We start from the raw sequence: 288,358 nt of genomic DNA on the forward strand, positions 1-288,358 counted from the left end.
AAATTATAGTAGCACCAGGTAGCTGTAGAGGCATTGACATGAAGCTCTGGTCTGCCTCTGTAGAAGGCAACCTTGTGCCTTGCTTCTCAGCAAATCTTTGCCCATCCCTGATCTTTCCACTCCTGACCTTAGGACAGCAACCTTTAAAATCTTCCAGACTGGGAAATCAAACCATTTGTCATTTGGCCGACCCCCTTCATTGTCTAATGTTCTTTAATTAGCCTATTTTTGTGAATATCAATCTAAATCTGTTTTGTTTGCTCTTAAACCCAGTGGTCCCAGCCCAGTGTACGTTTACCCTCACGTCCCATTTTGATCACTGAGGCTTAAAACGGCCAATTTCATGCAAGATTGCAATCATTGCCCCTTATCCTTCCTTCAACACCAGTTGTCCATCTTCAGTTCTGTAAACTAACCACATGCCTCTCTCCACTATCTGTTCCCATGCAGCCCACTCAGTGGCCCCACGCTTCTTCCTCTTCCAGTTGTCTCCAGATTGTCTCCAGCCTCATTTTGCAACAGCAAAACTGCCTCGCTCCCCTATCTTGTGTCTGAACTATGGAAGCCTCCAAATCAATCTAATACAGTTTCAACCAGTCCGGTGTCTTTCATTTTGTACAGATGTAGTCCTTTTGGAGTTGCTGTGTTCTGTGCTTATCCCGTCTGATACGTCCCTGTCACGTATTTGTATCATACTGCATTATTTTCAGCCCATTTCTCCAGCATGTGAAGTTGCAGTGAAAGGCCTATATGAATAAAGAAAATGGGTTTGAATATCAAGAAAAGAAAGGATTGGAACCGCTGCATCATGCCATTGCTATAAAACCAGCCACAAAGCTTCTGATTATCAAAACAAATGTGCTTGTATTTGCTCTGCATCCAGACTGGAAAGAAAACTAGAAAGAAAAAAAAGGGAGTGTGATTTTCAATCTATATCCTTAGAACCTAATCAGTGATGGTAGACGACAAATAGGTGTCAGGTGGTAAAGGGGCTGGGAAATAAAAAGGTTTTTTATCAGGAGCCTGGCCTTGTCTTCCACACCATCTGCTGAATGCAGAAACATAAGACTTGCTAACGCAAGCTAGTTCTGCGTTTTCAATATTTAATGTCGAATTGAAATGGCATTATAGAGCTCTGCCCAATGCCAGTAGGTTTCACTCAGTGGTGGACTGGCCATTGTGTCAGCTTGCCCGATGGCAAGTGGGCCCCTTTAAACATTAGACAATATGTTAAAAATAAAAAATTAATAAAAATTAAATGATAGCCGTATAGTTGTGGGTGGGCCCCCTTGGTCTCCTGGAAACCAATATTTTTAGACCCAGTCCGCCACTGGTTTCACTCTGTATCACATCCAGCTTCAGAGGTGTGGTAGGGGAGGGGCTGAGGCTCAGTGGTAGAGCATCTGCTTGGCATGCAGAAGGTCCCAGGTTCAATCTCCGGCATCTCCAGTTAAAGGGACTAGGCAAGTAGGTGATGTGAAACACCTCTGCCTGAGATCCTGGACAGCCGCTGCTGGTCAGAGTAGACAATACTGACTTTGATGGACCAAGGGAGTTTGATTCAGTATAAGTCAGCTTCATGTGTTCATGTGAGCCCAAAGTAGTCCAAAAGAAATCAAGCGAGCTAGAATGATGGAAGACTCATTGAAGAAATGGGAATGTTATTTTGAATATGCTAATTGGAAACTGTAGGGAATTTTTTTTAATAGAGATAGAAAATAATAGTCGCATATCTTGAATAAGTAGTAAATAAAGATACATATTTGGAGTATTAGCATAGTTAAGTTCAGCAATGTTTAAGTAAATAACAACAGAACAACGTTCGTGTAAACTGATAACCTGAAGTAAGCACAAAATGTATGAATGGAAGTGTTTGTATATGTTTGTTCGTTATCTTTTGCTTTTGAAAATGTTAATAAAATATCTTTTAATAAAACACACAAAAGAAATCAAGCGAGATATGATTAACACAGGGATGGGACAGTCACTCAGCATCATCCCACATGTTACACACCAACAAACCCGGATGTGCCATTGAGGGTAAAGAGAATTGAAGCAATTGTTATCTAGCGAGGGAAGGGGATGAGTGGGTGGGTTGCACTTGTTTTTGTTGCATTGATGTCTTAGACATAAAACAAAAACTGATGCATTAATGAGGCCTAAAAACTGGATTTTTGGGAGAATACAAATGAGCACAGACCCTTAATTTCATTTTATTTTCTCTAGTCCCCTCTCGCATACTGTAGGCACTATCATAATGTAGGCACTACTTATGGCAGAGAGTCCCAGCAGTCCAGAGATTTCCTACAGAAATGAGAGCTCCAGTATGCGTCAGGACCTTGTGTATAAAGAACTGGCCTACTGCCTGTTAAGGAAGCCGGCAGACTCGTGTTCAAACTCCTTTACACGTGTAGAATTGCTGCCGCCTCCATTGAAGTGAATGTGCCAGTACAGGCACTTTAGAGTATGTGTACTATGGAGACGCTTTAGACATATAAAAGGGTAACCATAGAGAGTGTTATGAATGTTAATCAAATGGACCCATTCCTGGATGAATACAGAGGTGCAAGTGCTTGATCTGTCCATAATGCTCAGATAGCTCCACGTGATTGTCATCCTGCAAAGCACTTGTCACAGAGAAATCCCAAACTGGTACCGAAGGCCACAGTCATGCAAACTGTAAGAAAGGTTGGGTCAATGTAACTACTTGATAAGGTCTTTGATAAGGGATATTTATGCAAGGCAAGTGGGGTTGTCACGTTACGTGTTCCAGTAGCCCACAAGGACTCAGCTCTACTTCAGACACTGGCCCTGAGAAATGCATGGGAAATGACTTTGATTGGCAACCCCCCCACCCCCAAACACAGGGGAACTGTGTTTATTGGAACTTGGTATGAACTGCTTTAAACCCCAGTAACTACTGGCTTGTGGTGAATATTGTTCATGATTACTTTGTCATTTGACTGGCTGCAAACAAAGTGAAACACCCCAACCCACATCCTATGCCTGCATTCGTCTTACTTTGATGCCAAAAAAGGTATTGCTGTAAGGAGTGTGGTTTTTAAAGCAATCACCTCTATCGGCTTTTTCACATGGTCAGGGATTTTCAAAAAGGGCAGGAAGGCAAATGAATGTCTTTTTTGCATATTTGAAAACCTGACACTGTAAATGCTTAAAAGAGAATCAGATTTGCAGGCCATGATGAAAGCCATTTTGTTGAACTGAAATCATTGTCTGTGAGAGTACACTTCCTAGTCTGTTTTCCCCCTTTGAGATCTTTTACAGTCTGCAATGCAAATGTAGGTAAGCCCAGTTTCAATATGCTACTTTCATTCCCAAAGCAGTGACATGTGAATTAATAACAAGGAAGAGTGCCTATGAGCCCATGCGGAGTGCTTTGCCATCATCACAAGCGACACCCGGGATTAAGGATATTTGTTTCCAGAAAAGCAGCGGCTCCCACTCACCTGGAGCTGAGTTTGCAGTCCCGTGCCAGGGAGCCTGAGGTTTGGGCATTGTGGTGTCTGCCGGGGAGTGGGTGAGTAGGAAGCAAGCACCGTAGGGTCTGCTGGTGGGGGAAGCAAGCAACGGCTGCTGGCGGCACGCCTTGGCTCCTGGCAGCCGCGGGACGTTTCCTTGGGGCCTGCTGCGGCGGCATGCCGGGAACAGCCCTTTTCACTCCACCCGGGAGCATAGCGTGGGGAAAATGGCGGCGGTCGGCTCTGTGGCTGGCTGCGTGTCGGCCAAAGCCCTGCTCTCTTTTTTGAATGGGCCAATCGGGGCCCTGTTGTTCCTTGTCATCCCCGACTGGCTTGCATAGGACCTGAGGTTTTCACTCAGGTCTGCCTGCCGGGTATTTATTGCCGGCCCTCGCCCAGCTGTAGTTAGTTCACTGCTGGTTTTTGTAAGCAGAGGACTCTGAGCTGGGATCACTACTCCTTTAGATGGCAGATTGGTTAACTGGGCCGCCTAAGGAGCTTCGAAGCTGAATCACAGGGGAAGGGCCAGCTTCTGGCACCCTCTTCCTGAAGTGCCTGGCTGTCTCATAGAGTCCAATGAACAGACAGCAAGGAGGAGGTTAAGGTCAAAAGCAAACAGTTCTTTATTTAGCTAAACACAGAGCTGGGTGAGAACCACAGATAAGGCACAGGGTTACTCACAAAGGAACAAAGGAAGGTCAGCATCATTTATGCATTAGAATGGGGCAGGCCCATAGCTGCTTACAAGCAGATTGATACACAAAAGCACCAATACACGTTAGGTGTCTACTCTATGTTAATTAGCATAGCCTATTAGTGTAGCCCGAAGGCGTCACTTAGGAAAGTGCTTGATCTTGTGAGCTAGGAAATAGAAACTACATTCCTAAGGTTAGAGGTAATTCAAAGACAGCTTTCTCTCTACTGGTGAGAGGCAGTACCAGGCAGAGTAGGATTTATTGGCTCAAAGGCCTTTGGATGCCAACTTCCCTAAAGCTTCTATGTGTGTGCATATTACATAGTGTTTTATACCAGCCCTTATATCTGGGCACTACATTCCCTCGACAACGGATTGGTTAGCTAAGGCTGTCTAGGGAACATCTGAGCTGTTTCACTGGGGAAAGGGTTTGCTTTGGCCCTTATTCCCCCAATGCTAAAATCAGTTAGGGCGTGGTGGCTGCAGTAGTGGGGAACCTGGAAGTCGGTGCCATGCCACCCAAACAGAGCAGCCAAGACCCTCGGAAGGTGCAGCCATGGGCCTCGCCTCCCTATACCAGGGGACAGGCTGGGGGCAGCAGAAGATCACGGGGAGCCTTGGCACTGGGCATCAGGAAGGCACAGTGGTCAGCAGGGGTGCTATGCCTCCCAGCAAAGGGAAGCATCCAGCAGCAACCCCCGGCCTGGAGCATCAACCTCTGTGGGCGAGCCCGCCGTTCAGGGGCTCATGAGGATGATGAAACAGCTGGCAGAGGATGTGGCGGGCTTGAAAGTGGCAAGGGACAACACTACAGCTGCAGACTACAAGGGAAGAGCAGAGGGCAGCCAGAGAGCGCATGACAAGGGTTTCAGCAGGGCGGAAACGGGGGAGCCCGTCCCCTTGTAGCTCTGACAGCTATGATTCCAGTGGCTCCTGTTCCAGCGACAGGCGGCATCGTGCATGGAGGAAGAGTCGCAGAGCCAGGAGGAAGAGAAGGTGCGAGGAGGACTCAGACAGCGTTGGAACTGCAGGAGGGTCCTCTTTCTGTGAGGAATCAGATGGGGCATCTGCTAGGTACTGGAGGGCAGCAGCTGACGTCCCCGGGCTTCCTGGGTGGGTCCTCTGCAGGCGGGCTGAGGATGAGAGGCTAGAACAAGGGGAAGGCTCCAAAGGTGTTTGGGACAAGGGGAAGAAAGCTGATGAACCCTCCTTCAAGTCAACCTGTGTCTCAGGTGACAACCCACCTGGAATATATCTCCCTAGGGAACTGAGGAAACAGATCCTTGACGGCTACTATATTGACATCATACTCCTCATAAAGCCTGAGATTTCAGAGGGTAGAAGCACCAGGTCAAGGAAACAAGAACCCAAAAAGATAAGGGTCGATCCCAGGGACCATACATTTGATAATTGGCTAGCAGGTTTCAGGGTCTACATGATGGTAGTGGCCGCCATCTATCCGACGAGGGCATGGCCTCTCCTCACCACAACTGCGTTCTAAAGGCTCGCGCCTTGGCCAGAGATGCAGTGGCATTAGAGTATGATGAGGAGTTTCGAAAAAGGGCCTCCCACAATGAGCAATGGCGCTGGGACCACATTGATAACTATCTCTGTTCCATATTAGTCAACCCAAACGTCAAGGGGAGGCCAGATTCTGGGAAAGCTTGGAGGTGGGTACAGTGCCGGGACTCGCTCAGGAGAGTGTGTTGAGAATTTGGGCAGGGCCGCTGCAATCGTGCAAAATGCAAATTTGAGCACATTTGCGAGACGTGTTCAGGTGGTCACCCTAAATCCAATTGCCCCAGGGGACAACAGCCCTTTCAAGGAGGCCAGCCCCCGCCTGGAAGGATGGGGGGAGCCAGAGGTGCTGCAGCAGGGGGGAAGTGACCCCCCCTTCTTGGAAGGTACTCACCATGACCCCCATTAGCTTAAAGGCACTTTGGCCATGGTTGGCGAGATACCTTAACTGGGCGGCTGCAAAATTCTTGGGAGAGGGGTTTTCCATGGGTTTTCATATCCCCTTTGTAGGCCTCAGAGTTTCCATGGACTCTAGTAACTTAAAATCAGCCAAAGAACTTCCTGACACCGTGGTGGGTAAAATAGCCAAGGAGTGCTTAGCTGGGAGGGTAGTCGGCCTTTCAGAGTCCCTCCACTGTATAACCTTAGGCTGTCTCCATCGGGAGTGGTCCCTAAGAAGGCCCCGGGTGAGTTCTGCCTCATCCACCACCTATCATACCCCAAAAGGGCATCTGTTAATGAGGCCATCCCTCCAGAGCTTTGCTCTGTCCGGTATGCCTCGTTCGATCGGGCGGTTAAATCAGCTCAGGCATGTAGCTCCGGGGCTTTATTGGCAAAATGTGTCATACCATCAGCCTTCAGGCTGCTGCCTGTGCACTCAGATGATTTCTGTCGCCTTGGGTTCCATTTTCAGGGTTCCTCATACGTTGATAAGGCCATGCCTATGGGGTGCTCCGTAGCCTGTGCTGCGTTTGAAACATTTGGCACTTTCTTGGAATGGGCAGTTATGGACAGGATGGGTTCCCCACTATTTAGATGACTTCTTATTTCTGGGTGCTGCTGGCACCAATGAATGCTTGGGTTTACTGTATACATTCCAAACAGTTGCCAGTGAGATCGGGGTCCCCTTGGCCCATGAAAAGACTGAGGGCCCCACCACCAGGTTAGTTTACCTGGGCATGGAATTAGATACTGTGGGAGGAACGTCCCACCTCCTTGAGGACATGCTGTTAGCAGTGCAGGCACTTATTTCTTTGTTCCTAGCCCAGAAGAAGTGTACCCTATGCTATGCCAGTGCCTAATGCTGCAGCTAATAAAGTTGTGGCCTGTTTCAATCCAACCTCATCTCATGTTTGTCACTGTATGCTGCATATCTGTGGGCCTTTATTCTTTCACACTGTGTTGCGGTCAGGGTACTGCTAGGTTCATGGTGTGTGTGTGTGTGGGGGAGTTCCCTGGGTTAGCTGGGCCTGGGGCTCCCCGGCTCAGGCTGGGACTGCAAGAGGGCTTCACTTTCAAGACATTACAACCACAGACAGAGCAATGAACAAGACCCAAGATTCTGAACAAAAGATTATCTACTGATTCAGCTCCAGAAAATGGAATAACCAGACTCCAGCATTCACACTTGAAAGGGTTCATGTGAACCCTTTAAGAAAAGGTAACCCATTAGCACAAAATATCATGGCTTGGATCCCATTACATTGTATCTGCTATGGTGCTTGCTTCCTCTGCTACTAGTACTTCCACATGCATAAGAGCATCTTGAGAAATACTGACCTTGTGCCTTTAGAAGTGCTGGTTGCAGGAGACGCAAGCCCCACAGCAGAGGAAAGCCTCCACAGTGGTCAAAGAAGCATGAGGGGAACAATGGCACAGGATCCAAGCTCATGTTAGGGGGTTGGACTGATGACCCTGGTGGTCCCTTCCAACTCTGTGATTCTATGATTAGCCCTAATAAGAACCACCGCGGTGCAGCAGTTAGTATTGGACAAAAAGCTGGGAACTCAAGGCTCAAGTCCCCACTCCAGCACGAAGCTTGCTGGGTAATCTTGGGGCAGTCATTCTCTTTCACTAGCAGCGGAGGGTAATCTGGTGAACTGGATTTGTTCCCCCACTCCAACACATGAAGCCAGCTGGGTGACCTTGGACTAGTCACAGCTCTGGTAGGGCTCTCTCAACCCCATCTGCCTCACAGGGTGTCTGTTGTGGTGAGGGGAAGGGAAAGTGATTGTAGGCCGGTTTGATTCTTCCTTAAGTGGTAGAGAAAGTTGGCATATAAAAACCAACGCTTCTTCTTCAGCCTAATGCAGCTCCTCAGATTGTTATGAGGATCAAATGCAGAAGGAAAATGGTACAGCAGCTTGGAGCTCCCAGGGGAAAGGGTAGGACAAAAAGGTACTGGAGAAATAGTAGATTTACAGCTCATAAAGGGAACTGTCCAAAACACCTCTAGAAATGTTGCATGCAGAGTCAGCTTCACATGCCTAAGCAATCTTTTTGCATTTAAGCAAAGGGCTTGATCAAGGCAAACTTTATGGGTGTGCAGCTCTCTGCATTTGTGCCTGGGTGTGCATTGTACAAAATGAGAAAACTGAAGCTTCGCTTAGTACAAACATTAAAGGAAGTCTGTGCAGCCACTGACTATGTGGATCTTTTCCACTGCTACACTAGAATTAACGGGGAAGAGGGTTCTTCTGCCACAGCCAGTTGGATAGTAGCAACTATTCTATACTTTGTAAGACTACTCTTGAATTATTCGGCTCAGTTTTGAGTGTTAACCGTAGGCATTTATTTTAAAGTTCTGCTTCATCTTGGTTCATGTAAAGGTCAAGAACAACCACAGCTGAAGGAACAATGACAAGTAAGAACAGAACTAAGTAAATGGCCTTTTTTCAGAGGAACTTGTAGCCTGGGGGAGGGCAGGCAAGCTACACGTCTTCAGTGTTTTGTAACTCGCAAAAATCTGTGTGCTGGAACAGGGAACACAGTATATAACACACATACACCTTGTTGCAGTAGTTGGTTTTGTTCAAATTTTGCGATTTTTTCTTTCATACTGGGTGGGGGGGCTGGTGGACCATGAGTTCATGAATAGATCAAGGTATGTTTTATAAGTACTGAAAGAAGACCTGTTGTTTAGTTGGTCTATCATCAAGAAGCCCTCTACTTATATATTTTCAGGCGTTGCCTTATCACGACGACTAGAAATTACTTCTTTAAAACAAAATGAAAGCCCTGATCTAGCCACGGCGATCCATGCGATGGTCACTTCTAGGCTGGATTATTGTAACTTGCTCTACGTAGGGCTGCCCTCGAGCCTGATCCAGAGGCTCCAGCTGGTAAAGAATGCGGTAGCATAGCTCCTTACGGGGACCTTGCCCCAACAGCATATACAACCAGTGCTTCGACAGCTGCACTGGCTCCAGCTGGAGTACCGGATCAGGTCCAAGGTGCTTGTTTTGACCCTTAAAGCCTTATGTGGTCTAGGACCCTACCTTTGGGACCTCCTCTCCTGGTATACCCACTGAAAGACGATACGTTCTGCCGATGAAAACTTGCTGGTGGTCCCTGGCCCCAAGAGTGCGCGGCTGTTCCCAACAAGAGCCAGGGCTTTTTCGGTCCTGGCTCCGGCTTGGTGGAATGCTCTTCCTGGTAACATCAGGGCCGTGCAAGACCGAGTTATTCCACCAGGCCTATAACTGAGGGCAGTTGCAGCTGTCATCAATGCTGGCCTCCCTACTTTCCTCCCTTTCTTTTCTGACACATGCTTCTGCATGGACCTGAGGGGGTCCTGCTGCCTGCTTCCCTCAGCAGATACTATATGGAAACTGAGCGCCATCTATGATTTTATATCTGATTAATATTTGAGTAATACATTTTATTGTTTTAAATGTGTTATAAAATCAGCATATTCCATATAAATATTCATGATTGTTACCAGCCCTGAGCCTGGCTTCCGCCAGGGTGGGCGGGCTAGAAATTGAATTAATAAAATAAAAAAATATTTGTAGGACTTAACAGAAGCGGCTAGGAGGCAGCACATAGATGGTAGAATCACTGTTCCCTTTTCTCTTGAAATCCCACAGTTCTGTTCTGGGATCTTATGGTTCAGCAGATATGAATCACTTGTTTTCAAGGCTTTGATACTGTCATGCAGGCCAGAAAGTGGTCTTTTGTTAATTTCTCATCAATGTATCTCATTCTCAACGTAGCCCCATTTGTGGATACTTAAATCTAGATTGTGGAGCCAAGACAGATCTTTCTATAAACCTGAGTAAAACCTCAGGTTTGCAGAAAAATCTGTAACTTAAAAAAAATGCATTGGGGGTTAAAACTCTCCAAAATAATAGATGCAGCATCTGTAGCATTAAGAAGGAAATGCCCTCAGTGGCCATTTCTAGGTAACCACCACATAACTGCCAGCCTTCCAGTCTTGTTTTCTGTCAGTAAAATGAACGGAGAGGGGGCAGGACCCTTTTCATGGCTGCTCTGACCTTTGAGGGAGGACTCATTGGGGCCAGGCCTGGCAGCAACCACCAGGTGAATTGCTACCATGCAACTTGCATGACTCGCCGAAACTGGACTGCTTGCAGCCATTCAACAGCAGCCATCTCTTCATAGCCAGTGTGGTACAGTGGTTAAAGTTCTATATTAGGATCTGGGAGATGCAAGTTTGAATCCCCAATCTGCTGTGGAAGCTCACTGGATGACTTTGGTTCATTTTGTCACTCTCAGCCTTGTTGAGAGGATAAAATGGAGAAGAGTGTTGTAAACTGGCTCGAATCCATGTAGTGGAAAAAGGTGAGGTAGAAATATAATAAATATAGCTGAAGATGGGGGCAGATAAAGGTAGTTGAGTTGGTGGCTAGGAAGGAGAGAAAGAAGCAAGGAATGGGGAGAGGATATGGGGGCTGCCAGGAGGAGGGAAGAAGAAATGAAGAGGAAATTAGGGGAAAATGAGGTGCGCCCTCCAAGTCCTTGCATGTGCCCTACTCTGCAACTGGGCTTGGCCTGGCAAATGGCACCATGCAATTCAGCTAGTGTATTCTCAGGGAAAGGGAAGGAGAGAAAGTTGAAGATGGGGGGGGGGGCAACAAAAGTGAGAAGTGGGTGAGAAGGAATCAGGAAAAGGGGAGAGGGTATGTGGGCTTTCAGGAAATGGAAAGAGGAAATAGTAGAGGATAGGAAAATGAGATTCCCCCTACAAGTTCTTGCCGGTCCCCTGCTTGTTTCTTATAATTACCAGGTGTGTTGAACTTCATGGTGTGAACACAGCCACAAAAAACCCTAGGCCTTAAAAAGTGTCTCACCCACTACTCAGCTGAAGTTCTCTAAGAGAACACAAATGTTTTTGTCATTTTTAATACTTGCTCTGATCCAGAGAGATTGATTTTTGGCCCAATGTTTGTCCCAACACTGCAGAGTGAGAACACCTGAGCTTATACCTGTGGGCAAAATACAAATAATATATATTTCAAATCCTTTAACAGCCAAGACTCTCATGCCAGCTCTGGCTCTCCCTAAACATTTATTACAGGATGCTCACATCTTGGATCCTGAGATGCTTGGGAGAAAGGCAGTCATATAAATATTGTAAATGTGAATCCCATTCTCAAGGTCCTTTGAGGGGAAACCTTGACATCCATGCCACCCTAAAGCCTGACTTTAAATGTGTTCAGTGTCATCAAGTCACTTCTGACTTAAGGCGACCCTATGGATTAATGACCTCCAAAACATCCTATTGTTGACAGCCTTGCTCAGGTCTTGCAATCTGAGGAGAGTTCAGGATTAATTTGATCTAGAACCCACTTATTTGTCTTTTTGGCAGTCCGTGGTATCCATAAATCTCTCCTCCAACACCATATTTCAAATGAATTAAATTTCTTCCCATGAACTTTCTTCATTGTTCAACTTTCACACCCATACATAGTAATGGGGAATAGTATGGGTTGAATTATCTTGATCTTTGTCGCCAGCAACACATAATTACATTTAAAGATCTTTTCTAGCTCCTTCATGGCTGCCCCGCCCAGTCTCAATTTCTGATTTGTTGGTTGCAGTCTCCCTTTGGTTCATGATTGAGCCAAGGAATAGAAAATCTTTAATAACTTCAATGTCTTCATCGTCAACCTTACAGCTGTATAATTCCCCAGTAGTCATTACTTTTGTCTTCTTGATGTTCAGCTGTAATCCTGCTTTGGCACTTTCTGCTTTAACCTTCCTTGGTAGTCATTTCAAATCTTCACTATTTTCTGCCAGTAATGTGAGGTCATCGTCATATCATAAATTGTTAAAGTTCCTTCCACCAATTTTCACTCCACCTTCATCTAAATCTAATTCAACTTTCATTATGATATGTTCTGCATACAATTGTCTTAAATAGATCATCCCCTCTTCTTAGGGAACTCTGAAAACAGTAGTTCTTCATGGAACTTTCAGGATTTCTAACAAAATTCTAGGTTCCCTTACCTCACGACCAGGAGTCTTTGGGAGAAGCCCCGGCAAAATCGTACAAAACTGGTATAAATAAGTAGTGAAGATATACCCTAAGGTGCATTTGGTGACATCTGTGCATGAAAACCTTCACACTCTGCCCAGACCCTGTAAGACATCAGCACTCTCTACAAACATCAGCACTCTCTACAAATCGACAAGATTTCCTGCATATAAAGTGAAAAGGACTTAGTTTGGAGCATGCAGGGGATACAAATTCTTTTTGTAGAGGAAAAGTCACCACCATAGCTTGAGAATGCAGAAGAACAAAACAAAGAAATCCCTTTCATTCTAGGAAATGGAAATAGAGAGTTTCTTAGTAGTCTGAAAGGGAGATTTTTTAAATTATTTTTTTAATGAGAGGGGTACAGAAGGGACAAAAAGGGAAAAGACAAAGATATCCTGCATACCTTTAAAAAAAAAAACAACCCCACACAAATTCCGAAACAGATCGAGCAGACTACATCACCCTACTTTTCTGAAAGGGAGATTTAAGATTTAAAGCTTGCAAGACATTCACTTTTTAAGAGGCCATAATTGTCATTGTAACTGAATAATAAATTCACACACACACACACACTTTTTGATAGGGAGATTTAAAAAGAGTGTGTATATGTGAATTTATTATTCAATTACAATGACAATTATGGCCTCTTAAAAAGTGAATGCCTTGCAAGCTTTGTAACCAGTTTAAATGTATCCAGAGTCTGAAGAATGAGCTCAAAATAAAACTGTAAAAAAACCATTCTAGAAAGCCAACAGGAAATGTAAAAATAAAACCCTGTGAAAATAAAGGTCTTGAAATGGACAACGTTATTTTGTGCTTCTATGGAACCCACCTAGTACACTTGGTTGCAGAGAACGGACACACAGCTGTGAAACTCGTCTACACACAGACAAGGTGCAGGATTGTGGTTTTGCTAGCAAACTACCGTATTTTCCGCTCTATAAGACGCACTTTTTTCCTCCTCAAAAGTGAGGGGAAATGTCAGTGCGTCTTATGGAGCGAATGCAGCGGCAGCGACGCCAGCCAGCTGGGGGTGGGAGGCCCCTCCCAGCCACCCAGCGCAGGGCAGAGCAGTTTAACCTTCCCCCCCGCGCGCTTCCTGGTCCTGAGGCTCAGCTGTTGGGTGGGTCCACAGCTGAGCCTCAGACCGGGATGGGTGTGTGTGCGGAGGAGCAGTTTAAAGACCCACCGTCCCTCCTAATCGGGCTTGCAGCGTGGAAAGGGAGGCTGGAGCCTTCCCCCAAGCCCCGCTGTGCACACGCTCTGATCTCTCAGAGCGTGCACACAGCGGGGCTTTGAAGGCTTCAGCCTCCCTTTCCACGCTGCAAGCCTGACTGGTCCCAATCGGGCTTGCAGCGTGGAAAGGGAGGCGGGAGCCTTCCCCCAAGCCCCGCTGTGTGCACGCTCTGATCTCTCAGAGCGTGCACACAGCGGGGCTTTGAAGGCTTCAGCCTCCCTTTCCACGCTGTAAGCCTGACTGGTCCCAATCAGGCTTGCAGCTTGGAAAGGGAGGCTGGAGCCTTCCTCCTAGCCCTGCTGTGCGCACGCTCCACAGAGCAGGACTAGGAAACTGGAAGTGGAGTGCAATAATCCCTCCACCCAGCCCTGGCCATAAGTACCTCTCAGCTGTTGGGCGGGAAGCGCAGGGGGGGTGCGGAGGTTAAACTGCTCTGCGCTGCCTGCCCAGGCAGCGCAGAGCAGTTTAAACCACCACCGCCCCCCTTCCCGGGACTCCCAGGAAGGGGGGCAGTGGGGAAAGAGAAGGAAAAAGGAGGAGGAGGAAGAAAAAGAAAAATATATATTTTTTTCTTCTTTTTCCTCCTTTAAAAACTAGGTGCGTCTTATCGAAAGGTGGGTCCTATGGAGCGAAAAATATGGTAACCTAGAAAGCAGCAGCCCTAACTGCAAATGCTGCAGCAATAACATATTTGGAACATAATTGTGAATTGTGCCCCCCCCCCCCCGTTTCTGGAGATGCAATTAAGGATTTGTACTGATGAAAAAATACTGTCATGAAACAATAAGAGGCCCTTGGCCTACAACACACTCCCAAGTACCAATTCATTAAAAATCATCTTATTAGGTCCAGAAAAACATTTTGTGATTAAAAAAACTAAAACAATGTCTCTGATACTTTATTAATAAAAATGAAACTCACATTACAAGGTGCTACTTTCCCGAAAACTGACAAATTAGGAGCAGCAAAATATGGTTTGCAGTTTCAAATAATTTCAATCACACAACATCCTTATGCAAAACTAAAGGTTTCTTTGGTGCAATTTGATGAAGACAGCAAAAGAGCTGGGTAGATTTTCTTGGTGTTTTCCCTGTGCTTTTAGGAACAGTCAGTTTTTCATCATAAAATCTTCATTTTGGCTTGACTGATACATGCAGTGATGGTGTACTAATTAGCTTTCTTGAAAAATTCTCCTGCCATTCACAGGAACTAGACTGGCAATAAGATTTTACATTTTCCTTCTACCTTGTGCACTGGAAATTATGTTGTCTGGTGACCCCATAGCAGGTTTCCAGCAAAGGAAACAGTTCTGGATAATCATCATACTCTGTGAGCAAAACACACAAGATAACACTTGATCACTAGCATGAAAGCATTTATGTCAAAGGAAATGTTCTAGAAGTTATAAAAAAGCCTAAGTCTACATATGAAAAATAAAAAGGAAAGGAGGCTTCATTAGAAATGTACACCTGAAATAGATTATATCATGTTTCATTACCATATCCAGTCATCTTAATGCCCTGTAATTTAGTGGCATTTGATTTCATGCATAAGATGCAGAATTTTCTCTGAACTGGTAATGTACTTTACTGGTCCAGTCCTTTCCTGGTGGAAGCTGGAACATAAATTAAAAATATAATTGCATCAAAAGACTACTGATGTTGGCAACACCACCGAGAATCATGAAACAAGACAACTACCATGTTAATCCGCTCCAGTTCTCTGTGCAGAATACCTGCAGCTGAAGATTTTCTGATATACAGGTTCTTTTCACATCAGCCAGAGAAGACTGCCAACTTCAATAATGCGATCTGTTACCCAATATTTTACAGTTTAGAAATATTTTTTTCTAATATAAAATGCCTAAGGTGATATTGTAGCAGCTTAACCTTGCAAGCGCTTCTCCTTCCTTTAGCAGCAGGGAAAAGAACCGTTTGAAAAAAAAAAAAAATATTTTTGCAATCTTTACTACTACCTCATGGCTTCCTGCCAAATCTGTTTTTGTAAGCTAGAACACATAAACGCTGGCCTGATTAATCTTGCTTCATAGGTCTTGCATCCTAAAGCCTTTATCACCTTGTTCCTCTGCTGTGAATCCTCTTTGGCTTCTCCACATCCTTCCTAAAATGGGGCAACAAGTAACTGAACAAAAAGCTCGAGGCCCAACAAGGGCTGCTCTGGGTGATGCTCCATCTTAACATACAATGCTTTTATTAACACACTATGAAAAAGTTTCCTCCACCTGCCTTGAGGGATTGCAATGATGGAGGATTTTTTTTAAAAAAATTGATGTTAGATATTTATACCCTGCTTTTCTCCCCAATGGGAATCCGAAATGGCTTAGCTCATCTTTCTGGTAATTTCACTTGCTTCGTTCCCTCTAACTGTGGTGTATTTTGTTCATCAGAAAAGAGAGGTCTCTCAGAGAAGACTTGTGGGACAAAGAGATGGCTGCTGGAGGGAAGATCTACTTTGCAGGCTTTTCTATGCAATCCAACCTACGATTTGCTGATTTATAAACACAGAAGTTCAACAGGCATATGGAATCATCTTGGTAAATAAGCAGCGTTTAGGGTATTTCAGCACTTGTTGACTCCTGTGCCAGTCCCCCAAATTACAGGAACTGACTGTTAATTACAATCCTTCTGCACAGTTTTTTGCTAATAAAATCTTCCAGATCCACTCCAACTTGAACTTCAGTTAGGGATCGGATCAGATAGTTGAGGTGTTCAAATGCACTAGTCAGTTTGGCTTGGTTTCCCAAGCAGTGTTGACGGGATCCCTGAGCAATGTTAGAGGCTGGAAAACCTCCTCCACCAACTGCTTCCATGAGTTTTTACACTGGATGAAACCTATAAAGGATTCATGTATGAGTTGGGCTCCCGTAGTTGGCCTGTTGTACTGTAAAGTTACTGTGTGCTGTTTTACTATTTTGTGGCCTTAAACACTGGAACCCACTTTAAGACCCTGGAAGGGAGAAAAGTGAGCTAAAAATGCCATAAATAAACAAAACTCATCTCTCAGTATCCCAGTTGTTTCCTTCTCCTGCTATATTCTACTGCCATTTTTTTAAAAATCCATAATATTGATTGCATTTTATAGGAAGCAAATTAAAATAAGAAAAAAGAACTACTGACCAGTGAAGGAAGCAGTCACTTCTAAATAATCTTGTTAAACTTTCAAAGTCTTCATGTGTGAAATGTAACTCTTCAAACAAAGTAGTCAGGAACTGTGTATATACTGGACTCTGCTGTGAACGTGTAAAGGCAGGAATAGACTGTGACAATCTGAAAAATGACAATACGTATTTTAAAAATCTACCAAGTAAAACTCATAATAAAATTCGAACAATGATTTGAAATTATTAAGTGAGCCAGAACAATCTGCACATTCACTTTCAAGTAACCTTGGGGAACAGCAGTAATGTCCTGCTGGATTTCCCAGCAGTATACAATAGTTACAGTTTCAGACTAGAGGAGAGGAGATCTGGGTTCAAATCCATGGTGTGGCATGAAGCATACTGTGACACTGGGCCAGTCACTTCCTCGCTGCCTAACCTACCTCACAGGGTTGTTCTGAGAACAAAAGAAGTGGGAGGTGAAGACCTCTTGCTCTGAGCTTCTTGATGAAGGGACAGGATAGAAATCTTAAAATATCAACATGCACATGTGTATGACTAAAACACTGATCAAACGATCTAGCAGCAGGAACACACCTAGAGCTAGTTCCATATGTAAGCCATTACTGCAAACATATCTGCAATTTTACCTGTCATTAAAAAAATTTTATCTTGCCTTTTGACCTAATATTATGGCTGTTTACTAGGATTTGACAGTTGACATAAAGTGCAGCAAGAATCAAGCATAACAAGGCAAAGTCTGAAACTGGTAATGCAGAGGAAATTATTGTATGCAGTAGAACCAGATAGAAGATCACAATACACATTCCATTCTGCGTTATAAGGCAAACAGAAAGGCATCTGCATTGAGACCAAATGATCACCCCATCCACATCAATGTGGCCATTTGCCACATGCACTGGTTGGTTTACAGCAGCATTCAGTGATGTTCACGGCATGCAGAAGGCAGGTCTTTGGATCTGCCTTCTTCCACCTTCAGTAGGCAGTGGTACAGTACATAATACCTGTGTGTGTGGTTGGACTCAATCCCTGCCACTTCTGCGCAGGAACTCTGCTTGGAACATTGAAAAGCTGCTGCCTATCCAAGTAGTACAGGGGTCCTTTTTGAACTTGTGGGTACTTGTTGAATTTTGAGAACATAATGGCTGCCCTGGGGAGTGGGCCCAGTCACAAAGTGTTGCGACGTTTCACATAATGTTAGGAAGTGTCACACCAAACATCCTCGTATGACGCAAGCAGTTGTTTCTGCCCCCCAGGCTGTTCTGAAGCACCTCCTTTTTGAATGAAACACAGCAAGGCCAGGACTGGCTCTCTGCTCTGGGGAAGAGGCAAGTGGGTGCCAGGAAACACATTTCTCTATTTTATTCTCACAACAACTCTGCCAGGTAGGTCAGGCTGAGAGTGTGTGAGCTATATGGCAGAGTAGAGATCTGATCCCAGATCTTCCCAGTCCTAATCCAAAACTCTAACCACTACTCCATACTAGTTCTCTTGCTGATCTTCTCTGCTTATGTTGAAGCCACAAGGACTGTGTGCGTAGCATAATTTGTATCTTGGCCCATATCAACGCTATCCAATGGACTGTTAATGGACTCAGCAGCCTTTGTACCAGTTCTTATACTTGTATATAGAAATTCACAGGGTCTGGGCAGTTAGCAAAACTTACCTATGGAAACAGACAAGACTTATGGATAATAACACTGTAAAGACAACCTTAATTTATCTAATCTACAAACTATTCTTCTAACCTGTACCTGTCTTTTAACCAAATCCCCCTCCCCAACAAAAATATGGAGTTTACTATTCTCCGTTTAGCTAAGCAACATCAGGAGCTGCTCAATCTCTACCCACCAGAGGTGTGAAATATATGTATTGAGCTTGCCTTGTTGTGTGCCATGATTTCTACAAATGCCTGGACACTTCCCAAAGAGGCTTTTCAGATGATTATTTAATTTAACTTTACCCATTGCCTGTGGGCACATAAAATATGAATAAAATAACTCTCAGAAGCTGCAGATCAATGGGGAGTAATCAGAGTAGTGCATTTCTCAGCCATGCCTCTGTTCCTTGAAGCATTCTAATAAGTGAACTTTAAATAGACAAATTCTGTGTGTGTGTGAGTGAGTGAGACAGAGTGCACAAACTCTGAAATAGCCTTAGCAAGAAAGAATGCTCAGATTGAAAAGGAGAGTTCGAGCTTGCACTTTATGAAGCTAGAACACTAGAAGAAAATACAAACACTCCCATCTTTTTAAAATCACATAACTATGTTCTAATGTAATAGTACAGGTTAGTTCATGGTTTTAAAAAGGCAACTGACTTGGAAGGTGAAAAGTCATTACCCCCACCCCCACACACACATATCAAACCTGGCACATGTGAATGAACAGAGACAACAGGTATACAGCCTACTGCAAAACCAACAGTAGATCTGTTTTTTCACCACCTTATCTGCACCAGAATTCTATGCAATTAAAAAACAACTACCTTCACCAAGATTGCCATTATGATTACTTATATCCCATGAAGTCAGTGACAAAAAGAACATTTTGCAAAGTCAGCTGTTTTAACTTTCAAAGTCCCCCATGATTATTTATTTAAACCCTTTACCCACCCTTCCCATTGAAGACCATGTGAGGGCATCTCACAACAAAATAATTAAGACACCTACCAAATGATCTAAGCAGCGATGAGACCCCTGCTTATAATAAAAACCATGATCATAAATCATAAAACACAGAAAAATCTTTAGCAAAAATACTAATGCCTTAAAATCTAACACAGAACCCAAAAAACCCACAAAAAAATCTATACAAGAACAGCAACTCAGCAACAAAAAGAAGACAAACAAATACAAAAAGTGTCTAGGAAATTTTTATCTAACTCATAAAGCTTAACAAGGTTGATGCCAGACAAAGGGCTGTGGGAAATAAAGCCCATGACAAAAAGGTCCTCTCTCGGATTGCCCCACACCTCTCCTGGTGAGACGGGGACACACTGAGCAGAGCCTCTGTAGCAGATGTGAACAGATGGGGAGGTTTGTGAGAGGAGCAGGCAGTCCATCAAATAGCACTGGCCCAGACTACGTAGGGCTTCCAAAGAAAGAACCAGCACCTTGAACTGTGTCAAGAAATGAACTGACAGAGTATCGTTCTTGGAGAAATAGGGAGATGCAGTCTCTGTAATTCATGCCAGTCAGCAGCCTTCAGGCTATATTCTCGGAGAGACAGTGTGGTGTAGCGGCTAGACTAGGATCTTGGAGACCCAGGTTCAAATACCCAGTCTGGAAGCTCTTTGGGCCAGCCACACTCAGCCTAATCTACCTCACAAAGTTGTTGTGAGGACAACATGGAAGAGAGGAGAACAACGTAAGATACTTTGGGTCTCCTTTGGGAAGGAAGGTAGGGTATAAACAAAGTAAATAAATAACTAAATTCTGAACCAAACCTAAGTTTCGAATAGTCTTTTAAGGCAGCCCCTGTGTAGAATGCATTATCATCATATTTATATTCTAATTCTAATATTTATATTCTAATAGCGAAGTCAGCCAAATCCAGTGACAGGAGCCGTGAACAGCTCTGCCAACCTGAACAATGCCCCAGGTTTGCAGAAGAATCTGAAATCTAAATACAAACATTGGAGGGTTTAAAAAAGACCAAAATGATAAAATAAGCACCCGTAGCTTTAATAAACAGATTCCCTCACTAGGCAACCACAGAATTCCAAGGCTTGATTTCTGTGAGTAAAAGACAGGGGGAGGGGCAGGGACCTTTCCAGGGCTGTTTTGGCCTTTGAGGGAAGACTCATCAGAGCTTTCAACAGTAGTTGGTGGATCCATGTTGGTGGATTCAATGATGCAATATGGGGTCAGCGTGATGTAGTGGTGAGAATGTCGGAGTAGCATACCCATATTCAAATCCCCAGGTCACTCAGCAAGTTTCCATGGCAGTCACTCTCTCTCAACCTAAACTACCTCACAGGGTTGTTGTAAGGATGAAGTGGAGAAGGGGAGAATAATGTAACCTGCTTTGGGGAGCAATGAAGGGTATAAATCAGGGGTGGGGAACCTTTTTCCTGCCAAGGGCCATTTGCACATTTATAACATCATTCGGGGGCCATACCAGGTGTAGATCTCCCGGTGGGGGGGGAGAGGCTAGGGTTGCCAGGTCTCCGGCCACCACCTGGAGGTTGGCAACCCCAGGGGAGGCCATGCAGAGAAGGCCTGGAGGGCTCCCCCAGTCCTCCCCCCCTCCCAGGCGGGAGGGCAACCAGCGGTGGGCCCCGAGCAAACGAGGCGCCAGGGAGGTGCAGTCCACGGTTGATCGGCAAGGGAGGAAGGTAGGAAAACAGAGAAAGAGGAAAAGGGAGAGAGGGAGAAAGAAATGGAAAGAGGGGGAGAAAGAAAGGATGGAAGGAGACAGACAAAGAGACAGAAAGAGAGGGAGAGAGAAAAGCCTTCCCCTCCACACACACACCCGCCGGCCCCACACAACCTGGCCCCAGGCTCCATGCCCTCCCTGCCCCAGAGTCCACAAAAGGCCCCCTGAAGCCCCATCGGCTCCTGCACACATGCTCTGCCGCCGGGAGCCGCGGGCCTCTTCCCCCCCTCGCTGCTCAACAGCCGACAGACAGCAAGAGGGGCTTACAGTGTGCCCAGGTGTTCCTGCACGCTGTGGCTATAGGGGGCAACCTTGGGGGAAGCGTCCCTCCCCCTCCTTTTGCCGACCAACAGCCGTCAGTCGGCGAGAGGAGGTCCAAAGTGTGCTGCAGCACCCCTGCAAGCCATGGCCCCAGGAACACCCTCAGGGAGGGCCGCCCTATGCCGCGCCTTAACGGTGGGGCCCTGGAGCTCCCGAGGGCCACAAAAATGTCCTCGGGGGCCGCATACGGCCCCCGGGCCTGAGGTTCCCTATCCCTGGTATAAATAAATCAAACCATATTCTCTGGAATGGTGGACATACTTCCTTGAAAGAGAGCTTCCACACCACCAACCTGAAATGGGGGGAAGGGGAGGAGAGCTGTTGGGTGTATTTTTTAAACTTTTTTAGAATGTCAAATGTTACCTCTCCAGAGACCCGCTTGAGGCAGTGAACAATAAAGTAGTAATTTCCCCCCAAAATTTAGTAAAACAACAGCACAACCCCTCTAGCAACGAAGCATCCTTAGGGCACACTTTCAGTTCATACTGAGCAATGAGTAGGCAAGAACTTTAAGTTTAGAATGATCCCCAGAATCCCCTGTAACAGGCAGGGATTCCTCAGCAGGCTGGACAATGAGGAGAGTTTTCCCCACAGGGGCCAAGTCTAACAGCTACTGACACAGGAAAATATGGACAGGACTACCATCCAGCTGGCAGACTGCAACCCCCTGTTCTATGGAACAATTCACATCTCCCCTTCCTTGTAATCATCCCCGGACTATTCACAAGTCTTCCAGCTGTATTTCAAGGTTTGCCTGTAGGCAGCCACTTATACAGATATGTCAAATTCTAAATGGCATTACAGAATAAAAATGTGACGCACCTCAGATTACAGATAGGAAAGCAGTGTAGTCTTTACATCAATCTAGCTAACATATGGTAAGTAGAACTTCATAAAAAAAGCTTGACAGTGTCAAAGTACATCAGAATGATAAACCCCTATTAAATTGGCTATTCCACATATGCTGCACAAGAAAAGTCTGAGTGAAAATTCATGCTAAGACAAGCAACAGCACCAAAGTGCTTTAATAAGCTATTAGATGACATCTGGTTAACATGAAAGACATTTAGAAAGCTTTCCCTCTCCTCCCCACCCCAAAATTGAAGGGGACAAATCACAAACTTTTCATAAAATTTGTTCTTTGTCAACAAAATCTTTTGGTACGGTAATAAACACTCAACTGCTTTGATATCAGATTTTTTTTAAAACTGAAAATACCGGTAAGTCTTCTAAGTTTTTAGTACCCAATCCATTTTGAGAAAATGTTATGTTCTGTCTAAATCAAACATCTTGTGCAGCACAAGAGAACACATTTCCTAAATCTAACTCATAGTGCATTTTAACATTTATTTTTGTCATAGTTTTTAACACAACATTGAGTTATTATTTGTTAATCAATATATCCAATTTTCAACTTGGCTCCATATGTGGATACTTATATCTGGAGACTGGAGTTATGGACATATAAGACTGATCTTACTACAAGCCTGAGAAACACCCCAGGTTTGCAGAAAAAGCTGAAATCTATTGCTGTCTTGCGGGGGGGGGTGTTAACCCCCCCCCCAAATAATAGAAGCAGCACATATAGCTTTAAGAAACAAATGCCCTGAATGGCTGTTCCTAGGTAACCACTACATTATTGCCAGCCTTCCAGCCTTCGTTTCTGTCAGTAAAAAGCAGGAGCAGGAGGAGGAGATTTTCCATGGCCATTTTGACCTTTGAAGGAAGACTCATTGGGGCCAGGCCTGGCAGTAACCACCTAACAACTTGCTACCACACAACTTGCATGACTCACCCAGGCTTGGCTGCTTGCTACTGCAGCCACCCTCACAAGCCAGAGTGATGTAGTGTTTAGAGTTTCAGACTAGGATTGGAGAGACCCAGATTCAAATCGCCATCCTGCCATGGAAGCTTCCTGGATGACCTTGGTCCAGTTACTCATCCTAACCTATCTCATAGGGTTGTTGTGAGGATAAAATGGAGGAGAATAATGTAAGCTGCTTTGGGTCCCCATTGGGCAGAAAGGTGGGGTATAAATGAAGTAAATAAATAATAAATATAACAAGATGGAGGCAGATACAATGTTTGTGGGTAGGATAGAGAAAAGGAAGCACAGAAATGAAAAGATACGGGGATTGCCAGGAGAAGAAATATTGTGGTCAGAAGGATACAGGGGTAAGTGAGGTGACCCTGCAGGTCCTTGTGGGTTTGGCATTGTGAACTGGGCATGTGCAAAGTTTTCCAGGAGAGAAGCTGCCATAGGAAGGAATGCAGGGAAAACTGTAGACAGAGGGGCAGATAAAGGTAGGCTGGCTGGTGGATGGGGGGGGGGGGAGAAGGAAACAGGAAAAGGGGAGAGGCTATGGGGGCTTTCAAGGAACCGAAAGAAGAAATAGTGGGGGAAGGGGAAATTAGATGCACACCTGCAAGTCCTTCTGTGTTCCCCCACTTATCAATATATCTACTTCTCAACATGGCCCCATCTGTGGGCACTTAAACCTGGGAAAATCCCCAGATTTGCAGAAAAATCTGAAATCTTTTTAAAAAACCTGGAAAACAAGTAAGCAAAGCAGCACCTGCAACTTAAAAAAAGAATGCCCTCTGATGGCCATTGTGAGGGTTGCCATGCAACCACAACAATATTGTCAGCCTCTGAACCTTAGTTTCTGTCAGTAAAAGGCAGGGGGAAGGCTCTTTTGGTCTCCCAGTCCATCCCTGATCTCCTCCCATCTGCGCTGGAGGGAGGACTCATCAAGGCCAGGGGCAGCAGTAACTACCAGGCAGCTTGCCACCGTGCCCAGATAGTAATGTCTTCTGAGATTACCATATATATATTTAGATGTTCAACTACATATAGTACTTTAAGAAATTCTGTGGTTTGTTTGTAAGATAAAGCCTCCATTTCAACATCTAGTACTCCAATGAAAGATTGTATTAGGAAACACTGATAGGACTCATGCCCAACAATACAGGGAACCAGAGTTTAAATGTACCATCACTTTGTGTTGGTCACTGGCCTGATGCATTTTTGACATAGTTTTACAATGTAACTAAATATTAGTCTGGTTTAGAAAGCTGTATAGTTCTGTGCCCAGACAGAAGCACAGTGTCCCCTCAAGAACTACAACATTCATAGCTCCCTGCAATTAAGCCATGATGGTTAAACTGGGCTCTCTGTCATGTAGCTACATGTAGGCTTGCCATCTGTATGCCAGTAGCGGGTAAACCCTCATCCTCAGTCCCAATCCCCTGCCCTCTGGAAACAGAGGAGCAGGAGAATAGTGATGCTCTAGGAATTTCCCCATGTCTCTAAGGTCTTTACTATATGGTCTCTATGGTCTTTACTGCCCTGACCTGGATGGCCCAGGCTAGCCTGATCTCGTCAGATCTCAGAAGCTAAGCAGGGTCAGCATAGCCTTTTAGGCATAAACACAAAAAATTAACATCCTAGACCACGTTTTCCTGTGTTGGAGCTTCAATAAACCATTTCGATAACATCGAGTAGGAACTACCTTGGGGAGGTTTTTGGAAACCTATTTGCTTAAAAAGAGCACTCCTGTCTGAAATCTGGCATGGAGATATTTGTAGAAGTGTCCCAAGAAGCAACAGTAAACCAAGTGACCCATTGTGCCATATCTTATTGTTAAAAGATGGCAATGTAAAAGATATAGTGTCTTGTTTAATGTTTAAGATTGCAAGTGGAGAAGAGTTAGGACAGACTCTTGCCCATCAATACAGACCTACTATCACTGAATGTTGGATACGGCCAGGATAAAAGTGTAATAAAGTGGCAATAAAGCATAAGATGCATCAGCAACACAGGTAAAGGCACAATCTTATTTATAAAGCATACATAAGTCAAAGCAGGAGAAGCAAAGGTTGCTTACAAATTAGTTTTCTTTTGCCAACCATTTAAACATGTGGATTCTTGTAAAATATATAAAATGGCGTGGTTTATCCAATCACATGTGCTCCAAGGAGGGCTTTGGCAGACTGAACTCACTAGCAAAGGAAGAAAGGATAAACTTGAAAACCTATTACAAATGATGTGCACAGAAATCTTTAAACTATGTATTTACAAATTGCTCTAGAATTATTGATTAGAAGGTAGAAAAAATTAAAGGGTTTCTTTTAATCAGAAAACTTTTAAATATGTTTACATACTTTCCACAAGATAAATTATCTTGAAAAGTGTAAATCTAAAATTTATTTTTTAAAGTCTATCCTCTATTTCAATCTGAAGTTGAAACCTACAATGTTCTAAACTAAAAATACATACATTTGCAGTTGGGTGTTGATTGATGAGAGGGACAAGATAATCCAAAATGTATTATTGAAGAGCAACCTTACAACCACATACCATCTATAAAAACATGTATGTTGTACTGTGCTACTATTACTAATCATACCTTAGCGCCTATATTTTTGCCATAAGGAGTTAGCTTTAAGAGTCTCTGCTTCAGCCCAAGTTTTAGCTAAACAAAACACATGGAATAAAATCTTGTTAAAAGCAAAAAGGGGTGCCTCTAGAGTGAAGATTTTCCATTAGAAGACATTAATATTTGATGGATGGTCTTGAATCGGTAGGCATCTAACTTACCAACATCACATATATTTGAACACAGACTCAGTACCAAGCTAAAGTACAACTGAATATTCCTAAACAACCCAATTTTATCTTAGTAACTCTAATTTAAAACTTTTTTTACAAAGTAAAAACAATCAATACTTGCCCAATAGCAAAAAAAAGGGAAAGCCATACTTTGACCCATATTCTCCACCCCCAAATTCAGATTTGATTAAAGCACTTTTGCATTTACCTTGATGAATCTTAAGAACAGACTGGCCTATGTTCACAGTTTTACAATACTGGTCATGCGTTTTAATAGATACTCAAAGTTCTTAGAGGCCAAATGCTATTTCCAGTCCAGTTTTAAGTGCCACCCAAAGCTCCTTTACTGCACCAAGAGTGCAGCCCTATGTTTTATTTAAACTTCATTTCATTCTTGAATACTGATGGATTAACACAAAACAGCACTGGGCTGACAAGTTCTGTTATCTTACGATAGGAATGATTCCTATTTTGGAAATTAGTCATATTTTGTCAATTCAGTAGGCAATACACTTCAATCAAGGCTACCAAGAATAAAAGTAATAAAATCTAGGGCTGGCACCGAGGACTTGAATTTAACACACTCTCTGCACGAATTAACTTCAGATGTTAACTTAGCTGACTGCTCCCACTGCTGGCAGTCTCACCCCATGCAGCCTAACCAAGTGCTGATTTAATCATATAAATGGTGGTGGTGGTGGTCCCCCCTCCCCCGCCAATCCTTGAAACCAAAAAGATGAGGGGGATAAAAACCCCTCTGACTTCTCTTTTCATTTATGAGGTTTACGCAGATTGTGGGCAATGCTTGCGGCTAAAATAAATAAATGCAGTACTCTCTCGTTTAATGTCGTTACTGGGTCTCTGTATAAACCAATAAAACAATCCATGTAGTCTGCCAGTTTTGAAAGCCCAGATTTTCTCCCTCTTAATGCCTACAGGTTACAGTGTCTCTTAGAAATTGGGAAGGAAGAAGAAATCATCCCCCACATTCCCTCTGTCATGTCTGATTTTTTTCTTCAAGAGTAATAATTCTTCAGGTCAGCTCAGCAGTTCTATAAGTCATTCATTATATAAACTATTAAATGGGCCTTTGTCCTAAGTATGTACACCAAAGGCAGAAATCTCTTCACTTAAAACAACAAGTGGACAACGTTTTGACCAGTATTCATAACACTGTCATTGTTAAGACAGGGTAAAAAATGATCTTACAATGTTTACTTTTTGCAGTTTAATTTTTTACTATATCGAGAACATAAATGTAAACCTTGCTTAGCATGTCTTACTAACCCCTGACCAAAATCTTGGGTCTTGGCCAGGATAGCTGGCAGAGTAGAAGAATAGGTTTGTTGGGACTAGCAGTTTTTTCATTAATCCCCCAATATAGGATGGTGTGGGGTAGTTCCATGTTTACTGCACAATATTGGCAACAGGACTTATTTGGTATTCTGTCATTTCCTTTTGAATTCTATTGTCAGTCTGGAAAATATATCACAGGCCTATTTTTTCTTATGCGAACCACATAGGCATCTCCCCTTCAGGATTTAAAATAATACCCCTATACTGTCTTCGAAGCATTTTGAAAGAATTGAATTGCCCTGCCAAAATACCAAGCACTTCTTGTGGTTGGTTTTGTAGGATTCTACTTGTTAACTCAACAGCAGATATATCTGTGTGGAGTGTATAGGGCCTATGTGATAAACCATGCCTTAGATCAGAGATGCCCAATCTTTCTGAGCCTGCAGTCACCTTTGGAATTCTGATACAACTTGGTGGGTACAGCCACAAAATGGCTGCCACAGGAGGCAGAGCTAGCCATAAAATGGCCGTCACATTTCTTCTTCAAAGCCTTTATTGCGCTATAACTTTACAGTGGTGTTTTTTTTGCCTTCAGTAGAGTGTTTAGGTCTGTTAGTTTTATGTTGGATCAACACACCAAGGTCTTCCTACGAGGGTGATGATGGATGCTCCTGGGTCATTCCTAGTCATCTGCAGGGAGTGTGCCATGTTTCTTTTCCTCCTTGAGGACAAGATCGACTTCATCTGTCCGAAGTGTAAATTGATAGGGCTCTTAGAGGGCAAGGTTTGGAGTCTGGGGGAAAGGATTGCATCTCTCCATGACGTCAAGGAAGGGGAGGATTATATGAAGCCTCAAGGCTCTGTATAGCAAAGGGGAGATGATTCCAAGGGACAACAGTGTGGTTGCCTGCCCTAAAGACTCCTCAGAGTGCCACAGCACGTCCCCATAGGCGTCGTGCGAGACAACACTCAGTGCCATTAGAACTCAGGAATCGATTACAGGCCCTTGCGGCGGCAGAAGAGCCAGAAACACTGCCAACAGAAGAATCACAAACACAAGGAAGACAGTGGGAGGAGGATGGGGGACACAAAGAGATGACACGGGAAGGAAAAGGAAAGTGTTGGTTGTAGGTGACTCCCTGCTGAGGGGTATGGAACATCATGTGTCCAGAAGGCCTGACACCATAACCTGAGAGGTGTGTTGCTTGCCAGGGGCAAAAATTAAAGATATTGTAGACCAGATACCAAAACTGGTCAAACCTAAGGATCATTACCCATTTGTGATGGTCCATGTGGGAAACAATGATACAGTCGTGAACACCACTGAAAACATTAAAGGTGACTATGAAGCTCTCCAGAGGAAGCTGAAGGGAATGGGGGCACAGGTGGTATTTTCTTCAATCCTTCCTGCCAGAGGAAGGGGAATGTGACGGGAACAAAAGATAACAAAAGACGGGAAGTGAACCACTGGCTGCGTTGGTGGTGCTGGCAGGAGCGATTTGGATTCTGGGAACATGGGCTAGGTTTTCTGGATGATGGTTTACTAGCATGCAATGGAATTCACCTTTCAAGGTCGGGGAAGCATGTTTTTGGAAGAAACATGGAGAGATTCATCAGGAGGGCTTTAAACTAATACCACAAGGGGAAGGAGATGATCAACATATGGATTTAAACAAAGGCGATCAAACAGCAGAGACTCACCTGGGAGGGCCGGGTCTAAAGGAGCCAAAAGTGCGGGGCTTCAGGTGTCTATGTACCAATGTGCCCAAATCTTGGGCAATAAGAAAGAAGAGCTTGAGATTCTAATGCAGTCAGAGGGATATGATTTAGGCATTACAGAGACTTGGTGGGATGATTCCCATGACTGTAATGTAGTAGGGGATAGATATGAGATGTTCAAGAAAAACCGAAAAGGTTGAAGAGGTGGTGGAATGGCGCTGTATGTGAGGAGAGGGATTGCTTGTCAAGAAATACTGGAGGAGGAGGGTGACAGCAGGAAAGTATCTGGGTGAGGATAAGGCAGGGGTGGGGAACATCAGGCCTGGGGCCGTATAAGGCCCACAAAATAATTTGGTCTGGCCCTTCGTGAGTCCTGGCAGATCACCAGCTCAGAAAGATCTAAGATTGTTAATTCGTCCCTCCCGCGGACAGAAATAGCCTCTATTCAAGGCGGATGTGAGTTTGTTTTGCCGAGAAAAGGAACCTTCTTTCCCCCTTGCAGAAGAGTCATTAGCTATGGAGCCACTACAACCACCCAAGAAACTGTATTAACCCTTTCCCACCTGGGCCATGGAGAAACGTATTCCCTCTGTACTACAAGAGGGCTGGTGGCGGAAGTGGCGACAATGGAGGGGTTAAAGGGGGCAGGGCCAGAATGCGAGGAGGCGAGTTTTTAGCCAGTGTATTCTCATTTCATCCCTGCAGGCGGAGATAGCAGGAGCCGGCTGTAGAATCCAGCCCCGACCATGCGAAGTAGGCTGGTACAACAGACCATCCTGTGCCACCAGGTGGGTGAGTGCACCACCGGTTGGATGCCTGCCTGCTTGCCAGCGCGCGGGGGGGTATCATCTGGCCAGCTGCCTGCTTGGGGCTTGGTCGGTACCCCCTCTCCCTTCTGGTTCTTTCCCCTCTAAGTCCTGCAAAGATGCGTAGGGCAGGAAAGTGTCGGATCGGGATGTTACTGGACCGGGGTCCTTGGCTACAAGCCCCAAGCGGCTTGTCGCTCACTCCATCTTATGTTTGCTGCCCTGCCTGAATCTCTTGGGCCCAGCTGGGGACGGCAGAGCTCAAAAGCGAGTCGCTCTACGTGGCAGACACTCAGAGCCGTCTCCGGTCGTGCCTCTTGGCTAAATGTTTGATCGGGGGGGGGGGGGGCAGCTGCCTGCTTGGGGCTCGGTCGGCTAATTTTTAAGTTGATAATTTTGTATGGCCCGTGAATGATGTTATAAATATCCAAATGGCCCTTGGCAGAAAAAAGGTTCCCCACCCCTGGGATAAGGGAAGGAAGGACAAACAGTATTGTGGTTGGAGTCTTGCTACAGACCTCCTGACCAGGGTGAGGAGGTGGATACTGCCCTCCTTGAGCAGACTAACAACAAAAACTGATCCAAACAACAAAAACTGGTAATTATGGGTGATTTCAACTTCCCTGATGTGTGCAGGGAGACAAACTCTGCAAAGTGACCCCAGTCACACAAGTTCCTCACCTGCCTGGCCGACAACTTCCTTCATCAAATGGTGGAGGTAGCTACAAGGGGCTTGGTCATACAGGACTTATTATTGACCAACAGGCAAGAGATGGTAGATGAGGTGAAGGTGGTGGGGACCTTAGGGGGAAGTGACCATGTCTTCCTAGAATTCCTTTTGCTGAGGGAGACCAAGGAAGTTCATAGCCACACAGGTTGTTGGTTGACATGAACAGGGAGGTAGTTGACAAGCACTTGGCTGCATTGGATGAGTACAATTCCCTGGGCCAGACGGTATGCACCCAAGTGTGTTTAATAAACTTTCTAGAGAGCTTGCAGAGCCTTTGTCCATCATCTTCCAGACCTTTTGGAGGATGGGAGATGTGCCACAAGATTGGAGGAGGGCGAACGTTATCCCCATTTTCAAAAAAAGGAGGAAGAATGACCCAGGAAACTACAGGCCAGTCAGTTTGACCTCTATCCCAGGGAAGATACTGGAGCTGATATTAATGAGAGCAATAGGCAAGCATCTGAAGGACAACTTGGTGATCTGGGGAAGTCAGAATGGATTTGTCCCCAACAGGTCCTGCCAAACCAACCTTGGTTCCTTCTTTGACCAAGTGATGAGCTTACTGGATCGAGGGAATGCGTTTGATGTTGTTTACTTGGATTTCAGAACGGCTTTTGACAAGGTTCCCATGATTTTCTGATGGGTAAACTAGAGGACTGTGGACTGGACCCTAGGATTGTTAGGTGGATAGGGAACTGGTTGCAGAACTGCACTCAAAGAGTAGTTGTCAATGGCATTTCATCTGAACGGAAAGATGTGTCCAGTGGGGTGCCACAGGGTTCAGTTCTGGGCCCGGTACTTTTCAATATTTTTATAAATGATCTGGATGACACCAAACTGGGAGCAGCAGTGAACACACCAGAAGGTAGAGATAGAATTAAATGAGATGTGAACACACTGGAAAAGTGGGTGGATGTGAACAAGATGCAATTCAACAAGGATAAGTGCTGAGTTCTACATCTGGGTAACAAAAATAAGGGACATACATACTGGATGGGGGATACTCTTCTGGGTAGCAGCGTGTGTGAACAAGATCTTGGGGTATGGGTGGTCCATAAGTCAAATATGAGCGGCCAGTGTGACGCAGCAACAACAAAAAAGCTAACACGATCTTGGGATGCATCAACAGAGGCATAACATGCAAATCGCAAGATGTTATAGTTCCACTGTACACAGCATTGGTCAGGCTGCACCTGGAGTATTGTGTGCAGTTCTGGAGGCCTCACTTCAAAAAGGAAGTGGACAGAATGGAGCGGGTACAGAGGAGTGTGATGAGGATGATCAAGGGCCTGGAGACCAAGCCCCATGAGGAAAGGCTGAGGGAGATGGGAATGTTTAGTCTGGAGAAGAGGAGGTTGAGGGGGGACATGATTGCTCTCTTTAAGCATTTTAAGGGCTGTCACTTAGGGAGCTGTTCCTGCTGGCAACAGAGGATAGGACTTGCAATAATGGGTTTAAATTGCAGGTGGAGCGGTACCAGATGGATATTAGGAAAACGTTTTTTACAGTAAGAATTGTTTGACAGTGGAATCAGCTACCTAGGGAAGTGGTGAGCTCTCCCTGACTGGCGGTCTTTAAGCAGAGGCTGGACAAGCACTTGTCAGGGATGCTCTAGGCTGATCTTGCATTAAGTAGGGGGTTGGACTAGATGGCCTGTATGGCCCCTTTCAACTCTAAGATTCTATGATTATGTGTTGTGTACCAGCAGCAAATGCACTACTCCCCTACATCCCCACATATAATCTTTGGCTTGTCTATATCATATAAGGTACGATGTTCTGTGTTCCGCACATGTCAAACTAGAATTTCAGAACATGGTGATCTTTTTATTCCCACTCACCTGACTGCAACAAGAAGTGATGCTAGTATTCTTCTAAACTTAATAGGAGCTTTAGTCACAAGTATTTTTTAAAAGTGGAGCAGTCACAAACTCGATTAGATAAGCATTCACAGCAACTGACTCTGACACGTTGACTACACCTGTCCTTTTCTGAAGTAAGGTAAGGTGATCCTTTATTGTCTATCAGCTGCTAGCTATTACAGATAGCAAACACAAGGAGATTACTTCAAAGATGTTGTATCAATAGAGCATGGTAATAAAACCTTTTCATCAGAATACAGCCATAGGGAAAAGCTTCTATATAAGAACTTCCAAGTATCATTAACATATTGAAAATCAATGCAGTTGGATGTACAATGGGTACATACACACAAATCCCAACAACACAACCAGCCCCTCCAAACCAAAGAACTGCTAACTCAAGAAGTTATAAAGGGCTTGCCAGCAATATGATTCTCTTCATCACACACTAAAAAAAGCCAATGGAGAGAGGCATAAATTGTTTTCTATAGACCATAACAGAATAGTACAGAGCTGGTGTATTGTAGTAATAATTACTACATTGGATGTGGATTGGGGAGCCTCAAATTCAGGGATGTCAAACATAAGGCCTGGGAGCAGGATTCGGTCCCTTGAGGGCTCTTATCCACAAGCCAGCTAGGGCAGCTATCCCCCCACTCTCGATCAAGCCTGCTGCGGGCTCACCAGCCAAGGCAGCCACCCTCCTCCCTGTCCCGATCTGGTCTGAGGAGCCCACAGTGGGCTCACCAGCTGAGGCAGCCACTCCACCACTGTCAATCCGGGATGGTAAGCCTTCTGCGGGGTGGCCAGCTGAGGAAGCCACCCCCGTAGTCCCAATCTGGGCTGGCAAGGCATGGCCCAGCACAAACAAGTGACATTTATGTCATATCCAGCCCTCACAACAAATTAGTTCAACAACCCTGCTCAAATTCTTGCTCAGCCATAAAGTCTACTGCGTGGCCACGGGTCAGTCACTATCTTCCAGCCCAACCTACCTCACAGGGTTGTTGTGAGGATAAAACAGAGGAGGGGGGAAGGAAGGCTATACAATAAAATCCAACACTACAAAAGTAAATGGACACCGAATAAATTATGAGAAAACAACTAGACATCAAAAATTTCACCTGAAATTTGTCTTTCGAGTGAAAAGTTACAGGTATACAAGCAAAGAGGTAACATTTAAAAAGAATAAAATAGCTACAGTTTTAATACTTATCAATATATTAAACATTTTCTCTTACACCCAACATATTAATTTTACTTTGTAATGTTTAGCTTGGTATGTTCATAACTTGATCCAGTATTGAGTTGATAGACATTAATTTTGTTTTTATCCTTCCTCAAGGAGGAATACATGGTTCCCTCACCCCACATCTTACTCTCATAAGGACCTTTTAAGGTACGCTAGACTGAGAGATATTGACTTGCCCAATTATACCCAACAAACTACACAGCTGAATAGTGATTTGAACCCAGGTTTTCTCCAACCAAGTCTAAAACATTATCCATACATCACATTGGCTTTCCATGATGGAGTAAATTTCATAAGATGGGATATAAAATGTAAAAAAATTTTAGAGTAAAACTGTCATACAGTCTTCAACGCTGCCTCAAAATGAATTAAGCACTTTACAAAATGTTTATGGAAAACAGAGAGAAAGATGAATTCAGATGTAATAAGAGCAACAGATGGGAAAATACCAGGTTTAGCCACTTAAGTTAACATGTCACCAAAATATGACTTTATTAATTTACTCACCTGCACTCAGCTACTATGGAAACTACAATAATAAAATTTATCACAGCTTAGCTTTAAAACTTTCTAACACAATATAATTTGATTATCTCCATTTCAGCCCAACACTCAAACCAAACACGTGGAATAAAGCAGCTGAATAAAGAGACAACAATGAAACAAAATAACCCCAAACTTGTAGCTGCTTAGCACAAGCATTTAAGAATTTCCAAACTTAATACACTTTGCAAAAATGATAAGTCGCTACTTGGTTCATTCCTAAATACTTTACTTTTTATAAGGCTCTGAGAGGCACCAAGTAGATTTCAAATACTATACTTTATTTAGAAACATTTTCTACCATTTGGAGCAGTGATTCTATCCTCTCTTTTGTGAGGCTTGAATTACACTAAAATCTGTACATAACTGGGGCTTCATAGAATCAGCAAGCACATCATTGTGTTCCGTAAATGTAGAATTTGGTTTTGGATGCAGAATTCAATGTCTTCAGAACCTCTGATTGTCTAGATTTTAATTGAACACAAACCATCTCTAAGGGCTGGTTCATACTTGCCAGTGGCTCTTGGACAGGCACGCTGGAAGGGGTGGGGCCTCTGCCAGTGTAAAATATTGGTGTTAAAAATGTCTCATTAGTTCTTGCAAAGGAAAACTGATCCAGGGAAGCACTGAAGTGTTTTAGCGTCTATACATTGGTACAAACAATAGGCTTTGCTGGAGAACTCATATCCATCTGTGGTGAGATAAATATTTGGGGTAAAATTACAATCCCCCCAATACAAAAAAAGTTCATGATTATTTTATTTAGGATATTTCTGTGCTACCTGTCCAGAGTCCTCCTCAACATGACTGACAATTAAAATCGCAGCAATACTAAAAACAAGCCATTAAAATTAAAATATTTTTTAAAAGCCACTCATAATTACAGGTGTTTTAAACAGGCCCTGGATGTTGTGAAACATGCTGATTTCCACTGCTTCTCTATGGCCTGTGGGCCATAATAAAGACTGACTGACTGATAGACACTGATTTCTGTACTACTAACAGATTTATGGTGCCATTTTGCCACCTCAAAATACAATGGAATTTTGTGTGGGACAATAAATATACCCCAAATACAATTGGTCTAATAGTAAACGAGTGGTTTGCGCCAATTGTAAAAGCAGCAAAACTAGGCCACCGACAGAGAAGGTACCTACTTGAAGACTCACTGGAAACTAAGGCTTTGTAAATTAACTGAAAGAAAAAGTCCCTGCCTCCAACAGTCTGATGAGGTCTAAATATGGTCCAGCGGCACAGAATGCTTTAAGAGTTGGTTAAAGGAGAGCACTGAGAGCTTTTAGAATCCTGGAAGAGAAGATCTGGGGAGTTTTTCCCCTCCCCAAAATTGGTTCCCCTTTCATGACTGCTTGGAAGTTCTCAGCTTGCATATAAGGAAGAGTTCTGAGTAAGAAAAGCATGTACACATACCCCTTCTAACTTTAATTCAATGAAAAGTCACTGGATCTAAAATATTAGAGGATGTGTTATCAGTAAAGATGAGCCCTTCTTTAGAAAATTATATAATGGATTGACACTTTGAACAGCCAAGGCTCTGGTTAACAGCATGTTTTCCTTTCAACAGATGGACAGTGCTTCAAGTCTGCAAATGTTTGTATTTCACATATTATGGTTAGCTATTAATAGGAAGTGGGTACATTTTCAAGAGCCATTTTCACCACAAGTATGTGATATATTTTACCCTGGAATATGTTTCAGTCAGGTTTGTTCAGTGGGTGAACCCAAACTAACTTCCTTGACAAACGTTTATGTCTAAATCCTGTTGGTAACAGCCCAACAGTAACGCCAATATATACTTTTTTTTTTCTTCACAACTACTCTGAATACAATGTATGTGTCTCTTTACACAAGGTGGAGGATGGACTTTTTGAATTACACTTAGCAAATTTTCTTGATTTGTTTTGCCATATAGCACACACAGTCACTACCATAACATGGGGAGCGGGATATACATAAAATGTAAAACTATGATTTACATTCACATAGTAAACCAAGTCTTGTGTGAAGAATGCCAAAAATCCAGGAGTCTGTTCTTGCCTTAGAGGCATTTGAGTGACAGCCAAAGGGAGTCCTGGGAGTGGCCCTAGTGTTACATTCAGCTCTCAGTCGGACAGTGAGTCAGTTCAGCTCCAGAGTTCAAGACGGACAGAGCTCTGACAAGGTAGTGGCAGCTGTGTGCTGGGTGAGGATTCGTCCTCAGGAGTAAAACATCAAGGAACACGATTTTAAGTTGTCTGATTAATACAGAATCAGCAACTGGGTAATAAGGACGTTAACTCTGAGTGAATAGAGTGTGTCTCGGTTTTGACATTGGGATTTAGCTCTGAGGCATAGGAGAGTTCTCAAAATCCAGGGAGAGGAAAGTCATCTCAAGTATATTGAGTGATCCCTAAGTAAGGCTGAGGAGAATTAATCTGTGGAGTCCTGAGTAATCCCCGTCCAATTTAGGTGTTAAACTGGTGAAGAGTGTCAGGTAGTTCCTTACTCCAGAAACTGAAACTAGAGTGTGTTTTAAAGTCAACTCAAGTGAAATCTTAACCAGAAACTGACAAACAAAAACAAGCTTCTCAGTCAGTGAAACAAAGATCTAGCATCCTGAAGTGAAGTTAGCCATACCATCTAGGAGAACCAAACTTCTCTTGTGTATATATATGCTATTGTGAAAAGCCTACTCTCTGTTTGCTTTTGGAATATCCTAATACCTTTCTGAAATCCAGGTTTACCTGCCTAAATCCTCATCCTATCTATTTATTATAAATAAATTCCGGTTGTTTTGAACTTTTACAAGCCTCTGTGTGCCATCAAATTTCTGACAGACCTAATTTCCCTGGGGGGGGGGGGAATCCAAGTCTCCCTTCAATTCATCACACCTTGAAAATACAAGAATGTATGATCTGTTAGTTTAGGCCAGGCTTTATAAGGCCAGGCCCATGTAACTGAAGCTTTGCTTTCTAATGCAATAGGCCACAATTTAGTCATTGCATTTCTTTAAAGCAAAAACAATTAATTCTGTTTGGCAAGGATTTTAAAATGAAGTGAAATATGGAATTGTATTAGTTGCACAAGTGCACTACTATATAGGAATGCTATCAGGGGGTCACATAAGCCTCTGAGACCTTTCTCAAGTTCCATTTGCTTGAAGACAAAACCTTCTGGAGAATGAATTTAAATATACTACATAGTCAACACTTCCTTATCTTAAATGTTGCATCAAAATAAAGGAGTTATTGTTTACTTTAATTAGGTTTGTAACTTTGATATGCAACATTTCATTTGTCCCTTGTTCACTTTAACTGGGATCTAACCTTTAGAGAAAACAAGAGCAAACAATGGAGAAAGAGATCAAAACACTTCAGAACAACTATTTATTTTAGTAAATCTGTAGACTGCTTTTTGACCATACTTGCTCCCCAAGTGTAAATATTTCAAATGAAGCAGCACTGCTTTTGTTAAAACGGTTTGCCTACTTGCAAATATTTCTTTGCGGTCAGTTACGACCCAGATGTAAAGGAAGGAAGGTCATAGAGCCACCATCTCATCCCCAGTATGGCATAACACTTTTAAAAAATGTGAAATAAACCCCCCTTAGATACATAAATTAGATACATAAAATTTACTAGCGTACAAGTAAAGAAGCATTCTGTAGGTGCCTTGAAGCCTTTACAGGCAATAGGGGGCTTTATCCTCTGCTAGTATATACAACAAAGCACTTGCATGTAGAGGCTTCAGTCTCAGTATTCCTACTCCTTACAAAGCAAACCTCCAGAGCCTATGTGCACATGGTATATTTTCCCAAAGTGCATGTCTAGCAATGGCTTTCCTTTAGCGATCAGGAGAGTTTCAAGTTTGCTTAACTACAGAGCCCCAATGCTTACCATACTAGTCCCAGAACATCCAGAAAGTCTCTAAGGCTTTTAATAGATGGGAGGAAACTGTTGCATTGGCTTTGCAGATTAAACTGACCACAGTTCACTGGAACCAGCCCGATCAGATAAATAAAATGAAAGCAGACGTTTCTGGAAATTATCCTGAAAGCTTTCCATTAGGCTGTACCAGGGGTATACACTAATAACAGCCAAGCGTCCAGGCTGGTGTAGCACAACTCTTCACCAATCCCGACCCATCTTTAAAATACTGTTCTAGTATCTATTTAGTTGCTTCATTTGATATCTAGCAAATATCTCTGGGGGAAAAGTTGTATCTGCTAACAGTATATTTTTATTGCAATCATCAATACTTTAATTCTGTAACAGCAACCTGGAAGAACAGTCTCAATGCTTAGTACAAAGAACTGCTAACTAACCCTTAGCAGAGATATCAGCAACAAAGGCTAACAAGGCATCTAGCCATTGCTTGGTTCTGATAGAAGTTTTCTAAAATGTCATACTTAGGGTTACGGATATTATTCAGCTAACAAATTGCAAAATCTAGATACACACACACACATGTCTCAGTGCACAAACTCAGATAGCAATGGGCTGTTTAAGGATCATCCTGTTGGTAGGCATAAATATGGGGAGGGAACTGTGTCAATTCATCTGACCTGCTTAATATGTAATCAGTGTTCTTAGAACCAGCACCTACTTGTGGCAGGGGGATCAGATATCCTAAGCTCTAGATGTGAGTCTGATTTCTTTACAGTACATATGCCATATGCAGCCTTCACATGAATAACACTTTGTGCACACAGAAATAGATTGGCCGGTTTGTCTTGCCAGTCTTCAAAGGATTGCCTTCTTACTTATATAAATCTCTGTGCCAGGAAGGGACATCTATTAATAATGTTCTTGTTTTCGATATACACCACAGCTTTAACATTTCTGGAAGAGTACGACTGGATCTAGGAGAATATTTCCCTTCTGAATTCATTTTGAGGCCAGATAATTTCTGTAAAAGACCCAGGGTACAGTTCTCAACTTTAAGCAACACAAAGGTCCCCATTATGATTTAATTTTTTTTTGCAGGCCTCTTCCTTCCTCCCTTCTCAGCACCTGCCAATCATTGGGCAGCTCCTTTGCCTCAGAAATGGAACAGAAAGTGATTGTGCCACTTTGTCCTTCCTTCTCTTTGCCTCCTGCCTGACAATTGTCCAGGCAGAAGACAGACCATAGCCTCCTCTGCTGACCCCCAGCCCTTTTCAAAATGTATCCAGCAAAACCTGCATCTTGTGCACACTTGCACTGGAGAGGACCATACAGCTAAGTAGTCATCTGATTGCTGGTTATGAAATCAGGCTGATTTTCATCTCATGATGAGATTAGTAACTTTTCCTGCACATGTCATCGGCACAGCCAATTTAAAGATGAACATTAAACTGGCTCCAAGACCAGTGTGTAGCCAGATATTTTTAATGTATGAAGTTGTCTCTAAACCTTGCCCTTTTAGGGCCAGATAGGGTTGCCATCACTTTATTGCACCATTTTGTCACAGACCCAAAGATGGGGATGATTCTATTTTATTCTCAAATTAAGTAAACTACAGTGCAATCCTAAACTCTGTTTAGGACTGCACGGTTAGCCATGAAGTTCATTGGGTGACTTTGAGCCAGTCACTCTCTGCTAACCTGTGTGGATATTTGAACTGTTGAAGTCCAACACACCACAACAACAGCTCCTACTTATGAATGCTGTATCTGGCTCTTACAGAAGAAAAATGTGACATTGGGTCCCCTGTTTGGCAACACAAACTTACTCTTCCTAGGAAGGGGAATTACTTTGGAGGGGGGCTTAGAGAATTTATATTTGGAAACATTTACAGCTCATTGCAGAGACACACATATTTGCTTGTGAACAAAACAGGCACCCTTTTATTAAATGTAAAGACACCATTTGAAAAATTCATAAGATCCGTTTCACACATTAGGAACTCAACCAGAAAAGTGTATCGTAAAAAAATGACAAAAGATTTGTTCTTACAGTCAATAAATAATTGATACCAAGGCCTTCAAGTAAAGTTACTTTCTGTGTTCTGATTTAATGAATCATTTGAGCAGTATCTGGCTGGGGTGACACTGATGTAGGACTCGCTGGAGCCTACTCTAATGCCTTCTAGTATAGCCTTCCTTGGGACACCAAAAGCAGAACAATGTGTCAGACTGAAGCAATATCAAAGTAAGTGCAGTTCTGGGGATGCTATGTGGTTGGCCTATAACACATTTCATTCTGTGAATGGCTGGTAAGCACTTCTCTGTCCTAGAGACTCCAGTGACCCAGCAAGCCCAGAAGAAAAAGCAGCAGTGCAGGAATAAAAAGCCTTGGAAATAAGATTTTTGCAATCTTGTATTTCAAGCTGAAAGGCACACGAAGATGGCTCAATGGTTTCAGCTTTACTAAAAGGCAAACCATGACAGTTTTTAAGCCACCAGTGATTTGTATTTTTTTCTTTTAAGAAGAAATGAAAGTAATTTCCCCCAATATATACTTTCATTTGGGAAGCGGTTTCTATTACTTGAGAATTTACTTTCCTACTATTTAACTTTTAAGAGCGGGACTCAGAAAAGCACTCCAGCGATGGTATCTTTCCATCCTCCTGCTCCTGATCAGGAGGCATTGTGATAGGTTAGAGTAGTTACACAACCTTGTGATCAGGAGTACAGCTCCAGTGGTAGCTGCACAGGCTGTGGACCACACAGAATAGCCCCCAGGAGTACCTGGAGGTTGTCTGTACAGGGAGTTGGAAAAGGTACAGCATTAGAATCAGTGATATCGATTTTCTGGGGAAGCCGAGCTTGGAAAATTTTCCCATGCAAAATGCACTGGTATCTGAATTAGCATGTTATGTACAGTAAAACCAAAAGCATACCATGTTAATTTTACACACTTATAAAGATCTTTTAATAAATTCTAGCTACAAAACAAATACTTGATTAGGTAAAATAATCAGTAAAGCACACACACTGGGGTGACACTGATGTAGGTCTCGCTGGAGCCTACTCTAATGCCTTCTAGTATAGCCTTCCTTGAGTCCCCTGTTTGCCCACACAAATTTACTCTTCCTAGGAAGATGAATTACTTTGGAGAGGGGCTTAGAGAATTTATATCTGGAAACATTTACAGCTCATTGCAGGGACACACATAAAGCCAAACAGGGTGTTTGGGGATTTGGCTTAATGGAGAAGGAGCCTAGCTGCTTTTATAAGCCTAGGTGACCATCTATTCCTTCAGGGCTAGGACAAGCTAGCCACACTGCACCAAGCCAGGCACAGCACAGACTTTTATGTCCAACCCACAATGGGTCAAGAGATTTCTGTTTTTTCTGCTTGGGACTTACGGAAAAGGTGAAATAGGACTGGGCCCCTGGCAGGACCCAACTGATGTTAATTGTTCAATGTAGTGAGCAAGTAGATGTATTTGACTGGGCTAGACCCTCACAGCTAATTGCATCAAGTTGCCCAAGTTCAAAGGAAAGTGTTCTCCCTCAAATATCAGGCTGCGGAAGAATGCCAGGCTATTTGCAAGTCCAGCAGCACTGACTTTACTGCTTGTTTCCATTTCTCTCATCGTTTCTGCAAGTCCTGTCACCTCTGCAGCTGTTAACAAGAGAGAGGAAATAAAACTGGCCAGGCTAGAGGTCAAATTACGAAAGTCCCTTTCTTACTTAAACAAACTAACCACTCAACAGTTCTGAATATTCTTCACAGTAATTATATTCAGTTTATTTCCAACAGCTCAACAAATGTTATGTATATTGAGAAGTAGTGAATTCCATTAGCGTACTTACACAGACAACAGCACAAGGGCAATAAGGGTCCATTCTGGAATTTTGTGAATAATATTTTTATTTGTTAACCTGAAAAACACAAAAAGGAAAACTCACGTTGGTAATTGTATTAATTTCAAAGACCAGACCAAGGTTTCTTTATACATGGGCACATCTAGACTGCAACAGAACGGGCCTATGTTTTCATGACTTCTGTTCTCAAGTGTCACCAACTCATACAGAAACCTTTACAAAGGTAAGATACTATAACATAATTTTCCCTGGGTAATTGACAATGAAATTGGGTTGTCTCATGGTGATATCACAGAAATAAGATTCGTCCTTTTCCTTTTTACCTGACTACAAAAAGCTTGAACTTGACTGCAAAAAGCAAATCAACTCCTGTGTACCCAAGAGGGGGAAAAGGTAAAAGATACAGAATGTATATTTAGTGCTGTCCACAGGAAGTTAGGTGGACAACTCAGTTTCAAAGCCCTGCTACAAGCAGCTTCTTTTCTATTAAGTGACAGTTTTGAGGTTAATGTTGCTGTCAGTGATGCTGAAGGCTGATAAAGAATAGAGTGTCTTTCAGAATGTTAGCTGAGTAACCTGGACTGAAGGTGAACCTTTATTCTGCACATAGTGCACCCAGAATTGACTCCTGGTCAGGTACGCCTGTTGCACTGCTGAAAATATCTGTCATCAAATCAGAGATTACAATGGAATTAGATTAGGTTTTCACTGGTGCTCATGATTGACCAAAATATTAATATTTGGATTTTAAAAATAGCATGAAGAAAGCCTGCAACTGGAACCCCCGCCCCAATACACTGCACATACAGAAGCTTCCCATGGGGCTCTTGGGATGCAGACATAATCCTGTGAATCACATCCAATTGGTAACATGGCTCAATAAAGACACGAGTCCATCTATGAAGTCACATCTGTGTCCAAGGATGCAAGAAAATGCAGCACACAAACAACAATATTTGTGGTTAGAGTGTACAACACATGCTTATTTTCCTATAGTAGAAAAGCAAACAGAACAATTAACCCACACACACCCCAGTAACATACTATCTAATTAAGCTCCTGGCTTTGAGTTATTTTAACTACGTTTCTTTCCCCCCCCCCTCTGATTCTTTCCCACAGTTTTGAAAAACATTCTGAAAAGAAATGGCTGCTAAAGCATTTATCTATGTGGAAAGGGCAGAGAAAAACTATACAATATAATAGTGTTATAAATCAAGTTTAAAAAATCTTCAACTTTAGCCAATGAAATTTACTAATCCCTATGAGATTCTTGCTTCATAGTCCTTTAAGGAAATCAATGACTCCATTAAGAACAAACCTTATAACATCGATTAGGTTGTAATCCTACATGTATTTATTAGGATATAAGTTCAACTGAACTTAAGGAGACACAGCATCTTTAGAACAGGTGCATAAAGAACAAAGCAGGAAAATGTCCTCTGTGTAAAGCAAACACTTGCAATACCACTGTATTTTCTTGTTTTGTGAATAAGAGACCAGACAAAGGCTGAAGGTCTAGACTCAATACTGGTGACAGCGATAAACACTTAAGAATGCCTGACAGAATCATCCTGACAGGCAATTCATATGTAACCTTCCAGTTAATCTGCCTTGATGAGACAGAATGGAAGAGACAGCTCCAAAAACACAGGGGAGACCTCTGTCAAACAGCACAGAAAGCAGCAGCTTTGTTTCAATACCCTACAAGAAGACATTATTGATCAGAGTACAAAAAGGCATCATTCTTGTACACAAATTGAGGGATGCAGTTTATTTTGTGTCAATTAACTCTCAGTGTCAGTATTGATTGGCAAGGTCTCAACACTAGTTGTTGCCATTAATATGCTACTTAGAGTGGAGGTAGAAGACACCAATAATCTGCTCAAAGGAATTGTGCCAAGCCAGACAACACAGTCACTAGACTGGCAGGAGCTGTCAGGGCTCTACAGTCAGAAACCTTCCAACACCTGTCCCAGAGAAAGTTCATCACCTGTGCAGTGGTACCGAAGAAGCCACTTCCGACTGAAGCAAACAACCTACAGGTGTGATGCCTTTAATAATAAGTAGTAGAGAAAGGGCAGTCACTTTCAGTAACAAGCTGTATGTCAACACCAAGGCCTCAAAAGAGCTTTCAGAAAATGGTCAAGAGTGTGTCCCATGGAGAAATGGTTCATTAGTTCTAGGCCTTTGCCTGTCAAAAAAGCTACTGCTGGAGACACAGGAAAAGTCATTATTTTTCATGCTCCATCTTCTTTAAAGTCAATTTTCTTAGCCCATTCATATTTGCTGTGCTAGTGAAAGACCAGAGGAGAAAATTCTAAAATGCACCTATTAGCTTGTATGTAGAAAGCCCATAAGTGTTTCCAGGTTGTCACCAAGGATGGAAATGATGGTTGTTTGAGATGACAGAGCTCCCCTTTGGGCTGTACAGTGTGGTTGATGGAATTAACACACGAGAAAGCAGAAAGGCAAGGAATAAATAATGATTATTCCTGTTACAGATTCCCCGTGTTTCTCTGAATCTGCTGTGTGCCCTTGGACACACTGGACAGACCTTAGTAGTCCCTGCCATCACCTAGAGAAATTTTTCAGGTTAGGTTGCTCTAAGCAACTCAACAATTCTTCTCCTTAACATACATTCATACGTGTACACGAGACAAGGTAGTAGGAATTCTATAGGCACAACCATCAGAGGTTATATTCAAAATGTTCAGGAGCACCAGAGGTTCTAGAACATTTCTCCTTGTCCAAAACAAAGGAATTGAAAATCTGGGGAATACATAAAGGCAAAAGAATGTTGGAGGGGAATTAAGACATCTGCTGGGGGGCCTTGGACTTAGAGGGGGATAATAGGGAGCCATTTGAGAAGCAGATGGAGAGCCCAAAACAATGAGATATGGATGATGTCAGGCCTGGGGGTGCAAGGCTTGTGGTGTTTGTATACTAATGCCCAAAGTATAAGGAATAAACAGGAGAAGCTTGAATTTCTAATCTGGATGGAGGGATATGATTTAATAGGCATTATGGAGACTTGGTGGGATAATTCTCATGATGAGTGTGGCAGTAGAGGGATAAGAGTTGTTTAAAAAAACGCAAGAGTCGCAGGAAGAGGTGTACAAACAGTATTAAAGATTTAACAATAATTCTTTTAAATGCTTTTTTTTACAAGATCATTGGTTAATTGAATACTCAGGGAGGAAAAAGCTTGCACAGAGAGTAGAGTGCTTTTCTTTCAAGATATACACAGACTTTATGTGAAATTACCTCTAATAACCTTATCAGAAACATCTAATGTTGATGGGCGCTAGAACACTGATACCAAAAAAGTGTATAATCTAGCACTTTCTTATTTACTTTAGCTTTCGTAAGAAACGGCTTAGCCCCTAATTATACTTTAGGTTCCAAGTTCTAGGGAGCCATAACCTGGTCCTCCCCTACTTTAAATAGAGATCACAAAAACACTTGTTTTGTGTGTGTGTGTGTGTTTTAGTGGCAGTCAAATTGGAGAGCAGGTTCAAAGTTTGCAAGTTAACCTCAAAATGTGTCTAGTCAAAAAAAAGGAAAGAGGTATAGGTTTCTATCAACAGTAGGCAACTAAATGTGATGGACTTCTTGGAGGCAGAAAACCTGTCCACTATCACCCCCAACTCCCCAAGTTCACTTCCTTCCGTTTTTCTCCCCCTGCCCTCCACCTCGCTCCCTTCTGATTCAGAAGGTATGCCAGAGCTGACAGAGATAAGCAGCTCTACTCCAAAGTAAATCCCATTTTATTCAGGTGGGCTTATGCCCAGGAAAGTGTTCTTAGGGTCTGTGGCTGCAATCCTTTCTTTTTAGGTAGCCATAACCGTTTTGTTTGGGACAAAGCAGAGCATGAGGTACTGAATCTAGGCTCAGAAGGCTACATTTTAAATATAATTTATTAAAGAATGTGTGCCCCCATTTTTCTTTCCACCTGATCAAGGGCCCAAAGATATCTTTGACCCATAGGACACTAGTTGTCAACCCCTGCTTTGTACTGAAAAGCCCCTCATATTGTTTGCAACTCTTTGTATGTTGGGTCGTGTAGACTATGGCATTTTCTACTATACCAAATCTTATTGATAACCCTTTAATATACTGTGTTTTTAATAAGAAGATAATGTTATTTACTTATTTAGGTCATTGTATGCTGCAACTGTTTGAGGCAGCTCACAACAAAAACAATAAAACAAAAACAATTAAGACAGCAAAAAGAAGTCAACAAACCAAATCCCACAACAAAACAAATTAACACAGTAGAATAAATAAGAACAGGTCAACAAAAACAAGCCAAGAAAAACAAGTCAAGGAAAATAGACAAAAGCCAAGGCATAAAAGAGCACAAAGCAAACAGAACATTCTAAAATGATATTAATAAAACAGTCCTCAGGGTAGGAGCAGACCATAAAACAGATAAAAAGAATCCCTTAGAGAAAAGCACAAGTGTGCATGTGTATATATACTGTGTATATGAAGTATTATTCCTGCAACTATGAATAAACTAAGAATGCCATACAATCATCTTAACAATTAACTAAACAAATGGAGTTCAGATTTAAAAAACACACAACACATTTGCCAACTTCTTCATTTAACCAGGATTCCTATATTATTTTTCCCTGCCTCTCTCTTCAACCAAAGGCCCCAGGTGACTCTGGAGATTATTTGACATCTCTGTTTTTATTAAGAAAGCTTACAGGCACTTGGGGACTTTGCTTAGGAAGAACTACTATAACTGTTCTAAAATGTCTCCAGAGGACTCCTCAGTGTACTTTCCAGCAGTGGCGACTGAATAAAATGGTGAGCAGAATAGGATGAAAAGCAAGTGTTCCTTTAAAAATCAACAGAGCTGAAAATTGCTGTTGCTCTGTTCACAATATACTCTTTTCCCTTTAGGAAAAAAAACTCCCCTACATAATGACCATGTGCTCTGGTCTTTTGGAACAGGGCTTTTCTCCAGTTCTTAGTCCGAACGTTTTTTGTTTTTTTTACCAGCACACAAACAAAATAAAAAGAAAATACATCATCTAAGTCAAATGATATTTTCTATATCTTCTTTTACTCTCTATTGCAATTTTGGCTCATTTATATAATGCATCAAAACCATAAACTATGAGACAGTATACAGAAAAAAGTACTTAAGAACATAAGAAGAGCCCTGCTGGATCAGACTATCTAATCTAGCGTTCGGTTTTACACTACAGCCAACAAACGGCATAGAGGTCAAGGCCTCCCCCTGATATTGCCTAACACTTTGTTGCATAGGTTTACTGTCTCTGAATGTGGAGGTTCACCATGACTAGCAGCCAATGATAGACCTATCCTCTATGAATCTGTCTAATCCACTTTTAAAGCAGTCTATGCCTACGGCCATCACTACATTCTCTCGCAGCGAATTTCACTACTTCAATCACTCATTGAGCAAAGGATTATTTCTTTTTATTCATTTTGAACTTAATTGGATGCGCTCAAATTCCAGTATTTTGGGAGATGGACTTCCGGCTTCCGGTGTGATCCTGCAGGATGCTCGACGCTGCACTCCATATCTGGAGCTTTTATCTTTCTTTGTTTTAGCTTTTATTTAGGGCTTATTATATTTGTTTTTTTAATCTCCCGCTGCCTTTTTTAGGTCTACTCAAGCTCTTATCTTGTTTTCTAGTTTTATTGGCATTGTCTTTCTTTTCCTTCTCACCTTCCCCTCCACCTCCCTTGCTTAATTGTAAGGGTTTTAGGTTGGAGTGCAGGCAGTGCGAACAGAGTGTTTATTTTATCTATTTATATTTTATCTAGTTTATATATTTTATTTTACCTATTTTAGATATTATAATTATTTTTTGTTTTTTATTTTAAGCATTTTATCATGGAGGTTGATATGTAGTGGTGGCAAGGAAAGGGGGGTTTTGTAAGTGGGAGAAGCAAGGCGGTGGGCCACGGAAGGGCTTTTGTCTCTTAATTGAGCTCTATTACATTCCAAAGTGTTTGTTTTTAATATTCGGAGGACGCTCTCCTGCCTCTCCTTTTCTCCCTCTCATTCTGCTTTGAGGAACGTTTGCTTACTCTCTCGCTTTCTCATTAACCTCCTACTAAATTCTCACCACTTTTAACTCTCTCTCTCTCTCTCTCGTGTGTGTGTGTGTGTGTGTGTGTATGTGTGTGTGTGTGTATATATATATATATATATATATATATATATATATATATATATATATATATATATATATATATTAAAAGGTGGTTGAAATTTCTGTGCTGAGTCACTAAGTTTTTATGTACCGTATATTATATATTGATTTTAAGTATTTAGAATTTTTACAGGTATTTATAGGCATTTTAGGTATTATATGGTATTTTAGAATTTTAAAAAATTGTTTTACATATCTTTTAATTTAATACTAGTCATGATGCATACCTATTCTCTCCAGGATCAGAGGAGCATGCCGAACATATTAGGTGCTATGAAACACAGGCAGGATGGTGCTGCTGCAGTTGTCTTGTTTGTGGGCTTCCTAGAGGTACCTAGTTGGCCACTGTGTGGACAGACTGCTGGACTTGATGGGCCTTGGTCTGATCCAGCATGGTTTTTCTTATGTTCTTAATGAGTCAGAAAAGAGCATGCCCTTTAAGGGATATATTAAGTTCACATTGTAAGCAAAGTAGGATGGACTATTTTTTAACTTCCCAGCTGGCAACGGAAAGCAGGTTTCAGTGTTTAGACAATAGCTGGCCATTTTTGTCTCAGTTTGTTAAAGAGCCTTCCAATTCTGTGGGTGGGATGCCAGGTCCAAAATTAAGTAGGCAGGACTGTGATGGTATCTCTGCTACTTCTATGCTAAAGATGTTGGCAGCCCACACTTTTCTTATTGCTGATACCTTACAGAATATTTTTTCCAAGTTACAGGACATTAGCAATAAATTAGCTTTCTTATTACCTAAGAACATCTCAGTTGACTCAGCAAGAGCTTTGCAAGTTAGAAGGGGCCCTAACAAGGAGAAATGGTTAGTTAAGCAGCCAGCACAAATTACCTTGAAAGTTTATCCTTTCAATGGTTTTATTCCTTTTCGGCATACCTTAGACCAGGGGTCGGCAAACTCATTAGTCAAAAGAGCCAAATATCAACAGTACAACGATTGAGATTTCTTTTGAGAGCCAAATTTCTTAAACTTAAACTATATAGGTAGGTACACTGTTTATTAACTTAATAAAGTTTAATTAAAGTTTTAACTTTTAATCAAACTATAAGTACACTGAATAAAACTTGATATACTTAATAGTGATCTTATTTATTGATAAAAATTAAATTGTAAGTCCCTGCCATTTCCCCCTCCCCGTCCGGAGTCCTCGTCTGGAGGCCTGGTCTACCGCCATAAAAGCCTATTGATAGACCTGGCCTCCAGCTGAGTCCCATTGGGAGGCCAGGTCTACCCATTGGCTTTCTTGGCAGTAGACCTGGCCTCCGGAGGCCCATAGAAGCCAATTGGTAGACCTGGCCTCTGAAGGGGGACTTTTTCCCCTCCTCGGAGTCCAGGTCTACCGCCAAGAAAGCCAGTGGGTAGACATGGCCTCCCAATGGGACTCAGCTGGAGGCCAGGTCTACCAAAGGAAGCCCGCCCAACAGCTGATAGGCGGGGGGCCAGGAACCGCCGAGCCGCCCGCCCAGCAATCGCGCGGCTAGAGGGGAGGGGAGGCTTTAGCCTCCCAACCATTGACGGCAAGGGAAAGGGGGACCCGGCCATTCTCCACGGCGGGGGGGGGGGGAGAGACAGCTCGCCCGCTCTCTCTCTCTCAGGTGCGCCGGCTCCGCAGCCTGGCTGCCGGCACGAGCAGGCGCAAGAGCAGGGGCTCCGAACCAAGTTCGGAGAGCCGCACTCAATGGGCCAAAGAGCCGCATGCGGCTCTGGAGCCGCAGTTTTGAGACCCCTGCCTTAGACCAAGCTAAAGCTAATTTGAGCCAACTGTTAGAGATCCATAGAGACTATTGATTTGAAATCTGTGATGATGCTACCTAGTCCTATAAGAATGAAGACACTTTTACTCTCTTTTTATTCTACAGAAATGCCTACTGTCATTTGGACCAAGAAAACGAGGTTTTTTATCATGGGGTGTACATGATTCATGTCTTTAAGAAGGAATCCCCCCCTGGTAACACCTTGTAAAGCAGGGGTGGGGAACGTCAGGCCCGGGGGCCGTTTAAGGCCCACAAAATCATTTGGTCTGGCCCTTTGTGGGTCCTGGCAGATCTCTAGCTCAGAAGGATCTAAGACTGGTGATCCGCACCCTCCCGCAGACAGGAATAGCCTCTATTCAAGGCAGATGCGAGTTTGTTTTGCTGAGAAAAGGAACCTTCCCCCCCCCTTGCAGAAGAGTCATTAGCTATGGAGCTGCTAGGACCACCCAAGAAACTGTGTTAACCCTTTCCCACCCGGGCCATGGAGAAACGTATTGGTCGGCAAATTTTTAAGTTGATAATTTTGTATGGCCCGCGAATGATGTTATAAATATCCAAATGGCCCTTGGCGGAAAAAAGGTTCCCCATCCCTGTTGTAAAGACTCCTCACATCGTCAGACCGCTTTAGCTAGGTCAGGGTCTAAGAAACTGCTACAGCCTAGTAAGTCGAGAGAGAAGAAATTGGAACTAGACTGTTCAGAACTAAGGTTGTATCAATCATACAAACTGCTACCTCCTGTGGAACAACAGAACTTAATTATGAGATTCAACAGAATGAAAAAGGTACTCCTAGGTACTCAGTCAGCAGAAGCAGAAAGGCAGGATGCTCCCCCAACCCTCCCAAAGTACAATTTTGCAGAAACTAAACCCTCAGTTTTTAACTTTTCTGCTGTGCAGTCTGTTGGGGGACAAGGGAAAACCAGTTACCTTGGTAAGGAGAGTCTTCAGGGAAAGGTGTTTGGGCCACTTTCTAAAGCCCTGAGAAAGAAAAAGCCAGCCCCTTTGGATGTTAGTACTCCTTTTTTTCCTGAGCAAAGGAAATCTCTTGGCCAAGAAAAAAGTTTTACTCCCCCAGTTGCTCCAACCCCTGAAACCCCTAAGTCTAGTGAGGAGAGGAACTGGGTGGAAAACATGTTCTACAAAAGATTTCTTCTCAGCCTCTCAGTTAGCAGTTGATTTGACCACATCCCCGCAAGTGCTCCCTTCTAAGTGTTCATCTAGCTTAGTTGATTTATCACGCCCCTTTCCAGTTGACCTGCCCCTGCTATTACAAAGTTAGTCAATGCACTACCATCACTAGATAACTGACTACTGAAGAAGGAGAATGGGGTTATGAGGGTACTCTCTTGGAACCTTGCGGTTGGAAGGGTCGTTCTTTGGATTCAGAGGTTGTAGATAGGTTAAGAGAATTCCAGGTGATCCTCCTGCAGGAAACTTGGGAGCAGTATCTTTGACCACTTCAACCCCTCTCTATTGGCAAACATCCCTATCAGGACCAGAAAAAGTCCTGTGTCAGTACAAATACAAATCCTGCCCAGTCTCAGAAGTCCTACACAGACATGGGTGCTCTTTTCTTCTCCTCCTCCCCAGTTCTGGAACCAACCATAGTACCTTATTACATTTGACTGAGCATTTCTCTCTAACTCAAGTCACAAATTTGCAAACCCAGTTCTAATCATGGTTGCAAAGGAGCCAACAGTGCTAAATAAACAAGCCAGCACAAACATAACGGTGCCTAAAAAATGAAAGGGGGGGGGGGGTCAGGCCGATTTACAATTACACCAGGCCATGGAGAAATGAATATTACGGCTCTTATCTTTACCTGCTGTTCTTACAAAGGGGGGCAGCGAACCTTTTGCCTCAATGCAAAGACTGTCTCCCTTATTTCCCTGTGCCAACTACGGTCATCAGGCAGCCATCTGTTGGCTATCCCACCACTTAGGGTGGCCCATATGGCTTTGACAAGAGCCCAGGCCTTTTCCATCGTGGCTCCGGTTCTGTGGAATGGGCTTCCTGAAGAGGTGGGGGGCCCCTCTCCTCCCTGGAGACCTTCAGGAGGTGCTACAAGGCCTGCCTGGTTTTTTTCCCCTTTGGAATGAGCAAAATGCATTTTAAGTTTTTCCTTAATGCATGTTAAGGTTTTTCTCACTCAAAATATATAACATGAAAATCTGAGAGCTTTCAAAAAATTTCCAGTAGAAATCCTGAGGAACTCTAAAAAGACTCCTATGATTTTTTTTCTTTTGAAGTGAATACAATGCTTTAAAAAAGTTTTATTCACAACATATAGCATGGAGAAGTCCGGGGCCTTTTTGGGGGGTAATTTTTCTATAAGAAAAACAGGAAAATGTGGGGGAACACAACTCCCATAGGTAATTTTTTTCCCTTTTTGAATAAATGGAATGGGGACACCCAAGCCTCATTTCTAAATGCCTTTCTTCTGCTCAGAAAGAACTCAGAGGAAGCAGGAAGCATTTGAATCCCCGTCTCTTGGCACACTGCTTTGTAATTGGCTGCAGTTCTTTCTGTGAGAGAAAAGTCACTCCCCCAAGCTTCCGTGTCCAGTGCTTTGCCTTATGTATGGGGATTTCAAGCGGGCTGAGCTCAGGAGGCCCTGATCTGGATGGCCCAGGCTAGCCTGATCTCGTCAGATCTCAGAAGCTAAGCAGGGTTAGCCCTGGTTAGTATTTGGATGGGAGACCACCAAAGAATACCAGGGTTGCTGTGCAGAGGAAGGCACTGGCAAACCACCCCTGTTAGTCTCTTGCCATGAAAACCCCAAAAGGGGTCGCCATAAGTCGGCTACGACTTGAAGGCACTTTACACACACACACACGAGCTTAGGAGAGAGGGAAGAATTGGGTTAATAGAGGGAAGGGAATTCCTGGGATTTGTGAGGGCTGGAAGCGAGGTCATCTCTAATAAACAGATAACTCATGCATAACTCCAAGGAAAAACGAGACAGACCAGGGGCAAATGTGAGTGAAAGTATCCATCCATAACTGACCCAGGTTGTAGATCTCTCTTGCCTGAGTATTGGTTATATTTACAATTTTGCTTAGAAAACAAAAGCATTTATATTTTTACGTTCCATAAATATGCCAAGTAATATAACTGTATATGATAACTAAATTATAAATGATGTATTTCATGTTGTTAAAAGGAGAAGAATACGTTTAGGTTTGATAGGAAAGTACCATAAGTGTTGCATCTACTTCAATTTCCCCCAAATTTGTTTTTTTTCCCAGGGGAGAAAACATCTGGGGGGAAAATTTCCCCCACATGGCTTCAAAAACAGGTGATTCAACTGCTCCCTAGCCTGCCTTATTAGCAAGTATCATCTACTAACATTAACTTAACTAGTTCAAGTGTCTGGAAGTCTTTTCTACTTACGCAAATGTCTTAACAAGATTTTTAAGTTCATTGTAAACATCACCAAGAGGAATATGGAGAGGTCCCAAAACATTGGGCAATCTGAAAAGAAAGCAAAATTAGATCTTTTCATTATCAGCAAACTTTCTGGCTTCAAGCTAGAATCTAGCCCACTGGCCATTAACCGTCTAGATAAACCTCCTTGAGTTTTACGGAGTTTAGATGAAATTCATGATTTACAGTTTGTAAGTAAATCTGAACATCCTGTAAGTAGGGTTGCCAGGTCCCTCTTCGCCACCGGCAGGAGGTTTTTGCGGCACAGCCTGAGGAGGGTGGGGTTTGGGGAGGGACTTCCATGCCAAAGAGTCCAATTGCCAAGGCGGCCTTTTTCTCCAGGTGAACTGATCTCAATCGGCTGGAGATCAGTTGTAATACTAGAAGATCTCCAGCTAGAACCTGCAGGTTGGCAACCCTACTTGTCAGATTGTTTTAAATACAGACTATGCAGAGGCTGATGAGGTTGATTTATCCAGTAACTGGCCCAAGATTTGGTCACACAATTCTTTGGTTACATTATTCAGAAACCGTCACACAAATAAACAAACCAACCCCCCTCCAAGGGTGTATCTTTTACTTTAATTTGTGAGGGCTTTTATAGCTAAAACTCGTTGCAGGCTTATGCAAATATACTGAAAATATCATGCAACCTGGCTACAAGTTTACTAGTGTTTCTGTGTAGCATAAAGGACAGTGAGGTTTGCTTAGCACGGGACCCAATCTGAAATTATAAATTTGGCTGACCTTTTTGGCCCTGACTCCAGCCTGGTGGAATGCTCTGCCTGGTAACATCAGGGCCCTGTGGGACCTTAAAGAATTCTGCAGAGCCTGCAAGGCAGTACCATTCCACCAGGCCTATAACTGAGGACAGCCGCAGGTGAGATCAATACTGGCCTCCCTACCTCCCCCTTTCTTTTATGTTAAACTCTGTATGGATCTGAAGGGGTAACCTGCCTGTTCGTCCCAGTCTACATGATGGAAATTGGGTGCCATCTTGGGATTTTAATTATTTTAAATTACAGGGTTTATTGTTAAAAATTTACTGATTTTAATGTTATTTGATATATGGTTTTAAATGATGTTACCCGCCCTGACCCTGGCCTTGGTGTGAGTTAGAAATTGAATAAATAAATAAATTAATTAAATAAGTTTGTTTTTCTGAATCAGACCTATAAGCAAACTATGGTGGTTTTATGTGGGTGGTGGTGGTGCTGCTGCAATTCTTTTGAGAACTGGTACACAGAGGGCAGATAGTTTTGGAGCTTGTTGCAATTCTTCAGAGAGCGGCATCATCCATTATACTGAAATTCCCCACCAGCCTGGCAGGCTGTATGTTGGGGTTTGACCCTGCATGCTCCTCTTTCATGGAAAAAGGCCCAGCCAGAGTGGCAAGGGCTATGCTCCACCAGGGAGGCTGGACTGCGTTTGGACAACAGCTGGTGCAAGAGGCACCTGGCTCTCTCAAAGGTGGGTTGGCCTGACTCTTCACAGGCATCTTGTCTCCAAGGAGGTAAACTTGGCATGAAAGGAGAGGAAGATCTGTTGGGAAGCTTTGGGTGGGAGCGGTGCGCAGCAACGCACTGCCTCCGCTGTTTCATGGGTGGAATCCCTTCTGTACTAACTGCATTTGGCTATTCAGTTTGTATTTGAGAAACAGAAGTGGAAAATATACTCACACTTTCTGCAGCTTTTCAAGAACAATCCTCTTTCGAATCTGCTGTTGAGCATTAGAATCTACAAGAGGAAAGGCAGAGGTCCACTGCTGAAAATCCTGTGTAAGAAAAAACGTGCATGGTGTGTGGTTTAAGTTTATCAGCCTTAATAGTTGCTATTGTGATTTGTTTTATCAATTTTAATGTTTTTAACCCTGTTATAAGCGCCCTCAAATAAATATATTTCTATATAACATTATTTTACCTTTCTCCACCCAACCTTTGGGTACCTCCACCCAGCTTTTGGTTTTTCAGGTTGGGTCTTCTCCCCACCCCCTTTTTTTGTTTATCAAGAATGAACATAGAACAAGTTTTTTTAAAGGGGTTTTGTTGAAGAAAAGGAAGTAACAGCAGGCATAAGATCATTCACAAATGAGATCTGCAGATATAGCTGGCTTGATCCTCAAAGGTAACACCAGTATGTCTGAACTTGCTTATTTGTACCAAAAAACCCGCACATTAGCTTATGAAATCTATATCAGATCTTAGTTTGTGTTCTACTTCACGATTTCTAAACCGAAATATTCACAGACATTTTATGTTGGAGTAAATGCCTTATAACTAAGGTGTCCTTCCTTATGACCACACAGGACCCACTAATAACTGACTTGATGGCAAGGTTCCTACAGCTCGCAATCAGAGAACGCGATCGTAATTTTGCACCACATAATGGCTGACTTGGGACAGTGATAATCAAGTAACCAACTTAGTGTATCCGCATGTTCCTATAATGTGACTTCATTGTAAATTTTATTGTATGATATTTGTATATTTTGTATAATATGATTTTATTGTAAACTCTATCGCAGGGGTCCTCAAACTAAGGCCCGAGGGCCGGATCCGGCCCCCGGAGGGCTTTTGTCCGGCCCGGGGACCAAGGAAGCCAGTCCCCCCTTGCCCCCCTCCCCAGAGCTTTTCTGGGCTTCCTGGCTGTGTACGCACAACTGGAAGCCTCCCTCCCGCCCCAGTCGCCCCCTTCCCTGCTCCCTCTCCAGCCCAAAACCTCTTTCCTGGGCACACAAGGCATCTTGCTGCTTCGCGTGCCGCCCGGTCGCCCCCTTCCCCCTCCCAGGCCCAAAACCTCCTTTCCGGGGTGCGCGAGGCGTCTTGCTGCCTCGCATGCCGCCCAGTCGCCCCCTTCCTGTCCTGGCGTTCCTGTTTTGGCCACAGTTGGTAGCGTTCTCACGGCTCGGGGCTCTGTCTCCTCCTGGGGGTATCCTTGTGGCCTGGAGGTAATTGTAGGGGCCCCTTGGGGGAGGGCTGGGCATATCTCCAGGGAGAAGAAAAAGACTTGTGGCCATTTATGCACAGGAGGTTTTGCCTTGGATTTGCCGCTCTCCAGATGCACATTTTCCCCATCCGAATTCTCAGAACTCAAAAGTAAATTCCCCCCACCCCCACCCCAGGGGAGAGTTTGGAGAATTCGGATGGGGAAAATGTGCATCTGGAGAGCGGCAAATCCAAGGCAAACCCTTCCATGAATAAATGGCCTTGGTTTTTACATGCCAACTTTCTCTACCACTAAAGGGAGACTCAAATTGCCTTACAATCCCCTTCCCATACCCTCCCACAACAGACTCCCTGTGAGGCAGGTGGGGCTGAGAGAGTGCTAACAGAGCTGTAACTTGCCCAAGGTCAGCCAGCTGGCTTCGTGAGTAGGGGTGGGGAAACCAACCAGGTTCACCAGATTAGCCTCCGCTTCTCACGTGGAGGAGTGGGGAATCAAACCCGGTTCTCTAGAGTCCCTGCTCCCAACCACCACTCTTAACCACTACAGGGGGAATGCCCGGGCTTGTAAGGAGGATGCTTTTCCGGAGAGCCCCCTCGCGCCGCCTCCTCCTCCCCCGAAACAGTCCGGCCCCCAACAGTGTTTGAGAGACAGTGAACTGGCCCCCTGTTTAAAAAGTTTGAGGACCCCTGCTCTATCGCATCATTTCCCTTTTAATGCCAAAAAAGGTTTTCTTATTCGTAAATGTCTTACAACTTTCTTCATCTCGGTCAATGACCTGCCACTTCAGCTCTACTATCAGAAGTTAGTTTTGCTATATACTTAAAAAAAAAACGTGCTTAATAATAATTGTGTGCCGTCAAGTCACAACCGACTCATGGCAACACAGGGAGCATGGGGTTTTCAAGGCAACAGATCAGCCGAGGTGGTTTGCTGTTGCCTTCCTCTGTACAACAAAATGCTTCCTTCATCACATAAACCTGATACAGAGATAGGAGACTGGAAACATCTCTTGAACTCTCTGTTATTCCTTCTTCTATATTTTCCCCTTTGCACACAAATACCCTCTTCTTAATCTGTATAGTTAACTATGGTTAGTGTTATGTATACATCAGAATGTTTGCTAACCGGTTAGCTCCAGACCAGTTTGAAATCGTGATCAGAAACAGGACTGCAAAATGCAATGTGGATCTTAACATTTGCATAATGGTTAGCTCCAACAATGATAGGAAGAGATTGTAATGTGATCCCTTAATCACATTTAGGAGACTGGATATATCACTTGTACTGAGACAGACTGAATAAAAGTCTACAGTAACATACTTTTGCAAAGATATTGGCATTTGCTTTATTATAGCCCTGACCTGGACGGCCCAGGCTAGCCAGATCTTATCAGATCTTGGAAGCTAAGTAAGGTCAGCCTCGGTTAGTGTTTGGATGGGAGGACCACCAAGTGCCCCAGTGGAGCCAAGCCACTCAATTGACCTGTATATTTTAAGGAATGATAACTTAGGTAATTCAGACTCTTCTGGCCTCCAGCAACCAGGGATGTAATCTTGTGACTCCAGTGAAATCAATGGTCTGAGTATCTCTGCACAGGATGGCTCTGCAGGAGTCTACAAGATATCAGTCCCACTAGGAAAAAAAATCTAGACTAGTAGGAATTTTTCATGTCTGTGACACTCCAAAGCCTTCTCCATTGAGGCAAGCATTCTGAAAGGGCGTTGTTGTGTGGATGGAGTGAAGATAACGGGATTGAGGTTGAGTTGCTCTCCTCTTACAATTGCCATTCTCCCATGGCCACCCGGCACATCACTTTCCACTGGGAGTGTATGTTGAAGAAGGAATAAGCAGTCAGCAAGCACTTTGGCAAGCATTTCAGGCAATATGGAGGAAGAGATTTTGGTCCAGGATACTCTAAGGCAGGGGTGGCCCAACCTCTTGGCTTCCCTGGCCCACACTGGAAAAAGAATTGTCTTGGGCCACACATAAAATGCACTAACACTAACAATAGCTGATTCATAATGTTTTAAGTAAGTTTACGATTTTGTGTTGGGCTTCATTCATAGCCGTCCTGGGCAGCATGTGGCCCAGGGGCTGCAGTTTGGACAAGCCTGCTCTAAGGGATGTTCTCAGTTGTTGTGCTCATTCCTTTAAGCTACAAGGTTACAGACAGTCTCCACCCACCCATATTTGTGCTCAGCATTTCTGGGGACTCCAGCCATTTCTTAGCTACCCATACTCTGGACCCACAACACTTCATAACTTGTTATGAAAATAGCAACATTGGAGTGGGGGGCAGACGGTTTCGCAATTAATCCACTCAATCCCAAGATAATTACCTTATTGGTGTGGTGTTGGTCTCCTCCCGGCTGCATCATCAAACCTTCTTCAGCCAAGGGTACCTTTACTTCGTAAAATTCTTTCACCCTCAATTCCAACAGGGCTGTGTCTTCCTGTAGTTTTTCATAGCTTGGCAGAGGTTTAGCTGCTGCTACACTGGACCCCCTGATAGCCAAAGACAGGTCCAAACAGGGTTCCAAGTCTCTTTTAGAAGTGGCATAATTAAGATCATCAGTGCTATCAAAATCGTCCTCATCGAGTTCTTCTTCCTTGCAGCAGCCCGGGGGTTCCTGTGTGGCCACAGAACTGCTGCCATGGAGAAGCTTCAGGGTCTCCTCAGTCCTCCATTCGGTAAATGTTTGCCGGAGCCCTTCTAGCAAGTTGCTTTTAGCAGCCAGAGGATCAGTTAGGCCTTTCAGTCCACGACAAATGGGCTGTTTCGATTTGACAAGCAACCTTTTAAATTGTTCTGCCCCATTTTTGCTTACACCCAGGAAAACCACAGATGAGCCACTAGAGTTATCTTTCCAGGCTTCTGGTTTTTTCCTGGTTTCAGGGGAAGTGTCACTTATTTTCACTTGTGAGTTGCCTGGCACAGAATGTTTCTCTTCTGGGGCATCTAACTTGCATTTACTTAATGGCTCTGCAGCATCATTAGCTGCATCCCCAGTACTGCTGGACTCGAGGCCTGCTCCCTCAACAGGTTTCTTTTTGAGTGCGCTCCTTCTGGGCACCTGACGCTCTAGCTTCTTTGCACTGGATAAATTCCCTGCTAGAACAAAAGAAACAAATTCTTGCTCAGCATCGCCGCTGCTCTCAGTCTCTGTGCTTGAGTCTGCCTGGATTGATGCTGGACTAGGAGCTTTAAGTTCAGAAGTTCTCATTGCTTCAGTGAGGAATTTTACTTCTTTCCCTGAGCAGCCACTGTTAATAGATGATTATGGAAGTCACTAACAGATGTACACAGCATTGGGATGGCAACGCATTTTGCAAAACTACATTAAGATTACAAATTGACAATATTCCACTGAAGGAAGCTGGAACTGCATGTTAAAAGGTGACACGCCTGTCCCCACTCACACTCCTCCCCAGTTTCGCGCTTCGGTTTTTACTTGCAGACCTCACATACTGACAAGCTAAGGGAACAGAGAGAGAAAAGCAGAGAGTATGCAGTAACAAAGAGCATGCTCGGGAAGCAGCAAAGGGACAAATGTGTATTTCCTACAACTAGGTTGCACTCATAACTGTAGACTCTGGTTCTCCAAGCTACTTCTGTATCATAGAATTACAGAGTTGGAAGGAGCCATCCAGGCCATCTAGTCCAACCCTCTGCTTAATGCAGGATCAGCCTAAAGCATCCCTGACAAGTGTTTGTCATCTGCAAATTTAATGAGTAGTCCCTCCACACCCTCATCCAGATCATTTATAAAAATATTGAAAAGTACTGGGCCAAGAACTGAACGCTGTGGCACCCCACTGGACACCCCTCTTCATTCAGATGACATGCCATTGACAACTACTCTCCTTCAGATGCTCACCTAATGATCTCTTTAATATCTGCTCTAGTATCTTCCCTGGGAGAGAGGTCAAACTGACTGGCCTGTAGTTTCCTGGGTCATCCTTCCTTCTTTTAAAAAAGAAATTGGGATAACGTTCCCCCTCCTCCAATCCTGTGGCACATCTCCCGTCCTCCAAGAGGTCTGGATGGACAGAGGCTCTGCAAGCTCTCTACAAAGTACTTTGAGCACTCTTGGGTGCATCTGGCCCAGGGGATTTGTACTCATCCAGTGCAGCCAGTATATCCAGTAGTATAATATCATGGGGAAAGATCTAGCTGCCATTTTTCCAACTTTACATTATTTTTAGCTTACTGTAGAAGCAACAAACGGCAATTTCATGACCTATTTATTTTTTATTTCTGGAGTCAAAGCAACAAATGTTTGGGCTTTAAATATGGATCTCAGCTGCTAAGATTGTCTTAATTAAAACCAACATGGCATCCATGACCACTATGGTTCACACGGATATGTTTCCTGGCACCCACTTCTTTCGTGCTCAAGAATCTCTTGCCCAAAGCAAAGACCCAATTCTGGTTTTCCTTTATCTCACTGGAGCAGGACAAACTTCAGAACAGCCCAGAGGTATCACAGGGAGCATCCATTCAGAAACAGCTGCCTCCATTATAGGACAACAATTGGGCCTGGAACCTCCCACTATTTTCTGATTGGCCTCAGCCTCCCTTGCAGTTGTTATGTGGTGATGTATGTTTTCCAAAAGCACCCACAGGCTCAACAAGATTTGGACTCCTGATTTAAACCAACGGGTTGAAATTAAATTAAGAGATTTTGGCTAAACATTAGGAAGAACTTCCTGACAGTTAGACAGTGGTTCCTCAGTGGAACAGGCTTCCTCGGGAGGTGGTGGGCTCTTCTTCTGTAGAGATTTTTAAGCAGAGGTTAGATGGCCATCTGACTGCAAGGCTGATTCTATGAACTTAGGCAAATCATGAGAGGGAGGGCAGGAAGGGATGAGTCAGTGCTTGGCTCTTGTGGCTCTTTCCTACATACTCAGGGTGATGCCAATCGCCACTTTGGGGTCAGGAAGGAATTTTTCTCCAGGCCAGATTAGCCAGGGATCCTGGAGGCTTTTTGCTTTCCTCTGGGCATGGAGCAAGGATTTCCTGTGTTGTGCAGGAGATTGGACTAGATTTAATAATATTTCTGACATGATCCATTCCAAAAGGTCAGGATAGGTGAAAGGATATTTAATGTTTGTGTAAATCAGAAATGCACAACCTGCAAGCTTGAACAAAACAACACAAATAAATATTTAGGATTTTGAGAGTCTAAAGTATGTAACCACACAGGAGGGAGCCTGCTGCATCTCCGCATGATTTACTGTTCTGGCAAAGTTCTTTTCAATCAATAGGAACATCCAGAATAGTAAGCCTTACAAAAAAGAGCTGGTGCATCACAGTAGCCAATAAGCACAAGCCTATACAACAGGCTTGGAGTAATTCTGCATAGGAGTCTTCTATATGAGCTGTGATCCAGGAGGTGCATGGATCAAAACTTGCCTCTTCTGGAAACTTACTGGGTGGACTAGGCAAGCCTCTTTCTCTTGGCTCACCATGTGTAATATAGGGCCAATAACTGTCAACTACCTTACCGGGCTGTTGCAAAAGATTACACTAAGGTAATTTATAAAGTGCTCTGAATACTGAAAGCTCTATCTAAATGCTAAGTATTATCATTAGAAACAGAAGTGGCACGAGCTTCACTGCTAAAAGTAAGCCTTTTGGGATGAAGAGCCAAGCATGACTCCAGTTTCAAGGGAGAACAGAAGTGCTATCAGGTATTTGAGAATACTGATTTAACAAACTGTTACATTTGTCAGGAAGGATTAAAAAGAAAATCTCAGTGGTGTAGTTTTTCACCACAATAAGAAAAAAAAACATTTTCATTTTTATTGTACCAAGTGACAAGCAATAACTTTTTTTGAGAGGCATACAAAAAGAAGCCTCTGGAGACCCAAACAAAAGCAGCCATTAAAAACCCACAGACTATAGTTCTAGGCAGAGGGTCACCCCTTCCTTTATATAAATACAAAACCAGTGGGAACTGCTTATTTAATGTATTACCTGAAGATATAAACAAGCTTTCAGCACTTATAATTGGTCCCATTTAATTTCCAAAGGAAGTGATATACAAAAACTGGTACACGGGATCCCAGAACAAACACAGTGTTTGTGTCATGTTTCAACAGGTTCAATTAAGAGTACAAAACTAGGGGCAGCTGTAAATCCTACAGATCAAACACACTTTTCATCATCACAAATGGAAAAAACTAATCAAGGCAAACAAGTCTTTGTGGGTGAAACAAAAACTGCACTTGTAGGGCAGAACAGTAAATCAAAGACTTCTTTCAAACAGATTATGGATACATAAATAAAACAATCATTTTTAACGTACCTTTCTCCTTCCTTTAGTAATTTAATGTCAGGGGGCCTTTAAAAATAAAAAAGGTATTTTAATCCTGCAACAATGTGAAGGTATCAATAACCAAATTTACCACATATGCATACCCAATAAAATTGATTTAAAACTATGCATATAACTGGTGTGTGCCTATTTACACTTTACTGTAACTTCAGACAGCTAGGTGATAGCATACGGGCCTGCCTAAATCTCCAGGACTGGACCTGGCAACCCGGTATGCAAGCGCACTGACTGCTTTCCAGCCGTGCGCCTGCCTCAAACGCTACTGTGCAGTCACGGCGCCGCTCTTTTGAAACTGACACAGCCGCTCTTGCCAGCCCGGGCAACCAGCTACTAGGAACCAGATGCAAAGGGCTGTCTCTTGTGAACCTGAGAGGAGCCATGTTCCTGTAAATCTCTGTTTTAGAAGCAGCCATTTCGCAGAGAGCTGACAGCCACGCACTCAATGCGAGCTGCTCCCCCTCCCAACTTCCTCCGTTGCTCAATGGGTCGTTAGCAGTAATCCTGATATCCAGATGAGTCATCTCTCCTGTCCAGCTGCAGAGACCCCAGGACATTTGCACAGATCGCACCTATTGTTCCTGAATGTAAATCCCATCAGCAGAGAGATTTCTGACCATCTCGGGTTGCGAAAGCCATTGGCATCAGAATAGATTTCCAAATTCTCACTACCCTGACCCGGTAGACAGTGCTTAATCCTTTTTTCACCTTTTGTCACCTGGGAACCTGGGAGGGGTAAAATCCCTCTTCCCGCCCCCAGAAAACAGTATAACTGGGATGCCCCTGGCCCATTCAGGACACCTTAGGTCTTTCCTGGCACCTTTGCCGTTACTCTGTTGGTTTGGTTTCGCGAGCCTTACCACGCTCCCTCCCGCCTTGCTGGTCAAGCCCACGGGAACCCCTACCCCCATCTCGGTCTTCCTTTTCAATCTGTTTGTAGCCTGCGTGAGTTGGACAACACCTCATCTAGATAAGGTAAATATATTGGGTCAACGATATCCTGCCACATTGGCAAATGTCCCTGTACTACTGTCTTTGATTTCCTAGCTTCTTGTATGTCTGTAACGCATCATTTGAATGAGTGAATACATAAACACTGGTTAATTTGGAACTCCTAGTCTCTGTCTTTATTCAAACGTCTCATTAAACGGATTCTGGTATAGTTGAGTGCAAGATCGCTATAAAATACATAGTTACCGATTGCTCAGCTAATTTCCCCAATTAAAGAGCAATTCGGGTAACAGATTACTGGTGGAGGAATGCGGGCACTCCTGCACGTCTGAATACATGCGAGTCGGCACGTGTGTATTTAGCGTGTTGACGTAGGAAAAAGTTTTAGAGACGCTTTGAATTTTGACCAGTTTTTCACAAAAAATCAATTGTCACGTAAAACGACAGTGTGTGTGTGCCTGAGTGTGTGGCTCTAGTGAGCGCTATCTTGTGGGTTGGCTTCTCCCCCCTTCATTCTTTCAGCCCTAAGTCTAGCCGCCAGCTGAGCTATCTTCTCAGCAACGCAAGGAGACTGAAAGGCTTTGCCCTGGGAACCACCTCTCTTCGGAGACTCCCCATTTGAACGGCTGTCTGGGTTGGGTGTTGCAGAGTAGGGTTGCACGTAGACATCTGCACCTACACGTAGGCCAATATAATATTCCCCCCCCCTTGAGAAATCGCTCGAGAGGAAACGATCTCTCCTCTCCTCTCTCACGTCACCCTTACCAGGCTTTGCCTGCTGAATATTATTTCACTCACCCCGGACGCGGAGTGAGGTTATTGGGCGAGTAGAAGCGCCCCCGCATAGGGTTAAAATCACCCAGAAAGACCTAGGACGGAGGAGTGGCCACTCCCGCTAGGCTGGGATACGCAGTTTTCCCTTAGGAGTTCTGCCAGGAGTATCCCCAAGTGGAACGCGCACCAGTCCCTTAGGAGCGTGCCAGGAGCGTTGCCACTAATACAGGGTCCCCAAGTGGAACGTGCACCCGTCCCTTAGGAGTTTGCCAAGAACGTTACCACGACAGAAGGGTTCCCGAGTGGAGCGTGCACCCGTCCCTTAGGAGCGTGCCAGGAGCGATACCGCGACTGAAGGACATTCCTCTGATAAAGGTTGTCCCCATGTGCTGAGACGAGCCCGTCTCCCTTAGGAGCGAGCCTGAACCGTCTCCCACAAGCACCAATCAAATGTGCTGAGAGGAGCCCGTTTCCCTTGGGAAGCGAGCTGGAACCTTCTCCCGTAAGCACAGAAACGCGCTCTCCTTCCTTAGAGGGACAGCCAGGAGCGTTTCCCAGTTTTGAAACCAGCAGTTTCCCTTAGGATATCTGCCAGAAAGTTAGTGCAAGGTCTACCATGACCACACTGGAAAAAGAAAAAAAGCAGGTTCTCCTTAGAGGATCTGCAAGGTAACATCTCCCCTATTAAGGCAGGCTCACCCTCCTTAAAAGGGAATATTAGAGCCAAGTCCCAGCAATGCCTGCTCTCTCTCTAAGTTAAAGTGTAGCTCAGTTTGAATCCTTGAACCCTCCTTCCGTGCTGAGCTGCTAACCCACAGCCAGCGATTTAGAAAATCCAAGGAGCCCTGATTGACTCAAACCCACTTCCTTTGCGGTGAAAATAAAAAGGGCAACTTGTTGCCAAATCCCCGCCATCCTGAAAAACCCACAGGGGGCATTTTAATCCAAAGAGATCAATTCAGGCTCAACCCCCCCTCCTTTTCTCCACTGAGAAGCATTGTTTTTGCCTTACACGGATCAGCCAGAGTGATCCTGCCCTTCCCTGAGCTATAGTTTACCATGGCAGAGAAATCGAACAGTGACCCCAGCCACAACAAATTAAAGAAATGGCTGCCAAAATTGGGTGGGTCCCGTGGTGGTCTTTCGGGGTGCAGTATCGGCAACAGCAACCCAGTTAGATCCCGGGCAACTGGTGCTTTTAGTAAGCGCTGTGAAACCTCTCAACCTAAGTACCAGGAAATGTGTGAGAAATCAGGAACCAGCACACAAGAAAATGAAAAACTAAAATCAGTAGAAAATGAACTAGAAAAAGAGAGGAATGAGTTATCTCATGCTCTCCTCGAAACACAAAAAGAATTAAATCAGGTAAAAGGAGTGCTGATTGCTGCTCTAAGCAGGATCACCTCGCTGCAACAGGAACTAGACCATTCAGGAGCCAAAATTCAGTCTCTCCAGCAGAAGCTTCTGACCCAAGACAAAATTATTAAAAACCTTACTGTCTGCCCCCCCCCCAAAATGACCGGACAGCAGAGGATCACCATTCCCTCAATTGACAAAGGGAACCAGCAGCCTCTTCCCCAACTGAGAAGAGCTCGCTGCAAAGTTACTGACTGACCTACAGCCCCAGGAACACCAGAATGCGAGGCTGAGCTCAAGTAGCTTTGAAAGTACGATCAGACACCATTAAATTCCATGCTAAATGAAAATGCTGTTCCAAGCAGCCCGCTGGAACTAACTTGGGATATTCCAAGCTTCTTGAGTATCCCTCCTTTTCTCCCCCTTGTGTGAGTGAATGCATGTGTGAATGTTTCCCCCCCCCCCTATATTTTGAGTAAGGATTAAGAAGTTCAGACCATGTTCAAAGAAAATGCTGCCTCCCCATCCTAAGGGAGAGCACCCAAGGGAATGGTAAAGTAAAAATCATTTTTGCTCCCTCTGTAGGGAATAGAAGGGCACCAGCACCAGCCCAAGTTTAACCCTTTCTCCGCAGGTTAATAAAGGAAAGCAAGCCTCCTCAGGGAGGACGCTTTATCTCCTGGTCTTTCTAATGTAATGTTGAATATGTGTAAAAAGTAGCCATGATGTGCAGTTGTAATGAAACCTCCCTGGGTCAGAGAAGTCTATCTGGCACAGGAAAAGGATAATTATATAACATGTTTTTTTCCTACAGGAAATAGAGTTGTGTGTGTGGTAAATATGATAAATCGATATTTAGGGTACATGCTTTTGTGAAGATCTGGCCAATCTCACAGAAACATCTGCCTTGGTTCCCCAAAAGTACAATGCGGTTTGCGCAAAATTGGCATGGGGCACCAAATGGAAATATGCAAGGGAGCACGCTCCCCAAGTGCCTGTATGTTTGCAAGTGAAACTAGCATGTGCGTCTGTATGAATGCTTTCCCAAGGTACCTGGGAAAGTAAGAGGAAATTATTTCCATGTGCTCGTAGAATAAATATAAAGTTAATTTTACTGCGCAGTAAAAGTCTCCTCTTTAGTAAATGGTAGTATATTTGTAAATTTAGATTCTGCCTTTTGTAAATATGTGAAAAATGAATAATGAAGGGGAGAACCCCGTGTGCTCTGCCCCTCCCCCACAGCTCCCAGCCACTCTTCATTCGGTTTTATAGCTATTATTGCTGTGTTGGAGAAAATTGAAGGTGAAAGTATGTTGACATGGTGTGAGGAAAAAAAATGTTTAGCATATAATAAATAAAAGGATGGCTAATGCTTTGGGACTGCAGCCCATAAGCAGCGGCCAAAAAGGATTGTATTGTTATAAGAAGGTCAGTGAAGAGTTTTGAAGTGTACATGAATAAGATGGTCTCGAGAGTGGTGACTAAAAATCCTGCAATCCTAAATGATGCAGCAGCTGAATGAGTTCATCCAACATGGTAATAATCTGTAATCCAAGCAATAGGATTCCCCCCCCCATTTTTATTTTTTTTGTTCCTCCAAAATGTTAGGGTTGTTTCCAGGAAAACAGCAACCTGGGCTCTCTAGCCCCCTGAAGCAACCCCCAAGCTCTCATTCTAGTTGCACATTTTGGTTCTTGCCTATCATGGCAGATCCCATTAATGCAGCTCAATGTACATAGTGCACTCTGCACATGCACAGAGATACAGTCCCTTTTGGTAACCCTTTAGTTCTCACCCTTGCTCCTTCCTCAGGAGGAAGCTCTCATGCTTGCTTGCAACTTAAGCTCTGTAAGAACCTTGTGATTTGCTCAGTTTTAGCAAACTCACACCAGGACCTCACTAAACATAAAACCCAGGTGCTCTATTTTTAAAAGATGGATTTTTGCTTTAATTTGGTAAACAGTTTTGAATTTGATTTTTTATGTGGATAACCCCTGAGTATCAAGACTCACCAAAATCTCATTAGGAACAGGGAAAGCCCCATTGCTCTCCCTCCCCTCGCTCGTTAGACAAACTGGAACCCACCCCGGCTTCCAAAGTGCACTCTGCATATGCCCAGTGGTGCCACACAGCCTTCTGGTGCGGGGTACACCTCACGGAAACAATCCTTTCCTCCTCATGCATTCAGAGGAAAGGAGGGGGGGAGAAGATATCCAATCTACTTTTATCTTTGAACTACTGTTATTTTTGAATTTGGAACTCTTTAAAGGAAAGAAATATAATCAATTTTTTTTAATGTTGAAGTCGAGTTGAAGTTTTTACTCGATTTGAAGTTGATTTGAAGTTTTGAATTTGGACCTTTTTTTTTGAAGAGAGAAATATCAGATTTTGAGCTGGGTTCATTTTCTTTTGAATTGTTGTATGATTTTGATCTTTTTTTCCTGTTTTTAAGTTATTTTTGAGAATTTTGAAAAGCCCTGATTTTTGTTTGTTTTAACCTAGCTCCTTCATTCCCTGGTATGCTAACAAGGCTATCTGGGATATGAAGGGGGGGTGGAGAAGCAAACCGCCACTGGAAGGGTCTCTTCCTTCCCCTCTTGTGATCTTGTAATACAATTACCTGGCATTCATTAACAGTCTTGTTTCCTGATCCATGCCAACCAACCAGGAGAACCGGGAAGAAGAGTAACCCCCCACCAATTCTGTTCTGTTTACAGTGTTCAACTTTCTCTCCTTTAAGAAACTTCAATGCTTTATGCATACTACAATGTGTACTGTCTTTGATTATTAATGGCAGCCTGCATAAGGCTGCTCCCTGATCTAACTTGCTCAAACGCCACTTGTCTCTATCATATGAATACCTGCCTGTTTTGTAAGAACTTAATAAACAACCAGGTACTCCCTCCCCTTGGGAAACAAGGGGAAGAGGAACAAAAAGTCTTAATGCTCTATTTTAGCCTTGCAACTCTGCTCTCAGCAGCCACTGCTAGTCATATACATGCCTGCTAGCCCCTTTTTGGCTAAAATTCTCCCTGCAAGGACCCTTCTACCAGAAGAGCTGACTGCATTCAGCTCTCTCCGCCTCAGTGTTTTTGTTTGATTGTTTGCCTTGCCTTAAGGTGCAATGCGAGTGCAAAGCACCCCCCCCCAAGCCATCAATGTGTCTAAGTAATATTGTTAAGTATGCAAGCCTCTACTCCCGAGCACCCGCAACTACTGCTGGAACTCCCTGCTGTATGCTCCTCCTTTGTTCCTCTATGCCACCTCCAGGCAGGAGACTCCTGGTCAGCAACAATCCTGCTGCAAGCCAGCCTGCTGGCAAGGTGCCCCAAAGGTCGCCAAAGGAGGGAGGGTAGTCAACAATGGGCTTGCGAGAATGCACAGGGAAGGGAACAACTAAGAAATCTTTCCTTGCTGACAGGGCATAATTAGAAACTGGATTTCTGCTTTAAAAATAAGTGCATCACCCTCCAGTATAGCCAGGGTTGCATTCAAGTCTGTGCAACCCTAGTATCTATGCGCTAAGGTAACTGGTTCAAGTGGGACCCCGCACTGATATTTATATCCAGGGCTCCCCTTTGCCAACCTCCTGGTCAGACCCGAACATCCCCAAAGAAGATATCTGACAACTGATCCAGCCGCTGCTGCTTCAGGGGCTCTCGCCAAAGAGGGAGAGGGGTGATTTTCATATGTGTATTCTTCAATATGTACAATACAGGCTGCAAGGGCCAGCCCCTTGGAGCCATGATGTCCTGTATGTTTAAGTCTATGAACTCCCCCATATGTTTTATACTATTGTGATCTAACCATCAGAACAAAGTAGTTCCTCCAGCCTAAACCACTGAAAGGTGCAGCCAATTAAGCATCAGATCCTGGTAACACAAGCCTGTTTAACTGTGCTGATTATTTTTCTTGGGTGCTGGGTAAAACGGCAGCTCAGCAAGCTGGAGATTGTCAATCGCACCACCCAACTAGCATATAAGCCGCTCTAAAAGAAAGGGAGGAGGGGAGGAGATGGAACCCTCCATTTCTCCACTTCCCCCCCCTCTCTCTCCCTCTCCTCTCTCTCTCTGGCTCGTCTAGCAATTTTATTATTATTATTGTGGCAAGTAAAAGTGTGTAACACAGATAAGCCACTCAAATGGGAAAAGGGATGAATTAGTTGTAGAAATTTTATTGTGCAAAGGCATAAATATGAATGACTATAATGCCTAGTGCTAAGTGCAGAGGCCTCTCCACCTCCAGCGGCATGCCACGATCAATGCAGGCTGCGCGCGCACACCTAGATGAATTTCATATTGTTGTATGCATTATGAATTGTTCTTAAGGTCAGACAGCCCCCCCCCCAAAAAAAGGGCCCCCCCAGCATTCCAAAGCCCCCTCTAGTTGGGAAGGAGGGAACACTCCCCCTTCCATCAATTCAAGATCTATTCTTTAACATTTAGAGTGGGGTTGTTATCGGCCAAACCCCGGGCACAAAAATTGAAAAGGTTTTTCTCTGAGGTTGGCTCCGCTAGTGGCGTGTCATCACACCCACCGTAAAGGCGGGAACCTCCGTGCAACTACCGATTTCAGGCTGTTGAAGGAGAGACACGCCAATTGCTGGAGCAGAAGAAAGACCCTGGGGAGAGCCAGTGGAGCCTTGCAACGGTGGGGTGTGCGAGCACTCGGGCCATCCTGGTTTTGGGCAGCCCACCCACCAATGCAGGAGGGCTTCCACTGCCACCGCATGGTCTCCTAAAGACACCCACCTTGAGATCACAGGGGGGCCCCTCCCCCGAAAAACAAACATACCCCTGGAAAGCCAGCACCCTTCTCTGTGTCAAAAACCTGCTGCTGTCTCTTTAACGGACAGCACCTGGGCTGAATACCTGTCTGAACACCAGGAGCAGTCAGTTACCCATCAAGCCCCTGGACTCAAAAATTTGCATAAGCCGGACCCTTTGGTGCAGACTGAGTCTGCGCAGTTTTAGCATGAAGTCCCCTCGCCCCCTCCCCTTGGAGCGTACCAAGTCAAGTATAGGAAATGTTGTTGTATATGCTGCTTTGTTTAGTTGGAATTCTATCTTTTACCAGTATAGGAGAGGTCTCCCCCCCGAGAAGGCGATTCCGGCTCCCGTAGAATCGCCCTGTTAGGAAGAGACCTCAAGGTCCTGGTTACATAGTTAGCCCGCTCAGTGGGCTGGCTATCCAAAACCAGAATGGCCCAAATGCAATCCAAAAGACCCACACGGGCCTAGTGGGGAAGGACCGCATTTACTGGTGGGTGTGAGGACATGCCACCAGGGAAAATTAGCTTAGAGCTAATGGATTGCACCTCGGTCTAACTTGGTCCCCTAGCCCCGGTTACCTTCTGCAGACTGTGTCCAGCTAAACCTCTCATCTAGTATTTTTCTCATATGTATAAGAATAGGAAACCAGGAAAGGCCTTACAGACACCTGGATATAGAAATGTTATTGCAAAGGTTTTATTAGGAAATGTGTAAATATATTGTGTACCATAATACCCTGCGCCTTATGCAAATGCCTCTCCTCCCCCAAAATCGCCTCCAACGTGATATCAGTAAAGCGAAGGTCCGCAGCTCGAAAGGCCGCGAGACTAGGAATGATTGACACCTCTCCCTTACGGAGAAATCCGAGAAAGGCCGGCCTTTGCCGATAGGACTGCATCCGGGCCCTTTCCCCCATCTGTTAAGTCTGTTCTTTGACCTTCATAGGCCGGGCTACCCTTTTTGGCTTGCCCCTTTGGAAAAATTGGCTGGGAACAGTCAGGAATTTGATGGCAGTTTCACTATGGTACTCGCAGGAGTGGAACTGTCTGATCTGGCCTTTGCCTTGGAGACCCATGCCAGTTATTGTCGGGCCGGTTTTGGACCACCAGCCCACGGCCAGCACTAGGCCGGCTCAGTAAAGAGTAGAGGCTAGAAAGTCCTCCGGGTCCACGACAGCAGTAGATGCACCCAACATGGCGACCAACTCAAATTTGCAAAATAGCCCGCCCTGAGAAAGTCAAAGACAGACCTAATCCCCCGCACGTGCCCCTACAGGTCTCCAAACGGAGTACCCAATGTGTAGTCGCGCTAGGAGCCCCCACAGGTGCCCCTACCCAGCATGCCAGTATGCCCGCCATTTGCATACGACCGCCTCTCCAACCCTAAGGCTCTAGTTATGCATATATGTTTTACTGCGTGTGGTGTGTATATATTTTGTTTGATCTATCTTTTACCAGAGTATTGAGGCCCTTCCCGAGGAAGCGATTCCAGCCTGACCAAATGGAATCGCTTCGTTAGTCAGAGCCTCGATGGTTCGCCCGGATTAACCCGCACGGCGGGATCATCCGGTCCGAAACCAGAATGGCGCGAGTGTAAGCCAACGAGGTCACCTTTGGTGACCCGCCAGATAGGCGCCACCCCCGAGAGGTACCATAGTAAAGACCGCGCAAGCGCGAGTCTTCATGATTGATGGATGGCTATGGAAGGCGAGGGCATCCACTACAGTAGATCAACCCTAAAAGGATATAGTGGACACAAAACCAGTGCGTAGGAAGGGTCCCGGACAACTAGACCCCTTAATGACAGGCAGAGGTGCCAGAGTAAAATGGTACAGTAATCTTATTGTGCCCCTAGCATGGCCCTACATCTGACCAGAATGCCTTGCAAGGCTGTATGTAAATCACCCCACGCCCCCTTAGCCAGGCCATCCCATACCAACCCCCGAGACAGGCGAGGCCCCGAAGAGTGCTACCGAAGAAGCACGAAGATAGCCGAGCCCAGCCGATTGCCAACGGAAGAGGCAAAGAAGATTTTTTTAGCCCCCCTCTCTTTACCATGGGGAGGAGCGAACTGGAAACCATTGCGTTTATGTGTACCTTCACCCTTCTACTAGGAGGGGAACGAGATTTTCCAGATCCTAAAACGAATGCTTGTAAACCAGCGGTATGTCTTTCTATCTTTGTCTATCTGTAACTTTAAAAAGAGTACAAAGTTTTTCCTTTTTACATCCGGCAGTTTTGCCTAAGGTTTTTTTTCTTTGTATCCTATGTATACTGTTATGACTCAATGTATATGTTTTCAGTTTGTTAGTTTAGCAATGTAAGCTTGAGTTTAGAAAACAATGTTTTATTTTGTACTGTAAGGTGAACCGGATGCTTTGATACATGCAATGCATCCGCCCTGAAATATGCTTGCAAATTTAACAATGCACACTTCTTGAGAGGTTGTCCAACTTCACTAGGCGGCCCCGTTTTTAATCTAAGATTTTAGTATAGGACAAATGGTTCCCAAACCTCCATTGGCCAATGCAACCCGACCCCGGTGTCTCCAATCAAGACTTCAATCAACACGTGTTAGGTGTGCCGCCATTTCAGACGTTGTCTTCAGGCGGCAAGGAGGGGAATTGATAGCATACGGGCCTGCCTAAATCTCCAGGACTGGACCTGGCAACCCGGTATGCAAGCGCACTGACTGCTTTCCAGCCGTGCGCCTGCCTCAAACGCTACTGTGCAGTCACGGCGCCGCTCTTTTGAAACTGACACAGCCGCTCTTGCCAGCCCGGGCAACCAGCTACTAGGAACCAGATGCAAAGGGCTGTCTCTTGTGAACCTGAGAGGAGCCATGTTCCTGTAAATCTCTGTTTTAGAAGCAGCCATTTCGCAGAGAGCTGACAGCCACGCACTCAATGCGAGCTGCTCCCCCTCCCAACTTCCTCCGTTGCTCAATGGGTCGTTAGCAGTAATCCTGATATCCAGATGAGTCATCTCTCCTGTCCAGCTGCAGAGACCCCAGGACATTTGCACAGATCGCACCTATTGTTCCTGAATGTAAATCCCATCAGCAGAGAGATTTCTGACCATCTCGGGTTGCGAAAGCCATTGGCATCAGAATAGATTTCCAAATTGTCACTACCCTGACACGGTAGACAGTGCTTAATCCTTTTTTCACCTTTTGTCACCTGGGAACCTGGGAGGGGTAAAATCCCTCTTCCCGCCCCCAGAAAACAGTATAACTGGGATGCCCCTGGCCCATTCAGGACACCTTAGGTCTTTCCTGGCACCTTTGCCGTTACTCTGTTGGTTTGGTTTCGCGAGCCTTACCACGCTCCCTCCCGCCTTGCTGGTCAAGCCCACGGGAACCCCTACCCCCATCTCGGTCTTCCTTTTCAATCTGTTTGTAGCCTGCGTGAGTTGGACAACACCTCATCTAGATAAGGTAAATATATTGGGTCAACGATATCCTGCCACATTGGCAAATGTCCCTGTACTACTGTCTTTGATTTCCTAGCTTCTTGTATGTCTGTAACGCATCATTTGAATGAGTGAATACATAAACACTGGTTAATTTGGAACTCCTAGTCTCTGTCTTTATTCAAACGTCTCATTAAACGGATTCTGGTATAGTTGAGTGCGAGATCGCTATAAAAATACATAGTTACCGATTGCTCAGCTAATTTCCCCAATTAAAGAGCAATTCGGGTAACATAGGCTATAAATTCTCTACAAATATCCCTTACGAAAGAGCTCAAGAATATTTCTGCATTGATTCAAGTTACTTGTCTCAGGTCTGCTGAAAAGTGGATTGGATGCGGTCCTGTTACACACTGGAGTTGCCTCCAAGAGACTAAACAATACAGTCAACATGCTAGTAAAATGTTTTGAAATGTTTTAAAATTTTATTTAAAGCTGTTTCATAAGAATAAATAATTTGCTCCAAAATAATTTGCACAGCCTGTTGTTTTTAAATTAAATTTCATGCATTTACCATTGCTGAAAATTCTTACAAAGGTTTAAGATAATTCTCTCAGGACCTTCCACCAGTTGTGGTTTATCAATGAAGCTCCACACATGCAAGTAGCCTTTGGACAGCCAAGCCAAGGGAAAGCACTACCCCATGTACTTGAGAAGCTTCATGTGCCATAAGAAGCTAAAGAATCTAGGCCAGGGGTTCCAATGTGGTGCCTCTGGGTGTCATGGTGCCCATTGACACTTTACCTGGTGTCCAGCAAGTGTTTCCAGACAGGCCAGGTGGGCTTGTGCCCAGAAGGGTTTCTGATTCACCACTGGAGAAACGATTGGCTGTGCAGAATAAAATAATGTTGCTTCGGCAGCAGATGCCACCACAGTGTTGGTTTTATTCTCTCTCTTCTTTCCCAGTGTATTTTTAAATTACCCTCTTCTCCACTGCACTTGGACTTCCTCTGGGTTAATAGTTGTATCCACCTTCTACGGCAGCCATTTTGTGGTTCAGCCCACCACCATGTCAGAATTTCCAAGGTGCTTACTGGCTCAAAAATGTTGAGGACCTAGGCTATGAAAGGAGTTTTGACTTTTCTGCATCTGGAATCAAAGAGCTACCTTTCACCTCCATAGCTCAGCACAAAGGAAGGTACCCTGTGACAACTAGATGAATATGGTTGGAGAACACAGGATACAGTAACTGGCAGAAGCTAAGCAAGACTGGATCTGCTCAGTACCTGGATGAGAGATTGCCTAGGAACTCCATGTGTGGTGCCTTACGTTCCAGGATGGAAGGTAGATTACCAATATAATGTTAAAAAGCAATACTTACAGCCTCCACCTAGCATGGATGAAGATGTGCATTTCTATGCATCTCTTGATGCAACCAAGAATGTGTAGCCTAAGACAGGATGTGAGGTTGCCAAACAAAGTTTTTTGTGCAGACATGGTAAGTCTTGCTCTCACATGAAGACCATCTGTTTAATATTGGGGTATCATTAGAAAAAATAGCTGCCATTTAGATTTTCCGCTTCATGCACCAAAATGACACAGGCCATTGCTGCCTTCAGGTCACCAGTCATGAGCAAAAAACCTTGCTGCGCAAAACTATTACTGGTATGGGACCTTTATTCTTTAAGTAGACCTTTGGGGACGCACTGATTTTAAAAATTTTATCTTTTGCAATGCCCTTATCATTACAGAAGCAGGCAGAGTACGTCTTCAATATCTGTATTTTAAACAGAAAAATAAAATAAAACACACACACACCCCCAAAAAAACCCTGGTGGTACACTTTCAAATTACTCAGTAGTCTCAGAGGTTTTTCCACAAACAAATGTGGCTTGAAAGTTCTGATCACACATTTGTTATTTGAGTTCCAAACATTTATATTTCTGAAAAAATAATGATTTCTGATTTCATAACAGGATTCTGCCTGTGATGCAACAATTCCCTTATATACCATTCAAATTCTGTCTGACCTTTCTTTTTTTAGATTATAGTGAAATAGTGACAACCAGTGGCTACTTGACAAATTGCAAGTTGCAATTCTAGTCAAATACATCTAATTGCCAAACAATGACAGAAAACAGGAACTGTATTTCCTAGGCTGTATTTCCCATATTTGCCCTGACCTGGATGGCCCAGGCTAGCCTGATCTCATCAGATCTCAGAAGCTAAGCAGGGTCAGCCCTGGTTAGTATTTGGATGGGGGACCACCAAGGAATACCAGGGTTGCTGTGCAGAGGAAGGCACTGGCAAACCACCTCTGATAGTCTCTTGCCATGAAAACCCCAAAAGGGGTCGCCATAAGTCGGCTGCGACTTGATGGCACTTTACACACACACACACATTTCCCATATTTATTTATATAGACTTATATTTATAGCCCCAGCCCTCCCCCTGCACAGCAGGACTCAAGCTGGATGTCAGCCACAAACTACACAATTCTCTCCCTGGAGCAAATATTCTACCTTCCCATCTTTATGGGTAGTTAAAACTGTTTGTCAGTACTGATGTTAATCGTGATTCAGCATCTGAAATGCACTTTAAACCACAGTTCCTGGTCAGCCCTTAACAGCAGCTAACATCAACGTTGAACTGCTGCATATTTCTAAGGCTGCTTCCTGATTTGTGACCCAGTGTCAGGTTTATACCAGTTCCTCAGCCAGAGCCCCAAAATACAGCTATCAATAGTTGCATCTCTGCAGCAGGACTGACATCTTTTCTGAAGCAAATATTCCAGATTATTCTTGTTGCAAGTCTGTTCAACTATATGCTAGTTTTAATTTCATATGCTTTGCTACCATGCCAGCTTCAGAATCTCCAGCTCCACCATAACCGTTTTTCCATGCTGCATCTTAATCTACTGCAACCAAAGTAAAATAAAAAGCATAAACCCTGCCAACCACAGAATCCAGTTGATCAGTTGCTTATGTGAAGCTGTAATAAAGTGAACACAGGAAAAACACCACAGTAGTCTAAGAAAAGGCAGTTATGACAGACAGGATTTCTATATATGCTCTTTGTCAAGCAATGCATTTTGTACTATTAGATGGCCGATCAGATAGATGGCCATCAATTCAGAGATGGTCAGCATAACCAGTTATTTCATTGTGATGGTAAAGGCCACATCCTTTGGCAAACAATACACCTTCAAATATAGGACAATTAAAAAAAATACAGCCTGCTCCTGCACTTTTGTTCGTTCCTTCCATCGATTCCCAAGAAAAGGGTTTACACAGTCAGAAATTGCATTGTTAGTTATCCAGTTACCTTTCTTCTTCTCGTAGCCACACCGGGGTTTTGGAAATCTGACCTTCAAAGTATTTTGATGCCCTGTAACAAAAGTTGCTGCAAAAACACTGCAAATAGAAAAAAGAACAAAGTATATTTTCCTTACAAAGCAGATTATCAATGTGTTGCAAGATTCAACAGATCTGTTAGCTTGGATCAATGAATTAAAGACAGATTCACAAAGCTTTATATTTCAGTTAAAGAGTGGAGTAAGTAATCAAGAACAGGAAAGACAGGCTCTTTTGTATACTAGTGCTGAAGTTAACTTGGACAACTACTCTGGGACCCACATATGAGATGGACTGGCTCTCCTCACATGAACTCACTTGCTAATTAAGATCAAGGCAGCAGGTAGTTTAGAAACTGACTATTTCCAAAGGAGAGCAAGAATGCTGCTTCTTAACATTTTCACAGGGGAAGCATGCCATGATTTTTCAGCCAGCTTTTAACTGGATGTTTTTGTGCACCTACTAAGGTTATGTTTTATGGGCTTTTCCATTGCCCCCCCCCCACACTTTTGCATTTTATGGGAGGCATTACTAGGGTTTTTATTGTTCATTTTTATTGATTTATGCACACTGCTTAAACATAAGAAAGGTAGTGCTGACATTTTTAAATAAATAAGCACACAAAATGCTGCACCTTGGGGTTGACCGAGGTGTGATTTTTCCAGTGCAGGCTGCATCATTTCAATTTCACTTTGGGGATATATTAAAATCTCACCTAAGTATTGAAAAATTTACTACATCACAGAGAAAGGGTTGACAGTTATCTCTTTAGTTTGATAAATTCTGATTTTTTCCCCCAGACAAACGTTTTCCTGAGTGAAGCAGAAAACCCGCATAGATTTTGGCATGTGGCACAGACTCTGGAACCCTTAGAAATCCAGTTTTTCAAGCAAACCTGTGTGAAGGGCTGAAAACCTGAAATGATGCCTAATTCAACTTACTCTGGGAGATTTTTCTAGTTCACAGATGGCTCTAATCTGACCCAAGATCGTATTTTCCGTAGATTTGGGTTTGTTGGGTGGAGCTTATAAATTCTGTGCCACGTAGCCAAAGCACAGTGAAGTAAATAAATTCCACAGAAAACACCAACCTTGCTTAGAGGTTGGTTGTGTGAAGGTCTATAAACTACTGGGTGTGAAGAAGGGATCTTCCTTCACTGCACTGAAAGAAGACACTGGAGCTGAAGCAGCCGACGAAAGCCAGAAAGAACAATATGGCCAGAATACCCTGCATCTGGCTAATATTTCAGCCTCGGTGGCCCTGGACTGACTTTTTTGTAAATGGCACCAATGTAGTAAACAGATTCAGGAACAGTATTTCAGCTTACCTTTCGTTCACTGATATCATAAACTTTGTTGGTTTTTGTTGAAATTTTGTACTTTTGATTTGATACCTTAAAATAAACATATTTTGGCAAGTTAGTAAATGACAGCTTTCCCAGGCTTGTTCTGTGAAATAATGCTCTATATTTGGGTTTGCTGATCAAACTGCAATAATATCCTTAATCACGCTTCTCAAATGAATGGAAATTCTGAGAACGTTCATTAAAATCCCAAAGATGATAGCTTGTGTTTAAAGACACAACAATTTCCTCCATGTTACATTTATTTATTATTTTTAATCATGAACCCATATCTGCAGACTAGACTCTTCATCTGTGCATTTCTATACCCGGCCTGTTCTTTACCAATTTACCGTGCCATCCTAAGAACACTTTCCTAGGAGTAAGCCGCATTAAACACACCTGTGTAGGATTCTAAGTAGACCAGTTTAGCATGGCTCTCTAGAACTAACTATGCAACAGAAGCATAAGCAACTGATGACCGAGGTGGTGATTTCTGTCTCCCCAGTTTTATGGTAGCACCATGAAAAAGAATGAGGAGCAGTTGGGGCTTCTGTAAGAACTGTAGCCCGGGCTCTGGTCACTGATATCCAGGAATGAGCCTGTGGACACTGTGTATTTGGATTTCCAAAAGGCTTTTGACAAAGTCCCCCACCAAAGACTGCTAAGCAAACTTCATAGTCATGGGATAAGAGGAAAGTCCTCTTATGGATTGAGAGCTGGCTGAAAAATAGGAAGCAGAGAGTAGAAATCAATGGTCAGTTCTCCCAATGGTGGGATGTGAGCAGTGGGGTCCCTCAGGGATCTGTTCATCAGTGACCTGGAGTTGGGGTTGAACAGCGAAGTAGCCAAGTTTGCAGATGACACCAAATTATTTAAGGTGGTTAAAACAAAATTGGACTGTGAAGAGCTCCAAAAGGATCTCTACAAACTGGAAGAATGGGCATTAAAATGACAAATGAGATTCAATGTGAGCAAGTGTAAAGTGATGCATATTGGGGCAAAAAATCCCAACTTCACATATACACTGATAGGATCTGTACTGGCAGTGACAGACCAAGAAAGGGATCTTGGGGTGGTAGTGGATAGCTAGATGAAGATGTCAATCCAGTGTGCGGCTGCTGTAAAAAAAGGAAATTCCATGCTGGTCATAATTGATGAGGAATTGAGAATAAAACTGCTGATATCATACTGCCCTTGTACAAATCTATGGTGAGACCATACTTGGAATACTGTGTACAGTTCTGGTCACCACACCTAAAAAAGGATATTACAGAGCTTGAGAAGGTGCAGAAAAGAGCAACCAAAATGATTAGGGGACTAGAGCAACTGCCCTATGAGGAGCGGTTAAAACACTTAGGGCTGTTTAGCTGGGAAAGAAGATGGCTGAGGGAAGACATGATAGAGGTCTATAAAATCATGCATGGTTTGGAGAGAGTGGACAGGGAGAAGTTTTTCTCCCTCTCCCATAATACTAAAACGCGGGGTCATCTGCCGAAGCTGGAGGGTGAGATTCAAAACAGATAAAAGGAAGTATTTTTTCACACAACACATAGTTAAATTGTGGAACTCCTTGCCCCCAAATGTGGTGATGGCTGCCAACTTAGAAGGCTTTAAGAGGGGAGTGGACATGTTCATGGAGGAAAAGGGTATTCTACTAGTTAAAATGGATACTAGTCATGATGCATGCCTATTCTCTCCAGGATCAGAGGAGCATGTCTATTATCTTAGGTGCTGTGGAACACAGGCAGGATGGTGCTGCTGCGGTAGCCTTGTTTGGGGGCTTCCTAGAGGCACCTGGTTGGCCACTGTGTGAACAGACTGCTGGACGTGATGGGCCTTGGTCTGATCCAGCAGGGCTTTTCTTATGTTCTTATTGTCTGCATAATTGCCTTCTACATAGTGGTTGGAAGTTACCCTCCAGATTCATTGCAGCCATTAAGGAGTTACAGTCACGGCATAAAGGATGAGTTGGGGATTCTACAGCTGTTTCCTCTCCAGTACCCCAGCAGCACAGCAGAAGGAGTGGCTTGGGCTAAAGGAGACCTCTCCCCATTTTCTTGTCTTTACTCTTATGTATTCTTTAGAATTCTCATCATTTTGAACTACTTTAAAAACTGTGTAAATTGCCTCAGGTGCCAATGTTAGTACAAAGGCAAGGTACAAATGCTGTATTTAAATAGTGTTCTGTGGATGCTTGATTCTCTGCATTTGCGTGTAGGTGAGTTTTTCAACACAAGCATTTAACACAAACTTCAGAGCATACTATAAGCCAGCAAATCAAAGGCATTTGGTCTGATACAGAAGTCAATGTCATGGATCCATTGCAGCAGGTTACAGTGAACCTGCACAAACTGCAGGTCTGAATCTCAGGTGCTTTAGCCAAAATGCATAGTGGCAGCATGGAAGGATGACCAAAAATAATACAGAAACCACTCAAAAGGTTGGATCCCATGGAATATATACAGTCACACAAGGGCTCTCGTGCAAATGGAAACACAAGGAAGTGATAATAAGTAGCTTTTGGACTATGTTAACTTGACTGTATCCCATCTTGTGTTTACACTTTTACGAAGTATAGAGTAAGGTATATCTCAGCATAACCACCACCACCCGGATAATGATATTTGATCAATCATACTGCTCATCGCAACTGCACGGTAATGACGACCTTTTGATTTTTGTACACAACAACCCTGATCAGAAATGAAAAATCTTTGCTTGATCTTCCAGTAGCTCTTGCACAATAGGAACTGAGCAAAGTTTTACTTAACAATTGAATGGTGGGTCAAACATTCAGACTTACATTTTCTAGCCTCTTTCGACATATAGGGTAGCCACATAACTTGATGATAAATCGTTCTTCCACAACATCATTATAGTGGGAAGGTGTTATACATTTCCCCTGAAATTATACAACAGAGTTATTTCTGTAAAACCTTCTCAAAACCAGGCAGTACATGTAATGGTTAAAATTCAGAATTGAAAGGGGAGATTTAGAAAAAAAATTAAAGTATAAACACATAAAAAGGAACAAGAACAGCAAATGATGAAATAGGAAGAATATCTTTTTAAAACATTTTGTATTTAAAAAAATGAAAACAAAGTCTTGCCATCTGCTTTTCCTTGATAATAACAGATATTCGAGAGACAATTTAAGGTATTTTACATAATGATGCATTTTTCCCAGCTGCCATCATTCTTCATGCTTATATTAACGACTATTTAAGTTGTCAAAAGTTATTTGCTGTAATGACGAAAGTGGCATGAAAAAGAACTTCTAAGTTGTGTCCTATTTCTGTTAGAACTTTTTAAGATCTAGAAAAGATTATTGGCCTGATGTAAAAATAGTAGTATAAACATTTTAAATATACCTTCAAACATAGAATATAGCTTAAATAAGGCAAATTGTATCTTTTGTTAGTCACAGCTTTGCTGTCTTCTCCTTGATGTGCAACATACTTCATGAATATTGAAATCAAAGGGACTTAAGTCACAGGCTCACAATTTGTCCCTTTGATTTCAAATGGCAATTAAGCATGACCAAGACTACAATCCTAGGTATTTCTATTCACAATACATTCCACTTTACTCAATGGGGCTTATTGCCAGGAAAGTGTGCATAGGCTTGTAGCCTAACACTCTTTGGATCAGGGCCATTAGCTGTATAATACACTAAGACATGTTGTCAAAATCTTAAGTATTTTCCTGAAAAGGGTATGGGAGACCCACTCTGCCCTGAAGGTTACAGGGTAATAATAATAATATCCTGCCCTCCTCAGCAAGTCGGGCTCAAGGTGGCTTACAACAGAATAAAAATATAATTCAACAACAATTAAACTTTCTAATAGCACTGAATAACTCTCTCCAAATCCATGGCACCATATTAAATCCCTACAGGAGAGTTGTTTAAATGCCGACCTCTGTTTAACTTGGTGTTGTACCTCAAGGGGGAAGGAATGAACAACCAAAATTAATACTAAGGGAAACAGCATGGGGGGAGGCAAGAATTAATCAACAAAACAGGGAAAAGAAGGGGGAAGGGAAAAACCTTGGGCCAGTCATTTTCACAGCGTAACAGACCTCACAGGTTTGTTGTGAGGATAAAATGGAGGAAGAGGGAACTACGTATGCCCTCTTTAGCTCCTTGGAGAAAGGGTAAGATAAAAATGTACCAAATAAATAAAACAAATGTATACTAGTATAAAAGGAGAACATACACAATCCACAAAGAACTCATCTGTAATGTCTTCTTCCAACAGACGTTCAACAATACGCAAGGCTTTTCTCTCATATTCAATCTTCTTTCTAATAGCAGCCTCGAGTGCTGCTTTCCTACAAGAGAACAAATGTTTGTCTGTGTGGGCAATACTTTGAAACCATGGTTTATGTTAAACATATATTAGGTTCCAAACCATGACTTGTCACTTTTAGATGCATCCTTAAAACCATGGTTTACACACCGTGCTCCCTTCCCCACCTCAGTACAGAAACCCAAGGATCCTACCCCAAAGTGATCACTTTTACCAGATTGCTGGCAAGTTTTCATGAGATAAATATAAGGCCAAGGCCGATGCTGTAAAATATGGTAAAAATATGTATATATTTAAAATTCCCTACGCGTTTTGCCAAAGAGGCTTCTTCAGGAGAACCTGTTAGCCTTGCAATGATTTTGCCCCCAAAAAAAGAAAAAGAAAAAAGATTTCCCTGAAAAAGCCTCTTGGCAAAACACGGGAGGAAATTTGGGAATTTTAACTGAGTAATAAAATATATTTTTACCTTATTTTGCACCATCAGCCTTGGCCTTACTTTTTATTTGTGATTGATGTGGCCCTTTTATTTCTCCTTTCATAACACATGTAGGTCTATTACTATCGGTTAAAAAAATGTGGATGTGAAAAAACTGCCTTATAGGAGACCTTTCAGCTCATCTACAAATAAACATCCCTTTCAAAAGAGTACTGAATTGCCCCTAAATATATCATACCTGTGTGTAGCATCTTCAATCTTCAAAAACTTGGTCTGTTTATTTCCTGGTTTTAAAAAAAATGCATAAAAACAACACATAACCAAATGATTAACTCCATATAAGGTACGGAGAATATAAGCTGTATCGTACACTTTGGCTGTTACCGCACTAGGTATTCCCAGCAATGTATCAAGAGTTTGGAAATGTTATAAAAAACATTGCTTTAAAAGGGTTTTTGGATACTACGGCTAAAAAATTGTTGGGGCCAAACAAAGGGACCAAACAAAGTACGAACATATTTTTTATAACAGTTTCAAACTCTTAATACATCGGTGGGAATACATAGAAAGTGTGAACAGTATTTTTTATAACATTTCCAAACTCTTAAAACATTGCTGGGAATACCTAGAGCGGTAGCAGCCAACTTCTAGGATGACCTTTAATAGTCTTCTCCAAAGAAGCACTTTAAACACATTTTGTGATATAAGCACTGGCACCTCTAACATTACCCTAAGAAGATGCTATTATTCAGATAATTTAGGAATAGAAGATTAGGCTGCACACATGGCTGGGAATGAAGTGCCACCTCTATTCAAATACTGAAGCATGTTCGATGTACTGCTTTCTACATGGCAAAGGTAAACTTTTGTGTAAGTATGACTGGCTGATGGCTATCAACTTTCAGACTGAACTTTCATCAGGTATAAACACATCCTTCTTGCCCATCGTTCCTACAAAACAAGGCTCCAAGGCCAGGCATAGGCGGCACAGTCCTGTCGATTAGGAGAAAGATGGGATACAAATCTTAAACAAATAAATACACACAGTGCAGATTAAGACACTAAGAACATTTTAATGCACACATCTGGCCACTTCAATAATTACTGAAAGATGAGTTTTACACTTCTGTTTGCATGAATGCTATGGGCAGCTAAACCACATTAGCAATATTATTTGCACACAGGGATTGCAGCTAGTCTATATAAAGAGCGCTACTCTGGGCACTGTCGAAATAAACAAGACTTATACACCCGACCGGACCAATTCACTCACTGGTACGGTTGCCAACTTTATTACTACTGCTGCTCCTGTGACAGCCCCCTTAAGGAACACAAATTAAACTGGGGTTATGAAAGCCTGGCTGTCCCTATAACATTTACTTCTGAGTAAAAATGCACAAAAGTAATGACTACAGGAGAATTACACAACTTTAAGGCTGACAATGAGGAAAGTGAAATTGTTCAAGACTTTCTATTCCTTGGCTCCACCATCAACCAAAAGGGAGACTGCAGCCAAGAAATCAGAAGGAGATTGAGACTGGGAAGGGCAGCCATGAAGGAGCTAGAAAAGATTTTGAAGTGTAAGGATGTGTCACTGGCCACCAAGACTAGATTAATTCACGCCATCGTATTCCCTATTACTATGTATGGGTGTGAAAGCTGGACAGTGAAGCAAGCTGACAGGAAGAAAATAGATTCCTTTGGAATGTGGTGTTGGAGGAGAGTGTTAACGGATTCCGTGGACTGCCAAAAAAACCAAAAACAAATCAGTAGGTTATAGATCAAATCAAGCCTGAACTGACCCTAGAAGCTAAAATGACTAAACTGAGGCTATTGTATTTTAGTCGCGTCATGAGACGACAAGAGTCACTGGAAAAGACAGTCATGCTAGGAAAAGTTGAGGGCAGCAGGAAAGGAGGAAGACCCCACAAGAGATGGACGGACTCAATAAAGGAAGCCCCAGCCCTCAATTTGCAAGATCTGAGCAAGGCTGTCAAAGACAGGACATTTTGGAGGACTTTCATTCCTAGGGTCGCCATGAGTCGGAAGCGACTTGACGGCACTTCACACACACACAGAGATGCACAGGAGCAGGCCAACCAGCGGAACCCGAAGACTCTAGAAACCAGGGCTACAAACCGACCCACGCTGCTTTAGATCAAACCCCACAACACAAAAACGGGACGGAGAGTGTTACTGTCCGAGCCTGGCCCCTCGGGGACGGCGGTTCGCTACACCCACTCACCCACTCACCTGAGCGCCTGCGGTGGCTTCGGCCCTTGGCGGCGGCGGCGGCGGCGCCTTGCGGCTTCTCCTCCGCCATCCTCGCCGGCCTCCTCCCCTCTGACCTCTCACGCGCCGCGGCTGGCGAGGAGGCGGAGCTCGGGAAGCCGGGAGAGTGGCAGGAGGAGGCTGCGGAGGGAGCCAATGGGGGAGCCCGGCCGGAGCGGAAGCCTTTCCTGAGGTCAACGGCGCTGAGAGACGCGACGGGCAGCTTCGGTGACGCCGCTGAAGTGCGCCGCGCGGGGAAGGCGGGGGAGGCGGGCTCGCGGCAGCCTCCTGCCTGGTGACTCGGCAGCCGGCCGTCTTCTGAGGTCAGCGTGTGTGGCCTGCCTAAGGTACAGCTTCGTTGGGAGTTTTTTTTTGTAGCGGGATTCCGTCTCTGCTGAGCCGGAGGCCAGATCTCGCGCAGGCCAGTGGGATTTCCTCCTGTGTCAACGGGCGTAGGGTTATTTGCAGGGATTGCTGAGCACGCAATCTAATGTGACAGTACCCCAGAGATCTCCCGGCAATAATTGGCTTCCAGACTGCCAGGGAAGGAATCTCTGCCTAGCCACAAGCCTCCTCTGTGCAATGGGTCACTGGGCTAAGAGTCCTGGAGTGTCAGAGTGAACGATCAACAATGATAGGAGAAACTGGGTGAAACTGCAACTGTGCTGAGTCGCCTTTGTAATACAGTCAGATATGCACAACTTGTTGGTGTATCGTCATAACTTGAATTTGGATCAATCTCTCTTCCCCAGTATAATCGGGACTCAGAGATTTCTGCCCATGAGGGCCTCTGAGTCAGCAGCTGCAAATAAACTGTTTTCTTGATCAGGATCTTGGGCCTCCCTCTCCCCCGCGAACCCTTGTTTTACTGCAACCCTGATTCCAGAACCCAAGGTTGAGACTTTCTTAGAACAAGTGAACGAAAGGAAGAAAAATAGACGGGAGTCCGTTGACACCTTAAAAACGAACACAATTGTGCGGCAGCATAAACTTTTTGTGAATTAGAGCCCGTTTCTTTGTATCTGATGCTGTTTCTTATGTCTGATTTGTGATTTTCTCGTGCAGACATCAACAGGTTTGTCCAATGTAGACAGTAGAAGGACATTTATAAATGATTTGGGTGAAGGAATAGAGGGGATGCTTGTTAAATTTGCAGATGATACTAAATTGGGAGGGGTAGCAAATACGATAGAAGACAGAGCCAAGATGCAGGATGATCTTGACAGGCTGGAGAAGTGGGCTAGAACTAATAAAAATGCACTTCAACAAAGACAAATGTAAAGTTCTGCATTTAGGTAGGAAACATCAAATGCATAAATTATAGGATGGGGGAGACTTGTCTGAGCAGTAGTGTGTGTGAAAAGGATCTTGGGGTCTTAGTAGACCAAACACTGAGCATGAGTCAGCAGTGTGATGTGGTAACTAAAAAGGCAAATGCAGTCTTGGGCTGCATCAACACAAGTATAGTGTCCAGATCACGTGAAGTGATGGTATCGCTTTACTCTGCTCTGGTTAGATCTCAACTAGAGTACTGTGTTCAGTTTTGGGCACCACAATTTCAGAAGGATGTAGACAGCTGAAACGTGTCCAGAGGAGGGCAACAAAGATGGTGAGGGGTCTGGAGACCAAGTCCTATGAGGAAAGGTTGAAGGAGCTGGGTATGTTTAGCCTGCAGAGGAGAAGACTGAGAGGGGATATGATAACCATGTTCAAGTACTTGAAGGGCTGTCATATAGAGGAGGGTGCCGAGTTGTTTTCTGTTGCCCAAGAAGGTCGGACCAGAACCAACGGGTTGAAATTAAATCAAAAGAGTTTCCATCTAGACATTAGAAAGAATTTTCTAACAGTTAGAGCGGTTCCTCAGTGGAACAGGCTTCCTCGGGAGGTGGTAAGCTCTCCTTCCCTGGAGATCTTTAAGAAGAGGTTAGATGGCCAACTGTCAGCAATGCTGATTCTGTGACCTTAGGCAGATGATGAGAGGGAGGGCGTCTTGGCCATCTTCTGGTCACTAGGGGTGTGGTGGGGGGAGGTAGTTGTGAATTTCCTTCATTGTGCAGGGGATTGGAATGGATGGCCCTGGTGGTCCCTTCCGATTCTATGATTGTTGGCACGTGATGGCATATATTAAATTAAATTGGATGACATACAAGTGGAGGAGCCCCATACCTGGATGGCCCAGGCTAGCCCGATAAGAACGGTCGGTCCTGGTTAGTGCTTTGATGGGAGACCCCCAAGAAATATCAGGGTCATTATGCAGAGGAAGGCAATGGAAAACCACCTCTGTTAGTCTCTTGCCTTGAAAACCCTACTGGGTTACCATAAGCTGGCTACGACTTGACAGCACTTTATACACACACATATGGGGACAAAGGGGACATCTAGATCTTTTAGGGTTTGGTTCCTGGGTCTGTGCCTCTGTTTGGTGATCCAGGGTTGTTGGTGAGAAGCTGTTTGAAGTTGGGGGCTGCCTGTAAGCAAGGAAAGGCCTGACACCTAAAGCCCTTGAAAGGGAAATACCATTAATCAAGAAGGGCTGTGAGTCACAGATGATGCATTGAAGTTTAAGTGGTGAGCAATAGTTTGCATAGGAGTCTTTTGTTATTTTGATGATTGTGGCTGCACTGAGCCTAAGCATTAAAACTATGGAACAACTTATTGACTTCCATATGCTTCACCCTATAGCTATTAGCTATATGCATTTTCTGCACACACATTCCTTTTTGATATGCTGCTTGGAAATAAATTTGCTTCTCGCTCTGCCACCAAAGGAGAGACATAGATAATTAATGGGCAGAAGATTTCCCAGGTTTCCTCGTTTCGGTATTTGGGTGTCCTATTTCATTCCACCTTGTCCTGGAGATGTCATAAACAGTTGGCCACTCTGAAGGGAATGGCCTTCCCTTCACTACGGCTACTCTGAAGGGAATTTTGCAATTTCCCCCCTCTAATGGGGCACATTATATCCCAGCAGCTATTAGAGTCTTTAACTCAATAGTGATGTCACAACTTTTGTACAGTGCCCCTATATGGATTTCTGCTGTAGACAATTCCATAAATAGAGTGCAGTCCTCATTCCTTCAAGCAATTGGAGGGCTCCCCAGGTGCATTTCATAATGATCCCTTCGTTATGAGTTTGGTCTTAGCTCAATAGAAGCTTGTGCCTGGGTATGTGCCTTTAATTATTGGTTTCATCTATTTTTGAGGCCCCAGAGGATAGCTTGGTAAGCTTAACCCTCAAGGACTCTTATAAGGCTCCCTGGCTCCAGCATTTTGAACATAAGCTATCACTTGTAAATCTGAAGGTGGAAGACCTTTACTCTTCTTCTGTAGATCAATGTAAAAAACATGTGGCCACATTGATCTATGCTAGAGATAACACTCATTTTGATGCTCTGAGGACATGTTCTCCACTTGCCCTGGGCCTGTTATCTAAGGGTAATCTTCCTTCCTACATGGATTCTCTGGTTAATCCAAAGTTATGTAGAATCTTTATGCGTTCAAGATTTAATTGCCCTTTTTCAATGGTTTTGCTGGGCCTTATGCTAAAGATCCCCTTTTCAGACCAGCTTTGTCCCTGCCCTCATCAGTCAGTGGAGTCCTTGGTGCATATCCTTTTGCACTGTCCTTACGTATACCAACTTAGGCAAAAATGGATTATACCATGTTTTAACAAATGGTCCACATCTTCTTGAGCAACTTTGGAGCAAAAGGTTCAGTTCCTCTTAGAGAACTCTGACCTTCAGCGTACTTATTTTGTTGCTCGTTTTCTGGAGGCTGCGGAGAAGAGACAAAGGGGGGTGTTTTTAGAGATGGGTCTTATTTATGTTTTATGGTTTTATTGTTCGACCTCGGTGTAAGAACAGGGGGGAAAGAAAGTTGCTTGGAAGGTGTTTGCAGTAGTTTGGCAAAAGTCAAATTCTGTATGTGGCAGCAGATGCATCCGCCACAAGGGGTGGTGTTTGTAGGCCCCAAGTTACTGCCAATTGGAGAAAAACCTGTTGAGTTGAAATCTGATAATGCTGTGGTAGAATAATTATGATCTTAATTTGTCAGGGTACTCCGCAAGACTCTTTGACTGCTCTAAGTTTAAATGCATTGAAGCTTGATGTTAAGTATCTTTAGATTGAGCATTTGATAAGTGAATGATCAGATAAAGTATTTTTCATTCAGGTATGTTCTTTAACTTGTGGCAGAGCTCTTGAAGATCAGAAAATAATGGCAGAAGAAGAATTTCGAGACGTAATACAAAGATGTGTAAGTACCTGCTTTTCAGGGGAGGTGGTGAAGCTCAGTGGGTGCACGCAAAAGGTCTCAGTTTCAATCCCCAGTTTCTCCAGTTATAAGGACCTGGCAGTAAATGATGTGAGAGACTTCTGCCTGAGATCCTATGCGTCTCAGTGAACTGATTCTGTATAAGGCAGCTTCAGGTGTGTTCATGTGGTACAACAGTACGTTGGCAGCAATCCTGAAAAGGTCTATGCAGAAGTAAGTTTCATGCTATTCAGGGAGGCTTACTCCTGGGAAAATGTCCTTAGGATTGCCCCCTTTGTGTTAAAGCTTTGCGGGTAGACGTAAGTATCACTATCTTTCAGACTACTTTTGAAGAAATACTGAGACAGATGGCATGTTTCTGGAGTTGATGTCATGTCTATGTACAACTAAAGAGTCGCCTTAATTTTGATATGTAATTGCATTGTGTCAAGTTATGCAATTTGTTTCTAATCGATTTTATAAATTATTCTCATTTTATAAATTCTCACTGCAGCAAATACTGGCTGAGGAGGACTTTAAAGGAGAAGATTTTTACCATTTCCAAGCTGCAGGAAAGAGGTGCTTGGAAGAGGGGTATATAACTGAAGTATTAGAAATAATTCAAAATGAGAAAAACAAGGTGAGTTAAAACTACACACTCAGCTACCTGTACCAAAGCCAAGAGTTGATAAATAGAGCTGCAAGAATTGAAAACTTGAACGCATGATAGAAATGTGTCTCCTGTTTAAGAATGAGATAATCAAAGTAATAGCTGTTTTATTAAATAAGTGCATGATATTTAATGTTTTCTAAGCCCTTACTGTAATACAGAAGGCCATTCATAACTGAACATTTCAGGTTATCAGTGCTTGGGCTATTTTGTTATACCAGCTGCCTGCTAGTCTAAGCTGTTGATAGGGGATATGTCAAGCTGTATAGCCTGGTTGGAGCTATTTCCTAAAATAGAAATGTTATCCAAGACAGAGAATTAAAAGATGCAAAATTCATATGAACCACCGGCATTTAGAGAATAAATAATGGGCTTTCAGCTTCAGGCTATAATGCTGAAGCACTGAACCTAGATCTCATTGAGATGGTAGACGCTGTGTCTGGAGTGTATCAGTTCAGACTGCTGGTAGGACTCACATGGCTGAATGCTTTTCCATTTGGAAAAGTGCCCTCTGCAACTAGAATGTCAGGACAAGGCTAGGCTAGATCCTTTCTTCCTAACGTGCTGGTTTTTTTTTAATGTGGGTGAAATGTTTTTGTATGGCGGATCATTGAGTCATTACTGCCACCACCTGGAGTGTGAAGTGATAGATTGCAGATGCAGGCTTAGCACCTCAGTGAGAACTAGGCAAGGTATTATGTAGCTAGTGTATTGTAGTGGCTCAAATACTGAATTAGGAATGGGGACACTGGTTCCACTTGCCCCTCTGCCATGACACTCACCTTGGAGCAGTCACTCTTTATTAATCTAATCCACCCCACAGGGTTGTTAGGAGGATAAAATGGAGGAGGGGTGAAACCTGTACAGTATCCTGAGAACTTTGTAGAAAGGGTAGGAAGAGAAATGCAGTAAACAAGCAGTTTAGCAGTTCGACTCACTTCCAGTAGCACCTTAGAGACCAACAAGAATTTCCAGGTATAAGCTTCCAAGAGTCAATGCTCCCTTCATCAGACTCCCTTTGTCTGACGAAGGGAGCTTTGACTCTCCAACACTTATACCCTGAAACTCTTGTTGGTCTCTAAAGTGCTACTGGACTCGAATCTGTTTTACTGCAGACCAACACGGCTATCCTCTGAAAGAATTTAGCAGTAGCTCTGATGCTTGGGATATATTTCAAAAACAGTCCCCACTGGAATACTTTGAAAGTTCAGCTCTGTGCTCACTCAGTTTGTTTTTCTGAAAAGTGGGATTTGAAATCTTTTGTATAGGTTATTGTCAAAAGCATGGGCTGGAATCTTGTGGGTCCTCTGATCAGATGTATACATGACTATAAAGAAGATGACATTGAGAGAGATCGCTGCAAGAAAATATTAGATAAGTTGGTGAAGGTGAGTCACAACGTATGCTCTTTCAGCTATTGTGTGCAGTGATAAAGGATGTCCTTTAGCTTTGCCCTTCAGTGGTGGTAAAGATGACAGACATTTTGGTGGGTTTAGATAATATCTGTTTTAAAAAGATAGAAATGCTTAGGATTCTGTGGAATGGGTAGAATTGTTTGAGAACAGGGAGAATGGTTATCCTTCAGCGTGTGTGCCTGGGGACTGAGCTGGGAAACAAATGCTAAAGAAGCACTTTTAAGGAAGAGACAAGGGACCGGATGGATAGGGCTTACCTGTGAAATTCTGTAGTCTAGAGCTCCAGACTGTGGTCAAATTAGGAACGCTTTCCCACATGGAAAGCTCCCAGCATATAGTAATCTAGCATTTTAAAGAGATAAATTTAGTATATCCCACTCTTTAATCTAGTTTACTGCATGCAAGGAGCTTTTAACTTAGTGGATTTCTAAAACATGTAACCCTTTGTGCCTGAGTTTAAAGTGGCAAAGTCCAGAATTCTGTTATCTCCATTTGCCTCATAGATTGAATGTCATATTAGGCAAAAGCAGTTCTGTGATACCAGCTACTCCTGAAAAAAGAAAGGGTTTCTGGAGGCTGCTGCACTGGTTTGCATCTCTTCTTCCTGGAGATCCATTAAAGTCCTAGCCTTGCTTGAGCTTTTCCCAATAGTGGAAACTCAAGATCTTTCAATTGGGGTATGGGGGATTTGACACCTACCGGTAAGTTTATACATACAGGGAAGGATGTTTTCAGGCTGATATATATTATTTAAGGGATAATTAACTAGAAAGTTGGTTTTGTGCAAACTACATTTTTGGTAGAAAAATCTTTATATTCATGCAGCTGTGAAGCAGCATAGGCTTGAGTGAATGTGAATAAGAGTTGTTTGTAAATGTTTGTAAGATGAAAAACATCTTGCGCCTGAAACCTGAATCCCCTCCAAAGTGTCAGCATTATCATGCAAAATATACTGGTTTTTCAAATGCTTGTCATCTTATAGATGGTAGTGGTGGTTACCATAAGATGTTGGAAATAAACATTACAAGCATATTGGAATGACTCCCCCCCCCTTTTTTTGTTTTTGTTTTTGCAGTTGTGCAATCCAAAAGAGCTTGTTCTGGGTTTTCTGGAGCAGATTGAACAAACATCTAAGGAACAGATGTCCCAATCTGTCTTGGTTTTGCTTAAGCCTCTGCAGGAAGGTAAGGAGCTTTTTATTTTCTGAACACTGAAACAAAATAACTTGACTCACTGAGTTTAGTTGTCGTAGGAAGTGTTTTGAAGCATGAAGTTTGAAAACCTTCTCGTACGCATTAAGTGAAGTATTGTAATGTTATGGGAAGACATCCATAGGTTTTAACTGTTACCTAAGAGTGCTTATTTACCATTTGTAAAGGTGTTTAGTGTTCAAAGTGATCTGTAATTAGTCTCATCACATTCTGCGTTGAGACATGGTTCCCATTCTGTGGAAGAGAAAACAGAATGTCACCCCAAACACACACACAGTGGTGGGATACAAATAACAGTGAAACTAATGTTTAAATATTTGGTTTCATATTTTTCTCAAACAGTGATAATTAATGCTGTATGACAAGCTGGTTTTGAAACTGAGGGGACTTTCAAATGCAGTTTCTTGTAGGGTGTATAGCTGTCTGCTGTTGAAAGAAAAAGAAATCATGTGGCCAGGACTTACCTGGCCCACCGGTTGTGGTCGGTGGGCTGCGGTCCCGTTCTGGAAAGGAACATGCTGGGCCGCGCTTCTTCCTGCCACTCCTGCACAGCAGCCGGCGTGGCCGGGTGTTTGCTGCCTGCCCCTTCCCTTGTTTTGGCCTGTGATTGGCCCAGGGGGCAGGATGCCGTCACCCAGGATGATGTGAGATGGGTGTCGTGGTCATGCGGACGTCGCCCCGCCCCCTGGGCTTATTTAAGGCCTCGTTGCCTGTCTTCTCAGCCTTGTTCCAGTAAGCAGTGGAGAGGACAAACCACAGGGATTGTGAGTCTTATCTCTGTCTTTCTCCTCCATTGCCTGTTTTTTCCTCTGAACTGTGGGAAAGTACTACCTTGTGTTGGGGGGGGGGCATTCCCGTTCCGGAAAGGAAGATGCTGGGCGGGTCCTCCCCTCGTGGGCCAGTAGTAGACCTTAGACCTAAATTAAAAATCCCACTGAGCACACCCAAGCCCATAGTAAAGCATTAGATTGCAAATCATGAGTTAAGTCTTCATTTTGCAAAGTTGTGGTTGAAGTTGGTAATGTGATAAATAGGCACTAATAAATTGAAACTCAACCCAGACAAAATATGGGAGCAATCCTTACCTGGTCTACATGGAAGAAAGGTGCATTTCACTCAGTGTTTTTAGAATTGTAGCCATTGGTAGGTAGTTGGTAGTAGGTAGTTGGTGGGTAATTTGCTGGACCATGGAGGTGGTCAACCAGTATTTGGTAGGGTTGCACATGTCCTTCAGAGTAGATTCACAGTTTGTTGGCACTATTAGATCCTCTATTATTTATGAGTGCTGTTAAACACATTCACTTTTCTGTGGTCGCTCCCTGTCTGCGGGAATCCTTCTCAAGGAATGTCCATGCGGCACCATCTCTTTCATTAAGTGTCAGGCAATGTCTGTCTTGTTTGTCCAAGCTTTTGGTGGTTGATTTCCTTCCCCCACACACACCATGCTGCCTCGTGTGTGTGTGTGTGTGTGTTTATTTTAAATTTGGCACCATCTCTTTCATTAAGTGTCAGGCAATGTCTGTCTTGTTTATCCAACTTTTGGTGATTGATTTCCTTTCCCCACACACACCATGCTGCCTTTCTCATGTGTGTGTGTATTTTAACTTTGGATACCATCTCTTGAGTTTTTTTCTTAGGTTGCCATGTTACATGTTTAGTATGAGAGGTGTGGGGACCAGCAACAAAAACAATGTGCCCCCTCCAACAACAGTTTTCATGACAGTAGGACAATTGTGACATATGCTGCCTTCCTCAGAGGCTAGAGTGCACTGATTACATCAGTGGGAACAGTCCCATCTTTGCACCCATCCTCCATTCTGGTTGAAGAGTGGGACCCATGAGGGGAGGGAAAAGAGCAATAGCAACCCAAAGAGAGCAGTAGCAACCCACAGGAGAGGGGAAATCCCATTCCTTCTCTCTTGCTGTAGCTCTGCTTCCCTGGCCCCCATCTCTGCTTTCTCCCTGCTCCTGCTCTGTCCTTTTCCTTGTCGCTCATCCTCCTAATATTTCTTTCTCTCCATCTCCTATTAAACTGCCCCACCTGCTTTCTCACCTTTTCACCCTTCTTTAGTTTTTTTCTGCACCAGCCTCTCCCCACTTCTGCTTCTTACCCCCCCAAGTTCACCAATTCTTCCTAAATCTTTCTCTCTTCACTGCTCTTGCACTCCCTCCTAAGATACACTCTAACACCTACTCCCCCATTCTCCCAGCTCCTTTCTCTGTCCTTGTTGGTTCCCTGCTCTCCTTCCCTCTCCTCACTGCCCTCATGCTCCCTAGCTTCCCATGCTACCTTCTTCTTCCACTGTCAGGTGCCATTGTGGATTATTATTTTCCTCCAAACGTTATTTTCTCCCAGGCAATGTCTACCTATGCGCAAATGTCACTCCTGTCTTTTTTAAGGTGAGTAACCCCCCAATTAAAAAAAAAAGTTATTTTAGAAATATCAACCCTAGTCCTAGGTAGCCCCATTCTAAACGTTTTTTGTTCTGCACACTAAGGTGGCCTGTGGGAATTAGACATATGATTTTATGAGGGTGGAACTACATATGTGCAATTGTGTGATAGTTCTTTTAACACACTGCAGCTGCTGATGCTGTGATTTAAAGGGGGAGACTAGGGTGGGTAGAAAGGGAATGTTTAGCTCATTCTTCCTTTACTATTTTCCCATTGAAAGATAGCACCCCCTTTTATTCCTGCCGGGGGAAACTTACAGATATCAGTACATTTTCCCCAGCAGGGTAAAAGCAGCTTTGGAGTGGTGATTTTCAGCAGGAAAATGTGGGGAGTCTGAGAAATTACACCCCTCTTCCCTCTCTGCCTATTCTAATTGCCTTCTAAAATCACAGCCCCTACAGCTGCAATCTGTCCTCAGAAAAAAGATCACTGATTTATACATAACCCTGTGGTTCCACCCTGATGCATTAAATTTTATTATACTGACTTCAAATGTTAAGGGCATATAAGCGTCTGAGCTTCAGAGAAGCTGAATATAATCGGAACTCCCTGAAATTCAACATCAAAAACAGTTGAAGTAGACCCAGTAACCCAAAGCCTCCTCTGTTCTTGGTCCTGAAATGTGTAACTATTAGAATAAGTCAGTTAAAATGTAGATTTTATAACATACGTTGTTGTTGTTTTTTGGTCCTAGTGCTTCTGAAACTTCATAGAAATAAAGCATATTCAATCGGGTTGTCGCTGTCTACCATTTTGAACCAGATCTCCCTTCTGCCGGTACCTTTCACAGCGCAGCAACTACAAGAAGATATACATGGCCTCTGCCACTGTTGTAATGCTTTAACAGATTTTGTTCATCCTTTTGTGGATGAAGTTGTTAGGCACATGGAGACCTCAGATGGAGACTGTGAAGCTCTGAAGGCAGAATTGATAAGCTTGTAAGTAGCCCACTTCAAGCAAAAGTGGCTGTAGCTAAGGCCAACAACATAATACTTTTGACAGCAGCAGAGGGTCTCTGTCAAACAACTGCAAAATAGCAGGACAAGGAGAATTTGCAAGAAAAGGGGCAAATGGAAGGGGGTGCTTAACTCTTTTCCCCACTCTGCCACTTCTGGTCACCACTTCTCTACTCTATTCACTAATCCTCAGTTGCAACGTTCCCTCTCCCCCTTCCGCTTTCCAGTTGTTCACCCTGGTACCCAGATCTACAACTAAGCAGGTCGCTTTGGACTGGAAAATATACGTATGGCTGGCTTTTGCGGACTTTAGCTGCTGTAGTTATCAAAACCCTTGCCAGGTTCATGGTAGGGGAGATGCACATCTCACTTGTGGAATTACATCTTTCTTTGGAACCTGGCATAATCATCAAGCAGGTTTTCAGGAACCTCTCAGTTGGTCTGCTTTGGGAGTCTGATTTTTTAACAAAAAGAAACCATATTTAGGGCCTGAAAGAATACAGGTAGGACATAAAGATTTTGTAGCCTCATGGATGCAAACAAATAGCTTTTTACCTTGAGGAGGCTTTTCAGACATGTTATCACAGCTGGTCTATGACCATAACAATAAAACTAAAACTAAGCGATAAGCAGAATTTCTGTTCCTAGGTACACTGCCATTTTCTAGATTCTGAGATGTTTTCTTCCCTTCTACCAGTCACGTGGTGTAATAATTTAAAACACTTTGAATACATTGGTAAGGCGTTTGATCTTGCATTGTTCTTTTTTGGTGTTTTTCTTAAATATGTCTATGACCTGCTTGATTACTTTGGTTTTCAGTTGCCTGAAGAGCTTGAAATATCCCTTACTAATGGCAGAGTTTGTACAATTGCCTGAGGACACTGTCAAGCATCCCTTAAGACAGTTTGCTGCTGATATACTAGTAAGTGAGGCTTAAGTTGGGAGGGTTTTCCCCCAGTTGTAAAAATAATTTTCTGTTATTGTGACTTCATGTCCTGATTTAGCAAGATTTATGTATATTTGCTACTCCCTTCCTCCAAAGAGCACATTTTATCCTAACAGCAACCCTGTGTATTTGGGACTGGTCACCCAGGGCCACTGGTCACCAGCAATACAGATCTGGGAGGTCACTATGGGCATAGGGTACAGCAATTGCCTCCTACACCACTGGTAGATGGGAGCAAGCCAAACCCCTGAAAATGGATCGGGGCATAGGGTAACAGAGGGAATGCAGCACTGCTCTCTCATCTTCTTTTTCCACTGCTGGGATGTGGCGTGCTGTTCACGTGAGAGCCAGTATGATGTAGTAATTAAGAGCGGTGGACTCTAATCTGGAGAACCGGGTTTGATTCCCCACTCTTCCACATGAAGCCTGCTGGGTGACCTTAGGCTACTTACAGTTCTCTCATAACTCTCTCAGCCCCACCTACCTCACAAGGTATCTTTTGTGGGGAAGGGAAGGTGAATGTAAGCTGGTTTGAGACTCCTTAAAAGGTGGTGAAAATCAGGGTATAAAAACCAACTCTTTTTCTTCATTGCCCAGCTCTGGAAACCACTGCTCTAATACAGTTCTGCTTTAGGTTCTTTTTTCCTCAGAGACCAGAAACTACTCCGTAAAGGGCAAGTCTGTAAGACTGCAATCCTATGCAGAATTACTCCAGTCTACACCAATTAAATCAATAGACTGGAAGAACTCTTTGTAGGATTGCTCTGTAAATGCTGGAAAGGAGCTGCACGTAATGGACCAGTGTCTTTGAGTGTAACCTACCGGCTCTTCTGCTCAGTTTAGCTTGATTCCCATCTTCACTGCAGCAGCCATCATCCCCCATGGCTTTTATCCATGTGGATCCTACAGTCCCTGGCATAGCCTTTATCAGTGGCTGAAAGGGGCCTCATCTTCCTGCTCTTGGCAGGAGAAAACCTGGTAGGATTCAACAGTCTGGGAGCATCCCTAACAGGACCTCTCTGGCAGATCTCAAGGCACAAGTAGATGACAGATGGTGCCCCTTCAGATATCCATGACCCCATATCGTTTAAGGGCTTTTTAGATTAAACTAATATTTTGAATCCGCCTGGAAACTTGCCAGTAGTCAGTATAATGGAGTAAAATGTTTGCTGTGGTTACTACCAGTCACAACCTCACAACAGAATTCTGAAACAGTTGCCAGTTTCAAACACTCTTCAAATGTAACGTCATGTTGGGCACATTGCGGTATTCCAACTCCTAGTCCTGTACACATATACTTCAAATATACATTAATGTTGGGGTCTGGGTTGAAGATCAGAATAGGACCTATAGAATCTGGAATAATTTTTGTTTTAAAGATTGGGAGGCCAGAAAACTAAGGTCATGGTGAGGTAATATTAAAATGATTAGCAGTACTTTTCTGTCTTTACTGCCTCTTTGGTGGCAGCTGATTTAGTTATGTGTATGAAATAATACATTCCTTGTGGATTACTGAACTGCACTTGACACCAACACGCACATGCATGAGAGAGAGAGGACAAACTTGATTGTATATTTTGCTCTTTATGTTCTAATATAGCATTCAGTAAAGCCAATATGAAACTTGCGATTTAGACCTTAATGGCAGTCACTGCAGGAAATTTATATTTTACCCTACTCTAGGTCTTTTGCAGTTTACAAAATGTTTGGTGTATTTTATGAAACATGTATGTTTAGGTGTGAAAAACGATATTATTTGTTGTGTTACATTAGAGGCCAAACTTTCTTTTTGTTTACCAGGGAATTTTGCTGGATATTAGAGAATTGATTCCCAAAGTATTCCCTCAACATGGATGCAGAAATCAAACTTGGGATAATGAAGGCTTAGTGGAAATAGAACAAGAACAGTCAGCAGATTCTTTGGCATGTCTGTCTTATATCATCTTTGTTCAGGACTTTGGAATGAACTATTTTCCAGCAGTTTTCCAGTAAGTATTACATTCACATTTGATTACTGCAGGCTTTTAAATTTTCACTTACTTGGTTATCAGTGGCATGTAAGAATGCCCTCCAGGCAGGGAATTTTTTCTACAGCCATTTGTTTATTCGTTTGTGGGGCATGAGATGAAGACTAGAATAAGCAAGTGTGTGGAGGGTTGACTGTTAAAAACAATCATACACAAGCTCTGGGTCATTAAAATTTGTTTGTGAAAATTACTTAGGACACATTGTGACTTCAGTGAAAAAGGTGTCCTAACAAAAACCAGATTAAAAAATATTTGGGATAGATTGTATGAGGCATAAGTTATAGCTATACATGTCTCTTTTATTGCAGCCCCTCATACATTCTGCAGTGCAACATAGTACACATTCAAGTTCTGCTAGAAAGGTAAGGTTATTAACTCTGTATTTATTTTAATTTTTACCCTACCTCTTCCCAAGGTAGCATTTTCAGAAACATACAATAAAAGAGATTAATGGCAAAATGTAATTGGGGCACTTTTGGTTGGGTCCTATCAAATATGGCATGCATTCTTCTTGCAGAAGGGGATCCCACCACCACCTCCTTAAGGCAGGCCTTCAACCCCCTACCCCAAAACACCCCGTGGGAGGGGGTGTAGCTGGTAGGGGCACCAGGGTAAATTGGGTAGCCTCACTTAACACAAGCAAAAGTACATCTACTCATTCTAGGATCCCTTTGGATCCAAACCATGATTTTATGCTTACATCAACTAATTGTGTCTCATTTGCTGTTGATGCAGTGTGGTATTTGAGACAGTGAAAACCTGGCCTTCTGAAAGCAAACAATCAGATTCCAAAGGAACAGGGGATTGCATTTCACCTGTAATTACTGTTCTTTGAGGGCCAAACTAGATGGGACTGGAGTATTCCTTGTCCTTCTTGTTCTCACGTAAAGTGTGTGTGTGTGTGTGTGTGTGTGTGTGTGTGTGCATTGGGAGTGCTTTCTGTTTTTAAATGAAAACAAAGAACATGAGGATGCTAAACTCTGCCCTTTATCTTACCTTTCTGCGTTGCCATGCTTTAAACATATTTTGCCAATACTGGGAGCTGGGCTGGGAGACAAATGTTTAAATCGGTGGGATGCAGCGAGGTAAAAAGGTGGCAAAGTTTAGCCCTCCATGTGCATGTTCCATTTACTTTTGAAACTAGACCTCCTCTCCCTGCTTCACACCTTGATCCTACCTTCACATTATTTGCAGCATTTGGAGTTGCCTTGCATAATACTGTATTTAAACCAATGTGAGAAATTACGGTAAGATATAGTACAGTCATGTGGGTATCTGATCCACAAGTGTATTGTGACACTCGGTGAGGTGGTCAGCTGACATACAGGATCCTCACACAGCCCTTTTAGCTGACCTACAGAAATATCATGAGGAACAGATCCATTCTGAAAACCTTTGCTACACAGCTACTTCAGAAGGAGATCTGGGCCAAGCATCACGAGACAATGATGCTTGGTGATAAAGAATGTGTCTGGGTTTCAAAAAGACCACCAAATATTAAGTTTAGATTGACATAAACTGACAGCATCTTAATTTCTTGTAGGAAAGAAGAATCTGTATTATCAAAAGGACTTGTAAGTATAACTTTTTTCTTTTTACATCTTTTTTTATTTATTTGTGTTATTCATAGTCTGCCTTTCTCACTGAGACTTACACAGTGTAAGTCAATATAATCAACAGGATGGGACATTCAGTAAGCAATGCAATAGGATTAGGGTTGTAGAAATCTGAGACAAAGCTGAAACAAAGCATAAGTATTAACATGAAATGTTAAACAATACAGAAATTACATAGTAGGATAATATACACAGCAACAGATAGTATGAACTATACACAGTGGTGCATTCCACAGTACCTTTCCCTTCTTGAAAACATCTTTCGGAAGCTTTCCATTATAGAATAGCTTTATTACCTGTAAAATAATGCCTTTCTGAATAATTCTGTTTTGCATAGTTTACAGAATGCCATAAGAATGGGAGCCTTCCTGATCTCATTGGGCTGGTCATTCCACAAAGTGGGGGCCACAACAGATAATGTATGTATATGGGCAGTTGATCTTGCCCATTTGCAGGGTGGCTCCTGTAGAAGGCCCTGCTCAGATGAGCAGTGCTGTCATGGTGGAGCATAGGGAGAGAGGCGGTCCCACAGACATCCAGGACCAAGGCCATTACAGGCATTGCAAGTGATAGCCAATACCTTGTATTGCACCTAGTAACCGATGGACAGCCAGTGGAGAGACTGTGGAGTGGGAGTAATATGCATGACTCGCCTAGCTCCTTATAATAGCCAAGCTTTGACATTTTGTACCAACTGGAGTCTTTGAGCTGACTTTGAGGGCAGACCTGTGTAGAATGTATTATACTAGTACAGTCTGGCTGTCACCATGGCATGGATCCAGGTGGCTGGATCAGCTAAGTCAAGGCATGGGGGCCATCTTCCAGACTAAATAGAATTGGACAAAAGCATTTGGTGCAGCTGCATTAGCTTGCTTCTCCAGCAGTAACATTGGACCCAGTATGACCCCTAGGCTTTTAACCGAATCAGCAAGGGTCAGATGAACCCCATCAAAGGTGGGAAGCACCACATCCTTCAAGATCTCCACCTTTCCAACCAGCATTACCTCTGTCTTGTCCAGATTTAGTTTCAATTTGTTCACTCTTAGCCATTTAATTACAGTGGAGGATCAATTCAGGAACTTTACTACATCACCAGGAGGTTTGGATAAGGACATACATAGCTGGGTGTCACCAGCATATTGATGACAGCCAAGCCCAAAACTATGACTGATATGTCCTGAGGATCTACGTAGAGGATGAGGATGTGCGCCCCCCCGCCTCCCAGCTGGCCATCGGGACAGGGAACGCTGGCTCGCGTTGTTCTGGCGCGCCCAGCTCTGTGCCCCCTGCTCGCCAGAACGACGTGAGTAGGCATTCCCCACCCCGACGGCCAGCTGGGAGGCGAGAGGGGCGCACAAAGCAGGCCTGGCGGCCTCCCAGCTGGCCTTCGGGGCAGGGAATGCCGGCTTGGGTCATTCTGGCGTGTCCAGCTCTGTGCGCCCCGCCCGCCAGAACGCCGCGAGCCGGCGTTCCCCGCCCCGACGGCCAGCTGGGAGGCGGGGGGCCGCACAGAGCGGCTGGGTGCGCCAGAACAACGCAAGCCGGCGTTCCCCGCCCTGACAGCCAGCTGGGGGGGGGCGTCTTATGGTCCGGTGCGTCTAATGGAGCGAAAAATACGGTAACTCCACAGGATAGGTCCTACACTGATGATAACTGGTTCCCAGTGGTACTTTCAGAAAGTGTAAACTCAATCTGGCTGCTTTAAAAAGTAAGGACAATGTATAACTAACATTCCCAGCCTTCAGGTATTTACTTAGTTGTAAGCTGAATAGATTTTATTGGAGCTTAGTTTTTAGTAGGTTTGCTCAGGGTTATAGCCTGCCTCTAGCAAGAGCCTTAGAAATCTGTGCATCTGAATTTGGACCAAACTGAAATAGCTGTCAGGCCATCTGTTAATCACTGTTGCCTAGCAACCAGCCACTATCAATCTGAATGATGATTGGTGAGGAGTTAGACTAAATGCTGTTGAAATAATTGAGGGCAGTGTACGCTGGGTTGTGTGCTGGGTTTTAAAATGTGAAGCTTTGGTGTTTGGGGACACACTGCCCTAAACTATGGGGCGACCAGTCTCCATGCCCTCCCCCCCCCAGAGTCCACAAAAGGCCCCCCTGAAGCCCAATCGGCTCCCACACTCCCCCCCCTCGCCGCTCAACAGCTGACAGGCAGTGAGAGGGGCTTACAATGTGCCGCGGCATTCCTGCATGCCACTGCTGTAGGGGGCAGCCTTGGGGAAGCGTCCCTCCCCCTCTCCTCTCGCCGACCAACAGCCGACAGTCGGCGAGAGGAGGTCCAAAGGGCGCTGCAGTGCCCCTGTAAGCCGCAGCCCCAGGAACACCCTTGGGGAGGGCCGCCCTGTGCCCTGCCTCCGCGGCAGGGCCTCGGAGTTCCCGAGGGACACAAAAATGTCCTCGGGGGCTGCATACATCCCCCGGGCCGGAGGTTCCCCATCCCTGCTGTAAATCAAAATGACAGGCGTTTTGCTAGTCGAAGGGGAAAGGGTTTCAAGTTTAAATGTCTGTCCTGGAGATTCTCCCCCCCCCCCCGGAAAAAAAAAGTAAAACTGCACTCTCCTCACTTTAGGAGCTCTGTTGCACGCAAAAGGACTGTGATGGGCAGATGTGGAATTCAGCGCCCATAATGGCTGCCCTGTTCTTTTCTGTTACCCTTAGTCTTTAAAATTAAATGGATATTTAATTTGTAGGATCTGTTGGAGAGCTGTCTACTGAGGCTGGAAGATAATAGCCTTTTCCTTCAGTACTTGGAGTTCAAAGGCTTTATTACAATACCTCAGGTAATGCAAAAAAAAAACCCTCAGCTTTTAATTGCGTACCACACAGTTTCTACTATGTAGGTATTGGTCAAAATGTTTTGAGAGGAATTTAGACTGGAAATATTTACTCATACTTTAATGTGGTCCATTAAACAGGCTGATGCAAAAGCATTTTTTTAAAAACTCACAGATGGGAGTTTTAAAAGAACATAGTTTACAGATTTTTATCTTCGTGTCATTATATTGTAAAATGTTCTAATTTGCAGGGGTTGGAGTTAAAATTAAACTATGTCTGTTATTGTTTGTGATATTCCTGCATGACATTGGCTAGAGCCCAGAGAAAAATTTTGGTCTTACCGATAGGCATTCTATTTGTTTAAAATGCAATAGATCTGTGGAACATTAAAAGAACAGAATAAAACTTCTTACTCAGGTTCCATGTGTTCTTATATTAGATTCATGGAGGATCGGATCATCAGTGGCATCCTAGCTATCATGAGTAGTGGGAACCTCTATATTCAGAGGCAGCAAACCTCTGAATACCAGTGTTAGGAGGCAGCATCATAGGAAGGCCTTGGCCTCTGTGCCCAGTTTATTGGCCCTCCAGGGCAACAGGATGGGCAGTGTGTGATACAGGCTGCTGGACTGGATGGACCACTGGTGTGATCCAGCACCACTGTTCTTTTGTACATGCTTCAAGCTCAAACAAACATTCAGCTTCTGAATTTCCAGGCACAAGTGCAGGTTGGGAGGCTGCAGTGAGGTAGGGGTGAGGTTTCTCCCTCTTTCCTCTTCTGTCAGCAGAGCTCTGCTCATGTATCAGGCAGGAGGAAATGATTTTGCCCCCTACTCCACAGCAGCTTCTTGATCAGCATGGTTACAAGAATTTGTCTTCTCCAGAACAATCCTCACATGTGTAGAAAACGTTACATTGGAAATGGCTGCTGGATAATTTTTTCTAAATACTTTACTGCGATCTTAAGGCTGTCTTTTGCATAGTGCAATATCTGGGAATGTCTTTCACTCTGTCACTCTCTCCTTAATCCACTTTTCTATGCCTTTATTGCAGCTTGTACACTTCCAAAACTGCATACTGCATGACCCCTCCAATATGTATGTGTGCAGTTGTGTGGCTTAAGGACGGAGTTACAGCTTTACAACTCTGTTTCCTTATTTTTGTGAGTTCCCGTCTCTGGCGCAAACTTGCTGATACATCAGTAGACCACTCCTGTGGTTGATCTCTAGACTGTATGAAAGTCCAACAACACAAGTCCGATGTGGATTGGAGGGCCAATGAACTAAATCTATTCCCTTGTTAAAAGGAGTCAAACAAGGTTGCTTATTAGCCCCACTACTTTTCAACCTTTATCTGAATGATATGATCCCCTATTTACAAAAATCATCTTTCCACACACCTGTATTGGCTGGCCATGAAATTCTGGTATTGCTTTATGCAGACGATACAGCCTTATTATCAAGAACCGAAGTTGGACTCCGCAGAGCTCTAAATGCGTTTGTTGATTACCGCTCCCGGGAAGGCCTATCAGTAAATTATGATAAATCCAAAGTGATGGTTTTTTCTACATCCCGAACTGGACAGAAAGTTTGGAATCCCAAGGGAGGGGAAATTGGACAGGTGCAAAGTTTTAAATATCTGGGGCTTATGTTCAGTTATAATCTCAATTGGAAACCCCATGTCCGTTCACATTAAAGTTGCCAAGATAAGCATAAATGCACTTCTAAGGTTTTTCCACTTAAAAGGTGGTCACTGGTCAATACATACCTGCAGCCTTGGAGGTTTTCAGTGCTAAAATAATCCCCCAGGTCTTGTTCGGGGCAGGTGTGTGGATAAGTGGAGTCACCGAGGACTTGGATAACACACTTCTTCAGTTCTTACGGAAGCTGGCTGGGGTGCCCAATTGTGTGGCAGGAACTGCTCTCAGGGTGGAGCTTGTTCAGCGCTCATTTGAGTCCAGGTCTTGGGCTGCCACTTTTAAACTGAGAATGAAGGCCTTTTTTTTGCAGCGCCAAATACTCAGGGTGGGTTTCTACATCTTCTAAAAGAAGACAACTTTAGAAGTGAATGGATGAGATGTGTGGGTAGTAGGATTGAAACCCTAGGTCTCTCCCTTACAAACCTTAATAACATGGGTATTCAGGAAGCAATGAAGCTACTTAGCACAAGGGTGGTAGACCTTGATCGAGTGAGTACACTGAGTAGGGCAAGGTGAGTGTACTCCACTGCTGCTTTAGGAATTTCTCCACCTACCACTCTCCCTTCATATTTAAAATTCCTCACAACTCCCAGCCATAGGCGAGTTTTTATGCTCGCCAGCCTGAATGTCCTTCCAACAACGGAACTGAGCGGTCGGTTTGATAAAACCCCATTTTTAGATAGGCTATGTGTCTGTGCATCTGGAGCAATTGAGATAATAGATCACCTTCTGTTATTCTGTGATTTATGGGCTACACTCAGGGCCACCTGGATTGCGCCCATTTTATCAAGACATCTTCCTGCTGACTCTTGGGTGGTCCCATTTCTGTTGGGTGATGTTGACCCAGAAATAACCAAATGTGTCGTGAAATATCTGGTAACAGTAGTTTCCTTAAAGGCACGACAGGGTTGGGCTGTTGTTAACTAGTGATATTATTATTGTTGTGGTTGCTGTTGTGCTTGCAAAGTGGCTCGATTTTTAGTTATTGTGATTTTGATTTTAATGTATTTTAAGAATTTGTTGTACATTTTAATAATCTGTAATGTTGAAAGTATTTTATCCTATGCACGTTGTGCTCAAGACCTCCGGTCAGATGAGCCTGAAATAAAAGGAAAGGATTTTTGTGTGTTGAGTTGGTTCCTTTTTTCAACAGCATTTTAAGAGATATTTGCTTGAAAAATGAATAGTATGAAAAAATTTGTACATAATTTGTAATTTTTTTATTATAGGAATTGGTAAAAGTGATGACGTTGTGTCCTTTTGAACCTCTGGTACGTAACTGAGTTTTGTATGATTATAAGGGTAGATTCTTAAACAAAATGTAACTTGCTCCATGTCTTTCTGCATAGAGAAAGAAGAGTTTAAAGCTTTTACAGCTCTATATAAACAAGTTTGAGGACGAAGGAAAATACACATTGTTCAGGTATGCATAGTTTTGTGAAGTTGCCAGAAAGCCTAAATCATAAGATCTATAGCATTCATTTTACTGCCAAGTTAGTGAACATAAATTACAGTTATTGCTATATACTCCAGAAATGACAGTTCTAGATAATGGTAATACACAATACATGACATAATCTTTCCTATTGCGCCTTGTGTTTTAGGTGTCTGTTGAAGACAAGTAACCATTCTGGTGTGGAAGCATACATTATCCAAAATATTAAAAATCAGATTGATTTATCCTTAAAGGTGAGAACGTTATTGAGGGTTGAACAGCATTAAAGCTACCATCCAAAGAGAACTGTCCATGTACTTCTGCATGTTCATTGGTGGGGTGGGGTGCTGATTTCCTGTTTAGACAGCTGCCCCTCTTACTTGATGGGTTAGTGCTCCCTAGGGCCCCTTTGTGTTCAGAGTAAGAAAAAGGGTATCTGGAAAAAAGACCAAAAGAGGCAAGCTTGGAAGAGTTGCTAGAAACAACTACGATGTATCTGTTCCACGTTTATATGTGTGAAGCCCCTCAAAGGGCTCTTTTTATCATTTTATCACAATTCCGTCTCACTGCTGTTTCAGAGCACAAATAGATGTAACAAATGGGACTTCCATATGGGTTATCTGCCAAAAGTTCAATGATTTTGGAAAGCGAATTTGTTTCTTGTTTTCCCACTTCAATGGTGCGGGTTTTCTCCTGCCTTTCTTAAGTGTGCTTTGCTCTGACGTTTTGGGGAAGGCCACAGTTTAACCAGGATGGATGCAGGGTGGGTGGGTAAATTTGGGTTTTCTGGCCCGCGCGATAGACATTTTCCCTATCCCCATGGCAGTGTTTTCCTCCCCCCACCACTGGGAGGATTAAAAAAACATTTTTTACATCAGCACTAGTAGATATATATTGATATACCATTGTAACAACAGGTGTTGCAGGTTCTCTAAATTCGCAGATTTCATTTTTAAAGTAAGCCTCTAGCCCCCTTCCCTTGCAGAGATATGAGGAAAGGGGCATATCTTCACAAAGGAAGGAGGCAGACTCACTTTTAAAAAATGAAAGTTGGGAAATCCGAGAACATGCTATAACTGTTCTTACAACAGAGTATATCACAGTAGTCGTGTGCTGCTTTTTTGTTATTGCAACAGCCCTGGTGGCCTGGAGGAGGGAGGGTAGTCATTTCCAGAGGATTGGGGCAGGCCAAAAGCGGGGAAACCAGGCCATGTGGAGACCCTGTTGCTGCTATTATCTGAGGCACAGCAGCAATGGGGAAACCACAAAGTCCTGTCCCTGTGTGGAAGACACAAAAGATGATGGATGACCTTTCATCTGTAAAATGCAAATGGTGCTTGATTCAGATCGGGCTGTACAATGAAGGGAGAGAAGTCCTGACCTTGCAACTCTAGTTTGGTTTTGGAAATCAAAAACCCCTCCCCTTTGTCGTTGATGGCATTTTAAAAGAAAAAAGAAATATTGAAGGATGGGGCTGAAGGATTAAACCCCCTGTTCCCTACCTCTATAGCCTTGAGACAAATTAGAGCTGCGGATCTGCCATTTTCCTTTTACAGATAAACAGAGCTCTGTGATCTTCATCCTGTTTATGCCATCCATAATGAAAAGACATAAGTGGTAGCTAGCAAATTGAAGAGGCAGAAAAGCTAAAGCACATTTCTTCGTAAGCTTTTGCCTTTGATGGAGGGTTTATTGGTAATTGAAACACACTAAGAATAGCAGTTTTGAACATGTTAATGAACAAATAGTAATTGCTTCTAGCACTTTTTAAGATAATCTATTTTAGGTGATACTGTTCAGATTGGTTCCCTCCCTGCCTTTCTGCGTCATTCTGTTTGTTGAAAAACTCCAAGTGTGGAGTGTGTGTGTGTGTGTGTGTTTGCTTATTTAGAGTAAGGCATACCTTCCTGAGTAACTTGCACAAGGACAGCCAACTGTTGGGCAGCTTGTATGATACTGTGAGATTGTAAAGCTTTCATTTTTAAAAAGGGTTTCCAGCATAATTGGTTCTAGATACAACAAAAATTGCCATATTTTTTGTTTATTATATGAAAAAAACCCTGGAATATTCTTGAAGAACTGTTTCTTATGCTTGTAAATCCATAGTTCATGTCTTTCTGCCTTTGTAAACATACTCTCTCTCACTATATCTCCCTGACCTAAACTCTAATTATGACTGGCAGTCAGGAAATTAAATACAAAAAAGAAAAACCTCAAAAATTAAATTGTGTGACCCATGTAAGTTGCACTCATTTATGAAAATTTACAGAATTTATTCTAATGGCAGTTTTTGCATCTTGTGGTTGCATGTTTGGAGATTTAGTAAAGCAGATTTCCTGTCATGCTTATTGCAGAATATCTTTTTATAATGCTGAATAACTAATTGGAGAAAATAAATACAAATCAAAGCCGTAGCTAACAAAATTACAAGATAGTCGCTGTAAAAAGCTATATCATTTTAATCGCCATTATTTAATTTCTTCATTTCTGGAACTTGCTCAGTTATGATATTAATGCAGCTGCTGACTGCACAAAGAATATACCACCTAAGTTTTTGTCCTGTATGACATGTTGCTTTTCAGAGTGCAAAGGGTAGTAAATGTTTTTCTGGACTCCACCTGGTTTCACTGTTAGACACTGTGCTCTTGCTTCCTGAAGGAGCTGAAACTGACCTTCTCCAGAGCTCGGACAGGTGAGATGCGATGAGTATCATTCCTAAAGTATTTTGTTGAGGATTGTTTCTTTATCGAGTGACCTTCATTGAGGCTTTTAAGCCAGAGCTGGCAGTTCAGATGAAGTTTGCTAATGCTTGGCTTGCTTGCCAGAGCTCCTCTGGAAGTGGTCAGATGTATATCATAGTTTAACTATTTAGTCTTTGACCTATATCAAGATTTGATTAGAACAGGTGTCCCCAACTTTTTGGAGCCTGCGGACACATTTGGAATTCTGGCATGGCATGGCTGCTGCAGGAGGCGGAGACATCCACAAAATGATTGCCACAGCTTAACTTCAGTCACACAGTCCAGATCCTTGTGCTGTGATGGCAGCTGCTGCCAAAGCAACATATTAAAAAAATCTACACAGCCAATCAGAAGCCTTGTTGGGTAAAAGCCTATCTGGCCCTGCCCACTTCCTAAAAACTCGGTGGGTGCCAGAAACGGTGTTGGTGGGCACCATGACACCCACAGTCACCACATTGGGGACTCCTGGATTAAAATACCCCAAATAGCCAAAGAAACTTATAGTTCAGGGAATCTGTATACAGGGTAAAGCCTCTTATCAACTTTTGTTCCTGATATTCATTTATTCCATTCATACTTTTAAATATATGATTTATTTCAGCGTTCCTTTAGTATGAATCAGAAAAAAGCATGCAGCTTGTATGTTGGGGACAGGAGTCAAAATTCTACCAACCTCAGCACTGTTCCAGAAATTTCCTTATGGAGAAGAATGAATCATAGAATCATAGAGTTGGAAGGGGCCATACAGGCCACCTAGTTCAACCCCCTGCTTAATGCAGGATCAGCCTAGAGCATCCCTGACAAGTGCTTGTCCAGCCTCTGCTTGAAGACTGCCAGCGAGGGAGAGCTCACCACCTCCCTAGGTAGCTGATTCTACTGTTGAACAACTCTTACTGTAGAAAACCTTTTCCTAATATCCAGTACCTTTCTGCCCGCAATTTAAACCCATTATTGGGAGTCCTATCCTCTGCTGCCAATAGGAACAGCTCCCTGCCCACCTCTAAGTGACAGCCCTTCAAATACTTAAAGAGAGCAATCATGTCCTCCCTCAACCTCCTCTTCTCCAGACTAAACATTCCCAACTCCCTCAGCCTTTCCTCATAGGGCTTGGTCTCCAGGCCCCTGATCATCCTCATCACTCTCTTCTGCACCAGCTTGATTCTGTCCACATCCTTTTTGAAGTGAGGCGTCCAAAACTGCACACAGTACTCCAGATGCAGCCTGACCAATGCAGTGTACAGTGGAACTATAACATCTTGTGATTTGGATGTTACGCCTCTGTTGATGCACTCCAAGATCGCATTCGCTTTTTTTGTCGCTGCATCACACTGGCTGCCCATATTTAACTTATGGTCCACCTGTACTCCAAGATCTTGTTCACACACACTGCTGCCCAGGAGAATTGAAGAGTTTTGAGTTGGAGTTGAATGGGAGAGTGGTGGTATCTTTTGGCAAGTTTCATAGGATCTGGCATTTCTCATCTGGTTTTTGCCTGAGGCACCATAACCTGTTCAGCTAATCTGAAATTTAGCTTTGGGACCTGCCTGATGGCTGGCAGAAGTCACTGAAGTCATAAGAACATAAGAAAAGCTCTGCTGGATCAGACCAAGGCCAATCAAGTCCAGCAGTCTGTTCACACAGTGGCCAACCAGGTGCCTCTAGGAAGCCCTCAAACAAGACTATCCTGCCTGTGTTCCATAGCACCTAAGATAATAGGCTTGCTCCTCTGACCCTGGAGAGAATAGGCATGCATCATGACTAGTATCCATTTTAACTAGTAGCCATGAGTAGCCATGAATACCCCTTTCCTCCATGAACATGTCCACTCCCCTCTTAAAGCCTTCCAAGTTGGCAGCCATCACCACATTTGGGGGCAGGGAGTTTCACAATTTAACTATGCATTGTGTGAAAAAATACTTCCTTTTATCTGTTTTGAATCTCTCACCCTCCAGCTTCAGCAGATGACCCTGCGTTCTAGTATTATGTGAGAGGGAGAAAAACCTCTCCCTGTCCACTCTCTCCAAACCATGCATACTTTTATAGACCTCTATCATGTCTCTCCTCAGCCGCCTTCTTTCCCAGCTAAACAGCCCTAAGCGTTTTAACCGCCCCTCATAGGGCAGTTGCTCTAGTCCCCTAATCATCTCCAGATCATCCTGAAAAGTAAGAACTGGTAGTAAGGTGATCGGGAATATTGGATAATGCTCCACAAGCATCATAGGCATTGCTAAGCCTGGTTTTAATGAGGAGCTGCTGGTCTTGCCTTTGGCAGCCTCTGGGGGATCCTTTGTGTGTAGTTGGGGTGGATGATGGCCGAGGAAAAGTCAGGAAGAGGACTAGCTATGTTGGTAAGTGGCATTGAGTGAAAAGTTGGCTTTTTTGTTGAAGACAAATTGCATTAGATTCAGCCTGAATGAGCCTCAACAATTTTTATTTTTAACTAGATAGTTGGCTGCATTTAGTACTAGTTCTTGGACCTTTTGGGGGAGTATATAGCTTCAGTTTACTTGTCAGCCTTCCTGGCATTCTAAGGACTCATTTGGCGACAACTAACTGTAGCACCTTCAAATGTTGTATAAGTCTATTGGGGACTTCCTGAGAACGTCTGCAACAGAGAAGGGGTTGAAATCTAGGCACTTTATTTTCAGCACAACGTGTGGGTTTTGCATTCCAACATCATTTACTTCAAAATAAGTTATCCGCAGCTCTCTTCCATGGAAGAAATCCATTATGTCTGCTTCAGCTTTAAGTGATTACTTCTTCATTTCTAATTCACAGGATTATGGCGTCTCTAAATCTGCTGAGATATTTAGTCATTAAGGATAATGAAAATGACAATCAAGTAAGTGATAATGGATTTTTAAAAAATCGACAGCTCTGTGTGTGTTTGAGAATGGAAGCAATGAAATGTGTTAACATTAACTATGTGAAAAATGGTACAGTTCAAATACATTGCTTAATTACTGTTAATCATAATTGAGCTTTTCACCAACAAGTAATGGAAACCCAGATTAGAACCTGTAATTCAGGATAATTTTTCAGTAAGTAACTATCCGTATGTAGTTGTCCCGATGGATATTTAGGCTGAAACACCACCTAGAATTTTGCAAATCTCTTTGCAATGTGTCTCTATACAAACTCTTCGGATTTTGAAAGCAACTTTTCACTTTTTAAGGAAGCCACTTTATCACAGAGCATAAAGCATCTGTATTCTTCTAGCATGCAGGGGGGGAAATTATAGTGGTGTCAAGCTTTATTCATGAGCATTTTGACAACCTTGCCTTGAATCATTTATTTTTAATCCTGAACACGGATGAAGATCCTTGATTTCTAACCCTTCTGCAGCTGAGTTCGCTATGCATGTAAACAGTGCTGCTGGGTATTTGAGCCGAGTTCCCTCCTCCCTGCTGAAGCAGTAGCAAGCATGGTAATTCTTTCAGTTTCTCAAAATATCCATTTTAAACAGTCCATGATAAATATCGATTCCATAGCAAGAGAGACTAATTATCATCTTAAAGGTTTTCCCATCACCCAAATAAAATTATTTGAAAATGCCCCCTGGTATTTTTTATTCTGAGAGTCTTTGCTGCAGCACTTAACATATCTTGCATTATATAATATGTGAAATCTCAGCTTCTTGTTGTGTTAAGATGATGAGTGGGCTAAAGGTTTGGCTTGGCAAGCAAAGCTCATGAAATCAGCCAGCAAGAAGAAAGGAAAAGGAACCAGATCACAGTTTTATAATTACTGTCAAATATGATTTACTGATCTGTCATCTTGAGCTAAATGCTATTCTGCTGGAGGCCAAATAGCCTTCAGCATTGTGAATGCAGCTCAGTTTTGAAGATTCCATTCTGATCTGGCAAATAATTTGTGTTGCTGTAGCAGTAAGCATGGCTTAATTTCTTTTTCTGTGTCTTATTTAATACGGACACCTCATATACTGATGTCTTTATTTGTAGGCCTTGCAGTTCATTCTAATTTTCAAATCCGTTGCTTGATGTAGCTACATCAGGGATCCTCAACCTTTCTGAGCCTGTGGGCATCTTAAGAATTCTGACACAGGGTAGTGGGATGCCACAAAATGGCTGTTGCAGAAGGTAGAGCCAGCCACAAAATGTCTGCACGGGCAATCAGAAGCCCAGCTGGGCAAAGCTCCAATTGGCCCCACCTTTCTTCTAAAAACACTTGGTGGCACCCAGAAAGGTGTTAACGGGTCCCATGGCACCCATGGGCACCATTTTGGGGACCTTTGAGCTGCATAATAACATTCTAATTATGTAATCTCCAGTAATTCTCTGTGCGCCAGTTTTAAACATTTGCCTATTTAAAATAATAAATATTTACTTGGAAGTAAAATTGCCACAGATTTTCATTTGTGCTTCAGATCACAACCTTACAGTCTAATCCTAACTATATTTATTCATAAGTAAAAGACATTGATTTTAATACAGTTTAATTCCAAATACAATCATGTATGCTTATGTTCCATTGAATTCAGTGGGACTTAAGTGCACAGTCAGATGATTAAAATAGAATTTAGGTGTACCTTGGAGCCTGTGGCACAGAGTGGTAAGCTGAAGTACTGCAGTCAAAGCTCTGCTCACGACCTGAATCCCGACAGAAGTCGGTTTCAGGTAGCCGACTCAAGGTTGACTCAGCCTTCCATCCTTCCGAGGTCAGTAAAATGAGTATCCAGCTTGCTGGGGGTAAAGTGGGGAAGGCAATGGCAAACCACCCCGTAAATATAGTCTGCCTTGTAAATGTCATGATGTGACAGTAACCCATGGGTCAGTAATGACCCAGTGTTGGCACCTTTACCTTTTTAGGTATACCTAAGTTAGGATTTTCCTCTTCTGCTGTTCTTTCTAAAATGTTGGAGTGTTATACACCGTTGGTTGTGCTGGACAGACTCCTTTGCATCCAGTTCAGAACTGATTGATTAAAGAGGACTTAGAAATTAATGTTTTGTTTTTTAAACTGGCCTGTTATGAGTCAGCAAGTCCTTTTGGCTCTAGGGTTCCTGATGGTCTTGGAGCTTGTTCCTCCCCTTTCTGGGCAGACTGGGTTTTCCCTACCATCTCCACCTACTGGAATGACTTAAAAGTGGCAAGGGCAACAAGGAGGGTCTGATCCACACCAAGAGAGGTACAAGAAACTAGGAGACTTCCAGGGCTCCATTGCTTTTAAGCCTGGGTGGCTTCTAAGTGCCCAACCTAAAACTTCCATTCCCACTCCAGTAAGGTAATGACTGTCTAGGTTGGAAGGAATGCAGGTGGCTGGGAGGCTATGGATGCTCCTACACATATGCTGTGCGTTTCATGAGAAGTAAAGTTGCAGTATTGGTAACAGAAGGCTTCTGCAAGTGGATGGCTAGTGCAGATGGCAGGATATGAATGAAGTGCAATACAATTATTCTTCATACTAGCAACAGAGATCTAGATTAGCATATGAAACATTGTCAGTAGGGTTGAGTCATTAGAAAATACCATGACTTACCTATGCTATGATGATAGTCCGGGCTAAGGGAGCTTTTTGGAAATTGCTTATTTGGACAACTCTAATGACACAGTCCCATAGCTAAACTTTCTTTTAGCAGCAGAAAGTATAACATAGAGAATAAAGTAGAGAATAACATTTGGATTTTTATGATTTTCTCCGACCCTTTCCTCTCAGCGAGTGCTATTTTTACTCAGCACTTGAGCTTTGCAGTGACATAAAACATTACAAAAGACACAGCTGCAGGAGCAAGTCCATTTCTCACTCCTAATTTTCTCTCTTCTGTGTCACACCTACTGCTCCAGATTCAGTGTGGTGGCAGTTTTTCAGTGAAACATCTTATGATCAATCATGGTGGGGGTTTCTTTCTTTTGCGTGCTCTTATTCTCATCCAGCTGCTGCACTGTGGTGGACAAATGTTCTGAAATAGTCATGGGAGCAATTTATGTATAAATATAAATTATTTCCTAGCAGCTGAACAATATTTTCTCAACATGCATAGTTGAGCTCAGATTTATTGCATATTGAAGCGCCACCATAGCTTGGTATCTTCTTAGTGGACTTCCATGTACTGAAGTACAGTTAGAAAACTATCTCAAAATCAACATCAGGTTCTCTGTTAGTGTGGGGACACCTGACTACTTAATTGGGGAGTGGCGTGTTAAACCAACGCAAATAAAATGGAGCCTCTCTGGCCTCCTGTATATTTTTGCAGTGTAATCATCCTCCCTGAGCTTCTTCTAATCCTGCAAATAGAACTGCTACTGAGCCTCTTCTTGGCTTGCTTACTATATTTACTCCCTGCTTTTCTCCCTGAATGGACCCAAAGTGGATTGCAACATTAATAAATACAATTAAAATAAATAGGGAAAGCATGCAATTTAAATAAAACAAGAGCATAAAAGTCACTAACACCTCCATTTTATTTAAAACAAACACACACACAAATTGTAGCTCAACTTTATCCTCAAAGTGTTGATACGACTTTGGAGAATGATTCAAGTCTGCATGCAACAGAGGTTTTCCTGTACATGAAGGAAAGAGAATTCCCATGCAGCTATGTTTCAGTACAAACTCATTTCTTGAATTTGCTGGAGAAATAAAAAATCACATAGGGTCTCAGAGCAGAATTTTTGGAAGTTAGGTGATAAGGGAATAATAATAAGGGGAGGGGCCGTGGCTCAGTGGTAGAGCATCTGCTTGGCATGCAGAAGGTCCCAGGTTCAGTCCCCGGCATCTCCAGTTAAAGGGACTAGGCGAGTAAGTGATGTGAAAGACCCCTGCCTGAGACCCTGGAGAGCCACTGCCAGTCTGAGTAGATAATACTGACTTTGATAGACCAAGGGTCTGATTCAGTATAAGGCAGCTTCATGTGTTCATGTGTTCATTTACATTAAAACTTTATTATAGTCCACGACCAGCACAAAAACAGGTCCAGGGAATAAAATTAATGATTCAAAATACAATAAAAAGTAACCCCCGACTTTATTTTGACTTTAACCACCGAAAAAGCAAGCTGAAAGGCTTGTGCTTGGTATTTCGCTATCTGATATACTTTCTCAGTATCTGAATCTAGTTCTGATAAAAGGAATGGTATAATCCAAGGTTTTAGAGGGAGACTGTATTTTACTAAATCTCTGCCATCTGCTTCCATGATGTAGTTGAAGAACACATTCACTAAGCCCTGGGATCTTGCTGTTGTGCATCAAAATAAATTTTACTCTTTTGATTTGTCTAGACATGTGTATGGACAGAACTTAACAAGATTAAGAAAAATTTCTTGAAGCCCTTACACACTGGACTTAATATGTCAAGGGCACATTACGAAGCAGAAATAAAGAATAAAAAAGAGAACAAAAGAGGTTAGTTGACTTCATTTTTACTTCTTTTTTAAAATAACTGTTTTAATAAATGAAAGTGGCAAAGGATGGTTGGATTGTTAACAGATGTGCTTAGAATGAAGGGCACTTTAAGAGACAGTGACTTTGGGAGCACCTTGGCACTCCATTTTGGTAGGATCCTGATCCATACTGAGTCAGACCAGTTTGCATGGAGAGTTTTACGTTGGGGTGGTGGTGGAGGAGGTATGGGCATGAGCCTCAGGCTTGCTGCTAAATATGCATCTAAAACATATATGTCCAGGCTGTTAAGTGAACCTGAGTGTTGTCACGCTCTGTTTTCAAGGAGCAGAGTAGAGTAACTCAGCATTGAAGTCTCCTATCTACATGTCCTCAATTTTTTAGCATGAATAATGGAAGCATACAGCATAAAATTTTTGAGGAAATCCTCCAGCTTGGTGTAGTGGTTAAGTGTGGTGGATTCTAATTCAGAGAACTGGTTTTGATAACCCACTCCTCCACATGAAGCCCACTCCTCCACATGAAGCCTGCTGGGGTGACCTTAGGCTAATCACAGTTCTCTCTGAACTCTCTTAGCCCCACCTACCTCACAAGGTGCCTGTTGTGGGGAGAGGAAGGGACGGTGATTGTAAGCCGCTTTGAGACTCCTTAAAAGGTAGAGAAAAGCAGGGTGTAAAACTCTTCTTCTTCAGTATGTTTTTTTTAAACAATAATTACCTTTATTGGCATATGATGTAATACAACAGATCGTCCATACAGATAATAAACCTTCAGTATGGTTGTCAGGGAGCTGCTATGTCACTGCTGGATTCAAGTTTCAAGAGTGACCCCAGACCATGCAGGGAGTTGGTGAAGAAACTTGTATATTATACCGATGATGTGATTCTTTCCTGTTTACAGAATCCCACACTTCTAAGACAGTTTGCTCTCTGACAGTAGCTGGGGAAAGGATGCCTGCGATGACAACTGAAATGGAACTTCAGGTAGGTGGCTGGGTTGCAGTGAAACTCATCAGATGCAGAAACAGAGACTTGAGGTGTCTTTTAATTAAAGACCTGTGTTCATTTAGAACTACCTTGGGGATTGGGAAAGTAGTAAGTGTGTATCACCTCAAAAATAACATTAATTTCCCATAAAATTTCAGGTTCTTCAGTCGGCTCTCTTCACATTTGACTTAATAGAGAGTGTTCTGGCCAGGGTAGAAGAGCTCATTGAAGTCAAAACAAAAATAGCAGCTGAAGAAAATTCTGCAGTCAAATGAAAGTTTGCCTCCCATACCCCAGCTATGTTTCACATTATGCACTTCATTCTGACTTGACTCGAAGGACCAAGTCGCAAGCTGTAATTATGTGCAAAATAGTCGGCACACAAGCTGCTAGAAGAGAAAGCCCAAGACATTTTTTGTTCTGTTTGTGTTTGTTTTCATCTTGGTAATTAATGTTTTTTGTTTGTTTGTAGTAGAACATTAACTGTGTTGGTATAGTTGCAACATACCTGCACAGTGTGTTTAGCTTTAGTTTAAAAAACTAACACTGTACCAAAACTTGGTACAGTTTAGTCATCTGACCTGTGCTTTTGGCTGGCAAAATTTCTGGAAGCACGTGCAAGAATTTGAGGTTTCATGACACACAACAATTCTCCATGACACTCTTACTGTGAGAAACAGGCTATGTCTCTGTGCAAAAATAAGCACAGATGGAAACAGGCCCTTGATGTAAGTTGGAGATAACGTTTCCCTCAGTGGATTAGGGCTCAGTAGAGGGAATAGAGCTTCAGAAGACTCTCGTGCAGGTTTATGCAAAGCCTGTTCTAGTACCCTAGTTATTGCCACCAAAAACACTTCCCTTGCAGAATCCCAAGCTATCAGTATATCTAATTCTTGATATGGCTTCATCTGCAGATACTTAAATCTGTGGATTGGGGCCATGTAGAGAAAAAGAAGAACTTTATGCAAACTTGGGGGACCCTCCGGGTTTGCTGAAAAATCCCAAAAGTTATTAAAAATGGGGCTTTAAATTCACCTAAGCAGAACTGTTGGCTCGGCCTCACCGATCCTCCTCACAATAGAGGGGGTAGATGGATGACCACACCTGGCAGATGCTGCCATAGGCAGGGCAAGGAAAAGGAGCAGGAATGCCCCTCACCTCCACCTGAGCCACAGAAGGGTGGCAATGCTGGTGGGTGGGCAGGGGAGGAGCAGGAGCCACCACACAAGGACAGAACCGCAGAAGGACATAAATGCAGGTGGCTGGGCAGGAGTCTCATGGGACCCCCACTTGTACAGTATCGTTTCCAGATAATTTCAAGGAAAAGGTAATAGCAGGAACTGATATAAATTGCCATGCTTCTGTTATTTCCTGTCCTCAAGCACAGTAAGGATGCATTTATGGGAAGGTACCCCAAATACGGTGGAGGGGACAAAAAACAGTAAAAAATACTTTCTAGCAGGGACATGAAGCAAACTTGAACTCCGTAACTAGTTCAGAAGGGTTTTTTCAGTGAACCTGAACTGCACTTTGAAACAGAACTGAACCCTTAAAACACCAACAGTGGGAATCAATTCAAAATAAAAGAATCTCCTGAGTGCCTGGCTACTGATCCTGTTGAGGGGCGGTACAGGCTATATTTGGAGAACGTTTATTTCCCAGTGTGTCATCTGAAAGGAAGAGGAGCAGGACAGATTGGTAGGCAGAATCTAAGACAGGTGGCCCTCCTTGTGCTGCAGTAGATGCTTGCCTACCCACAAGCTTTTGGCAGTAAGACGGCCTCAGAGCCGAGGGTTCTTCTTGTATATCCTTGGCACTGCACTTCCTTCTTGCCACCATTCTGCCATATCTAAACAAAGTTCTTTTCCATTTTTGCTAAGTTAGTGGGGCTATTTGAACAAAAAGATAGAGCCATAGGGAGAATATATTTTAAAAAGCAATAGCAGCTGTGAGGAGGGAGAAAAAAGGAAGTTCAATATGAAAGATGGAGTAAGATGATGTTTACCTGTTTTATGCTGTTTAATTTAATACGCTGCTTTGTTATTTTACCCAAAGCCTCCCTCGGTGGCTGGGCCTAAAGTTTAGATTTTACCTCTGGTCTCTGTCTGATACTTTCCTTCTAAAAAAGCGCAATTGAACCAGGACTGAACTCAGATTTGTAATGGTTTGACTCCTTCCTTTCTAGAGTTGTAGTTCAGAAATTGGAATGGCCAAGAATGCCAGAGAAAGTTTTGGGAATGGGCCTGTGATATAAAAGAGCCTGGCATACAGCAATGTTGTATCACATGCTGGACAGCTTTTACAAGTACTTGACTAACGCCTTCCAGCAGGGGAGAGAAGTGGGTCATCCCATGCCAATAAGGCACACCACAATCTATGTTGGTATTGCCCCCTTGAGTAAAACCTGAATGTGAATTGACACTGCAAATCAACAGCTATTTTGGATGCAGGTAAATTTCTGTATGCAAAATTGCCTGGTCATTCCTGGAGATGCATGTGATCCAATGCATCCCTCAGCCAACCTGGGATGTAGAGAGGTTGGAAGGTAACATTCATTGATTGGAAAGGATAGCTCTTGGATACAAAAGAGATGTTTATTTGAATTCATGAGGAAAATGTCAACAAGAAAAAATCATTCTTAGAAAAGGTGAAATACAGCAAGGTAAACAACTAGTTTGCTATAAACTCATCACTGTAATCATGTACATGTTGCTCTTCTGTGCACTTGAATTGAATAATTAACATTCTCTCAATGTTACTTCTGAGACTGTTTCCATTCAAAACTTAAATATAAGACATATTAATAGTTATATATTCTTAAATGCCGAAAGGCAAATAAAACGTTAAATGAACTGTACCGTGTCTTTGGTTCTTATGCAAGAAATTAAACTAATAATTACAAACGTGTTTTCATTCTGGACTCCTTTGCAATGCATTTTTTGAAAGTATGACATTACGATACTATGTTGCAAATAAATAAAACCAAAGTTTTGAATAAACTTTAACTAGTATTTAATAAGCTACAATCAAGTTGGCTCTGATGAAGCATTTTCCAAACCGGACTTTGCTCTACTATCTGTGTTCTTGCCATTAGCATTCTGTAGCGAATGCTGTCCAAGTATGGTTTTGAAGTGGTCTTTTGGGGAGAAAAGAAATACAACCAGTTATAGTAATAGCTTATTATATGTTAATTACATTATCAGCTCTGTATTCATCTCAGTTCATTTAGCTCAGTATCGGCCTGCTCTGTCAGGCCGTGGTTCTCTGACGTCCCCACCAGAGAGAGGTCTCAGGATTCTTTTAAATAAAGATGCAACTTCGATTGCACTATATTTCCCCCCTTTTAATATACAAATCCAATGCCTCTGTGACTGACATAATGCCTTTTTTACTAAGCGACAGGGACCCCAAGGCTACATTGTCAGTGGCAAGATTTGTTTCAGTCCTTATATCCCTCCAACACCAGATATATGCTGCTCAAGATCAATTGATCAAGGAGCTTCTAAGGGATAAAAGGAAAGGAAAGGTAAATAAAGATGCCAAGGACGGATTCTGGGGCCATTCACATGCAAAACAGGTGTTTCGCCTCTGAGTGACATTCCTTCCCAACTACTGAATTGGGATTCTTTTCATTTACTCAGTCAAGAACAATCCTGGATTGAAGCTCTAACCATGGTTATACAACATGGATTTATTTTTTTCTTTCAAACTCCTAAGTTGAGAGAATTTTAATTTCCATTTTAAAATTACCCATTTTGGAAACAGTTTCTAGCCATTGTATTTTTAAGACATTCTTTGAAACTACAACTAACGTTTTCTCCAGAAGCAACACAAAATAAGGACAAATAGGATACATCTCATTTTCTAGAATAGCCTCTTATTTCAGAGCCAGTTCACAGTCCCCAGCGCAACTTTTAAAAATACGGAGTTGGCAGGTTATTGCTTCATCTGGCAGAGCTGTAGTTATAAGAAGCAGAGGGCACAATCTAGCTGAAATTAGTAGTAACTAAGTCCCATTGAAAGCAACGGACCAAGAATTAGATGTAACTAACATTGTTGGATTGTATCCAATGTTAACAGCCAGACAACTTCATGTGGCATTATTCTATAATGATTTCAGGCATCTTTCTCACTGGAGGCTAATCTCTTGTCAAAATCATACTCAAACTATTATACTGGATAATGCGTATTATGCCTCACTTCCAGAGTGCAGAACCAATATAAAGTATGCAGAATGCTTTGAAAGATAGCAATTGTCTACTTGCTATAAATGTTTCTATATAATACTTTAGTGACTCAGCTAATAATGTGTATCCCAAGTTAATTCTCAGTGTGCAGTAACTTTAGCTTCTAAGGGCTTAATGACTCCAAAACAGCATTTCATAGCCACTACATAGTTAATTTGCATATTATACTGAAGCCATATATTACTATCACAATAAGCATCCACTTATGTCAATTTTCACTATGACTGCACAGTTGCTTATACAAACAATATTATTTTAATACCATTCCATTAGTGATGGTATGTCATCTTCCCAAATTACATAAGCAGCCCTGTAAACTGCTTGGCCAGAATTCTGTTAATCTGCAATAACCATTTGGAAAACAACCAGAGGAGGGACAGAAGAATGGAGACAAGTGCTGTTAGTGTTGCTCAGAAAGTTAGTTAGTAAGCTTTTAGACGGTATCAAACTTAATGCTCCAAGTCAGTTTTATGGATGTGATCTAAGGTATCATGGATTTGCAATGGAATATCTGTTTTTAAGGAGTATTGTTCTCTGGTTTAATTTTACTGTTGTTCTCACAAGATGAGCTCAATTGAATAGACCAGTGGTCTTCAAACCATGAGTCACTATAGAGCCACATTTTTGGCTGCCTTTTGGAAAGACCTCCTACTAGTGTGCATGTGCAGAGAGGAAGCTGTGCCTCTTCCACTCTTTTCATGTACACTGAGAATAGAAGCAGGATGGTGTGGTAAGGTAACTGGGTGATAGAGAAGATGCCTCTATGGCTCTGATCCTTGAGTTATTCCTCACTAGCTAGTGTTTCCTGTTCCCAGTCCTCTTGGCTGTTTCCCATGGTCCTGGCCTTGAGACCAGTGAGGTCATAAATGACTCCCCCTTCCTGCCTCCTGACCCTAATGTCACATGCCTTCCACTGGAATAGAGCAATCAAAATACATACTTTTTAAAAATGTAAAGTATTTATCCTAAACAATCCTCACAGAAGTGTTTAGTGTTGCTGACCTTGTTAAAACCTTAGGTCCTATATGTTATTCATCTAGTAACATTCAGTTAAGTGCTTCTATAATTGTTAGTATTAGTGAGGAATTACTTGGAGAAGGGGGGGATAAACGATTGAAAAATTCTCTCCCATTTCTAACCCAAAACTTTCCTTCCAGGATACGATAAGCTCTTAAGAGCGAATTTCCCTATTTTTCATTGTTTCTAGCCCTCTTCTCCTTTAAGAGACACTCAACATTCCAAGAACAGTAAGCCTGTTCAGCTCTCATCAGGGTGGGATTTTGGTGGATGTCTTAAAAACTAACATTTTTTAGTATTCCTGAGGAAATGCCCCAAATAAATGAATAAAATGAATATGCAAAAACATTGACAGATGAACCTGTCTTATACTGACTTAGACCCTTGGTCTGTCAAGGTCAGTATTGTCTACTCTGACCAGTAATAGCTATGTCCAGGCCCTCAGGTAGCAGGCTTTCACATTATCTGCTATGTGGCTCAGTGGTAGAGCACTGCTATCTATAAGATCTCTCCCTCCATATTCTTCTGTAAGTTGTCCGAGGGTTTACTATTACATATATCGCTTTTCACACTTAAGTTTTTGTTATTCAGATGTGGTCTAGTTTTTCATATTTTAGTAACCTGCTTAAAACGAATAAGTTAAGAAGCAGTATGAGGTAGAGAGAGACTTAAGCTTTTGCTGTAGCTTAGCATTTTAACTGCATCAGTTTTACCACTCCTTTACACACATATTGTTTGCAAGTTGTTGCTCCCTGCCTGTTTTTTAAAGTTTTTCCCATATGGTTTCAGACCACTGTAAAAGGCGGGCTGAAAAAACACAGCAAAAACTCAAAGAAAAATTGGGAGAACAGTGAATGATACTGCAAGGACTGGAAGAACTGATTCCGTTAAGAAGCTAAGTTGCACCAAAAGCTCATAGTGATGATTCTATGGTAGTACTTGGTGAAGCTACCTGCAAAGCAATAGTCAAGAAATTTTAAAAGTAGAAACTACTTCTTTGAAGACATGTCAGAAGAGTTTTGTTTATACTGATTATCAGGTAATAAAATATATTCCTGTTTACCTTTGCAATAGTCAGCATAAGTTTAACAGCTTCAGCAGTATTGTGAATGGGAATTATTCGTAAATTGCTGCCCAGGAATCTAAAGAACAAAGTTATCATAAATATAGGTCATACTAAATACAGTATTTACAGTTTTATGCTATTGTCATGAGTTCTAGCATTATACGAAAGTATAACTGCCTACCTACATAAATTCCACATCTGGCACCAAGAAAATATAAAATTCTGTTTTCTCAGTTATTAGCATACATTTTTACAATGTAATCTGAGCGCAGCATTTGGGATTTTACAAACTCAGGGATGATGGTGGAAAATAGACGAATGCTAAGAAGAGGCCATGAAGGAAGGAAAAGGACAGCTAAGAAGTGCGAATGCCTTAATTGAGTCCTGGCCCCCTCCTGCACCCACAATCATAACTGGGCATTTCTATCTTTTGAAAATCTGCATCTACCTTGAAAATCTGCATCTGAGCATAACTGACAATTATAGTTCAATAAAAGCACAAACCAGTTTACTTTGTGGGTAAGGAGGTTGGCGGAGAGGGAATTCTACTGACAGAAGAGGAAGAAGGGAGCAATTTTATTCCCTCCTTCCTCTGCAGCCTCTGCTACTCCTCATGGGTCCTGAGACCCTGGAAATAAACTTTCCCAGGGTCAGAAATGGCTGCTTGGAGAAAGGGAAAGCTAGATCCAGATATACCAGATATAACGGCATGGACCTCAACAGGTTCTTCTGCTGGATCCAGTCCTATGTTTCTTGTCTGCTGGTTTTGATGTATTTTGTTCTGATTGCTTTAGTGGTTTGATTGGATCTTATGATTGCTTTACTGTGGTTTTTATTACTGACTGCTGCCTCTTGTTTGTTGTTCTTAATTCTGTTGTATTACTGTATTTTCTTTTAAATTTTGTAAGCTTCTCTGGGTGCTGTTTTGGAAGACTGTTGGTTGTTTGGGTGGTTTATTATTGTTTTGGGGGACGATCTTTACCTATAGCAAGATGTCTGATGAATGCAATATTTCAGTGCCCGCCTCTTACTCATTTGTTCCTCAGGTTTCTGCTTGTAGAAGGAAGGCAGTGTGAGTCTGAGAGCACAAGCATCGTGCACTGGGGGAAGCATCAAACAGTAAAGTTTTCACAGGGATCCCAACCTGGGCTGATGGAAACACTGGACATCACACAGCTGGGACATGTGCTGAGAATGCCTGATACCAACGCTTGCTGAGGTTACCGCACACCATGGCAGATGGAGTACACCAGTCAAGGATATTGGGCCCTTGTTCTAGTCCAAACTGTCATAGTGCCCAAACACCTGGAATTTTCCCACATGTGGGGTGGTCTTTACAGGTCAGATGAAGCACACCTCTCCAAGGGACTCCATGGCTTTGTTTTAGCTTACAAAGCGGGAGTGATGGAGCAACCAGAACTTCTCCTCTAAGTTACGGATCTCTGCAGCTGGATGGAGTGCACCTCTCCAAGGCACTCTGGGCCTTGTTTAGCCCATGGGTTGGGGTGACAGAGGACTGAGGACTTTCCCACAAGCAAGGGGGTGTTTACAGACTGAACGGAGTACGCCTCTCTGTAGAGGGCAACAACATATGGCTTGTGGATCCTGAGCTGGATTGGTGCAGTTATTACAAATTCATTTGGATTGGTGGTGGAGCCAGGTAAGCTAAGCTGCCTGCCTCCTGTGGCGTTTAGGCATTAGCTGGGGAACATAGTACAGGTTGTGCAGGGCGGGCTCCCTGCATAACCAAAAGGGGAGTCCTCTTAAGGGGCTTGGGGGGGCGCAGACAGCCAACCTCACAGCTGGCCACATACCCAGGAGGAAGGTGATGGCTAGGAATGGTGGTTTCCACTGCTTCCAGCCCTAATACCAGCCCTCTACCCTCGGTTACCCCAACAGGCACTAGTTTTCTATATATACCTTATATTCACTGTACTCCGGCATACCTCATTTTATTCATATCTATTGCTACAGATTGCGATATTGATGTTTTATCATTTGCCAAATTCTGGAATACCTTGCACGATTTGTTATGCCAATAAAGGTTTTTGAATATGAATTTTGAATTTTGGTTTCCACTGCTTCCAGCCCTAATACCAGCCCTCTACCCTCGGTTACCCCAACAGGCAGGTTGGGGAGAGTGCTAACAGCAGTTGGGCTGTCAACCACACCCATTGTCCCCAGCCTGAGGAGCCTGTAATCAATAAAGTAGTGGCCAGATTCCTCCCAGCATGGCGTGTCTATGTTGTCCTTCTCCCCCCCCCCCCCCATAGGCTGGTCCCCACTCCAGGCATAAGGGTTGGGCAAACAAATAAATGCCTTCTAAATAAATAACTTTTCTCCTTATGCAGCAAAAGAAACAGAATAGTATCAGACTAAGAATCCCACTTACATAGGCACTCACTTTATCTAAAATGATTGTCCTCCTGTTTGCTATAACATAGTGAATGCAGAAAGTCTAAAAAGGATCACCGAAAAGCCCCTCATTAAAGTTAACAGAAAATGAACAGCCATCAAAAGTAGCCATCTATTTCACTCCTATATTGGGCTGTGCACCTTTTCCGGTATTTTTCGGGTTCAGGTTTAATCAACCCAGGAATTTTCAAAAAATCCAAAAAGCTGAATGTACTGGGTTTATTAAACCCGAAAAATACAGGCACAGAGCTGAACCTGCATTCAGATACACACTGCCTGTGGACTCAGACCTCAATCTGTGTTCAGATTCCCCCCTGGCTTAGTCGGTATTTCAGCCATACAGGTCAGGAGTACACTAAAATGCTGCTTATATATGAAAACCCACAGATTACAGTAGGAACGGCTAAGTTTTGTGCAGCAGCCTGTAGAATCCGTCAGACACTGCTGAGAACATTGGTTGATCATAAATTGTAAAGGGTAGTATATATAGTTTGCAAAGAGTGCAAACAACTTTTTTTTACTATTTGTATAAATTTGTGGGTAGAGCTTAATATTAAGGGTTTTAGTGGTAAATTGTGAAGAGCTGTGCTGGTCTATGAATGTTTTTAATAAAGATTGTGATTGCGTTCAGATTCATGCTGTCTGCAGAAGTCTCTTCTCCTCCAGTTTTTCGCAGTTGAAAATAGAGATATGCTTGTAATACCCTTAGACCAAGGATGACTTCACACATTTCACCCTTTTCGACCTTACATAAGGTTGAAAGCACTTCTCCACTGCTTTCCTGCACACATAGCATTAGCTCAACCAGTGAGTGATGGCCCGTCCCCTAAAAAAACTGTAGAGGTACAAGGGTCAGGGACCCCTGTCCCCATGATCAGGGTAGAAGGCACAACATGAACCCATAGTCCTGGGGTCCTCATCACACTGGATTACAAGAGCCAAAAATTCCAAGAAGTGTTGTTCAGATCTTTATTCTGCTGTTCTCTCTAAAACCATGGTACTTCCTTCTCTCCAGCTGCTGTGGATCTTATTGTGGCATGTAGTATCTGTTCTAATCTGGAGATTCTTGTGTACAATTAGCAGGGCCAAAAATATGCACCGATGCAATCATTAAGACAGTAGATTTTGTTTTATATAAACACCTTCCCTTAAAGGGTTCACCCAGGATCTCCATTATTGCCTGGCATTTAGGTGCCAGGCAAACACTTTTATGTGTTGTGTAGGCTGTGTTTTCTGCTTTTTTAGCTATCTGCTGGAATCACGTGCTATTGATTTTCTTGTTGGGAACTTTGTATAGGCTTTATTTTACTGTTGTCACTGTAACTCCAATCTATTTGTTAGCAGCCTTGTTTGAGCAAATTATATTGGAAGAAAAAAAGCATGTGGCTCAGAGGTGGAACATCTACTTTGCATGCAGAAGGCCACAGGTTCAATCCCCAACATCTCCAATTAAAAGAATCAAGTAGTAGGTGATGCAAAAAACTCTGCTTAAGACCTTGGAGAGCAGCTGCCAGTCAGAACAGATAGTACTGACCTTGATAGACTAATAGTCTGACCCATTGTAAGACAGCTTCTTGCACACTTGTAATAAATGAATAATTTAACAATAGTATATAAGCATATGTAGACATCTAACCATCGTTATCCTTGCTTCTTCCTTCCTGCTTCATTGTTTGCTTTTTCCCCAATATTGAAATTTTTATTACAGCCTCTTTGGGGCTGGGACTTGTCTTTTTTGCTAATGGTAAAGCATCATGCACACCGAGGCACTCTATAAATTATAACCAGTGCATGTGTGTGTGCATTAGATTCAGTCTGTGGTTATCTGAAGTCCTGATCTTACTTATATAATCTTATATATATATATACTCTTATTTATATAATCTGGGGTGGTAACTCCATAACCTAGGATCTAGCCTCATGGATCATTAGAAAACACATCTCGTTTTTAAAGCAATTAAATCCATGTTGCAATCTCAAGCATACATACCTGGAATTACGTAGCATTTAAACTGACATCGCTCAACATAAATAACATTTCCTACCAATTATTAGATTTTTAAAAAAATAAAAGCTAAACCTATACTTGTACTTTGGGATTGTTAAACTGTTACATTTCCAGAATAGCCCCATATTATCAAGCTAATTTGGCATCACACTGTCCAAGAAGTATCACTTTCTTGCATAGGACAATATGTCAATAGGCTAAACTTGCAGTACTATTATGCTCTGGCTAGTATCCAATTAATTGGCAAAATCAATTTTGTGTGGGATGATGGAGCAAATACTTCCAGAGAGCTAAACAAGGTCTTGAGATTTCTTAGTCACTTTAGATATTAAACTATCTTAGCAAAACCAGGAACTTGCGTTAACAATGTTGGCAAAACTAGAGAAATGGGCAAATCTTGGTCTTGTAAATGGTCTGTGTTTTTTCTTGATTATATTGGGATTATATTTGGAAAATATTTTAAACTCTGTACTTCTTGAATTTCATCTTCACCTTCAGTCAGCTGTTTATTTTTTTCCCATACAAATGGAGGGCTGGAGTCTAGTGTCCACAAATGCTTACGCTAGAATAAAATCTTGTTAAAATCTGTCTTTTCTGGGCAACTGCTGAGCATTAATGGCCCCATTTTCCTTTAGCAATAAAAGAAGCTGCTGATGATTTAATTATTGCATACCTCTGCTGAATTCTGAACATTAAATCCCATTCTTTTATTCCATGAAGGGCAGCTGACAACAACAAAAATCCATTCCTATGAATGGTCATGAACCTCTTTATTCTGTCAAAGAATAGTTCTCCATTCGTGAGAAACAAGTCTTGAACGTCAGCCAATAAAAATGCAACACCTGGACAAGAAGAAAGGTTGTCATCATGTTCACAGCTAATAAATATAATCAAAGTACACAGAGAGTTATCCATAGTAAATATACTAACTAATGAAAAAGAATTTGTTCAGAACTGCTAACTAGTCAGGAGCCCCTCAGGGGAAAAGTTGCCAACTGTATTGTTAAAGGAGTTAGATACTCTGTGCTGAAATTCCATACCTTATTTATTTAGGATATGTATATGTGACAGATACAGGGTTAAATGTAAACTCGGAGACTGAGGAATTCTGTCAGCCAATGCCAGCGGGCAGTGGGCAGAGACTGGTAAGCTGAGAGGAGTCTTCTTGGAGGGAGAGAGACGTTTTAGCTCTGAGCTCCCAAGCAGTGCAGTTGTGTGTTGAGACTCTTAGAACCGGTGTGTTCACATATTACCTAGCTTACATAAACCAAACCTGAGTGGTGACAAAGGGAAGATTGGGGTAGAGAAAGAAAACCCTTTCTTCAGTCACAAAGTGGAAGATGGGTCCTGAAATAGGGAGACTCCTCATTGTTTTGGGGAAAACGATTTGTTTTCCGCAAGGTGTGGGCAAATCTGCGGAGTGGGAAAGGTTGTGGATAAACCTCCACTCTCTAGGGTTCTTTGTGCTAGGGTAAACCGAGTCCACACGGAGTATAATGAACAAAGTCTGAATATTTTACTGAATAACCTGAAGAGTCTGTTCTGAAAACAAAGTACTGTGTCCGTAACCATGCAAGATCTGAATTGTTCCTAACCAACTAAGCTTTGTGCCTCTCTTGAAGTAAAGCAATCTATCTACCTCTCTGTGAATAATAAACTTCAATTAATCGTCATTATTATAAAATCACCTATTGTCATTATTATAAAATCACCTACAGCCTCTAGGAGCTCCGTGACGCAGAGTGGTAAGCTGCAGTACTGCAGTCCAAGCTCGGCTCATGACCTGAGTTCGATCCCAACGGAAGTCAGTTTCAGGTAGCCGGCTCAAGGTTGACTCAGCCTTCCATCCTTCCGAGGTCGGTAAAATGAGTACCCATCTTGCTGGGGGTAAAGGGAAGATGACTGGGGAAGGCACTGGCAAACCACCCCGTAAACAAAGTCTGCCTAGTGAATGTCGGGATGTGACGTCACCCCATGGGTCAGGAATGACCCGGTGCTTGCACAGGGGACCTTTACCTTTTTTCAGCCTCTAAGCCTCTCAATTTCATCTGTGGGGAGGAAAGGGAGGCTTTCTCCTCACACAAACAAAGGTGACAAAGTGTGGTGTTTCAGAAATATTTTAAAACCCTCACAATTATTGGTGGCAGCAAACTTGTGGGGTTCAGGGAAGATGAACCCATACAGTATAATAATAAAGTGCCATCAAGTTGCCACTGACTTAGGGTGATCTCTCGTGCTGTTTTCAATGCAAGAGATTAGCAGAGATTGCCTTCCTCTGCACAGCAATCCTCATTTTCCTTGGTGTTCTTCCATCAGAATACAAATCATGGCTGGCCCTGTTGAGCTCTACCTTGCCTTTCAGTTGATATTGTTAAGACCCCAAGCTGAGGCTCAACAGCAAATACTATACAAAAATACTCATCTGTTAAAATCATTCAGACATCATGATAGAAATAAACCAGGGCCCTCACCTATAACCTTCAAGCTGCTCCGCAAACTCTCTTGAACAGCTCAGTTTTACAGCCTCAAGTATAGGCACCTGCCATACTTTTCCGGGGAGGCTGTTCCAAAGCAGCAGGGAAGCAACAGAAAGGCTGGAACCTGAGCCGTAGTGGGTCATATTCTCAAAAGAGAGGGCACTATTTGGAGACTCTGTTGTGAGGAGCACAATTGCATATGGGTTCATAATCTGAGAGACAAGTTTGGGTCCCTAGGTCATAAAGGGCCTCAAAGGTAAGCAACAGTGCCTTAAATTGGACTGCCAGTGAAGGGGTCTCAGGACTAATATAACGTGGTCCTTATGAGTGGCCCACTGACAATAAACAGGGCACCACATTTTGCACCAGTGGAAGTTTTTGAATCACCTACTATTTAACAATGTGCTAGCCCATGGCCTTCCTGGCATGTAAACCTAGCACCTTTCACCAAAAATGCAACGAAATCCCTGGATTACACTATCCTGCTTTGCTCTTACAACAGCAGGAAAATGTTATGTTACTGATAATGGTAATCCCACTACCCTGGTGACCCTGATGGGGCAGAAAGGCAAGGTACAATTTTTAAAATAAATAAATAAATAAATCATAACCACAGTATAAGTATTATATAGATACAGCCCCCTGTCTTTGATCTCGCAAAGATTATAGCCCCAATCAACTTCTTGCCTGTACAACATGTTAAGGGAAATAAGAGCAAAAAGCCAAACAGGAATACTATCCGTATTATGGAAGCCAGGGCTGTCAACCTGACCTACATTATGGATTGTTTAGCATCCTTAACCCACTCAGCCTGGAAAATATTCATCAAATTAAGCCATTACAGGATTCTTTATGATTACAGAGATTAGATCTACCATTAACCATTCTAACTGCCATGGCTCCCAATAAAAATCACTGCAGTTTTCAGTAGCCTCGTGATCCTGATGCTGTGCTGACGCATTTCCAGGAATTTTTAAATACTTACTGTTTCAATATACTGTACCTGAAAGGGAGAAAATAATCGATCCCGTTTCCACTGAATCTGAATAACGAATCCGATGCTGCTGGTTTTGTAGAGACACTGAGATTTCATGATCCTAAGTACAGTATGAAACGTTACATTACCCTTCTGTCCTTGAGGTAGCATTTCAATTGGAAAATGTTGGCCTATTCAAAGGAAATGCTTAATTATGTACACAACTATGACCAGAACTCAAAAACTGTTTTGCTAGATCAGACAAACATCCATTTCTAGCAACTGCCTACCATTTGCTATTGTTTGTGCCCCAAAATATATGACATGGAGATTTCATTCAAATATCAGATAATTTATGTTAATAGAGCTGTTCATGAATTTATCTAATTCTTTTTAAAGCAACCAAACTTTGTACCCATCATATATTTTGTAGGAGGCAAATTGGTCAAATTAATTATGCACAGTATGAAGAAATATTTCCTTTTGTTGATCCTAAACCTAGTTTAAATCAATGTAATTTATACCAAGTTCTAGTATTATGGAAGAGGGAGAGAACCACATTATTCCTAATTTTATAAACTTCTGTCACCCTCTAAATGTAATGCTACTATGAAACATGCAACCATGCATGTCAAGTTCTGATCTCTATATCTACGGTGCACCATGTTCAACGTGGTATACCATGGAACATAGTGTTGCCCTGTTGCAGAAGATCCATCATGTACATTTAAATTCTTCAAGACAAGGTAGCTGAACTATCTTCCAGTCTTCCTGCTACTGCTGTATGGCACATCAGGGCTCCTGCTGATTGCAACAGGCAAGGGGATCATAGGACCCTTGGAGGACTGGATGGCAGAAGCCACTCATAGCTACTTCGTATCTCCCACCAATCAGGCACTTTTAACATACAGTATGGAATGGTGCTCTCACCTGCAAAAGTGAAGAGTGATTACTAGGGACAGGGCTTTCTCATTGGGAGTGCACTGCCTGGATAATGTGCTCTCCCTTGACACTTGCCTTGGCACTCATCTACTTTATTGGCTTTTAGGTTTCAGCTAAATCCGCTTTTGTTCACCCAATTTTTAAAAATAAATGTTATCCCATCTTACTGTTATTTTACCGATTTGTCCCTATTTCCCTGCTACTTTTGTAATAGGCTTTTACAATGGTTTTACACTGCTAGTTTTTAAAATAAATAGATAGGATTGTTTTATTGTTGATAGATTAGTTTCATCAAATTATTTTATTATTGCTTTTAAAGCTTGTTTTACTCATTGTTTTATTTCTTTTATGGTAGCCATAATTTTTAACTCGAGGTAGACAATGTACCTCTCCAGAATCCATTCAAGATGGCTACCATTTTACCGTGTCAGGGAATGGCACTCCAGGGTCTCTGGTATAGAGAGCACCTGCAACACAAAATTGGAGATGCTGGGGGTTGAACCTGGGACCTTTTGCATAAAAATCAGATGCTCCACTTCCAAGAACGAGACATGGCCCCTTCCCCCTGTCTGAAATATCCAGGTCTTACAAGCCTTTTCAAAGATTAATAGAAAGGGGATATAAGCACACACACTCCAAAAGATTTGTTCCATAAGAGTGGAGCCACAACTGAGAAAACTAGTTTCTTTACCTAGGCCAATCAGATTACTCAGAGGAAGGAATAATTGATGTGGCTTAATTAGCACAACTGAGAGGATGCAGGTATCCTTCAAATAAATAGGCCCCAACTCATTAAATACTTTAAAGGTACCTTAAATTTGAGTAGCTTTAACCCAACCCAGAAGCAAATCAACAGCAAGGCAGATTGTCTTAGTAGGATCATACTGGCTCACCTCCCTGCCACACCCTCCTCCCCCAAGCAAATGGATGGCTGCATTTTGGATCAGCTGAAGCTTCTGGGTTGTCTTCGATGGCAGCCTCACATTTTCAAAGAAAATCAGCACCAAAACTGAATAATTTTGTACTCTTCAAGGTACATGTATTCTTAGAAAACTTACACACATGCTCACATCCCAATCTTGGCTGAATGTGCTTCAGCATCACTCAATGCCTTCATTCCACAGGCCTCCAACTCCAAGTTGGGAAATCCATGGAGATTTGGGAACAGAGCCTGGGAAGGTGGAATTCAGGGAGGGAGCTCAGCAGGGAAATGATGCTATAGAGTCCACCCTCCAAAGCTGCCATTTTCTCCAGGGGAACTGATCTCTGTAGTCTGGACATCAGTTGTAATTCCCAGAGAACTCCATGCCCTACCTGGAGGTTGGCAACTCCGCCACACAGTGGTTAACTTATCATATGTTAAAAAAACACGAGAAAAAAACCCAATCCCCTAAAAGACAAATGCAAAATAACAAAGAAACTGAGAAAAAGGAAAGAAAAAATGTTTAAAATTATTGCTATACATTTTGTTTTACGGATTTAACAAGTGTTCCTACAACTCCACCACTAAATTACATCTTTCCATAGACTCCTGGTATTGAGTGGAGAATGAAAAATGGTTGAGTTTTGATTAGCAAAAGATATAAACGGATTCCAGGTGGCAAAACTAGCATCCACACTCCCTCAATTTTTTACTGATTTAACCTGAGAAGTTCATTTTTTCCAGCAAAGCTATACTGCACAAATGCTCATAGCCCATACTAATAGTAATTTTTGTTTTTGTGGATTTCCAGTGGTTGACTTCTAAAAAGAAAGAAGGTAGGTCTGAAACCTCTTTGCAAGCCATACCTTCTAATCTGAAATCTCTAACTTTATTTTCAGTATTGTCGAAGGCTTTCACGGTCAGAGTTCATCAGTTCTTGTAGGTTATCCGGGCTGTGTGACCGTGGTCTTGGTATTTTCTTTCCTGATGTTTCGCCAGCAGCTGTGGCAGGCATCTTCAGAGGAGTAACACTGAAGGGCAGTGTCCTTCAGTGTTACTCCTCTGAAGATGCCTGCCACAGCTGCTGGAGAAACCTCAGGTAAGAAAATACCAAGACCACGGTCACACAGCCCGGATAACCTACAAGAACTGATTATTTTCAGTATTGTGGGGACACGGTTAACTCAACCATGATGGAAATACATTTTTATAAGAGCTCCTTTCACTCTTGCTCCATAGAGTTGACGTTCAAAGGAAGTTGCAGGGCTGAAGCATAAGCCTAGAAGTTTCCCTAGAAGTACAAATTGCTGCATCTTCTATGCTGGAATTTCCAAATAATCCTCCTTGGTGGAGATTAGTTCACCAAGTGGTGCTTTTGGGATACACGGTTCCCATTTATTTAAAAACTTAGATTTTTAGCTAGAATAACATTACATATAGTCATAATATACAGTACCTGAAGCGAGGAACTCACGATTACTGTTGTAATCCATCGTGCCTTTTCTTGCCCATCATTTTCAGCCATTTTGACACACTTTAGCATTGGCAATAAAACCCCAGCCACAGTCTTCTGAAATGCTCAAGGAATGCTATCTAGTGTTGGTGGAAATATGGTAAAAATATTGTTCACCTCTTTTAAACAATAGTAATATAATCGGGAGCGCTGTATTGCACTTTTTATTTTAATGGACAACAGGAATGATAACAGCAAGAACAGCAGTTACAATCTACAAAGTACGGAAGATCAAACTGCAGTGCTTAGCTCACTCTGGACTAGTTAGCAGCATTAAATACACCAGGACTTACTTTTAAATAAGCATACAACATGGTTGTTAGTTTAACTCTATTTTTTGTGCTTAGCCAGGCCAGCTCCTGAGGCCCATTATGAAAGTAGTATTAAAATCTGAAACTCTTCCTTGGTTTCCCATCCCATTTCCAAATTCAGTGCAAACTTTATGGTCTTACCATCACCCACCTCTGTGACAACCAATAGCCCACAATAAAAAAACAAAAGCTATATAATGTATATATCATAGAGTTGAAAGGGGCTATACAGGCCATCTAGTCCAACCCCCAATGCAGGATCAGCCTAGAGCATCCCTGACAAGTGTTTGTCCAGCTGCTGCTTGAAGACTGCTGCTTGAAGACCACCTCCCTAGGCAGCCAACTCCGCTGTTGAACTACTGTCACTTTAAAAAAGTTTTTTTCCTAATGTCCAGCCGATACATTTACACCTGTAATTTATACCCATTATTGAGTCCTATCCTCTGCTGCCAACAGGAACAGCCCCCTGCCCTCTTCTAAGTGACAGCCTTTCAAATACTTTTGTCTTTTATTACAACTAACCAATATAACACAAAACAGTGTGCGAGCTTTCCAGTTCTCCAGAACTTTTCAACAGGCTGGATGTAAAAAAAAAAAAAAAAAAGGCCAGAGAGTGAATAAAAGTTATTTTAGGCCATGATCTCAAGCTGGCCCCTTGTTTGTATCTAATGTAGATCAATCAATCATCACCTTTATTGGCATAAAATCTAATGTAGAATGCCAGTCAGATTTGAACAGAGAAAATGCTAGGAGGAGCTGATATTATGCACCAAGTTGCCTGGCATTCTGCACAGGATATAGGCAAGAGGCCTGAAGATCATGGCCTAAAACATCACTCTTGCACACATGGGCTGCCAGGTCCCCCCTGACTAGGGTTGCCAACTGCCAGGTAGTAGCAGGAGATCTCCTGCTAATACAACTGATCTCCAGCCGATAGAGATCAGTTCCCCTGGAGAAAATGGCCACTTTGGCAATTGAACTCTATGGCATTGGAGTCCCGCCCCTCCCCAAACCCCGCCCCCCATCAGACCCCCCAAATCTCCTGCCGGTGGCAAAGAGGGACCTGGCAACCCTACCCCTGACCATTGGTGGGGAATGGGGAGGAATGGTTGCCTGCTCCAGGTTGGTAAACTCCTGGATGTTTGATAAAGGAGCCTCGGGAGGCAAGGGGATTCAGTGGGGTACAATGCCATAGAGTCCACCTTCCAAAGCATCCATTTTTTCCCAAGGAAACTGATCCTGTAGTCTGGAGATGAGCTGTAGTTCCGGGGGATCCCCAGGTCCCACCTGGAAGCTGGCATCCCTACCCACCCCACACACACACACACACACACTTTTTTTAAAGAAGTCCACCTTCAGGAAGAGTTCCAGAGAACTTGACAAGGCTTGTACACCATGGTATTTTGGTTGGTCTCAGTAAAAGGCATCACATTGGCTTTGGGTCTTGGATTTTGCTTCGGGTGAATGCCTCCTGGCTACCTAGGAGCCATTTCATACCTCCCCCCACCTCTCCACGAAGCCTTTAACTTAATTCCTTAAGGACTACGTGTGCATTAAAAGCAAGGACATACTATGCTCGGGCCCACTGAGGCCCCTTTCCTCCCTTTACCCTTCCCTTGAGGCAGCCAAATATCCAACCTACTCCCAGCCCTGAACCTTGGCCTATCAAATTTGGGCACAGCTGAACGAGGTCTGCAATTAGGGTTGCCAGGTCCCTCTCCGCCACCGGCGGGAGGTTTTTGGGGCGGAGCCTGAGGAGGGCGGGGAGGTACTTCAATGCCATAGAGTCCAATTGCCAAAGGTGGCCATTTTCTCCAGGGGAACTGATCTCTATCGGCTGGAGATTAGTTGTAATAGCAGGAAATCTCCTGCTGCTACCTGGAGGTTCACAATATTATACAGCACTCTTGCTCAATAACAATTCTAAATATATAATCATTCAATGTTCAATAGCCTATAAGCGGCTAAGATAATAAATATTATAACCAATGGTACAAAAAGGCTACTATAAGACTATTTTAATGTGTTCGGTTCACACAAGTAAAACATAACCAAAATTAGATCATTCCCATTCTGTAGATAATGAAAGAAGTACCAAAGGGCTATATTCCCCCTACTGTATTAAAGGTAAATTCCTTAGATAAGTCCTAGTCAGTTCAATCCAAGTCGTTCCCGTCTGGGCTGAAAAGAACAAGCCTGGAGGTTGGCAACCCTATCTGTAATCCGGTTTCCTCATTATGAAGTGCCCTGGTTGTCTTATAGAGTCCAATGAAGACAACTAGGAGGAGGTTAAAATAAGCAACAGTTCTTTATTTAGCTAAACAGAGACCCTGGGGTGAAATAGCCCACAAATAAGATGCAGAGTTACTCACCAGAGAAACAAAGGAAGCTTAGTATCATTTATGCATTTGCATGGGGCAGGCCCATGGCTGCTGACTAGCAGATTGATACACAAAAGCACCAATGCACATTAAGTGTCTACTTCACTCTCATTAGCATAGCCATAGATATTGGCCGAAGGCTGTCTCTAAGCAAGTTCTAGGTCTTATGATCTTAGTAACTAGAAAACACATTCCTAAGGATGAAGGTAATTCAGAGCTCTCTACTGGTGAAAGGCCGTACCAAGCACAGAGAGCATGATTTGTTGGTTCATGGCTCCCGGATGCCAACTTCCCAAAGCTTCCAAATATGTGCGTATGAATACATAGTGTTCTCAACCAGCCCTTATATCTGGGCATCACAATTGTCATTTCAAGTGTGGCTTAGGAGTGATTCTTAGATCAGGGCCACAGTACTGGGTAGGGTGAGCTAATGCATCTCTCTCTCTCTCTCACACACACACACACACACACTGTCAGCGAGGGCATGCAGTCGAGCCCCGGTTAGCAAGCTCCGTGTTTCCCCCACACACACCTTTTGGTCCCGTGGGAAAGTCTCTTCAGTTTGGGAGAGAGGTGCTATGGCCAGAGGCTCCGATGTCTCCATTTCAAAGTTGCCTTCCTATTGCAAATCTACTCTGATCTCAAGGTGTGATTTGGCCGGAACCCTCTCTCTCTTGAAGTGGGAGAGAACTCTGATGTTTTGCATTTCAAAGCCATGACATGTAAACAATTCTAGTGTGTGCATCCTATAAAGCTGATCTGTAAAATCCACGTCGCCATCCTAACCTTAAGTTGTATAGACCACTGAACTCTTTGCTTTCTTAATAAAACTTTTAAAACTCTCTGCCACGTCTGGAGCAAAGTTTATTATTCCTGAGATGCAACGCGGTCCTGGAGTCTGACACACACACACACACACACACACACCAGAGAGTGATTTCTAGCCAGGAAATGGTGTGTGTGTATGTGTGCGGGGGGGGGGGGGGAGAGGAATAAATTAACTCACCAGCTCCAGTACTTCAACCCCAATCCACACATTCCCTCTTTCTCCTGCATTAACCTCTCAATAAAATTAACTGCTTTGGGAGTCCTGATCATAAACCTCCTGCGTTGCCTACCTCACTGGGGCCGTTGCGCAGAACAACACAAGAGGGTTTGCTGCGCCCTGAGCTGCTTAGCAAGAACAGGATAAAACCGTAATGAAAAAACAAAGCAAAAGGAGAACAGTCTGCTGCTCCGAAATTCAGCAGGCCCGTTGCCCCCTGAACAGAGACACAATTAGTCACAGGGCTGTGCCAGGAAAAAAAAAAGGTGACACCTTATTAAAAGAGGGGAAATAAAGCAGGCCTCCCTCCTTCTCCAGCCGCTCTATAGATAATGCATGGATGAGGTGGGGATCCTAATCGGCACTGGTCACTGTGAATAAACCAGGCAAGGATTTGCAATTAATTCCAGATTAATTAAAAAGGAGTACAAATATGTTACTGAGTATGCAGATTTTGTCATTAAGGCATGCGGAGGAGGACGAGGGAAGCAAAAGGATCTAGGCCTCTGCAACCTACTTATCGCCAGACCATTTTAAAGCTCTTTGAAAGCCAAAGGCACATGACTGACGCAGCGTTGCTTGATTTTGCAGCGTACTAAATGCATCTAAAGTGTAGTAAAGGCACTTCACACACACAAACAGAAAAGCAGATACTAATGAGGAAAGGCTCTGGAGTCCTACCCCCCTCCTTTTGAAGGCCCTTGTCTGGCAGCGGCATGTAGGATTGCCAACCTCCCCCCATTTCAACTGATCTCCAGCCGATAGAGATCAGTTCCCCTGGAGAAAATGGCCGCTTTGGCAATTGGACTCTATGGCATTGAAGTCCCTCCCCTCCCCAAACCCCGCCCTCCTCAGGTTCCGCCCCCAAAATTTCCAGGTATTTCCCAACCCGGAGCTGGCAACCCTAGTAGTATGGCCGAAGTGGCTCAGTATGTCTATCACACAGTGACTTGCCCAGTGGGACCCAAACAGGCCTTTTTAGTTGTTTAATTTTTTAATTGCGTTTTTACCACCTTTAAATTTATCTACATAAAAATACAGGGCAATTTTGTCGGTAAGACCATTTTAGTCCATGTATCTTGTTTTATCTGGCCAAGGGCTACAAATAAACTATCTATCTACTGGACCGATCTCCAAGCAACAGAGAGTAGTTCCCCTGGAGAAAATGGCTTTTTTGGAAGATGGACTCTATGGCATTGTACCCAGCTGAGGCGCCTCCCATTCCCCCCCCCCCGGCTCCACTCCCAAATCTCTGAAAAATTCCTAGTCTGGAGCTGGCAACCCGAAAGGTATGGCATAAATTTACCCATAACAACTGTAAAAATGTCCCGAAATAAAAGCTAATTGTGTTTAGTAGGGCTGCCAACCTTGAGGTGGTGGCTGGAGATCTGGCATTACAACTGATCTCCAGGTGATCAGTTCACATGGAGAAAATGGTAGTTTTGGAAAGTGGATTCTATGACATTATACCTCATTGAAGTTCCTCCCCTCCCTAAATCCCACCCTCCTCAGGCTCCACCTCCAAAATCTCCAGGTATTTCCCAAACCTGAGCTGGCAACCCTAGTGTTCAGAGTATAAACTGGTAGTCAGAATCACCAGACATATAAAATCTGAAAGTATTCTCCATAGCATGCAAAATTATTTTGCCTACGATTGTTTTACATTTGTTGTGCCCAGGTACACAACACATTCCCTATGCCTTTAGACTTTCTGTTTTTACACATAACACAAGGAAATAGTTTGACAAGGTATAGTCCGGTTTTCACAAGGTATAGTCTGGGACACAGAAATCTATCACTCGTATTATGCATAATTGTGAAATTGAACTAATTTATTATTCTGTATCTGAGCTGGAAATACAGACTTTTTTCAAATATTTTCTGACAATTAAGGTTTCAGTTTAATTTTATTTCCTCCAGTTCCCTATGTATGTGTATCTACCCCTAGTCCTGGGCATTACAGCTAGTTAGCTCTTTATAACATGTTAATTAATTCTGGCAACCTCCAACTCCCTACTTATTATGCAATACAATGGAACAAGCTGCACGATTTTCAGTGGCAAACCATCCTGAGTACTCTGGGTTTTGCTATACTTACAAATGTAGGTATCCAGTCGAGATACTCTAGAATAATCCAGATTTTCCAAGCTTGTTTGTTCATGCATCAAAAGCTTATTTTGGAAGTAACCTCCAATAACAAAAATATAATTTGACAAGTGGGGACCCACGATATTCGCAGGGGGGGAGTATCCTTCCCCCTTTTAGCTTTAACACCCACTGACAGTGGCTTGTTGCAGCCCCCGGTTTAAATTAAATTTAAATTAAAGCTGAGAGGAGGAAGGGATCCCCCCTGCGAGTATCACAGCTCCTTCTGTAATGCCTGGTTATATAAAGGCATGTAGTGACTATGTACTCATATGCACACATATCAATATGTTTGGGAACGTTGGCATCCATGACTGTGGGTTGCCACCAGCTTACACTTGCTTGCCTGGTACTGCCTCACACCAGTAGAGAGCTCTGAATTACCTTTGTCCTCAGGAATGTGGTTTCTGGTTACTAAGCTCACAAGATCAAGCACTCACTCAGTGACGCCTTCGGGCAATATCTATAGCCGTGTTGGCGAACCTATGGCACACGTGCCAACTCCGGCACGCGTAGCCCTCTCTGCCGGCACGCGCAGCTCAGCTGGGCGGCGGGGGCTGGAGTGGTTCAAAGCCCCCGCCGCCTTCCCTGCACTCCCCGCCGCCCAGCTGGCAGATCTGGAAGTCCAACTCCAGGAAGGGGTGGCGAGGGGAGGGACGTGCGCCGAGCTAGCAAGGCGGCAGCATGGACGGGGGCGGACGGGGGCGCTGCTCTCAGCAGCCGGCCACTGCTTCCTCGGGCCTCTCCGCTTGGCCCCGCTGGCGCGGCCGAAGCCGGTGGCCGCCCTCGCCGCCTCTTAAGCCCCTTCCTTAATGGGCCGCCCCCCCCCCGCCCAAGCGCCCCACGGGGCCCGGAGCTGGCCGCTCCCTCCCCCGCCTCGTGGCACAGCGCCTCCGGGACAGCGTGGCGCGGGGCTGGGGGAGCCCGGAGCGGGAAAGGGCATCGGCCTCGCCTCCTCCTCGGCGGCCAGCGTGGACCGGATCCGGGCGGGTGGCTCTTCCTGGACTCCCTCCTTGGCGCAGCAAGCGGGGCCGGGGAGGCTCTGCAAAGTCCAGCTCTCCTTAGGGACTCGGGGGGGGGGAGAGAGAAGGACTTTCTTCGGGCTGGCCGAGGGAGGAAGAAGAGGAGGAGGAGGGTCGGGAGGTTACAGAAAAGGGGGATTGGGGTTCAGTCCTGCCTTCTTTGGACCTCCCAGGGGCTCCGGGGGACGCGTAAGCGGCCCAGGCAGGTTCCAGCGGCCCCGCCCCGCTCCGCCCCCGCCGGCTCCACCACCGCATGTCTGGGGAGCGGGAAGCAGAGATGGCCACCCCGCCTGCACAGCAGTCTCCCCGAGAGGAAGCGGGGGTGGTGGTGTGCGTGCGCACCGGAATGTAGCAGAGGGGCGGGGGGGGGGGAGATCTTATGCTGGGGTGTGTGTGTGTGAGAAAGAGAGAGAGAGAGAGAGAAAGAAAGCAGGAAGGCTTTTCTGTCTCTGGCCATTCGAGCATGGGAGGTTTTGCTTTGGATTTGCCACTCTGTAGATGCACATTTTCCCCTTCCAAATTCTCAAAACTAATCAGTAAGTCCCCATGCAGAGTTTTGAGAATCCGGATGGGGAAAATGTGCATCTGGAGAGTGGCAAATCCAAGGCAAAACCTCCCAGGCATAATGGCCTCTTTCTTTCTCTGTCTCCCTCTGTCCTTTTCTTTACCTACTTTTCTTTCTCTCCCTCGCTCCATTTCTTTCTCCCTTTCTCTCTCTTTTTCTTTTTTTCTCTCCCTCCCTTCCTTCCCTTTCCCCCTCCCTTTCCTTCTTTTCTTCCTTCCTTCCTTCTTTCCCTCCAGTGGCTTCTCCAGCGCCCTCTGGGTCTGCGGACGGAGGGGCGTGCAGTTTGGCAATTGCACTTTGGCAATTGGACTCTATGGCACTGAAGTCCTTCCCCAAACCCCGCCCTTCTCAGGCGCCACCCCAAAAACCTCCCACTCATGGCAAAGAGGAACTTGGCAACCCTAGCCTCTCCCTCTGGGCCCCCTCTGGGGGTGGTATTCAGGTTAAATTGTCGCATTGGCACTCGGCGATAAATAAGTGGGTTTTCAGTTGCAGTTTGGGCACTCGGTCTCTAAAAGGTTTGCCATCACTGATCTATAGGCTATGCTAATTATCGTGGATTAATGTGCATTGGTGCGTTTGTATATCAATCTGCTTGTCAGCAGCTATGGGCCTGCCCCATTCGAATGCATAAATGATACTGAGTTTCCTTTGTTCGTTGGTGAGTAACCCTGCATCTTATCTGTGGTTATTTCACCCCAGGTCTGTGTTTAGCTAAATAAAGAACTGTTGCTTTTAACTTAACCTCCTCCTTGTTGTCTATCATTGGACTCTATAAGACAACCAGGCACTTCACTGCCCCCTTCCACAGTCACAGCCACCAGCAAGCCCAGTACAGCTCCCGGCCTCCACCACAAGGCCTGCCGCACTCCTGCCCCCAACCTCAATGCTGGACAGCCCTGCATGGCTCCTGGCCTGCGGAGGCTCCCCAAATCCCTCCACCCTTGCAGCTAATGCCAGTGAGCTCAGCATGGTTCCCATCCTCCCAACCCCCGTGCTGGTGAGCTGGTGAGCCCAACACAGTTCCTGGCCTCCAGCGCTGGGCCCGCTATAGCTCCTGAACCTCCTCAACCATTGCAGGAGCCACCAGCAAGCCCGTTGCGGATCCCAGTCTCCCCTTCAGGCCCACTGCAGCTCCGTTCCCCCCCCCCCCATCACCAGCAAGAATACACTGACAGATCTAAGTATGTTGTCTGCGCACACGCAAACAATTCTTTTATTTGGGGGGGGGGGATTTTAACCCTCCCAATGTATTTTTAAAAGTTTTAACATTTTTATGCAATCTTGGGGTTTCCCCCAAGTTTGTAGAAAAATCTCCTTGCTCTCAGTGTGGGCCCAGTTCACAGATTTAAGTATCATAGATCTGCCCATGCTTGAGAAATAGATATAGATTTACATTACAGTAAAAACACATTAAAAGGTGTCCAACTGTACTTATAGGAGCCCCGTGGCGCAGAGTGTTAAGCTGCAGTACTGCAGGCAAAAGCTCTGCTCACGACCTGAGTTCGATCCCGACGGAAGTTGGTTTCAGGTAGCCGGCTCAAGGTTGACTCAGCCTTCCATCCTTCCGAGGTCGGTGAAATGAGGACCCAGCTTGCTGGGGGTAAAGGGAAGATGACTGGGGAAGGCACTGGCAAACCACCCTGCAAACAAAGTCTGCCTTGGAAATGTCGGGATGTGACGTCACCCCATGGGTCAGGAATGACCCGGTGCTTGCACAGGGGACCTTTGCCTTTAACTGTACTTATAATCTGACAGTACAAATTTAGCAGCTTCAATACCTGGCATCTGACAAATAAGTTGTGAAACGAAACAAACACAACATAAACTGCCACTAAAAAATAAAACAAAAGGGCATAGGTTTCCCAATTGCCCATGCCTGGTAGAGAATTGTCCATTCCCAGTCCCAACCTCCTGCCCCTGAGAAATTCCAGAGCGGGAGAAAAAAGGGCCTCCACAATGATGCTCTAGGAATTTCCCCTAGTCTCTATGGTAAAAGGAAAATTCTAGAGCATTGCCTGGAAGTAACATCACATCCTCCCCAAACTCTACCCTCCCTGGGCACCCCTTCCCCAAATCTCCTGGCATTTGAGTTGGCAGTGTTGGGAACCTTAAAAGAGGCCTTCTAGGCATGCAAATTATTTTCTATTACACAAGATACACAATCTCCTCATTATGCATCAAGTCTTCTAATATGATGCTAATCCTTCTAACCCATTACTGGCCATTGTAATTGGCAGTGACTTGCCAAAATCTTAAGCAGAAACACAAAATATGTGCTCACAGTCTGTGAGCTATGGACCTTCCCACCAGTTTGTCCATCGATATGATATTCCCTTCCACAATTTAGTATGAATCATTCCTTTTCAGCACAGCAAGAGGTTAAAAAGCTTTTGATTGGGGTGGGTTTTTGATATGGCAGTCCACTTTCCATATTTAGTTGCTGTAATAATTACTAATGCAATCACAGACCATTTTCTGTCATTTTTCTCTTGCAGAAATTTTGCTTAGTACTATGTATCAAGATTATGTTTATCATCCAGTCATGAAATAGTTAGACACACATGCACACTTACATCCTTTTAAACGGAAGTTTTCCATCTGTTTCTATACATGCATGAAGAATCAGAATGCAAATACTATAATCTAGCCTTTAATTTGCACAGCTACACCAAGATTTTTAGATTCAGCTTCTAAAAGGAAGTAAGTTTGTTCTGTTTAAGAGGAGGACGGCTTCCTGTCACAATCCATTATATCTTCTTTGATCAGCAACAACATTGTCTCTGAACAATATCATAGCCCACCAAGATAGAACATTGACAATTCCTGTAGAGATGTTCTGAGTGTTGATTTACACAAACAAGCAATGATCCTTCCCTCTCCATTTGATTGTATACTTAAGTAGATTACTACAAAAGGTGGGGCCTACAGTGACAAATTCCTGGCATTATGAGAATGTAAGCAGTGGGTTCAGTTTTTCCCCTTGTGCACAGTAGTGTTCCTACTAATTTTCCCAATTAGATGGAGAGAAAAGGCACCAACCACTTCTTTGAGTGAACCATTCCAAGCAGCAATTCCACACTTGAGGAACTTCTTCTCCTCTTTGTGGGCAAATCTTTCAGAGGTGTAGTTAATACTTTTAATAGATTATGGGTGGGAATCTGTGGTTTATTTGATTTTTATCCTGCCTTTCCTCCAAGGGGATCAGGGCACTGCACGCAGTCCCCACTCCACACATTTTCTCCCAACACCAAGCATCTGATTGAAATGTGGTCGTGTCAAGGCAAGGGAACCAGCATGGTGTAGTGGTTAAGAGCGGTGGACTCTAATCTGGAGAACCAGGTTCAATTCTCCACTCCTCCACATGAAGCTTGCTGGGTGACCCTGGGCCAGTCACAGATCTCTCAGAACTCTGTCAGTCCATGCAGTGGCAAGCAATGGCAAACCACCTCTGAACTGACGGAAAACACACACTGGCAAGACAAAGAGCTTCCCAATGTGATTTTGTACAGGCTCAGCGCCTCATCCGAACTGTTCCTGAATCATTGCAAGGTAGTTATATATGTTTAGTTAGCATAGCAGCACAATATCCCCAAGGGCAATGAGGCTCTGGCATGCAAACTAAGCATGCAAAGCTGCTTTGCACTTGCTGCAGTATGGTTCAACAAGGTGCTGAGCCCATGCAGTCACATGGAGAGATTCTTTTGCCTTGCCAACATCATATTTAAACCAGGGCCAAAGCAAATTAGGTTGAGTCACACGGACTGGCCCGACACTTCTGGGTAGATTAGATACTTGATCCCCACACCTCCACGCTCCTAGTCTGATACCATAAGCACATCACTACCTTATTGTTACCTGTGTTCTTTTTGCTCTGTTCTCCTTTCAAGGAACACTGAGAAAACTCTTAATAGTGTTTCTGAGCAAAGTGATTCACACACATTATTTTCAGTCATCGTTACACCAAGTCCGCAAATTATGTCATAATAATTTACCTTGCAGTATGTGCATATTGTAGTGCTTGTGACCTGAAGCGAAGATATTGTCTGTTGCCTGAGGTCATTTAGTTGTACCCTATATTACAGCATAAGAATTTCACATTTTTACATTAAATTTAAATCACACAGAGCTCACTGGATGAGTAAAGCGCTTTTTGCAAATACAGAAGAATCAAAAAAATGACATGGAAAGAAAAAAAAGCAGTTTACATGCTTCTTTCCTTTATTTCATACTTAATCTCTCATTGCACAGAGCAAAAAAAAAATCACTATACATAAAATAAATAGGGTCTACTTTTCACTAAAGAGGTAGATCTTGATTGTCCCACTTTATCCTGCAAGGATCACACATGACTGAACAATCCTCCTCATGGGAAAAATCATACACATTGAAGTCATATCAGAAAGTAGACACTAGAACCTTTCACCATGACAGGTACTTTATTTATGCACAGGGATCTTCTTTGTATGGGGAAACTATTCAATAATGTGGACCCCACATACCTGATATGGTTTCTAGAAACAGATTTATTGCTTCTGAGAACTAGGCATAGGCTGAGATGCTAAGAGCAATCCTAAGCAAGTGTATTCAATGGTGCTTGCTCCCCAAATAGTGTTCTTAAGGAAGTCTTTAATTTTATTGTTATTATGGTCATTGACTAGAAAAAAGTTAATATGGCTGTAATCCTAAATCTACCAAGTAAACTTGGTAGTTGACGGGACATTTGGGTTTCTTTGATCCAGACCCAACATACCCTAGCTTAAATTTATAATTGACTAAACAAGCTCAAGACTGAAAACCAGTGTGGTACAGTGGTTAACATATCAGACTGAGATCTGGGAGACCTGAGTTTGAATCCCCACTCCGCCATGGAAGCTCGCTGGGTGACCTGCACCTGACTCTCCGTAGATACATTCACAATGTGTGTCGTCAGTCCATTATGGTTCTGAAGCCCAGTATTACTGCTGAAGAAAATAGAATACGACTATTTCACTAATATCAGTAGGCATCTCTTACAGATAGGGAGGTAAGAACGATACCATCTTGAATTATCTAAAAGCTGTACTTTTAGGGCAATACAAAGTGCAACTTTACTAACAAAGCAAGAAAGCAGCAGGGTGTAGTAACACATTATCTTTCCTTGAGTGATTAAAGGAAATCCAAGATTGACTTCAGTCTTTCCTCAGTGGGACTAGCAGGGAAGAATTCCTTTTGAATGTGTTCCCCTCCTGACTTTGCCATGAAGAAACAGGATGCACATTAAGAGGGTAACCCTTGATGACATGCTAAAATGACTTTGTTTCAAACATAATACATTTTTTGCAGGAAAAAAGCATACCAACACATGTCAATGTTCATGCGATAATATACACACACCCATATGTCACTATGTGAAACAGCTGCATGCACGATTGTCAAATGTGACAGTCTACAAATAGTTAGCACACTGTCCTGCATGGATGTGCTTTCATTGTAGGGAATCTTTTCTCCCTAAAGTTCAATCATTTGACACTGTGCCTACACCCTTAACTAGACCCTGACCACCCCGAGATAACAAGCTGTGAGAGACACGGCTTCACAATAGCGAAAGAGGCCATGGTATTCAAACACTATAAATCCCACCCTTTACAAATGGAACTACTTTGCTGTGTGGAGAGTGTAGACAGAATACATTCTTAGGAATCAGGATATGTCTATATGCCTCAATTTTAGATGGCTATTGGTGGAGAAGACTAATACACTAGCTCTGCCAAGCTGATACCGCCACCTTAAAAAATCTTGTCAAACACTGTATAAGCTTTCTGATTAATCATTCATGAACTACTTTTACTTTTAGCAGTACTATAATAATTTATTTCTTCCTACAAAAGAAACAGTATGTATCCCATCCAGCAATATCTGTGCAGTCTTAGATTTAAATAAACAAATTTAGAAATTTATTGAAAATTTTCAAAAAAAGATACAAAATCAATCTGGAGAAAACAAACCAAACATGCTGCTCTTTATAAATCAGTTCAAAAACAGTTGCATCAAAACCTTTTCTGCAAACACATTTCTAGTATTTAAAGAACTGTTGGCACATATCTTTGACACAACCACTGTGAATCTTTTATCTTGGAAGAAGTCACATAGTCACTATATGGACAGCAATGGAGGAAAATGGGTAGCACTACTTATTCTGCATTCATATTTTAATTTCTTGAGCATCCAGGAACAAGAGCAAATGACAAGAGAAAGCCTTTTTCCCCTTAGGTCATCTAATTTTCCTAGGAAAGGAATCTAAAAAAGACATGCTCAAAAATAGTTTTTAGAAAACATCACAAATTCCCAAACTTTTTACCTCCAATTAAATCTTAGTTAGAAATGGGTCACTTAATGGAAAGATCGTTTCAGTATCAAGGACTGACTATTCTTGACTGATGCAGTATTATTGTATGGAAATATTGCATCAAATATTAATCTGCAGAGGTATAGGGGAAGAAGAGAGGTGGGAGAAGACCTGTCTCAAACAATTAATCACTTCAGTGATGGGTTTCTAGTTCAAGAATTGTCCATTCTCCTTGAGGGGAAGAACAATCTTCAGAGGAAAAACTTGCCACTGTGATACTTGCTGAAGAATCATCCAGTGGAGATATCAGTTCAGTCCATCTACTGAAAGTATCAATCTGTGCTTTACCCTGAGGTTGTGAACTGTCTCGTGCCAGAAATAGTGTCTGGTTGATGAGATATTGTGCTAAGTTAAGGTCTTCTGGAACAGAGTTTTTGATGTCCAGGTTTGACTCCTGATCAGATAACAATTGCCTGAGAAGAGTCCAGTCCTGTTCTGCAAACTGCTGATCTTCAAAATCCACATCTAGAATGCTCACTTCCGACTCCATCCTCTGCTCAAAAGCTTCTCCAACATCCATCTCGTATATTGGAGAAAGGGTTTTTGGAGGCCGATGCTCATACATGCAGGTTTGTGTCAATCTGTCACAATCATCTATGTCTCCTGAAATAATTCATAATACTACACATTGTAAAAATTGTACAGTTTTTTCCCCTTCCGCAGGGCTTTTGTACAGCATACTTAACTCAGTGCAGCAAGACCAATCCAACCAGTAAGAGGAAAGGGGGAAAGGTAACTGTATACAAAGTTCACAAAAACCAAGCCATTCCTTTTGTTTTATATGTATTTTAAAAAAATAAATGAAACAAAGTATGGCTTATAAATTAAGTAAAAGCAGCAACCACCACTGGCAACTGACAATAAATCTCCATAATTAGAAAAAATTTCTGATACAGAAAATGACAAGTTATGTAAACCAACATTTAATGCACATGGATATCTAAATCACTAAAATTGTAACTTAAAAGTAGGAAGGAGCAGAGGGGGGAAGGGAAAAAGGAACAAAACAAAAGGACATGATTACTAAAACAGTGACTTAAGCCAAGTCAGCTCCAAGTGTGGAAAAACAAAATGGTTTATTCAAAGGCTTATATTTAAAATATTGCACATGCAAAGGGCAGCTGCAAGCAAGGACAAGCAAACAAAAAGAGTTACAGCTTGAAAAGTCATCAGTTTGCATGGTTCTTCTGAACACAAATCACTCTTTCATCATTCTTGAATACAAAGAAGTTTGAAAGATTCTGCTACTGCATTTAGTTCTGAGGGCAGGGAGTACCATGTTGAATTCCTGTTTTCATGAAGACACACAAAACACTAGACAAGTAGTCAGCTAACCATGTGAAGCAAGCATAAGTTTAAATATATTTAATTTTGTTAAGTCTAATTTCTCTTTTTTTTTAAAGAATTTTTTTTTAATTGGCAAAATTTAGAACTACATTAATTCTGGAAAGTGTTTCAGGGTGTGGACCAGCTTCCACTGAAGCCAACGGTCAAAGTCCCCCTGAATTCAATCAGCAGAAGGACAAGTCCGCAGCTCTGTGCAAAACAGAAACAAACTGCAACAATAATGAATATAGCTATTAAGGTAAACAATGCAGATCACTCTCAATTTAAGAATATTAATGCACTTATTGCACATCCCACTTTCATATATATGAATCATAGAGGTTGTTGAACAAAATGTTTACCCAACTTTCCACTAACAGGTGATATTGCCAATGTCCAATTGGACAAAAAAACTTAAAAACAGGGAACTGCACTCTTAGTTTTGTCCAAGATAAATACTCCCAACTGCCTACTGGACAGTAAGTTATACATATTCTCAAAGGCCAAGAATATGCTAGGTAACTTTATACATATACAAAAGGCTAGCATTTCATTCTATAATGATTTGGATAAAATTTATAAGACATTTACTAGAGTTAAGGATTCAGCCCTAGCTATAAATATAAGACTCCACTAATACTTAATATCTTGAGGGACGTAATGCTTTTTATTTCTGTACGTTACCTGCAGATAAAGCAGTGTTAGTGTATTCAGTAGATGCTGGCTCACTTTCTTTCATGTGACTTTCCTGAGTCAGTGACTGATTCTTACAGGGATCTATAGGTTTTGTGGAGCTGTTCCTTTGCAACTCAGTATTATCTCTTTGATGAAGATCCAAGTGACAGGGCCTTTCTTGAGATTTTGTGTCACTGTCTACAAGTTTATTGCACTGAAGTTCGTTATTCTCTTCGTTCTTGCCATATTCATTTTTAACTTCCGTGAGAGGATAGCTATTTCCTACTTTCTCTGAATAATTTTGTTCTGTAGCTGAAGTATCCAGGTTATCCTTTGCTTTTTGCTCACTGTCTTGAGGCTCTACAGAAGAATTCTCATTTTTGTCCAACCTTCCCTTATCATGTTCTTGGCACTCCAGAAATCCATCTTCTATTTCTAATGAATATCTCGAATAATAAGTTTTTCCTTGATGTTCATGGGAAACACCATCAAACACATCAGAGGGTGTTCCAGCATCCACAGAACACTGGAGAGAAGGGTGGGCTTCTCCACCATCATCAGATCCCAGTTCTTCACATTCATCCACTGAAAGTAATACAGACCGTTTAAAGTTCTTAGTTGCAGAGAACTCTTGAGTTTCAATATCATTTTCTGCTGCATCTTCAAATGCCAGATTCACTATTCCGTGGAACTGCTGAACAGGAAGCTCTGATGGAGGCAGGTTTTCTACAACATTTTCATTTTCAGATTTTTCATCTTCTGTTTCATCTGCTGAAGAAGACACCTGATCTCCTTCTTGAGGAAACTGTGCAGTGGCAAAATTAGTATTCCCCCTGGAGCCACTCTTCCTCTCATTGTCTTGATGTGACCATGCTTCAGGCTTTCTTCTAGGGATCTCGTCATCACTTGTTGAAATAACCCGGAAGAGATCAGAGTTCTCCTTTTTCATTTTTACTTCGATTCTTAGACTAGTATCATAGATTTTTAGTTCTTCAGGTGTACTGGTATCACTGCTGCTTCTTCCAAGAAAATCATGGCATAACATAGTGCTGCATTTTGAAATCCCTCTTTCATTTGATCCATCATCATCCTGAGACCCTCCAGCATCATAGTCTTCTGATCTTGGCTTTATATCATCTGATGATGTTGTTGCACTGCCAGTGTCCGATTCAGGGCTTTCTTTTGGATCATTGGAACTCAAGTTCCAATGATCTGTAAAAGGAGCTTCTGAGTTTTCATGGCTCTCTGGTGTTTCTGTGGTATCCGTGTCTTTCGATGAGCATTTTTCTGTGACATGCCCTGGGAAAGATTTTGAAGCAATGTCGGATTCTACTGTAGCAGACTGTGATTCGGTTAAAGCAGACTTGTCAGAGAACTCATCAGCACTTTCAGACCCTACCACACAGGCTTTAGAAGACTTGTTTTCTTCATGTTCGGAATTAGAGCTGTCGTTGGCTGCTTCAGATAAGTTGTGCGATGAATTATCATTAACACCCATTTCTGATTCCAAGGTATCTTTATATTTATAATCAATTGATTTTCCTTGGTTTTTATCTTCTCTTAAATGTTTCAAAGGACTGTGGCATGCAACAGAATCAGGAAGCGTTTTGCATCTTAGTATTTCCTTTTTTGAAACAGAAGTGGTAGAATTCTGACTAACATTTTCACAGACAATATTCTTACGCTCTTCAACACAGTGCAATTCAGTAACATTACATTCTTCACTGTTTTTAATCACTGGAGATTTATCATCCTTACAAATATATTTTGCTTCCTTTTCATGTTCCCATGATGCATTCCCCTTTGTGACATAAGAAGGTTCCAAATTTCCTTTGCAGGGTCTCTTGTCAAGGGGAGACAGTTTTTCTAATTCAGGTATGCCACTCTTATCTATTTCTAGTGTACATGCTTCACTATTATTTTTCTTCCCTGGGCTGGATTTGTTACTATTGTGCAGCTGAGCAGAGTTTTCAAGTTTTTGGCCTGAATTTTTTTGCCCTTCTCCATGAATACTCTTTCGAACAGGTGACTCACTTCTGGGCTGCTTCTGGCTAGAAGACTGGAGCTTTAGTATAGATTGCCCAGCAACCATCTTCTGTTTTTGGTCTTTATTGTTCACAGTTTCGCTCTTCTTGGAATGGGTCTGGTTTTTTGATGTGACTATTATTTTGGCAGTAGCTTTAGTTGCTGCAGTTTGCGCTGATTTAGATTTTTTCTTTGACAAACTTTGCTTATCTGAGTTTGTCAGAAGTTGTGTCATGTTTTTTTCTTCATTTTGTTTTGGAGAAAGTCCAGGCTTCGGTGGATTTGGTGAATCTCCCTGTGGTCCTAAAGAAACAAAACAATCTTAAGGTTATGATGCATTCAAATTAGCAAAGGGTATTAATGAGAACCATGTACAACAAATCCAGTATTTTTATACATGTGTAAAAGTGACAGGATTATAAAAGCATAAGGAACCTTCAAAATCGTGAATACTAAACTACAATCATTCAGTGTGATGTGGCTTGCAACAACTCAGGTGGGTGAATTAACAATTAATGAACACTGTGTTAACACACAGGCATTGAAATAAAAACAAAATAAATTATTTAAAAATCAACACATAGGCATGCCCACTGGTAGAATTTGGCCCCATGTTCAGCAGCATAGTAAAAATCCACCTAAAGGTGGATTACAACAATGCCTTTCCTTTTCAAATCAATCACTTTACTTTTCAGATGTTATTAAACCAACAGGACATAGTTTCCAGGATATTGCCCCTGTTAATGACTCATGTTTATCCCTTAGAGCAATACAAATTTGTTTAAGTTGACAGAATACAATTATACTAGTTGAAACATAGCCAGAAAAGATTAGGTTCAAATCCTATTATTTCAACAATTATTGCCACACCAGAAGGCTGGACTATCTGGAAAGAAACAGTCAATTAGGAAACATGATTAAATTAGTTACAAACCCATTGGAGACATGAGAGGGAATCATATGTAGTTGGTGGAGATGATAGCAATCCCCAATGATAGACTAGGGGACTGCAACCAGAACCCCTCATCCAAATACAGACCCCTTTTCCCCCAATGTTCAGTCAAAAGCTACAGCTCTCTCAACAATAAGAAAGGGTTTGAAGTTTAAGTATTTAGTCAAATATTTCAGTAAGTAATGCATTTCAATGTATACTACAATTTATCCCTATCACTTGCTCTAAATGGTGGAGAATGCAGAATTTAGCAAATGATGATGGAAAGAAAAAGAATATTTTTCTTCTATACAACCTCAAGGATGGTCTCTCAGGGTATATCCAACAATTCTATATTTGAAGGGGTACCTCACTGGAGGCAATACATTCTCTACATTCTGTGTCTGCAAGCCTTGGCTACTTATTAGAGGTATAAAAATTGGAAAAATGCCTCCCTAAATCCTTAAACTTCATGAATTCAATCTGATCCAACAAAGTACATTAAAAATAAATCTCCATTAAAAGGCAGACGTTCTAGAAAATATTATATTATGAAGAAACTACATTTGTAAAACAGAATTTGAAATAACAGTTTGAAGTGAATTTGCAAAGTAAGGTTAAGAGAGAACTTTGTTAACATTCATAGTTAGCACTGGTGCACCTGTAATTTTAGTAAGATGATTTGCTCCAGAAAGGGAAGAAGGGATGAATGGGCACAACCTATATTCCTTAAAAGTTGGAAACCATGGTTTGCAAGTAACCTGTATTACTCACACAGTATGGCTTAATTTGTATCATTCTGAGTTTACCTTGGTTTTTAACAGCATTAGCATTCTTTGTCTTTTGCTGAACAGTAGAACAGCCAGCTTCATTTCTCTTTTTCTTCAAAACTGCTTGTGATATGTGCTCATTGCTACCTTTTCCAGTGCATTTCTTCATAACACTGAAAAAGAAACATGCTTCTTATTTGCACAGTTTTGAAAAAGATGAATATATTAAATATGGCAGAATTTCTACATGAAAAGTATGGCAACAAAACATTTTAAAAACTGAAGATAATGATATAATGTATTAAACAGTAGTTTACTAACAAGCAAACCTCATCTCTCATTGACTGCATTCTACTTCAGCATTACGGAAAGTTTAGAATTATTTGTTTTTACAGTTTTAAAATGAAGTTTCAAACAATATGTTTAGAAAAGCACCAGCAGAAAAATCACCATCCAGAAATTTCAGTTTACTAGCAAACCATAATTTGTGGTCACCGTGAACCCCCTCACCCTTTCCAAATCTGACTTCTCTTATTTGCTTTGCACTATAGAGAAGATGATCATCAATAAGACAAAACTAATGACTACTGGGGAATTATACAACTCTTAAGGTTGACGTCGAGGAAATGAAAATTATTAAAGATTTTCAATCTTTGGCTCCATCATCAACCAAAAGGGAGACTGCTATCAAGAAATCTCCAGAAGGAGATTGAGACTTGGAAGAGCAGTCCTGAAGGAACTAGAAAAGACTTTTAAGTATAAGGATGTGTTGCTCGTGATCAAGGTCAAGATAATTCATGCCATAGTATTTCCCATTACTATGTATGGATGTAAAAATTGGGCAATGAAGAAAATTGACAGAAAGTTGATTCATTTGAAATGTGGTGTTGGAGGAGAGATTTACAGATACTATGGACCACCAAAAAGACAAATAAGTGGGTTCTAGATCAAATTAATCCTGAACTCTCCCTAGAAGCTAAAATGACTAAACTGAGGCTATCGTACTTTGGTCACATTGTGAGAAGACTGGAAAAGACAATAATGCTAGGAAAAGTTAAAGGCAGTGAGGAAGAGGAAAAGAAGAAGACCCAACATGAGATGGATTGATTCAATCAAGGAAGCCATGGCTCACATGTGCAAAACCTGAGCAAGGTTGTTAATGATTGGACATTTTGTTAATGATTGGACATTATTTCATAGGGTCGCCATAAGTCGGAAGCAACTTGACAGCTCTTAACACACACTCATGGAGAAGATTAGAAGTGGGAGAAACACCTTATCTTCTCTAAATCTCAGCGAAAGATTTCCTCTTCAATTCACTAACTACTTGGGAAGTGTAACTTGTGATGGAGTTTGTGGAGCCTTGGTGACATCAAATAGTTTTACAGATATTTTTCTCTTTCAACATGAACCAGCATACAGATTTTGAACTAACAAACAGCTTTAAAGCATGCTGGCTTCATAAGACGTATTTTCAGTAAGCAACTCAAATCCCAGTTTTGGCAATACAAGTATCCTGACTTCCAACTGACCTGTTTATTGGAACATTAGCCTCAAGATCATTAACATGTTTTTTAGCAGGGGCTCCATTAGTCATCTTCAAAGCAGACTTTGTTTTCAAAACTGTACAATGAAATAAAAATAAAATTAGACAGTAAAAAAGACTTGATAATGAGAATCTGCTGAAAATACTAACAGGTTTTTTTCATGTTTTTTCTGTTCCAAATATACGAACCTTGAATATCCAAATTCACTTGAGTAACTCAGTGCTTCCCAAAAGTATATAAAAGGGATTCCATCAACAGGAATTTCTGAGTATCAGTCCTTTTTGTATGTGTCCCCAAACATATTCAACTAAATTAAATTATATCATATCTATACATAAGATAGGGTTGCCAACCTCCAGGTGGTTAAAGGGAAAAACAGCACCAGCTCCAATTAACAATAATCAAACTGAATTTTATAATGATTACTCAAAAATAATTCAGTATTGGTGTACTATTCTGTACATTTGTCAATGATATAATCAAAACAGTCACAACCAAGGTGTCACAGGTTACCCCACCAATAAAAAATAAAAGTATTGAAATGAAATAGAGTCCAAAATGTACAATTCGAGTTCAAATCAAAGTCCAATACTGAGTCCTCTTGAGAGAAAATGAACTGGTTCCGGGAAGATCCAGAAACAATCTGGTATAAAACTTGCAATAATAACAGTGTTCATCAAGGTCCAAAGTCCAACAAATCCAAGACAACACCTCCGGATTTGAGTGTGTTTCGCCTGGAAAGAGCTTCTTTCCGTGTACCCTTATGAAAATTGATTAATCAACTGAAGAAGCTCTTTCCAGGCGAAACACACTCAAATCCGGAGGTGTTGTCTTGGATTTGTTGGACTTTGGACCTTGATGAACACTGTTATTATTGCAAGTTTTATACCAGATTGTTTCTGGATCTTCCCGGAACCAGTTCATTTTCTCTCAAGAGGACTCAGTATTGGACTTTGATTTGAACTCGAATTGTACATTTTGGACTCTATTTCATTTCAATACTTTTATTTTTTATTGGTGGGGTAACCTGTGACACCTTGGTTGTGACTGTTTTGATTATATCATTGACAAATGTACAGAATAGTACACCAATACTGAATTATTTTTGAGTAATCATTATAAAATTCAGTTTGATTATTGTTAATTGGAGCTGGTGCTGTTTTTCCCTTTAACCAGTGTTTTCTCAGCACACGTTGTGATTTATTGAGATTTAACCTCCAGGTGGTAGCTGGAGATCTCCTGTTATTACAACTGATCTCCAGCCGATAGAGATCAGTTCCCCTGGAGAAAATGGCTGCTTGGGCAATTTGACTCTATGGCATTGAAGTCCCTCCCCTCCCCAAAACTCAGCCCTCCTTAGGCTCTGCCCCTAAAACCTCCCGCCGGTGACAAAGAGTGACCTGGCAACCCTAACATAAGAAGAAAGTAAAAGAAAGGTGTTATTGTCATTAGCCAACTATACTTTCAAACAGCAAAGCTAGTATCAAAACTATTAAATATTTGCAAACAGACATTTCTCCTAAAGGGCCAAGAACTGAGTTTGTGCCTGTCAACTTTAACCTTTCTCATAATTCACTTTCCACTCTAATCCAGGGATGGCCTGTGCTGCTATGCCACTCTGTTGGCCCTCCATGGCCACTGTGTGAAACAGGATGCTAGACTAGATGGACCACTGGTCTGATCCAGCAGGGATCATCTTATATTTATGTTCTTATCTATCCTTCAAGATTTAAATGTTATTATTTTTGCAAAAAGAAAGAATTAGGAAAACAACACTCCACTTGTCTCAGAATTTTTTTAGAGTACAATCTTGAGTACAATTTTAGAGAGTACAATCTGTATGATTAGTTTGAAATGAGTCTCCAAGCATTACCTGAATGCTTTTTGCCTTCATCTGGTAACTTTTCCTCCTTTGGTTCATCTAGTTGTTCAATGGACATCCGTAGGTCTGTGCTTGAATTGTCTGATTTGCTTAGAGTTCCTATACCCGTAAGAAGAGAAGGAGATTCCTTTCCTGTGGCCTTTTTCAAAGGTTTTGCTTTAATCTGTACACTTGAGCTTCCAGTAAGTGTTTTTGGTCGGGCACCTGCAGCTTTACTTTCTTGATTTTTCATGGCTTTTCCACTTCCTGAATTTTTGTGGCCACTAGTAGGGAACGACTGTTCAGAATCTTGTTTTGTAAGCAAACTTTCAGCCTTAACGTTTCCATTATTTTCTGTTTTTGGCTTTATAACAGCTCTAGCCTTTGGCGAAGGCATTTTCTCCCCCATTTTTGACTCTTTTGTAATCTTGCAACCTGTTTTTTTACCATCTTTCCCCTTTAATTCGTCATGTTTCAAAGCCTTGTTAGTGCTGCTCCTGTTGGTAGTTGATGTGTGTCCAGATGCTCCTAATCCATCAGATTTCATTTTATCCTGATTAGTGGAAGAATTGCCCCAACAGTTTTTCTTTCTGACTGTTTCCCAAGGAGTAGATTTGATTACAAATGAGTCAGAAATGCACCTGTTTAACTGGAGAAGAAAAGATGATAATTCAGCAAAAATACCCAACAACAACAGCCCCCCACCCAAATTAGTAGCAAGATCACCGCTCTTCATTATGGACATTTAGCTATTTATTCAGATCAGCATGAATTTTTCTTTATTGCCATATCTCCCTTTCTGATGTTCAGAAAAAAACATTCTGTTGCACTCCTGTTATGACCAACAACAGAACAGAACCCAAAAATGAAGTTCTACACATGAAGAGTCAAAGCTGGGCAGACAGGAACAGGCTTGATTCTCAATATCACTGAGGACACATAGCAAGTTTATTACCTGTGTATGTTCTTCGCTTTTTCTGTAGACGGTTGCCTTCTATGGAAAGAAGAGATCACTCTGCCCACTACCCCAGAGACTAGATAGTCCAGCCCTCACTGACAGAAATGCTATAGGAGGGTATAATGTATCTCTATGAACAGAACACTCAAGGTGGTTCACAGTGGTTCTTGAAAGAAAGGCCAACACTTATCAAACACACTTATCATGTTTGGCATTTTCCTAGTACTTAATTTTAGTGTCATTTACACATACTTTTAGTCAACTACAGGGCTTCAGGTCACCTAAGTTTCCTGAGATTTACAATTCTAGCCTAAACATTTGATCAAGTGTGCCTAAAATCATAGTTTGCTGCATTCTTTTATGGGCATGCACACACATTGTATTCTAGATCTCCTACAAGAGCATCTTTCAGTAGGTGCATGCGATGGCTCAACCGGGTACCTCCATTATATATGAAACATACCATTTGCCTGGAAACCTATAAAAGGAGCTTTTATGAAGGGCTCCATCACAGATGTAGGCATTCTGAGTATCCTTGCAAATTCCAGCTGTTCCAGTCATTCTGGTCTTAGCACTGACTATTGCTGCACTAACCCAACTTCCCTCTCCCACAAAAAATTCTAAAATACAGTGATGAAAGAAACCACAGATGGATACTTGATCAGCTAAAATTTCATCAATGCTTGCAGAATTAGCCAGGAGGCCATTAGTAGATACAAGTCACAAATTAGTAGATACTACTTTGAAAAGGAATAGTGCAACAGGAAAAAGGCCTGCTTACCGGGTTTTGAATTGGCTTGCAAATGTAAGAGCATTTTTACCTGAGAACTAGTTAACATTGGCTTTTTGGCAGGTCTTCTGTCATCACCTTTGTCAAAAGCAGCTGTACAGAAAAAAAAACATACTTTCCTTGAGAAAATAAATATTAACACAGAGAGAAAAGGGATGGAGACAAGGACCCACCTTAGGGACAGCCCCTTCTTTACAATAGTTAGGCTAGTGCTCTAGCCAAATAAAGGTAGGTCCATTTTAAGCCTGAAGTTACCAAGAGATGGAGAGTATAGGTATGAAACGCAAAAGTTGGAATGACAATATTTGGGTTCCAGTGGGATCTATTGCTATTTATATAATTTTGATCAAGAGGTGTTCTCATTCTACCCTTATTATCCAATATAGGCAAGTTAGTTTGTTAGCCATTACAACAGAGTTTTCTACATGTATCAAATGTGACACATGGCATTTGTGACTTAGAAGGCTCTCCCCACTCATCACAGCTAGATGGCACGTGTGAAAATTTGCAGATCTGAAAGCTTGACTGAGAAGCAAAAGCATCCTTATAGGCAAAATTCTGTTTTAGTTATGCAGATGTTATCAGGGAAGCCTTTTCTAGTCAGCTAGTGAAGTGTATCCTACACAAACTTTCTAAATAAAGCCTGCTTGGATAATGCTCCCAGATGTGGGCACAGTAATGAGGCCTCTGCAGTGTTCCTGCTTATGTAACCCTACTCTAGACAGATGCTGATATTAGAGGAATGTACATGTGTCGAAATATTTTTTTAATGGTACAAAACCTGCTGCAAAGAATGATACAAAGTATTACACCTGTTAATTAAGCTGTATTGGTTATTTTTTAAATACACATATGTAAAACAAGGTCAACTGCATGCCCACACACACAAGGTTCTTATTCACTGGGTTCCTTGGTACATTTTTTGTTCTCTAAGGAAAAGCAAGAGGCAGAAAATGGCAACCTGGGAATACTCTTTAAGATTGCTATATACATAACATTATGATAAAATTAAAAACTGCACCTTTGGGAATAGGAATATATTCCTAGCCTGGGGTGGGGTGGGGACTTGTGATGTTAAATTTCAGTTTGTGTCTATTTCCAGAATTTTTTTAAGCAGTATGCAGTAATCCCTAACCTTTTAGTTTTAAAAACTAAATACTTCTTTAAAAGCTCATTAAAAACTAATACAACTACCACTTCTGCCTGTATACATACAATTACACACAATTAAATGTTTCCATTTTTTTGAGAATGGCAATTAAAATACAAAAATGGATGATACGTGTTCTTCAAAAATTAAAAAAAAAACACTTTTTACTGATTGATTGACTGACACTAACTTTGTGGTCACAGTGTCAGTGACTATATCACATCTATAGACCTCGGTGATTTTTCTACATTGTCTGACACTCCAGAACCAACTGCATTTTGGACATGACCCTCAGCTACTGATACACAGAAAAACAAGCACGAACACTTAAGGATATAATAAGCAAACCTTAACAGAAAGCCTTTACATTACACTTCATCATCTTGTTTATACAGTTTGCTCTCAAGGAACAAGAAAAATATCCTATTTTCCCCTATTATGTAGGCATCCATGTATTACTCCCTAAAAGCTTTGCATAGCACTATAATCTTCAATATAAGCCTGTTTCCCTTATTGTAAAACTGCATGAGCACAGCGCAAATATTCAAGCATTGCCCTGAAGCCATTTTCAGATTTCTCATCTGCAAGATTTCATTCCATACATTTGAAAACAAAGGGGCCAGAGCAAGACTCCCTTTTGTCTAAACCTGAAATTGTGCAGGTTACGTTTTTAGAACCTTCTCTGCAGATTCTTTAACAACTCTTATGCAGCACACACAGTAGCACAATACCAAATCGATGATGAAGTCAATACACAATTTATTCAACATACATGCGATTTTTTTACTTGACCAGATGAAATCTTTCTATAGTATGCAACATGAACTTAAAAACCCCACCCGATAAATACATTAAACCAGTAATTGCCTCAGAAAGAATTCCATCCCCATGTGCTTAATTAAAAAAAAATTAATTCATAGTTTACATCACAGAGCAAACATAAAAGCCAGCCTTTCAATCCTGGTGATCCCTACATATCTGCAGTAATAAATGCACACAAAAGGGCTATGTAATCCTTCAGCTTCCATGCTTGGAGCTGTCCGAGCAGGTTATCTTTGTTTATAATTCTTACATAATACTTCTTTTTTGAGAGCAGAAGGCTCACCAACGTATTCCAGCTATCGTTAATTACTGGCTCCCATTATTTCTGTAATAAGGGCAAAGCTGTTATGCAAAGCATTAAGCTCCCAATGGCTTGCCTACCTGCTTGTATTTTCTGCCGATCGTCTGCCTTCAGCAGCTTCCAGCTCTCTGTGTGACGAACAGCATAAAAAGACTGAACCAGGAAGACCCACAGCTTATCACGCAGAGCCTGGATCTTGCACGTAAACCCCTGTGTTCAAGTAAGAAATCAGCAGCTGGAAAGAGCCACATTGTCATAGCAACCGGTCATTATTCCTTACAGAATCTACTTACTCCTAAGCTAGATCAATGATGTCATCACTTAGATTTTATGATTGTTGAGTGGATGTATATGAGGTTTGTGAGGGTCAACTGTCCCTGCACCATAATTTTACACAGCTTGAAACCAAGCCACTCCCACAGAAGCTGAAGCTCATAAAGCATCAAGCCCCATTTAAAAAAACAAAAAAACAAATGAATCCCTTCCTAGCATTTTACTCTTGGCTATGTCACTACAAGGTCAAATCCTCTAGGGGCCAATAATGTATCTGATTAAATTTTCATCACTCTTTGCTGAGTAAGTCAACAATAGAAGTGGGTTGCAGTGGCATAGAACCAGTAATTTATGTAGTTTTTGTATGCAAAAGAAAATAATTGTGCCAAATTATAAACCCAGCCATCTGACCAACAGGCACCATCCAGGACAATGAAAAAAATATTTTAATTTTTTTTGATTAAGACTGTGGAAACACAAGGGTTTCCTTTCAGAAGAAAACATGGTTAGGAAGATCTTTTAAAGTATTTTGCAAAAAAAAATTGCTAGTAATATTGCCAATATCTTAATGTTTATAGTGTTGGTTCAGGCTTCAGTGTACAATGGCAAATAGTTAAATCAGTATCCAGTTTCTTTATTTTGGCCCACGTATAGGAAAAATGCCGACATAAGATGACGATGTAATAAAATAATATATCTTATATAAAGTCAGCCCAAAAGCCCATATAATCTGCTACCAAGAATGCAAAATTACCTAGTAATTATTTCCTTTTCCAGAATGTAGCCACTAGGGCTATGATTTAAAGGGGGAGACGAGGCTATTCAACCATTTCCCTTCATTCTGTTTTCCTACTGAAAGCCAGGAGGCCCCAAGCAGCTTTATTAAATATTTGTACTCCACCTTTCCTTGTGGCTCAAGGCAGCTTGTGGACCCAGTAGGAAAACAATATGAGCTCTCTCTACTGAGGCTACAAACTACTTAGGGTAGGGGTGGGCACCTCAAAAAAATAATATCTGTATTTTTCAGATACAGATATCAGGAAAAAAATCGGTATTCCTGGTTATTCACATTTCAAATACTGGTTTAGTATTAAGAGCTAGGTTTTGTGTGTGTGTGTGTGGGTGGGGGGATCTGATATTATATTGCTCCATTATTCCCAATGGGGAATCTTTCCAGGAGGATCGGAGGGGCTGTTTTTAAAGCTCAAAGCACCAAAATTGCAGGTGAGCTGGTGGTGCATGTCCTCTGAAGATCCTGAGCTTCAAGTAACTTCGGTCAAGAGGTCCACTTCTATGGGCCCCTGAACAAGGTGCCCCAACCATCCTCCATTATTTCCAGTGGGGAGGATTTCATGCTTTCTCCAGGGCAAAAATCAATAGCAAAACACACTTGAGCATGCTGCAACAACCTCTGGTCAAATGTCTCCCTCACAAACAGAACTAGCAAGCCCAGAAGAACCAATGGCAATCCACAGAAGCCTAGAAGAACCCAAGGCCAATGTGACAGTGCAGACCCAACAAACCAATGTCAAAGTACAAAATCCTAGCAGAACAGACTTAAGCAAGGGGGGGGGGCATTTTTGCAAGCCCAGAGGAACCAGAGGCCCTCCACAGAAGCCCAGCAGAACCCAGGGCCAATGTGACAGCACAAGTTCAACAGAACCAATGGCACTCCACAGAAGCCCAACAGAACCAGAGACAGCCAGGCAGACCTGTAAGACACTGACACAAACTAGCATCAGTTCCCCCTATTGTGCAATCCCATTTGCCTGTAACAACTCCCTCCTTTCCCTCTTCCTCCTGTTGCATGGGAAACCTGCGGGGGGTGGGGGGAATAAGCTGCCTTGGAGAGCTTTAAAGTTTAAATTGCTGGTTCCAGATATACCCAGGATTGGATTTCCCAGCTTTGGTATAGATTCTCTGATGTGTAGTCGGATCTGGATATATCCGTAAAACACTGGTAAGATTCCCCCCCCCCCGCCCCCTGGTATTTTCAGATCAGATACATACGAGTGCACATCCCTAACTTAGGGTACTTTTCAACAGGAACACAGGATGAGGGTAAGTATTATATAGCCAAGGGACGGCATCACAACAGCCTGAGGTCAGGCAGGGCCCAAGACATTCCTTCTTTGTCACCAACCCATGCACCATTCCTCCACTGCCACCAGTGGTCCTGGCTGAACGTGCTGCCAAGAGCTACTACGGAAGGGTGTGCAGGTGATGCACAATGGTGGCAGCACTTCTGACAGACACAGAAGCAGCACTGCTGGCTGTATGCACCATTCTGTGCTGTCAAGAAAAGGGCTGCAGATGGTTGTGAGCATGGTTGGTGGGAGGGCTTGCAAGGAGGCAGTAGAGCACAGGCTGGGAGGGCAGTCAGGCGAGTGAGCAGGAAGGGAAGCTCAAGCAGAGGGCCTGGTGGTGGGCAGAGGAGAGGAGGGGGGCCAGGAAATTCTCTGCCTAGGGCTCCCAAAACCTGGAAATGGCTCTGATATAGCCTCTTGCCTGCTTACAAGCCTCCCCCTTTAAATCTGGGCCAAAGCATAAGAGTGAGATACATAGAACTGTAATCTTTATCTAGTTTCAGGACTGGAATTGTAAACCTCAGTTCACTTCTTTTGGGATGAGTTCCTCCACAAAGTTTTAAATGAACTAATCCTTCTAATTTCCACGAAAAAACAAACTTCAGCCATTGAATACTCCCCCACTCCACACTGAATTTTGCAAGACTTACCATTTCTTTCACACTTGCAGAACTCAACAAAACATCCATAGCTATAAGAAGGCAGCAACTGTTCTCAGTGTTAATGCTCTTCTCAATGGCTTCAAGTATGCTATCTAGAAGGTCAGATTTGCTGCTCATGGCCTGAGCCTAGGATCCATCAACGGAAACACAAAAAAATATATAGATTTTTTAAAAATAGCTGCACACACATACTTCATTAATGGCCAGAAAAAATCACAGACTAGAACAAAATTTTGATGGTATATCCTTTTTTCATATAAACAATGCTTTTCATTTCGTTATCCCATTTCCATGCTGGAAAAGATTATCTAGTACCCCTGGAAATTCACAAATAATTCTGAGTGGAACCAGCATCTCCAAAACACAGCCCAGTCTGGATTTATCCTCATCTGAATTTTTGCCATTTCTAATCAGGCCCTGCTGGATTGCTTGACAATTCTTCCTCTCCACATCACTATTTGCCCTAATCTGAAAAGCGATCTATCCCACATACTGGTGGCCAAGACAGGTTCTTGCCTTATGAAATGGCTTGTGCTGACTAGTGTCTACTGCGACTGGCACTGGCTCTCTCAAGTCTCAGCTATTCCATTCATTTATATCTTCACTGGGTTTGTGGAGTCTAAAGAAACCTGGACAGTGGTGTAGTTTTTAGTAATCTTTCTACTGCCCCCAGATTTATTTTGAGAAGCCATTAATTTGAGCATCAATCAGGAAAATGAATGCCACTGGAAAACAAAATCCCTACCACAATCTCTAAATACATAGTGCACCTTCTACCTTCTCGTCAAACTATCCACGGCTTTCACCACTCTACTGATGGTGATAATAAGCATATCCCACATGGCCAGAGATGCAAACATTAGGAGGCAAAAGAGATTTCCTATAAATGAGTAAGAAGGAAAGACTAACCCGTGGAAGAATCCTAGCCTGCTCCCCATATCTCCTGCCTTCTTTTTAGGCTGCTTTTACAGTGCAATCCTGCTCAGAGTTGTTGCCCATTATACTGCGAAGTTAGATCAAAGCTTATTTCCCCCTTGCTTGGTAAATTCCCTGAATAGTCAGTTGAGCTTTTGGCAAAGAAGCCCTTTTAGGAGAAGATCCTCATCTTATGCTCCAAACTGCCAAGTTCTGTGCTGTTGCTATTAAAATACACAGATTTATTAGAGAATGATCATTAAAATATTTTAAATGTTAAGGTGATAATTTTAATCAGGGATTGTTTTTATTGATCTTACATCTTTATTTGTACGGGCTGACTGCGATTCTGAAGTGCAAAACTACTGAGTCTGGACATTTTGATGTGTTGGCATGTGATTGGTCAGAATTTGAAACCTGCGCAGAGTTACTCCAGCCTAAGTCCACTGAAATGAATGGGCTTAGACTCGAGTAATTCTCCTTAGGATTGCATTGTTAATTGAGAGGATCCAGGACTTTAACCTACTAAGATTTTACAGATTTCAGCACTGTAGCTTTCCTCCAATATCTGGCTGCTGATTGTGACTACTCAGTGGAGACAGCTGGGTGAAGGGGACCCACATTGCATAAATGCACATAACTTCCAGAGATCAACCCTAATAACTGAAACAGAGTTTGAAGCCATGCTCTGGGAAGCCCCAACTCAAACAAAGCTCTGAGTTCAGGGAAAACTATTAGAGAAAAAGGAATAAAATGAGGAAAAGTTTTAAGAGGTTAACACACATGGGAGAAAGGGGGAAGAAAACACTGAATGCAAAAATGGAGCAGAAGAAAGAGGGTTGAGTCAAAAAGAGTCCACAAGAAAGGAACACTATATAGTAAGCACAACAGTGAAGGAGAGAAGAAAAAAAGAGAACCAGAGAGAAGGATGAATGGTGAGAAATGCAAACAGCTGAGAAAGTAAGAGGTAGCTGGCAGGTCCTATAAATAGCAGCATGAAAGGAGTGGGGGAGAGATTTGCTTCCTGTCTTCTTCAGCAACCCAATGAAAGCAACCAGATCCAATTATGTTGGTGGCTATAGACTATGGGAAATCTGGATTTGTGCAGCCTGTACATGTATTTCTACAGATGGTCTGAATCTTACACATTTGATTGTCTGCATAAGAATAATCCTAAAAATACTGCTTTAATTTTATCACAGATGTATTTTGAAACATCTAAGCCTTTATTATGCAAAATGTTAAATTCAATGCAATCTATTCCAGTGTTTAATTCTAATGGAGGGGGAGGCAGCAACCTCCTCCAATTTCCCTTTTTTGCAGCAGCCTCTTCTGCCACACCCCACACCATTCCAGAAGGTCCCTTGACACACAGAAGAGGTCTGAGAATGCAGCACAGGGGCCTGTGGCAAGGGGAGGAGGAAACAAAGGCCTGTTCTGAGAGGAGAGATGCAGTCATGATTCTCTAGAGCCCAGGTGATCTTTCTGCATGCATAGTATGCTTGTGCAATAAAGCCAATGTTTTGAGAAACTCAAAATACTGCATCTTTACAGGAATAAATGAATAAAAAACAATTACTATCCCACTCAAAACAAAGTCCAGCCACATTTAACATTTATAGTTGCTGTCCTCTAAGCCCAAAGTCACTCACAAATAATAAAATCCCAATAAAAATAAACTACCGTATATACTCGCGTATAAGCCGAGTTTTTCCGCCTGCTCAGATTTTAAAAAGAGTCTTATAGCCCTCCCCAAACGTTACCAAGAGGGTGATCTTTTATCTTCAGGGAAGAGATTGTTCCATAGCTTCAGAGCCACTGCTTTAATAGTGGAGCAACATACAGCTTATGATACGATTTTTATTGCATTGATATTAGTCAGGAATATGTTACCTGTAAAAAGGCAAAAAAGCTTTCACTCCGTATTAGCTGGGGAAAATTCACCACCATAAATGCCATACACTCTTCTTGCAGCCTCGATGCTAAGGCAAAAGCTGTTTCAGTCCATTTTACTTGGGGAAGACTACCAATCAGTAGGTCGGTTTCCATTAGGAGATGGGATGCATTCTGTGGACTCTTAAAGTGAAAACAATACATATGAACCCTGAGCACACTGTGTATGTACTATTCAACACTTACATTTTGCACCATAATCTGAGTAATAAGCAATTAACTTCTCCCACTTTAATTAAGGACAAATTTTATGTTAAATGTTCTCAGGAGACTCTCATAAACATGCAAAACAACAGCAAACCATCCCCTACGCTCTCTCTTACTTAGCAGAACATATTAGTTGAATATTGTACATTCAAGGTCTGGCAAAGAAGCAAATAATAACTGAAGATTAAACTATACTAATCCATGGGATAGTCAATGGACTGAATTATACTTTTAATTCAAACAGTCTTTAAGGTTAGGTCTCAGTGTGGAATCATACTTTAAGCAGAAGATGTATTTACCCTGTTGAATAGCAAAAAGCATGAAGGGGAGATGTGTGTTTATAAACATGTGGTTGGGTTCACATCACGGATCTACAGTCAGTTCTGGCTTCCTGGCACATGTCCATTGCATGTACCCTTGTGACTACGGACCCTGGGTACCCAGTATATTTTCCTCATCAGAACAGGTCTGGTACCCACAAATCAGATCCCAGTTTCCTAATAGCATAACATTATTAAAGTTTTGTATTTAAAAAGCAATCATATAGACTTACCAAAGAGTTGATCAATATTCTAAGACAATTATTCTGTAATTCAGCAGGTAAACTGGCAAAGCTCTTCTCTGACCAACATCTTACAAAATGCCTTACTAGCCACCTGTTAGAGGTGGGAAAAAATCTTGGTGGAGCAAAATCAATCTCTTCAGCAAATTTCACTTTGCATATCTTCACTGGCATAAGTATCAACCACTAAGCATTTTAATATTGCACAAAAATATTAACATATTTCTAAACATTTATGATAAATTGTATGCGTATTCTTTCAGAATAGGGCTATAAAAAACATAGGAAGGAAAGGAAAAAAAGTTCACGTACTTCATACAAGAATCATACAGGTTTTCTACTCCCATTGAATGAGCAATAGCCAGACATTCCATCACAGGCTGATATTTTCCAGGCACAGGCTAAAAAGTTAGAATATAGACACTTTCAGAAACTTGTAGAGATTAAAAGCTGCTAATTTTAATAGGAAATATTTTCAGATAAGAGAATATGGTGGGTGTCTGTCATATTTGAAGGACAGCAGTACTCGAAACCTGTTCTGGGACCTGCTGACTGCTTTATTTAAATTAACGATCTTCAGGAAACTGTTTCCACATCATCTTCTACACCAAGACGCCAAGGGACACTTTACCAAGCAAGTAGCATACTATAGAACCCTGTACTGCACAGGATTCTGGGAGAGTGTTGCTAAGATGCACATTGAGTTCATATGTGCTGCTGACTGGGTCTGTGGGGTCTCACTGTGCTTCCTGGAACACATCTGCACTATTCTGGGTCTATACAGCTTGAGCAAAAATCAGTAATAGAATGGAAGATGCATTTCAGGTAAGCTTGCCCACCATTACTGAGTTTCTTCTTGACGAACCCCAATAAAGCTCCAAGGAGCCTAGGGTTGCCAGGTCACTTGCTATGGTGGGAGACCAAAGAATCTAGGCAATCCCTACTGCTGCCAATACCTGAAAGACTGGTGAGAGAAAAATAGTGGCAAATTGGGTGGGGGGGGGGAGGTTCATTGCTGACATCACCTCTGGCAAAAAACTGAAGTGATGTCATGATGAGGGGGATGCTATAGGATTTGTCAAAAACTCTACAGGTTGACCATAGAGTTTTTGAGAATCCTAGAGGATCCCCCCTTGACGGTATGACATTACTTCCCATTTCTGCTAGTAATGTTGCACCTGTCGCGTCCCCCCCCCCCCCAAATACTCCTGGGGTTCCAGGCTGTGGCCTGGCAACCCTGAAAAAGCCCCAGGATTCCCCAGAACACCAGTTTAAAAACGACGGATTTCAAGCCTGGACTATACAGATACAGTGCTGAAGTGCATTGGACTGTACAACTTCAGTCTTTAACTGAGCAAGTCAAACATAAAATGCTCTTCCGTGTTAAAAACACCATGTAAATACAAACTAACACAGCAGTCAGAGAGCTAGCTAGAACTTTCCTCCCTAGTGCCTTTGTTTTCTACTTGCAAAGAAGTCTTTATGTGGGGCAGCATTCACAAATGTTATCTTCAATCTGTAGTTTGAATTGGTACAATCTGGTCTCCTTCCTCAGTTTTCTACCCCCTCATTCTGTTGCATGCACATACCTAGTGTAAGGCATTCTCTGACCTATGCACATCCAGATCTACACTTGAAAAAAAAATGGTTTGGGGTGGGGAATGGAATATAGACACCTATTATTTTTATTTATAACATTCTGGTTCTACTTTTCCAAAATTGCTAGTGTCTTATGGATGTTGAATATAAATATTAAAGGGTTTTAACATTATATTCCTACCAAGAGTATTAGTTAATTAAGTATAATTACTGAGTAATGGCTTCACAACTCAGCATTCTAGTTTGTAATACAATGGTCAAACTTTAGGTAGTACCGTATATACTCGCGTATAAGCAGAGTTTTTCAGCCCAAAAAAAGGGCTGAAAAAGCCGAACTCGGCTTATACATGGGTCAATGCGGTAGAGGGAGGAGGAGGGAGGAGGGAGAGGAGGAACTTACCATCGTCACCACCGGCATCGCCACCGGGCCTGCGCCGCTTCCTCCGGCCGGCGGGGTTCAGGGGCTCTTCCCCCTCCCCCTCCCTTGGATGGCACTGGGGTTGGGGTGGGTCGGGAGGGCCCGGGAGGCCGGCGGGAGGGCGACCTGGGGCAGGGGCGAGATCATCCCTGTGCTCTAAAATGGCGGCCGCCATTTTAGAGCGCAGCATTACCAGTAAAGGGAATTTCTTATTGACCCTCGGCTTATACGCGGGTCAATAACAAATTCCCTTTTCTGGCCTCAAATTTGGGGGGGGGGTCGGCTTATACTCGGGTCGGCTTATACTCGAGTATATACGGTAAATTTCTTTTTTCAGTGAATAAAAAAATTATAAAAACATAAAATTGAAACATACCTTTTGAAAAAAGTTGCAGTAGTCTCTTTTCAGAATATGTATGGCTACTTCTCTGAGACCCCCTAGTCCATACATGTCTGCAATTCTTAACATGCAACTGAAGAAAAAGCAGTAATGGAAATTCTACATAAAACAATCCTAGTACGGACACTGTCAACCCATAATAGCACTCCACAATCACTCACATTACATCTAGACAAGTGCAGCACTTTGAATTCTAACTTGTTCATACTTATTTAACCAGGTGAAATGACATTTCTAAAGGGACCTTGTATTCTAATAATAAATCAGTTCAATATACTATCTGCAATGCTTTTTAACTATGATTTGAAATCAGTGTTTGGATGATTAGCAAGCCCTGGTTAACAGGAAACCTGGGCATAGTTTAACCATGATTACTGTCCTAATGCTTAAGCAATAGCAAGTGAAATTCATTTCTGAGAGGACTAACTCCACAGTGACTCATGGTCTGTTACTGATTTCTTTACCATTGCAAAAAGATTAAAAGCATTGCATCCACACTGAAGAAAAGTTGTTTTTACATGCTGACTTTAAGGAAGAATCAGACCGGCTTACAATCACCTTCCCTTCCTCTCCCCACAAGACACCCTGTGAGGTAGGTGGGGCTGAGAGAGTGTGACTAGCCCAAGGTCACCCAGCTGGCTTCACATGTAGGAGTGGGGAAACAAATCCAGTTCACCAGATTAGCCTCCTCCACTCATGTGGAGGATGCGGAATCAAACCCGGTTCCCCAGATCAGAGTCCAATGCTCCAAACCACCGCTCTTAACCACTACACCACACTGGCTCTCCACACTGCCCCAACTGGACACCATTTGTGCCTGAGATTTAGACAAAAGCGCACGAAAAAGAAGAATTCTCCACAAATGCCTCCTCCTACACCTAATTATAGAAGTCTACTTTTGCTATAAAAATTGTCAAAATTCAAGTGTTTGTTTCAAAGCATTTTAACATGTCCTGTTTCACCTGACTTTTGGAGCTTAGGGTTAAATCAGCAAGGGCTAGTGGACATTTCAGTGATATTATAAGAAAGTATTTCATTTTGACCAGCCAGGCTTTGCTTTTGTTACCCATTCTAAGCCTTAGATATGGAGTGGAATATAAGTCTAAATAGATATTAGCTTAGTGTGTTGTGAATTCTTGTCACACTGGAGTGTGCATAGTTCAGTTCACACAGTTTTGGGTCAGTGGCCACAACAATTACTTCAACTTAGGACAAATCAAAAATTTTATCTTATGTAGTTTCCAGTACTGAGAAGATTCTGGATAGAATCAATTGAAAAACATGCCATGATTGCTTCCACAAACCCACTGGATTTGATATTTACATTCTTTACTCGAAACAATGGCAATTTGAAAATGGTTACCATCTACTAATATCCAGACTATTCGGCAAGCTCAATGACCAGCAAAACATTATAAAGTTCATGGATGGGATTTCATTGTTTGTGGGTTAAACACAGTTCATGAACAGGGAATAAGGAACAATAAATTATCCTGACTTGTAATATAGCAGCAAAAAACGGGGCTCTCGGGAACTAAACATGGACCCCTTCCCATTTACTTTTCTTCAACACTGCTGCCCTATACTTCCGCTACAAAGTAAATAAGGTTCTCCTCACCACCCAATTTTTTGGCAGTGTCTCAGATGGGATTACATTGCAATTATATTTTTTTCTGGCATCTTTAACTTTTTATTTATAGATTTCTTGCCATCTACATTTGAATGCAAAGTGCAACATGAAGCAGAGGAAGCATGGTATGCAATTAAAAATAACATAACTTGACACATACCCAGCATCTGCTTTGTTCAGAAAATCCAGAATTCCGCCATAGATAAAATTCAGAATGACAGTCATTTCTACCTGGCTTATGCTACGAAATAGAAAAAGAAATTGTTACAGACACCAACATCTGTGGCATAAAGTAGAATGCTCATCATATTTTACAAATCCTGAGTGGTTCACCAAGATTGAATGGTAATCCAGTCATAATTTTAAAGCAAACCACATTAAGGTAAAGAAAGACAAGTAATGCAACCTAAAATTACACGGTGTCCTTTCCCAACCACTAAAGGCCAATTCTCACAAGACCAGCCCACTGCAAGCGTCAATAATCTTGCCCTTGCCTGCAACTCTGAAATCTCTTACTTGTTAGTCTTGACATTGGTGGATAAGACCCCAGGCTAATTGTTCTCCAACAGCAAGGCCAAGGGCATGCTACTGGGAGTGGCTTACGACTTCACGGCTGCAGTGACAACCACAGGGCTCTCACAGAGTGAAGCTAGTCATAGCCTGAATTTGGTGTTCTTCACTGGATGGGAGAAGAAGAATTGGTTTTTATATCCCGGTTGTCTCTACCTTTAATGAGTCTCAAACCAGTTTACAACCACCTTCCCTTCCTCTCCCCACAACAGACACCTTGTGAGGTAGGTGGGGCTGAGAGAGTTCCGAGAGAACTGTGACTAGCCCAAAGCCACCCAGCAGGCTTCATATGGAGGAGTGGGGAAACCAACCCAGTTCACCAGATTAGGGTCTCCGCTGCTCTTAACCACTACACCATTCTGCCTCTCCTCATCTGAAGATAGAAGAGATCGGTGTAACTCAGTTGTCATGGGAAGATCAGGGACTGAGGGACTAGGTTAATAAGATTCAGTACCCTTACAGGGTTAGGGGATCAATTAGAATGACCTGTCCCTAGAAAAAGATGGATCCAAATGTTTTCCTAATGACTAAGGAGATTTACCACTAATCGGACTGGCCGTCATGTTGAAGAGTTGGTGGACTTCTAGAATTGAAGCAGACACACCTGCCTCCAAACAATCTAAATCACATGCTAGTTTTCAGCTGGCACTCAGATTCCAACCAGAACAAGCTAAAGTGGCTAGGGTGATGATTAGGACAATGGTGGAGGAAGCCAACCAAAATGACTACAGCTCATCAGGAATAAAGCTCCATCACCCTTGCATCTGTGCAGAGCTGTCTGATCATGCTACCCGGGTTGTACATCTGGGCCCTGAGATGAAATAGTAGCTCTGGCAGCTCACTGTGATCAATGTATTTAAGACCTTTCAGCCCCAGCTACCTCACAAGGTGCCTGCTGTGGGGAGAGGAAGGGAAGGCAATTGTAAGCCGGTTTGAGACTCCTTAAAGGTAGAGAAAATCAGGGTATAAAAATCAACACAGAGCTGGCAACCCTAGATAAGACCCATCCTGTATTTCCCAGGGCTGTTTTCAGCCTCCTGGGCCTCCTGCATGCTCCAGGATGTCCTCAGATTGCCCTCTCACTGCCACCCAGCCACCCCCTGCTGGTATCACCTCATCTTCCCTCCCCTGCTTGTCCGATGGTGGCCAGGGACAGTTGCCCAAGGCCCCGCCACTTGGGCAAGGCCAGCCAATGGTGGAGGCTGCAGGAGGCCTCCCGGTGCAGGTGCTGCTGTGGCAGGCTTGCCAGGTTCCTCAGAGTATATTTAGTAAATTGTCTCACTTATCTCCACTTAGGTTCAAGACACTAGGAAAATCCATGATCGGATCTAACTAGTTTCATTCAAAGTCTGCCTGAATTTGGATCAGGGCTGAACAGGAAGAGATGTGGCTTAACTCTTTCATCCCAGACGTTTCACGAATCATCCCAAAAGTTTTACGAGTCAGAACTGGGTTCCGCTTTAAAAGAAAAAGGTGGATAGGGAAATGATGGATATCTGATTACTTTCCTTTGTTGGGGGGCAGTGATAAACTTTTAATTAACAAACCTGTGCAAGTATGGAACGGCTATTCTCCTTCCCATGAAGTTGCAGCCCCAATTTGATTTGACTTTTTATATATATATATATATACACACACACACACACACACGTATATATATATTAATTTTTTAAAGGATACAGAAAAAAAGAAGGGAAAGAAAAGGGGAATAAGAAAAAATAAAAACAAACAAAAAGAATATGGTCCCATGTTCTGTGACCAATTAATCACATACCTCATACCTTGCCCCCCCTTTAATGTTAAAAATTTTATACTGTAAAAATTATTAAAAATGCTTTCCTTTAGCTTCTACATTATCTTTAACACAGCCTGGAATCTGGCTCTACTTCCTTATTCTATTCATTATCACTCCTACTCAGCTTCATCTATATATCAAGGCTATACCCTTATATAAATTTCATCCATATCTATCACAAAACGGCTGCCATCTTTGTTGATGATCTTCCGTCATCCTTCCTTGTAACAGATTTGATAATCTTGACATAGTCGCAAACTCATGCATGCGCGCATGTGTGTGTGTATGGGGGAAGCTTCCTACGATCGCGTGCGTGTGTGTGGAGGGGGAAGGAAGCTGAGAAAGCTTCCCCCAATCGCTGGGCCACTAGTGTGGCCCAGTGAGTGCGTGTGTGAAAGTGTGGAGGGGGGGAAGCTGAGAAAGCTTCCCCCGATCCCGTGCGTGCGTGTGGAGGGGGGGGGAAGCCGAGAAGGCTTCCCCCGATCACAGGACCACTAGCTTGGCCCAGTGAATGTGTGTGAAAGTGTGGAAGGGGGAAGCCGAGAAAGCTTCCCCCGATCGTGTGCATGTGGAGAGGGGGTGGCATGTGTGCGTGTGGGGGGGAAGCCTCCCTTTCCTCTCTCCCTCCTCTGCATAGCCTCTCCTAGGGTTGCCAACCTCCAGGCGAGCCGCAGCCAATGATGTCGCGGGCCTTAAATGGCCCGTGGGCCGGAGGTTCCCCACCTCTGTCTTAAACCATGATAACTTGATAATAAGCAAACCAATAAATCTTTACATCTGCTTTGTGCAGCTCCTGTAGTGTTTTGGTTTTTCCATCTTTTTAAACCAAGTCATCATAAGTTAGATAATCATTTTTATTTCTGCCAGCATAGTCCATATATGCCTCTTAAAAAAAAAAAGCTAGAGTCAAATATATGGATTTGACTTTAACTTTTTTTAAAAAGACTAATGAAGATCCATAATTTCCATCCTGTTTGATCCCCAGGCACCAGCTTTCTTGCTCTTCCACACAAGGTCTTCTGCTATAAGCCCTTTGGGACTTTAATCATGCTTCTCTCTGATTGTGGTCAAAAACGCATGGCTGTTTTGTGTTGTGATTCTCCTGTGAATGTAGCCAATCTCCGTTATTTAAGCACATGGTCGTCTCCTGCCTGTGGGACCAACCCACTTCCAGTGCAAAACCTTCCCTGGATTTCCAATCCCTGTGTTGTCTCGATTTTAAATAAAAAATCGCTGCAAATTCCAGTGCCTGCTGGTGCATTTCAGCACGCGGGTCAACTCCCCTTCCTTCTGGCCCCTTCAATTTCCCCCTCCCACTCCTCCCATTTCCCTCTTGGAGGACCAAAGGACAGAAATTACATCGAGAGGGAGCCGCGAGCGAGCCTGGTGTCGCATGAGCAGTTTTTGCACGGTTCTCCGGCTCCGTCCCTCTCCCTCCTTCTCCGCTGATCCTGCTTTCTTGTTCCCACCCAGTCCCCACTAATGGTGGCTCTCAAATTCTCCAAGGAGGGAGGGAGTGAACCCTCGAAATCCTTTCAACCCCTAAAAGAAAAGAAAAAAACAGAAAGCAACCCTCCCTCCCTTCTTCCCGCCCCACCGCCCGGGATTGACCAAATGGCTTCCTTGTATCAGAGATTTAGTGGGAAGATCAACACCTCCAGATCTTTCCCTGTCACTCCGAAGCCAGTCATCTGCTGGGGCCCCAATGCACCGAGAAGGATCCTTCTGTGGCAGTGGCCACACCCAGTAGAGGGAAAAGCTCGCACCCGTTGCAAGCCTACACCTCCCGGTCCTGCTTCCAGTACCAGGTGAGTGGAGTAAGTGCGAGGAGGAATATGTAGACCAGTCCTTGCCTGCCGGGGGTTGGTGTGTGTGTGTGGGGGTGCGCGCCGTGGGCTTCACAGAGCCTTCTTCTCCCTGCCGCCTGCCTCTTCTCGTTCTCTGCATCCCTCTCATGCATTGAATTTTTTGATCTCAGGATTTAAAAGTGTGAGACATGAGAGGGGCAAACCAGTGACATCCTAGCCATGCATTAATGGCCTGTGACTTGTATGGTTTCACCCTCTGTCTAAGTGTATCACCCTCTCTTTGTTCCTTCCAATTCAAATTCTTTTCTTCATTAGTCTTTTCTAGACCACCGTAACCGCATTTTCCTCTATATTTTCTGCTAACTCTTGTGTACTCAATGCCCCTTTATCAACCCTTCTCATCTCCATCTTCCTTTACTCTGTTGCTCACACCCCAGCTGTAAACCTGCTAGGATAAGATACTAACATTCCATATATTTAAATATATACGCAATAGCAGCAGTTTACCTATATTTCATATGTAAAAACACTGTAAGCCAAATGTCAGTACAAAAGACAATGTCCCTGGGCATGCATTATATCTCTTGTTGGGGGAATTTATTCTTCGTTTCAGTAAGGTAAGAACCAGTTTTATCTTGCAAACACAGATTGCAGTGCAATTGTAATTCACAGTTCCAGTGAATTACTCCTGTATTTGTAGGGAGGGGCTCTATAATAGTAAATGGGAACTTCTGCATGTACTGTGACGTGGCCTCTTCTAACATGAAATACATTTAAGGAGCATTCAGTGATAACCAAAAATAAAGATTTTTGCTAATTGATTTTTGCTAATCAACACCGTTGTCTGACTGTATGTGAACACATGAGGTAGCCATAAAAACCAGCACGAACAAGAATCTTTGCTGCCCTGACAGCTGGTATCTTAAACAGCATTTTCGTTATTTCAGGATAAGCCATATGCACTGCTCTCTCAAGTGTTTATAAAGACAGCATGAAAATCTGGTCAAGTCCTATATAGTCACCCAGTACTTTATTTAGTCTGCTTGCCAGAATAGTTGATAATATCCTGCAGTCAGTATTGAGCAGCAAGATGGCTCTATAAGATGACACATCATGTGGATCTTTTCCCTCCTTTAAGATAAGTGCTATGTTTGCATCTGCCCAGTATTTTGAAACTTCTCTCGTATTTTGTATATATGTAAATAGTTTTTTCTAAGTGTAAGTCTAGTTCCTCAGCAAAACTTTTATTAAATTTGATGCTGAACCCATCTGGACCAGAAAATTTTTCCTGTTTTCAAATCCTTGATCGCTTCTTATTTCTGTTCTAGACATTGGTTGGTCTAATTATTCCCTGTGTTCTGATGATGTTAGGGATAGAGATACTATCAATAAAGGTCTTTACTTTTGCCCTGTCTAGGCTGGCCACCTTATACTGATCTGAATAAAATTTTGGGAATTTTACCCCAATTCTTGGCTCAAATCTAGCTCTGCAACTGTGACCAATTGCTTCTAGAGCAATACCACTGTTAAATTGTACTCTGGATTATCCCTTAGCACAGGGATGGGGAACCTCCGGCCAGCGGGCCGTAAAAGGCATGCAAGGACATTTTTTGTGGCCCCCGGGAGCTCCAGGGCCCTGCCATAGAAATGTGGTGCAGCACGGCCTTCCCCGAAACTGTTCCTGAAGCTGCAGCGTGCAGGGACGCTGCGGCACCCTTTAAACTTCCTCTCACCGCCTGTCAGCTGTTGGGCGGCAAGAGAGAGGGGGGAAGAAGCAGCCAGCCGCATGCGTGCATGCAGGGGGGAGGCTGGAAGCCTTCAGCCCTGCTGGGCCGCGCATGCATGTGTGTGTGCAGGGGAGGAGGTGTGTTGACGCTCTTCCCGTAGTGGGCATCATCGCCCGGGCAGTAGAGCGGCGCTGCCCCGCCCCCCTTGAAGGCCTCCGCCAGCGGCAGCAGCACCAAGCCCAGCCTGGGGGATGACAGCGGCGGTGGGGAGACCAGCAGCAATGAGACCGGGCTTTCTTCTCCAGGCTCCAGCAGCAGCTCCTCCTTGCCTTCCTCCTCCTCGTCCCCCTCAGGCGGCTCCCACAAGTCCAACTCCAGGCCGCCACCACCATCGTCCTCCTCCTCAGGCACCTCTCCCCGGCCATCTTCGCCTGCCGCCGCCACCGCATCCTCCTCAGGGCGCTCGCAGAGGCCCAGGCCGGCCAGGCGGCCCCTCAGCAGCCGGGCGTCTGCTAGAAAAGGGCCTGCCGTCTCCCTCCGTCCTTTTCTTTTTTCTCCCCCTCCCTCCCCCCCACTCTTTCTTCCACAGTTCCTTTCTTCTCTTTCCTTTCCCAGTTCCTTTCTTCCTTTCTCCGTCCCTCCCCCCACTCTTTCTTTCTTTCTCCCTCCATCCCTCCCTCCACTTTCTTTCTTTCTTTCTCCGTCCCTCCCCCCCCCTTCCTTCCTTCCTTCCCTTTCCTTCCTTCCTTGCAGATCAACCGTGGCCTGCAAGCTGCGCCCCCCCTGGCGCCTTGGTTGTCCAGTCCTGCTGCTGGCTGCCCTCCCGCCTGGGAGGAGGGGGAGAACCGGGGGGAGCAGAGGCACCCTCCAAGCCTTCTCTGCAAAGCCTCTTCTAGGGTTGCCAACCTCCAGGTGGTGGCTGGAGATCTCCTGCTATTACAACTGATCTCCAGCCAATAGAGATCAGTTCCCCTGGAGAAAATGGCCGCTTTGGCCATTGGACTTTATGGCTATGCAGTCTTCCTCCCCAAACCCTGTCTTCCTCAGGCGCCACCCCAAAAACCTTCCGCCGGTGGTGAAGAGGACCTGCAACCCTAGCCTATCCCCTCCCCCCCCAACACCAGGAAATCTACGCCTGGTATGGCCCCTGAATGATGTTATAAATATGCAAATTGCCCTTGGCAGAAAAAAGGTTCCCCACCTCTGCCTTAGCACAAAACAGATGTAAAATATCAGTACTATAAACAGCATTTGGCCCAGTGGTAACCAGCTTTTTTTTGGTCTTTGTTGTGTAAACTACTAACTTTATATATAGTTCCCCAGCTATATATTTAAATGTACAACCCTAAGGAGACTCGAGTAACTGCATAGGATTGCACTGTAAATTACTCTCCTGCTGTTTTATGGTTTTAATTTGAAATTGGATTGAAATAATTGTTTTTATTATGTCCTTAGCTGTCACAGCAATAAGTTTTCTGGTAGAAGAGTGGGATATAAATGCGTCAAACAAACGATCTTGAACTCTCAGTCTATGGCACTTACCATAAGCATTAGATATCAGCCAGGAGGAACTGAGCCCAAAGAGTTTATTTATTCAGTTTCATTTATAAACCACTTTTCTCCCATGGGGACCCAAAGCTGCTTACATCATTCTCGTCTCCTCCATTTTATTCTCACAACAGCCCTGTGGGGTAGGTTAGGCTAAGAGTGGTGTGACTGGCCCAAGATCACTTATCAATCTTCCATGTAAAATCAGGATTTGAACCTTTTTGTCCAGATCCCAGTCTGATACCCTAACCACTACACCACATTGGCTCTCCAAAGCATTCCTTTTTCTAATGCCATAACACTAACAGCTGTGAATAGCCCAATAGATGCAAGGAAATGGAATAGTTTCTGAAATCAGTATCAGAGGTTTAAGTGATCTATGAACCAAAGAGTCCGTTTGCTTTTTAATTTACAGAGGTCCACTGTTACTAGTTATTGTATTCAAAGTTACATGTTGAATTTTTATCTGTTCAGTCGTTAGCCTTCCTGCGCATGGGTCAGTGCAGATGCAACTCTGTTTTGCTGATAACCACAGTTAGCCATAATTAGTAGGGAGGGGTTGTGGCTCAGTGGTAGACTAGCAATTGAACATGAAACTATAACTACAATAGTTATTATTATTATTAATAGCATGCACTCATCCCCAGTCAGACTGGGCTCAGGGCAGGTAACCACCTCTAAAATTCACTTAAAACCATAAAACATTAAATTAAAAACCCACAATTATACAACTATAAAGACAAGATGGCATTCAATAGACAATAGTAGCCGCTATGAGCTGGACAAGCAGGTTGAACCGCTACAGGTGACTCAGGATAAGGCAGCTTCAATGCTATTCAGGAGGTAATCCAAACAGATGTGCATCTCTCAAGAGCTCCTTCCTTCTCTGGAACAAATCTCCTCCCTCTCCCTTAAGGATCACTGAGAAATTTGTCAGTGCTGATATTACCTATAGGTTACCGCTAACCAGGGCTTCCTTTAAATCAGTATCTGAAGCTGCAATTTCAAATGGGTTTTATATCCTGATGTAAGAGAAATCCTGAATTGTCTTAAATGTGATTAAGGCTGGTGCTAACAAATTGCTCAACTACTGTTTAGGTGAGGGAAGAACAGGAGGATGGGTAGGTTGTACAAGTTCCCAACTTTTAGCCATGGTCATATTCAGCAGATAAAAGCAACAATGCAGACTGATTTAACTGCAATGCAGATTGTTCTCTAGTGTTTCCTTTTTTTTCAACTTTTCCAATTAACAATTTTTTGTTCAGAACAGAGAGAGAGAGATTCAAAGCACATTGATTTCCCACTAGCCAAATCAGAACCCTTGCTCAAAATCATTACATCAACCACACTATCAGGCCAGATTAATCTGAATTGCTTTGAATGCATTGTGGCTGCTCTGTATTTGTAGTGATTTAAAATTGCCTACCTTTCCTCCCATATGACTTACAAACACGATGCTTACCCTTGAAGAGTGATGTGCTCTTGAGAGCTTTCAGCCCAACTCCCACTCAGCATAGCAGAAAAATAACTGGATCTGGCACATAAAATGGCCCTGGGAGGGAGAAAAAAAGAGAAAACATTATTCTATTAGATACAAATATTTATTTTAAGAAAGCTGTTATGAAGCATTGATATTCTTTGCCCTTTACAAATTAATGTGTGTCTGCTCACTGCATACTTATTCCTTCCAGGATCTCTGGCAATTTTATCTAGTTTGTCACAGAAATGAGGCAGAATGCTAACATTCTGAAATGCCTCCAGTTTCATTGGGGCTGGGGTGGGGGGGAAAACCTCTTGAATCCCTAGGAACCTGGGTTTTCTAACATCTTGTGTGCCAGGGGAACGCTGTCTCCCTTTTATAGGTTTTGTGTCTTCCTTCTAAAGAAGAAATGATCTTTTGAGGGCAGATTTGCAGTTTAATATATGCTCAGTTATTAATTCTCTACAATTTTAGACTGCAATTTTACCACATCTTTTCTGTTTTAGAAGGTTTAGAGAGCAACAGTGATGATACTGTTAATACGGCCTCCTTTCTTCAAAACTAAACTGTATCCTGAAGAGCTCTTAAAATCTTCAGACATTCTGTTTAAGGTTGTCAGCCTCCAGATGGGGCCTGGAGATCTCCTAGAGTAACTACTGATCTCCATACTACAGAAATAGGTTCACCTGAAGAAAATGGCTGCTTCAGAGGGTGGGCTTACTGTTTTATTTTTTAATGAAAGCTGGGAATTCATACAACCTGTTACACATATTGCAATAGCGGTATATCAATATGATGATATTCTAGTGCCTAAAAGCTCAAGTGGCCCAGGTCAGGGCGTGTGGCCACTGCTGGGGGACTGAGACAAGGAAACTACAGGGAAATGTGACACATGGAAGCCCCTTTACCACTGTGCTGTATTGGCAGCTGCATAAGCAAGCCTCTCGCTGTGTCACCTATGCCTTGTGCTGAAGTGGAATGACTGATTTGCTGATTCTCAAAAGTAACCTAGGTTAGAACAAAGAGCCAAAGTTACTTAACTGGGAAAAGTCCAATAGTTCAGTAAGAGACCGTTTAGTTAACAGGACTAAAGTGGCAAGTCCTACTGGTGTCACGTTAAAAGTTTTTTTTTTTTTTAGGTGACAGCTGGAAATGGAAGCCTCAGGTCTGGTAACTCAAAGTCTTGACCTGTTTGGTACTTTTCCTACTCAGGTAAGCAACACAATTCTAAACCAAGGTTTGGCATTATGCCTAAATCGATCCACTTAGTTATCTGTTGCTTAGTTTCCAGTTCTAGCAAATCTAGCAAAGGATTTCTCTGACCTGTTTAAACAGACACTGAACCTCATATTTCTGAACAGCAATTTTAGTTCAGTATTACATATTTAATAGGACAGAGTCAAACCATTCAGATTTGCATCCCAAAGCCATTCTTGAAACTGCAACCCAATTGTGCAAACATCTCAGATGCAAGAAAAATTTATGCTCAGTCTTGCTCCAGAACTACGCTTTCAGTTTCATCTTGATAATGTAACCCTTTCCTGTTAAGGAAAATTTCAACAATTGTTATCCCAACTTGCCCCATTCACCCTGAATAAATGCAACCTCTACTACTCGAACGTCTGGTGTGATGCTAAAACAATCTGTTTTGTTCAATCTTGGCTCCCTCATCAGCTGCTGGTGAGATTGGCTGCCATGCTTCCTGAGGCTGGCTTGACATTCAAGGTGAAAATAACATGCATACAGAATAATACTACAAACACATGCACACATGTTTGCTTTCTTAGCAGTTAAGATATCCTCATTTTTCATATCATAACAGAGGAGCCAGCAACCTGAACAGCATTTCAGAACATAGCATACAAATTTTCTTTAGGATGTAAGGGCCAATTTTTCATAATAATCTCTTAGAAAAATCTCATACTGCATTAGGTCCATGCAGGACACCGTATGCAGTACCCAACATCTGAGTTGGATTTTCTTAGTACATATCAAAGGGTATGTTTAATGGATGGCAGCAGGTGAAGAACTGAACACCACTGGGCATAAGAGAATATTCTCATTAACGAATGTGTGAACCACACTACATTATGGGGAGACAAATGTATTCTTATTTTCCACCTTTGCACTGATGAAATATGCATAGAATGATAGCACAGGTGTAAAATAATATAAAATACAATACTTGTTTGCATTCTACATGTTGTTGATGTTCCTCTGGAGAAAAATCTAACTGCAATGCACTGACCTTGTTTTAGAAGTTATATTGTTTCTTGAAATACCTGTGCCCTTGAAAGGGTTTCCCATCAATCCAAATAGTAATATCTGAAAACCAAGATTTCTCGTACAGCATCAACAACTCTTTTCCTAAATCAGATGCAGTTTCTGCTTTAAAATTATCTGGAGAGAGAAAAGTGATATTTGTTTTCTATGTCATATGGAAATGTTTTTAAATGAAACCAAAGATTTAGTTTAAAGGAACTGTGGCATTATAGGAAAAGTAGTATATGTGTGCAACAAATTTGTAGCTAAGATATGCTCCTTACACATAAGATCCCAGTTTCAATCCCTTATACCTGCAGTAAAAAAATGTTTTCAGGTAACAGAGATTAGCAATGATCTAACTTGGTATAAACAGCTTCATGTACGCACCTCTGCATGGAGCACTTCTGTGATTTGCAACAGATAAAGGCAAGACTTTTCCTATTTAAGTGTGCATAATAAAGTGCTCTGCTTTGTGATGGATCTCCATCCCACCAATGCAATGAAATAGTTAAGAAAGAATACTGAACTTAAGCACATCAGCTTTGCTCTTACAAACACTGGATGTAAATATTGTTGCATCCCTACAGCTCTGTCCTAAGCAAGGCTCATTGGTTTAGGATTTCATATTAAGAATATTAATCTTGACATTGCTGGTGGAATAACTGCAAACCTTGTTGGAGATGGTGAACATACCCACAATGGCATTTAGGTAACAAAGAAAATCCACACAGCACTGTTTTAACCTCACCTGACACAGTTACATTGCCTTCAGCATCAACAGTTTCTTCAGAAATTTCATTTGCAATAAAAGAGGAAGTTACAGTTGCTGTTTCTATAGCTCCATTTGAGGAATACTGATGACCACATGTCCTTCCATGATCTTGAGCATCATGTAGATTGGTGAATTTAAGACTTTCATCTTCCTGTGTTAATCTAGTCTTTGATACTTTTTTCTGGAGAATCACTTGCTCAGCCTCTTTAACATTTCTGTCAGATGAATACACAACCCTAGGAAGAGAGATTCAGACTGCAATCTTGGGTGCAATTACTTGGGAACAAGCCCTCACTGAATTTAGCACAACATACTTCCAAGTACACACGCACTGGATTGAGATGCAACACAGTTTATGGATAGCACAATACAAAATTTTGCATAGTTAATTCAAGATATGCATTCTCTCTTCATGAGATTTGCTAGCAAATATAAAAATTATTGGATTCTAGCTTTTAACTTAGCTAAATTAAGAAAAGCAGAATCTTGCCTCATCTCCTGAAGATACACTATCCAAATTTAAAGTAAAAAATAACCTAATGGAAGCAGCACTTGCTAATGTTTTACTTACCCAGCTGTCCAAGTGATTTGCATAAGATTGTGCCAAATGTAAAGCCAATTAGTTTTTTTTAAAGGGCTTTCTAATTTGAGATATTTTAATCATTCTGAATTAGTTCGGCCTTAAATAAATGTGTCCCAACTTCATCTCAAAAGTACAATCTTGCCTAACATAGTTAATCTTTTCATTGCAGCTGCAGGAAGAATTCGTTACATAGAGGTGAATAACTGGAAATGCCTGGGCCAAATTTGGCCTCATAAGATGTAAGTACCTGGCTGTTCCGTTGCTTCCCAAGACACACAAGTAGTATAGAGAAAGTGTGGGGGGAGTGAAATTGCAGCACTGGCCCACCACTAGGGTTACCAGCTCTGGCTTGGGAAATATCTGAAGATTTTGGGGGTGGAGCCTAAGGAGGGTGGGGTGTGGGGAGAGAGGGACTTTTTTTTTTTTACTTTTTTCAGAAGGTGGTTCTTTGGAAAAACTAGATGCCAACCCAAGTCTTTACATAAATTTGCACAGTCATCTGTATTCATTCAATACATTCAAAAATATAGAAGCACATGTGTGACTGCACTGCAGTATAACGCATGAGATTCTAAGGAGAACATTTAAAAAATGTTCTCCTATACATTTGGGAAGGGCAGCCTTGAGAGAGCTAGAAGAGATTCTTAAGTGTAAGGATGTGTCACTGGCGACCAAGATAATACCATAGTATTTCCCATTACTATGTATGGGTGTGAAAGTTAGACAATGAAGAAAGGAGACATGAAGAAAGTTGATTCCCTTGAAATGTGGTGTCGGAGGAGAGTTTTACAGATAACACGGACCGCCCAAAAGACAAAATAGTGGGTTCTAGATCAAATCAAGCCTCAACTCTCAGCTAAAATGACTAACTGAGGCTATTGTACTTTGGTCATAGTGTGAGAAGACAAGAGTCACTGGACAAGGCAATAACAGTAGGAAAAGTCAAAGGGAGCAGGAAAAGAGGAAACCCAACATGAGACGGAGTGACTCAATTAGGAAAGTCAGGGCTCTCAGTTTGTAAGACCTGAGCTAGGCTGTTAATGGTAGGAGTTTTTGGAGGTCATTAATTCATAAATCAGAAGCAACTAACATACACAGATTCAGACACACACATTTGAACAAGACCTCCAGTAACCCATATGCTGACCTTATAAAAGAAAGAGATATAGGTGAACTGATAAGAACAGATGGAAGGTGCACCCAGAGAAACCAACACAAAGGAAAACAATGCACACTATTACTAGCAGATTTTGCCATACAGAGTGAGAAGCCATTCACGGGCACTTCCTGGAATGTTCGCAAAAATAATCTATTGCTGGCAACTGTAAAAATAGCCCTGCATATTTGTAAGCATAGCTTTCACCATAACTACATAAAAAGAAAACAAATGGTCTATAACTTGTAATGTTCAAGAATGCCATAGAGGACAAGTGCTGTTTTGGGGGTTTCGCTCAACAAAAATAGCATAACATTTTAGTAGCTATATAACACTGCTGTGGTGCAGAATGTTAAGCTGCAGTACTGCAGTCAAAAACTCTGCTCACGACCTGACTTCGATCCCAACGGAAGTCGGTTTCAGGCAGCAGGCTCAAGGTTGACTCAGCCTTCCATCCTTCCAAGGTGGGTAAAATAAGTACCCAGCTTGCTGGGGGTAAAGGGGAGATGACTGGGGAAGGCACTGGCAAACCACCCCGTAAACAAAGTCTGCCTAATAAATGTTGGGATGTGACATCACCCCATGGGTCAGGAATGACCCGGTGTTTGCACAGGGGACCTTTACCTTTTTACATGCTTTAGAAAGGCTTCCAAACAACTGTTTCCTAGAAAGTCTTGCTTGGTAGGATGCATGAATTTGTAGAGTGTTAAAGAGTATGCATTTGCCTTTAAGACATTAACACTTGTACAAATCAGTTCTGAAAACGTCCTCCAGACAGACATTCTAAACCATGCGTTACCATCAGATGAAACTTGTCTGTGTTTATTAGGCAATTCATAATAACCCCAGAAAAATACAAGGTAGTCTTTGGGTTGAGCAGCCTGCCTGGAAGCTATCACACATTATCAGCAGACCGTCATCTAAATTAAAGATGCAAAATTCTTCTTCCCTTTGGGAAACTATGCTGACTGGACTGTTAACATCTTGATAATCATTTGTGGTGCTGACAGTTCTCAAACAGCAACTTAACGTACTAGTAACGACTCTGGCCTACAAGGGAAAGGAGAAATAAGTGTACAGATAGAGCATTATAGAGCTGTAAAAGCCGATTTCCCAATGTTCTGTCACACTCTAGGATGACCAACTAGATCTCAACTAGAAGCAGAAGATAATACTGGGCAAGAAAATGGAACATGGGGAAAACAGCATCAAAAGCCAGTATACTGCTGTCATCATGCAAGGAGGAAGAAATATTTTGCTGAAGGGCAGGATTCATTTTAGGACTACACACATCAAGTAACTTTTATACTTTTATTTAGAGCAAAACCATGCCTGAGTAGCACAACATGAACTGCACCACACAGAAATGTTGCCATTGCTTTCCAGTAAAATATTAGTCAGACTATAATGCTCAACTACACTCACCCATACTGCACAAAGCAACCAAATTCTATTCTAGTGGGTACCAAGTAGTTATAAGACAGACTACTATTCACAACTCAGATCTTATAGTTTTTTGCATAAAGTGACAAGGGGCTAGCTGTTCCAGCGTGGCCGCAAGGCAGCTGCCATTTTCATTAGGCTTTTAATATAAAGAGCAATCAAAAGAGAGTGAGACTGAAATGAGCATTTCACAGAAGCATTAGTCTGCATGCTTTAAGTTTCTGTCTCTCTCTAAGAGGCAGTTATGGGTGTGCCATTTTAGCAGCTTGTGTGAGGTATTGATAAGGCAGAGGGTGGGTGCCATTGTGGGGAAGGAAAGATAGGGGGTAAAATGTGCTTGGGAGCATTTTGTTCTGTAGGGTGTTTTATGCAGAACTCCAAAGAGAGACTTGATTTAAAAAAAAAAGTAGACTACAGAGAGCTGTGTTTTTTGTGCACAAACGGCTTTTGGGGAACAGGGTAAAAGCCAGAATGGGCCGGAACTGCCCACAACGGGCATTAAACAAATTATAGTTCTGCAAAAAAGCAGCGGCATGTCTTGCAAACACTCCAGAACAATATTTTAGAAATCAAAACACGGAGAGGGCGCACATTTATTAACCCTTTTCAGGCCAAATGCCTCCGGAACACCCCGGAACGGGCATTAGACAAATAAAACCGGTATTCTATTCTGTCACAGAAATAGAACTCAACAAACATTCCCCATAATTAGCCAAATCTACTCCTCTAGATGGATAATCTTTTTCGTGATCTTGGCTGTGACTGGTCTCTACACAAGGCACAGAGAGCTGAGCCTCTCAAAATGTACATTTCAGGTGGTGGTAGGGGAAGAGAGGGGTGGCTGAGATGTGTAGATAAGACGGTGGAACAAATGCTAGCTAGTAAACCCTATCCTAGAGTAGGGAGTGAGTAGATACTCAAAGATGATTATCATGTCCCCAGATATAAACCCTGATAATCAGTGCTGACCAAGGCAGATAAGAAATCTAAAGAATTTGAGCTTTAGAAAAAGATGACTGTTTGGGACATGACAGAGATTTATAGACTTATGCATCATGGGGAGAAACAAAAAGAGGGAGAGAGAACTTTTTTTTCATCTTTACTGTAATACTAGAATGATTTCATGAAACTGATTGGAATTGATTCAGGAAAAATATTTTTTTTCACGTCTTTCATATTGTCCTCTGCTTTGTTTGTTACCTTGTGTTCTTTGTGGATATTTGTATTTTAACTGTTTTGCATATACAGAGCAATCCTACGGGGGTAGTAGAGGTGCGCCTGGGGACAACACAGCCAGCCCACCTTCTGATCATTTTGCTGCGCCGCGGCAAGCTGATCAGAGGGTGGCCTGGCTGCAAATCATTCTAGTATTGGGGAGAAATCCCCCAAGCCCTGTGAAGCTGGTCTATGTCTCCAGGAACACCTCCTTTGGCACTGGCTCGAGCCCCAGTGCTGGCGCTGCCGCCAAGGCTGTGGCAGTGCCCATGCGTGGTGCTGCCACTTGGCTCTCCAAAGCTGGCATAAGTGGCCCTGCGCCATCATAAATGCCCATTTAGCTGGCATAAGTGGCACTTACGCAGTGGCAGGGGTCATGCGCATCCAAACTCCTTTCGCCCCCACCCCCTTCAGGATTGCACTGATAATTGTTGAAGCCACTACTGGAGCAAAAGTTAAAGATTCAGGATATAAACATCTTAAGTATATACCTATCAAAATAATTTATGGCATTCATTGCCACAATAGCCATCAGCATAGATGTCTTCAGAGAGACTAGGAAAATTCTTGAACTATCTATATACACGTCCCCCCTGCCTGCAGATACTTAAATCCATAGCTAGGAGACAAACTCACCCCAACAGGTTTTTCTGCAGACTTGGAGAACCCCTTAGGTTTGCAGAAAAATCTGAAATTAGAAAAAAAAAAACCGGGAGGTTTAAATATCCCTGATTTTTTAAAAAAGTGTCTGTGCATGTGCAGACAACACTCTTTAATGGCAAAATGGCAGTGGCCGCCACTGCAGGGAGTCAGGGACGGCTGTGTCCGCCGCCAGGCCAGCCTGCGGTGGCCACAGATTCTGGGAGTGGCTCCCAGGCCTCACCACCACTGCTTTGGATGCCTGGGACCACTCTGGGGACAGCCACGGGGATGCCTGGGGCCGCCCTGGGCCTGGCCACCACCGCAGCAGACGCCTGGGGCTGCTATAGGCTTGAAGGTAAGTGGTTGGGGGGGGGGCTGCCTTGGCTGGACTGCCTTGATCAGGACTGGGTGGGGAATGGCTGCCTCGGGACTTGTTTGGGACTGGGGGAACAGCCTCGGTGAGCTCAGCATTTGTGGGAAATGGGATTTCGCCCCCACCACAAGTTCCGCAGGCCCCCATTTGTTAACAACTATTAGTCATGGCCAAACAGAATCTCCATGTTCAGATACAGTGTACCTCTGAATATCAGTTGAGGAAGGCTGTTGCCTCAATGACCTGGTTGTAGAGGCATCTGGGTAGCTCCTGTGGGAAACAGAATGCTAGACTGGATTAACCTTTGGTCTGATTCAGGGATCTTCTTATACAGGAGGAGATGGAACAAAGACCGATGGAGAGGGAAACTCTCATGCCCTTACTGGCAGGAAAATTAACCAGATACAGCCAACACAGAAGGTGGCAGGAGCCACTATGCATGTAAAGGTCTATTTAAACACTGTGCAAAAATATCCAGAAAAATTCTAAGTAACTGGAAGATTAGACAAATAGGTATGCTATTTATAAAGCTTTCATCATTGTCATAAAATATAAATGGGGGAGTCAAACAAGCAAGATGATTGGAGAGAAGGATAATATTGATTTTGCTGTATGTAACTAGGTCCCTTCTGATAACTTCCCTCTACCAGGATGTCAAAATTTGGAATTAAGCGTTGGAGTGAGGGGAAAGTTAAACTAGATAAAAGAGCTACCTTCAAAAGAAATCAAAATAAGTAAGGCATCTGAAAAACAAAGCTTTAAATGCAGAATTTTAATGGAGGTCACAACGCTAAGATTCAAGATGGGGAAAAAAAATCCAAGATAGGATTGCAGCCCTCCAACTGCCTGTTGAAACTGAAAAAAAATTACTTGTTTCTCATATACTTTTTTGTATCACAGGCTATAGATAGCGATAAAAGAATGTAATAATTGTTGTACTGTAAAGATTCAAAGCCACAGAATCAAACGATATGATACGCTGAAAACAATTCCAGAAAAATTTGATTGGTAACACCTTTAAAACTCACAGTGTTACTGACAGTGAAAAATTCTGTGAACATTATTGTCTGCAGTAAAACTCATCCACATGACAAAGATTGGGAACTTTTACAAAAAACTGATCCTTTTAGGCAATAAATGATGTACATAGAAGGGTGTGGTCATGCAGGCTAGTTTTATATATATATATATATCAAAGGAGGAATACAACTCTCACAGAGAACATTTAAAATATTTTTAAAGATACACAATATGGACAATACAAGTAGGAACATGCAAGGATTTGAGGCAGGCATCTCATTTCCTCCCACTATTTCCTCTTGCTCTTCCCCGGGACCTGCCATAACCTCTCTCCAATGCATGCTTCCTTTACTCCCTCTCACCCAGCAGCCAACCAACCTTTATCTGCCCCCCCCCCCCGTGTCTTCAGTTCTCCCCCCTTACCTACGACTCTTCCTGGGAAAAATCAGCAAGAGTTGCCTGGAGGCTGGCCCCCAGGCAGAGTTGCACAGGTGGTGAATTTTCAGAAGTCACACCTGACAAGTCTTCCTTCATCGGGGGACAGGACAGTGTGTGTGTGTGTGTGGGGGGGGAGACCTTTCCAGGGCCATTTCAGCCTCCTAGTCCATGCCTGCTTCCCCCCTCCCACTTAAAAAACAGACTTGTTCATTTCAAAGATCTGAACCTTCAGTCCAATACTTTAAACATATTATGATGGTTAGCATACAGAATTTAGATACAACCATTGCTAATAATCAAAAATAGCAACAACACCGATTGCTGAATAGTGTAAAACCAACAGAATATCAACTATTGATAAAATGACTCGTCAGACAAGGGAAGATGGTAAATATGCTGGAATTTGTGTCCACTTGAATATGACCTCACTGAAAATGCTAGAACTGAATAGTAGCCCTGCAAATCTATTGTTTTCTTGTATTATTCCCATGAAAAGTTTTAGCATACTATTAATTTCAGAATATGGGATAAATATTTTAAACACACAAAGCTATAATGCAAACATTAGTCTACAATATTATCTAGTGTTAAATGCAAAACCACTATGACTTGGTTTGCCTAAAGCCTCCAGCATTGAGCCAGCTAATTCAATCTTGGCAGCTGCTAATTGGAATTGACAAAAATCTTTGCTTTTCAAGCTGTGGGCACACTGAGAACAGCTTTTCTCTCCTTCAATTTGGAGCATGGCCAATGAATTTCACAATAAGATTTATACGTGTTTTACTAATAGTCTGCCATGGAGCAGGAACATTGTCAAGGTTACATGACATGAGGCAGAACATGGGGAGACCAAAAGACTATCCAAACAGAGAGGGATTATAGCTGAGAAGGACAGATAAAATTAAGAACTCATGCATCTCCAGATATTATACATTAACAAAATTATAATTACCTACCTTGACCTATAACACCACAATAACTGTTGTAGCTAGGTCTTTTGATCTAAATATGGACAAAAAATCTTCCAGTAAAAAAGAATTTGTAGAGAAAATACAGTCTGAATTAATATTGATTTCCCCTGCAGGTTTAGAAAGCACTTTTAATTACACAATATGCTTCTTACTCTTATGTAAAAGAAAATGTCTAATATGTCCTCCCCCAACATAACACAAGTTTTCCATGACCATGTCATTTAACCTCTTGAAACAACCTGTCAACAGCTGTGACTCTTATTCCACAAGAAGAATAAAAGTACTAATCTGGCCTCTCATGCGTTTCATGTAGCATAACAGCTTCTGGGACACCCGCATACACAAATGGCTATCACTGAATCCTTGCAAGGTGAGGTAAAAACCAGTTTCTCTAAAGCAAAATTATTAAGGACGCTGAAGATGGACCAAGGTTACTTCTGGCATTGGAAGGCTATCCAATCATGAGTACTAGTGATATACACATTAACATAATAGAGGAAGGATATGGATGCTGCAACAACTTTTGCTAGGTGCAGTGAATCTCTGTGCTCTCTGTCCAGAGAAACAGCACCAGTCTTAGGGATGTGCACCTAAAAAGAGGGTGTTTTTCGGATTAGGATTTCGGGAAGGGCATAAATTCATAAACATAAGGGCATTAAAACATAATCAGAGGTATTCAGGTCCCCCAATACTGTTTTGGGATTTGGGTTCAGGTTTTTTTCTGGGACCCCAGAATTTTTTCAGTTCCATTAGTTTCTTTGGGGGACATTTTCCAGGGGCGGGTGGGTGGAATAGATGTTTTACACCTGACATCATTTTTATAGAGGACCCAATGCTACCTGTCCAAGGTTCAAATGAATTGGACCAATGGGTCCAATTTTATGGACCCCTGAACCAGGTGCCCCAGCCATCCTACTCCATTGTTGCCTATAGGGGAAAAGGTATGTTTCCTATGGGGAAAAATTCGGAGCCAATAACCAAGCACACAAAAGTAATCATTGGACAAAAGCCTCCAATGCAAAGCGAACAAGCCCAGCCAAACCAACTTTGTGGGTTTTTTTTTAATACCTTCACCCTCACCTACAGTTTACGGTTATTAAAACATAACCAGAATTTTCTTCTGCACCTGCTGCAACAATTGAAATTTTAAAACCGACAGGAAAACCCCAAAACTTCACAAAAAACACAAAACAAAACCAAGGAACGCTATTTTTAAAATAACCAGAAAAAGGAAAAGGCTGACTTCCTTCTCAATCCACGCAGGAAAAACTTGAAATAATATTTTGAAATAAATCCCACCAGTCTTGAAGATGTCCAGTAGACACAGAACAAGGAGGTCTTACTAGGCAGGCAACAGAAATCCAAAGCAGATGAGAGCAGCAGAAACAAGTAGCAACACACTCTAAAAAAATCAGTTCCTGAGATGGAGTCAAGCTGCTTTTATCCTCCTTTACCTATGCACAGAATATTCAATGTGGGCCAGCAGCAAACACAGGGAAATTACACCCCCAGTGCAGTTTCAGCATGGGAAAACAGCTTGAGGGGGAAGACAGGAACCCTTCCTCCTCCATGGTGGTGTTCCAAGCCTGTTTGGACTCTCCTTTATTTTTAAAAAGCTATTCCCCACTGCTGATGTGTGGCTGCAGGGAACCTGTAACCAACTCATTAAAAACCTGAACATCGCTCATGGAGGAATGTAAGAACTGTCATAATTGGGTAGACAGTTCAAGTGCTCTCTCTGACATTTGACCCTATTGCCTGTTGCTAGGGAACCCTAAGAAATGGGAGAAGAACAGTCCTGGGGGCCTTGAAATGGCAGCCCCAAATATTCCTAGGATATTTTGGGAATTGATATTTGGTATTCTGGAATTCCAGAATACCATTTCAGCTGACCAGAATATACCTGAATAACACTGGTATTGTATTTTTCAGGTATATTTTTGGACCAGAAATATCCAGGTACACATCTGTAAACCCTCTACAGAATCCTAGCCTTTAGGGATGTGGTTTTTCCCCTTGGTACATCAGAATCCCCAAATCCAGTGTTTCATTTTCTCACAGAGGAATAAGTTGCTATTTACTGTATGGGGGAAAATAAAGGGGTGTACTGAGAGATACCCAAGATGGGGGGGAAACCTGAACCTGCTGACCTCAGTTTTGTGACGGAAGGGCAAGGGTTTGTCCCTCTTAACTGAATCCAACTGCAGCCTGCTCATTTTGGCTCAGAAAACCAAATGAGAGCAACTTCTGTCTACATGTTCCCACCCTGAGTTCTATTTCTTGGTCATTCTAGAGTGTCACAGAATCAAGGCTTCAGTTTCAATTCAATATGTATATTCCATTTCTTGATTGAACTTGCATATGCAAAATTCAGACCATAGCAAGGCAAGTTTCCATTTCACATGGATTTCTTAATAGGCAATGTACTGTTCTTGTATTTACATTTATAGAATAAAGGGAGGGAGGATCTGCTATTACCTGAGGATCTGCTATTATCCTTCATACAGCAGCAAATAGTTTCCCATTATTGGTTCTTGTAGGTTATCCGGGCTGTGTAACCGTGGTCTTGAAATTCCAAGACCACGGTTACACAGTCCGGATAACCTACAAGAACCAATGAACTCTGACCGTGAAAGCCTTCGACAATAGTTTCCCATTATGTCTGAATGGTACCATTTGATGCTTATGCCTTCGAACTTAGAAAATCAGTTTTGAGGTGGCAGTCCTGTTACAGGAAAAGAAGTTCACCCAGCCCAAATTCCTTATGACCAAACTGTAAGTTACAACACAAGCTGGCCAAACGATCCAAACTACCAGTTTTTACAAGTCTATTGCTCAACATGTCACAATGTCTACAAATACATTTTAAAGAGAAAAATAAGAAAAGTAGAGACCTACTGCAGGAATCTTTTAAATTCAGATGGTTCCACATTCTCCAGATTAACAACTTTACAGGTGTTCACATTATTTAATGCTCCCCCACCTATGTGTGAAAAAAAGTCTGGAACTCTCACTGAAAGCAGCGCCTTGTGTGCTTTGAACAGAGTATTTCCAACACAGAAAGTGATGTCAGTTTGGATTTCCTCTTTAAGAAGCCTGTTAACAAAATAGAAAGAGTCATAGAAGAGCAAAACAAGTAGGTTTCGAAGCAACACACAAGATGTATCACATTAACTTTTATCCAAGTGATTTTCAGACCTTACTCTTATGTCTTCAGAAGTTAATACACTGGAGGACATTATATAGGGATTCCAACCTCCAGGTGGGTCCTGGGGCTCCTCTGGAATTACTGGTCTCCAGACTGCAGAGATCAGTTTCCCTGGCGAAAATGGCAATTTCGGAAGGTGGACTCTATGGCATCACATCCCTGCTGAGCTCCCTCCCCAAACTCTGCCTTCCTCTGACTCCACCCTCAAATCTCCAGGAATTTTCCTACCTGGAGTTGGCAAATCTAACATTTTGATTCTAGCACACATGTGCACAAGTGCATAAACATTAAGGAATTATTGCCCAGCTGGCATCTTCACAAATTCATTTTTAATTGCTAGTTATTTATATAGCTTTCTATCCATCACATTTTTATCCCGTCTTCCAAATCTCAGGGCAGCGTACATGATTTTCCTACATCTCTATTTTTTAAAAATCTATCATTAGCCCAAAACAAATTATTTCTAAATACAAAATGTTAGTGCTGTACTCCCCTTTTGCTCCCTAGACTGTAGATGTTGCTTACTGGGCCTGAGTTGTAGCTGTAAAATAACACATACAACCAAATCTATTATGAGATTCACCCTTTCATCTTCATATCAACTTTCCCTTCATTTATTCCCCCCCCCCTTTTCAGCTATTTGTTTCTCTTGAGCTCTTGAAAAAAGTTGTGGGTGAAACAGGGCATTGGCTTTTGAGTATTTATGCTGGGTACCTTTGGAAAAATTTAAATGACCATATGACCAAAATTAAGGATATATAGCAAATAAATGAAATGCTTGATGTAGGGCTACCTTTGAAGATTTTCTGGATCCAAAACAGTACCATGGGATTATTATGCATTACTTCAGCAGTTACCAGTTAAATTTCAGGACTCACTCATGTCACCACATTTGACCATTAAAGTCCCAAGTGGTTTAGATTCCAGGTACGGGGGGGGGGGGGTTACTTCTTGCCATATAAAACCTTTGTGCTTAATCCAGTGAGGCTCTCCTCCAAATAACTTTAACATCAATATTGGTAAAGCACAAGGCTTTTTCAGTGCCAGCAGTCATCCTACGAATCACACACACACACCCCAGCCTGGGGAAGTCTGCCTGGTTTTTTTCCTCTTTAGGCCTTTGTCAACCAGAATATTTATTAGCTCTTTTGGATAGCATTGACGTTTTGCTGCTGTGTTATACTACTACTCGCGTGTTTCAATGGCTGCAGACGATTTTATAGAACTTTTATAACACGTTGCTTTTAATTTTTAACATACGATAAAACTCTTGGGGACCAGAAGGTGCAAAAAGGCAGGTTATGCATCTGTACCAAGCTTAACACCCACTTATGGCTTAGGGTTGCCAATTCCAACGGGAAAATTCTTGGAGATTTGGAGGTGAAGCCTGGAGAGGGCAGGGTTTGGGGAAAGGAGGGGCCTCAGCAGGGTACAATGCCATAGAGTCCACCCTTCCAAGCAGCCAGTTCCTCCAGGAGAACTGTTCTATGTAGTCTGGGGATCAGTTGTAGGAAAGGGCAAGAGTCCAGTAGCACCTTAAAGACTAACAAGAATATTTTCTGGCAGGGTATGAGCTTGGTATCTGAAGAAGCGAGCTGTGGCTCACGAAAGCTCCTACCCTGCCAGAAAATATTCTTGTTAGTCTTTAAGGTGCTACTGGACTCTTGCCCTTTTCTACTACTGCAGACAGACTAACACTGTGAATTATCTATCTATATATTGTGTGTGTTAAGGGCCGTCAAGTCGCTTCCGACTCACGGCAACCCTATGAAGTCCTCCAAAATGTCCTATCTTTGACAGCCTTGCTCAGATCTTGCAAACTGAAGGCTGTGGCTTCCTTTGAGTCAGTAGTAGAAAAGAGCAAGAGTCCAGTAGCACCTTAAAGACAAACAAGAATATTTTCTGGCAGGGTATGAGTTTTCGTGAGCCACAGCTCACTTCTTCAGTGAAAAAGTGAGCTGTGGCTTATGAAAGCTCATACACTGCCAGAAAATATTTTTGTTAGTCTTTAAGGTGCTACTGGACTCTTGCTCTTTTCTGAAGAAAGGGAGCTGTGGCTCACGAAAGCTCCTACCCTGCCAGAAAATAATTCTTGTTAGTCTTTAAGTGCTCCTGGACTCTTGCCCTTTTCTACTACTGCAGACAGACTAACACGGCGACCCACTGGGAATTATCTTCATGGGGATCAGTTGTAATTCCTGGAGACCTCCAAGTTCCACCTGGAGGCTGGCAACCCTATTTGTCAACTACATGCGCATGCGTGTTTTGTTACACGCACACCCAACAGCTGGAGGGCACAGAACAAAATCCCCCCACCACCACTGGCAACACGCGTTGTGACAATTTTGCCCGCCCCGTAGCACTTTCCGAGAAGAAAAGGCGCCGTGCGTGAGTTGGCTCGAAGGCGCCTCCGCTCCACCTGCGCTCACCTGTACACATCCTGGTCCAGTTGTTCTGCCACCGTCTCTTTCAGCCTCCGCCTCTCCGGGGCACCTTTGTCGGCGCCTCTCCATCCTCCTTCCCGGGTCCCACCAGGCCTCCTAGAGGCGGTGTCCCCCCCACAGCGGGCCATGAATCAACAGTCCCCCCCCCACACCTACCTACCCACCCCCGGCAAGGCAAGAGCACCCCCAGCTGCTTTGGGTACCAAGGCTCGGGAAGCGTTCGCCGCTTTTGAAGCCTGTAAACAGCAGACGGCCCCTCGGTTGCGCCATTCGAACCTGCCCTCTGCATTCACGAAGCGCATTTCCGCCAGCGCTTCCCGCCTCCTGCCCGAGAGAGCCTAGTCTCTACGTTAGTCACGCTTCACTCAAGCAGGGAATGTGTCCAAACAACGCGCTCTTTCTCCGTGCCGGAAACCTGCGCTGTTTAGGCGGCGCTGCAAACTTGCTCACCCCTTCGTTCTTCTCATTGGGCAGCGGAAAGATCTCTAGACCAATGGATGTTTGCTTTTCCCAACTGTGGGCGCTAAGTCCCGCCTCCACCTTGTTTACTTTCCGTGCTGCACGCTTGATGGAGAAGGGTGGGATCTGCTGGGTTTGGGCGAGCGTGTAGGGGGTTTGGCTATAACCGAGGGCAAGGGAGAACCGAGTCTTCAAAGGAACAGAGTGTGCGAGCACAGACATGGCAGAGCCCACAGGAGCGATCGGGCATTGCCCTATGCTTTACCCATGCAGTACAATAACAATCTCCTTTATTGGTATAAAATTGAAACTTGGGGGTGTCTGCATAGTAACACAGAATTATTGCAGTTGAGCATTTCTGACAAGGATAAAGCATGATAAATAAAAGGATAACGGAATTAATAAAAAAAAGCTGTATCTGAAGAAGTGAGCTGTGGCTCACAAAAGCTCATACCGTACCAGAAAATAATTTTGTTAGTCTTTAAGGTGCTCCTGGACTCTTGCCCTTTTCTCCTACTGCAGACAGACTAACACGGCGACCCACTGGGAATTAATAAAAGCCCTCTACTTAACTTGCTGACAAACGTTCACAGCAAGTTTCAGAAATTGTGCTACTTTCTCCAGTATAGCAGGAGAGTGATTATTCAGCAAGAAAAGAGCATTAAGACAATCAAGAAAGTTTGACTTTTTTTGTCAAAATAGGGCCTAAAAATTTGCTCCATGCCACAGTAACGTTTCGGTGCTTGCTGTTTTTACCTCTTGTTTTGGTTTTATTGGTTTGTGTGTGTTTGTGTTTTTTAATTCTGTAGAATTCTGCTTGTATCATAAATGTTCTTGCTACTTCAGTTTTTATATGTTTTACAATTTGTATTTTTACCTTTTGTAAGCTGCGTTGAAGAGTTTTAAAACTGTGATAAAACTAGTGTGTTTTTAAATTAGCCCTAATATTTAAAAAGAAGACCTGGGTTTTAATCCTCCCTCTGCCATGGAAGCTTACTGAATGAACTCAGCCACACACACTCATCCTGTCCTACCTCACAGGTTTGTTGTGAGCATAAAAAGATAAGACTGATGTAAGCTATTTTGGGTCCCCATTGGGGAAACAGGCAGGATACAAATGAAGGAAATAAATACATTTGTGCTGATTGGCTCCAATCTAACCAGCAACAAGAAGAATTCAACAAAGTAGAAAATTAAATTTTGTATCTTTAGAGAAATATCCTGTTTAATTATTTTAAGCAGTCAGATTTGGTTCCAACATTTTGCATTGTGCAGAATTCACAGCATTGGACTCTCTCTCACACACACACACAACCAGCTAGCTTAGTCAGTGTTTCAGTAGCGAAATAGTGCAATAACAGAATGGAAAGAAGGAATGTAATGGGATTCTGTATGCATAGGTCAAGGGCTGTGATCTTTAAGAACGGGCAATTAAGAAGAACAATATGTCCCACATTATGTGTTTATGTGGGATATTCCTCGCAAACCCTCATGTTCAGATATTGCAGACAATTCAAAGGAAATTGAGAATCTTAAGCATCTGCCAAAAGCATGTGTTCACATACTATGGTTTATTGTGGCATGGAAAATGATGTCTATAGTACCAGCAATTGTGTGATTCATATGTAAAACCTCAGTTCATACAAGTTTTAATACTGTAGTTAATCAATTTAGTTTTTTCCTTTATTACTTCCATTACCCCTTAAGTTACCTATTGGTGAGCTACTTGTGTCAAGGAGATCTAGTGTGATTTGTGCATATGGAACTGGTATTATACATGTCCTGAGCCCTGTTACATGCACCATTCAATTGCTACATACATGTGGCTGTTGTTAACTGATCAATCATTTATTATACTGAATCTAATGTTTACTAACCTCTAGGTGAGGCATGGATTTTTCCCAGAATTACAACTGATCTCCAGACTACAGAGATTAGTTGCCCTGGATGAAACTGCAGCTTTGGAGGGTAGAGAAACTGGAGTCACAGAGTGGCTTTGGATGGTAGATGCTCTAGAACTCCCAATTATCCTGTGGTATACCATAGAGCAGGGGTGGGGAACCTTTTTTCCGCCAAGGACTATTTGGATATTTATAATATCATTTGCGGACCCTTCAAAATCATCTACTTAAAAATTAGCCAACTAATACGTTTCTCCACGGCCCGGGTGGGAAAGGGTTAACACAGTTTCTTGGGTGGTCCTAGCAGCTCCATAACTCACAACTCTTCTGCAAGGGGGGGAAAAGGTTCCTTTTCTTGACAAAACAAACACACATCTGCCTTGAATAGAGGCTATTCCTGTCCATGGGAGGGTGTGGATCACCAGTCTTCGATCCTTACGAGATAGAGATCTGCCAGGACCCACAAAGGGCCAGACCAAATGATTTTGCGGGCCTTAAACGGCCCCCGGTCCTGACGTTTCCCACCCCTGCGGCAGTGTTTCCCAGTCTGTGGGTCGAATGCTAGGTCATGCTGAAAAGCTATGGTAAGGCACTTGTGGGGGTGGCTGGCAGAGTAGTGGGCAGATACTATGTTAACAAGAGCTGGGTGACGTCAACCATGACCCTCCAACAGTGTTGCAATAAAAAGACCTGAAAGCCATAATTGCACTTGGGAGTCTTCTTTATGGCTGGGGAGGATGGAATGTCGACCTGTGCCCAACCTGCTGCATCCACCCATCCTCTACGTAGCGTGGGAGACAGGAAGCTCAGCAATAATATCGCAGAGACAAGGCATTAAAGGGCCAGACTAGTTTGGGGATGCCTATGGGCCTTCAGAGTGGGTTTTTCTTAACACTGGGAAAAACCTGAAGAGGATTTTGAGAGCGTTTTTAATTTTTGTTTAGGTTAAGTGCAATGTAACTGGATAGCAGACAGTTAAAAAGGTAAAGGTCCCCTGTGCAAGCACCGGGTCATTCCTGACCCATGGGGTGACGTCACATCCCGACGTTTCCAAGGCAGACTTTTTGTTTGCGGGGTGGTTTGCCAGTGCCTTCCCCAGTCATCTTCCCTTTACCCCCAGCAAGCTGGGTACTCATTTGACTGACCTCGGAAGGATGGAAGGCTGAGTCAACCTTAAGCCAGCTACCTGAAACCGACTTCCGTCGGGATCGAACTCAGGTCATGAGCAGAGCTTTTGACTGCAGTACTGCAGCTTAACACTCTGCGCCACGGGGATCCTAGCAGACAGTTATATCAGCATAAATATTTAGGATCAAAACATTCATATCCCATACTGAAGCCTACACATGATGTAAGTGGGAATGGACAGTGGTATGAGATAGGAAATGTAAATTAAAAAATTGAATTTTGGTGGGAGGAAGTGACTTCACAAGAAGGGGAAGAGATGGACAAGTAGTCATTTGACCTCAGAATGACATCACAGGATGTGACATCCCATCTGTGCTGAGTTCCCACGGAATCTACTTTCACGTTGGAAATTCTTCCTCCTCCAAACCTTAATCAATGAGTTTCAAATCCATTTTCAACTTCACAGTGAAAATAAAATTCTTTTTTTAAACCTGCATGTTATCTTCCATAGGAGTCCCTAAGTCTTTGATTATGTAAAGTGTTTCCAGTCTGATTCAGAACATGTTTACGTGAAAGTTGCCCCTGCCAATATGAATGGGATGTTTATTAGAAAGTTATGTAAGCTTTTAATGGCTGATCCTAGTGTGCTTTCCATTCATTCATGAGAATGAGATAAAAAATGGTGGCTGCTATTTTGGGATGTTGAATGCAGAATGGCTTTCCCTAGTAATTACAATCAGCACTCAAATTAGGAGGGAAAAGTAGAAGGGCCCTTGATGAAATCCACAAAGCATACCAACCAGTCTTCTCCGCTAACTAAACTTGAAGGGGGCAATCTTGTCTCCCCCCCTTTACTTTTCTAAAAACAGTAGCTAAAGAAGGTTGTCACAAAAGCAGAGTACAAAGAACCTAGCCCTCCATGAACTGACACTGGTTTTGATAGGGATATGATGAAGAAGCCAGCTAATTGCTAATAGATAGTTCACTTTTTAATACCATACACACATAAATATCTCTTTATAAAGAGCTGGGTACAGGGCTCCAAACTAGCTGCAGTTTATTAGAACAAGTCAGATACTAGGATTCACAAGCCATAATTTGAGTTCTTCAGGCTCTATTAAAGTTTTTGAAACATTGTGTGCATACATCCTAGTATTTTTTCCCCAGTTAACACCACTGCACAGAAATATCAACTGGCATTACAATTACATCTCATTTGTCACTTTAGGATCTCAGATGTGCTCAAACAAAAAGTTTGTTTTCTTTAGACTTCTACAGTAATATGTAGACCCATCAGATCAGATAACATCTTTAATGGTAAATATATAGTTTAAAAACCAAAATAACTTCCAATCAGTAGAACGAAAATTGATCATCATACCAACAGCAACTTCTTCTGGTACTCCTGCACTGATTCATTATAAATTTTTAAAAGGCACCACACATTCGAATTTTAAAGTAAGTGAGTAACCAAAACTAAGCAACTTTCTATGAATTCCTTATTGTATAAGCACAAACATTTTAAGGCAAGTGTTTCATGTGCAAAATACAGAATACGGGTAAAACCAACATTAACATTACATAGTCTTACACCACCTTCTTGTTATAACATTGGCATCAATACGTACAGTACATTGAAAACATTTTCTCTAGCAGAGCTCTGTCTAGGCTGCAGATATGGCTCTGATCACAATTAACGAGCTTTTAACATTTAGATTGTGCCGGCAAAAAAAAAAATCACTCTCTTTTTCTTGACTCTTCTTTTAGAAAAGTCCATATCAACTTGTTCACGATGTCAGGTTGATCTTGTTGGAGCCAATGGCTAGCATCAGACAGAACCGTCAGTCTAAATTGATTTTTGACATAAATTCTTGTGATTTCTGCCATCTCGACCTCCATAAAAGGATCTCTTTCTCCCCATAGCAACAGAGTAGGAATTGTGACCTCATGGTGCTGAAGAGGTAGGCAACTTTAAAACAAAATGTAAATATTTATCTTATTTTTAAAAAAAGAAATTGGTTCAGCTGTATTTCACAATCCGCTGTAACAATCCAAGCACGATATCCGGTTTCCACATGCAGCCAATATGGATACAGATGAGCATCTGCATCCATACCACAATGCACATCCCAGTCCTACTGAAGTAACTGCATCTGTCTTTGAATTTATTTGTTATTATAGTACACGCACACAATCAAACATATATATTATATGTATATAGTATAGAATGCAGAAAGCAATACAAATCTCCATCTAGGATCACTAGAGGCAGAGCTGAAGTGGACAATGCCACATCTGCAAGTTCCTTGAAATCACTGTTCACAGGATCCAACCTGTTGTCCAGTTATAGGTCATGTGGATTGACCCATGAAGAAATCACATGCACATAAGCCTGATGTATGCATAAAGAGTAAAAACATGTTTGGGTCTCTTCCAGTCTTGTGGTTCTGCATCATGCTAGTATATGAGACTAGAACTGAAATCTGCTTTATTTCAAAGGCATAGTTTAAATTAGATCAGGGTCCGCAACCTTTTTGAGCCCGTGGGCACATTTGGAATTCTGACTCTGCATGGGGGGTGCAGCAACGAAATGGCTGCCACAAAATGATTGCCACAGATTAATTTCAGTAACACAGTGCAGATCCTTGTGCTGTGGTGGCCACTGCTGCCAAAGCAATATTTTTAAAAAATCTGAACAGCCAATCAAATCTCCAATAGTCAGTCAGAAGCCTTGCTGAGCAAAAGCCTTAACTCGCCCTGCCAACTTCCTAAAAACACTTGGCAGTCATCAGAAAAAATGTCAGAGAGTGCAATCGTGCCCACAGGCAGCACACTGGGGACCCCTGAATTAGATGCTATATATTCATGCAATAACATTGGATGGATGGTATCTGGGCTAGAAAAATCCCCTCCCATTCACCTAAAATGGGATGGCATGGCATAAATATCTGAAATCCTTTCCCCTCCTTGTGTAGGGACTTATGCTTAAAAAAATGAGGTTGTCTAGGAAATTGAAGTGTACTAATCACTGTTGCTTATTTTGCCTTTTGAGCCAGCAGTGGCATATCACTTTATAAGATAGTCTTATAAACTCAACGGGACTAAGTACTTCATCTCAAACAGATTGGACGGAATGAGTAAGGTGTATTAGCTAATGTTAGTCTAAAGCAGCAGAGACTGAGTTCCATAAGTATCATACAACCAGACTAATATTTAAACCTAGAAACAACACTGAGAAATTTGTGTGTGGATCTGAACAGAGTATGCATATAAAACGTTCTGTTGAATATTCCTGAAGGTAATGCTAAATCTTTTCTTAAAAGGTGTATAATGTAAATATATGGTATATGAAGAATGCATAGAAGTAGCAAAGTACATTGTAAAAAGGAACACATATATTTTTAAAAAGCCTACATATAAAGTATGTTTTTCCTCAGAAGAACCACATCTCACATAAACACATCCTGAGTTAAAATCAAATCAAATGCAACTGCAACTTTCTGGCAACCCTACTCCATTGATCTCCTTAGATACTTTAGCAGAAAATCAAATTAATTCAAGTGAGCTACCTCCCTGGCTAAATGCCACAGATCTCTTGACTGATTTTGTGATTTCTCAATGGGCCCAGAGGCTAGTGTTGCTAGCTCTAGGTTGGGAAATTCCTGGGGATTTTAAAAGTACATCCTGGAGATGGCAGAGTTGTGGGAGGAGAGGGACTTTAGCTGGGTAAAAAGGCATAGAGTCCACCATCCAAAGCAGCCATTTTCTCCAGGGGAACTGGTTGCTATGGTCTGTAAAGCAGTTGTAATTCTGGGAGATCTCCAGACCCCACCTGCAGATTGGCAATCCTACTCGGGGCCCACCTCAGAGTGCCCAATAGAACTTCATGTAGAATTTCCAAAAACGACAACAGAGATTCCTAATTTCTCTCTGATTTACACAAACTTATCCCAAAAACCACTCTTGTGTTTATGAATGGCACAGGAGAAGGATATTTGTCCTTAACTGACACATGTCCCAAACCAAGCCCTATAAGTATACCTACCTGCTTATGAACAGAGGCTAATTTGCTTCACCCAAGAACATATTACTGACCTGAAAAGGTTTCTATAGTGATTAATGGGACCAGTTAGTGCTCCCGGCTGGGAAAAAACATAAAGGTAAGCTTCAATATCTTCTGCTGTTAGCTTGCAGCCTTTCCTTCCTATTCCAGTAGATGGGCTGGTAAAGAGGTTTTTCAAGGTCTACAGCAATAAATGAGAAAATATATCAAAGATATTTAAAACTACCTGAAATTACTAAGTAATTGTAAATCATCACCATTGTCATATTTTCAAACAGCCTTCTACTGTTATTTATGGTTAAGCTAAAATTAGAAAGCATAAAGCATATTTTCCCAGGAATTTATGTCTGATCAAATCTGTACGCAGCATACATTGGTAAAGCAAAACATGTTGAGATATGGCTGTCAGATGGACTTAAGAGAGGACATGGTTTTGGCTCAGAATACTGCTGTAGATTGCCTTAAAGAAAAGCACAGCCCCAGGATAAGGATCACAAGTGATATTTTATTGAGCAGGTTACTTTGGCCATTGAAACAGAAGTATGAAAGTCGCCATGGCTAGAAGATTGTACTTAGACCTGCAAGTAAGTTGCCACCTTCAGGAGGGTGCTGGACATCTCCCAGAATTACGACTGATTTCTAGATGACAGAAATCAGTTCCCCTGGAGAAAATGGCTGCTTTGGAGAGTGAAATCTATGGCATTATACCCTTCTGAGGTCCCTATCGTAGGCCCCACCCCAAAATCTCAAGCAGGTATTTCCCAAGTGAGGGTTGGCAACCCTACCTGTAATACCTAGATTCAACCTCTTCCTCAGCTGACCATATGACTTTGGGCCAATCGCTCTCTCCTCTTCACTTAATTTATCTTGCTGCAATGTTATCATGATATAAATTGGTTATAGGATATAAATGGAAATAGCCATGTACACAGCCCTAACTTCCTTGAAAGAAGGGCAGAATAAAAATAAATACAAAGATGCATCTAAAGGCCTCATCACACTTAATGAGTTGGATTCTATGAACCATGAATGGAAGACGTTCACAGAACAGATCACTGCTCACTTCCCCTTTCAGCTTCCTCTTCTCTCTGAAAAAGATGCTCCTAAGGGTCAGGGAAACCTTGGGAATAGAGCAGGATGCAGCACAGGGTGCTACTTGGGTTACCAGCTGGCCCAGAGAAAAATGCCCTGCTCCTTTAACACAGGCTTAACATACAGAAATGGGGAGCTGAAGCTTTTCAGGGCATGGAGATAGATAACATCACCAGGTAAATAACATCCCATTACGCTTCTGTTAAAGGGACAGGACATTTTTTTCTTCAGATAGTCGTCAACCTTAAGGGCTACAGTTTGAGGGGAAACTACCTGCACCCTTTAAAAGCTCACATACAGCGCTCTCACAAGAGTATGAATGAACATTTCAGCCAATTGTCCTAGGAGGCAATGTCAGGGGAAGGCCTTGGATTCCATGCCCTGGTTGTTGGCCCTCCAAGACAATTGGTTGGCTGCTGTGTGAAACACTGCTAGACTAGATGCACCACTGGTTTAATCCAGCAAGGCTCTTCTTAAGTTTTTATGTTCTGAAATCTTACAAAAAATTTTAATTTCTAGCAGGAATAATTCTGAATAATCTAATTTTAAAAGGGCATTTCTCGAAGGGCATTTTGATATAGCATGACATTTTCTTGTGTTATTTGTGCACATGTGAAGATGATCTTAATGTGGCACTGAAAGCAGGAAACAGTAAAAATGAAATGTACATTCAAGCCAGCATGGACATTATATTTGAGCAAGAAGGAAGCCCAGAAGGATTTGCTGGGAGCATCTAATTTTCTCCCCTCTCACTATTTCCTCTTTCCCTTTCCTGACAGGCCCAGTTGTGCAGTCTTAAAAAGGGCTCTACCCTTTTCCTTCTACCTTTTACTGACAGAAACAAAGCTGTGAATGTTCGCAATAATAATGTGGTTGCCTAGCAACAGCCACTTAGGGCATTTGTTTCTTAAAGCCAAATGCTCTGCTTCTATAATTTTTTTAAAAATCACTTAATGTGTTTTTTTTCTTTTTTAGATTTCAGATTTTTCTGCAAACCTAGGTCTTTTCTCAGGTTTGTAGAAACAGTTGTTGGTTTTTGGTTGTTGATTTTTTAATATGTCGACTTCCTCTACCACTTAAGGAAGAATCACACCAGATTACAATCACCTTCCCTTCCCCTCCCCACAACAATCACCCGGTGGGGCTGAGAGAGCTCTAAGAGAGCTGTGACTAGCTCAAGGTCACCCAGCTGGCTTCATGTGTAGGAGTGGGGAAACCAGGCTAGTTCACCAGATTAGACTCCGCCTCTCATGTGGAGGAGTGGGGAATCAAACCTAGTTCTCCAGATTAGAGTCCACCACCACACTTAACCATCATATCATGCTGGCTGTCTTGTCAGTCCATAGCCTCAGTCTCTGAATTTAAGTAACCACAGATGGGGTCATGTTGAGAATTAGATCTATTGATTACAGGTGATAACATACAAAAAATTTAAAGTATTTCTGAAGATAACATTAACATGCATGTTTACTCAAAGGTACATTCCAGTGAATTCATTGAAGTCTGGTCTCAAGTGTTATAGGGCATGTAAAACTAGCATATACATTTCACAAAACAAGAACACAGCTATGTGTTTTTACACTTAGAATTCTAATAATCCAGTAAACACTGAAGACAATTTCTTAGCATTAAAAGTAAATCTTTCATTCTTATATTGCATTTTTTCCATGAGGGGCAGTTTTCCCATCAATAATATATTCAACAAGTTTTTTTTCTAGATATTCACCTTGAAATCATTTATTGTAAACATAAGTTCAGGAAACCATGGCATCTGGAAGAAGTAGTAGAAAGAGGATTTCATCATTTGCGATGGATGTCGTAGAATGTATTCTTAAAAAGAAAAAAATGAAAGAACAAGAAAAGCTAATGAAATTCTGATAAACTCTATTTTTGTATATCCAGGAACTACTACAGTAAAACTGCCTAATTCACAAATATAATTAATTAATTTATCCTTAATCTCACAGAAACAAGAAGGAAGCATGTAGAAGAACTAATCTGTGTTGCAAGTAATTCATTTGATCTAGCAAATAGTTCTTTGAACAGCATAATTGTTAGAACCATTCTTAGGATCTCACAGTAAAAATAAAATTGACCGGGATAAAGGCAATGGCAAAGAATCGGATTTTACAGCATGAACTCTCAAATTAGATGCATATTGCTAAAAGCAAAGCAGTTAGTAGGGCATCTGATTTTTCTCCATCCTGCTACCCAAGATGCTCTGGTTTTAATCCTCAGGGACACATAAAGCAACTTCAGATCAGCCAGGAATGAGCGGTTAAAAAAAAATGAAGGCTGAACCTTGCGACAGTGTACATATGCGCTTTACCCTACGAGTATACATCCTTTCCTCACATTAGCAGATCACAGCATTTGGTGGCATAATTTAACAAGGTCAAATATGGGAAGTTGTTGCGATAGCAGAGCCTAAAACTTTAGTGATAGACATCTTCATTTCAGTTTGAATTCTTCAAATTCCAGTTCTCTATGCCAATAAAGGTACTATTGTTGTTTTTAAAAATTCCAGTTCTGAATCCCCCCCCACACACACACACTTTTCATACAGAGAAGTTTTGGGTGTTCTGTGCACTTGAGGCTCCCCATTTATCCAGTGCACAGCCTTTGAACTAATTTTTGTTAGAGCGCTCCTAACTTCCTTGCAGTTTTCTCGGATCTATGCTTTCTCCCATTTCTTTTCTGAAACTGGCATCACCCATCCTTTCTACACTAGAATGCTGTGTTCCACGTGGATGAGATTCTGGTAGATCCCAGGTCAGAAACAGAGGAGAGTTTATCAGGACTAGGAGCCTAAAATCATTGAGATGATCAGAACAAAAGAAAATATTTATTTACACAATATACAATTAATGTATTGAATTTGCTCACACATGATGGTAGTTAGCCATGATCTTAGATATCTTTAAAAGGGGATCAGACAAGACAGCTAGATGAAACTGCCCAGTTCTGACACAATATACTGCTGAATAACAAATGCTGGGCGAAGGGAGGGGGACAAACAATCAGGGAGCTCTATTGCCCTTGTGCCCAGCTGATGGAATTTCTGGAAGCATCTAGATGCTGGACTAGATAACCATGTGGTCGGATTCAGCAGGCCTTATGTTCATAAGATTGAATTTTGCCCCCAAACTCACCTGTAAAAACAGAGGGATGTGGAAAATTAACAACAATCAGCTTAATCACCATTTCTGGGTAACAAATAGCGGCTAGCCAAGCGATCATTCCACCCCAGTCATGCCCAATCAGCACACACTTGCTGTATCCTGTTAGTTAAAAAAAGATTTGAACAGTTGTTTACCAACAGTTACCTCCAAATAAATTATCACATCAAAGGAAATGACAGTACATGTTGTAGAATATTGCCTAGCAGTGTCTCAGATTCATTGTTTTTTCTTATGCCACCTAAGTTATGTGATCGCTTCTATAAATAAACCTTTTAAAAGAATGTAGAATTATAGTGGAAAACACAGCACACAGAAAGCAGGAAATTTGAGGAAAAAGAAGATAATAGTGTAATAGTGTCTAAATTCTCATGTTCCTTCTCTTGGTATAGTTGTAAGTCTTTAACCTTACTGTAGAACTGTGGTCTTCCAGACCTGAAACCCACCTTTAACTCTCAGGAGGCAGCATGGGACCCACTGAGCTGCAAACACATGACATTACAGTCACATGACATGAAGGGGAGAATCCAGAGTTATGACCTTTAATTGAACATTGGAGGTGGGAGTGGGACTGCCCAGGCTGGGGAAAGAGAGAAAAGGTGAGAGAGAGCTTTCGTAGGGAGGAAGTTCTCTGCAACTGCATGTGCTAAAAAGAAACCTCTCCCCCTCTGGATGACTTTGACTCACTGTCCTGTTGCTCCTCTTAGTGCATATGCAAAGAGAGACAAGAGGTGTGGTGTCCCTGTTCTCTATGCATGTGTACTAGTAGCTGGTCCTTCCACAAAGCAACCCAAAAAATGGCAACTCTATATAGGTACAACCCAATGGGAGACAGGTCCACAACCTACTTAAGGGTTATGATTTGTGGTTGAAGATATGAAGACTGAGCCCCAGTCTTGTACCAGTAGTGTAACCAAAATCACTGGGTTAGGTCAGTAAACGCAATACAAATCATGAAGCTTAAAGAGCTTTATTAATAGAAAAGTACAAAAGGAGGTTAAAATGCAAGTTACAGAGTCAATAGGCAAGCAAAACAATACATCAAGCTGGCTTCTTATAGTTACTAAGTTGTTAGATAGTTATTGATCTTAAAAGCTTCCAAGATGATGTTCAAAGCAGCAGAATGACACACTGAAATTGATGTATAGAGGAAGCGTGACTACCATACTGTTTAGCCAAACTAATGGAAAAGTGACTCCAGGTCAGATGACCCACAGCATCCCATCATGGTGGATTCTTGGGAGAGGTCTCTGAATGGTTCTGACCGGTCTAAGCTAGAATGATGTTCTCAGGAGAAAAGAATGATCTCACCCCCTTCCACAGATGTACTGGTTCAACTAATTAAGATGGTATGAGTGATTGACCTTGAGGACTAGGCCATTATCATAACAAGCTGCAGGAGTTATTTGTGAAGCCAGTGTGAGCTAGGCCTTTGGAACTTTACTGAGTGCTGAGTCTCAAACCCACAAAATAATTACATTAAAGTAGCAAAGAACAAAATGGTTCTTCTGTCTTTACAGAAGACCACTGTTGTAGAATACTATAAATTAGCTGGCTCAGGAGATATTGGCACCCAGTTAGACAAATCTAAATACTGTCCAGACTCCAACTCAGTAAGAATACAATAAATGACCATTTGCCAAACACAAACTGTACTGCCCATAGCAGCTGCCTCAAATTACCTAATAGTTGGGCTAACCTGAATCTCAGCACCTTTCGTTATATAGCTATGATGACAATACTGAATATGAGCTTAATCCAAACCAGTACTGGTCAGGGTCCAAAGACTAGTTACATACACCTAAGCAAGCATTATAATCACTCATCCTCCCGCCCACTCTGCTACAAGACAAATTACTTGTAAAATAGAGGACTTTAAGATATACCACAAGGATCTGCAAAATATCCACGGGATAAGAACATGCCTTTGAGCTCCCTTAAATTAGCTCTTTGGATCTCAACTACTGCATGCAACTAGTATGGCATGAAGCACGTATAGATATGCCTGTTTGAATCTTGCTGGGGAGAGGGGTAGATAGCTAATTTGTGACTGGCAGAATAAATGGACTGGCTAAATCTAGTATGATTTGTGCATATCGAACTATGTCATGTGCCCAGAGCCCATTACTTGCACTATCAACTGCCATGTACATGTGCCTGTTCTCAACTGATTATTTATTTACTTCATTTATACCCTGCCTTCCTACCCAATGGGGAACCAAAGCAGCTTGCAGCATTCTTCCATTTTTATCTTCACAACAATCCTGTGTAGTTTAAGATGGCTGAGAGCGTATGACTGGCCCAAGGTCTCCCAGCAATCTTCCATGCCAGAGTGGGGATTTGATCTTGGGTCTCCCAGATCCTAGTTTGACACTCCAACCTCTATACCACATTGGCTCCCTGGGGGACAATTGGGAGGCCCCAACAATGAGAACTAAGGTCATGCTGAACTTCAAACTAATGAAACTTCAAGTAAAACTAGCCTGCCCTATTTAAAACATCATTTCAGACTAAGTATCAAATGTGGGGCAGGGAAAAGAGACCACATGTTTTAACCTTTTCTTTATACCCTTGCTCAGCTTAAATGCTTGAACAGACCATGTGTATTCTTTTTACTCATGTATTAAACTGAATGCTCTAAGCCTGATCTCTGGAAATGCACTACGTTTGTTCAGTGTTACTATCTGAAGTGTGGTAGCGGGGAGGGGCAGTGGGCAAGCATGCCATCCTTGGAACACAATAGCTAAAATTTTAGAAGTTATTGTAGCTCACCCCTGTGCTAGGTTGAAGGAGTGAAAAGGGAGATGCAGCATCTAGGTATAACCTCTAAATGGTAACACAGGTACAGAATGCTAACTGTCCAGTTCTTTTTGTAGGAGACACTCTCCCAGTCACTGGTGGTGGTGGTAGTTACCCAGTTAGTGTTTGGCACCCCTGGGTAGAGAGGGAAACGGCTGAGTGGAGACCTGAGATGGTAGCAGAGTCTTCTAACCTCCCAGGGACCAACCTTGAAAGAACAGGAGGGGCTTGCAAGCCTGTTCCTTCATATGCCAATATTATATCACACTTAGGGTTGCCAACTTAGATGTGGGGTCTGGAATTATAATTGATCTTCATTTTACTGAGATCAGTTCCCCTCAAAGAAATGGCAGCTTTGGAGAGCAGATTCTAGAGCATCCCACCCCTGCTGAGCTCCTTCCCTTCCCCAAACTTCAACCTCCCCAGTGACTGCCCGCACACCTCCAAGAATCTCCCGAGCTGGAGATAGCAACCCCAGTCAAATTACTTGAACACGTTATATTACTTGAACGCATTACTGTGACATTTCATCGTTACAGCTCCAAAAACATGGACCTCACAGACTCTGAGCCTGACCATTTAGTGGAGTTGCAGTGGCAAGGAATGGGGTCATAACGTACGGTGTCAACATTGGGCTTATCACACACCTAACTCTAGTTTCACTTGTTCTTTGCCAAGGATCAGTCATGCCCTGGCTTCCCTGAGGATCCACAGAGGTTAAGAAAGAGTGTAGGGCTTATTTTTATAAAGCGGCAAGGAACCTGGTCATCGCACAGAAATGAGCCAGGAGTTAGTAAGGCCTGGGCTTATGCCTGCAACAGAATGAGACAGCAGTATCCTAAAGTTACAGAACAGGCTGCATCACTTCAGATCACTTTTTTTGCCCTCCATGTAAAAAGCTCCCTGTAAATAAACAGATCATTAGGAAGAAAGGTTATTACCCAGGCATTTGCTATATTTCCACTTACTGAGAATTAGTCACGTAGGACAGTGGTTCGCAAATGTTTGCAGTGGGACCCTCTTTCCAAAACTCACTTGCAAAGCAACTTCATGCTATTCTCCCCTTCCCCAAGATAAAACAAAAAGTCATCAATTAGCATTGAACAAATTTGTGTCTAACTTTTTAATTTTTAGTATTTATAATAATGGGATCGACAAGAATTCACAAGATTATTTCATTCCTCCCTGCTGGTCCCCCTCCCCATGCTTTCCCCCTCTACTTCCTTCCCTCTCCTGCTCAGCCTCCATGGCCTCTCCCTTTCCCCCACTTCCTTCCCTTCCCCCTACTTTTTGTGTTTTGGTCCTATCTGCTTTTCCCCATTCTGTCTCTCTGCTTCCTCCTCACAGCCATGCAGCCTTTTTCCTTTTCTTACTTCTGTTCCACCTACCATTTCCTGATTTGTTTCTCCGCCCCACACTGTTCCTTTTCCTCCAGCTTGTCATTCCTCACCTTCATGGATCCCATGTTCTCTTCCCACACCCCCTCAGGGCCCCCACATCCTTTCTTTTGCTCCCTATTGTTGCCCCCCTTACCTCCTTGTTGGCACCATGGGATGTCTGCTGCAAAATGTCAGGTGCCCAAACTCTCTCTGTATGTGTGACTTATGTCTATGCATCAGCATACCCCATTTTTTTGGGGGGAGGGGCGTATTTAGCCTTCAACATATTTAATTCTGTTCTTTGGTGGTTTTCCCCAGGCTTACAAAATCATCTATGATGTGCCTATGTGAGCCCATCGTACAGATTTTTTTAATCCACACTAGGGTTGTCAGGTCCCTCTTCACAACCCGCGACAGGTTTTTGGGGTGGAGCCTGAGGAGGGCAGGGTTTGGGGAGGGGAGGGACTTCAATGCCATAGAGTCCAATTGCCAAAGCAGCCATTTTCTCCAGGTGAACTGATCTGTATCAGCTGGAGATCAGTTGCAACAGCAGATCTCCAGCTAGTACCTGGAGGTTGGCAACCCTAATCCACACACTGGGGCCAGGTTAAAAATCAGATATATGATTCAGCATTATTGAGGAACAGGCTATATTTCATGGCCATTTTGTTGTGATTGAGTAACCTCATTCAGACACACAAGCTACACGCATACCCAAAGAAGCTGCTTGTCAGTGGTCCCAACTCCCCCTCTCTTTAGCATCAAGCAAGCAGGCATACAAACATTCCAAAGGCTGGCTCCCCCCTTCCCTCCTCTACTCCTTTAAGTTTTGTTTCTCCGTGCAAAGGAACAATAGAGTTCTGTTCAGTAATGTAGCAATGCCCACCCGCTCTGTGGGGACTAGTGACATTGCAGTGACGAGCTGCAATCAAATGTTGATTGGAATGTGAAATGTCTATAAAACCTCTTGCATTGCCCCTCCCTCTGTGTGATAGGACTGCAGAGCTCATAGTCTGCTTTCTGGATCACCCGGTTCTGAATTCTTGGCCAATAAAGCAAGGCGTGACAGCTCACACCAGCCTCCTTGTCCTCATTGACTCCATTGGACTCTATGTTAATGGGGGGACACATCATTTGGCGCCCGTAACAGGTGAGACAGCCTGAGGGTTGGCCTCTAAAAAAAATTCCTGCCAGGAGACTGACTGCTTTTTAGAGTTGAGGTAAGATCATATTTGTTCGTGAGCCTCCTCTCCCAGCTTAGCTTCTTATTGTTGTTCCATTCCAGCTTTCTGACGCACCTACAAGAGAGTTGTGAGCCACTTTTGGGTCCAGACCAACATTTTGAGAACCATGGGTGTTGGGGACCTTTTAAAATAGTAACCCGTTTCCAGGATCTAATGTGCTATCCATTCTTTATCCTCAGCACCACCTCATTCCACTGCATGTGTAGACTAGGCCTCAGTTGATCAAGATCAGGAGGCAGGGATCACTGAGAAGTGTGGAGGGGCTGAAGAGACTGTAGAGCTAGAGATTTTAGTAGTTGCCAGAACTGCAACTAGGACCTCAGAGATCTATGCACAGCTGATATGATCAGCCCCAAGCAGGGCTTTTAAAAAATGTGCAGCCAGACACAAAGGTCGTTTATGCATGGCTTATCTCACGATTCTCCTGAGATTGTTTCAGTTCTCCACGGGGGTTAAGCATGATGTTCCCCTCCCTCGGGGCTCACTCAGCTTGCTTCCATACCACGATTTCCCTGGGTTTTCCAATCCGTTTTATCCTGAAATTAAGTTTTCTTCCGAGATTATCTTGGATGTGAGTAGGTGCATAATTCAGCTGCGGGTTGATCGTCCCACGTCCATACATGCCCCCAATCTCCAACTCCTCCTCCAACTCCTCCTTCACCCAGCCTTCAGCCATCCCCCGCCCCCCGCAATGCCCCAGGAAGCCATACTGGAGAAAGAGGCGGTCACGGTTGGCTCCTTTCTTTGGACTCCCTCACGGCATTTTTTCATTTTTTTCCCCTGCAGCTTTGATGCAATATTGATATATCATCCAAAATACTATTCAAAATAGCAGAGAGCCAAGCGAAGCCTAGGATCGTATGTTTTCTCTCCCTCCTGCATTTGGGTGATGACTTACCCACGGGGTGGGGGGGTGAGCGAGTGCTTGATCCTAGGCTTCGTATGGCTCTCTGTGATTTTAAATAGTCTTTTGGGCGATTTGATGATATATCGATATTACATCAAAGCTGCAGGGGGGAAAACGCGGCAAGGGAGCCCAGCGAAGGCGGCTTCTTTTTTAGTGAGTTTCAGCAAGTGTGTGTGTAAGTGTGTGTGTACAACGGAGAATCTCCCCCCCCCCTTTTCTTTTGTAGGATTCACAGACTCAGGGACGAAAGGAGAACTTGCCTCTATCCCATCTATTCTAGACAGTTTCAGCAGTGTGTGTATGATGGAGAGTCTCCCACCCACCCCTTTTACTTTTGTGGATGCAATTCTGTACTCCATTTTGCGAGAAGGATTGTGAAATGGCCACTCACCGGGGTGGGGGGGAGGAAGGGGAGGGGGCAGGGTGATGTTTTTGTCAGAATACGCACTACTGCCCGTGATATGGCATTTAAAGGGGTGGGGACTCAGGCGCTTCCTGATTTCTGAATGTGATTATGCTTTGCTCCTGAGACTCCCAGGACTTTCTTCACAACAAGAACATCCATGCATAAGGTTTCCAATCTTGGGATACAAAAGTGTGAGACAAGAGAAGGACGAACCAGGGACATGCTAACCATGCATAAATGACCAAAGTGTGCAGTTCCAAAAGAACATCTGTGCAGTTCTACATTTCAAGTCTTCTGCATTCATGCTATCATATTCCTAGTTCTGCAGCTTTCCTCTATGTGTAAGCCTCTAAGTGTCGGGGAATGTGACACACAAGGAAATTACAGAGATCTGCTATAACAGAGCACACTGGGCTGGACCCTGTGCAAAATTTCCACTTGTACTAGAGTTCCTGCACAAGCAAAACCACATGAAACAGACCATGGTAGCTAAAGTTGCCAACTTCCAAGTGGAGGCTGGAGATCACCCAGGATTACAATTCATCTCCAGACAACAGATATTAGTTCCCCTGGAGAAAATGGCAGTTTCAGAGGGTGGACTCTATGTCATTATACCCTGCTGAGGTCCCTCCCTTCTCCAAACTCTGCCCTCCCCAGACTCCCATCTCCTCCAAATCTCCATGAATTTCCTAATTGTGGGCTGGCAAACCTAGAGGTAGGTCTTTCACTAAATCAAACTTGTTCTAACCCTACTTGCATTTCCATTTGTACAAGAAGTTGTGCAACCAATCTCTGGGCACTATATAGGGAGGGAAGTGCTAGATATTGTACAAGGTCTTGCACAAGTGGAACTGCGCTACAACCATTTATGTTGCCACTTGTGCATCACTGGATCCAAGCCACTATGCAAAATTACAATTATATACCACTACTGTTCCAAATTTTCTTGGAAGAGTTCCTACCCACCAGAATCATACACTGTAGTGTTTCCTGTACTATAAAGGCTCCTGCCATTGTTCCTCCCTTATACAAAGCCTTCCTTTTCATGCTGAGACTTTGCCTGGACAACAACAGCCTTTACTGGCTCTGATCCTTGTTCTGTGACTTCCAGGTTTTGGCTTTCACTTGATGGCTGCCTACCACTCAGGTATAGGCAAATATGGGGACATAGGACAGGTAATCAGGGCCAAGCAGGATGAGTAATAAAGCTGAACAGAGCAAAATGCAGTCTTTAATATTTTACACCAAAACGCCTGCTCAGGACAAAATCCCGTTTTAGATTGGTTTGCAGGTCTGTTAAGATAGAAACATTAGGGCAGGGGTGTCAAACATAAGGCCCGAGGGCCAGATCCGGCCCCTTGAGAGCTCTTACCCGGCCCGCGAACCATATAGGCAGCCATCCTCTCCTACTCTCAGTATGGACTGGCAAGGCATGGCCCGGCCAAGTGACATTTATGTCATATCCGGTCCTTGTAAAAATTGAGTTTGACACCCCTGCATTAGGGCTTATCCAATCAATACCTACTTAATTTACCATTTAGACAGTACTTCCACAGACTGAATTTTAAAGGTATTACTTAAGGGTAAGACTTCTACAAATCAGCCAGGGTACATTACTCATTATACATGCAACTCTGTATGTGCTTGTGGGACGGGTGGGGTAATAGTCTTGCTGCAGAAATAGCCACCTGTTAATTTGCTGTTGTCTCTAAAGCAGTTGTCTGTTAAAGCAGTTACGGCTGTACAATCCAGCACAAGTGTGTGAGAGCGCACAACTACTTGAGGAAGCTGAAGGGAACACTGCTCATGGAGACTGGATGAATACACTCATGCTTGAGAACTCATCCAGCAAAGTTCATAAAACAGCACAAACTTTCACAAAGGTTGGTTTGTGGAGGGTTGTGTCATCACACAGAAAGTACCAGTGACAGCTGAACAATCATCCTCCCCATCAAAATTTGCAAGGACAGCACTGGCTGCACATAGGGTGGGTAGAGAAGGAGTTTTGGGTGCTGGGAAAGAGATTTCTATGCAACTGATGTTCTGCAGCTGTATCCCCTATAACAAACGAGTCACAACTGTACTTTACTGGGGGGAAAGAGGTCACCTGGAAAGACTTGTTCACTTGACTGCTGGGTTCAGACAAAACAGGAAGCCGTGGTTTGCAACTGCATGAACAAGCTTTGGGGATCCTCAGATTTATATTCTCCCTTTCCTCTAACTGTTTGGCCAGGTAATTCTAATTAGATATTTCCACATTCATGGTAAACCATCGGATCCAGCAAACTACGGTTTGTACTTATTGTGAACAGTAGGATTAAAGATTATGGTTTATTCGGTTTGGACTTCTGGATAGCCACTGAACCATGGTTTACCCTTCCAGCCATAATGGCAAACTACAATTTACAACTAAACATTGCAACAGCAAGTGAGTAGTGCACCTTTTAACACTTTCTTAAGCTGTTTTAACAAATTTTGTTCTTTTTTCAGAACGAATCACATCTTAATAAACCCAACAAATTTGCCTATGTGAATTTTAAAGTGTCACTGCTATATATACACACATGAGCAATCACACATGAAAGGGACTGTTGTTAAAGGAAAATTGTATTCATCTACCTAATCCTTTTTCAGAAATATTATAAATTGGGCAGCATAGCTGCTATTAACACACCCAGAGACTCTAAGATATCCTTTATATCTGTAATCAGACAATCAAGCTTGTAGTTCTCTCGATGGGCAGGAGCATCTGTTTCTCCGTAACCTCTCAAATCCAGAGCCACAACTCTGTATTCACTCTTAAATTCCCGCATTTGATGACGCCAGGAATACCTAGTAAATAGAAAATTAATTTTAGTTCAAACTAGTCACTTAAGATTCATAAAGTGCTTTTCCTTCCAAAGGAAGCCCAATGCAGTTCACAGAGTAAAAGCAAAATAACATCACAAAAACATTATAAACACAGCACCATTAAACACCCTACATATGAGCAGCTTACACAAATCAGTATAAGATTGGACCATAAATCCCTGCCTAAATAAAAGAATTGTTAGGTCTAATTTATCATAATAGGAAGAAAAATGAATAGGAAAACTAAATATTTTTGCCCCCATATTGATCTTGGCAGATAAAAGACCAAAAGATGATGGATTCTGATAATAAACAAAGGAAGCCATCAACTGTTTACATCCTTCAGTAGAATTATGGAATTCTGAACGCTGAAAGACCATCCATTGTTAGGATGAGGGCATGCTAATAGTTCAGGATGATCAGTTCATGTTGTACCTTTGAGAGCTAATGACCTTCCCAGCTAGTGGGAACTGTATAGAGATACAGTTTGCTTTGGAGCCAATCTAGCAATTTTGAGTTTGCGGGATTTGGACATATGCAACACAGCTGCATGGTGGCTGAAGATGAAGCATTTGGAGGCAGAAGGGAACCTGATGCAGGGTTAATGAATTAGCTAACTGCTTTAGGAGTACCGATCTGCTTCCAATATATTTTTTGCTTTTATATTTATAAATAAAACAAATATTACGAAGACACCCTAAGTCTCCAGTGCACTGTCATCCAAAGGAAATTAAATCATGTCACATTGCCTGTGGAACTTCTCACTGTTCAGGAACATACACAGCAACATGCAAACTAAGACACTTTCAGATGGCATACTAAGGACAGTTGCACATAGTTGAGAAAGCACTAGACAGTAAGTGTGTAGGGGGCAGGAAAGATGTTGTGTTTCTATGCTGATCCTGTTGGCTCGTCTGGACTTGCTCCCTGCAACGAGTGCAGGAATCAATACACTGATCAACAACTTCCAAATGCTGATTGGATCGTCTGAGCAGAAACTACACTACAACAGCATTGTGTACAGAGCTTAAATGCTTAGGAGACTAGATCAATGTGTAAAGGTCATGCTGAGACTAGCAACCATGAGCCTGCTTCCTCCCCACCCCCACCTCGCATACACTAATTTGTTGTCTGAACAGGGCTTTTCTCTTCCTAACTATCTCATATTGTACCCCATGCTTCTTCTAAAGATCTTGAGATGGCATACTTGGGGATATCCCATTTTATTATCCCAACAACCTTGTCAGGTAGACTATGCTATGAGATGGTGATTAACAAAGGCCATCTGGTGAACTTCATGGCTAAATGGGGATTTGAACCTGCATTTTCCATATCCGAATCTTTGTCCAATATACCACACAATCAGGGCAATCCTATACAAACTTATATCATTCTAGGTTATTTGGAGTTAGAAAGGTTAACTCTGCTTAGATTCACACAGTATCCAGTACTTCTGAGACAATTTATTTTACCACTACCTTTGTACCATAACTTAATGGGGAGGGGGAAGGGAAAGTGATTGTAAGCTGCTTTGAGACTCCTTTTGGTAGAGAAATAGGGTTGCCAGGTCCCTCTTCGCCACCAGCGGGAGGTTTTTGGGGTGGAGCCTGAGGAGGGCGAGGTTTGGGAAGGGGAGGGACTTCAATGCCATAGAGTCCAATTGCCAAAGTGGCCGTTTTCTTCAGGTGAACTGATCTCTGTTGGCTGGAGATCAGTTGTTATAGCAGGAGATCTCCAGCTAGTACCTGGAGGTTGGCAACCCTAGAGAGAAAAGTGGGGTATCAACTCTTCGTCTTCTTCTACCCATTCCTGTTTGTATTGATCATGTGTTCCCTTGTTGCCCTACTTTGGTGAGTGTTCTTCCAAAACATTCCAGTTCCCATGAAACATAGTGGGAATCCTTTTTTTCAGTGTTGGCTCCAGTTTCCCAGAGCTTTCACTGTTTTTGGTGGATTTAAGTCAACCACCTAACTTTTGCTAATGTTATATACGTAATATTTTATGCAAACCCATTTAAGACAGACCATTTAAATAGTATGTATTATGCATCTCTCCTACTTCCTTTGAGAAGTTTAGAACCTTTCAGTCTTCCATCCAACCACTTAAAGACCTAACTTAGCTTCACAATATAAAAGCATCACATGTCCTCGGGCAATTCCGTAGACATCTAAACATTACAGACATTTAAACATTATAGTAAAAGATACCTCAAACCCAACATTGTAAAATCTGAACACTTATTGGATACGGAGCACCTGCTCAGCCACAGTACATTGCTATCTACCTAGTCCACGTTTATCCTATCCTTCTTCCAAAGAGCTCAGGGTAGTGTACGTGGTTGTCTCTTGTCCGTTTTATCCTTACAACAACCCTGTGAGTCAGGTTATGCTGAGAGACTGATTGGCCCAAGGTCACCCAGCAAGCTTCATGACAGAGTGGGGATTTGAACTGGGGTCTCTCTGATCCTAGCCAAACTAACTACTATACTAGCTTACTTATTCTGTGAAGGTCTGAATGGGGTCTGTGTCTCCACATGGCAAATGTAAATCCAGAATGTTCCTGCAAACACTGAATACTTAAGGAAAAGTTAAATAATGCTCTGAGGGGGGGGAAAACAGACAGAATCACCAGCCCAACCGTTACCATGGTAAAAAGAAAAACATTCTAGAATTGCACTTTCTGATATCTGCAATGAAAGGAAATAGATGGAAATCTTAGATGTTGCCTTTACTTCCTCAAGGATAAATAACTGCATCTATTTTGGGAATGCCCAAGGAATATTTCTGGAAGGCGACTTCTATCAACATATCACACAATATTAGAGTAGTATTAACATATTTCTCACAGTAGGGATGCCAAGTCCGGGTTGCGAAATTCCTAGAAATTTGGGAGTAGGACCTGAGGTCCAATCTACTTAAAATGTGGGGGCTATATAAAGGACAGGCAGTAGCAGCTCCACTCTGCAACCCTATGGAAGTTTCAAGGCAAAAGATGTTCCGAAGTAGTTTGCCATTGCCTGCCTCTGCATCTCAACCTTGGATTTCCTTGGTGGTCTCCCATCCAAATACTAACCAGGGCTGACCCTGCTTAGCTTCTGAGATCTTACGAGATCAGGCTAGCTTAAGAACATAAGAAAAGCCATGCTGGATCAGACCAAGGTCCATCAAGTCCAGCAGTCTGTTCACACACTGGCCAACTAGGTGCCTCTAGGAAGCCCCCAAACAAGCTTCTGAGATCTTCTTACGAGATCAGATTAGGGCTGGACACATGTACAACGTACTTGTGTATACCTGTTTGTAAGAAAGAGCCAACACATGTTACCTGGATAAATGTGAAGCTTAAATCACATATTCAGCAGGACATGCATAGAATGTAACATGAGAATGAGTGAACACATGTATAAAGAAAAATAAAGAGTACTCTGTACACAGATTGTACATGTATTCACTGTAACTTGTGAACAGAGTTATGGACCTCATGTCATATAGAGCTGGTGTACACATAATACCAGCCCTGACCTGGATGGCCCAGGCTAGCCCGATCTCGTCAGATCTCAGAAGCTAAGCAGGGTCAGCCCTGGTTAGTATTTGGATGAGAGACCACCAAGGAATACCAGGGTTGCTGTGCAGAGGAAGGCACTGGCAAACCACCTCTGTTAGTCTCTTGCCATGAAAACCCCAAAAGGAGTCGCCATAAGTCGGCTGCGACTTGAAGGCACTTCTCACACACACACACACACCATACCCCAGGCTTGTATTTCACATCCCCCACTCTCTCCTCTTCCCAAGCACTCCCATAGTGCAGTCCTAAACAGAGTTATGTCCTTCTAAATCAATTTAAATCAATGGGCTTAGAAAGGGGGAAATGTGCTTAGGATGACACACATGTTTAATTAGTTACTTCATGTTTAATACAAAGCAATAGTCAGCAGTTATACCCAAACCAACAAACCATGATTTGCCCTTCCTATCAGGTTGCAAGTCACCGTACACTCAGACCATACTTTGCCAGTTTAGATTTCACACTAAACCATAATTTGTACTAAACAGGAACAGCTAATTGAGTCAGAGTACATTAGGGGTAGGGAAGCCAGGCTCCCCTACTATAGTCGGAAGTCCTGCCTGCTAACCCTGGCCTCCTGCTCTTACCCAGTGCAGCACCAGGAGAAAAATGGTGGGGAAATTGACATAGTGGCATTGACGCAAACCCATTAAGTGATGCCAGCATGTTGCTCTAGAATTCCATCCAAACTCTAGACGTGTGAACAAACCAAGTTAGTCACTTGTCTGAAGCAACATCAATGGGTGATTGGATCAAATTTAACTGGCATATAAAAACCAACTCTTCTTCTTCTTCTTCAGAGAGAAAGCAGTAAAGGCAGAACCAGGCACCATTGGTAGCAGCAAGGCCCAGTCATGGAAGCATTTCTGTGGGCTCCTATGCAGCATTACACTGGCTGCATCCATGTATTGTGCTGTCATTGCATTACAACTATAATTCACAACTGGATTTTCCTGTACCAACAAGACAATTCTTTTTTGAATTATATCTCTAGTGAAATGTCAGTGCAATACCCAACTATGTGCGGATGCTGCCAGTATCAGGTATCTCCCCTGGCAGGGACTGGCAGCCCTAATGCTAGGGGATGACCCTTGAACTCATACAGTGCTACCAACAGGCAACCCAGCTAAATTATCATTGCTAGAAAAAAAGTGATACATATGGAGGATGATATGCCTCACATGCCCCAGTGAGATTGACCTTGAGGTTCACTCAAGATGGCTGCCCAAGGTCTCAAAAGGAGGAATAAGCCACCTCCTCCTTGCTCATAGGATTGATCTGAAATAAGGTTGCCAACTCCAGGTTCAGAAATACCCAGAGATTTCAGGGTTTGGGGTTTAAGGAGGTTAGAGTTTAGGGAGGGAAAGGGCATTGTTAGGTATAATGCCACATAGTCCACCTTCCAAAGCAACTATTTTCTCCAGGAGAACTGGAATAAATGTTTTAATAAGCAATCTATGTAGTTTGGAGATCAGTCGTAATTCCAAGAGATCTCCAGCCCCCATTTGGAGGTTGGCAACCCTAATCTGAAAGGACCTTAGGTTATCCTTAATTTGGGGGCTCTCTCTTCTTCTGTCTCTTACAGGGAGCTTTCCAATCCGCATACATTTCCTGTTCTAATCTTCATATTCCTAAGCAGTACCTTGCCCAAGAGTATGTTGTTACTCCTAAGAAGCTGATAGTCACTGCTCATCCTCCCCTCTTCCAATTTCAGCTACTGGCAAGACCTGACGTCTGGCATCTGCAAAGCAAAGCTGTTCTTCATTTGCAGTTTGCACCTCACTGCCCCCTGCCATTTCCTTCCCTTATTTCAGCATGGATCCCATTTCTGAATCACAAGACTAGTGCACTGGGGACAACTCCATCCCCCCAATATATCTGACAGATGTACATTTATTAGGTACAGACATGAACGGTGTTGTTACCATTGGAAATGGTTATATATATCCACACATATACACAAGTGTGTGTGTGTATGAGTGAGTGTATACACACACACACACACACCAGTGCCGGATTTACATATAAGCTAAACAAGCGATAGCTTAGGGCCCCACTCTCTTGGACCCCCCCAAAAAATTTAAAGAAAAAAAACCTGGATGTACATTTCCAAAATATAAGATAAAAAACAAATAAAATAAAACCTACATACAGCAACAATGTTTTGTGTTGTGTAGGCTCCTATGATGTAAATAATGGGCCCCGCCTCCTAGCCTGCTCCCTAAAATATCACTGGTTTGCTCATTTCTATATTTAGGTGCCTACATTCTGCATGGACTGGTTGCATGGCAACATGTAGCATGCAGCTGCAGACTGCAGTGCAGCACAGTTGAATGTAGGTCAAGCTGTTGTACCTGTTATCTAATATTAAAGAGTGCTTGTAGTAGACTGATGATCAGGCAGCATAGACTGAGGGTATGAGTCTTATGCCTACTGATTGATTTCATGTAATACATAATTTATTTATTTTGATCCCATTATAAAATTACTTTAAAAAATACTCATCTTTATTATGTAGTAGTAGGCCTATATTATTATTTACTAGTACAGTTCCCTATTACCCCCACTTGCTACTATAATACTATATATAAATATTATAATTATATTTAATATTTTTCTTACAGTTTCTAAAATGTCAACCAGAAGTTACAAAGACAGTTGGCTGTTTCTGTATAATCTGTATTACAGACAAATTCCAAACATGCTTTTGAAATGTTTGAAAACTGATGCATAAAGAATGAATTCAAAATACATTGGGATTTATCTTTCATTTGGACAATAAATATTTATCTTTGCAACTACCACCTTTTCTTTATAACTTCAACTTTTGGTTCATTAAGCTTTGTCTTTTTTTTTTTCATGTCAACATGGAAAAATTCACTAAAGAAGGCAACTTGGATTGACATCACTTAGCAGCAAAGCTATGATGAGATTTGGAATCTTTAAACCGGGATTACATGGAATTGTACCACAATTTATGTTCCCAGCAGTGTGTGCAGTACGTACTATCACAATAATTATCATGGGATGATCCTTATTATACATAACAGCTATTCACTACAGACCTATTAGACAAAGTGGAGTAACAATAAAAATAAATAAGAAAAGCACAATGGATTTACTGATTTTACTTATGCAGTCAGGTGCCAATGTGGTATTAGCTTACAAAAGGAAAGGAAAGCAGAGAGTTTTACCAGAACTCTGGAAAGCCATGGAGTAGCAGCATTAGTGGTTTCCCCCTCTCGCCAGCAGCCACATAGTGAAATCTTAATCCAGAATCCTGGAAGAGAAGACAAACTGTATTTCTGTATTCACAAGAGAATGCTCAGGTACCTCAATACTAAACAAGCAAGGTTTTTTCCCCAACTGACAAACTGAATTTAAGACTCAATAATACTTGCATTTGATAAGTAAGGTTGCCAACCTCCAGGTAGTAGCTGGAGATCTCCCGCTATTACAATAGATCTCCAGCCGATAGAGATCAGTTTACCTGGAGAAAATGGCTGCTTTGACAATTGGACTCTACAGCACTGAAGTCCCTCCCCTCCACAAACCCTGCCCTCCTCAGGCTCTGCCCCAAAAACCTCCCACCAGTAGCAAAGAGTGAGTTGGGAACGCTATTGATAAGTCCCAAAGGGAAGATCTCCTCTATATCAGAAAGGCCAGACATGTTCTATCCCATTTTGTTTTTCTTTGCTACCTCCCTTCCTTTCTGCTAATTTTAAAATTGGTTTTGTCCACAGTACTATTCCTCAGCATCTTGAAGTGGAAATTCACCTTGTCTGTAACATTTAGGGAGCTATCTTAAAAGGTCTACTGAGAAGTATGTGACATATTATTCAATGAGGTTACTCCCAGAAAAGTATCCTTAAGATTGCAGCCAAAATTAATTTAAAATCTTTAGGTCGATTAAAAAAATGTGCCCCTGATTAATTGGGAATCAGATTAAAAATATATATAATCTTTTAAATGCAAGTAATTCTTAATCCACAAGAGGGTTACACCTTGCTAAAAGATGCATTCTTCTCTGTACCTCAAATTGGAGGGAAGGCCTCTTCCAATGATGCTGCTGAGGCACATACATGCATCAGCAAAAAGGGGGAAATAGTTGCAAACAACTGCAGTATTCAGATGCAAATTTATGCAGGATATCTCCAATTTTGCTTGAACACATGAAGCTGCTAGTCCATTAACCCATCTAGATTAATTTTGTTTACTCTGACTGGCGGCTACTTTCAAGGACTGCTGGAACAGAAAAGTCTTTTCCTGCTACCTGAAATTCTTTAACCATAGATAACAGGATTCAACCTGGGACCTTCTACATGCAAATTTCCACATATAGGAGGAGAAAGAAAATTTGGGTCTGCCCAGCTTCACTGTGATTTTGTATAGAATCAAACTCACTCCTTAAAACATTATACTAAATATGGTCCCTCATTTCTCATTCATTGATAGGGTTGCCAACCTCCCACACTATTACAAATGATCTCCAGGCAACAGAGGTCAGTTCACCTGGAGAAAATGGCCACTTTGGAAGGTGGACTCTAAAGCATTATACCCCACTGAAGTCCCTCCCCTCCCCAAACCCTGCCCTCCTTAGGTCCCACCTCCAAAATCTCCAAGTATTTCCAAACCAGGAGCTGGCAACTCTATTCAATTACGAGCAGCCAAGTGCAACAGAACACCTGTAAAAGGAAACTACTTAGACCTGGAATTATTGTTAGATATTTATATCCTGTTTTTCTCCCCAATAGAGAACCTTACAACATTGTCACAAGAATGTTTACAACATTGTTTTTCCCTCCTCTACTTTATCCTCATAACAACCACCCTGTGAGATAGGTTAGGCGGAGAGAAAGTGGCTGGCCTGGTCACCCAGTGAGCTTCGGTGGCAGAGTGGGGAATCTGGGCATCTTAGATCCTAGTCTGACACTCTAACCACTACACTATGCTGGAAATGAGATGTGGTGCCAAAATTTGTCCTCTATCACTCTGCTGCTCTCAGAGATTGCATGAAATTGGTATGCATATACCTCAGGTTAGTTACTACAGGAACAATGGCTACATTTGCTACTGTAGCCACAATGAGTCATAGCACTACTTCAATTGGCAAATGATGTCTTGTACTATTTCAGTTCAACAAACAAGCTCTCTGCTGGGACTGATAATAAGGACACCAGTCAGGCACTGCGGATCTTTGTCTATTAGTAGCTATCTTGAGAGCCTCCATTCATTTCATGCTTGACAGCAGACAGCTGTGAGAAACTACCACACGGCTGCCCTGCAAGAGTATGTCACAGGGGTATGTCCTGGATAATTGAGAAAAGTTTACTTGGCTGCTAAATTATTATTTTATAGTTACAGAACTTAAGTAGACTTCGAAGCCAACTTAAGTCTCATGGCTTCTCCCAAGGAACTACTGGTTACTGAGGGCAATACAAATTCTCTGAGAAAGAGAGCTACCATTTCCAGCATTCTTTGGAAGAAACCCACAATTGTAAAAACGAATTCAAATTTGGGGTGTGGACATACTGATAAATGGGACCATTTCTCGTTGTAGATAACTCAGTTCTTTTTATGTGTGATCAAGAAAATGTATAAGGACAGAAATCGCTTGAAAGTTTCCTAAGCAAGTTACAGTCCTACCAAGAAATCTGAAATATTAAAATAAATCTTAATTTGGGCTAACCAATAAATATTTCATCTTTCTACATAGACCATTATGATTGCACCCAGCAGTATCTTATCAGTGTGGAAGATCAAGTACACAGACAGAGCATGTCCTGGCCAGGATCCTTTCAGGCACTGAGTCTAAATGAAAGTTATAGAGCTCACAGGCAGCCTTTCACATTGATAAATGAGGGTGATGGCAAAAAATGGTGAGAGAACCCAGAAGGACAGTGGTTAAGCAGGATCCCAAGAATACAATCAGCCCAAAACTGTACCAGATCATGAAGTCAGCAAGAAAGGAGTTAATCAAGTTGGCCAACAAAGGCAGAAAGGGGCCTGAAAACCAGAGATGTCTGAACTAAGCCAACAAAATGGTCTTCTTCAGGCTGCCTTCGTTTATGGGGCCATAGCTTATATCAGAACTGTGCCTCTGGCAAGTGGTGAAAAAAAGGCGCTGATCCTGTATGTACTCACTCTTGAACTGCAGGTGATCAGCCCTCATACCTGGGCAAATACATGGACTCCTGTTGGGTTTTGTGGCAATGGGCTTGTCAGCAGGGTTAGTTCCTGGTGACTTCATGGAGAACACAAAATCTTGAGATCAGGAGAGGAATAAAATAAGTAAGGGTCCCCTTTGACAGCAGTCACAGACTAAGCAAGGAATCTGTGCTGAGTTCCCAACACTGGAGTACATAACCCTCTCTTCCTCTAGAATACTATCCCACCTGACCTAGAAAATACATATGAACCTATGGGAACTAAGTGGTTGAGCTGTTGTGGGAAAGGACTCAAGATGCTAAGTTCAGAAAAAAACTATTTCCTCTTCTGGATAGAGCTTAGAAAAACATCTTTTACCAATCTTCTGTTCAAGCTGACTACGCACAGTGCTGATTGGCTGGAATATGTTACGTCAACAATCACAAACACATCTCATTTTCAGAATAATTTTGCAATGCCTTTTAAAATTACGTGCCTTAAAAGAATAAAACTGAAGTAACAAACCCTTTGAAGTAACAAAGAGGAATAAATGTTCAAGTGATGGTTTAGAAATGTTTTTAAAAGGTGGGCTGCATGGTGGGAAGGAAACAGATGACTGAATCAGAGTCCAGATAGCTGATAAGTATGTCTGTCAGCACATTGTGGCAGGAATGGGCTCACTCTGAGGCTAGAGGGAGGACCACAAGTCTTAGTTTAAAATATGTTTGCACGCACACTAACAGTTTGGCCTCCCAGGTGATGAGAGGTGCCCTTGTTTCAGTAACTGGTAGGTCTTGCAGTTGTTTTCCCACATCTGACAGAATTCCTAAGAGTGCTTTATTCATTGAAAACAGTCATATTCTTTGTGTGGGACTCTAGTTTGGAACAGATTATTTGGATCTGAGAAGTAAGTCACACAGTTCAATGGTATGAAATACAATCTCTCTATAAACAACTGTTTTTTTAAATCTGTCTGAATTTTAGATGCATGTGAAAACAACTTCTAGCTGAAGAATTCAGATCAGATCTTTATGGTTTCATAGACTTAGCATAACTTTAAATATGTCAATTCTTTGCTTCCGATGAATTGCCTCCTTAATACTTCATAGTATACATGAATTTATTTTTGTTGTACTCAGAGGCAGTTGATATTGAATTCACTCTGGATGTATAATTTAATTAAGCATATTAGCAGTGGAGATAGTATGGTAATACCAGTCAGTGCTACCCCTGCTTATCACCTTTCTCCCCCTCCCCCATTTCCACGCTCTGCATCAGTTACTTGGCTTTTCAGCACCATAAAGGGGAGGAAGCATCATGTCACATCACATGATCAGGCTGCAAACCGCAAATAAGTGAAATTGCAAGTCATGAATCCATCAATCCATCATGTGCAAGGGTACAAAAGTAATATTTGACTCAGGCCTAATAAGAAGCCTCTCCAGATTTTGCCTCAAGCTCACCCACTTTCAGCTCCCTAATGGTGGGCACATAGGAGCCCCGTGGCGCAGAGTGGTAAACTGCAGTACTGCAGTTCAAGCTCTGCTCACAACCTGAGTTCGATCCCAACGGAAGTCGGTTTCAGGTAGCCGGCTCAAGGTTGACTCAGCCTTCCATCCTTCCAAGGTCGGTAAAATGAGTACCCAGCTTGCAGGGGGTAAAGAGAAGATGACTGGGGAAGGCACTGGCAAACCACCCTGTAAAAAACAAAGTCTGCCTAGTAAACGTCAGGATGTGACGTCACCCCATGGGTCAGAAATGACCCAGTGCTTGCACAGGGGACGTTTACCTTTAATGGTGGGCACATAGAACCAACCTTCTGTGCACTGGAGCATGCATTATCCATGCCTAGGCTTGAAGAGCAGGGGCCATTTGGATATTTGGATATTTATAACATCATTCGCGGGCCATACAAAATTATCAACTTAAAAATTAGCCAACCAAGCCCCAAGCAGGCAGCTGCTCCAGATGACACCCCCCCCCCGCCGGCATGGGCAAGCAGGCAGGCATCCAACCGGGAATACATTTATCCATGGCCTGGTGGGAAAGGGTTAACCCAGTTTCTTCGGCGGTCCTAGCAGCTCCATAGCTAAAGACTCTTCTGCAAGGGGGGGAAAGGATGCCTTTTCTCAGCAAAACATACTCACATCAGCCTTGAATAGAGGCTATTCCTGTCCGCGGGAGGGGGGCGGATCACCAGTCTTAGATGCTTCTGAACTACAGATCTGCCAGGACCCACAAAGGGCCAGACCAAATGGTTTCGCGGGCCTTAAATGGCCCCCGGGCCTGACGTTCCCCACCCCTGGGCTAGGGCAAAAGAAACTGCACCACAACAGACTTCTCACCAAAAGGTGACATGTAGTATACAAGGAATGGATATTTCCCATTTAACTTTGACTCATTACCTGCAGATCTGACTTGCACAAGCTAACGACGGTGGGATAAGCTTTGGTAAGCCCCAAGACTCCCCCCCCCCCCCAAGTATCTACTAAGGTTGAGGAAGCTCCTGTCCATCTCTCTTCAACTCTCTTGCTCTGCATATTTCCGTATTTCTGTACTTCATTTACAGCCTGCCTTTCTCACAGAGCCACAAGACGGATTTGGTTGTTTTAATCGGTATTTTCTCTGCAGGCAAAACAACCCCACTTAACTCCAGGCGGGCGGACCGCCGGTGTCATCGCCCTGCGCCAGCCCTCCCATCCGTCCCAGCGGTCACCCTGATGGTCCACAGCACCGCCCAACCGTGCTGAAGCCCACGCAGCCAATAAAAAAGCCGCCGCGCACCAGAGACCCCACCAGCTTTGGTAGGTGCGCGGACGTCAAAACGGGATCGCCCCCTGGGGGCCCTTTGCCTCTTCCAAAGCCCCTCCCGCAATAGATCAGCGAGGCAAGCATCCATCACCCCCGCTCCAAAGCGGAGAAACCCGTGACCCCTCTCCGTTTGCTGCAGCGGGAAAAGGCAAGAGCCCAGTAGCACCTTAAAGACGAACAGAAATACTCAAGGGATCTGAAGAAGTGAGCTGTGGCGCACGAAAGCTCATACCCTGCCAGACAATATTTTTGTTAGGCCATTTATGCACGGGAGGTTTTGCCTTGGATTTGCTGCTCTCTAGATGCACCTTTTCCCCATCCAAATTGTCCAAACTCAACAATAAGCCCCCATGCAGAGTTTTGAGAATTGGCATGGGAAAAATGTGCATCTAGAGAGTGGCAAATCCAAGGCAAATCCCCCCGTGCATAAATGGCCTTAGTCTTGAAGGTGCTCCTGGACCCTTGCCCTTTTCTGCTACTGCAGACAGACGAACACGGCGACCCACTGGGAATTATTTCCATTTGCTGTGGGGGGCAGACCTTCCGGATTGTTTTTCTTTCGGCAGCGAGGCACCTCGGGGGGGGGGGGGAGGCGGCAAGCAGCCAACCCCCGATCTCGCCAAGCGTCCCCCCGTTTTGCAAAGGCAGGGGCTCGAGCCAGCCGCTGGTCGGCCTGCGGCCACCCAAGTGGGCTCTCCTCTCCAGCCTCCTCCTCCCCCGGACGCCCGCACGCAGCCCGCTGTACCTTGGTCCTGACATAGCAGTGCGTCCCCAAGGAGGGGTCGTTGAGGCAGGCGGGCGGGTTGTCGCGGGCGGGCCGCTGGAAGGTCTTGGCCGGCCTCGTCGCGAGGCTCCACAAAAGTTTCAGCAGCTGCAGGCCGGCGCAGAGGGCGCAGCAGCTGTACACCAGAGCCCAGAACAGCAGCGCCTTGGCTGCCACCATGAGCGAGGGGGAAGCCAAGGGTCTCGCCATCCAACCGCAGGGGCGGCGGCGGCTCCCCGAGGCGGCTTTCCCCCGTCAGCGGCGGCGGCGAGAGGGGCTCTGCCGGCAGGAGGGCAGCGCGGAGGGAGCGAGCAGCAGCATCCTCCTCCTCCTCGCAGCCAGGCGCGCGAATGGAGGCGCGCGGACCCGCACCGGCCGGGGGTGGAGGCGGCGGCGGCGGCGGCAGCAGCAGCAGAGCGCGCGGCAAGCACGCGCGCACGCGGCGCGGAGGCAGGGGATGGCGCGCGGGAGCGGCCTGCGGGGCAGGGTCCGGCCCGAAGGCTACGAGCCAGGCGGCCGCCCGGGATCCAGAACGGGCAGTCTGGGGCGACCGACTGCCCCGACGCACGCGCGCGCACCGCCCAATATCCTGGGAGAAGAGGAGCCCCTTCTTCCACCTTCGAACCATAACCCAAAATAAAAAACCCCATGGCCCCTACATGACCTTCGTTGGAGCCCTTTCACACGTTCTGCAGAAGCAGCCCAGGTTTGCCACCTGTTAAGCCCGCGGGGGAAGGAGTCACCCGATCGGAGACGGAGTTTGTAATGCCTGCGATCGTTATTCTTATTTGAACGGGTGCGTTGGTGTTCGGCCTGCATACTTGCTCTTATGGAAATGCTAGGCCTGGAGTATAAAAGCTGGTTTGGAACGCTCTGTATCCATGTGCACACACGCGCGAGGGCTTTGGGGAGGTGGCACCCGGGAGTCATGAGGCCTTCAATCAGGCGCTCTGGGTCTGGTACAGCCTTCCACCAATACACGGCCCAGAATTACCTACCGCTTAAGGAATGTTAAGTGTCGGTTCCCCGCCCCAGATCGTGTAGCCACCTGACTCCCCGCCTCAACTCCCACTGATAGGCCTATGCTAACCCAAAGGTGTCCATCATTGGGTCTTTGTGGGGCTAGGCTCTGTATTGCGTGTGTTGTAACACCGCTGACCAGAGGTTATAAATGTAGTGGCAATCCTTTGTTCTGGTGTGTGGATTGTCCTGCTCTTTGGGGCAATCACACCCAACTGCATTATTTTGGCCACAATAAACAGATTGTTAATCTTCCAACCTCCGACTGTGTTATTTATCATTGGCTACTAAATAATACAGCAAGCACTTCAAGCTCAACAACGCAGCTTTATTTGATTTCAGCACAGAACTGCTTACACACTGGACGTGCCCTGCTTATATGCCCCCCTGGCCGCCTGCAGCCACTCCCCCCTGATCCGTGACAGGGGGAATACCCTTTCGGCGACCAATGGGACCTGTTGGTTAAGGGCCAATAGGATCCATTTGCTTGACCAATAGGGTGAGCAGGGTTTAGGATCCTTCGTGCAGAACTCAAGCTCCTAAGTCTCCCTTGATTACTCTCCATCTATATACATACACAACACCACCGAACACTGGTTCACATACGTCCAAGGTCTCTAGGGTTGCCAACCTCCAGGTGCTATATCAATACAAGTGGATAGCCAGGCTAAAACATACACAGTGACTGTACAAGTGAAATAGAGTCTCTCTCAATTGTAGAGGAAATGGTATCCAGAGTATTCACAACGAGGTTCACAACGAGGAGACGATCGTTTCGAGTTCACAATGAACAAGTCTTCATCAGTCCTTCAATATCCTTTTGTATATATATTCACATATTCTCCCATATCGGGTAAGATTTGAGATTGCCAATAGCTTATAATTTCCCACGAAGGGTAAAGTACACGTTGCTTCCCAAGCAGGGTAAGAATTAAAGTGTAGCTGGAGATCTGCTAATTACAACAGAGATCAGTTCACCTGGAGAAAATGGCCACTTGGGCAATTGGACTCTATGGCACTGAAGTCCCTCCCCAAGCCCCATCCTCTTCAGGCTCCGTCCCAAAAACCTCCTGCTGGTGGCAGAGAGGGATCTGACAACCCTAGTGGTTGCCCAGATGTCTACAACATCCAGGGAGGACTCTCATGCGTGAGAAGGCCATCATGCATTTAAAACCACCAGTAGGGTCTTTTAGGCCACAATACATCAGGTGCATCAAGTGCAGCAAGACAATTTTATTTCTTTACTTACTTCATTTGTACCCCTCCTTTCTCCCCAATGGGGACCCAAAGCAGCTTACACCGTTCTCCTCTTCTCCATTTTAGCCCCACAACAACACTGTGAAGTAGGTGAGGCTGAGAGGGTGTGCCTGGCCCAAGGCCACCCGAGGAGTGCAACGTGCATAATCTGACCCAGAGCTGCAACCAATCACATCTCCTCGGTACACATTATGATACCCATGCATGGTGCACTCTCACCTTACATTTTTAGATGCATACATTACAAATGTGTAAGATAGCCCATGACAACTTTTACTCAACAAAGTGCCAAATTCATTACTCCTGGGTTAGCCAGAGAGTGAGCCAGCCTTCCTCAGGTGGGCCCTGCTTCTTTTCCAGGTAGGTTTCAGTGGAACAAATGAAAAGGAGGGGGTTATGAATTTGTGACCCCTGTCACCAAGACCAAGTATCTCTGGGTATTTCTGGCTGTTACCGCACTTGTATTCCCAGCGATGTATTAAGAGTTTGAAAATGTTATAAAAAATACTGTTCACACTTTGGCCCTTTTAGCTGTGAAGACGTCTTCCAACCATTTATAAGCTGTGGTATCCAAAAACCCTTTTAAAGCTATGTTTTTTATAACATTTTCAAATTCTTAATACATCGCTGGGAATACAAAGTGCGGTAACCCCCAATGTCTATATGATATTGTAGTGTAAATGAAGCACTTCACTGTGTGTTCACAATCCAGGGTGTAATTTTGTTTTGCATTATATTTTCCATGTTTAGCTCATTTTTAAGTTTCACCCTCCAGATCTAAGTGCTCAGAAAACAACATATAGTTCATTACAGTTCCATAAAGAGTCTTTAGCATAAACTGACTGCTAAGCCTTAAAAGTCTCATCCTTTTGGAACCTTGTAATACAGTTTAACACATGTAAATTGTTCTCATAAATAGCTTTTAAAGGGTGCTCAGTTGTCATATATTAATCTCAGTATTGATTAAGCATCTGTTGATTGTGCAAAGCAAAGCCTAGCTGCCAAATCCGTCACTAAACCTTGCAAAGGCTGCTGAAATGGTAATTTTAGAGACCTACATTTAACAGGAATTCCACAAACTTCTTTGAACATCCTGTTGATTTTAAATGAAATCCTCAAAATGGTACAGGCTTGCTTTTTGCAAATCTGGATCCCAAAGCAAACTAAAACTAATAGATGCATACATGGGAGGGGAGAGAGAGAGAGAGACAGAATGAGGCTTGATCATTTTTCTTCATAGCAGTCTGTTTTACCAAAGGTAACAGGTCCAAAGCCCCGTGGAAGCTTTAAGACCAAATGCCAACCAGGGTCAGCTCATGGTAGAATTCCTGTCAAATTGGCATCTCACCTGAAGATTAGGAATGGGAATCATTGCTTTCTGTTATGGGTACATTAAGACATAGGCATTCTCTTATTTGAAAAACAATTTATTGGTGCAGTCTTTTTCTTATATTTGAAAGGGGAGATATTTATTGTGCTTGATGAAAAGAAATGCTCCCTTCATTTACCTGCATTTCGTCCCCAAACGTTCCAGTAGTTCCTGGCACCAATAAAATTTCTAAAAAGAAAAATGGGAAGGGGGCAGAACATTACAACGCAGTTTCAACTTCAGTACTTCCCATTTGGGAGCTCTGTTGGTGCTGTGACAAGATTTTGCCCCCCTCCCAGTGCCTGGTTCACAATTTTGTCCTAATTTTGGATTCCATTCCAGCATATGAAAGTTCCCCTACACACTCCTATGCATCCGTTCGCACTATGAATTTCTCACTGACCAGAAACATTATTACACTCAGAAATGCCATGGAAAGAGACAAATGCCTTTGTTTACTACCAATTAATTCTATACTTTTTTTAAAAAAGGAAGACTGCTCCAGAACAGTGCAATTACAAGATTTCTTCTCTTGCCAGAAGCAGTAGTTGGGTGTTGGAATCCTCCTTTCTTCTCCCATGCAACTGTTCAAGGAAGGGGAGAGTAGGGACAGAGGCCCAGCAGCAAAACAGCAAAAAGGCGCCTGGTTGGGGATGTGGTCATTCTGGCTGAAAAATGAAAAGATAGTGGAATAACTCTATTCCTACCCAGATGGGCTGAGAATAATGACTGCATGACAATTAAGCCGGGAGGTTGGGGGTTCAATGCACATCAGAGGTGAAAGGGAAAACAACAGATTGTCCAGAGCCATCTGAAATCTCCGTTACAAGGATAGTTTCACTCCTAATTGCATCAGCAACATGACAACCACAGAACCCTCCTCTGGTGTGGAAGCAGCCCAGGTAAGTATAGTTGCATCCGTGCAGAATCGTATGATATGGACAGGGGAGGAAGAGACTTCTAGAGCTTCCCCCATCAATCCAGGAATTCAAAGATAAGGGAGATAGGCACAAAGAACAGGCAAGAAAGGGGCCAACCAGGAAAGACATCCTCTCCCTGATTTTGTATGTGGAGTAAGTTACCAGCACTTCCCTGTTGCTTCCCAATTTGACTGTGGGAGATGAAAGTCAGTGGTCGCCTAGAAACCACCACACTCATTCTCTTCGGCCTTCCTCAGAAGAGGCCACCTATTTAAAATGAAAAAGAGTTCCACAGGGTTTTCTTTTAAAGTGCCTTTTTCTGAGGCAGAGTGGCTGCACCATCCCCAGGCGCCCTCTGACTACCTCTCTCCCTTCAGGATTGCACTGCCCATGGGAGAGAGGTTTACGACCTTCCAGAGTTATGAAGATTGATGAGTTTACTGATTTTTGTTTCGGCAGCAGTGCTCTTAAGGAGGATCTCCCCAACCTTTAGGGCAGTTTTTGCGTGTGGAGGTAGTGTCTCTCCCATTCAAAAGCTACTCTGTACCCATGGTAGATTATATGCATAATACAGCTTCTCTGTACCCATGGTAGATTATATGCAATCCTATAAATCTCAGGTAACTTGTGTAGGACTGGAGAGGTCAACACATGAGCATGAAGAATGGGATTTCAGTTCGACAGAAATTGTCTAACAAATAATATGTAGGTGAATATAGTATCAGTTTGTTTTTAAAATGTTTTAGAAAACAAGCTCTAATGTTAACTTTTTTATTATTCCATGAATGCTGTAGAATATAAATGAACATTGTTATCAAATACAAAAGACTGCAGATTTCTTCAAAAGGAAATGAAAATAATTGAAACTACATGTTTGGAAAAGGAAAGCAATTACATATTTACAGTTTTTACTATAAAATGACAATCACATCTTTCAGATTCCCCTCCCCACAAATGGTAGGCAGCTGGGAGTCCCAAATTCAGGTTCTAAAAAAAAAAAAAAAAAAAAAGTGCTCGCTTACCATTTCAAAGAAACCCTCGACTTATATACTTTAGCCAAAAATAACAGGAAAAATAACCAGAAAATACATTTGCTAAATGTTATAAGCATATAGAAAGGCATAATGAAATAGTGTACAAAAGTGACTTCAGTATGTCAATGGTTATTAGCAATTATTTAAATACAAAAAACCAACAGTTCTCAGCCTTTGCTCAAATTCCAGAGGTATTTAAATACCAACCTGGATATGCCAAAGGAAATCTTATGCCTGTTTCACTTCACTAAACTTAAAAAACAAAAACAAATTTCTGAAACAGAATATTAAAAATGCATGAAAGTAGCAGCACAAAACAGACAGTGCTCAAAAACCTGGCATTTAAAGCATGACTGATGGATCAGTTATGCATTTACATTGCATGACATATGCTTTTACAATTTTAATATCACACATTTTAAAAATCAGAATCTTATTACAGTAATACACTGGCTCTTCAAAAGGGTTAACAACTGTTCAGATGGAATACCATCACAGAGGTTTTGTAACATTAAGGTCAGTGGACTGAAAGTAAATGTAAATGTTTATTGATACAGCAGCAGCCAGACAAGTGGACTGAAAGTATATTCGCAACCCAGTGTCACTTTTTAAGGAACAGCAGCCAGATTATACCGTCTTCCATTCTTATCTCTACAAGGTTTCTTCAAATGTTGCCATAATATCACTCTGCAAATTCATATCAATGGTGCCTGCCATCTGTAAAAAATGGAATCAAAGAAAACACTTGTTAGGCTGCTGTCCTAATTCAGGGCTACTGAGAACCACCGTGGACCCCCCGGACAAAGATTCCACCTGGTTCCCCCCATATAACCTTGATCCAAACCATTTGTCTAATTTTGTAATTTTATACTTGCACTTGTAATTTTATACTTGTTCATAAGTGTATCAATATAGGACACACTTCTTGCATCTGATGAAGTGGACTGTAGTTCACAAAAACTTTATATCACAATAAATCATTAGTAAATAAATCAGTAAGAAATTTAAGTTTACCATTGTATCTTTAGCTAGCACAAAAGCAGGGACAAATTTATTATGTAGTGCTGCTAGTTGAGAAGTACTGGGATAATTGGGATTGATTTTGCTGACATTTTCTAAAATGATTGTGTCATTTGTCATATAACATGACGCTAATGTCCACAGTCGCAAGTGGCATTTACAGATGAATATTAGATGTCCCGCCAATACAACCACAACCCATTGTCTGAACAGTGTTTAAAATATATATCTAATTAAAGGGTTTTTTTCTTTCTTTCTTCTGTTCCACATGTGTAACCACTAAATCAGATTAACAGTCCAATACCATGCATGTAAAGGGGAGAAGCATCCTTTTAATACTTTGACAGATCATGGAGAAATATTAACCTCCTCCGGACCAGCCAGCCACTTCACTTTTGCCTGCAGTGACTGATTCAATGGGGATTTGCTTTTTAATCCATGTGCAAACAATTGGTCCATAACTTTCCAGTTACTTTTCCAGATGGAATAACTAGGATTATGGCTGAAACCATTCATAGTAACACAGATATTCTCACTGAGATCCCTCTTTGCAACATTTAGTTCAACTTGCACCCTGTCTTGTCATCCCAAAGTGCCAGGACCTGAGATGATCATGATGTGCCCTTCCCACAACCACTAGCAGCAGCTCATGAGGTGGACCAAAGGTATGAAAAATAATTTATGATGTCAGGAGTCAACACATGGAAAAAGTTCAATTAGACACTATGGAGTGGGAAGGGGCGGAGTCCAACATGGGGCCGACATTTGCAGTGGCCAACTTTTTTTTAAAAAAAAATTGCAGATCTGTTTGATGGAGTAGGAATCTTTTTTTTGAATTAAACTGATGCACTATATTAATTTGGAACAATCAGCTATTTTCATAACACACTAATGAGTTAGAGTGCTTAGCATCACCCAACCTTTATTTTTAGGGTGGCTTCACAGGTAGCTTTATTGAGATCAGTCAACAGAACTTTATTAGCTTAAGCTATTGAAGCAGAACCTTATTGCATTAACATTTGGGACAGATAATGTTTAAAGTGTCAAGAACTGGCTATGAGAGAGTATATGAATACAGTTAAATTAATGGGTGTCAGTATCTCACCGCTTCTCTCCTCCTGCGTTCTTGTTCCATTTGTCTTGCCAAGATACGGTCAATGACAATACTCTGTGGGGACTGTAGCTGCCCTTCTGATGACGCCTCTCCTCCTTGGGATGAATGGTCTGCTCTTACTGCAGTGGGTTCCAATTTTGTTTCTCCGTTGTTTCTATTTTTTGAAAAACCAAGGAGGAGAAAAAGCAGCAACTGTGACATTTGAATCTTAATGATTCTAGCATACAGGACTTGCATTTGAAGGAAAAGCAGCCAATAACTTAGTGATGATTACATACAGTGCTCCCCAGACTGTGTTCTCAAGCACAGTAATGTTACCCTGCTCAAAGCATCCTTCACACTATGCAGAGAAGCCCCATGTAGCTCTGATCTCTCACCTCTCTGCGTATACGAGCAAGGATATCCCAAGGGAGTAAAGCAAGGATGCACTGGGATTGTCTGACACAGCCAATACTAGAGGACTGCAGGCATCCCAGAAGCATCACTGCCACAAAAACTACAGCCCTGACTGAGAACAGAACTCTGGGAGGCAATCGAAAAAGTAATTTTACTGCCATTAAAGGTCAAATGCACGCAACAAGATTATCAGTTCTGTAAGAGAAAGCTAAGGCTGTATGCATTATCATTCCACTATTGTATTTTATAAGTGTTATAGAGAAATAGATTCCATTTGTATTTTTTATTTTGCCTTCCTGCAATGTAACCACTTTGTCATAAATGCCACCGTCCAAATTCTGTTCCACGACTCTGTCATACAAGGTGGCCATGCTCCTTTTCCATTTGCAGTCAGACTCATTGTAGAAGCAGTTAAAGAAAACAGTAATCAGTTTGAGATCATCCTTTACAGTGGTATTTTTCAGATAACCTAAGGTATCGGTCATTTTTCTAATCTCAAGGATCTGCTTCCAAATAATATGGGGGTGGCTCCAGGGTACATGAGAAAGGCCTTTGTTCAAGTTTTTGATGTTGTCAGTCATCTGCTTCTGTAGAGTATAGATACTTCAAAGTTAAAAAACCAACAAAAACACAAGTTATGACAGCTAGACGTTAGATGACGATAAATATGCTATTTTTTTTCCCAAATTCATACATAGTGTGCCACTGACATTTGATCTTCTTTCAATTTCCCATCAGTTTCTGTACTTTCAAACTTGGAAAATTTAGTTTTAATAAAACTTGATACACCCCTGGGGCCCTGATCTGGATAGCCCAGGCTAGCCTGTTCTTGTAAGATCTTGGAAGCTAAGCAAGGTCTGCTCTGGTTAGTATTTGGATGAGAGACCATGAAGGAATACCAGAATCACTACGCAGGCAATGGCAAACCACCTCCAAATGTCTCTTGCCTTGAAAACACTACAGGGTTGCCACAAGTTGGCTGTGACTTGATGGCAAAAACAAAACAAACAAACCCTGGGACTCTTGGAGACAAATTTGACTGAACTACTGCATTTGCTAGGATAATGACCGCTTATCCTTGGTTCCTTGGACAGTAAAGAGCGGGCATAGTGCTATGGGGTTAGCTTCCACGGGATGAGAGACCATGGGAGACTAATGGTATAGTTATACCTCTCCTCTTTACAAGTATATAAGCAGAGCACAGTGGAAACAAAGACTCCCAAATCAGGCAGCACAGCTGGTCATCCTGCTTCAAGTTAGCCAAAGCAGTCGCATGGATCCCTGCAGCTCTTTCAAGCTGCTTGCAAACTCCAGTTCGAAACTTTTTTGCTTTATCTGACTCCCTCCAACTCTGCATTCAAATGGCAAGGCAACTGCTTCTAAATGGCTCTTTGTTCCTTCCCCAATCTTTGTAAGGTGTCATATTCCCAAGGCCGCAGAGTAAGTCCAGGCCATTTAGGTCAGACCAGGATCTGGCAGGCTCTGGTTCAAATTCCCACTCTGCCATGAAACTGGCTGGGTGACATGGGCCACTCACTCTGCCAGCCTAACCTTTCACAGGGTTGCAAGGATAAAAACACAGCTGCAGAATTACTGGAGGCAGCCATTGTGACCACAGGGCACAGCTCCATGAGGCAATGGAGCTGTAGCAGCTGAATGTGTCCCTCCCCTGCTGCTTCTTCCCTGCTTGCACGCCTGTTGGGGCCGATCTCCCGCTCCTCGGCAGGCAGCCTATTGCTGCTGCTGGAGGGCAGGCTGTATCGCTCCCACCCCTTCCTTACTTAAGGCCCCATCGCCCGGCCAGGTTACCTTGTGTTCTTGCACAGCGGACTCTCCCTCCCATTCTATGTTTAATGTTTTGTTTGCTGCTCCTTTTTGTCACAGCTTTAAGTGGGTTTTGGCATTGGGCCGGAATCATTTAGGGGGAGGCTGCACCTGTGTGCCTGCCTTCCCTATTTGGGGACCCCATAAGGGGTCTTGGGGTTGAGTCCTACTGTGGATACCCAGCTGAGGGGCTGTCGTTCACTCCCAGGCAGCAAAGGTACCACTTAGAGGGCTGTGCCCTAGTGGAACCACTGGTTCGCCACTCTGGTTTGCTCCCAACACTCAGGCTGGGGATCATTTCATCGGCCAACAGGGTGGTCGCCCGATGCCTGGATCCATGCCCTATGCTTCGCCAATGCTCCATCTGCTGTAATTAGTAAAGCTGTGGCCTTCGTTAACCCGTTTTATTGTGCTATTGTATTCATTTCCTCTCCCGTTACCACTATTGTGCTCTTCCTGCCCTTAGGCCCACAAAATGAGGGAAGAAAACTACATATATTACTCTCATCTCCCTGGATGACAGTTGGGTTAAAACTGTACTAGAAAATTACAGGAAGCTGCTTTATCAGCAGACTACTGGCCTATCAATGTCAGTATTGCCCACTCAGACTGGCAGCAGCTCTCCGGGGTCTCAGGTAGACTTTTCATGCCCCCCTTCTACATAGTTCTTTTAACCAACAATGTTGGGGTGTGCAACTGGGACCTTCCGCATGCAAAGTAAGTGCTCGACTACTGAGCCACAGCTACATCATAAGAAAGGTGCTATTTAAGACCAAGAAGCTTATAATGTCATAGATGTATCTTTTTAAAACAAAGAGTGAGGTGTTCCTCCAATTTAAAAACAGACTTGAAACAGATGGGTCAAATGTTTGGGGAAACACTCTTCTAGCATTTAGCTGTTAAAACATGATGTCACTGTGTGACATGATGTCACTTCTGAACAGTTCAGAAAGCATAACCTTGCATACCAATTTTTACTTAAAAAGTGGCAGAAGCCACAGTGTTACCGCAACTCTTACGCACTCATTTCCTCCTGTCATCTTTTGGCATTGGGATCACATATAACAAAAATAAGACTCCACTTCAAAGTATTCAGCTGACTGTGTTGCTATTTTATCAGCATGGTGACTTTGCTACTAAGCTTTAATTATTTCTCCTCAAATAGGAATCAACTCCGCTCAGCCACAAACAACCCAGTTGGCATCCACTCAATGCAGTTAGTTAAATGGGTACATGAAAACACAGCCTTTCAGTTTAATTATATAGAATTACAAACCTCTCTTTTTCCTGAGGGAGGTTCTTCAGTTTCCTCTTGGCTTGTTCCAACAACTGCCTTTTGCGTTCCTTTGCCCACTCACTCCCTTCTTTTTCTAGGGCTGCTTTTTTGAACTGTGTGAAGCTGTCATTAGAGGATTTGATGGAGACTGGTACAGGTATCATTTTCCCTAAACTTGTCCAGGAATCAGCATGCTTGACTTTTATCTTCTGAAAGTAATACAGAAGGGACATTTCCTAGCTCTAAACACAAGCAAATACCATGCTTTCCCACCTCTGACAGGATTACAAAATGCAAGCGAGCATAATGAAATGGTTTAAAAAAAAAAAGGTATCAACAGATACTAGGGGTTGCTTTTATTTAGGGCCCATCTTTACTATATGTAAATGCATGCATTCAAACTCACTTCTTTTAGGCAAAGCAGCTTTGGGGGGGATGATTTGTGGTGGAGAAGCATCAGCAAAGGCAAAAGATGGGTACTCAAGCCTTGTCTTATCAACATTTATCCTGCATCCTCCTCCTACAAGTCATTTTCTCCATGGTGGAATTCCAGACATGCATTCGCACCTCTCCCTATTAGACCTTTTTTCAAAAATATATCTTCATTGGCTATAGATGAGGTGGCCAGTTATAGGGGAGTCTCCAGTTTACTTTTTCTGAGGAAGGTAACAGAGTGATCCTCATCAGATAAAAGATAAATGATTTCGTCTGCCACTGAATGCAGGGCTAGCCTAGCTGAAATGGATGGAAGAAACTTGGCCCTGGGAATCGAATAAAGGTCACAAGACAGGACCTAATGAGGAAGGTCCTCCGATTCCAAGGCTCCACAGATACAAATTGTTGAGAAACTGGTGTATGCTGACAATGGTCTGCTAACACGGCAGTTGTCATTGTTTGAAATCTGAGGGCTGTAAAGGCTTCTCTGGGTTTGTGGAAGGTAACGCTGGACAAATAACAAGTTCTAATGTGATCCCATTTTAGCAGTTTAAACCATGGGGAAAATCTGGAACTAATAATGATATCCCCATCTAAGGCGGTATCTATATTAAATCATAGAGTTGGAAGGGACCACCATGGTCCAACCCCCTGCACAATGCAGGAAATTCCGAACTACCTCCCCTCCCACACCTCCAGTGACCCATACTCCATGCCCACCAAGTTTCAGTAATGTCTATTAGGTCAGAATCCCCTTCCTGTATTAGGGCTTCGAGTTCTTCCTGCTTGTTTCCCATATTCTGTGCATTAGTATACAGACATCAGAATCCGTGGTTTATGTGCCTCGAGGTTTTCGTTTCTGTACTTACCCATGAGTTTATGTTTCCTCGCATACGTGTCACTCTCTGCAAATCTTTATTGTTCTCATCTCCAGTTATTGTCATCATACTAGGCTTTAGGTTTTTGTCTCGCTCCCCCATAGGATTTAGTTTAAAGCCCTCCTGATCAGGTTTGCGAGGCTTTCACCAAACACATGTTTTCCTACCCTTATGAGGTGCAAACCATCTCCTGATAGAAGAGCTTCTTCTTGAAAGCATAAGCCAAGGCCCAGAAATCCAAACATTTCATGAATGATCCCAGCCTGAGAGCTTCCACAATTGATCTCAGTGTTTCCATTTGAAAGTGCTTGTGCCTTATAAACTTGTTCACATATTTAAAGTCCAGTATGGTCCTCCAATCTCCGTTCTTCTTCAGAACCATGAAAAACACGGAATATACAGCTGAGTATTCTTCTGGAAGTACTGGCTCTATGGCTCTTATCTGCCATAGACCATAGAATCATAATATTATAGAGTTGGAAAGGGCCATACAGGCCATCTAGTCCAACCCCTTGCTTAATGCAGGTTCTCCCTAGAGCATCCCCAACAAGTGTTTGTCCAGACTCTGTTTAAAGACCGCCAGTGAGGGGGAGCTCAACCCCTCCCTAGGTAGCTGATTCCACTGTTGAACAACTCTTACTAAAAAAACTTTTTCCTAATATCCAGCCGGTACCTCTCCGCCTGCAATTTAAACCTATTATTGCGAGTTCTACCCACTGCTGCTAACAGGAACAGCTCCCTGCCCTCTTCTAAGTGACAGCCCTTCAAATACTTAATAGATATTCTATGGCTGCCAGAGCCCTTGCATGCTTTTCTGGCTTCTTGGAGGTTGAAGACTGCACAAACCGGTCTTGTGGGAGACTGTATGAATTCTATTCTGTATCCGGACAAGATGACTTGATGGACCCAATGGTCTGGTTGGGATAGGGTCCACCAAGAGGCAAAAAGTTGGAGTCTGCCTCCCACCTGGGACGTCTTGGCATCCCTGCTTATTCTGCTTAGCAAACTTGTCTGATTTCCCTGCCCTGGAAGGCTGGTACTGAGTGGCCCTGTCGAAGAGGCCCCTCCTACGAAAGGATCCCCACCCACTGTTCCAGGAGCTGCGTCTCTAATCATGTCTAGGGTGGGACAAGGTATGGAAGGTACAAAAGGATGGGAAGGAGAAAAAACCCTGTCCCTCTTTGCGGACGCTCTTAGGCAAAGCTTTCTTCTTATGTATCTCAAAGATTTTATCTAGTTTATCGCCAAATAACCCCCCCCCCTGTAATGGGTATGCCATGACTACAGATTTGGAATGATAATCTGCTTGCCATGGCCTAAGCCATAGGGCTCTCTTTGGACCTGAAGCGGCATCCATGGCTCTGGCAGTGAACATCATCGAATCAATAGAAATGTCAGCCACGAAGGTGACAGCTTTCATCATGCGAGTGGCGCCCTCTAATGCCCCTTTATTTTCTTCTGGGATGAGTTGCAGCAATTTTCTCCCCCATACAATGGCCACCCTGGCTATTAAGGCTGCTGTGGCTGAAGCCAGTACAGAAAGTGCTGCCGCCTCATGGGTCTTTTTGGAGGCAAACTCCGCCCTTCTATCTAGGGGGTCCCTGATATTGTCCATGCCATCTTCTGAAATTAAATCAAAAGACTGTAGTGCTGCAACACAGGCCATCCACTGCAGGCGGTTTGCAATAGGTCCATTGCATGAGAGGCCAAATTATAAAGTTTCTTTGTACTAGGGGGAAACTGTCTATTCACCATTGGCTTTTCCCACTCATCTGTGATTAGATTCTCAAAGTATTCCGGAAAGGGGAAGTTTTGTGAGGTAAGTTACACCTAGGGAAAAACTCCTTCAGCCCTTTGGGTCTCACTTTGCTTTTAGTTTCATCCCCTGTGTCTGGGTTTTCTGTCAGATTTAGGGCCATAATGGCCTTTGTTAACAGACCCCGATAATCCTCTGTGGCAAACAGACTGGTCTGCTGGCCATCGGTAATGGGAACCTCCTCTTCATCAGAAGAGAACTCTCCCTCACCCTATCCTCCTCGTCAGAATCTACAGTAAAAGTAGGGCAGCCCTCCTGATGACTGAGCCCTGAACCGGCTTTTCTTGCTGCCTTTGGGCCATGTTTGAGCACTCTTCCAATGGGGAGGCCTTCTTTCAGCTTCCTTGCAATATGAATGGGAAGGTGAGGAGGCTCTGGAGGAAGCAATGGAGGGCGTTTGCAGAGAATGCAGTTCCTCCCTAAGGACCAGTATTTCCTCAAGGCCGATATCTCTGTACAGGCTGCCTGAGAGTCACCCGCAAAACAGGTGGAATGGGCGGCAACATTACTGGCTGAAGATCCTCCTGCTGTTGATTGAGCTGTTTGGAGGTTGTACAGAGAATTGAGCGTTCCGACTTCTCCTTGTTGCGATCTGGCCAGCTGGGAATCTGCTGCTAAGCCTTGCAGCACTTTTGCACATTTTTCTTTTACCAGATTGGGCCTCTTAGCAATGATGGCCACTTTCTCTTGCCCCTGTGCCTCTGCAGGATTGTGAGAATGGCTGCCAGAAGGCATATCTCTGAGATCTTCCTTGAAGGACAAGAGACCTGCTACATGGTCTTCCTCCATCAGATAGTCATCCATAATTTTGCCCCCAGTGACCATTTTAGATTTCTTTCTCACTGAAGATTAAAAGGGTTTAGAGAAAAGGAAGAAAGTGCGAGTAAGGAAGATCAAGGAAATTTAGGTATAGAGATAGGGTCAGGTTGTTAGGAGACCAAGAAGAAGTTTTAAAAAGATTAAAGAACAGTAAGGTTTCCAACTAAGGTACTACAGCAGACAGCTCGCTGATCGCTGCTTCTCCCTCTGAGGCAGGAAGGAAACTGAGGCGATTCCAGCCAAGGAGACAGGAAGAGGAAATCAGATCCTGTCTCCCTGGACAACTGATAGGAATCACCCAACTTTTAAGATGCCCTCGGCCTCAGAGAGAAAAATGCTGGACATTCGGGTATGTAATATTGAATCGACCACTAGAAGGAGAAAAACATGTGTGGAAAAGAAAGAAAACCCCGAAGCAACAGGAACACACAAGAGAGGAAAAGGAGAATGCAGAAAAGCCCTTGGGGTCCCTAAGTTGGGTCAAAAGCAGCTTAAAATGTTTTAAGTAAAAATAAGTTTAAAATATAAACTTGCTTCTCTCATGATTTCCATGCTTGGCACAGCAGTGTCAAGGGATTTGTTGCTTTGAGAGAGGCTTATGTAACTACTTCTTTCAAAGAGTTTTATATTTATGTACAAAGGAAACCCCCATTAATCCTGCAGGTGCACAAGGAGAACCATGATCTGGCCAAACCCAAACCTTTTTGGTATACGGTAAAAGTCTGTTATGTAGAACAATAAATCCCAATTAAACATTTCCTGCCACTGTCTGCCTTTCAGACAGGAGGACACCCCCCCACAATATTTCCTAGAGAAACTATAATGATCCTTTCATTTTAATTTCATGCAGAAGCTGCTTTTGAAGGACAAAAACGTCAGCATTCTCCCCTGAGGTTCCACATTAAAATTATGTACATAGGACATGTTAGATTTTCACAGCTGTCTGATGAGTGGTAGCTAAGGTATTCACCATTCCTAGGATTCCTTAATATTCCTTTTTGCTGATTACAGAGAATTGATGATTGCTGGGAAGAATGTGTACAGTTCCACCTCAAGAGGGAAATTTATTGGATTTCATAGAATCAGAGAGTTGGAAGGGGCCATACAAGCCATCTAGTCCAACCCCCTGCTCAATGCAGGATCAGCCTAGAGCAGCAGTTCCCAAACTTTTTGAGTCATGGAGCACTTTTCAGGAGAGAAATTCGTCACAGAGCACTAATTTTCACATAGCAGCTATATACTAAACTGAATGACAGTAGTATTTTTCTTTCCAATCTCTTCACGGAGCACTAGGAGATGTTTAGTGGAGCACAGTTTAGGAACCGCTGGCCTAGAGCATCCCTGACAAGTGTTTGTCCAGCTGCTGCTTGAAGACTGCCAGAGACTTCCCTCGGATATATTAAAAAACAGCTTTATTGTTTTTTTGTCAACAAGTCATGTGCCTGGGTTAGTCATGCACTCAGACAGCTAGCATGCACACCAATGTTTGTTTTGCTGGGCATTCACTTTGTATTTTGTGCCATGCTGACTTTACTTAAGGTAAGCCCAGGCTAGCCTGATCTCGTCAGATCTCGGAAGCTAAGCAGGGTCAGCCCTGGTAAGTATTTGGATGGGAGACCATCAAGGAATACCAGGGTTGCTGTGCCACGAAAACCCCAAAAGGGGTCACCATAAGTCGGCTGTGACTTGAGGGCACTTTACACACACACACACACACACACACAAGCCATCATAGGTGGCATGACAATTAGCCCCACTTCAAGCAATCAGGTTTTAAATGTTTTATGTTTAATAACTGGCATGTTATAGAAAGCAACCTCCAAAGACAGATGATATTACCTTTGTAAGAGATACTGAAGGATTAGCAACTCGCTTTGCTTGACCCTCACAGTTATTGGAGCAGCTTGCTGGAACAGTGGCATGTGTAGAATCAATCATATGTTGCCCACACGGACCATCTGGACACCTAGTCTTTAGTTCTGGAATATAAAAAGAACAATGAGTGACAAAGTACTGAATTTCCAGGGGGTGGAGAACACCTCCGTTAAATATCTTGTATTAGATGAGAAGCATACCACAAGTAACAGTTATCCATTTGAATGGCATTCAGAGAATACATTTTCTATGCTTCAAATCATAGGAAGGTTTTATTTGTCCCTTGTTTACTATGCACAATTTCCAAGCCAGCAGAAGGGCACGGACTCCCAGTGTGGCTGTACCGTCTATTTTGAGATGCCTGCCTGAGTGTAGGAGATGCAAATTTTCCGTTACTCATTTCCTCCCCCCCCCCCCCCCGCATGTTAACAGAGACCATTTCCTTTGGTGTGATGCTCTTTCCCAGGCTCCCTAGGGAGAAAAGCTTGTTACTAAGCTAGCTTATTCTATTCAAGATAAAGTTCTCCACATTGCCTCTTTCTACCTTCTTCAGACAAGTAGGTCAGCTCCCCAATTTACCGATGAAGAAAAATTCACAGCTTGTTCCCACTGGGCTACAGGTGCAGGAGAGTTAAAGGTGGTGCACTGCAAGTGATTTTTTTTAAAGGAGAAACCTGCTATGCTGACAAAATAACTTTCCCAAACAAGCTATAAATCACATCTCGCCATTTGCTTCCTAAGCATCTAAGCTCGGTGTCTGATTGGGGAACCTTCAGGGATCCCAAGAGTCAGCACAGAACCCTGGGTAAAGATTCCAGCTGCCTCCCCCACACCATCAAAGCCTCATACGTTACAGTGAACACATGTACATCTGGCATGCGCGTGCATACATCAGTGTGTGAGAAAGAGCCAATGCACGTTCACTTTACAAATGAAACTGAGCGCCAGTACCTAGATAAATGTGGGGTTTCAATCACATGGTCAGCTGTACATGAGATGATTTGACTCACATAGAGTGAAAAATCAAGTATATTTTGTGCATGGATTGTACAGGAGTTCACTGTAAATTGTGAACCGAGCTAAAATGAAAACCAATCACATGACTTGCCTAGCTCTATGGGGCCCCAGGATGATCAGGAGTTTATAAATCCCCCATCTTGGCAGGCCTGCCCTCAAGAGAAGAAAAAAAAGCGGTGTGCTTTGCTGCTCTGAAACACACATGGTTAAGGAGGGATATTTCTTGGAACACATGTGACAATCTGTCATAAATCAAAATGGATCACTAGTTTCCAGAGTTGCTGTCATATTGGACAATATTTTGTAGAAAGCAAAACTTGGAATTTGCCCATTTTTCTGACAAGCAACAACTTCACACTTGACAGCTGTTTGAAAAGCTTGCATATGTTGGCCCTATATTGTGGAGAGCCATATTATTGTGTCTGTAGCCACATGTACATTTCAGCTTTTGTACACCCTGGTAAACACGAACAATACTTCTCAATCCTGTTGAGAGTCAAATTCTACATCGCGGAAGATGTACACCATTGCCTGCCAGGGCCAACTATGCGCATGAGTTTCAGAATGGCCAAGTGGTGACTCGCTTATGAGAACCGTGGATGAAATATGCTAATAACAAAACTAATCTGATTATTGATGGAGCAGGGGTGGTAGCATACTCTGCCACTCACCTACCACACTTCTGCCACTTTGTTTGAAATGTTGCTGATATTATAGAATTATGTTGAAGGAATAATTATACTGAGAAGTAAAGGAATAACATATGAACTTTTATTACTGTTAAAATCCATGTTTTAAGATTTAAAATATGCAAGATTTTGGAAAGAGCTCTGTCAAAGAATGGTTATTAAAATTAGGGGATACTGCCAAGTATGAGGAAATCGAGAAGGCAAGTCTTTGTAATAGCTTTTTGTATATTTATTTAATAAGAACATTATAAAACAGGAGAAATGCTGAATTACATTTCACCTCGCCCTACTCTTCATAATTTTAATTAGCTAAACAACATGATTTCAGAGGTCTTTGTAATAACTTTAAGGTTAAATATTTATGTTGTACTAAAATAGTTAATGTATCTGTTTGCTCTTGTGGAAGGGCTAATACAAAGCTCCCTTTAATATTCATATAAGGAATGGGGTGCTACATGTCCAATGAAGCATTAACTTTCAACTGATGAATTTTAACCCAAGATATATTTCTTTTCCCCTACCAATTCTCAAGAAGCAAAAGGCGCTTTTAATTCTTTTCAGTCATTACAATTTTGTCATTCCTATCCATACTGGGAGAGTGAATCAGAGTCTCAGATGTTTAAGGTATGTGCTCCCACATATGTGTGTGTCTGTGTGTGTCAAATACCATCAAGTCACAGCTGACTTATGGTGACCCTGTAGAGCAGGGGTGGGGAATTTTTTTTCCGCCAAGGGCCATTTGGATATTTATAACATCATTCGCGGGCCATACAAAATTATCAACTTAAAAATTAGTCGGCCAATATGTTTCTCCATGGCCCGGGTGGGAAAGGGTTAACACAGTTTCTTGGGTGGTCCTAGCAGCTCCATAGCTAATGACTCTTCTGCAAGGGGGGAAAAGGTTCCTTTTCTCAGCAAAACAAACTCACATCTGCCTTGAACAGAGGCTATTTCTGTCCGTGGGAGGGTGCAGATCACCAGACTTAGATCCTTCTGAGCTAGAGATCTGCCAGGACCCACGAAGGGCCAGACCAAATGATTTCGTGGGCCGTAAATGGCCCCCAGGCCTGACGTTCCCCATCCCTGCTGTAGAGCGTTCAAGACAAGAGATGCTTAGAGGTGGTTTGCCATTGCCTGCCTCTGCTGGGCTGAGAGAGTTCTGAGAGAACTGTGACTGGCCCAAGGTCACCCAGCAGGCTTCATGTGGAGGAGCGGGGAATTGAACCCGGTTCTCCAGATTAAAGACTGCCGCTCTTAACCACTACACCATGCTGGCTTTATATGTGCTCCCACATACCAAAGCTCAAAAATATTCATGTTGCTCCATTCACACAAAATGGCGACCATGCATATCAAGAGGATCACATGATCTCTTTTTATAAAGTAGGAGTGCCAGAGCTGTAACAACCGAAAAAGACAAATGAAAACAAGCCATACACAATGCTGAAAGAAGCAATATGGAAGGGAACAGAAGTGATTGCTAATGGATAACCAGTCATTGACAGCCGGTGTAGAATGCACAAGGAACAAGAGAAAGAAAGATGGAAGGAAATAGAAGAGAAGGATGACCAATGAAGAGCTAGAAGCAAGACCCATGGTAAAAGTTTGGCTTATGATGTAGGCCCCAAATATGAACAGCGGAAACTCCTGATGAACTCCACTGCATTGCCACTATATACCCTTCTTCAAACTGCAACACATTTAACATATTGACACTCCCTTTTGAAGTAATGACATTTGTGTGCCTAGCAGCTGCATATTACAACCATGATTGTAGGGGTATTCCAGCAGAAGTTACTATATTCCACCTCAATTTGAAACAGCCCTTTCAGTTGGAATGAAAAGATATTTAGATGCATGTTCATCAGATTCAGGCCTATGAAATAACACCCACTTAAAAAAAAATACAGAACCAAAGATAGTCCTTCCAGTGCTAGCAGTCTTAAAATGAACAAAGTGCACAGATTTGAATAATACAGTGGGGAAAAAATGAGGGCTGATTGGGACATTAAAGCAGCCCAGGAGCAAGCCAAGCCAGATTGCCCCCTCACAAGCGCTGCCCTTACCACTGGGCTCAGCTTGCTTCTGACCATCACCAGTCCTCCATCCCGTGGAGAACTTCCCACGAAAAAGAGCCAATCTGCCTCTGACCCATGCCGTCCGGCTAGTCTGCATTTCAGGCCTTACTTATGTTGTATAAGAAGCTGACTCAAGTAACATTCTTCTGTACCTCCTCCACCCATCGTCCAATATTCAAGGAGAAGATTTCTTACTTTCATCCTAGCTAAAGTCAGGCTTGACCAGTCTTCTTTGGCTGTAGGAACCAGCCTCATTTTTCAACCTTCAGAGTTATGTATTTTAATAACAAAATTTTCTAATTATTGCTACCATGAAACCTAATCCTAACCTCTTCACATTTTCTCATATGTTCATTTAATCTATGACAAAAGAATTGCAGTAGCTAGCTAAGTGTCAGAGTAACCCTTGTTGTCATCACAACAAAAAGCTAATTTCTAAACCTTGTCTTTCTTCTCCCCAATTTCTCATAATTCCATTATTACTTTTTTTTTAAACCATTTAATTGACTATTGGAGCCAGTGTAGAAAACATCTGGTTAAGAAATGAAATCCTATTCAAGTTTGCACATAAGTGATGGCAAAAATTTTGCACACATTTGTTTGTCATACAACAAAGCTGTCCCGCGGCCAGGCCAGCCCTGGTCACGGGATTGCCCAGCGGCGCGCTTACCGGGCAGGAGGAGGCGAAGCCGGCCCGGGGAAAGGGGGCGGGGCCGACGGTTCAGCGGCCCATGGAAGCCCTGGGAGAAGTGCCGGCCTGGCCGGGAGGGCTGGGGCCGGGCAACGCGGAAACGCCGCCCGGTGGTGGCAGGGATTGCGGGGCGACGCCGCCGGTGGCCCAGGCACTGGGGCGGAATCCACCGGCGGAGGAGGAGCCGGGCAGGGAAGAGCCGGAGGGGTGAGAAGGCGGAGCGGGAGCGGCGGAGCACGAGCCGCCGATCAGCTGGGTCGGGGCCGCAGCCCTCCTGAGGGGGAGGGCGGGCGGATGGAGCTGCCAGGGGCCGATTGGTGGAGCCCCTGTCAGACAGGAGGGGCAGATGGGAAAGGGGCGGAACCCCTGGGAGCCTGGCTGGCTATATGACTGGGAGGGGGTGGAAGGCTGGGGAGGAAGCGGTGCAGGTCTGCCGTGGAGCTGGTGGCTAAGAGGAGCAGGAACTGACCGTGGGCTGAAGAGGAGGGAAAGATATCCTCTCAAGAGGCCCATTCTGAGGCCCGAGGAAGCCCTCTCCAAGTCAAGCCGGCCAGGCCGCGGGGCTAAGAGGCGGGGCCCAAGGGGACGGTTCCTCACAAAAGCTTTCTTATGTGAAATGATTTGGATTTAATCTAGCCAACTTTTTCACTCAGTCTCAGCCAATTCCTCTCCTTTGTTTTTTTTAATATTTTTTTATTGTTTTTCCAAAAATATTAAACACAAAGTTCAACAATTAATATAAACAGTAAAATGTAAAATCCAATAAAAAACATTGTTGAAGATATTTATGTATAATCAAAATATGTTGACTTCCCCTACACCTCCCTCCATCTTGTGATAAATTAGTAGTCTCTTTTGCATAAAATTCTAATCCTGATATTATTACTAATACTTATTAATCTCTTTGACAGTTATATTCTTCAGAGAAGAAGATTAATAATTAATACTATCATAAAGAAAAAAAAGAAAAAGAAGAAAATTAGTAAATGTCACAAATAATAAATGGATTAGACCAGTAGGAAACATTTAATTACTTCCATTAAAAATTAATTATTTTGTAAATCCTCCATTTCTCCTAAACACTCATTTAATACAAATTATATTTCTAGTACATTGATATCATATATAATTCTATTTCCATTAAAGCCAAGCCTTTCAACCGGTTCCTTTTTAATCCCTTCCAAAAGAAAAACTAGACTCTTTTAAATCAGTCCCTTTGTCCAGAATTTCTAGCATTTTCTTCTTTTCCTCATTAACACTAAACGTCGAAGAGCATCCTTGGAAGTTGTTGGTAGAGTTTCTTCTGCAGGTGAATGGTCTTCATAGTAGATCTGCGTTGCAATTTCTTCCATCCCAAAATCAAAGAAAGAGATCCCAGTAACTCCAGTTTTTCTACCCTTTAAGTCCTCCAGGCTGGTGTTAAAAAGTTCATCAGGCAGATTATAGAGACAGAAGTCAAAGTCACTCACATTCAGATCCGTTGTTGCCGGCTGGACTGTTGCAGTTTGTTTATTGTAATTCTCCGTTTCCTTTGCTAGATTCGTCTGTTCTTCGTCTCTCTTGTCAACTAGAGAGCCCTCTAGTGTCACCTCTGACCTCATTGTGATTATTTGGGTTTTTATATCTTTAAAACCGTCTAAGATGATATCCAGTTTTTGGTTGATAAATTGATATTGAGTATTCATTAAAGCAGAAAATTGATCCAGCTGTTTAGTCAGACGTTCCATGGTAACTGCTTCTGAAAATTCTGTTAAGACTTAGTTGGTAAAGTCCAAATACACCAGCGTTGTAAATAACAAAGAGGTACTGCAGGAATCAGGGTCGTAAACCTTCCGTCTTCCTTTTGTTCAGGAACTTGGGAAATGTTTGCCAGTTACACGATAATGCCACACTTCTGATTCAAAGTTCTCTAGTACTCTCGCGATGATAGATTGTTTCTGGGAAGGATGTGGCAGGAAGACTTAATTTAGTTAGAAAGACGACACCTCGGGGTGGGGGTGGGGTTATTCCTCCTCCCTCTTCTTTATACGTCGTAGTTTCTGATTGGTAGCCAAAGCAACTTCCCATTCAGTTGTTTGTGACTGCTTTGTAAAAGCTACTTCATGTGGGAAGCCATGTACATGAAGCAGCTCCCACACAGTTTAGGAATTTTACAACGAGCATCCACAGTGAAGTTATTTTAGATTGTATTCACACATGCAAACAGCTGTGTGGGCGTGCAGTGCAAGCAGCACATGATTTTATCATTCCCACTTCTCTACTTCAAGGTCCTCAAATTCCAAGGAACAGCCATTATACCCTTGTCTTTTGTGTGTGTGTGTGTGTGTGTGTGTGTGTGTGTGTGTGTGTGTGTGTGTAAAGTGCCATCAAGTCGCAGCCGACTTATGGTGACCCCTTTTGGGGTTTTCATGGCAAGAGACTAAAAGAGGTGGCTTGCCAGTGCCTTCCTCTGCACAGCAACCCTGGTGTTCCTTGGTGGTCTCCCATCCAAATACTAACCAGGGCTGACCCTGCTTAGCTTCTGAGATCTGATGAGATCAGGCTAGCCTGGGCCATCCAGGTCAGGGCACCCTTGTCTTCTACAAAGGAATTATTAGAATGGCTCAGACTATTAAGTGCAAGAGACCGGTATTATTGTAACCTTGATCTTCAGTGCCAAAGAAATAAACAGCATATGCAGTCCTGGCAGAGATTTGAACATTAGGCCTTGGAGCAGAAAGAATTCCCAAGATTGCCCAAAAGCTTTAAGTCTACTCCTACAGCATAATGATAAGCTTTCCAAGAAAATTCCTATTTTGGGCAGCATTTACTATCAGGAAGGCATTTCAGGGAAGACTGTGAATGTGTTGACAGGTCTGGGTTGATTCCACAAAAGATATTCTCCTGAATATGAAGCCTTTATTGGCATTAGTTATACAACATCTATATAAACATGATAAAAACAATTTAGAATCATCTCCTAACATTGACACTAAATCAGGTTTAAATACATTAGAAGTTACTCACTTCACAGCCCTAAAATTACCTCATGAGTTGCACAAGCTTTCACACACTTTGCCTTTAGTAAAAATCTTGCCACCACATCAATTATTAGTGGATCCTGCGCGTTCATAAGGATGGAGGCCTTAGTGCTTACAGGTAGCCATTCTTTGTCCGTGAAGATTGGGTCTATTAATTGAAAACGACCTCTAGCATATAGAGGACAGTTGATTAAAACGTGGGAGACGGTTTCAATTTTACCCTCCCCACAAGGAAATACCCTTTCTGCAAAAGGGACTTTATTATATCTCCCTTGCAGCACAGCAGAAGGGAGAACATTTAGTCTATCCAGCATATAGGCTCTTCTTTGATTAGGATCAGTTAGGCATGTTAAATATTGGGTCTAGAAAGGCTGTTGAAGGAAGGCTCCCAGCAGAGAGGTGAGCACCTACTGTTTGCCAGTCTTCTAAGGTCCTGTTGTTCTAGGTTTAGAAATCTGTTTCCTGTTTCTGGCACATGCATGCAGCGTGACAGAGAAAGCATAGCCCACCACTCCTCATCCAACCACATGGTAGGCGTTCGGCCAGTGGGCCTTGCACAAGTTCAGAAGTCTACCCAAGGTGAGTGGAAATCCAAGCATGGACAATCCTGAACCACAGTCGCTCCCTACCATATCACTCTTCAGTGCACAGTGAAGCGCAAACAGGGAGCTCAAGAAGCCTAGAGGCTGGATGCATCCTAAGGCCTGCAGCCCAAGAACTTCAGAATAATAGAATAGAAGGCATCAGAAAGTCACATCCAGATCCTCCCACAATGTTAACCTACGAAGTTTCATCTCACTGTGCTAAAAACAGGGGGAAGGATGTGCGGCACACCTCTTAGTCACAAAAAGCTGCCTGGCTTTTAGTCACCCCCTCCCAATGTGCAACATCTGCAGTTTTTATATATCAAGGTTGTCAGCCATTGCAACCAGCCAGAAGGCACTATCATGGTCTCAGTTTCCAGTCAGCCGTTCCCCCAACAATTTCTTTTCCCTTTAAAGCTGCAATACTAAATCTGGATGGGAAAGAAATACTAAATCTGGATGGGAAAGAAATGTCCTTTTTTAAAGGCAGAGGTTTGCAGCAACTCTCATTTATTTGGACTGTTGATATGGTTAGTTTATTTACAGCAAGAGCAATGAAAATCAGAAATCATGACCCCCATTGTGCATGTCACCATGCTAAATCAGTATCCTGACACACACACCCCTCCAAGGACATGCACCATAATTTCTCCTGAATTCCAACACAGTATCTAGCTTCAAAAGCCAGGTTTCACTATGGATACAACATATTTGAGGGCAGGTGCGATTCACAACTGCTCGAACAGATCAGCTGCTCATAAAGTGATTTGGACCCCTTGAATAAGTCTACAAAGAGATAGATGCATTTTCATCTGTTTATTCAATAAATACGTATAGCTGCAAGCTGACCTGGTAATAGAACTGAAAAGGAGATTTAAACCAAATAAAAGAGCAACAACTGAGCAAGAAGTCAAGATTTCATTTAAAATCTACAAAGAACTTACATAAAAAGGATTTTAATAGTACTGACTTTAGGGAACACTCAGGAACCTAATATTTTACAGGAAGCAGTCTTTAGGACATGAACATCATAATTTCACACGGATACTTAGGTTAATTGGAAGCTTTCAGATAGCTGCCTGTTATAACACACTTGATAAACTCCTTGCCTTAATAGCATGATCTATGAATTGAAATACTGGCAGCGTTTGCCAGTAAGTATTACTCACAAAACATCACATTCCAAGTATTGTGACAGTCCCTACACCAGTGACAATGATTGCTCCCGAATGTGGCACAAATTGGTGTCAAATGAAACCCCCTTGTTTGTTTCGGCCTTTATCTAACGTTGCCCTTCAGTAACTGAATCAATGCCCTGACCCAGATAGTTCAGGCTAGTCCAGTTCCGTCAAAGGCAGTGTGGGCCCCAGTTAGTATTTGGATGGGAGATGACCAAGGAAGTCCAGGGTCCAGACGTAGAGATGTCTCTTGCCTTGAAAACTCCACAGGGTTGCCATAAGTCAGTTATGACTTGATGGCAAGCAAACAAATCTATAATATACACTAGTATGCTATACTATGCACTGGTAACTAGATCTCCACACACCCTTAATGCTGTTTCAGAACAGCCACGGCCACTTGTTCTCTCCTCAATTTGGAGGGGGGTTGCAGTGAGGAAGGCATTAACTCCCCTCCATATGCCATTTCCTGATTACATCACTCCTTCCCATAATGCTATTAGTCCCATGGGAAGTGGAATACCTAGCAGAAAGCTGGTGCAGGGCTTAGACCAGGGGTGTCAAACCTATGGCCCGGTGACGTCTTCCATCTGCGCCCCCTTCTGATGGTGGGCCCAGCCTTTCTCCGTTTGCTAGCTCCCTTCCTGCCAGGTATCCCTGGAGATAGCTAGCTGGCCTCAGCTATGGAGTTTGGGACTACGTCGGCCTCTCCTCACTCCTTTGCTGTTGATGCGTCAGTCGAGGACTGCAAAAGCACCCGTCTACAGTCACTCCTCCTCCTCGGCCATTGTGCTAGCTTCTTTTATCCCCGCCCTGCCAATTCTCATCACACCCACCAATTTCCCGTGCCTCCTCCCCCAGAAGGGCACTTAGAGGTCTTAGTGCTTGTACACAGCCCATCAACTCCCACCTCTCCCTTCCCCCTTACAGGGACATTTAAGGCTGGGCAACGTCTCCCTGTATTCCAGCCAGGGTGTTCCTCCCCTCCCCCTCGGCCTTGAGACTTCCGAAGGCAGCCAGTCTCCTGGCTGGTTGGGCTGAGCCTGCGCCAAGTGGCTCCGTTGCCTCTCCGACTTTCCCCCTCGCTGCTGTGGTGAATCCGGCACCTTGCTCTGCTGGGCCTGTGTCTTCTCTCCTGTCTGCTGGTGCCGCAGGAGCTGCGGTGCCGTGCTCCGTTCTGTCTGCCCCCGAGTCCTCCCTGTCAGGGTGAGCCACGGGGAGCTGACCTCCAGCCCCTCTGCACCACCCCCAGCTCCACCGAGCCTCCTGTGGCTTCGGAGGCAAGGGGGCGTCATGGGGGTGGGGGTGCAGTCGCAAGCCAGCAGTGCTTCCTAGAGGCACCTGGTTGGCCACTGTGTGAATAGACTGCTGGACTTGATGGGCCTTGGTCTGATCCAGCAGGGCCTTTCTTGTGTGCTTATGCTGGCCCTCAGCTCGTGATAGTCCCGCAGGCTGGATCCAGCTCCTTGAGAGCTCTTACCCGGCCTACGAGACAGCTACCCTCTCTCCCCATCCGGGCTAATGAGCTCACCAGCCGAGGCAGCCCCCTCCCCCAGTCCTGATCCAGGTTGGTGAACCCACAAGGGACTCACAGCTGCGGTAGCCACCACTCCCCAGTCTCAAGGTGTCAGTGATCAGACTGTTAAATAAAAGAAAATACTGTAAGAGTGTTGCTTTAAGCATGTTTGTATTTTAAGTAAACAAGTATATCATTAATTGGCTTTGCCTGTGTCTTCTATAAAGTTTTTATCTCTGGGACCTGGCGTTAAATTTTATGGTATACATGGCCCGGCCCAATCAAGTGACATTTATGTCATATCTGGCCCTCGTTACACCCCTGGCTTAGACCCTTCCCTAATTTAAAAAAAAAAAAGCAGGTCTCCTTCCTGTGGTTGCTTTTAAAGAAAGCTAAAAAGGTGCCTGGAGATCCAGTCATAGATCTCACATGTCTTGTCTAGCTGCATTGTTCATCAGTTCACTGAACATTTCTACATCTAACTCCCATCCATATTAGGAAAAAGGTGTATTTTGAGGAGTTAAGAAATGCAAAACTATGCAACAATCTTACTGTAAAGAAAAAAATATCTTGCCAAGCTAAAAGTTTGATGTCACCTACCTAGCTGTACTCCCTTCCCTCTTAAAAAAAGTTTCAAAATACAGGAGTATTTGCAGGCCACTGTAAGAAGTTATGTTGCTACCAATTTAACACAGAGCAAAAGTGGGAGAGAGAGAGATTTGGTAAGGACTAGTACATGTCTTCTAGTTGCCACCGAGTCCTGCCTACAGAGAAATTTTGTGGCACGTTTGGCAACTGTGCATAAAATTATGCAGGGGGTAAAGAGAGTTGACAAAGATAAATTTTCCTTCCCTTTCCCAAAATTCTCAAACTCAATGGCATCCAATGAAGCTGATGGGCAGTAAATTCAAGATTGAACTCACACAGTGGGTGATTAAAATTTCGAATTTGCTGCCAGAGAATGTAGTGATGACCATAGACAGCTTTAAAAGGGAATTAGACAGATTCATGGAGGATAGGTCAATCAGTGGCTACTAGCCATGGTGACTAAAGGGAGCCTCCACATTTAGAGGCAAAAACCTCTGAATCCTAGTGCCAGGAGGTAACATCAGGTGATGGCCTCAGCCTCTTTGCCCTGTTGTTGGACCTCCACAGGGACTCATTGGCCACTGTGTGAGACAAGATGCTGGACTAGATGGACCACTGGTCTGATCCAGCAGGGCTCTTCTTATGTTCTTATGACTATTGCTGTAGAAAAACAAAACAAGAAGCTATAGGGAAACAAAAATGCTTACAAGACCAGTGCAGTTCCTTAGAGGGATTCTGCAGAACTCTAATTAGTAGGGTTGCCAGCTCCAGGTTAGGAAATACCGGGAGGGTGGTTTTGGGGGGTGGAGCCTGAAGAGGGAAGGGATTGAAGAGGGAAGGGACTTCAATGCCATATTGTCCAACTGCCAAAGCAGCCATTTTCTCCCAGGGAACTGACCTCTGTCACTTGGAGATCAGTTGTAATAGTTGGAGATCTCCAGCTACCACCTGGAGGTTGTCAGCCCTACTAATTAGGATATTTTAAACTTCAGTCACTCTAAAGCTAGTGTATTTTCTTTTAAATAATGTTACTGAATAGATAGGCCTACTTACTTATTCCATCATTTTCAATTATGGGGCATCACTTTCAATTGCGAAGGAAATTGGTTCATGTAGTAACGTAGTAGCAGTAGTTACGGGAGATAGATGTTGCAATGGAAAACTTCAGAGTAATACATCCGAGATCATATTATTATTAATTCCCCTCCACTCTGCCCTACTTCTGTCACTTAGAATCCATGCATTTCATTGCACTACAGCTACTCCCAAAGCCAGGTAAAATTTGTATTAATTCTAGAGTATAAAAATGCCCTAATAGTTTGAAAATCAGAGTAGTCAAGCTAATCATCTTAACATTAAGTCTTTACTACTGCCATTTGCTTTTATGACATTTTCAGACAACTGGTCTTCTTCCACAATCCAAATCACACTAAATTAAGAGCAACCCTCCCCTCCATTTAAACCTACCTGGATTGTCGCCTTTTAAAATAATAATTGAGTGAAAGACTTCAGAGGCTCATCTCCTGAAATACAGTTTGATCATCCTAAATTCCACATAATGATATCCAATAAATCAGCAAAGCCGGAGTACCCTTTTGTGCCACATTATTTGGACCAGCATAGTCACAAAATATAATTTTAAAGTACTTATTCCAGCCCTTGACACACTCGTATTACCAGAGTACATACTTTGTTTTTGATTAATAAATTTTGACTCAGAAGTTTCCAAACCAACTTTATTTTGGAGAGCAGCTGCTTGCTTCTGTTGGAATGATGCTTTTCCAATACCTTTGCTATCACTTGAAAGGAGAGTTGGGGAGGAACAAGATACCTATGGGAAAAGTTCAAAGTCTTAGAGAAAAGATGGGATTGGTCATCACTGTCGAGCCCAGACAGAAAACCAGATGACCCCAGGATGAGCTTCCTCATGTGTATCTTTTTGCCTAGGAGCCAGGAGAGTTTTACCACACATAGCAAAGGCAGATGTTTCTAACCTTAGGGAGGAGGAGTCCATGCTGTTTTGTACTTTAAAAGGAATTGCTTTACCAGAAATATTTACAAAGTTTAATGAAATTAATTTGCAGTTACAAGGAAATGAGGTCAATCTGTCACCTCTACACCTATTTAAAAGTTAACTCTATTCAAATGCAATACAGGCCATTGAGAGCTATACCAATTTTTGAGGCTTCCTGAGCTAGAAAAGGATGGTGGAATACATAATTTGCAAGATTTCTGTGACCATTTTGGACATGCTGCATGAAGTATGTCTGAGCAATTTGAGGATCTTCTTTCAATGGAAACTCCCGATTAGCTGATAAATCCACTTTCAGGTACTGAGGAAATTGGGGTGGTGGAGGAAGAACCAATTGAGCTACAAAATTGTACCAAGAGTTTTGGTCACAGAAGGAAATTTTTGATCACTATCCTGCACTATGGACAGTGGTTAAGAAGCTCCTTGTTGCATTTCCAGCATCATATTTGGTTGAAGTGGTTTTACTGGGGCCATCCAACTTCTCTCCAAGCAAAGAAATCAGCTCCAGATAACTAAACACTGTGATTTAAGACTCCTGCTAAGTGACTTTAAACCAGACATTGAGAAACTGGTATCCCTTCATCAAGCCATCACATTAAGAATTTACTGAAGTGTGAAGCAGCTATTAAATGTGGTATCTAAGACTCTTGCTAAATGACTATCAGACTTGGAAAAGTTGGTATCACTGGATCAATTTTGTTGAATAAATTGAACTAAAAAATTCTAATTGGATTTTGAATAAATGTGCAATTGTTACTGCTTTGAATTTTATTGTTATTAACTTCCTTAGTGGGTCATGCAAACCACTATTCTGAATAATGCTTTTCTTAGGGTAGGGGGCACAGGCTGAGTTTATGGAACCAAGGGAGTGGCCTGAAAAAGTTTGGAAACCATTGGGTTACAGGCTTCTTTGAAAAACAGAGCACCCAGTTTTGTACATTATATTTACCTTTGAAAGCATGTGAGGAGTTTGGATGACAGAAGGGTGGGTTTCTAACAAGCTACTTTGAGTGGCTTGATGAACTGGAGTGCAATTTGTGGGGACACAAGAAGAAGAGGAAGAGGGAAGAAGAGGAAAAATGCCACTGCCTATTTACACAAAGCCCAAATAACTCAACAATGCACAAACAACATCTGTTCAATGTAAGGGTCAAGCCATTGATGAGAAAGAACTAGAAATAGCTTAAAATAATTTCTGTAGTAATCCCATTTGGTATGGTTCCCTGCTTTAAAAGTGGTTCATACAATACTCACATAATTCTTTGCAACATTCAGTTCACTATTTATCATTCGTGTTGGGTTCAGTGGTCCCCATCACATGTTGGTATGGTGCTTTTTTGATCACCACACACCCATGCAAGATTAAAATCGCAATCAGATGAAAAAACATTCAAACATTTTCACACAGCACTGTCTCAGCTGGGATCAAAACCTCCAGAGTTGTAATGAGATACTATCAATTTTTGGGACTGCATAAATATACTCAGCTCCGCAACTAGCCAGCCAGGTATCTATCAAACTGAACAGTGCTGATGCACAGGAAAAAATGTTGTACATTTGTAGTAATGACAAGTTACTGCAGTAAAGTGTACATTCCTTTAGTTCCATTTTACATACAGTATTAAGTGAATTGTTGGAAGTATTGCCCAAACACACTATTGCAATTCATGCATAATTTGTTTTCCATACTCCTTTGTTTTCCATACTCCATTATATAGTAAACTATGCAGTAAAGGAGGCGGGGCGGAAAAGGAAGGGAAGATTAGGTATACAGTTAAATACAAATACAACTCAGAAATAATTTGCCTTATGTTATTTGCCCCTCCGCCCATGGGTAAACACATCTTGCTAAAAATGTTAGCTATGCCACGGGCTCTACAAAGACACCATAAGTCTCTAGTTGTCTCTCATTGAAGGAAAATAAACCCTCATAAGTCCTGCCCCAGAAACCTCTGGGACCCCTCAACAGTATTCATATGATTTTATCTTCCTGCCACAGTACATGCAATGCTGCATTTGAGATTAGACCACGATGGTGCCCCCGGAGCGACAGTATCATTGGAACCCACCGAGGCTTTTTAAAAAAAGAAAGATTCACCTGGTGGAGAGAGGACGCTTTGTTCTGGCAATTTAAAGGGGGTGCATTGTGGAGGTTGAAAGTTCCGCAGTATCCGATAGGGGAGCCTCACTTCTGTTGATCTTTGTGATTGCGTGCTAGTAGGCAAAATGTTTTGTGCTTGGGGAACAATTGTGCAGGGTGTCCTTTGATGAGGCAATGGCATCTGGGAGGGAAGGAGTCAACAAGGGCAATTACCATTTTAATATCTGAATCTCTGAATTCCAAAACAGGACATAAAGAACTGTATTTAGGGGCCAGGTGGCACTCACTATCAGCTATATTGGCGGGGCAAATTCAGAACAGATGAGAGATGCATCTCAGAGATAAACAATGCATAGGCAGGAGGGGTTTTTGCGGGGGTTGCAATCAAGTCACAGATGACTTATGGCAACCCCGTGGGCTTTTCAAGGCAAGAGACATTCAGAGGTGGTTTGCCGTTGCCTGTCTCTGCACAGCAACCCTGGACTTTCTTGGTGGTCTCCCATCCTAGTTCTAAGCAGGGCTAACCCTGCTTAACTTCTGAGATCTGACAAGATCAGACTAACCTAGGCTATCCAGGGCAGGTACCCATCATTAATACATACACTGAAGCCAGCATATGTGGAAGAAATATCAAAAGCAACTGAATAGGGGAGGGGAAAAGCTATATTAGAAGAAAGAAATGGGGGGAAATTACCTTAATCTGCTCTTTGTGAAATAAATCCTTCTGCCCATTTCCATTCTGCTTTAAGCACACTTCTGTAAAATATGGAGAAATTTAACTTTTATGGTATGTACATCTGTTCTATTATTATTTTCCACAGCATATCCCTAGGTTATTCTTTTTTCTTCTCCCATTTGTGGTAATATAGTGTACTGTGCCAATCATTTCCAGCAAAGGTCTTCTCACTTCCTCCAGAGGACCATTGACTTAAACAGTGCACCACAACACAACATCCTTCTACCAACAAACATCCTGGTCCACACAGTAACTTGGGCTGCAGGTGGTGGCGAAAGTGTGTGAACCCTTCTTTATCACATAAAAAATGTTATATCTAATGCACATACACCTTAGTATGGGACATTTGCATCAGATGCTACATTGTGTCCAACCTCTCCATCAAAGATCTACATCCAAAGTAGTGTACTGTTGTGGGTTTGAAATCTGATCACAATTGATGGGGTGTGGGTGGGAGCCAGGGTCTAAAACAGGAAAGAAAAAAAAAAGAAAAAAAGGTCTTTGGCGAGTGCTAGTTTGGTGATGGTGTCCTACCTCTTTCCATCAGAGATTGGAGGAGATGAACCTTCCCAGCTGAGGGGAGGGATGGTAGACTGAGAGAAGCAACAGGATGGACTCTCAAAGACACAGACACACTTTGGCCAAAGCACCCTAGAGGTGCTGGATCTTTTTCTGCCCTGTAGGTGTGCCTCTTTGTCACCAAGTGTATTCTTGTATAGTTAAGAATAAAGCAAATATTACAGCAAAGTGAACAAACCCAGCCTGGGTTGCGCTTAGACATTTTTGCTGTTCAGGGCAGCAAGACGTAGACAATAGTACAAAGCAGGCTAGCATCACAATGTAGTGTTATTGACAAGTCCTGACAATGTCATTTGCAGACTACTTGTGCTGATTCACAGCACCTTTGATTCATTGGCTTATGGCACTCATGTACACCAGCAGGCATGGAAACAAACTGGAAATCTATTGTAAAGAATCCTAATCATTAGATGCTGGTGAACACTTCAGTTTATTTCACATATCAAGCTTAACTCAGCTTGTGCGTTTCCCATACCAGAGGCTTTGTAGAGAACCTTCACTGGGTAGAACGTACATTTAGGGCATATAGACTGTCTCAGAGTCAGGCCACCACTCTCACTAGACCAACTCGGCTAAAGTGCTCCGACCAGCTACAGTCCTCCAAGAGTTCATGGTGAGATCTTTTCTGGATATGCTGCCAGAGACCAGCAACTTCAGTTTACATGCTCTACCACTGAGCTAAGACCCCTTCATCGCTGCCTCTTCCACTTTCTGTTCTGCATTCATATGCAGGAAGAAAAGTCAGCAAAAGACACACCTAGTTATTTCCAAGTGATGTGTGTGAAAACTGTTGACAAGTAGCCAAGAGTTAACGTATGGATGAATAAAGCCAGGATGGGAGAGGGAATTAAGTTTTTCAATTAAGTCATGAGTGTTGCCATCCCAGGAAGAAGACATATTTTACCCTAAGGCAGTGAAGATGCCAGGCCCATTGCTGCAAAAAGAAAGAGAAACAGCACGAGAGAGAGAAAAGAGGCAAGCAAACCAGACTCGGAAGCCGTGCTATCATCAGATGAGCTGGATTCATTGCTGCTAGTATCAGAGTCAGAAGAGGTGGTACTAGTGCTGCTGCTGCTGCTTTCACTTAGCTGAGATGGTACTCCAACAGTCTTTAGTATGGCATTATTTTCAGCTAGGAGAAAAAAACAAATAGAATGCTGATAATTATTTGCAGCTAACAACACAACAAGTTGCGAGGACACAAAAGCAGAGGAGTCTAATGACAATATGAGTGGGAAGGGCACACTAGAGGACACACTGCCTTCAACAGCTGGTGGAGGAGAGTTCTGCAGTTTCTTCTGCGGTTATGGACCTTGCTAAATAACTGGGTTATTGGATGTACGCTACATCTATGGCTGCAGGCTCTCCATGCTTCAAGAGTATCATGCAATTGCATAAGCATCTTTCAAAAATTAAACCTGCACTCTCTCACTGTTAAGAGTTCACCTACATTTTGCATTTTGTTTCTTATGGTTCAGCTGCCCATTGACATCTAAGAGCCTCCTTTCCAGTTCTTCTTTCTTCTCAAAATTAAGTTGTTCTTTCGACTTCTTTGCTGTACACATACACACATGGGCACACAGAGAAAAGAGGACATGAGGAGAAGATGAGGGACTACATCTCATCTTGTTTTAGAAAAAGGCATGTCGTTTCTCTTAACATTTTTGGGGACATTACATACACACCAGAATGTTTCTTGGGCCTCTTTCTTAAACAAGCCATTACATATTTCTCCAGTTCCCTTAAAGTAGATGCTTTCAGGGTTTCAAAGTCTATTTCTATTTCATCAGGATTTGAGTGCTGGAGTGAAGGTTCCCTTGACTGTATAATGTAGACAACTCTGCCAAGCTTCTCTCCTGGGAGTTTATTTATGTCCAAACTTAACTGCCTCTTTTCATCATAATTCATAGGTTTGGCATTATCCTCATCTTCAGAACTGTATACTGGCTCATCTTGCTGCTTGACTTTCTTTGATCGGCTGCAAGAGAATTTTGGTTTTTTAAAGGACAGCAAACTGCAGTGCCAACAGCACAGAATAAAGGTTTGTACCCACATAAGTAACGGCACATCTTACATTTTCAAAGACATTTTCTTCTTTCGTTTCTTCATCTTTCTCTTCTTTTGGTTTCCCAACTTGTTTTTTACCTTGCTTTTCCTTTTCTCTTTCGATTTTCCTTTCTTCCTGCTTTTCAACTTGGGTAAGGTTGTTTTAGCCAAAGCTTGCAATTGCTGGTGAACAGCCTTAAGCTATTGACAAGAAAACATCCCCCCACCCCAAAAAAGTGTTTGCTGTGTGTTTTCAAGTCTCTAATAAAGCAATTACAGGGAGTATTTTAGAGGCCTAGAATCTGTTTAAAAAGGCTGCTAAAGGAGACACACTAATCTTTTAATCCTTCTCTTTATAAAGTGTTGGAGAGGGGGAAAGAATCCAATTATGTTTGAAATAGTGTGGTGGTACATCATTCTCAGAAGAATCTTTCAGGAGGCAATTGCATTTGGTCATTCTGGGTCGGGAAATTCCTAGAGACTTGGGAGCAAGCTCGGGGAGAGTGGGGTGCAACCTCAGCAAAGCATATTGCCATAAAGTCCACCCTCCAGAGAAGCCATTTTCTCCAAGGGGAACTGATCTCTACAGTACGGAGATCAGTTGCAATTCTGGGAAATCTCCAGGCCCCACCTGGCGTTTAGCAACCATATTTGGACATCTGGTGTTCAAGTATCTATAGCACAGATACATTAGCATTTCCACCTTATTCTCTTTTTGTTTATATAATTTAAAAAAATTATTACATACATACAATTACATACATACATAAAATCGGGGAAAAGAAAAAAACAGAATTATCAATCAAAATTACATACCATTACACATAAAAGTAATTATAAAATAATGATAATGATAATGATAATAGATAACAAACTCAGCTACACATATTAAAGCCAGCAAAACATTACTTGTCTTCCTCTCTACGTTCTAGACCTGGCAACCCTATGAGAAACTGATCTCTGCATTCTGGAGATCAGTTGTAATTCAGGGAGAATTCCAGGTCCCACCTGGAGGTAGGGTTGCCAGCTCTGGATTGGGAAATACCTGGAGATTTTGGGGGTGGAGCCCGATGAGGGCAGGGTTTAGGAAGGGGAGGGACTTCTAAGGGGTATACTGCCATAGAGTCCATTTTCCAAAGTGGCTATTTTCTCCAGGTGAACTAATCTCTGTTAACTGGAGATCAGTTGTAATAGCAGGAGGTCTCCAGCCACCACCTGGAGGTTAGCAACACTACCTGGAGGTTGGTAACTAGGCATAGCCTTGGAAATCAGGCCCTAGTTTTGGCTGTTTGATCAAATGTTTAGACATTGTGCGATATTGCTTCTCATCCAACAGCTTTTCAGTGAAGTTTAATGCATCATCACTGATATTCCTAGATATCCAGGAGTTCCATGCAAGCAACATGTATTCACTGCAAACTAAGCATGGCGGCTGCCTAGTCACAGAATGTAGTGCACACACACCTGCTAGTACAGTGAGATACTTGATTAAGCTGGGTAGAGTTCCAATATGGGTCAGGGCTTAGAATCATAGAGTTGGAAGGGGGCATACAAACCATCTAATCCAATCCCCTGCTCAATGCAGGACCAGCCTAGAGCATCCCCAACAAGTGTTTGCCAGCCTCTGTTTAAAGACTGCCAGTGAGGGGAAGCTCACCACCTTCCTTCGGTAGCTGATTCCACTGTTGAACAACTCTTAAAAAAAAAAAAAACCTAATATCCAGCCGGTGCCTTTCTGCCCATAATTTAAACCCATTATTGCAGGTCCTATCCTCTGCTGCCAACAGGAACAGCTCCCTGCCCTCCTCTAAGTGACAGCCCTTCACATAGCCAACAATGCACCGACTTTCAATATTATGATACATATTATGGATAATGATTGATCTTCCTTTTTGACCAGTAAAAGATTAAATTAACCTCTTCAACCACTCTGCAGGTTGCGAAATTTTGTTTAGCAGCAATGAAAATTCGTCGCCTTTGAACAGCGCAATTGACAGATGTGTCCCAGCTGTAATTCTTTTTTAAAATGTTTTAAAAATGTTTTAAGACTCGAACTGTAATTCTTTGATTGTAAGAATCTATTAGTCCATGTTTTCCGTTTTATCATGTTTTGACTGGCTAAGTGCTGCAAATAAATTATCTATCTATCTTAAATTAACCACCATATACTTGCACTGAAACTTCCCTTGTAAACAATTTGTTAGCCTTCTTTAGCCACAACCACTAAGAAATTCAGTTGGTGTCACAGTGCAAAATTTCTCTTCCAACCCTACCTCATCTACTTTATAGATATACTCGGCTGCTATTAGTACGAGTATTGCCACTTACCTGCTCCTGAAGCTCTGCAAACCGCCTTGCTCTTTCCTCTTCTGAGTCCTCAGAAGAGTCATCGCTGCTGCTTTCACTAGAAACGGATGCCATTGTTCTTACCGTGAAGTGCAAGAGAGGCCTGGGTGTAGCGGGGTCATCTGGAATTTTGGCAAACTGCATCTCAAAGACGTCCTTAATGGGAAAAGGTAAGCTCAGTTTAAAAGCTCTTCTGTAACAGAGATTTAACTGTCCCATGGTGGGTTTTTAATGCAGGTTTGAGTCTGGTGTGAAGACACTCAGGAGTGCCTTCTCATTGGAATTTCAGCAAGGCCATATGAACTGCCAATAGCACAACTCACCTGAAGTTTTCTTGCCATTGCTACCACTTCACAGTCTGGAGAGTTGTATCTGTAGCAGTTCATAAACATTAGCCTAATATCAGCAGCAAATTCTTGTATGTCTTTATATTCATAGTTTTCCATTTTTTTCTGTGAAGAATAGGATGACTTGAGATTTAAAACTGTATTCTGATCAATATTTGGCCATCTTTTAAAGTGCTATACAATTAATATCTGGGGGGATTGCAGGATTATAGAACAGTAAACCACTTAAATCTTTGAGTAAATTACGTTTTATTCCTCAGTATAACCCTATTTGGAGGAGGAGAAGAGTTGGTTTTTATATGCCAACATTCTCTACCGCTTAAGGGAGACTCAGACCACCTTACAATCACCTTCCCTTCCCCTCCCCACAACAGACACCCTGTGAGGTAAGTAAGGAATAAGCATCTACAATGGTGCTTTGCAAGGATCTTCAACAATTTTGTATAGGCCTGTATCTTAAAGCAAGAATGGGCAACCTCTTTGGCTCAAGCATAAAAAAAGGTAAGATCTTGATGTGTCAGCAAATAAAATGGGGGTGGAGAGATGAGAGTTGTACTTGGCCAGATACACATAGAGGAAGCAAATCCCCAGTGGTGCTGCCAATATCTTAGGGCTTGGCTGGTGGCTGTGCAGGTCTGGGAGGAAATGGGCATAAGGGCATGTCTGTTGCCTTCTCCTGCACCACTGCCTCAGCAGCATTGCCAGTTTCTTGGCTGCTTGGAAAGAGATCTGCCCCTGGGTACCAAGCAAAACTATTGCTGGCACATGTGCCAGGGTTTCCCCTACCCTTGTCTTAAGGTGCAGCCAGAAAGGATATCTTTCTAGATATCCCAGGCTCCACATTTCCCCAATACATGAGCTGTCAGAACCCTTTTGTCACATTCTAATCATCTTTTGTCTAAACAACGGTATCAGCTCTTTACTGACCTTTCCTCTAGCTATATCCTCCTCTCCATTCCAGAATGTCTCTGCTAAAATTATCTTTTAAAGATCTCCATCTCACAGCTCCTAACTGTGGGTACCATAGAGTTTTTGCCCAGATACCAGAGTGTTCTCACGGTTGTCAGCAACGTGATGACGGTGTGTTGACACTCTCCTTCATTTACACCTCCTCCATTTATCCCCCCCATCCCCTGCTGGTTGCCAGCCCTGTCACAAGCACCTAGTAATTAAGGCTTGGTTTTGCAAATGGTGCTAGCAAGCAGAGAACAATCAAAGGGTCATCTCATGCCCTGGAAGGAATGTGACATCTGGGAGATGACAGAGACTGAGTCAGGGATGCCAAATGCTAGATTATCTGTCCTCTTGGAAAGGACAAAAATTGGCCCACAAAGGGGGTGGGCAGACGGAGTTAAATTCTTTGGACAGAAGGGGAATGGAGTCCATTTTAAGAAGTCTATTCTCGGAATAAATTGGACAAAGGAGCTCTCACACTTGGAGTCCATCTTGATGGCTGCCATTACCATGTAGAGCAGTGGTCCTCAATCTTTTTGAGCCTATGGGCACATGTGGAATTCTGACACGGCATGGTGGGCGCAGCTATAAAATGGCTGCCACAAAATGGTGGCCACAGGAGGCAGAGCCAGCCACAAAATGATTGCCGCAGATTAACTTCAATAACACAGTGTAGATCCTTGTGATATGGTGGCAGCTACCACCAAAGCAATATTTTAAAAAAATCTGCAGACACAATCAAAACTCCAATAGTCAATCAGAAGCCTTGCTGGGCAAAAGCCCTACCTGCCATCACCCACTTCCTAAAAACACTTGGTGGTCAGAAAAGGTGTTGGCATGCGCCATGGCACTCACAGGCGCTACAATGGGGACCCCTGATGTAGAGCTTACAAAGGATATGCAAAACCTTGACAAAAACTCAAGATAATGAATGACTGATAGAATACTGTAGCTTAAAGTGTTTACTCCTTATTGTAGAATAACAACAATCAGGGTACATTTAGCAAAGGGACAGAGGACTGTGTGTATGCATCTTTATAACCTTGCTCGGTCTATTGCTGTGCAGAGTATGAGAGTGCACATTTTATTTTTAATGTTTCTTATTACTTTGAATGCTGGAAGTTTCTTCTCTGTTACCACAAAAAGGCCTACTTGAATACATTACTAAAAGGGTGACGGGGAAGGGAGGCAATTGGTCAGTAGATTGCTGGGTCCCTGGGAGTATACAAGTGCGGTAAGTTGTCCCTGCGAAGGCTAATTAGAGTGAAAGCAAGAGACATGGGCACTAGGTAGAACCTTTAAACGACAACATGGACAGAGTTCCAGCTCTCTTAAGGGGTAATACTCTAATAGACCAGTTGGTTGGCAGTGGAAATACCAGTGAGAAGCTTGGAACCCTTATAGGAGTCAGGTGGGCTCAGGAGAGTGATGTACCACCAAGTGGACACCCAGGATGGCTGCTGAGTGTCTCGACCTCTCAGAAGACCTAAACTGAAAGGACACTCACGGGCCAGCAGGGTGTACTGCAACAGCTTAGAAAAAGCATAATTCGCTAGCAGCAATAACGTACGCTAACAGAAGCAGAAGAAAATTCCCATGTGCGATTTAATATTGATAAGCATTTATGCAAATATGCGTACAGCATTCAAAACGCTTCACCTCTATTAGCTTGCAGCCCTTGCAACAGCCACGGAAGGTAGTTCATTATCATCCCCATATTACTGAGGGGAGGCCTCCTTGTGAGCTCTGGGCAGAACTGAGATTTGAACCAAGATTTCTGAGACTGAGCTCATTCCCATAGGCACTGTTAAAGCTTTTGGTCATTCTATCTGCTATTCTCAGAACAATTTCTCCTCTACCCTGCAATTTATCAAGCCATCTCCTTTCCCTTCTTTGGGTTGCTCCTCAAAAACACACCCATTTCTTCCCAATTTCTTTGATGCTTTCTGCCCATCCTAAGTGTTAGTCCCCAATTTCTCCTCTCCAACATTCTTTCAGATCCAAAATAAATTACAATTTCTCGGGCAGGGATTATGCTATTTCTACCCATTGTCTAGCCCACAATTCATTAGACATTCAGGGCTCTGCAAAGATTCTTTTATCTTGGCTATTGCTCCTACAAAGGCAGGATTATAGACCATGACTTTGAAGAGGGACTACAGAGAGGCAGAGAAGCACTTTCACCACCTCTTCTGGAAGTAGAAACTTTCATGGTCACAGCCACGACCCTGGCAACTGAGGCACCAGATGGAACTAGTGGTGTCAGGCAGATCTGGCCCAGAATGAACAAGCTGCCCTGTACCCCACAAGTAGGATAAAGCAGCCAATCTTTAATTATTCCATACTGTAAGGTCTGCCTCTTTTAGGGCTCAAATAGACGATATACCCAACACGTGTCATGTCACGAATGTACGACCACCCTTGCAGTCAGATGTAAATCCAGGGAACTCGCCTTAACAGCATTTGTTTGCTCAGTGCTGCAAGGGGAAAGAGGGAACTTCCAGTTTACCTCCTGCCTGCTTTTGGCAACAGAAATGGTAGTGGGGAAGCTTTTCATGCCTTTCTGTGGCTCCACAAGTCCCCCCCCCCCACGCACACATCATTTCTGCTGGTGGGGTGGGAGGGAAACCAGAAGCTCCTTTGCCCCCCTCATGGCACAAGCAAATGACCATTCCTTTTAAAGTTAGTTCACCCAGTGTATGTCTGGTCATATACCTGTGACCCGAAACGTGCTGTGTGTATTGTGTATTCAAGCCTTTAGAGACATTACTTTTCCACTTTTGAAGATCCCAAACCGAGATATTTTTTCATAACCTACCAGATTAGCACTCGCTATACCAAAGCCAACTTACTTTAATTCTTCCAAGATCCATTGGATGTTTAATAACCTCTTGATAGTCTTCAAGGCCCAAGACAGTAACCTCTACCGGTTTATAAAAAGGCCAAGCGTACGCTGCATGCTTTTTTGAGAACATTTCTAGAAGGATCTCATTACAGTATTTCAGCTGTGCTGTTAGCTTTATGTTTTTGATAGGCTCAGGAGGTTGCTGGGAGTCTGGCAAGTCTTGGTTTGCTGGAGACCCTTTGCACTCTTCTCTAGAGGAGATCTTTGTAATTTTGGGCTCACTGGAGGCTGGAGAGGATTCACTGCTTGCGGTGATTATTGCAGTAGTAGTATCAGCCTTTCTTTTCACACCCTTTTCAATACAGAAACACAGGGTTTAACAAAAGAAGCAATTACACAGAAAAATCCATTTCAGGAGCCTCCATAATAATAATAAAAAAAGGTAAAGGTAGTCCCCTGAGCAAGCACCGGTCATTACTGACCCATGGGGTGATGTCACATCCCGACATTTACTAGGCAGACTATGCTTACGGGGTGGTTTGCCATTGCCTTCCCCAGTCATCTACGCTTTACCCCCTGCAAGCCACGTACTAATTTTACCGACCTTGGAAGGAAGGAAGGCTGAGTCAACCTTGAGCCAGCTACCTGAAACCGACTCCGGTTGTGCGCAGAGCTTGGACTGCAGCACCGCAGCTTACCATTCTGCGCCATGGGGCTCCTACTCCGTAATAAGGGAGCCATAAAAATCAAGAAAGCATAGCCAATATCTGTTGAGGCTTTTTATCCAAACACTTTGAGTGGAGCTTAATTACAAACTGCATTATTTTCCCTAATGAGATGTCTTTAGTAATCATTTAGGATGCTGGGATTGGTGGGAAGCAGTTACTTATCTGTTGCAAGCATGAAGCCCACCCTCCCCAGCTTGCTCACCTGTTGGGTTCATGTTTTTCCAGACAGGAGCTATAGCTCAGTGGTTGAGCACCCGTTGCATGTGGAAGGAGCCAGGGTACCTAACAGTTAAATGATCTCTGGGTTGATTTATATTACAAAGTCCTCATATCCCCTGTGCCCTAGGACCTCTGTGCTCAGAACTTCATTCCTAGGTCACAGATCACAACTACCGCACATGAGGAAGTGGCCTTAAACCTTCCCCTCTCTATACAGTTTTTGTGACCAGAAACAGCCCCACTAGGGAAACGTATGGGTAGTCATCAGTCTGAAAGTCCTTGCGGTGGCCATGAGGACTTTAATGTGTGAATTGACTAATCTGAGCCAGGTAGGAGGCACTGGGAAAGACCTTTCTTTCTACCGGAGACCTCGGCATGCTACTTCCTGGTCAGAGATAACAATACTGAGTTAGCTGGAGCATAGTCTGAATTATGGTTGCCAGGTCCCTCTTCACCACCAGCAGGAGGTTTTTGGGGCAGAGCCTGAGGAGGGCGGGGTTTGGGGAGGGGAAGGACTTCAATTCCATAGAGTCCAATTGCCAAAGCGGCCATTTTCTCCAAGTGAATTGACCTCTATCAGCTGGAGATCAGTTGTAATAGCAGGAGATCTCTAGCTAGTACCTAGAGGTTGGCAACCCTAGTCTGAATTGGTATCAGCATATACGTTTAGGATCCTTTTAAAAACAAAACAAGTGTTAGAGGCCAAGCAGTCCCTACTATGTCAGTGCAGCAAGGAGAGTTTATCTAGCTTTTAAAGTGACTAACAGCAGCAAGGTAACCCATTACTACCTTACAGCCATACCCACAAATGTAACAGTTTCAGTAATGTTTATGTCATGAAAAAAACATTTTTCCTGCTGTGGGCGGGCGGCCGGGCGCCCCCCCCCCTGAAATATATGCAATGCTTGATTTCCATTCAAACGTAAACTTCTACAGATTGCACAACATAAAATGCATCATTTATAACAGCATATAAAACTGTACTATTTGGCACAGGTATAGAATTTAAAAGTACAAATAGCCTCATTTTCTGTAAGAAAAATTGCAAGCATACCCAATACTTGTGAAAGGGTTGCAAACTGTTGCACCCTATGCTGCCATAGCACATGTATCTTTATCACTTGCCATCTGAGAGTTAGGAGCAAACAAAAGAAAGTATTGTTTGGATGAGAACTCCCTCATAGGCCATTTATGCATGGGGAGATTGATTTGTCGCTCTCTAAATGCACATATTCCCCATCCGAGTTCTCAGAACTCTGCATGGGTGTTTATTGTTGAGTTTTGAGAATTTGGATGGGAAAAATGTGCATCCAGAGAGCGGCAAATCCAAGGCAAAACCTCCCACGCATAAATGGCCATAGAGTCACAACAGGTAGCGCATTCTCCCTCCCTGTTCATGCGATCCTGACTCCAAAGAACTGCGAGTGCTTCTCTGCAGGCCACTGAAGCCTGGCAGACCAGGCTGTTACCGCACTAGGTATTCCCAGTGATGTATCAAGAGTTTGAAAATGTTATAAAAAACATCGCTTTAAAAGGGTTTTTGGATGCCACGGCTAAAAAATGTTTGGAAGACGTCTTCACAGCTAAAGGGGCCAAACAAAGTGTGAACAGTATTTTTTATAACGTTTTCAAACTCTTGATACATTGCTGGGAATACCTAGTGCGGTAACGGCAGCAACAGGTGCAAACTATACCCTTTGCCTCCTCCCTGGTGGACACCTACTGATTTGGTGCCCCAGGCAACATCTTGGATGATGGATGGTGGGTCCTTGACTGCAGCTATATGCTTACCACTCAGCAGATAGGCTGTGAAAACGGCTGGATTGTACTGCTGTGAAGTTTATTTATCTTTATCACCTAGAAAGACCCTCGATCAGTTACGCAATAGTATCTTTAAAAAAACTTGAGAGGAGCACGCCTTCTTTCTGTACTCACTAGACTAGTTCGCAGTGAGGATTCTGTTCTGTTTACACCATGATGAAATACAAAACAAAGCCACAATCCATCTGCATGGCTGGATCTCCCAAGTGATCCCTGAAGAAATACTCTGGAACTAGAGAGATCACCAGGCCAGACATAATGCATTGCAGTAATCACATAGCACATTCATAGGTTTATCCAGATAATACGTTCTTTGTTTCCATGGCATGAGGACTATTGCAAACCAATTACTTCCTTGAAAACATGCCCTACTTTTCTCCCCTCTTCTTCCCCCATGCATTTGTCTTCAAATGTGTGTGTGTGTGTGTGTGTAAAGTGCCTTCAAGTCGCAGCCAACTTATGGTGACCCCTTTTGGGGTTTTCATGGCAAGAGACTAACAGAGGTGGTTTGCCAGTGCCTTCCTCTGCACAGCAACCCTGGTATTCCTTGGTGGTCTCCCATCCAAATACTAACCAGGGCTGACCCTGCTTAGCTTCTGAGATCTGACGAGATCAGGCTAGCCTGGGCCATCCAGGTCAAATATATAGATGGAAAATCAACTGCTTCCCCCATCCATTTGGGAATAACCATATTCAAAAGTAACTTACTGTTGTTACTGTTTCCGTAGCTGGCAGTACATTTGAGGATGGAGTTGCAGGTGAAGATTCAAGGATTTTTTGCTTTACTTTCTTAGGCTTTTTCGGTTTAGCTTGTGAGATTCCATTGTCGGGGAGGTCAGTACCTAATGAATGGCATTTAAGTTGCATTGTTGAAGGGCACCAAATATTTTAGTCTGAGGCAGACATACACATCACATGAAGCTCTGCAGTTAATTTTCTTGACTATCTTTAACAGATTTTTTTTTAATTGGCCTTCAGGGGAAAAGAGTTACAGACCTACTTGAATTGTGTAGTTTTTGCCCCGTCCCTTGCCTTCCAAGATTTTTTCTACCAACATGTATTGTATTGAAAGCCTCAAAGGTGAGGTCTTATTCATATGTGAGATCTTATTTCTAGCTGACTAACACTTAACATGTAACTATTGAATCCAGACAACCATACCCTGATGCAGTCGTCTGCACTGTTTGGCAGATGATGCCAGCAAAAGACTGGGCTTCCACAGCCTCCAATATTACACAGAAGAAAATGGAGACACCTCTGTCCATTTAACAGCATACCAAAAATCACGCCCCCCCCCTTTTAAACACTGAAAGCTTTTCACCAGCTGTACTGTGTATTTGTTTACCCTGCTTGTTCACAGGCTTCAGAAGTCTGGAATTCTAGTAAATAATTCATAAGTTTCAGGTTTTTTAAAAAAAATATATAGCCATGTTTAATAGAATGTTAAATCTTACAATAGATCGGACAATATTAATTATAAAATGGTTGTAACTCAGATGCACTCAGTTTTTACTGTCTGGGTTATGGAGGGATAGGGAGTTGAGCACAGGTCTCTTGTGTGCACACAGGCATTTTGTGAGTGCACATGAGGTTATATGCACATACACTTCAGTGCATGCATGTCAAGATAGATCACTGAGGGAAAGAACTTGCAGAGGGCTGGGTAAGAGTGCTGAAACTGAAGAACTCTAGTCTAGAGTATATGTGATTGTACAAAAAACACTTTAGTCATCTCAACATCTCCTCTAAAAATGCAGACACAGACAATTATTTTCCATAAGCAGGTGCCACAAAACAGGAATTATCCCTGGAATTCTATCATTCAAGTGACAATTGTTTCCAGGACTATTGTTTCCAGCGTTGCATACAATACTTCTACGATAATCTCATTATAAAAGGGCTTCACTATTCAGAGGTTAAATTTCACTTGATTGCAAGGATGCTCCAAGAATAGATTCACAGGCCCATGTTTTTCATACAACTGCATTTATCTTGCTAAAGTTGAGTAATATGAGACTTCCTGAGGCTGTAATAAGCACGTTACATATGAAGTACTCAGGAAAATCCAATATTTTGATAGGAAAAGCATGGATCCAAATGTACCCTGTTATTATGTTTGTATTGTTCTTCATAGTTATGACCTGTGTGTTACATGCCATCAAGTCATTACTGATCATGACCTTCAAAACACCCTATCATTAATGGCCTGGCTCAGGTCTTGCAAACGGAGAGCCGTGGCTCCCTTTATCGAGCCAATCCATCTCATGTTGGGTCGTCTTTTCCTAGCATCATTGACTTTTTCAGTGAATCTTGTCATACATTTTGGCTGTTTCTACCATCGTTTCCTTTGTAGTAAACTGGAGATGACTCTCTGGGTTAACTACTATAGGAAAATTTTAAGAACACTTTCAGCTAGAACCAGATTGGGATTTCACACACAGTTATCACAAGTTATCAACCCAGAGTTGCCAGCTTGGGGAAAGTGTAGCGTTGTTGTCCCGGCTGCAGTTCCACAAGAGAGCAGCATCAGCAATACCAGGTGGCTTGAGATCTTTAGGTGTTTGCAGTCAGATTTCTTTCCAGTGAGTAATATTTTACTGCAATGTTTTGACTAGTGCTATCATCTCTCTTCTAAAAATAATGGTTGCTTATGCAGCTACTCAAAGACTTTCTTACCATCTGTTTTTTTCCCTTTTCTTTTTCCTTTATTGACCACAACGACTTTCTCTTCTGGGGGCATCTGTGCAATTTTTTGCAAAAAGACTTTTTCTAGCGCCTGTGCCATGAAAACAATGTCATCACCAGGCTGCAAGAATAAGCATACTAATCAGCTGCTGCACCAAGACCCTTATGCTCATAACGCTAAAATGTGCCCAATATGTCACAACAGATAGATAGTCCATGCCTCCAGACCTGTGACTCCTTTTACTATAAAGGACCTACTCTGCTTTTAAAAAATTAATTGTTCCTTGTACATCCTACCTGCAGAATTGAAGACACCGATTTTTAACCACTTTATCCAATAGTAAAGTGGGTGGCATATGTCATTCATCAAAGCTGAAAAAACTGATAGGCCACCCACAGACAAGTTAGGGGTTTCTACAGACACTACTTTGGGAGACTTCCTAAAAAAGCAGAAAGATTTGACAGAAAATTGGCCAAAGGACTCCAACCCTGGACAGCCTGATGAAGACTAACCATGCTTCAAGAGGCTGATCTCAGATCGTAATAAATGAACTGAGATTGAGATGCTTCAAAAAGGCGTGGGTAGCTGAGAACAGTCGACGCTGAGGGGGAGCGAGGAAGAAGCTGGCTTTCTCAGGGCACTGAGTTTAAAGACCCCCAGAGGGGGAAATTTGGCGGTAGGGATTTCCAAGTGATACATTTCCTCCCCATTCCATCATGGACCCCCCCCCCCGCCTGCTCCTTCCGATAGTAAAAATCGCCCGCCCACCACCACCTCTCATTGCCAGCCAACCACTAAGAAACCAACTCTTTTGGAAACCTCTGCTTACCTAGAGGAAAGCCTAGCGGTACAGAAAAATATGGGCTCCCCCCACCCTCACACCAAAATGAGGAATTCTTCTAAAGAAGCAGAATGAGAGAGCTGCACGTGAGTTTTCTCTTCATGTTGCTTTTGGGCCCTGGCAACATGATGGCAGAGCATAGCTTCACTCCACTCAGTGATGTTAGGATGAATGGAAGCAAGCAGTCTGCATACTGCTTCCAGACTAAGGGGGCAGGGAAACTGCCCTACAGAGCCAAGGTTGGAGGGAAGTCTCTCACCTACACTCCAACCTCAGTGCTTTGGGGCAAATTTCCTTTGAGGCACAATTTCCAAGATTTGTGGCTCAAAATGGACAGATGCAATCAATCAGCTTCATCAAACCACAATAGGGATGCCAGCCTCCAGGTGGGACCCGAGGATCCTCCGGAATTACAGCTCATCTGCAGACTACAGACATCAGTTCCCCTGAAGAAAATGGATGTTTTGGAGGTTGGACTCTGGGCATTGTACCCCACTAAGGTCCCTCTCCTCCCCAGGCTCCATTCCCAAATCTCCAGGAGTTTCCCAACCTGGATCTGGCAACCTTACCCCCATCCCCCACCGGTGGCCAGGGATAACCTGGCAACCCTAAGTCTAGGAAATGCAGCACTACAGGGAGATTACCCTAAACTCTTGGAACATATGCAAGTATTTGGGGGGGGGGGGAACAAGGCAAGAGGTTGAAAAGATCCCATTCTCTACCCTACCACAATGATATAATCCAAACTGATCACTTTAAAGAAATTTTAATTTGCATGTTTCAAGTACATACCTTGTTATACAGATAACAATTTGAAAACATAGTTTTAAAGTTTTCGATACACTCAGCAGCACATGTGTAATAGCTGTGTTCCAGACGCTTCTGAATTGTATTCAAGTCCATTGGTTTCGTAATAATTTTATAATAATCCTGTTTGGGAAGGATTTTAAAAAGAAAAATGGGACATATGAGAACTGTGAGAGTAAAGTGAATTAACAAATACTTTCTTCGGATGTAGATAACCTACTATAGTATTCACACAAAAAAGTTGCCCTATTTAAAATGCATTTAATTCCAACTTCAACCAGAAGGAATAAAATGACCAAGATATTACATGTATGCAGGTGAAAAGTTGCATTTCTATGGCCAAATTCTTAATATATGCCATCTATCAGTAATCCTTCCCCTTCCAACACTTCTTGAACTGAGCAGGCACAAAAGTTGTGGCCCATAAAAGAGTGGCTAACCTAACAGCAGCAAATAAGTTTGAACGGAGGCGAGATTTGAACCAAGGATTCTTTTCACCACCAATTTTTTTTTGCCGTCAAATCACATCTGACTTATGGCGGCCCCTGGTGGGGTTTTCAAGGAAAGAGCTGGTCAGAGGTGGTTTGCCATTGCTTGCCTCCGCGTCACGACCCAGGCATTCCTTGGAGGTCTCCCATCCAAATACTTGCCAGGGTCAACCCTGTTTGGCTTCTAAGATCTGATGAGATCAGGCTAGCCCAGGCTATCTAGGTCATATTACACCAGCTCTACAGAAGAGAGGAAAGGACTTCTCTAGGAGATGAGTGCTTTTCTTCCTTGAACAAACAGCATTTTTTAAATAGCATTCAGAATTTAACAGTAGAGATGCTTCTTAAGAATTTTAGTGGCTAATTATAATTAATGCACTTGTGGGAAAGTGAGAATAGAAGTGGTCTAACAGTGAGTCATTACAGAGCCATTATAGAGCCATTTAGGGCTGTTCATAGTGGCACCCTAAATTGCCATTCGTATCTACAATGGAACATTCATGCTCTTTCCTGCAAGCATTATTGAATCCAGGTTCTCAAGCAGATTGTGGGTGGAGGAAGGATATGTGGAAAAAGGAACTTCCAACCCGCTTCCCCCATATACATGCACAAATGTTAGCAGAAGTTTATAAGCCAAAATTGATGCTATAATGTTCTTACATGGAATAAATTTTAAGTGGCTACCTCAGAAATTGAAGAGGCAGAACTGGCCCAGGGCTGCTGCCTAGTTCTGCAACTGCACTGAGTAAATGACCTCTAATATTAACCTCAAGTGACAAGTTTCTTTTGAGATCCAACACCAGAAATGCAATGTGACAGTCACTTTGAAAGCACTTTTGGACAAACTGACCACTTGAGTTTGTCAAGAAAACAGAAACATGTCCAAAGGGTTTAATTTTCACTGGATACCCAAAGCCAAAGAATGAATTTTGTGATGGAGAGTCCTAAAGAGGAAGCATGAATATTCCAGCTAGTTTACGGAATAGACCTAAGAGAAAAGCTGAGAACATTGGCCAATGTTGACTATCAGTTATGACTAGTGATCTTTAAGCAGCTAATTGGAAGATTCATGAATTGGAACTTTAATTGAGAGGGGAATTTTAAAATCAGCAACCTCAAAATGAAAATTGAAGGAACAAAGCTAGAGGCTAATTTTTAAAATTTTTGTCTCTTTAATCCTGGTGAGTTAGCATAATAGAGAATTTGAAAGAGAAAGGTAAAAAAGAAAGAGGTAGTTCTCGCTTATTAACCTCCAAAGAGGCGCTTGTATGTGCCTAGATCACACACGGTTTGATCCTCCTCCTAGCAAAATATCAACCAAAATATGCTCTCAAGTGCTCCAATGAACTACAGGAGGAATTATAATTTGTGTATTTACAGCTATTTGCCAGATAACCATGAACTACCAGCTCTAATTATAATATAGGAATGTGTGACACAGCCAGATGGAGAGGGATTTAATTAACAGCTGCTGGACAACAATAATAAGGGTAGAAAACTTATTTCTCAAGGAATTCTGTGATACCTTCTTTAAAATACTGTTGTGTTTCTGACGTGTGGGTCTAATAATGAACAAAAAGCTGGATGATCCTCCAACTATGAGTTACACAATTTTAATTTTTTGTTTATTATTTCAGTCCTCCTTTGGTATCTTAGCAAAGCACCTACATTAAGATTTTTATGTCAGTGTTACTGCACATAAAAATTGTTTTAACCATTTGCTGAATAGAGATAAAAGCAGGAAAAATATCCCTCCATATAAAACGCACAAGGGCAGATTAGTTATTCTTCAGAGGATCTCAACACTAACAAGGAATATATTCCAAGGAATATGGGAATATGTATATTAAAGACAGACTCCCCAAATAGCTAAACAGGAGTACTTAATAAGGTTTGCCTTTTTGTGACCACAGCTATAAAAGAAGCCAGAGATTTGTGAAAAAGAAAGGCAAGTACCCTTGCATGACAAGAGCTTCATACGTGAAAACAGATGGCCCGTCAAGATACATTTTCTTTGTTTTCCTTAAAAATGGTTAAGGTTTCTGTAAAATGAAAGATGGCAGTGCTCTTACTGGAAGTTTCAGACCCGCAGCATCCACTGGCTGATGAAATGGCCAGGAAAAGTTATGTCTCCACATGGCTTTCATAACTACCCTCTGCAAGTATTGAAGCTGATTGGTCCAACAACCAGTTCCTTGGGTATTGATGTATTTTGGAGGAGGGGGATTGACAGTTGCCATATGTTGTTGATTTGGGGCAGTCATCTTTTCTCTGCGAAGCGTCCGTAGCTTTGGATCTCAGAGTCTTCGTCAAACAATCTGTAAAGGAAAGTATTTGGAAGAGATACATTGATTCATTCTGTGACTTTATTCCAGAAAGACAGTGCTTTTTAAGGAGTTGAAAACTACTTGAAAGAGGCACACACATTTCTTTTGGACTAATATTTTCTTTCAAAGACATTTTTGAAACCATACTAGAGATGACAGTGGGATGTATGTATGAGGAGCAACCCCATTTCCAAATCATCTTTAACCATCTGGGGGAAAGTAGTGGGATGTATGTATGAGGAGCAACCCCATTTCCAAATCATCTTTAACCATCTGGGGGAAAGTAGTATCTTTCTCTCTCTACATAAAAGCATGAATGAAGTCATGCTGCCAACAACTGATCCACATTAAGCAAGCATGGTGCACTGGTGCCCTATGGGATATCCAAGGTCAGAAGCATATGGGGTGGTGTCTGCAACAGTAGCTAGAGGAAGGATTACCAATTAGACATGGTGCTTTTGAATGCTTGCAAATTATATTTACTTACATGGGTATAAACACACAAGTTATTTGCTAAGGGATGAAATAAAATGCCTAGGTACACACCCTTAGCCAGATTAAATAACTTTTTAATCTTCTAGGCTTCACAACAGTCTTCCCAACTGCCATAGAATCTTCCATTCTAGACTGGCTTTTGAAGCTGAAGTTAAGAGCTACTCATGAATATACTCTTCCCTAAGCCATTTCTCTGCTACTCATCTTCAACTCACTACACTATCTGTACCAAAAAGAAATGCTGCATTCTGCTATATGCTTGAACATAACCTCAGGATGAGCATACCACAATGGCTCCTTGCCATTGGACCACAGTGCAGGGAATCCGTTCTTCTGTCGGTGATAGTAGTTTATAGGGAAGCTTGAGCACTTGGTTCATTCATGGCACTAATATTTAATATATGCGTGTGTGTGCCTTCAAGTCACAGCTAACTTATGGTGACCCTGTAGGGTTTTCAAGGCAAGGGACGTTCAGAGGTGGTTTGCCATTGCCTGCCTCTGTGCGGGCTGAGAGAGTTCTGAGAGAACTGTGACTGGCCCAAGGTCACCCAGCAGGCTTCATGTGGAGGAGTGGGGAATCAAACCCGGTTCTCCAGATTAGTCTGCCACTTTTAACCACTACACCATGCTGGCTCTCAATATAATATATAGGAGAGGAAATATGAATCAGAGCCTCACTGATTGCAAATACGACTTCTCTGGCTGCTCTAAGCCACAGTATGGGGAAAGGCAGGCACAATACAGGCACCAGTCATTTTACCCACTGGAACGTAAAGCAACCCACTTTCAGGGAAATTATGCAGAGAGGAATCGTTCACATCCCCTTTCCCATTGTTACAGCTGCAATCAATATTGAGCCTCTCCATGGCTGTTTTTAGGGTGAAACATCCCTTGTAGTCCAATCACAAAACTCCAGCATTATGTGCTATTTAGCCCTGATAAACAAAACATGCTACACTTTCCGTGGTATAATGGGTATACCATTCTTTGCAATGGTAAACACATACACATGACTGGGAAGTGTGCATCTTCATGCATTCATTGGTACACTTCCAGGGAGCTGTAGCCAATCACATGCACCAGAGGACACACCCACTCTTTGGAAATGAACACCTTTCCTTTGGATTGTGTGTTTATGGCATCTGCCATATTGTTGTAGAAAGCACAAATCAGTTCTTAGCTTGTATTTCCTTGCATTACAGTTTATAACTTTGGGAAAAAGCACCTCTTAAAAATTGAGTTTTTGTCATCTAATTAACATGACCAGCCATTTGGATAAAGATTAAAAACCTACCCTGAGCCAACAGCTCAGTGAGTATAGTAGAGAAACCAAATACTGCGGAGTAAAAAAAAATTAGCTTGTAATTAAGTAAGGATTAAGAGGTTCTAAGAAACTTAATAGAATTTGATTCAAAGTAACTGTTAACTAAAGTACTAATACACTGGGGGGGGGGATATAGGTTAAATACAGCAATTGCAATAAGCACATAAAGAGCTGCAACAGACTTAATATAATATATAAAAGAGGCCGGGCCTGCATATAGCTTGGTTAAAGCGGAACAAAGTTTGTTGTATCAGTGAAAGCCACAGGTACTGTAATGGCTTTCAAAACAATTGGCTCTTAAATACATCTTAAGAGCTCTTGATTAAGTGTTTCAGCACCTTAACATAAGATGCCTTGTTAACAGTCAAAAGCTGTTGAAAGCATTGAATTAGTCAAGTACACCTAGACATTATGCATTTTTCCCTTCACTGCCGAACTATCGCCAATACATTTGCCACACAGTCAAGCCACAATATATCTGAACACACTGGAAAAGTGGGTGGATGTGAACAGGGTGCAATTGAACAAGAATAAGTGCAGAGTTCTACATCTGGGTAACAGAAATGAGGGACATGCATACTGGATGGGGGATACACTTCTAGGCAGCAGTGTGTGTGAACAAGATCTTGGGGCATGGGTTCACCGCAAGTTAAATATGAACAGGCAGTGTGATGCAGCAACAAAAAAAGCTAATGCGATCTTGGGTTGCACCAATTGAGGCATAACATCCAAA

General features: G+C 42.7%; 6 protein-coding genes across 6 annotated transcripts; 1 reads left to right on the forward strand and 5 right to left on the reverse strand.

The window, feature by feature from the left end:
* Window positions 1-14,673: 14,673 nt before the first annotated feature.
* On the reverse strand, window positions 14,674-85,541 carry RPAP2 (RNA polymerase II associated protein 2). The gene is made up of 13 exons (XM_056844742.1): window positions 85,472-85,541; window positions 83,457-83,502; window positions 82,690-82,804; window positions 81,276-81,374; window positions 78,455-78,520; window positions 77,099-77,187; window positions 62,485-62,520; window positions 58,513-59,437; window positions 54,907-55,001; window positions 53,195-53,275; window positions 41,826-41,894; window positions 16,568-16,717; window positions 14,674-14,757 (listed from the first exon to the last, which is right to left on the reverse strand). Coding segments are annotated over exons 1-13 (1,842 nt in total). The 3' UTR covers window positions 14,674-14,756.
* A 4,087-nt stretch (window positions 85,542-89,628) lies between these two features.
* GLMN (glomulin, FKBP associated protein) lies at window positions 89,629-118,381 on the forward strand. Its single transcript, XM_056844568.1, has 18 exons — window positions 89,629-89,743; window positions 90,255-90,380; window positions 91,679-91,798; window positions 92,901-93,009; window positions 96,185-96,428; window positions 97,266-97,368; window positions 99,193-99,380; window positions 99,728-99,781; window positions 100,963-100,993; window positions 103,737-103,826; window positions 106,750-106,791; window positions 106,870-106,943; window positions 107,125-107,209; window positions 109,538-109,647; window positions 112,475-112,538; window positions 116,934-117,057; window positions 117,955-118,037; window positions 118,199-118,381. The coding sequence occupies exons 1-18, from the start codon at window positions 89,705-89,707 to the stop codon at window positions 118,313-118,315; spliced, it is 1,803 nt and encodes a 600-aa protein (XP_056700546.1). The 5' UTR covers window positions 89,629-89,704; the 3' UTR covers window positions 118,316-118,381.
* Window positions 118,382-121,041: 2,660 nt separating this feature from the next.
* C2H1orf146 (chromosome 2 C1orf146 homolog) lies at window positions 121,042-135,635 on the reverse strand. The gene is made up of 5 exons (XM_056844743.1): window positions 135,567-135,635; window positions 132,274-132,367; window positions 129,467-129,635; window positions 124,368-124,446; window positions 121,042-121,176 (listed from the first exon to the last, which is right to left on the reverse strand). The coding sequence occupies exons 1-5, from the start codon at window positions 135,633-135,635 to the stop codon at window positions 121,042-121,044; spliced, it is 546 nt and encodes a 181-aa protein (XP_056700721.1).
* A 13,797-nt stretch (window positions 135,636-149,432) lies between these two features.
* BTBD8 (BTB domain containing 8) lies at window positions 149,433-198,928 on the reverse strand. Its single transcript, XM_056844744.1, has 18 exons — window positions 198,786-198,928; window positions 196,047-196,271; window positions 185,284-185,543; window positions 184,553-184,670; window positions 182,253-182,342; window positions 173,503-173,583; window positions 171,689-171,785; window positions 169,608-169,696; window positions 169,287-169,389; window positions 168,467-168,649; window positions 165,647-165,784; window positions 162,717-162,846; window positions 160,395-160,456; window positions 158,628-159,264; window positions 156,740-156,830; window positions 155,247-155,380; window positions 151,491-153,809; window positions 149,433-150,083 (listed from the first exon to the last, which is right to left on the reverse strand). The coding sequence occupies exons 1-18, from the start codon at window positions 198,926-198,928 to the stop codon at window positions 149,614-149,616; spliced, it is 5,370 nt and encodes a 1,789-aa protein (XP_056700722.1). The 3' UTR covers window positions 149,433-149,613.
* Window positions 198,929-204,014: 5,086 nt separating this feature from the next.
* EPHX4 (epoxide hydrolase 4) lies at window positions 204,015-233,699 on the reverse strand. The gene is made up of 7 exons (XM_056844207.1): window positions 233,472-233,699; window positions 226,963-227,048; window positions 220,032-220,189; window positions 210,596-210,724; window positions 209,170-209,273; window positions 206,384-206,532; window positions 204,015-204,257 (listed from the first exon to the last, which is right to left on the reverse strand). Exons 1-7 carry the CDS (start codon window positions 233,697-233,699, stop codon window positions 204,026-204,028), a joined length of 1,086 nt encoding a protein of 361 aa, XP_056700185.1. The 3' UTR covers window positions 204,015-204,025.
* A 6,041-nt stretch (window positions 233,700-239,740) lies between these two features.
* BRDT (bromodomain testis associated) lies at window positions 239,741-285,743 on the reverse strand. The gene is made up of 17 exons (XM_056844745.1): window positions 285,552-285,743; window positions 282,977-283,114; window positions 281,334-281,463; window positions 279,366-279,499; window positions 275,897-276,241; window positions 272,067-272,195; window positions 271,726-271,899; window positions 269,426-269,598; window positions 269,037-269,329; window positions 268,809-268,906; window positions 268,337-268,508; window positions 266,731-266,792; window positions 263,692-263,734; window positions 250,507-250,646; window positions 244,720-244,928; window positions 241,215-241,377; window positions 239,741-239,806 (listed from the first exon to the last, which is right to left on the reverse strand). The coding sequence occupies exons 1-17, from the start codon at window positions 285,741-285,743 to the stop codon at window positions 239,741-239,743; spliced, it is 2,661 nt and encodes an 886-aa protein (XP_056700723.1).
* Window positions 285,744-288,358: the final 2,615 nt, after the last annotated feature.

This window comes from Euleptes europaea, chromosome 2, assembly GCF_029931775.1.
Source record: "Euleptes europaea isolate rEulEur1 chromosome 2, rEulEur1.hap1, whole genome shotgun sequence".
Classification (NCBI taxonomy): Eukaryota; Metazoa; Chordata; class Lepidosauria; order Squamata; family Sphaerodactylidae; genus Euleptes; species Euleptes europaea.

Coding starts and splice junctions, on each gene's coding strand:
- RPAP2 (XM_056844742.1), bottom strand. CDS start 85,541: ATGGCGGAGGAGAAGCCGCAAGGCGCCGCCGCCGCCGCCGCCAAGGGC. Junction 78,521..81,275: donor GTCGAAAGAGGCTAGAAAAT/GTAAGTCTGAAT, acceptor GTTTATTTTAAG/GTATCAAATCAAAAGTACAA. Junction 53,276..54,906: donor CTTGAAAAGCTGCAGAAAGT/GTGAGTATATTT, acceptor CTTTCTTTTCAG/ATTGCCCAATGTTTTGGGAC.
- GLMN (XM_056844568.1), top strand. CDS start 89,705: ATGGCAGAAGAAGAATTTCGAGACGTAATACAAAGATGT. Junction 97,369..99,192: donor AGTTTGCTGCTGATATACTA/GTAAGTGAGGCT, acceptor TTTGTTTACCAG/GGAATTTTGCTGGATATTAG. Junction 118,038..118,198: donor CAACTGAAATGGAACTTCAG/GTAGGTGGCTGG, acceptor ATAAAATTTCAG/GTTCTTCAGTCGGCTCTCTT.
- C2H1orf146 (XM_056844743.1), bottom strand. CDS start 135,635: ATGGCTGAAAATGATGGGCAAGAAAAGGCACGATGGATTACAACAGTA. Junction 132,368..135,566: donor TCGTGAGTTCCTCGCTTCAG/GTACTGTATATT, acceptor TACTGTACTTAG/GATCATGAAATCTCAGTGTC. Junction 129,636..132,273: donor GATTATTTTCTCCCTTTCAG/GTACAGTATATT, acceptor CTTCTTGTCCAG/GTGTTGCATTTTTATTGGCT.
- BTBD8 (XM_056844744.1), bottom strand. CDS start 198,928: ATGGCCCGCTGTGGGGGGGACACCGCCTCTAGGAGGCCTGGTGGGACC. Junction 165,785..168,466: donor GCTTTTTTGCCTTTTTACAG/GTAACATATTCC, acceptor GATGGATCCTAG/GCTCAGGCCATGAGCAGCAA. Junction 155,381..156,739: donor GCTAATGTTCCAATAAACAG/GTCAGTTGGAAG, acceptor TTTCTTTTTCAG/TGTTATGAAGAAATGCACTG.
- EPHX4 (XM_056844207.1), bottom strand. CDS start 233,699: ATGGCGAGACCCTTGGCTTCCCCCTCGCTCATGGTGGCAGCCAAGGCG. Junction 227,049..233,471: donor ACTGCTATGTCAGGACCAAG/GTACAGCGGGCT, acceptor CTTCTCTTCCAG/GATTCTGGATTAAGATTTCA. Junction 206,533..209,169: donor TTACAATAAATGATTTCAAG/GTGAATATCTAG, acceptor TTATTGCTGTAG/ACCTTGAAAAACCTCTTTAC.
- BRDT (XM_056844745.1), bottom strand. CDS start 285,743: ATGACTGCCCCAAATCAACAACATATGGCAACTGTCAATCCCCCTCCT. Junction 281,464..282,976: donor ATTGTTATCTGTATAACAAG/GTATGTACTTGA, acceptor TTATTCTTGCAG/CCTGGTGATGACATTGTTTT. Junction 279,500..281,333: donor AAAAGGGAAAAAAACAGATG/GTAAGAAAGTCT, acceptor GCCATTCATTAG/GTACTGACCTCCCCGACAAT.